The sequence below is a fragment of the Canis aureus genome, chromosome 1 (genome assembly GCF_053574225.1).
Source record: "Canis aureus isolate CA01 chromosome 1, VMU_Caureus_v.1.0, whole genome shotgun sequence".
Taxonomy (NCBI): domain Eukaryota; kingdom Metazoa; phylum Chordata; class Mammalia; order Carnivora; family Canidae; genus Canis; species Canis aureus.
The window spans coordinates 69,610,177-69,898,534 of NC_135611.1; the positions used below are offsets into that span (position 1 = coordinate 69,610,177).

Below are 288,358 nucleotides of genomic sequence, written 5' to 3' on the forward strand. Positions count from 1 at the left end.
ATCATTGCAAGCCATGGGCCACTAGATCACTGTCCCAGAAAAAATAAGGGGACATTCAATTCCCTCCACACTATCTCAGATTGAGATTGTCTCCAATTCCCCACATTTTCTTGAAGACTTATTATTTAAAACTCCACTTTCCGATACAAACCTCTGAGCAGTCTGGTTCAGAAGAGACTGGGTGGATTCAGATCCTGGCTCTGCCATGCATTAGCCCCTTTGAGCAATCTCTCTGCGCTTGAGTTGTGCTCCTTTGGAACCCAGGACAGTAGTGGCCACGTCAGTGGGCCTTATGAGGAGAGGGAGTTGGGAGGTGTCAATGCTAAGAACAGGGCTCGGCATTGTGAACGTGCTCAATAATTGTTAGCTCATTGCTATGAAAATAACGATGATTACTATTACTAGTATATTATCAGCCAAAATTCTTGTACATAAGTGAAAGAACCCAAATTTGGACATCTCAAGCGAAGCAAGAGAAATTACTGGAATATCTGGTATCCCGGAACGGATGGGAGCGGGGAGGACCAGGCCTGAGAAGCATGAAAGGACAGGAGAGGTCCTGAGGGCTGGGCCACCACAGCCACAGGCAGACAGGGCAGGGGGCGTCCGGTCCATGCACCACCAAGGCTGCTGCAAAAGGCAGACGCGAGCAGCTCCAGGTCCCTTTGTCAAGACTGAAGTTGCAAAGCACTCCTTAAGCTAAACCTGTCACATGCTTCTGGGCACCGACTGCCATGGAGGCTACACAATGGGAGTTCCCCCCACCGGGAGTTGGGGTGCTATTAGGAAAGAGGAGTTAGATACTGAAGAGCCCAAGGATGACAAGTACTGAACTGGTTGGGTAGCATTAGTGTCACCAGCGCAAATGATCAGCAGCCCATGGGTATGACATGGGACCAACAGGAAGTTCCCTCTTTTGAGTCTGAAATGCACTTGTCAAAGAAAGGAGGTTTTCAGCTTTTCTGAACATTTGAGGTGGCCTTCAGATCACACCATCTACACCAGGAAAGTCTCCCAAAGAGATGTAACCATCATACCAGCTCACTCAACTCCGCACATCTCCTCTCCAGCCTCACTCCACTTCTAGGTCAGGACCCCAGCTTCCTCCCTGCAGCTCTAGGAGGGGGAGGGACCCCCAAGAAACAGAAAGGCCAGGGGTGCCTTCAGGGAGGGGGGAGGCCTTAGTTCATCTTGGACGGCTGGTCTACCACTGCGACGAGGATGGGCTGGGCCAGGCCAGCAGGACTTCTCTGTCTCTCTGGAAGTTTCCTCGTGAGGATACGGAGGGAGGAAGATTGAGTGGGAGGCTACGTCCAGCGTGTAGGCCCTTAGTTGCCGAGCCAAGATTTGAAATTTAATCTACATATAAACTTAAAACAGGATCAGACTCACAGCTCTGACTGGAGGCCCCCTGGGGTACAACCAGGGCCTCCCTGCATTCCCTGCACCACTTCAGCACTGGAGGCTCTTACAACAGAGCAGAAGGACAGGAGCCTGGCGCTGGATTTATATTGGACTTTCTGCTAAACTTGGCAGGTGGGAACCTTTCCGTCAAGTTAGGAAAACAAGAAAGATGACATTTCTTTCTTTTATCTTTTTTTTTTAAGATTTTATTTAAGAGAAAGAGAGAGAGAGAGAGTCAGCGACACAGGCAGAGGGAGAAGCAAGCTCCCTGCGAGGAGCCTGATGCGGGACTTGATCCCGGGTCCCCAGGACCAGGTGCTAAACCGCTGAGCCACCCGGGCTGCCCAAAAGATGACATTTCTTAAGTAGCTGATGGTCTGGAGCAGTTCCTGTCTTATCAGACAATACAAACAACTATTGCCTGAGCACTTCGCACGTGGGAGGCATAACGCCAGCTACTTATGAGCATCATGGGGGCCCCTCATTCTCACAAGCCCCGTCTGGGCTGAGTGCCGTAAACATTCCAGTTTGTAGTTGAATCAACAGAGGCTCAGAAAGGCTACGGAACCCTCTCAAACCCACACCGCCGGGTGTGAGTGAGGGAGCCTCATGGATTTTCAAAGTCTATACCCTCAACTATTCACTAAAGTCAGTGTTGACGGGTCTAAAAGTCGTGGCAAAGATACACAAGAGTGTTTTCTCCTCTACACCTAATAATATTCATAATCTCCCATGTTCACGCTTACGTAGTGCCTGGGAACGCTCTGTGGTTTTACAGAATAATCGTGTCCTCCTGTGGTCTTCTTATCTGTGATATAAACCGTTTCCTCCTTCTTTGAAGATTTAACATCAACACAGAGAAGAATGACAATTTAGGGCAGTGTGAGGATGGTTCCAGTTACATTTTAACGTATCCTTTTTTTTAACTTCGGTATCACCCTCCTAACAGGACCGATGCCTTTGTCCAACACACCCCACAGCATCTGCCTCTCCCCTCTCCCCTTTGCAATCTTCAGCTTCTTCACACCCAGAACAGCCACACTCGGAGAGAGCCACATCCCTGCATTTGTGCGTGAACCCAACTGCCATCTCTTGAGGAGACAACCATTTCTCATCGGTCTTAACGACCACTACAAGGCCATCTGACCTGTTTTAAAGGCCACACATGGGACGGAAATCAATCACCTTCTCTGGAATGGAGAATGTGGAATGGAAGGCCTTGGGGTTCTACGGTGTGGTCAGCCTACTGATGCTTTTGTAGAGAACACAGACCAGGTAAGAACCTCACGAGTCGAGACTTTGATTTCAGCAGAGCCCTGGCTTAGAGGGTATGAGCTCCTGAGGGAGCTCAAGTGCGGTGCTGGCACTCTCCGCACAAGGAGTCATGGCCACGGGCCAAGAGCAGTGACAAGCACACCAGAGAGTTGCTTAAACCTCGACAAGGAGGTTTATGGGGGGTCATGGGATTCAGGACCCACATCTCCTTCCAAAGAGCCCGTGGAGGGGAGCAGAGTTGGCTGACTGCCCCCAGCTCTGCCCTTTGGCCCCCCACTGCCTTCCCACCAGGCTGCACCTGTGCCGGGAAGGCCCCCGCCAGTGACGAGCACTGCTGTGACCCCATCCCCATAGGGACGACTCCGACTTTCTTTTTTTGTTGTTTTTTTTTAAAGATTTTACTATTTATTTGGTGGGCGGGGGGAGCAGCAGAGGGAGGGGGGAAGCAGGCTCCCACTGAGCAGGGAGCCTGATGCAGGGCTGGACCCCAGGACCCCGGGATCAAGGCATCCAGGCGCCCCGACCCCGACTTGCTTACCTCTGCGGTTCACCTTCCCTCCGACCCTCCTTCCTCCTTGTCACCTGCGGGAGGGGAGACCTGACGGGAAGAACTAGGAAGTGAGTGGGCCGCATCCAGTCTCCAAGTCTCAAGTAATCACGTGACAAGGGGAAGAGTAACAGGGAATAGACGTCAATTAGAGAGAACAAGCGGTGTCCTTTATTCATCCCCCAAAATCATCTTAACATAGTGTCGATATTTGCGGAGGCACCACGAGGCACTTGAGTCCCCGCGGGTGATGGGTTGTTGTCCGACTCGGAGGTCGGGGTTCAGGCCCGGAGGCCCTGGACGCCTGCATGGGACCCGCAGCACCGGGTGGCGTCGAGGGCCCAGCCGGCCACTTGTGAGCAGGCCAGGCCCCCGGGCTCGTTCCGGGCCGCCCAGGGAGCCCCCCACCTCCTGCGGCCCCTGGCCTCCCGGTGGCCCCGCAGCACGGACCCCAGGGCCACCCCCCTCCCCACCCCCTGGCCACCAGGCCTCTTCTCGCCCTCAGTGCCAGTCCCACTTCCAGACATGCTCTTGCTTCCCGCTGAACTTGTTTGAGGCTGATTTTTAAAGAATCCGATCTGGGGTCGCCTATCCATACAGGTAATATCTAAAAATTATATCCGGGGGCAGCAGGGGGCTCGGGTCAAGCATCGCGACTCCCGATTCTGCTCGGCGGTGACCCCGGGCCCGGGATTGAGGCCTGGCTCAGGGCCCTGCCCGCCCTGCAGTCTGCGTCTCCTCCCGCCTCGTGCTCACTTGCTCTCGCTCTCCCCCATCTCAAATAAATAAATAAATAAATAAATAAATAAATAAATAAATAAAATAAAACCTTTAAAAATCAGTCTGCATACCACAGGTGTTTTCATTTATGAATGACTACACGTGATCTTCAGAAGCCCAAGCAGTATCATCCAACCCGCACGCTGGCACCAGGATCATTCCCCTGGCCCCGAGGGCCGCCGCGGCCACAGGGCGGGCCCCCGACCCCAAGCAGGTGAAGGCTTCGGGAAGACACGGAGCTTGAGGGCCCCGGCCAGCCCTCGGCCCACCCTCCAGGCTCCAGACAAGACCCCGTCACTTGCCCTCAGATCCCCAGCCTGCCCGGTGGGTTCCGGGCCCGGCGACTCCCCCGGCTCCAAGAGCCGGCTCCCTAGGTAAGTCTCCGTCCTGCCCGGGTGGACACAACTGTTCGTCCTAGTTCTCTGCAAAGCCCTAATACACAAGGGTTTTTCCTTCTGTTGCAGAGGGGACAATTTGGAAAAGGAAGGGACAGCCCAAGACAAGCCCATGCGACCAAAACAAATCCTTGAATTGCAACTGTCAAATTTAGGCTCCAGAGACTTCCACATGCGCAGGTGTTCAAAAGATAAACCACACTGGTCTAGCGATCTCCGTGAAAGCCCCGGCACTCAAGCAAGCACGTTGGCATTTAAACTTGAAACTGTTTAAAATTATAAAACGAATTCGTTAACATTCCAAACCCAGGTTTTTAAAAAGCACACCCCCCATTGGGTTTGTCTGGCGTTCAATAAAGTACGTTTCTGCTGAGATAGAAGAGGAGAGAAACCCTGACCCAGTTAAGCTCAGGCACAACTAATCTTGCAAATTGATCAAAAAACTGCTTCGTAAAAATTCCCTTGTTGAAGTGTCTCGGGAATAACTTAGTAAGAATTTAAAAGATCCCAGGGTAAATCAGGACAGAGAACTGGTTTTCCAACATGACACACACACAAAAAGGCTGTGTCTTTCACTTCATTAGAGAGGCAATTTTATTTTAACGTGACATTTTTTAAAGGCTATGTTGTCTCATTTTCTGTGTGTCACCCTACGTTTCTGCCACACCTACACCCTCTCGTGCAAAATGCTTCTAAATTTGGCAAACTCAGCTTTACCTCCCTTTTACATTGCAGCTGACGTTGTTGAGTTGTGGTTGTTTAATTATAGTTAACCAATAGAATACACAATGCAGAAGAAAAGATTAATAATAAAGCAAAAATTTTTTTAAATGAAAAGTCTCTGATAAAGGACTGTTTTCCAAAATATACAAGGAATTATTAAAACTCAACAATAAGAACACTAACAACCCAATTTACAGCTGGGCAAAAAATGTCGAACAGACCCTTCACCAAAGACAGAATTTCATAAATAAGCACATGAAAACACATACACCTTGCATTTCATCTGGGAAATACAAATTTTAAAAAACAAGAAGATATCACCACACACCTATTAAAATGCCCACAATCTGGAGCACAAAGGGCTGGCAAGGATGTGGAGCAACAGGGGGGACTGCAAAATGGGGCAGCCACGTTGGAGGACATTTTGGCAGTTTCTTACAAAACTCAGATACTCTTACCATTCGATCCAGTAATCATGCTCTTTGGTATTTACCCAAATTAATTGAAAACATGACCATACAAAAACCTGCATATGAATATTTATAACAGTTTTATTCATAATTGCCAAAACTTGGAAGCAACCAAGATATCTTTCAGTAGATGAATGGAAAAATAAATGATGGGACATCCAGACAGTGGAATACTATTCAGTGCTCTAAAAAAAGAAAGAAAGAAGAAAAGAAAAGAAAAAAGAAAAGAAAAAAAAGAAAAGAAAAGAAAAGGAAAGGAGAAAAGAAAAGAAAAGAAAAGAAAGGAAAGGAAAGGAAAGGAAAGGAAAGGAAAGGAAAGGAAAGGAAAGGAAAGGAAAGGAAAGGAAAGGAAAGGAAAGGAGAAAAGAAAAAAGAAAAGAAAAGAAAAGAAAAAGCAAGGAAAGAGAAAGCAAGGAAAGAGAAAAGGAAAAAGAAAAAGAAAAAGCTATCAAGAGGACACGGAAGAAACTTAAATATATATTACTAAGTGAAGGAAGCCAATCTGAAAAGGCTACATCCTGTAGAATTACAACTAGATGACATCTGGAAAAGGCAAAAACTGTGACAACAGTAAAAAGATTAGCGATTGCCAGAGACTAGGGGTGAGGGAAGGAGGGAAATGCCATGATCTGAACTTAGGAATCATATTTTCAGGAACTATAGTTTTCTGGAACTCTGCTAAAGGAAATTTTTCTCACTACGAATCTGAGTATAGAATATACCATTTAGAATTACAAGGTTCCAAATGTTCAACTATCTTCCTACTCGGGTGTTGAAAAAGAGTTTTAAACGTTGATCGGCCTTTACTGTGTCACTCGATCAACCATCCCCTCTTCTCTTTGTCACGTGTGTCTATCAAAACTCCCCTCTCTTCATATCTCGTGCGCGACCGCTTGGGAGAAGCAACCCACTGGCCTGAGCTCCCCTGCAACTCCTTGCTGGGTGTCCCACGCATGCAAGGCTCTGACCACTGTTTATCTAAGTCGCTTGCAGGGTTGGGTTTGTGACTTTAAGAGACAGAAGTGACCAGTATCCAAAACAAAGGGCAGGCTTGCTTCCCTTACTGCGGACTTGGCAGGTTCTCCAAGTCAAAGTGCCTTTCCTACTATGCGACCCACTGCGGGGTGAAGGCTCCCATCTAGGTCTGCTTGTGCCACCCCCCTGCACAGCTCTGGGGCTACTGCTTTTGCTGTAATAACGCTTTTAAATCTCTAATCCAGGAGTCTCAGATCTTCTACTCTGGCCGAACTGAGCCAGGAAACAGAAGTAGAAGAACTTGTTAACTTATAAGTAGGATAAAATCTTAGACCATTCACAGCTCTTGACAGTAGGATTTGAGAAGTGCTAACAATTACACATGTCCCACCCTCGCAAAAAGCTGATCCCCCACATTGGCTCAACCGGGTCTTAAGCTGTTGAGTGCAGAAAAGTACTGAAAGAAGGAACAGAAAAGAACTGGGACAGTGTCTAGAAGGGGTGGCCAAAATTGGGCATGGCCACGCAGGTTCTGAACAGACTGAAATGCTAAAGACAACTCTGGGACTACGTTTGAGGTCAGGCTGCCTACCTCTTTCAGAAAGAGTGCCAAAGTCTGTTCTGTGCCTCTTACATTTCTTTTGTTAATTTATTCAGTCAATGAATATTTATGGAAGGCCCCGGACAAGACTAAAAAGAGAAGTTTTTCAGAAGATATCTATAAGACCAGATAGGTTCGTAATCTCGTTTTCATTCTGTAGGTTTTTCACATTCTAAATAAAATGATCTCTCTCCTCTTGTACATCTGCTCATGTGCTCAGAAAGCACCTCTTCAGGGGTCCCTCCACCCAGGTACAGCTTTATTTGTATCGCCTTGTCTGCAATACTAGTGATACAAGTTTGTGAACCTTCTCCAGTGAGATGAAAACACAATTGTCCCATTGTTTGCCTAGTTCCAGACTTCTCCTTATCTGAGAGCTACACCACTAAGCTGAGTCTTGTATATTCATGCAGTCAGTCAGTCATTATTCAACAAGTATTTATTGAGTGCCTTCTGTCTGCTAGGTACTATTATAAGAGTTGGAAATTAGCAATGAACAAGATAGAAAATAGTCCATTCTGGGGGGAGATTGGAGAAAGACATTGGGAAGCAAGCTCTAATGCATATTCTTAGATATGGAGAGAGAGAATGAAATAGGGTAATTGGATAGAGCATACAAAAGTAAAGAGTATTTTATGCTAAAGGACTATAGAAAGTGTCTCTGAGGTGATGCTATCACTGACACTTAGAAGATGAAAGAAAATCTTCAAGGATGCATGGGTACCCAAGGTAGAACGTTCCAGGCAGAGGAAACCATAAAACACACTAATGACTGGACTCTCCCCAAAATAGAGAATCAGAGTGGCCAGAAGAAGGGGAGAGAACTGAGAGATCTTCAAGATCCCTGCCCAATAATGTGGAGTTAATACCTAAGCAAAACGAAGACTAGAAGGTATATGAGCAAAATAAAGAAGTATCGATCTTGTATGTTCTCAGACACCTGTCCTGGAATTGTTAGATCACCAGAGAGCAAAGGCCCAGAGTCACTTCATCTTAACATCTCAGTAATGGATTTTCATCAACTTTGCAACAAATTGAAGGACGTGCTGCGTCACTGTGTCTCCTCTGCCCTGTCATGTGCTGTCCAACGTCATAATATCTCCGGAGGTAGAAACAAAGCACAGAGATAAATTTTAAGACATCAGATAAAAGTATGAAATTAAATACCTTAGGGGCTTAAATATTGTTATTGCGAATTAAAGGACACCAGACAATATTGTCTCTGCCCCTGTGAGCCCTGGGGTAGAGAGAAGAAAGGATCCTGTGGAACCAGCATCAGATCCATCAAGAGTATTAGGGCCTTAACCAGGAAAAGGATGGTATTTAGAGGACAAGAAGGGACGAGGACAAACTTGGTTCACTTCCTTTGCCTTGGGTTAGTCTTTCTATTGGAGGCAAAGAGATGGGAGTGTCAAATACAAGCTGTTGCTAGAAGCATTTTTGGTTAAACACATTAAAGCTGACTCTGGGTCTTATCCAACTAACTTAGCTGGAAAAGATGGAAAGCTTTTTTCACATTTTTATTTGTTGTTAAGCATTATCTTAACAACCAAGCACATTTTTTTTTTGTCTTTTTAAATATGTTAATTCCAGGGGCACCTGGGTGGCTCAGCCATTGAGCATCTGCCTTTGGCTCAGGGCATGACCCTGGGTCCTGGGATCGAGTCCCGCCTGGGGCTCCCCACGGGGACCCTGCTTCTCCCTCTGCCTGTGTCTCTGCCTCTCTCTCTCTGCATCTCTCATGAATAAATAAATAAAATCTTTAAATAAACAAGTAGTCAAAATGTTAGTTCCAGTGTAGTTAACATACAGTGTTATATTAGTTTCAGGTGTACGATGTAGTGGTTCAACAATTCTATACATTACTCAGTATTCATCGTGATAAATGTACTCTCCTTCACTTATTTCACCCTCCCCACCCTACCCACTTCCCCTCTGGTAACCATCTATTCGTTCTCTAGAGTTAAGAGTCTGTTTATGAACAACCAAGTGATTTTAAGACCAGAAACCACTGACCTCAGAACTCTACCATTTTAATAAAATTTAATTTAAAAAATTAATATTGTCTGTTTCTATTCTTTTTACATAGACTCACTTGTATGTAAAATTATTATAATAGTTTTATGGGTACAATCTCATGTTCTAATATGGGCTTTTGGGTTTGGTTTGGAGGGGAGAGAAAGTTGGCTCCATTTTTGGTCATCTGAGATGAAGTAGGCTGACTGTCTGGGTGGAAGACAACTCTGTCTTCTAAATTTTCACAACAGAATGACAACTCTGCCTTCTGTGCATCTGGTCGCTAAGCATATGGTTCTCACTTTTATCAGCAACATAGACTTCATGCAGAACAAGCACTTGTCAGAGAAATCAACTGTAGTCCAAAGCTCCCCTATATCCAATGTGCCAGAGTCAAATGGACAAGAAAAGTACCTACACTGTTGTGTTTCCCAAGTTGTATCTTGGTATTAACCAGACCAACACAAAGGGCAGTTCCCAAACCATTCTGTGTCAGCTCTTCAGTTTCACACTATCTATAAAGAGTTGATAGTGGAGGATTCACGAAGAAGCACCTTTGTCTCTTTTTCACTGTGAACCAGATTTACCTGTGAGAAAAGACTCACGCTGGAAATGTATTGTGAGGTTTCATTCCTGAAAAATGCTGCTTTCTGCAGAACTTTTTCATGTGCTTCCGTTTTCTAAAATTAAACCATAAAAGAAGGATGATATAACTCAATGTGCCTTGCAGTTTGGCTCAGCTGCTTGGAAAGTCAGCCACATTTGTAACCCATTACAGCAAACATTTCATTGCAGATTATCTGTTAACATCTCTTCCTGCTCTTTATGAAGAGTTCCATTCTCATCATTAATCTTTCATCGTGTTAACTTTTATAAAGCACATTACATCCTCCATAATACGTATCATACGTACTGAAGAAATGGTGCACACTCAAAATATAAAGGAGTCGGGGACAATAACGTTCAGGGAGTCAGGACAAGTCTGTGCATGGAAAGGGCCAGGCCTTCCGTGACTCCATTGCAACTTCCTGATGAGAGAAAGGAGGACATTTCTGCAGAAATATTACTTAAGCAAATATGGGGAAGAAATATTCTCCTCAGTAGTCAATTCATGCCTGACCACAGTGAAGGATTCACAGGGGGAAACAGTGGAGCATGAAGTTGGAACGACATCAGGGTTGATCTGAGGAGTGATTTGAATGTCAGGTTTATGAGTTTAATTTCCACTCTGTAAGTAGTTTTTGAACAGGGAAGAAGCTGATGAAATTGCCTGGATAATTACAACCAAGATGGCACCATTGATGGGTCTACATCCCTCTGGAGGATAGGACATTTGTTGTCGGGGATGTTGAGAGTTTGTTTTTGGACGTTAAACTTTAAGTCCCAGCAGTATATCTTGCTGGAAGTGCCCGACAGATTGTGAGGTAGGCATCTGGAGCTTGACACTGATGTCAGAGAGACAGACTTGGAAATTCTCAGCGTTGAGGAACATGAGAAAAGCACTGAGTGGAGACGAGTATTCTGGCCTCATTCTCTTTCAACAAATATTTAAAATAACCCCAGAGAGCTGTGACATCTAAGACGAAAATGATCAAGCTCTCCTAAATGAGAGGGCATGGGTGGACATCAGGGCACTTGAATGCCCTCAGCCCTCAAAGTTCTACTTCCTCACAGTCCGACATACTAAATTTAGAGCAGTCTTCAGTTGCTGGCATTCCAGCATTAGAGCGTTAATGAATAATTTGGCAGGGGAGGTAATAAATAATGAGGCTGAAATGCTGAAAAAAAAAAAGACAAATGTATGTCATCTATAAACTGAGGAAACAAATTCTTCGGAGAATAACAAAGAAGCACTACTGTCAACTCTGCTGAGAAAAAATATGAATAGGCAGCAGCGCCTCAAGGTTGTTCAGTGGCAGCCTTGTAGCAGTATTACCCGGTGTCAAGAGAAACGAACGTCCCCGATGAGAAGCCACATCCCTCTGTTGAAATAACCTGGGAGAATGGGAGGAAGGGGAGCCATAAAGGTAACACCGGGCACCTTTATAGCAAAGGTAAGACCTTTGGGATGTGGGACTCGGACCCATGACAAATGAGCATAGTAGGTTACATTCAGAAACAGCCTGGTGCAGGTGGGATATGGTCAGAACCGGTTAGCCTGGGTGGGCTGGGTGTAAGAGACAACGTTGCAGAAGGGGAAGCTCAACATGACCTACCGGGGGATGAACATTAGAGTGAGGAGGGAGCTATGGAAGATGGAACTGGAGAATTAAGGGACAAGATGACAGACCAAGGAGTTTGGGCTCCGCCCTGAAGGCAATGGGATTTATCAGAAATTTGTCAGGAAGGGGAACAACAGATGCCTATATATGTTGGAAAAGGGACTCCAGTGAAGGTGCACACAAAGGCCTGGCGTGGGCCAGAGGCCAGCAGAGGGAGGCCAGTTAGAAGCTTTTGCAACGGGAGGGCAGGTGCCGCTGAGGCCTGTGGCCAGGAAACCACGGGGCAGGGGGCGGTGGGGGGATGGATGAGGGGGGGTGGGAAGGACGTTGACCATGATCCTTGCGAGTCATGCACTTAGATGGCTGTTCTCAGACGTTAACCTTTCAGCCACTACCCCTCTTTCCTCATGCCCCTCTATACCTCAGTCTGCCAGGAGATACAATTTCCTTAGATGTAAGGAGGAAGGGCAGAGAAAGTAGTATCACCTCACTTAGCACGATAAAATCTAGGATCTCCGGGGCCTCTCGTAGAGCTTGAGAGCAGGTGCTAATGCACGGCCTCCTCCGTCTCCTCTTCCTTTGGAGAGTTTCTCTTTTGTCACAGTCCCCACACAGGGGTTCCAAATAGGTGGGTCTACCTTTAAACCCCGATTACACGCAGGCCAAGATCTTTCCATGTTTCCGCTTAGCTCCGCTGAGAAACATGACGTCAGGTGAGGTCCAGAAAGCCTTCGGGCCCATCACAAGGGTGTTGGAAACTTGAGTGCTTGAACGCAAACAGACGGGAATGGAGTTTAAATTCTAAGTCTTCTAAAATAGTCTAGGACCTTAGCCAGGTCTAGGAACGCTCTAAGTCGGGACTACATGACTCAGAGGGAGGTTGAGAAAATTTGGATGCGACCCTGGAGAAGCGACTGCCACTGCGAGGGCGTGCGTGCCACTGAGCAATCCGATTTGGCTGCTAGTAACACAGACCCGACTCCAGTGGACTAAGCCCACAGGGTTTGCTCTCCTGCAGAAAGGAGGTCTTAGGGGAGGTCGTCTGCGGGCCTGACGCCTCCAGAAACCTTCAGGGAGGCTCACGCCTCCTGTTTTCCAACTTCTCGGTTACGTCGTGGTCAAGATCACCGCTGGGCACAGGACGGAAGAAGTCACCCTCCCTGCTGGGAACCTTCCCAGAAGGGACTCTCACTTCCGTCTCATTGACCAGGACGCAGTCACCAGACCATACCTGACTGCTAAGTAGGGAGGAAAAAGCTAGTTTTCAGCAGGTCACGACACACTTGGTTCTTTTACAAGAAAAAGGAGGACTGACGTTTGACAGGTAATTAGCACTGCCTGCCATCGCTGGTAGTAAACGCTAGTCCCCTTCTCTTTGGATAAAAAACAAAATTCAACCTGGAATTTAATATCATATCCTTGGTTTTTCTTGATCAGTGACATAACAGATGGTAAAATGAAGAATATTTCCTCTTTTAAGAAATTGTTAATATATCATCCAAAATGGTCAATATTCTTTGACTCGGCAATAAATTAGTGCCAGGACAAAAATCCACCTCTCCTGATTAAAGAGATTTTTTTTGGTCTGCTTTCCCTTTTATCAGATGAGAGCTATATTTTTTATTTTGTCATATTTTGGTTTGGCTTGCTATTTTGCACTCAGATGTTAACAGGAAGCTTAGTCTAAATTCCAGATATAATCATCTCCCATTATTTTCTTAATTGGCCCTTGTACTTTTACCCTGATGTTCATGATCCTTAGAGCATTTGCACTTCAGATTCTTTTGAAAGTGTACGGAGGCTAACATAACAAATAAATCAGAAGATTCAGCACTTGTTCTGAGTATCCATTTGAATTATTGTTCAGCTTCAGTGCTTAGATAATTAATAGAGAGTTGAAAACCTCAGCTTCCAAGGCACTGTAGGGAGAGAATTGCCATTAAACTAATGCCAGGGATCCCTGGGTGGCACAGCGGTTTAGCGCCTGCCTTTGGCCCAGGGCGCGATCCTGGAGACCCGGGATCGAATCCCACGTCGGGCTCCCGGTGCATGGAGCCTGCTTCTCCCTCTGCCTGTGTCTCTGCCTCTCTCTCTCTCTCACTGTGTGCCTATCATAAATAAAATTAAATTAAATTAAAAAAAAAACTAATGCCAATGATGTATTAAGATCTGGAAATATGTACAGAGTTTTCATTCATTTCAAATATAATACTACTGGGTAGGCAACCAACGACGTGAAATCCATCCTCGAGAACATTAAAGCCTTAGAAAACTTTCCAGGACTAGAATAGGTTGCAGCCAAATCGTTTTAAGGAACTAAATCTAATATGACAAGAAACAGGAATTGCTACATGACTGCATTTAATAAAATGGACATTTAAGAGAGGAAAAAAAATCACAAGAGAAATGGAAAAATTCATAAGATAAAAAGCAGACTGTGACCTATCGTACTTGTCCGAGGGCAAAATGCTGAAAAGTTAACAGATCAAGATTGCGCAAAGATCATGGCTCTAAAAAAAAAAAAAAAAAAAAAAAAAGCAAAACAGTAGAATTCATCTGGTAAGGACTAGTGAAGAGATTTCTTTTTTTTCTCAACTGTTCTGAGGATCTTCAGAGAGAAAGCCGGTTTGGAAAATGAAGCTGCGGGCCCCCCGGGCCCCTGATTCCCCGCCTTACAGCCCAAGGCCCGGCCATCTGACCTGGTGCCCGCACCCCAGCCACCTCCGTGCCCCCCGGCCCCCCAAGAGAGCCTTCACAGAGCTGTTTCAAGCACGTCCTTGCCAGAACCAGCCACCGGCCTCTTAGAGGCCTGCGGCCCGGCCTGCAGGGCACACGTGGGCAGACGCGTGGCCCTCGAGGCCTTTCCCTCCTGCTGATGCTCCCACCGGAGGGGGAGTCACGGGGAACCCCTGGCATTCCGGGGTTCTAACTCGCTGACCGGTGTGCCCGAGGACAGCTGAGCCAGAGGGCAGCAGCGCAGCCGGGCCGGCCCGGGACTGACGCCCTAGGTGCGCCCCCCCTCGCCCTGCCGACACCATGGGAGGCCTGCAGGCCTGAACCCTGCCTCTCCACACAAGGTCCCGCTGGCACCTGGCTGCCTGCTCTTCCTCTTGGCCGTTCTGCTTGAGAACAAAAGCAACAGGGAAATGAGAGCTTCGCATTTCAAAGACTGAGTTGGCTTTGGTTGAAGGAGTTTGCCCCCAAGGACTTTGCCCTTTGCTACGCCCTTCTCCCCAGTCCTATAGCATCTGCACAACCAAGCTCTCGTTTTGTATTTGCCAGGAAGTCTAAGAGTCCATTGCAATCTCTGCCCTTTCATTTTCTTAGATCATTCAACAAATAATGATCCACTATCTCTCTCAGGAATCTCCCCACATACTGGGGATACAGTGGGGATTAACATAGGCCCTTGGAGCAGGGTAACCGGTTAGTCGCCTTCCGAAAGGTTCCTCCATCTGGAACCCGAGATTACATCTCAGGGGGAAATGAAGGGTCTTTGCACAGGTAGTGAAGTAAAGGATGCCAAGGTAGGATCACCCCGCATTCGAACGGGTTCTAAATCCAATCATGAGTCTTTAGAAGAGAATGGGAACAGAAGCAAGACAGGAAGAAGCACCATGGCGAAGGCCATGAGAGGACGGAGGCGGGGGTAGAGGGGAGCAGTGCCTGTAGGTGCCACGCAGTGCCAAGGATTGCCAGCGGCCACCAGACACCGGGGGGTGGGGTGGGGCAAGGAGGGACCGTCCCCCAGAGCTTGCAGAGGCAACCCGGTACCTGCCAACACCTTGATTTCAGACTCTGGCCTCCAGGCCTGTGAAGAATACGCTGTTGTTTTAAGCCACCATGTTTGTGATTATTTTTTTCCACAGCCCTGGAAGATAAATACATCCTCCCGTGAAGCTGACCATTACAGCGAAGAGAGAAGCTAACAGGAAAGTATGAATAGTGAGAGGCAAGTGTGTTAAGAAAATGAAACAGGACAACGTGACACAGTATCAGTAAAAGGCAGGTTGGATTAGAGGCTGAGGAAGACTGTTTCATCTCTTCCAGTAGTTCCTAGGAAATCTTATTTGTATTTAAAATAGTTGGTTGCTAACTGGTTAACAATTTTCCATGTACATGTTACACATGATTTTCTTTGGGTCATTTTAAGGTAGAAGTGAGACGCGCACCCTTCTAGACAGCTGGTTAGGGCATCATCAACATGTGTCTCATGACCTGGGGGAAGGGGCAGTACAAACTACCCCCTGCATTGGGGTCGTAACATTGACCTTAGGACCAAAATAAAGTTGTGAAATAAATCACTTGTCCAGGAGATAGGTAACAAATGTCATCACAATTCAACATCAACCACGTTATATTTTTTCATCTAACAGTTAAGTAAGTATTGTTTTTATGGTTATGCAAATGTTGGGGATACAAAGAAATAAAATGAGAGAGGTACGGTCTCATGCCAGGGGGTCTGTCATCTACGGGGGAAATGTTGACATTACATACGTTATTTCAAGTAAAAAAAAGATTGTTTAAAACCAGAACAAATATAGGATAAGGAGAGGGAGGTCACACGGGGCCGCTGATGATAAAGACCAGGCCCACTACATGCCAGGCACGTTTGAGTCACCAGGGATACATCAGTGACTAGCACAGGCCAAGAACCCCGTTTCCCCCCCTCTGGCCCCCAACCAGGAAAGACAGGCAAAAATATCCAATAAATGGATTATTTAATATTTCACAAGAGATAAGTGCTAGGAGAAAAGAACAGAGTAGAGCAGAGTGGATAGTACTGGAAGTGAGAGGAGGAGACAGGCCGGCCGTCTGTCTGTACGGGGCCGTCTGTCCAGGGTAGGCAGGAGAGGGTCGTTGAGCGGACATGGGAGCAAACACCCGAAGGAAATGACCGAGTCAGGCAGGCGGATCGGTGAGCAGAGAGGATTCCAGCAGCAGGGCCAGCCAACGCGCCAGCCGGTGTGTCCAGGGGGCACCGAGCGGCCAGTGCAGCTGAGTGAAAGGCAAAGGGAGATGGAGTAGGACAGTGTAACACATGCAACCCAGCAGGGCCCGCGGGGCTCCCAAGCTGCGGGGAAATCCACTCTCTCCTAATGCAGATTTGCTCTTATCTCCATAGAGTCTCGCAATTACTTCACGGTGCAACGTCAATGTGACTCTTAATGATCACAGATATTTGCTATTGCCTACGAGAGCTTATCATTGTATTCCCACATAATAACCACATATATCCCGCCCCCCTTCTCTCACTGTTATCCACACACAATCTAAGAAAATTGCACACCAATGAATAGAAGGGCTTCCCAGAACTGTGGCAGGAAAATGGCAGTAATGTATTTATTAAAGATGAAAGAACAATGCCCATTCATAAATCAAAATGAGCTAATTTTAAAATGTCACCCAGGGATCCCTGGGTGGCACAGCGGTTTGGCGCCTGCCTTTGGCCCAGGGCACGATCCTGGAGACCTAGGTTCGAATCCCACATCGGGCTCCCGGTGCATGGAGCCTGCTTCTCCCTCTGCCTGTGTCTCTGCCTCTCTTTCTCTCTCTCTCTCTGTGACTATCATAAATAAATAAGTTGAAAAAAATTAAAAATATTTTTAAAAAATGTCACCCAGTCGACTATCACTCTGGGAAGGAGTGGGAGCAACGATGAACGGCCCTGGGATTGAAGTGGGGCTGAGGAGACGGCTGAGCACCAAGTCAAATGCCCAAGTGCTGTTCATCCTTTCAGGGGTATAAAGGAAAATGCGGCCAAGAGAACATTTCACTTGGAAGAGGACAATGAGAAAAAGTGGAAATGGAACATTAAGAGGAGAATTTCTCCTTGTTTGAAGAAATCATTCAAAAGCACGACCCGACAAGAGACCAAAATGACCCAGAAGACGGCCAATCTTTGATGTTGCTCTTCAGACAATAGTTCTGAGAGAGACAGGATGGGCCTACTCGCCCAAAGGAGAGCTATTAGCTGGGGAACAAAAGGAAGAGTAATATTGTACCACAAGATGGAACTTTCTATGCAAAGTGCCCGCCTTAAACAGAAACCTTTCATGTGGTTTTCTACCTCAAATAGAGTAAAGATCTATCGTCTCTAAATGACATAACTGTAAGCAGGAAACTCCTGGGCCAGAGCAAGATTTATAGCCATAGGTCTCAGGCGAGTCAGCCTCTCACACCTGGAACGGCCAGCCAGGTAGCCTTCCCATGATGCCGCCTTCACGCCTACACCACCTTCGGCTGCATTTCCAAAGCAGGCTGAATGGCCTTAAGATAACATTTTGCTTCCAGTTATAAAGTAAATAAATCTTGGGATGTAAGGTACAACATGGTGACTATGACTACTACTGCACTGCATGTATGACAGTCACCAACAATGGCCAACTCCTCTTCGACAAAGCAGGAAAGAATTTGCAATGGAAAAAAAAAGAGTCTCTTCAACAAATGGTGTTGGGAAAACTGGGCAGCCACATGCAGAAGAATGAAGATGGACCATTTTCTTACATCATACACAAAACTAAATTCAAAATGGATGAAAGACCTAAATGTGGAATAGGAAACCATCAAAATCCTGGAGGAGAACACAGGCAGCAACCTCTTTGACCTCAGCTGTAGCAATTTCTTACTAGGCCCATCTCTAGAGGCAAGGGAAACAAAAGCAAAAATGAACTATTGGGACTTCATCGAGATAAAAAGTTTCTATACAGTGAAGGAAATAATCAACAGAACTAAAAGGCAGCCTATAGAATGGGAGAAGATAGTTGTAAATGACATATCTGATAAAGGGCTAGTAGCCAAGGTCTATAAAGAACTAACCAAACTCAACACCCAGAAGTCAAATAATCCAGTTAAGAAATGGGCAGAAGATGTGAATAGACACTTTTCCAAAGGAGATATCCAGATGGCCAACAGACACATGAATAGATGCTTAACATACTCATCATCAAGGAAATACCATTAAAACCAGAATGAGATCCCACTTCACACCTGTCATAATGGCTAAATTAACAACACAAGAAACAACAGGTGTTGGAGCAGATGTGGAGAAAGGGGAACCCTCTTGTCCTGTTGGTGGGAACGTGAACTGGTGCAGCCACTGTGGAAAGCTGTGTGGAGGGTCCTCAGAAAGTTAAAAATAGAACTGCCTTATGGCCCAGAAATTGTACCACTAGGGATTTACCCAAAGGATGCAAGGGTACATGAACCCTGATGTTTATAACAGCATTATCCACAACAGCCAAACTATGGAAAGAGCCTAAATGTCCAGCAACTGATGGATGAAAAAAAAAATGATGGATGCATAAAGATGTGTGTGTGTGTGTAAGAATATTACTCAGCTATCAGAAAGAATGAAATCTTACCATTTGCAACGACATGGATGGAACTAGAGGGTATAAAGCTAAGTGAAATAAGTCAGTCAGAGAAAGACAAATACCATATAATATCACTCTTATGTGGAATTTAAGAAATAAAACAGATGAAGATGGGGAGGGGGAACAGAGAGAGAGGGAGGGAAACCATGAAAGAGACTCTTAACTACAGGGAACAAATTGAGAGTTGCTGGAGGGGAGCTGACTGGGGGGAGGAGTATTACAGAGGGCACTTATGATGAGCACTGGTGTTACACGTAACCGATAAATCACTAAATTCTACTCCTTAGACTAATATTACTCTATATGTTAACTACCCAGAAGTTAAATAAAAACTTGAAACATAAAAAATAAGTAATGAAATAAAATCCCATACAAAAATTATGTAGTCACACAATAGTACCAAACACTAAAAAAAAAATTGTGGAGGTTTACATCAGAACAAAAAGAGACATGAGCCCAAAAAATATACTTTAAGAAATAAAACAGAACAGACCAAAAGATCTGGTTTTCAGCTTCTCAATATATATAAAGCCCTAGAGTAATTACACAATAAAACACCTTGTAGTTGGCATGCCCCTAAGATGTTTGCATTTTAATTTAGGGATTTTGGATCCTGTCTTACTGAATGAAATTTTCCTAACAAAATTTGGTGAACTTGAGCAAAATTTCTGATGTGCAATGAGAAAACAAGAACCTCAAATAGTTAGCAAATTGTCTTTGTGGACTTAATTGCCATTGACAGAGAAAGGCCATTAGGCTGGAAAGATAATCATCATTTAGCCAAAAGGCATGATACAGTCTGAAATTAAGGGAAAAAATTCTATTAAAACAGTTAGAAAATGAAATCTAATAAAGAAAATATTAATTAAAAAATAAATTTGCTAATGAAATATATCTTAGAAGTTCTCATCACACACAAAAAAATTGTAACCATGTATGGTGATAGATGTTAACTGGACTTATTGTGGTGATCATTTCACAATATATACAAATATCATATCATTATGTCGTACATCTGAAGCTAATATAATGTTATATATCAATTATATCTCAATTAAAATTATATATACCATCTTTTGTATTTTTAAAGAATTTCTCTATAAAAATGTGGAAATGTCTTTGGGCTGAGAAAGTGGAGAAGGGTCAGTTGTACTTTGCTTTCATTTGAATTATTACTCTTATAACTACGAACAATAAAAAACACATCCATCCGCATCAATACAGACTCTTGGGATCCCTGGGTGGCGCAGCGGTTCAGCACCTGCCTTTGGCCCAGGGCGCGATCCTGGAGACCCGGGATCGAATCCCACGTCCGGCTCCTGGTGCATGGAGCCTGCTTCTCCCTCTGCCTATGTCTCTGCCTCTCTCTCTCTCTGTGTGTGACTATCATAAATAAATTGAAAAAAAAAATACAGACTCTTCTAAACAAAAGGTCCTAGAGAGTGTCTTAGACAATATATATATATATATATTTTTTTTTTATTCAGCCATAAAAAAGAATGAAATCTTGCCATTTGCAAAAACATGGGGCTGGAGAATACAAGGAGGGGTGAAATAAGCCAGTCAGAGAAAGGCAAATAGCACGTGATTTCACTCATATGTGGAATTTAAGAAAGAAGCAAGGAGGGAAAATAAGGAGAGAAAAACCAAGAAACAGACTCTTAACTGTAGAGAACAAAGTGATGGTTATGAAAGGGGAAGTGGGTGGGAGGAGGGTGAGACAGGTGACTGGGATTAAAAGCACACTTATCACGACGAGCACTAATACACAGAATTGCTGAATTACTATATCGCACGCTTGAAATGAATAGAACACCGTGTGCTAACAATACTGGAATTTTAAAAAAATTAATTTAACAAACTTTTTTTTAGTCAAATACATAATTACTTTGGAATAGGCTTTTACAAGTTTAAGAGTCCAACAACGCCAAGATTAACACTCAAATCAGGGAGGACCACAGGTCCAGCGCAGGGTCCCCTAATCTACCAGGATTATCCACTATGACACCCGTCTTCACTACACATTAATGACCTGTGTATAGACAGAGTATGTGGGTCTGAAGACTCTCAAAACACAGTCTTGGCCTTTGATGATTTTATGATTATTGCACAGAATTCTGATTAGTCAAACCTCACTCTGCACATCTGCAGAAAGTCAGCAGGCCACACACGACAAAGGTAAGGGATCCACACAGCTACGGTCTGCAAAGAGAGAGTGTACGGCGATGACTGAGAGCAAGTTGGAACAAAACAGAGAAATTGGCAAACAAGCCAGAGATCTGATGATTCTGCAATTAGCAAAAGACTGAAATGCCTCATAGAGACTTTTGCGGAGGGCATCCCGAATATCCAGGCCCTTGTCAGGCACTATGGCAGGAATTGTGAACTTTTGCACTTAAAAAGAATTTCTGTAGACACCAGAAAATACTATAGGGGCTTGTGCTACATTCACCTGATTCAATCTAAAACAGAAAGTGATTAATCCTTTCTAATCTCTTGGAAGGAAAACATTTGTCTTCTCACATTTGTAATATCAGCATTTAATGCTTCCCTTTTTTTTTTTTTTGATCTTACGGGGAAAATCCTACTGATTTGGTGTACTATTAGCGAAGACAGGGACCATAACTGGGGGGAGGTTAAAGAAAAGTGAACATAAAAAATATATATCAAATATTAAAAAACAGTACATTGCTCGGTTTTTTTTATAAAAGAGGCTGGCTTTGGACTTTGCATGGCTACATGACTACAGTTACCATCGTACCACAGACAAATCTCATTAGTGTGGAATTCAGCAAGTAGGAGAAATAAAATGAATTTTCAGCACTGGAGTGAATAATCCAGTTTGTCATTTTATCTGCACAACAGCAAAGAACCTGATAGGCCCTTTTCCTTCTTCAGCCAGGAAAGCTCTGAATAAGACAAGTTGATAATTAGAAGAACTAAATCATTGCTCGTTGTTTACTCTCCCCTCCTGTTGGCAAACCATGATCATTATCCATCGATCATTCTTTCTTTTTCTAGTCGTAGCCCCTGATGCTATACGTGTCAGAGAAGACAGTCCTAAATATTTATCACGAAGACAATCAAAACCCTTTGCTGTTGCCTGTGACATGTTTTCGGCTTTGAAGAAGGTGTTAAGCTCATCAAATATATGCCGCTAAGCAAAGATAGCTTTTAGCTCAAAGGAAACAGAACTTTCTCTAAAGCAGATGACTATGGGAATAAAATAAGTATTTTCAGGGTGGGGGACCAGGAGGAAAGGGGAAAATGAGAAATAGAAGGGGGAAAAAGAAAGGAAGGATGTAGTATCTTATGGAAGAGCTAAGGTTATCGAGGCGTAAAGACTTTTTAATCAATCTTTGTAATCACTTGACTTACGTGAATGGTCATCATGAATTTCCAAATTCAACTGGAGGCAAGTAGAGGAACAATCAGGAGGCTCCCAGATGATGAGCAGTAGCCCTACGGGTATTTAGTCTTCGGGCGGAGCCTTTTTCTGAAGCCAGACGACACGCGCGGCGCCAGACAACACAGGCGGGAGGATGGAGATGTAAGTTCTACTCCCGGTTCTACTCCCTCTGTCCTGTCTGACCCTCAGCGTCCGTTGATCCCGCTTCCACAAGCGTAATCGAGCTTGCTTTCCTCACAGATACGAAGGAGCCAGCTCCCGAGCAGGCCCGACAGGGCCCTGGGGAAGCTCGCCCAGTGCTGCCATCCCCTGTCTCAGCCCTGCCTTCATCCCCCTGCGCGGCCCCGTTCCCACACACGCCACACTCGGGCCTTCACATGGGCCGCCCCGCCGCCTGGGTCCCGCCCTCTCCCGCACCCCCATGGCGCGTCACTGCACCTGACACTCAGGTCCCTATGAACCCTGGTTTTCCTTGGGGATGCTCCGCCGAGCTAGGCCAGCGTCACCCTGTTCCAAATGCAGGAGTGTCATTATTTAGGCAAGGCCGACAGATCAGGAGATGGTTGCCGCAGAAAAGGCAGTTTGTTCGCAGAGCAAGCAGGGCTGTGGGGCTCGGGAGACGCTCGTCTCACCAGGAGCACAGTTGGCGCCACATCCTGCTGCTTGGGCCGGGGCGGGGGACCCCAGGGCCGTGGGGCTCGGGGGACGCTGGTCCCACCAGGAGCACCGCTGCGGCAGGAAGGATGCAAGATCTCAGAGTGACACATCTGCATGGGGACCTCGGCCCCATCGGCCTTGGCTCCTCCTCGTCCACAGCCGACGGCCTCTGCGTCCTGCGTACTCAGAGGTTGGGGGGGGCCTGTCCCCACACTTGGCATTTGTGGCGTTTGCTCCGTGTCTTCGCCGACAAAAACGTGCCAGTAACAGGAGACACCGCCACAGGTTTGCGGGGCCCTGGCTCCTGGGTCACCATGGGGGCCACACACAGAAACCTCATGTCCCCTACTTTCTACCTTTGATGTCCTTTGAGCTTTATTTGTCCCCGCAGAGGAGCAATCCTGCAACTGAGATGTCGGTGACTCTAGTGACTCCTCCCCAGTCTCCATCTCCAACGCGAATGTCATGATTCAGACCCACGTGTCTCAGACTCAGTGGAGGTTATAAAATCTGGTTTTGCCTCTCGAAAATACGCCAAATCCCATAGGAACGAACACTCACCCTACAGTTCAGGGGCCATGACACGGCCCCTGCGGCCCGTGGCGCAGAGGCCAGTGGGGACACAGCGAGGCCTCGCCCTGCTGGCCAAGCAGCACCCTCCTGACCTGGGCAAAGGCACAGGATTGGCCAGAGCGACTCGGCTCATGTCTACACCCGCACAAAGAAGAACTGAGCCAACACGTGGCGCTTGTCCTGACGCGGGAGACAGAGGCTGCCAACAGTAACAGCGATTAACACCCGCGTTGTCTTCCACGCCGCCTCTGTGCAGACTCATTCTCCATCCAATTTATTTATTACTTGACTTGAAAACAGGAATCTAACCTAATAAAGATTTTCGGCTCTAAAAGCCGAAATGGTATAAATAGCAAAATTAATCAAGATCAAACAATTTCATTTCTGAAGTATAGATGCCTAAAGGTAGAAATAGCTACCAAATTCTTCTCCGTAAAGGACAAAATTAAGCGCAAAGAAAAGACTAGAGACCTGAAATGAGCTCAAGCCCCAGTATAATTAACGTGATACAAAATACGGGGTAACGTGATGCAAAATTCCTCTCCCACCCAACTGACTCGTGGAAATTCTGAAAATGTACTTTTTTTCAAAAGATTTCTTTATCTTAGAGGATGTGCGGGGGGGAGGGGCCAGGAGGGGGACGGTCTCTGGAAGGCCCCGCACCACACCAAGGCACGGGTGAGGGCTCTGCCTCGGGACCCTGAGCTCATGAGCTGAGCTGCCCCGAGAGCCCGGCGCTTGACCCACTGGGCCCAACGGGCGCCCAGGGGCCCTCGAGACGTACTTTAGCAGAAGAGACTTTCGAGAACAGAAAATAGTTTGGGCCTCAGAATGCTTTCCAACATTGAACTTCAGAACGGTCCCCCCAAGATAATAAACATGAGGCACAGGACACTCTGCCTGGTAAGAGGAAGGGATGATTCAAGAAGCAGCGCCTCCCGCCCGGGGGTTAAATCCCAAGTAGAAACAGAGGCCTGCGAGTCACAGAGCTGCAAGGGTGCGGCAGTGGGAATGGCCTGGGGGAGGGTGACCTGGGATGGGGAGGAGTCTGGGGACACTTGAGCAGACTTGGGGGGGGGGCGGGATAGGTGAGAATCCCATCGGGGGGCCGGCCTCCAAAGCATGTGGCCTGCACACGGGGCACATGCGGTGGTGTCTGTGTGGCGTGGGGGTCGACAGAGGGAGCTGCCTCTGCCGGGCCCAGGGCTCCGGCTTAGACAGGCAGCCTCCAGGGATGAAGGGGCCTGTGACCCACCACGCTTGTAAGAAGCCCCTTGGGCCACACCACAGTGCCATGGGGCACGAACTGGCGAGGTCTGCAGAGTTTTGAGAGTGAGCGGGTGATTCTCAGCAACACAGGGTAGTCACCTGGGAGCTTTAAAAATATATAGATGCCGCTTAAATCCAGTTTCTGGAGGAGCAGCCTACTTCTGGGTCTGTTTCAGGAGCTCTCAAATACGCCCAGGGTAAGTTGAAAACTACTGGTTCAAAATTCCCCTTTCACAGCAAAGCAAAATGGGTTGAGCCCCGTGAGTCCCACGGCAGATTTCATCATCGCGTTGTCACCGTCATCACCAACCCGGAGATAAGGAGACACTGGACAGTATCTAATCCTAAGCACAAAGCACAAAGTCCAGAATTACCCTCCCCTTATGAACACCTGGAAAACTGGATAAAACACAGAAGAAGCTATTTTCAGGCCCGGGGGGGACTGCGGTCCTTAAGAGCAGGGTGAGGAGAAAGGAGATTAGGCAGGATTTCTGACAACCTCTAGACTGAGAATCTTGCTGAGTTTAGGATTCGGAGACGGGAAATTGGGGCAAAGCAGCTAGAATCTGCAGGGCAAAGTCCCCAACAGGAGGAAGCTCAGCAGAAAAAGAATTCCAAACATCTGCCCAGGGATCCCCTTGAGGCTTTTGCCAAATACGAATTTGTGCACACAAGATTGAAACCCCCAGGATCCAGGTGGAGTAACTTCCAAAAAAAAAAAAAAAAAAAAAAAAGAACCACTGCCCACTCTCTTACTTATTTCATTAGTTCAATTAGACAAGAAAAATAAATGATAAGCATGCAGGTTGGAAAGAAAGAAGTAAAACTCTTGACATGCATGTTGACACATAAAAAACTCTGAGGCATTTACCAAAATTAGCCCTTTAAAATTCATAAGCAGGCTCAGAAAGTCCTCAAAATACAGAATCAGTATACAAAGTTAATTGCACTTCCATATACTCGCAACAAACAATTGGAAATAAAAATGTTTTAAATCCCATTTATAATAGCATCCCAAACATGAAATACTGAGAAGTAAATTAAACATGTGCAAACCTGCCCTTTAAAAACTACAGAAGATTCCCGAGAGAACATTACAAAGGCCTAAGGAGATGGAAACGCAGCCCATATCCATGACCTGGAAGACTCGATGCTATTAAGATTCTCATTCTCTCCAAATGGAGCTGGAGATTCAAAACAATCCCAGTCAAAATCCCAAAAAGCTAAAAAAAAAAAAAAAAGAAAAAGAAAAAATCCCAAAAAGCTTTGTTTGTTTGTTTGTTTGAAATCCAATTCTAAACTTACTTGGAAAAGAAAAGGACTTAAAATAATTGAATAATTTAAAGTTGGATGACTTGCAGTTTCTGATTTCAAGGCTTACTACAGGGATTCCCCGGGTGGCTCACGGGTTTAGCACCTGCCTTCAACCCAGGGCGTGACCCCGGGGTCCCGGGATTGAGTCCCACATCGGGCTCCCCGCAGGGAGCCTGCTTCTCCCTCTGCCTGTGTCTCTGCTTCTCTCTCTCTCTCTGTGTCTCTCATGAATAAATAAATGAAATCTTAAAACAAACAACAGTTTGCAATAAAAAAAACCTACGTACCCTAGGATTCCCTATATTTAACCATTTTCCAAGCAGTGTTTAACGCGTTGGAGTTTCAGAGATTCGGCTACAGGTACCTTTTCTTGGCCTCTTGTCCGTGTTGACAACGGTCTCGATCAGTATTTCCCAAAGTTGTAATTTCTATCACTTGCCCTCTTTCTCAACGTGCTGCAGCCACAAGAGGTCTTATTACGTACCTTTGATCATGCCGGAAACATTTCCGTTTCAGAGATTTAGGACTTCCTATTCCCTCTGCCTAGAACTGTGCTCCTCGAAATATGTTCATGGCTCCTTCTCTCACTTCAGAGAAGCTTCTGAACCATGTTCCCTCCCAGGATTCGTATGCTGAAGCCCTAACGCCCAATGTGACGAGGGTCTTTAGGGGAGTAATTAAGGTATAATAGGTCCTAAGGGTGGGATCCTAACCCAACACACCTGGGACACTAAGAGGGAGACCCCGGAGAGGCCAGGTGAGGGCATGGCGGGGAGGAGGCCACCGAGGCCGAGGAGTAGGGTCTCCAGAAGCCAACTCTGCCAACATCTTTAACTTGGATTTCTAGCCTCCAAGCTCTTGTCTGCGGGAGACCGGGAAGCAGGAGGGTGGAGTACAGGGGACAGGCGTTAGGGCTCTGGGTTCAAGTCCCAGCTCTGCCACTTTCTAGGGGTGTGAGCCCCGGTGGGTCATGAACACTCCCGGCGCTTTTCTGTCTGTAGAACAGTGACGAGAGAAGTGGCCCTTACTTCAAAAGGCATTGATGTGAGACCATAATGAGACCCAGCACAGGCGATGCTTAGAGAACCGCCTGGAACAGGACACGCGTTCCGTAACGGGCACCTCCCATCGCGCACGGCCTGCTCGCTTCCCTGGAACGCCGGTTCCGAGGGACAGGGACGTGGTCTCATCCGGGGATGAGCTCATAGCCCCCAAGCCAGTGCCTCCAGTGCACATGTTAAGCCCTTAATAAGTATTTGTGGCCAACAATACTTATTAAGTATTGTTGGAATTTATTGTTGGAATAAATGCAAAAGCCGGTCGACCTCCTCTCAAAGTCCACAAAGAATGTAGATTCCCCATGGTCTGTTCTGTGATCATCTTTTTATTATTATTATCAAAGCCCCTTATTTGAAATTCACTGCCTTTGTTTCTACTTAATTTTTCTTTTTTTTTAAAGATTTATTTATTTATGATAGACATAGAGAGAGAGAGATTGGCAGAGACACAGGAGGAGGGAGAAGCAGGCTCCATGCCGGGAGCTCGACGCGGGACTCGATCCCGGGACTCCAGGATCACGCCCTGGGCCAAAGGCAGGCGCCAAACCGCTGAGCCACCCGGGGATCCCTCTACTAATTTTTCCTATTGTTTTTGTAGCTGGACACGATCCACGCTCCCAGGTAACAGCCAAGGGCACTTCCCGCTGATGGACTTCAGAACGCCCCTTGTCCCCTGACGTGTCACTGGCATGAGTCACCCTTTACGGCTCAGGCCAACATGTGCAGAATCCAAATCAGAGGCCTGGTGGGTTTGGTACGACCTGCAACAGTCACAATTATCCACGGAAGGCTGCGGCCCCGCTCCCGGGATAACAGGTGGGGTACGAGGAGCTCCCAAAGGCATTTTATTCCCAAATATCAAAATCTGCAATCACTTGTTTCTTAGCCAATCATGTGAAGTCAACGGTGGGAGCGTTCACTGTTATGGAAATCAACAGGCAATGCCATCTCCACTGTTACGTTCCTCAATTTTCACGGATGTATATTTTCCCCTAATATTAATGATTTTTCCCACTACCTGGTAAAGAGCCAGGAAAAGAATTTGCTGCCGTTACGTTAAGTAAGAAATTGCACTGCCTATGACACCCCACCCTGAATTCTGCTAAATCAAATAGGTTACCAGTGTCCCCACCAGTGCCATCCCTCCATAGCTGCTATGCCTCCTAAATATAACCCCAAGCAACCAGTTTGGATGGAGAGAAGAGCCCTTATAAATAAAAGGTCCCAAGCTCTGAAGGATGTTTTAATCGATTCTGATATTTAATCTTCTTGAAGTTCGCGGTGCTGTGGCATTTTTTCAAGATTTAAGAAAACCTTTAAGACCAGCAGTCTCCACAAATCAAGATCTAAAAAGCAATCGCCTTTGCAACAGCATCAAAAATATGAAACACTTAGGCGGACATCTGACCAGAAAATGTCCAAGGCTACGACACAGAAAACTACAAAACATCGTTGTGAAAAGCTAAAGAAGATCCAGAGAAAATAGAGACATGTGAGATATCTGTGGGTCAGAAGGCTCAATATTGTTAAAATTTCAATTCTCCCCATCATATTGACCGTCTGCTCCTTTCCTTTTTTTTTCTTTTTTTTTTCATCTTTTTTTATTTTATTTTTTTTCGTCTGCCCCTTTCCAGATGCAATGCCGTCTCAGGGAAAATCCCAACGGGTCTTTCTAGAAACATTGGCATTGTGATCCTAAAATTCACACGGAAATGAGGGTGACCCATCTTAGCCCAGACGATGCTGGAAAAGAACAACGTCGGGAGCTTAGAGTACCCGATTCAAGGCCCGTTTCGAGGCTCCAGTCGTTGGAACAGAGCGGCCCTGGATCAGTGGGGCAGAGTCCAGGGCGCAGCGCCCATTGGACTTCTGGTTTTGTGCAAAGGTGCATGGGTGATTCGACAAATTCTCCTGGAATAACTGAAAAAAGGAAGGTGCTCGACCCTGCGTCTCTCATCACATATAAATACTAACTCAGTAGATCACGATCCTGAACGTAGAAACTAAAGCCGCGTAACTGCGAGAGGAGAACCCAAGAGGAAATCTGTACGACCATGGGCTGGCCAAGGATTTCAGGGGTGGGATGTGGACGGCGCGAGGCACAGGAGAGAACCGGCCAGCGATGTCATGAAGACGCGAAACCGTTGTTTTCGGAGACCTTGGTAAAGGGATGAAAAGACAGAGCTAGAATGGGGACCTGGGTCCTTGCAAGTCCCGTGGGGAAGAAACCAGACTTCTTAGGACAGCGAGTGGCACAGCCTGGAGGAGCAGCGGACGGCCACCTGCGCCTCCCACGCGCCCTGGCCGCCACCCAGAGCTAGGGGAGCCTGGGCCGGTTGCGCGGAAGCGGACAGAGCTCTGCCGACAGCCACCTGGCCGTGGAAGCCGTGACACCGACCCACACGATGGCGTGGATGAGCCCAGAGGACCTGTGTCAAAAAAGGGACAGGCTGCACGACTTCACGCGTATGAAGTCGGAGGACATGCAAAGTGACACCAGAGAGAGAGCCTGGGTCAGAGGCTGGCCGAGGCCCCTGGGGCACGCATGTGCACCCGCCGAAGCCCCCGAGCCACTCACCTTACTCCGTCACCCACGTCCCCGGAGAGCGTGTCATTATTTTCCCAAGATGGTATGTATTTATTCAGGAGACCCAGAGAGAGGCGGAGACCAGGGGCCCTGCGGGGGCCCGATGTGGGACTCGATCCCAGGACCCGGGTCACGGCCTGAGCCGAGGCCTCCGGGCGTTGCATCCAGAGCCCCGTAAAGGGAAGAGTAGCCTTGGAGCCCGGGCACAGGCCGCGCCGAGGACCCAGGCAGGGTGGGCTCAGAGGCAGCGCCCCTGCCTCTCGGCCCCTTCCAGGCGCCCCCTGGCCCCCGATGCCGCTGGCGTCCTGGGCGCCCCCAAGCTGCCGCCTGCCTATCGTCATGCCCCGCGGCCAGGCCGGGCCCCAGGTCTGCAGCCGGCCCGAGCCTCACCACCGGCCTTCCTTCCGAGCAACATCTCCACGGCCCGGCCCTGCCATCTGTGCTCTGCACGCCCCATCTACACGGCCACCTCGGCCTCCACCCCGAGCCCCAGATTTCCAGGCCGCCGGGTGCATGGCCCCCGTGTGACATGCCACCTGTGCCCCCGCCACCTGGCCTCCCCCGGGCTCGGCAAACACCCGGCACCGTGCAGGTCAGCAGTGACAACGGGCTGGGTCTGGTCGTGGCTCCAGGCTGGTTCCTCCCCACATGTGTTGGGGTGACTCAGGGGTCCCCGGGCCCCCATGGGGCATGTTCCGAGCTGCCTCCCGTGGCCACTCCGAGCAAGGAATGGGCTCTGTGGAGCACCGGAGGTGCGGGGCTGAGGACCGAGCCGGGACCAGCGGCAGCTCCGGGACGTCCACCCTCGGACCTGGCCGCCGAGGCACCGGGCCCTGTCCTCGGCCCCTTGTCTCCGGGGCTGAGCCAACCTCCCGGGTCAGAGGGCACCCCGCGGCCCCGTTCAAGGTCCTGCAGCCCCCGCTCCTGGCCTGCCCTGTGTCCGGTGTCTAGGGGGTGATCCCTCCCGGATCAGTGTCTCCCCAGGGCTCCCACTGACGCCACTGTCACCTCACCTTGCTAGGGCTCGCCGGGGCCAGGGCACTGAATGGAGCGACACACAGTCTGCACGTCCCAGGTCCCTGGCTCGGGGCGTCGGGGTCACAGTGAGCATCTGTCAAGCTGAGAGAGGCCGCACGGCCGCCCCGTGGGAAGCACCCAGAGAAACGGCCACAGGGCGCCAAGGGTTCGGGGGAGGAGAGCAGGCGGGGTGGGGCAGGTGACGCCGGGGCCGCCCCAAGGGCTCCTGCTGCCATCGAGACGTCTCTGTGCCGGGAGGAAGCTGTTCGCCTAGGCGCCGGGCCCAGGCCCCAGGGAGCCCGCATGCTTGCTGCTCCCCCACCCAGGGGGACCAGGCCCGGGCCCAGTATTAGCTACACACCTGCATGGGAAGGAAAATTCACGTTCTCCAGATCACGGGTTCACAGCTACAGGAACGTGGCTACATGTAATCTCAACTCTGAAATTTAGAAAATATAGAAATTCGGCCAACGTCTGGGAATATATGAGTAGAACACATATGCCAGTGGGGTTTGCTTTGAGTCAGGTACTTCTCGTTCCAGACAAACTGGACACCACGTTCCAGACAAACTGGACACCACGAAATCTAGTCCCCCGGGGTCGTGCCCAACCCCACCAGCGGGCTCGTCCGGAATGGTCTGGAAGGGGCACCTTCCAATTCCCCTACACTGTGGGCCGAGTTACAGAGTAACTTGCCAGCAGTCCGCTCAGAACCCGCAGGGCTGTTGACTCAGAGCAAAGTCCACCAGATTCCACAGAGCTGCGCCGAGCGGAGGCCACAGCCGGTCCCGGCGGGGACACGATGCGCTCGGTGCCGGCGGCCTTCCTGGCTGAGCTCCCCGGCAGCCTCCTGCTCGCTGCCGTCTTCCTGCCCGTCGTCCTGCTGCTGCTCCTGCTCATCGCCTGCTTCAGGGCCCAGCTCGTGCACGGTGAGTGGGAGGCCGCGGCCGCCCCTGCCCTGCGTGACACCCTGCCCCGCGCCCTCGGCTGCCGGGGCCTCCCCGTGGGTCTGCACAGCCTGCCCCATGCCGCCGAGGGTCCCTCGGGGCTGGGGCCTGAGCGAGCGGCAGGAGGACCCCTTGCTGCGGCCCCAGCCGGGCCCCTGCCCGACCTAGACCCCAGCGCCGACCCTGACCCCAGTCCTGACCCCAGCCCTGGCCCTGGCTTGGCCCTCACCCCAACCTAGACCCTGACCCTGGCCCAACCTCTAACCCCGGCCCCTACCTAGACCCCAGCGCCGACCCCGGCCCCGGCCCTGGCCTGGGCCCCACTCCGACCTAGACCCTGACCCTGACCTAACCCCTGACCCTGGCCCCGACCTAGACCCTGACTCCAGCCTGCCCCCAACCTCTGACCCCGGCCCCTGGCCCAACCCCGGCCCGACCTAGAGCGTGGCACTGACCCGGAACCCGACCCCGACCCTGGCCCCCACACCCAGCCCCGGCCAGGCCCTCAGCCCGACCTAGACCCTGACCCCAGCCCAATCCCTGGTCCCGGCCTCCAGCCTGACCCCAGCCCCGACCCTGGCCCCGACCTAGACCCCTGCACCCGGCCCCAGCCTAGACCCGACCTAGACTCCAGCGCCGACTCTGACCCCAGGCCCACCCCTGGCCTGGCCCCCACCCCAACCTAGACCCTGACCTTGGCCCAACCCCTGACCCCGGCCCGACCTAGACCCTGACTCCAGCCTGCCCCCAACCCCTGGCCCAACCCCAGGCCCAACCTAAAGCGTGGCACTGACCCTGACCCCAACCCTGACCCTAGCCCCCACACCCAGCCCCAGCCTGGCCCCTCCCCGACCTAGACCCTGACCCCAGCCTAACCCCTGGCCCCAGCCCAACCGGACCCTGGCTCCGACCCCCCCCAGCCCCAGCCTGGCCCCCACCCTGACCGAGACCCCGCCCCCGCCCCACCCCCCAGGCCCACCTGTGGAGCAGCACCTGGGCCTGTGCCGCGGGCCTCCGTTCCAGGGCAGCACACCCCACGGCCGTCAGAACGGGGCTCGGGGCCGCGACACAGGCACAGACACAGGTGTGCAGGCGACGTGTGCACACGCGCACCTGTTCTCATTAAGGTGCCAAACGCTGTGAGATCAGGGCGCTTGGCGAACATTGGGCTGAGGGCTTGGCATCAACTCTCCGTGAGTCTTTAGTCTGAAGGAAAAACCAAACCAAACCAAAGCGAAGCACCAGGAGCTCCGAGCCGGTCAGGCCGCCGCTGAGTTCTGCTGTAAGTGAGCAACTGAAGTGTGACAACGGGCTGAGCGTCACTCGTGTGTGTGGCAGGCACCAGATCGGCGAGCTGAAGGGTCCCTGGCAGGGCTCCCGAAGCTGGCGCTGCTGCCGCGCACGGCGCCCGGGAAAGGAGCAGCGAGGGGGGCATGAAGGTCCTTCCTCTCCCGCAGACGTGTGCCAGGTGCACACAATGTCTCTACAGGGGCCCCGCTGCCCACAGGGGCTCCCGACCCTCGGTGAAGGCTGTTACGTATGACCTACAATCAAACAGAAGGACAGCTGGGGTATTTATTATTTTTTTTAATAGAGGGGAAGGGCCAAGGGAGAGAGAGGAGGAGAATCTCAAGCAGGCTGCGCCCCCAGTGTAGACCCTGGTGCGGGGCTCGATCTCACACCCTGGGGTCATGACCTGAGCCGAGATCAGGAGTTAGATGCTTAACCGACTGACCCCCCAGGAGCCCAGGGACACTTGTGGGAGGAGATGGGGAACACAAGGAGGCCCTGGAGGATGGGGAGCACGCCGCCGGGTCGCAGGGTTCCATCCCGACGTACCGACTCTCCCTGGCTTTCCGTCCTGTGCCTCCTCCCCGCGAGCGCCGTCCCGGAGGAGCCAGCTGTCCGTGTCGCTGTCCGGCAGCGGGCCCAGCCCTCCTCCCCGCTAGGTCGGCGCGGCTTCAGTTCAGAAGGGAAGCCCTGGCGCGCCGGCTGCAGCAAGTGGGGTCGGGGTGCTGGTCCCTGCGGGCACCGGCCAGGGGCCAGTTCCCGGGCAGCCTGCCCTGCATGGCTCTCAAAAACCTCCTACTCACACCGCAGGCTGCTGATCTTTCCCTCTTCTCCCAAAGGGAACTGTGCATCCTTTTCATGGGTAACTCCTGCCTATACGTTTTCCAGGGTTAGCATAGCAGGCAACCTTAGCCTGAACATATTTTCATTTTTATGTAGGTCTGTTCCCTTTGTTTTCCAAATTTTCCTTTAAAGAAAAAGATCTTTAAGAATATTTTTAAAAGGCTGTTCTTTCTGTAGCTGTTTTCCTAAGTGTAAGTAGTTATATCATTTCTATACTTTTAGGGGAATTGAGAGCACTTGGCCCCAAATAAGATATCACCAGTTCGTATCTTTATTTAGCAGTTCCCACTTAAAAACCGTAGGCAGATGGTCAAGTGTCACGTCGTGAATCTTCCAACCAGGGTCACGGCAAATGTAATCGTTCCTATTTTGTTCCTGTAAAGAAAAGGACGTTGAGAGATTAAGCGGGGTGTTCACAGAACACCAGAGTCCTACATTCTGGAGCAGAAAACCAGCTCGCCCGCCCCATATGTCCTAGTCCATCCACCGAAGAGGCATTTTAGGATGTGATGGACGGTATTGTGATCGCTCACCACTGATCCCCACACTCGGAGGTAATGGTGCCCACGGAGCTAATTAGTTTGTAGACCCCAATGTTCTCACAAAGGAAGAAAGGAAATTCTCTAGCGCCGTGTGCTCTCCGTCCCTTGCCTCGAGGAGTAGCTTTGAAGGCAGCTCGGACGCCTGAACCTCCCATCACTGAAGCCTTCATTGCCCACCGCCATGGACATTTCCTACCTTGTGGAGCAGAGGCTTGGATGATCTCCCCAAGTCCTGTGATTCCTAAACCTCTACCTACAGTGCGATACTTGCCCCCCAAATACCTTCACCCTGACCAAGCACAGAATGCTCTCTAAATAAACAACAGTGCCCAAATAATCATTATTTTCTTAAAAACAAGTCTATTGAATGCCTGCAAGTTTCCATATGGGGTTAGACCCAAAATAAGGCCCAGTAAGTGATCGCAGTCTGGCCCTCAGTGACGGTTCACGTTCCAGAACAAACATCTCAAGCGCTGAAAATGCGCGGGCGCCCAGATAGCTTTCACCGACCTTCATATGAGTGTCCCGGCGGTCTGCGATCGAGAGGCGGAAAGAACAAGTCCGGACGACGTAAAGGTTAGTGGAAAGCTCGGACTGTGGAACCAAACCAAATGGGGTTTGACTTCCAGATGTCGCCACGGCCACCCGACCTCCTGAGGTCGTTTCTTCGTCTCTAAAACCGGGTCGTAGCAGGAAATAGCCGTCCGGTTGGTGTGGCAGTTGAGTGAGGCGCTACGCACAAGGTTCTCAAGAGCACCTACCACAAAACTACCGTGATCACTACTCCTGCAGCTTACAACCCCCCCGGAAGCTGTGTTTTGGCACAAGCATAGCTATGATTAAAAATCACCCTTGTAAGAATTAACTAAGCTGCCCAAATCGTTCACCTGGAGAGCAGGAGAGACCAGAACGGAACTGGGCGGGCGGGCGCCAGATCCAGGCTTGTCCGCTACCATGCAGACTGCACGTGCGCAGGCACCTGCTGCAGGGGTGCACCCACCGACACGGAGGGGGCGGGGGGAGAACTTTAAGCAAGGCAAGGAGCTGATGAAAGCTCGGAGAGGCTTTGCTCTCCTCACGGGACAGCTTACGAGTGACAGGGACTCCTTACCGCCAAGGCTTTGCCCTGAGTCCCAGAGGCTGCATCCCTTCACCTGGGGCCTCAAGAGGGAGACCTCCGTCGCCTACAGAGGGGGCTCAAGGACGAACTCCGTGTTCTCAAGGCCACCTGGTGTCACCTGCCTGGGGCCTCCCGGTGTGCTCCCTGAGCCAGGGGAGACAAAGGGGGCGGGGGGGGGGGCGCTGCGCTTGGTGGGCTCCCCCTGGGGCTCTCCGTGCTGGTTCTCGCTCTCCGACTCCTGTCCGTCAGTCTCGCTGCCCAGGTCGCCCATTCTCAGTTCTGCGATGTGTGTCCTGGTTCCTCCATCACAGCACCCATCGCGTGGTCAGTCTTCGGGGTTACGGGGGAGAGGGACCCATCCCCTCCGGATGAGCCTGCGGCCTAGGGGGGCCCCTCGAGAGCTGCCTTGGCGCCAGCGGTGGTCCCAGGAGGAGGGTGGGCAGTGGGGCCCAGCGCGGCCAGGTGGGCGCAGCACCTGCGGGCCGGGTCCAGCCTGAAGCTTCCAGAGCACAGGTGAACTGGTATCACCTGCCTCAGTGTGTGCGGCCCTGAGTAAGACAAGCGAGGGCGACAGCCACAGGACACCACTGCGAGAATGAGGCGCCTGAGGTGTACACAGCGATTCCCGGTGTGGGCCCTGCCCCGTCCTCCCCACGTCCCCTGCTGCAGCTCCCGAGGCCCGGGGAACCCACGCCCGTCGCACCCAGGGCCTGGGTGACTTCTCCAGGGCGGGCACGGTGCCCAGCGGGGGACACGCTGCGTGGGCCCAATCGAGCCAAAGACCCACGAACACACAGCCCCCGCTACAGGCTCCTGGTCTCGGCTCTGGATGACCCAGTAACTGCGATTCTGGAAAGAAGACTCTGAGGAGGAGAAGCAGGCCCAGGGCCGAGCGGGCGGGAAGGCAGGGGTATTTGCCGCCGTTCCGGGAAGACCCAGGGGACCCGCGAGGACCTCAGGGGACATTGCATGGCCGCCAGGGGGGTGACACTGGAGCTGCAGAGGCAAGTGGGAGGCCGCAGGTCGCGGGGGGTGGTGACAGCCAGAGTAAGGGGCTCGGGCTGGGCCACCGAATGGAGCTGCATGGGAAGGCACCACTGTCCCCCGCCCTGGGCCACCGGGAGCTCACGGGGTCGGGCGGGTGCGCAGGCGATGAAGGTCGCAACCGTCAGTTCAGTGAAGGACGAGAGGCAGCCGGGGGAGGGCAGCGCCAGCCGATGGCCCCACACAGGTTTGGGGGGACCTGTGTCCTCCTTTGCACCCCCGCCTTGGCCTACGACCTGCTTTATCGATGCCGACCCAGTGGGGCCTTAGGGATGCTGATCGTGGGATCGGAACTCACTGAGCTTGCACCTGTCAGGATGACGTGTCCGCCACCGTCGGGAGCATTCATTCACATTCCCGTGGGGGGCGGTGGGGGGTTGGGGGGACCCCGCGGAGGGGAGGTGGGGGACCCTGCAGCTGGGAGGTGGGGGGACCCCGTGCTAATGGCCGGTTGTCCTTCCAGTGGACGAGGAGCAGTGGCTGTGGGCGCGCCGCCAGCGGAGACGCAGGTCCCGGTACCGGGGGGCGCCCAGACCGCGCCCGGGGGGTTGACCTCGGCGGGGTGGCGCATTTCTACCGCCAGACAGCGACGACTATGAAATAAGGTGACCAGCTGCGGCGACAGCGCAACAGAAGCTCAGGTGACTGCCTCAGAACCGCTGTGCCAAGCGGCCACCCCCAGCGGCTGGGAGCCCAGGCGCAGGTGCTCATCGCAGTGCAGGTGCTCGTCCTGGTGCAGGCGCTGGTCCCGGGGCAGGTGCTCACCTCGGTGCAGGTGCTCGTCCCCAAGCAGGTGCTCACCTTGGTGCAGGTGCTCATCGCAGCACAGGTGCTCCTTCCGGTGTAGGTGCTCCTTGCAGCACAGGTGCTCACCTCGATGCAGGTCCTCATCCCAGCGCAGGTGCTCATCGCAGCACAGATGCTCATCACAGCGCAGAAGCTCATCGCAGCACAGGTGCTCATCTCGGTGCAGATGCTCATCCTGGTGTAGGTGCTCATGGCCGTGCTGGGAGTCAGGCTTTCCTGGCGGAGCCCCGCGGACTGGACGCCCCGCGCACTGTGACTTCTGCAGGGCCTGGTGTTGCCTGGGGGATGCGGTTTTTAAGTGACATCGCTGAGGATCCCCTCCTGTGGCCCCGAGGGAGCACAGGTGGCGCTGATGCTGGAGTGACGAGGCCCCAGGTCCCCGCGCCCGCTCAGAGGGCATCCTTCGGTCTCGGGGTCCGGCCTCGACTTGGCCTCGATCCCCTCCCTGCTGCTTTCACCCATCAGCACCCTGGTGACAGCGCAAGACGAGCGTGTGGGTCTCAAGGTGCGGGTCACGGTGCGGGTGCGTGGCCATGGGGTCCGGGGACAGCGGCTCCAGGACGATGCTTGCCTTGGCCGCGCAGACCGACCGGTCAGCGGCTATTTCCAAACGCCGAGGGATGCCCACGCTTCGGCACGAGCTCTCTTCTCTGTGGGAGGGCGCCCAAGGGCGCGAGGATGACCGGTCGCCAGCACTGAGCTCCAAGCAGGGGTGAGGGAGTAGGGGCCGCCCCGCTCCGGGACCACAGCAGGAGCTCCCTGTGCCCCCCAGAACCCCAGCAGGTGCTCCCCGTCCCCCCTCCAGGACCCCAGCAGGTCTGGCTGTGTCCCCGGCTTCACTTGTGAACCTCCCGAGCTGTTAGCGGCACCGAGTGAGCAGGGGGCGCGGGTTAGAGACGCAGCACGGCGAGGACCAGAGCCAGAGCGCAGCCCTGGACCCAGCTCGCCGGCGCCGCCCCCCCACCGCTGCTCCTGGCGCTTCTCGGCACCGGGCGCTGATGCTGAGCCTCTGGGTGCACTGGGTGCGTCGCGTGAGACCCGATCCCTTGGAGACAGTCCCTCCGGGTCTCTCTGCGTCTGATCACGAGGGGCCTCCCCGCGGGGCTCCCAGGCCTCTGCTGGAGCCACGGGGGGGGGGGGACGGCCCCCCACCGGCCCTGGGAGTCTCCTTGCCCCCCGACACCCATGGACGGCGCGGGCCGAGGCTGGGCCGCCAGGGGCGGATTCACGACGCGGCTGCGGGGACCCGGCCACGCACCGGAGGCAGCGCCCGGGGTGGTGTCGCGCCCACCGGCACCTCCAGTGACTCGGGCGCAGGCGGTGCTGTGAGCGGAGGGGCCTCCCGGGGGACCAAGCCCCTCTCCCCGGTGCTAAAGGCGCTGTGCTCTGTCCCCGGCCCGCGAGGGAGCGCCACCCGCAGCCACACCTGCACAGGGTCACCGCAGCTTGGGGCAGCTGGGGGCGGCTGGGGGGAGCTCGGGGGAGCTGGGGGCGGATGGGGGCAGCTGGGGGGAGCTGGGAGCAGCTGGGGGCGGCTAGGGGCAGCTCGGGGGCGGCTGGGGGCGGCTGGGGGCAGCTCGGGGGTAGCTGGGGGGCAGCTGGAGGCAGCTGGAGGCAGCTCAAGGGAGCTCGGGGGCAGTTCGGGACAGCTCGGAGAGCTCGGGGGCAGCTAGGAGGAGCTCGGGGAAGCTCAGGGGCAGCTCAGGGGCAGCTCAGTGGCAGCTCAGGGGCAGCTCGGGGCAGCTCGGGGCGTGCTGGCCGTACCCCCGTCCCTGCGTCCCCTTAGGGACCCCTTCCGCCCCGGGACTCCCAGGCCTCTCCCGGGCCCAGAGGCTCTCAGGGCGGCTCCTACCCCTACTTCGCAAGAACTCCTGTCCCAACTCTTTCCCCAACATGAGACCTTGGGTAAAATTGCGCTCCTTAGGTTGCCTTTTTTTCCGTGAAAATTCACCAAACAGTAACTGTTGTTACGAGCCACGTAAAGCTGTCCGTGCTGACCTGGCACGTCGGTCGGCAGCCGCGCTGGGACCCCGGCCCGGAGAAACGAGAGGTGCGCGGGCAGGACGTGACCCCTGGGTGTCCTGCTGCGCCCCGAACAGGCGGACTTACCTGGATTTAATTTGACCAGTTAAGAGCCGCGAGCGTTTTCTAGAATTCAGTAGCAACTAAAGAATCAAGGACAGATGCACACGGTCCGACACCAAGAACAGCTTTTCCCTGGAGTCTTAGGTTCTCGCGCAACACGGTGTCTGCTGTCATTCGAGTTCACGACCATTGAACCGCGTCCTGGGCGCCCGGCGGGCTCAGCGGTTAGCGCTGCCTTCGGCCCAGGGCGTGACCCCGGGTCCCGGGATCAAGTCCCACGTCGGGTTCCCCGCACGCAGCTCCTGCCTCTGCCTGTGTCTCTGCCTCTCTCTGTGTCTCTCATGAGTAAATAAATACAATCTTTAAATAATAATAAAAATAAAAACACGTTCTGGAAATTAACTTTCTGAGTTGCTTAGCAGCAGGAGGTCTGGATCACTGCGAGGCTCTTGCTTCCTCCCCCCGCCCCCGCCCCCGCCCGCCCATCAGAAGGGACCCGTGGGTTCATCAGAACCTACGCGGCGCGTGAGTGACAAACACAAAACACACATTCGAAACGTTTTATTTATAATCGGCACCAGGCAGATTAGGAATTCAAGAATTCTTTCCGCTGTTGTTTCGATCATTCAAACCCACGTCCCCAAACCCCGGTCACTAAGGGCAGAGGCTCCTCCCCTCCATCCGGATGATGAGCTTTCTGGGAACCTGATGGGGGCTCAGCTGCGACGTCCACGCAGGGCCGCCGGACGCCCAGCATCTGCGCCTGCGCAGGGGACCCTAGGGAGGGGGACGGAGGGGAGGGGCCATGGGGGAGGGAGCAGGGTCAGAGGGTGGGCGGGGGGGCGGGGGGCGGAGGGGGGATAGGGAGGGGCTGTGGGCCGTGGGGGAGGAGGCGGTGGGGGAGGGGGACAGAGGGGAGGGGCCGTGGGGGAGGGGGCGCTGTGGGCGGGGCACAGTCGGCCGCCCGGTGGAGCGGGTCCAGTGACCGGCGGGCGCGCTCCGAGGGCGGCCGTGCATGCGCAGGGCCATGAGGCCACCGGCTCCGCCCCCTCCGCCTCCGCGCGCCTGCGCAGTCCGTGTTCTCGCAGCTGCTTCCGGCCGCTGTGAGGTACGGGCCGGACTGTGAGGACCTGCCGCTCCCGCCCGCGCCTGGGTCGAGCCGCCGGCCGCGCACGCTCGGGAGGGCGGCGGACCCACGTGCCCTGTGTCCCGGGCCCGGGAGGCCGTTAGGGGCGCAGCCGCCGTCCGGCCGGTGCCTCCTGAGGAACAGCGGAGCTGCCGCCCGGGCCTGAGGGCTGCTCCCGGGGTCACAGGGACTTCGGGACGCGGCGGAGGCCCCGCGCTGACAGGGCGTCGTCGGGGGCGGCCTGGGGCGCTCGGCGGGCTCGCGGCCCGAAGGGACGCCCCGGCAGCAACTGGGCCGAAGCCGCCGGCCCGTGGGCAACATGTGGGGGCGGCGGCGGCCGAAGGCTGAGGACGGCCCCGGCCCCGCTCCTCCCGCCACGGCCCCGCCCCCCGCCGGGGACCCGGGAGCGCCCACAGAGGAGAAGCGACAGGCTGCGGGAACACAGAGCCTTTATTTCACGGCCGCATCACAGCGGGGCGCTCGGAGTACAGGGGAGGCTGCCAGGATGCGAGGCGGGCACCGGCCCGCAAGGCGGTGGGAGCGAAGGAGAGCGCGCCGCCCCGTGGCCGCCGCCCGCCCCCCCCCCCCCCCCCCCCCCCCCCCCCCCGCTCGGCCTCCGCAGCCCTCTGCCCGCCCCGCCCCGCCCGGGCCCGCCTGCTCCTACGGGGCCGCCACACAGCGCACGCGGCCCACACCAAGCGCCCGGCGCCGGACGCCCGGAAACCTCGTGCCTGGCCGCAAGCACGACGGGCTGGGCCGCCCGGATGGACGGTCGTGGCGCCTCCTCCCGCGTCGAGAGGCCGGGGCTCCACGCGCAGGGCTCGGCCCTCGCCGCAGGTCCCACGGCTCCGCAGTGGAGGCGCCCGAGAGCCTCAGACGCTAGAGGACCTTCCGGATGCACGGAACGCTCCTGAGCGCAGCGACGTTTCCTCCGCAGCGTGGCCGCTGTGCTCCGAAGACTCCGCTGTTTACCGTGAGAAGTCGAGGGGAAGCGTCCGAAGGTGGGAAAGCCAGCATCGGGATTAGTCACACGGTTTCCTTTCCGCACAACAGCACCTGTTCAGGTGAACAGCACCTCGCCAGCCGGGCTGGCTTTGTTCACCGTCATCGATCAAAATGAGTGACAAAAAGCAGGTAGTTGTACACAAAGTAAACGGGAAACAAAAACAAAACTCCCTAGTTAAAAAAAAAAAGAATCAAGAATGTTTAGAAGTGGTTATAAAACAAAATAATGTATTAAAATGCGGGGGAACAGGATAGACCAGGGCTGTTAGGTAAGGTTTGGTTGTCGGCATTTTAATTCTTCAGGCTCCTGGTCGGGTTACCGGCGTAGCACGGACTGGCGGCAGTAGGGGGGCGGCGCGGACATCTGCGAGGGCCGAAGCTCCTCAGGTTCGCAAAGTCGAGTGTTGTTTAAAAGATGGGTTCTCTAGGAGGAAAAAAAGAGAGAAAGGACTTAAATATTCCAAAGACACAGGCTTGGGGGAAAAACCCACATAAGTACCGTCCCACCCAATTCCCAGTCGGACCACCGACCCTCACGTGCCTGGTCCCACAGCGGGGCCATTCCCGGAGGCCAGCACAACGGCCCACCCGGTGCCCTGCAAGCAGACTGACCCAAGAGCCGCCACGCTCGGGTGACCCTGACCTGCATGGTCCCGAGGGGAAACCGAGGTCAGCTTTTTAAAGCTCGATGCAAGGAAGGAGGAGAAACCAAGTCCGTTTGAGCTCCCTGACGTGAGCGGAAAAGGTGCCTCAGGTGAGGAGAGCGGGCCGAAGCCGGGTGGGAGCGGGGACACAGACCTTGTGGACCAGGAATCGCCCACGGGGCACAGGAGATCCGGGGAAGTGCCAGGACCCCTCTGATACCACACCGAGCAGCACACGCTTGGTCTAGCAGCCCGGGGAGGCCGCACATGGCTGCACACAGCCCAGAGAGGTCGTACACAACCACACATGGCCCCGGGAGGCCGCACAAGGGCCCAGGGAGATCGTACACGGCCGCACACGGCCCAGAGAGGCCACACACTGCTGCACACAGCCCAGGGAGGCTGGCGCAGAGGGCAAGGGGACCCGACAGGGGGACGGGCTCTGTGAGCTTAAAGCAAAGTGAGACATGAGCCCAAGAAACCCTCAGTCAGAGGAAGGGAGGGACTAAAATGGGAGCAGACCAGGGGGCAGACAGGAAAGTAAGGGTGATGTGCTGTCCCGGAAGGAGAAACAGGTTTTGGGAAGGTGACTTTTCACTTCTTAGTTGAGCTGGTCAGACACTTGGCGGGTGGTGGTGACCCAGCCAGCAGTGCGGTGCTCGTCAAGCTCCTTCCAAGAGACGCCGGCCCCGAAGTCGACTGGAACAGACACAATTAAGTCTTGTTTCCCAGGAAAACCCGCCAGCACGGAGACTTCTCTCACTTCCTATGTTAGCTTCCTCTCAGATGTGTCTCCCGCCCGTTACGTGCTTGAGGCTGTTTCACTGCTGGTTCCAGGCAGGGGATGGGGGGGGGGGGGACAGAATCAGTGGAGCAAACCCAAAGTTTTAGGTTTTAGGTTAGTGATTATGAACAGACACCTGGGGGTGGTGATTGGCACCGATGAAAGATCAGTCACTATCACTGACTTGGGGACCTTGCTGGGACCTCAGTCACAGGATTGCCCCCTGCTCTGGATGAGTGGCTGTGTTCTCCTTGCTCAGTGAACACCCATTGTTCTAGGAACACAGCCGCCACCGCAGCCCAGCTTCTATTAGGAAGGAACCTCCCGCATCAGCAGTGCCTGCAAAGCCACAGAAGACGAGGCTTCCGATCCCATTCTCCACGTCTCCGGACACCATGGCACGGTATTTCACAAACTGGCTTTCACCAAAATTAAAACTTCAATTTAGAAAACAAAGCTAAAATTAAACTTGTAAACAGGAACCAGGAGTACGTAGGAGTTGAATGAAAAGTCTTGATTTCAAAGAGCTTCAACATTTATTGAAATACATGTGGAGAAAGACATAGTTGCCCACGTAAACCCGAAGGTCATTTGCTTTCCTGTATTCACAGACCACTAAGAGGTAAAATAAAGCACCTCCCTTTGCCGGGAGTAAGGATCACAAACGACAACCTGCACACATGCTCACACTGCACACCGCTGCGGAGTGAAGGTTGCATCACTGCGATTTTAGCAGCAGGCACATTTTCCCGTCGTTCCTCAAACAGCAGTGAATCACGTGCAGCTGAGCGACGGGCAGCGTGTCAGGACAGCCCAGTGGGCCCTCCCCGCTGATGCAGACGCGGGCACTCGTGGGCTGTCTGTGATGGGCGCACCAGCCAACCTCTGCTGCTTCTGGTTCCTGCGGCTCCTGAGGTTCTGAGCCCAGGAGGGGGGCATAGGCCACAACCCCCAAGGCCACTGCTGCACGCTCATCACACATTCGTGCTTTTCCTGTTCCGCCCACGTGTATCCATGAGAAAGAAGGGGAAAAAAACACTTCACGTTTGGTTTTGTTTTTCACATTTTGGGTCTAATGACTCCGTCACCCACTCTGATCCCACGGAAGACCGAGCACCGGCTCCTCACACGAACACCACGCACGGTTGCACTCCTTCCCCAGGGGCGTTCTGTGCTGTGATCACAGCAGCCCGGACACCCTGTCAGGACCGACCACGTGCCTGACTCCCAGCTCCTTCCTTTTGGCGACTTCGTGATGTCCGCCTGGAGTCTGGGGAGGGTGGCGGCGGGAGAAGCGCCAGGTTGCGTGGCAGGGGCTGGAGTCCTGGCCCGGGAAGCAAACGCGTCGCCAGCCCTCGAGGGGGCCAGGCCAGGGGCGACGCTGACCCCCAGCCTTGTCTGAGCCCGCGGCCCCGTCCCGCAGCCCAAGTCCTCGCAGCCACCGCCTGCCTGCCTATGTCGCCTCAGTCGTCGCACATGCTCTCAGGACACTCGGATTTCCTGGGTGAGCCCGGGGCCAGCGGGCAGCCGGTCAGATTCAAGCACGGGGTGCCAGGGCTCCAGGGACCGCGCTGGCAGCAGGTGGGCTCCAGGCTGTGGCTCTGCTCCACAACCCATGCGCTCAGCTGCCACGTGCGCTCGCAAAACCAGGCCACCCAGCCGCGCCGAATTCTGCCAGGTGCTGCAGCCCCTACCCAGACGGGAGCCTCGATAAAAATGTAAAAATGCGGTTTTTATCAAAAATAATTAAAAGGATGCAAGAAACCGTAACATTTGTTTTTGGAGTAAGATTCAGTTACCGTAGGGCAACAGTATAGCCAGAGACCTTAAATATATGAATAAAGATATTTATGTGAGGAATCCAACTATTTCCTAAATAAAAATAAGAACCAGGTGCCAAATGTTTGGTTTTAAATACAAAGGTTTACAGGCTTCAGTTGTTTCTAATGCTAAACTTTCTTTGCTGGGTTTCCCATTTGCAGATTTGATTTTCATTTTTTAATCCACTTCCGTTGTAAGAAAGGAGTCCTGGTGCCAAAAGTGCGAGTAGGATATGTTTCTATTTGGGGGGTGTGCCCGTGGAGTGCAGACGAGGACACCGAATCCAACGTCTTCCTTTCTGGCCGGAGACAGCACGTATCCGAGGAGGCCGGGGAAACGGCTTTGCGTCCCCGTTTGCCGGGCCGTGTTACCGCCGTCCAGGCGCCCGGCCTCCTCGGCCCTCGCATGGCCTGCAAGCCCGTCTCCCAGGGGGCGCACCCCATCCGCCCGCTGCTTCTGCTCCCTAACACGCACGCAGGCACCATTTCACCTCGAAGACTGAAGTCCGTTCAGAGGTTGCTGGGGTCACATCCATTCAGTTGTTTCACTTTCAGGAGTCAATTTGAGATGTTCACCCCAAGTTTCTGTTTAAGAAATGAAAAGCCTACCTTTCCCACAGCCGCGGTTCCCTCCCCCCAGGGAAGGCCCGTCGCGGCCTCTACCCCGTCACCCGTCAAGGCCCTCACCGGCCTTCGGGAGAGGGTGAGCTCTCCTGATGCCACTGGGCTACCAACCGGGTTTCTTTAAAGTCAACGGCAACGTTTCTGTCCGCGTCTCTACACGGCACACTCGAGTTCCTCTACTGGAGGAACTACCACCACCAGCACTTGCAGAACATTCTGTCAGATGAAGACATCGATTTTACCTCATTTTTAAACATGATTATTTTGTGAAATATGGTTTTACGTGTTCACTTAGCTTTAGATCATAGCTGCAACTTCAAAGACACTTTGTACAAAATCAGCTTTTCTAGGATGAAGCGAGTGTTGACGGCACCGCTGGGAGTGTTACTGGAAGGGTTCCCGGCAGGGGCCCTGCGGGCTGCAGCGTGGATTCGGGACGAGCCAGTCCAGCCTGGCCCTGCTGCGAGGCCTGGGCCCCCGGTCCTCGTCCATGCCCTGGGCGGCCGTGAGAACCAACGCAAGTAATAAATGGCGAAGCTCCCCAACAAAGCAGGGCACGGAGCGGGCACTCGGTGATTGTTGTATCGATCTCCATACACAGTATCTCAAGTTTTGCCGGGTTCGCTTCCACATTAGGTTCAGTTCTACCCTGCAGGATGCAGGTCCAGCGCCCCCAGCATCAACCACCCGGCCCAGGTACGTCACCCAGTCCACACGCTTTCCCTTCCACCCTGTGCTCCACCAAGGAAGCCGCCCTCCTGAAGGCCGCCCGGCCTAGACACCGAGGCAGGCGACCTGGAGTCAAGTCTGAGCCCGCAGTGCTGCCAGGGGCGTTGCGGCCTCTGCCTGCCCAGGTCTGCAGGGAGCCCCAGAGCAGCACGTGGGGGACCCGCTCTCGCCGGGCCCTGCCACAGCTCGCCACCCGCCCCATCCTCTGCTCGCCCCCGAGTGCCCGCACTCCGGTGTGGGCATAGGGCCTTCCCTGCTGCCTTCTGGGGGGGATCCTGAGGTGCCATCCCAGCCCTTCCTCGAGGCCTCCCCTACACACCATCTTTTCCTCCGCATGCCGTTCTGGGTTTACTCTGTCAAAGCGACGATCCTAGTGCTTCAAGCACAAGAGTCTACACTGAGGAGTCTATGAATGGAGGCAACAGGGACGGACGTGCAAGGCAAGAACCAAGAGCAGGGGTCTGGGAGGGAAAACCCAAACTACTGGATTCTATCATCGGGAAGCAAGGTCTAACTGCCTGTCTTCCCCACCACCTCCACCTGCTGATTTCGGGTGGTTTGCAGGCTCATTTCCTGTCTTCGTGTGAAGGAGCCGCATCTATGCTGTCCTGGGAGGACACGATAGCTTTCCCAAATCTCTGAAATCTCTGAAAGCTGACAAAGATTCCTCCAATACTTAGTATTTGGCCCTAAGGCATAAGGTCTTCTGCTTCAGTCTCCTAGGTCTAAGTCTCATGGGAACGTGACATGAAGGCGTTTCCCAAAATCTTAAAGCTTCTTTTAAGAAATGAATGGGCTAGAAGAGGTCAGTCAGTGCGCTGTATTCTAGCTACACCTCTATCAGGCTTAGGTTCCTAAGATGAGGGGAGCGGACAGCGTCTCTGCAGCATCAGTCATGTTTAGAAAAACTGCATCAAACCGTTGTTTCAGGAAGAAATCCTTTGAAACCACATATGAACAGAACTCACCAAGTACCCGTCTGGTGTTTGCCTAGAACAGGAGGCTCAGTGGGAATCCAAAGGATTCATCTCTAGACCCAACTCACTAGATTATTAGTAAGTTATTAGTTTACTTTTTTTCCCCTAACATTTTTAAATCCAGTATGTTGTTTCCTACTCAGCATGTCTCGATTCCAAACAGCCGGAGGTGAGTACTGGCCACCGTGACGGACGATCCACTCACACCTGCCCCACAGTTGACAAAGCTCGTGATGCTCGGGAGCAAATAACTGCAGGGCCAACGTGTCCGTGAAGGTGACCCTCACGGGGTTAGGGGCGCCTCACACACGTCTTGGTTACCGGAGCACAATTCCCCCAAATGCCACCCCCCCCACGTCCAGAAAGCAGCATCTGGGATGACCAACATGAGAGGCTGTCCAGACGTGACACACGCTCCGCTCTGCCCATGGATGGCATCCGCGGGTCCTGAGTACAGGCGCTGATGCAGATTACTTCATTCTCGAGGCTTCTGTTTAAAAAGTGTTGAGGGAGGGCACCCAGGGGGCTCGGGGTGACCCCAGGGTCCCAGGATCGAGTCCCGTGTCGGGCCCCCCGCAGGTAGCCTGCCTCTCCCTCAGCCTGGGTGTCCGGGTCTCTCGAGGAGGAAGAGAGGAACAAATGCTCCTTCCTCATCAGACTGGCAAAGTCTTAAATTCTTTAAAAAAAGTCTTAGGATTTCAGCGTCAGCAAAGGTGTGGGGCAACAGGGATGCTCGTAAAGTGCAAGTGGGAGCCTCCCCTCGCAGAACGGGATCAGCGGGGGCTCCTCCTCCAAGGCACTCGTCAGTAGGTGCTCGCTTCCCGCCTGGCGTTCCAGTTCATCTTGAAGCCCGGACTCGGAATGGTCAGCTTGAATCCTATGGTCTCCTTCAGAAATCCGTGGTCATGGACACGCGACGGCAAGGGAAGCTTCCTTAATGCGCGCTCTCCTGACCCCCTGCACCTGTGGGCTGTCCCCGCGGCCCAGGTGATTGTACCAGCCTCGCAGGGCACTCGCCCTCCTGGTCAGTTCTCGGGACCCACCCACCCTCTCGGGGCTTCCATGCTCTGGGGCTCCCAGGGTAGCCTCCCGCCCTCTCCCTCCGCCGGCCCCGGGGCAGCCTCACTCCCGCCACAGGCGTCCTCCCTCCAGGATGAGCGCCCTGACCTTCTGACCTGCCCCTCCTGCACAGGACCTGCTAAGACTTCCTGCACCTCCTGACACCCCACCCCCGTGGACGTCCCACCTGCACTTCTTGACACACCGCCCCCACCCCTGTGGATGCCCCACCTGCACCTCCCAACCTCCCTGCATGGACGCCCCACCTTCACCTCCTGACCTCCCCGTGCGGATGCCCCAACTGCACCTCCTGATCCCTGACCTCCCCCTGCAGACGCCCCACCGGCACCTCCTGACACCCCCTCTGCCCCCGTCCCCACGCAGACGCCCCACCTGCATCTCGGACTCCACGTCTCTGGGAACGGCATTGCAGCGCTTACTTATTCTGGGAGTCAGCGGGATGAAGCCCACTGGCCCCGCGTGTCATAAAGGCCTTCCCCAGAGCCCTGGGAACCACTCCTTAGGGCCTCCCAGCACCCAGTTCACGAAGGCACAGCTGAGGGGCAGGCAGGAGGACCGTCACCCATGCAGGATGCAGACTGCCCCCCCCCCGAAACCCGTGGAGCTGCCCCCTCGCACGTGCTGCTCAGCCCACCCGGCCAGGCCCAGCCCAGGCCCCCAGGGTGCCCCCATCCCAACACCACGACACACAGCTTGGCTTTAAGGCAGCTCGGCTGCGAGGAGCAGCCCTGGTGCCCTGGCGCCGGGCCTGACGCCACAGGAACCCCTGACCCGAGCCTGAGGCCCTGCTCCCCTCCCGGGCCATCGTCCACACGGCCTCACAGCTCTCACGGTCATGGGGCACGGCAGCCCTCTGCTTCTCTCCATGAGCCCCAGCCCCTGGAGCTTGGCTTGTAAGGGCCTGGCAGGGCGGCCAGGCCTCTGCAGCTCCCCCGTCCTCCCTCCCCTCCCCCCTTCCTGCCCCCATCCCCTGCCTCCCCCAACGTGTCCTCAACCCGGCCAGGCCTCACTCTGCCCCGCACTCAGGTGCAGGTTCCCGTACCGCATCACGTGCAGAACCACAGCTTGTTTCTCCGTGTTTCTCCCCCCAACAACCCCCGCTGTGGACCCCTCCCTGGGAAGGACAACCCATCTGCTATTTACCACCTTGACGGTCTGAACGCTCAAGGCCTAGCTCTACCCTCACATGCTGGTACTCGTTTAATATTTCTTCAACAGATGAATGGATCTTTCCAAGTTCATCTAGTTTGCTCACCTTCCATGTGAATTTACATTTTACCTGCCCCGATCTGTTTGATGAGGCTGCTTCTAAAGGTGGTCCTGAGACAGGCAAACTTCAAAGGCCGTGCGTGTGCACGTCTGCTTGGTGCGTGTGCCTCTGCGTGGACACAAGCCCACTGCAAAAATGGGTACGGTCCTCGGGGTAACAGACAGAACTGATCCCCTCTAAGACTTATTAAAATGCCACAAATCCAACTGCAGTGTTGGCCACACTCACACTGGGCACTAATTTTCATCTTCTGCTCCTGATCAAGTAACGTAACTTAGCAGAAACACCCAATACTTTTGTATTCGTGTGACACCATGTTCACTCATCACCGTGTCAGGAAAGGCCGGCTGCACCGGACACCCCGGCGGGCCCAGCGTCTCACGGTTTGAGTCTCCATCTCCCGACAGCAGCTAAGAAAGTCCTCAGCCTCGCACATAACACAGCACACCTGTTCAGTCTAGTGGACGTGCTGCTCACACATTTTCAATTATTTCTGCTTGTGGGCCTCTTGAACATCTTGTGTTGAAAACAGCATCTCACGTATAGGGAGTGAGGCTGTGGACAGAAGACGAGCACTGAAAAGTCAGTTGTATCTCCCTAAACCAGCTACAGGGAGAGCAGATTTGTAAGACCTTCTTTGGGTAAAAAATCATACAAGCTTATTGGAAGATATTAAAAAATACCGACATAAATAGAGATATTTTATGTTTGTGGGAAGAAGCGATCCTTACCACACTGAGCTCCAAACCAGACGCAGTTCCAGTTAAAACACCACCGGGTCATCTCAGAACCAACAATCTGATTCTGAAATTTCTGTGGTACAGAAAGAGCCCAGAACAGACCAGACATCCCTGGAGGAAACACGGCTGGGGAGACACGGCCTACCAGGGACGAAGCCTCATCTTAGAGCTATGGTAACGTGGACGGTATGGCGTCCGAGCAGGGACAGACATACAGACTCACGGAACCACGGGGCCCATGAGGTCCCCACACATACGAGGGACTTGACATGCGACCTGTAGGTGGGGGAGTGATGACAGGCTCAGCACCCAGGGCTGGAAGTGAGGGGGGGTGGACGACGATGGGCTCAGCACCCAGGGCTGGAGGTGGTGGTGGGGACAATGGGCTCAACACCCAGGGCTGGAGGTGAGGGGGGGTGGATGACCATGGGCTCAGCACCCAGGGCTGGAACACTGGCTACGCCGGCAGGACACGAGCCATCCCCATACAGGAACCATTTCTCATGGACCAAGAGTTGCTATACAGAAGGCGACATTAAGTACGCGAACAACCGCAGCTCTAAACCACAGGGTATGGGGGGCGTGAGACACAAGGGAAAGCGTGATAGTCCCACGTCGTGACCTCTGCTAGTAAGTGCAGCCAGCGCACCAACATACGGACTCGGACAGCAAAGACAGCCACAGCCTGAGGCATTTGCAGCAAAGACACCAAGGGCGGGCTGGTGCGTGGACTCCGCCGGGAGCAGCAAGAACCAGAAAGCCAGGTGTCCTTCACATCAACCAGTTTGGTCAGAGGGGAGGCGGTGCTGTGGCGGGGGCCACGCCGTCCCCAAGGGGGGACATGTGCGTCCTGCGAGGCGCCGTCGACTAACCCATCAGTGTACACATCGCGGTACAAACAGAACGGCAACCCTGGTACACGTGCCGAGCAACAAAACCCACCTCTTCCATGCACCATCGTGGACGTTAGCAGCACTCAACGGTGGTGATCCCATCACATGGGAACAGCGTCACCAGCCGGCTGCCGGCACAGAGGTCGTTTCCGACCTGCTGGCATATGTAAGAATGTCCTCAACACGCTGGTGGCAAGTCCTCGTGTGCATGTCTGCTTATCTCAGATAAATGCTCACGGTGGTTTACATGGCAGGCTCACAAGGTGGGTTTTGCCAAACTGTCCCCAGGAAACAGGACCCGTTTAAAAAGCAGCAGGGGATCGTCACCTTCTCTCTCACAGCCCCCCAACACGAGCTAAAAACAAACTTTGCCGGATGTGTCAGTGAAAACATACACACTGAGTTTTTAATTTGTATTTAAGGATAATGAGGCTGAACAGTTTTGATTGTTCACGTAGCTTCTACATGGTTTGCTGGGTTAATGCTTTGCCCACTGTTCACTCATTTGAGACAGAGACACCGAGGGAGCACGAGCAGGGGGAGAGGCAGAGGGAGCCAGGTCCCTGTGGGAGCCGGAGGCGGGACTCGATCCCGGGACCCCAGGGGCACGGCCTGAGCCCAAGGCAGACACTCACCCGTTGAGCCCCGGGTGCCCCAAGTGCTTGATTTCTGGATGCGACACAAGAGTCCATGATCTGTCCCTGACACGGATGCCCCTCTGCACAGTGAACTGTCACTTCATCCTTTAAGTTCTCAAGGTTCATGAGCCACAGCCATCTTTCCTTTACGCGTCACTCCTCACCCGTGTTGAGGGCTTTAAGGTCAGGCCCCCGTGGTGCCCCTCCCGCAAAGTGCCTCCTGTAAGGCAGACGTCGGTGAAGACAGCCCCTACTGAGGTCCTAGGCAAACAGGACACCCCAGGGCGTCGCTGCAGCCGCCGTCCGCGCCCGTCACCACCACATGCGGGGACCTGGGTGATGAGGTCGGGAGCACTGGGCGGAGCCCAGGCACACACGGTGCCAGGCGCAGCGGCGTCCACGCAGGGCGCCGACTCTTACCTTGCCTACTCCTCCCCTTCGTCCAGCTCCGTCTCCTTGTGCACCACCACTCTCGTCACCGACATGTCGGGGTGCTGCTCCCGGGCTTCCCGGATGGCCTGCGCCAGCGCCTGCGGGGTCAGGACAGAGGACGGTGAGCCAGGCCCTGGCTGCGCCGCTCCCGGGCAGCTCCAGCTCCGGCGCACACGGGAAGCAGGGCCGGCCGCAGGCTGGGGCTCACGGTGGCCGACGCTCTGTTGCCCCACACTTCCCACTTTCCAGTCATTTCAAATAATGACCATGAACAGAAAGAACCTGCGCACTCAAGCCGGCCTCGCGCTCGCAGAGACTGGCAGGACACAGACCCTGAGCTCATACAGTCACCTGCAGCCCGAGGCCACCACTAAGGTCGTGCAGCTCCCGGAGCAGCGGGGAGGCCCTGGGCCCACCTCCAGCTCCCCCAGGGCCTGCTGTCCTCCTTCAGGGGCCCCCACTGCTGGAGGCCAAGTGTTGCGGGAAAGACCCCCGGAATTCCAGGGCAGCAGCAGGGGGCATACGGCAAGCAGAGTGCAAGAGGCGGCACAGACAGTCCTTCAAGTACAGGTCTCTGCTCCACAGTCAGAACCACCGGGGTGGCGAGGTCAGCGGTCAAGCTCGAGGCCACCGCCGTGGGGCTGCGGGCAAGAGCAGGGCGCGGGGGCCCCCGCTGGCTCACAGGCTCTTCCAGGAAGCAGCGGAGTTTCTTCATATTTTAACAGAAGATAAAGTACGTACAAGTGTTGTGACAAAGTGGACAGATCCGCTCCTCTGCGGGAGAGAGGTTTACAGGTGTTCCGGAGGGAGGCGGCACAGACGGCCCTCAAACTCTAAGAAGACGTCCAGAGCAAGAGGGAAGTCTTGGGGGAAACTATGTGCCTGAACCAAGTGCCCCCCGCCCCGCCCCCCGTCCTCTTCCTCTGTCGTCTGCCTGCGGGGACAAGGGCGCCTCTCATCTGCCATCTGGCCAACAGAGCATGCAGCCTCATTCCACACACACGGAGGTAAAGCTGCAGAGACCTGCATGGTTTTATGCCCAAGACGTCACAAGGAAGCCTGGAAGACGCTGGAGGTACTTAGGTCCCTGCCAGGGAGCAGGTTGTGGGGCGGGGGGCAGCAGCAGGGCGGCCCAGGACCGAGGGGGAATGGGCGATCCGCACGGACGAGCCCGTGTTGCTGTCTGGAGTCCGGTCTGGGAGGAACGGCCGTGCTGGAGCCAGTGCAGGTGCTCACCTCCGCTCCTCCCAAGGAGCTGCCCCGTGAAGCACAGAGGGTGACAGGGAAACAAATGATGCCCAGGGGAAGGGGACACGCGTGACACGCGCCTTGAGTAGCAGGGAAGGAGGGAAAACCGAAAGCCACCCAATGGTCCCCAAACACATGTGAAATCCGTTCACCATTAGTTCCGTTACTCTGCAGTATCCGCACATGAAACAAAATACTGCAAAATGTCAACTTATGAGACAACGGGAGAGGCTGTGCGCAAACGATCACATCCTCCTGCCAAACCGGGAGGTTATTTCACGGCAAAGGAGCAGACACAGTGAGAGGTGAGTGCGGTGCCCCGTCCCGGCATGGAGTGGGTGCACGCGGGGCAGCCGCCTGCGACGCAGCCTCTCAAGCGCAGGACCCCTGTTGTCTCTGCTGCTCAGAGGGAGGGTTTCTCCCCATGGTTACGATTCTCCTGAGACAGGACAAGGGCTGAAGAAGGGGCCGGGACAGCGCAGACCCCATGCGGAGGGCTTCGGCTGTCGGCAGGAAGTGGTTTCCCTCTGCCTGTGAAAACGTGCGTGGTGTCGCTGCAGGCTTTCAGGGGAGGGAGCTTTGTGAGCACCGGGGACAGGCCCGCCTGAAGCCACTTACACGGACTCAAGGAGGTCCATGTGCCTTACAACTACCCGCGAACGTGTCACAGAAGCTTAGCCCCTCTTCTCTCCTCCGGCATCAGCTCTTGGTCTTCAAATGGGTGGACGCGGGACACACCGAGCAAGGCCGTGTCCCTGCCGTCTTGGGTCAGGCTGCGGCCTCCTCCTAAGGGGGGTCAGCAACGGGTGTCCCGCTGGCACTCGCATTTCAGACCCTGTCTTCATCATTTGCTGCTCAGAAGCTGTATTGTCACCACAGGCGGGCCGGCGGGAAGGCCAGGAGGGCGCACGTCCAGTGGCCAGACGGGCAGCAGAAGCAACGACCTGGAAGGCCTGGATTTCCACTTCCTGCCGAAGAGCGCAGGCCCGGGCCTCTCCCCCACAGGGGCCTCTCCCCCACGGGGGCCTCTCCCCCCACGGGGGCATACACACTCCCACTAGAGGCCAGCAGGGAAGGGAGCACTTGCTCTGCCCAGACCGTCCCAGCAGAGCATCCCTCCCCGTGCAGAGCGGGAAGCTGGGCCTCCACGGAGTCAGCCAGGCTCCCCCATGGGTAGGCGGGCCCAGCCAGCTACCCCAAGCCCTTATGACAAAGTCCAAGTTCAGAGGCAGGGCAGCCCTTCTCTGACCTCAGAGCACGCTCAGGGATGAGACACATAGGAAAGAGGGAAGCCAAGTCATGTTTACGGGGCTCTAGAAAAACAGTTTTCTTTTTAGGCAGAGAAGAGCATCTCTGGTCACACAGAGTGAGCTTTTTTAAAAGTGGGACGTCCTGTTCTCCAAACTCTGTTTCCTGAGCTCCACGCTGCATCAGAGCCGGGCAGCGATCATCTGTTCTGACACCCCAGCCGAGATGCTCAACTGAATGTTTCTAACAACTTAAAGAGTTAGGAGTCTTCCATGTTCTGTCTCCCTTTCTGATATTTCCTACCCATTTCTTCTCTGCTTTCCTTTAAAGCAGAGTTAAAGTCACTCTGAAAATCACAAAACAAAAAATTCTCATCAGCTGAGGCCTCGGCCTAAAACTAAAGCTCCTTCCACGTCGCCAGCAGTCCGGCCCTCCTCTCCTGCATTCCTAAGCCACGCACTGCGCTCGGGTAAACAGCAGCTGGAAGCACGATTCTCTTAAGCAGCTTCTGAAGCCACGTATGGGGTCACTTTGTGGGGGGCCTCGGACTTTTCTCCCGCTCCTCGAAGATAGTAATAATCAGGGGACACACCTCAGGTAAATAGCCCAACTTGTCTAACGCTGTAAAAAATACTTTGTGAGCTCCTTAAAGTTGGTCTGAGTCAAACTTGGTGACTTTTCTTAGTGTCATTATGCTGCCATTCAGTTTTTAATCCACGATGGGCCTAAACCCAGGCCCACAAGAATTAACTAATGGTTGCCAGGAATCCTCGCGATTACTTGGACCCGAAAGCACACAGGAAGCCAGTGGGAAATGAACAGCCGTCACGTGCTGCACTGCTTTGGCCTGAGGGAGGCTCCCGGGACAGGCCATGTCTCGGGTGGGATGCGTCTATGCCTAGAAGATGACTCCATCCAGGAGGCACGGGGAGAAGGGGCCAGACACGGGGACACGACCCCACGACACCTGCCAAACTGAGAGACACGGTCACTTTCAGAACCAGAGCCGCGGGTCTTTACCTGGTCATGATCGATGTCTGCATCTCCCGTGATCACGATGCGTTTCTCAATTCTTGTTTCAGATATGCCACCTTTCACAGTCTAAAGGCCATAAAGAAAACAAAATCAAGGAGACAGCACTCATTACAGCACGTTCATGCTCACGGGAGGGGAAGGGAGCAACTGCGCCACGTGGAGAAGACGGGTGTTCCGGAAACTCTATCTTTAAGCTCAACAGAGATTCCTATTGTTAAAGTTGCAGCATCTGTAAGTTGTCCTCAACTGAAAGCAGCTTTAAAACTGACGTATCAAGATTCAGGGAAAATGAAGAGGAGACGGATGCCATTTAATCCAAAAAGTTCCACTGGGACATTCCACTACCATTCCCCTGAGTTTCCGTACCCTCAATCGGCCCATTTGTTAAAACAGGAAAGAAGAAAGGACTCTTTGGTTTATACAGAGTTACAAGGAATCCTAACGATCTGGGTCCCCAGTTTAGGTTTGGGAATTGCTTGGTGTCACCGTTTTGACGGCCTGATTCTCCTACAAATCCACCCGTAATGTTTTCATCTGGTTTAGTGCAGAAGAAAAAAGAGGACTTGGATTTGGTTTAAGGTGAAGATACACGAAGGTGACATAAGGATTTCTGTTTGACGTCTGACCTGACTACAGCCTCTGCATGTCGCCGCGCCTGCCAACAACAACCGTGAGCAGACCTGGGCAGGAGCCCCACCCGAGCGGCCACGCGGTCCACGGCACAGTCTGGGACACGGAGGCTGACGAGAGCATATGGCTGCGAGCTGAGCCCCGAGAGGGACACAGCCAATCTCTACAACCCCCATCAACTATGTACTAGGCCACACTGATTGCGCTTTTCTGTGAGAGACCAAGCCGACCACTAGCCTGGACAGCCCCATACGCTTTAAAACGAGCGCCACTACCATCTTGTGTTTACGTGGCACTTTTTTAATTTACAAAGTTTCTGGCTGAAATACAGCATAAAGGATACACTGAAAACCTTTAAGCACTAACAAAACGTGAGAGGTAGATGGAAAAGGAAACGTGGGGAGACAACGCTGGAGTCAGAAATCGGGCAATGGCCGTGCGCCTCAGAATCACCGGGGGGCTCGTACATCCATCCCAGGCTTTTGGTAGATCGGGCGTGGGGCCGCGGGACACACGCTCCTAACCAGTCCCGGGAGAGCCTGCTGCTGCTGGTCTGGAGACCACACTCAAGAATCACTGGTCATCTGGTGTCAAACCTTTAGAGAATGAGAATGACCTGGAAAAATGCCCCATCTCCAACATATGAACACCTTAGATCAACGAGGGAAAAATTATGTTCCTTGAACAACTTGCTGAAAATCCTGAATGATGGTCTTGCTTCTGTCAGGAGGCTTCGTGTGTACTTGCCAACCTCGTGCTTCCACTGTTCCCACGCTCCCTCTTTGCTCCTGCAGCGCCCTGACCTACAGCTACGCATGACCTGTTTTTATGCCCTTGTACTTCACATAAGTACATTTGCCAATGGAGCCCAATTTCTTGGATACTTGAAGTCCAGGCACTTTACTCCACGGGGCTATCACTTTGAGGCTGGTGTAGGAACAAGCAGTTCAGAACAGACCCTGTTGGCAAGGTCCCACCCTGGACTGCCTTACCTTGGTGATGTGCGTTGTGGTCGTTGTCGACACGGACTCAGATGTGATGGTTTGCGCCGTCAGTAATGTCCCGGAGTCACCACCAGCCCCGCCGTCAATCTTTGGATAGTTGGAAGGAAAATACAAAGTAATGCTTAATTTCCATCATGTGGCCATAGAAGACCCCTTCCCATCGAACATGCATGCTGTGAGCTCTTCGAGGTCGGCAGTCGGTTTAGCTGCCTGGCCCTTGCATGTCTGTAGCAGTGATTTATGGAGCAGGAGCCTGCTGGCCTTTAAACAGAGTCAAGGCGAAGGCTAAATGCACGTGGAGAGGCAAAGCCCCAGGAGGGAGGGGAAAAAAGGGAAGAATCAAGTAGAAAATGGGACTAAAAGCTACAAGGGTCACGAGACAGTTCGAATGAAGGCCTCTTGCAGAAGCTGGAAAGAGAAACTAAAGAGCCAGACAGAACAGGGTCCACAGTGGCTGCGAGTGCTGAGTTCGTACATGTTTTCTCATCTATGGAGCAAGAGAACCAGACTAGGATGGCGTAGACCCACTGATGTGGCTGTCGGCTTATCTCTAGTCGTTGCTGGAATACTTGGGATGAACTTACACGTGGACACACACTTTACTATGCGTGCAGCCTTGTGTTCTCTCTGTACGTATGTATAAACCCCAAACATGTCTCTAATCGGGTTTTAACTTGTTTGCCTTGATACTAACAAGGCAGAAAGTTCTAGAGTTTACCAGGGCAAATATGGAACAAATTAGTGGCCTAAGCGTATACGTGAAGGTCACCAACACACTCATCTCCCACGTCCTGATGTTGACGCAAGGCAATAACCAGGAAGCCCAGAGCCTGAGTTACGGGGAAGTTCCTGTCAAATGTAAGCCATGTATCTGCATCTACCGGGGCACTTACTGTACTCCCGACACGCGAGTGCGTGCTCTCCCTCAACAGCTAATCCTGAGAAACCTGTGTTTGCATGGTTCTATGTACACACACGGATAACACATCTAGGATAATTTAGAGGAGTATTTGAACACGCCCACGGTAAACCTTTTGAAAAAGATTTCTGGAGAGGTCAATGATCTGCCATCCCCCAGCACGGGCTGATCTGAGCTAGGATACTAAGCTCCTCAGTCGAGGAACAGTTGTATGGATGTCTAAGCAGTTCCATGTCGAAATAATGAATCAGTATCTGCATAAGGTCTAAATCAAGATCTCAAATTAAGCATATAAATCTGATCGTTACTTTGACCCACGGTATCGTATTTACTAAGATCAACAATGCGTCTTCAGAAAATAATTCCACGTGTAGCAGCAGCAGGACCGTGTGTTACATGTGGCGAGCAGGAGTGGGGACTGCATCTACCCACGTGGAGCTGCAGGGGCGGGCGGCAGGATGAGGAAAGCCTCAAGGTTACCGGTCCTCAAGTTAGGTCAGACCCAATGAATTCTGTAAGATGATCTCATTCCCAAGTGTGTACCAGCATGCCCATCCTTCACAAGCACATGTACGCTGCCCGCCCCCCCCCCCGCCCCCGACTGTCGCGATCTAAGACAGGATATGGCAAGTTGGAGTGCAGTGAAGACACCAGGATGCGCAACATTACATCAAAGTCAGAAACATGTAAAAACGGACACAAAGCAAGGAAAAGAACTCAAATAGTCCAAATCTAGAGTTTTTGTACCTGTGGAGACTCATATGTGATGGTTTTGGTCTCAGTTTGGACAATAGGGACTTCCTTGGTGGAGATTTCTGTCCTTTGTGAGGCATCAGAAATTGTTACCATCTCTGTTTTTACCACTGGTGGCTGAGGCAGAAAGGAAGGGAAAAATAAATTCTAGACGTCACAAAGTAAGTGTTTAACGGAGCCTTCAAAAATAATTGTAAAAAAAAAAAAAATCCAAACACACACTCATGCACAAGAGTTAAGATAAATAAAACAAAAGACACAAGAGAAAAACAGTTTCCTTAAAAAATCACACGTGTGCGCGTCTGGAGAATCGGCTACCACGATGGCTCCCTAACTCACGGCACACTTCCCATTACTGCCGTCCCATCGCATGTCAACCGTGGCGCGTGCAGCGAGACTGGCACTGCAGCGTTGCAGCACGTTGTAACAAGATGGAAAAGAGAACCAAACAGAGCGAACTATGTGACGTGACTGGTCTCCGTGTTCCTGCAGCTTAAAGAACCACACGGTGTGCGTGAAGGCTCGTGGTCTTCACCTGGCACATCAGCTACGGGGACTAGGGTTTTCCCCAAAAAGACTCTTCTACTCCATCGACAGACTTTCTACTTTGAGTATCTTCCAGTAGCATTTTTTTTTCCACTTACACTGGTCTAAGGCTTGCAGTGCTTCTTCTGTGTTACAGAAGTTAAAATGTTACATCTAGAATTCTCCACCAACATTGCATGACGGCTTTGAACAGTTAAAACATTAAGGAACAGGGTCAGGCCTTTGCAGTGTCCTCTGCTGGGCACGTGCATTTACTGCACCACAGACCACGCTGCTACCAAAATACTACAGGCACTTGCCTTGAGAGAATATTCCCAAATGTAATTATTTAAAGAGGAACAGCCATATAGTAAACGCAGGAAATAATAGTTCAGAGCGTCCAAAGACTCTTGAAATGTCTTCTCTGAAGCACAAAGTTTAAAATATAGTAAAAATCCATTTAATTATTTCAAGATAAAGTCACTTCGAGATTTTCCAGCCCATCAAAGGGAGCAAATAGTGCCTAAAGATTTAGGATAGTGCCTAAATCGTGGGCATTTGGTTTTAGGAAGAAGGAAGTCCTATGGAGGGAAACCCCCACTCAGCATAACTTTGACTCCCCTTTGAGGGACACTCGCACCTTGTGACCAAGACCTAACCTACCAAGAGCCTGGAAAGTTCTCTTTCTTGAAGAGAAAGTGTTACAACAGTCCTATCCGATGTAGATAATCCACAAAACAGACAAAAACTTGCAAATGCCCCAGAATTGAGGACAGGACAGAAGGAGAAGGGTGTCCTCCTATCCACCCGGCCAGCCCTCTGCTGCTACCGGGAAGGAAAATGCTCCTAGCTGGTCTGTACGCTCCCTGGGGCCTAAGGACGGCCGGCACAGTGGTATTCAGGGAATGGGTTGTCGTCACTGCCGGATGCTGACCTCCCAGCACCACGGTCACCATGACCAGCTGCCATTTCTAAAAACGTAAAGCTGAAGGGAGAAGGAGCCAAAAAGTGAGACCCAATCACGACAAGAGCCACACGCACACAAACACGCTGCCCGTGGGTCAGCGATGCAGGTACAATGTGCTAATCAAACCAACGAAGAAGGCATTTAGCACGAGGAGGCGGTGCGACTACTGACAAACCGCTGGAAACACCCAGAACATGCACAGAAAACGTCAAGTGTGAAAGGAGAAGGGAAAGCACCCCGGTCGGCTGCTGAAGGCGGGTTTACTGTCAGGTGGATCCAGGTGCAGTAAAGAAGCCAGACCCCGACCGGAGCCGCGGAAACCCTAGAGAGCAGTGCTCCCGCTTCCTCCCGAGAGCAAGACCAGGGCCTCGTAGGAGCAGCTGGAGGCGGGTCGGGAGGACAGAAGGCAGGCGCTGTTCCCCTGGGGGCCAGCTCTAGAGTTTCGCTCCCGCTCGGGCCTCCCATTTACCTCTGAACAACAAATAATTTGTGGCAAAACATCAAGGTCAACAGGAGACACCTCTCCGTTAACTTTATGCTGCTGCTCGTCCTCCGCGTCTTCGCTGCCGTCTTGCTTAGCGGCGCCTCCGTCTACACGCTTCTCTGCAGGGCTCCCGGGGGCCACCGGGCTTTCCTGGCTCTCGGCTCGCACTGCGCTCACACTGGCACCTGCCTGCGAGCCGGGGCTGCCTTGGGGCGCTGGCGCCTCCCTCTCTACCACCTGGGCTGCTCGGCCAGCTCCTTCCTCCACCTCCACCTCCTCCTCCTCCTCCTCCTCCTGCTCTTCCCTGATGGTGCCCGGGGTCACGCGGTGGTGGGGCCGGTACTCGCCCACGTCTTCCTCCTCGCTCTCACTGCCGCCGCTGCTCTCAGAAGACAGGGAGGTGGAGTCCTTCTGTGTCACGGGCTCCACCTTACGCGTGGCCCCAGGACCACTCCCAGGTGATAGCTCTTTACCGTTCAGCTCTTCCGCGATTACTCTTTCGTCTTTCCCAACCTCTGCCTGCTTCTTCTCCTCCACTACATTCAGAGTCTCATGTGAACTCTGTATGAGAAAAAAAATGGATGAGGGAAAACAAAATACATGAATAAATTAAAAAAAAAAAAAACGACGGAAACCAAAGTTAACTGATGGTGGTAGGTTCATGTCATGGAGAAAAAAAATAAAGATGATTATGATGGCTGACTGAAAGGGAAGCAGGGGAGCGGGGAGTCAGAAACATCAGGCAATGGTGTTAACATGGAAAAGGGGAGAACCTTAACAGCATCACTGGCTCCAGTGCAAGGCCCTTCTGACTCGGGAGCACGTTTCTGCGGAACAAAAAGCAACCGAGGACACAAATCAATAAAGGTTTACACCTCAACACCCACCAAAACAAACACATGACACTGCAAGACAATGGCAAGAATCGACATCCACAAAAATCTTTGCTCAAGATGACATGGAGGACAATCCAGACAAAATGCAAAAAGTTTACGAAAGGACACAAAACACACAGAACACCAGCATCCTCCCAAAGACATAAAATGCTGATTGCAAGTCATGCATATCAGCTCTCCTCATTTAGCTGAGAGGGTGGGAAGAGAAAAGGAGTCACACCAAAGCTCACTGAGGAGACGTGAAACTGTAAGACTTTCAAAACCTATTCACTAAACGGTTTTGATTTTAACCAGACGGTAAAGCCTGGCCTGAAACCCCGATCCCTGAGTGGACACGGCGTCAATGAGATGGCACCTCTATTTTCTGCTGGCTCATTTAAAAAACAGCTGTAATTGGCAAGATTAGCGCTGGTCTCAGAGAGCTATTAACACAAAGATGTTGTCGTTGCAGAAATGGTTATTAGCATCCCAAGTCACAGAACAGGTTAGCAAAAGGGTATTTTAACGTCAGGGTGGATGTCAATGATAGCTCTAAGTGCTTTCTTCTGGAATTTAGTTTCTCCAAACTAGCATCTTTGGAAACTGAAATGAACCAAGTTTATTATCTGAGATGTTTATTTTTGGCCCCTCACCCCACCCCCACATCTAATTCTTGGGAGCAAATTAAGTAGTACAGTGTTTAAATGTTACTAAACACCTGTCGACCAAATACATGAGTCCTATAAATCACTATGCTTCCCTGTTGATAACGTAGAAACATCCGTGCAAAGGAGTTTTTAAAGCTCACAACATTCCTTAAACTTACCCTGAAAGGTGGGAGGGCTACTTTACACTGATAAAAATGAAGCCTAGCCAACTTTTTAACGTTCAGGTGACGGGGCAGCCTGAGATCTCACCGAATCCTAGTTCTGCGAGAGAGAGTAGCCCTGCTGACTCAAGAAGGTAGCTCCCTGCTGAACGGAGGGCAGCGAGCCTCTGAACACGGGGGCAGGAACGGGCCCGGGGACGCGGCCACGGCCCCACGGACTGGAGCTGGCTCCTGCAGCAAGGAGCAGCATCCCCTGTTCTTCTGCACCAGTGACATGGAAAACTGAGCAAAAGTCCCTCGAAGGGAACACTGCGGACAGCACCTATCAGCATCTACTCGCTCGCTGTGATCTGTGCCGTTATCCTGACGTGCGTGGTAAGGGCATGTTTTCACTGCTCGAAGTTAGTGCCATGTAAATCGTGTTACCGACAGACAAGAGAGAGATCCTTCCAGTTTTTTATTGAAAACCCAGAGGTTTCAGATAGTACACTGGAAAACTCTGAAACCATTTTGGTGAATGCCATTTAACCATGAACTTCTTTATACATAAAGCTGTCCAGTGACCAGAACCTCTCTAAAGCAGACATCCTGTTATTATTATTCCGGGTCAGTAAATTATTATTACTTGGTCCCAGATGGCCAGATGGGCTCTGCCCAAGTTCAGGGAATCCCTTAGGGTCATTCCAAAAAATGAAAATAATTATCTGGGCGTGGCAGGCACTCCATATTTTTACACAGGAGCAGAATGTTAAAAAGCATGCAGCCGTCAGGAGACGCCCGAAAGACATTTAGGCTTTCAAAGCCTTTCTGCCCAACGTACTTCGCTTCCCTTAGTGAGGGTTTCTTTCGCACACAGCTCAGGGTCTGGACCTACTGCTTTAAGAGGATTCTCTGAATTTAGGCAGACTCTGCGGGTGCCAGGGGACCAACAGCAGGAGAAACATCCAATCTGTAGCCTTCCCTTGTGTCCAACTGCAGTCATGGTTTCTTGAATGTTTCTCCAGGAAGGGTTAATTTTACCAACGACAGCACCGGAGAGAGGGGTTCTTAAACGTCCCCCCAAAATCACTTTCACATGTGGCTTTCGAAGGCAGGGGAAACAAAGTGAAATGCACCTCAGGCAACTGCGAGGAGGGCGAGGAAGGCCTCTCAGGAGGGGCTTTACGGCTCACAGCAGGGCCCTCGGCTGTCCGGGTGCTGGCTGCGCTGCAGGAGGCGCCCACGCTACCACAAAAGCCCTTTGCACTAAACAAAATGGATGTTATCTCCTCTTCTAGGCTCTAGAGAGGTCAGAGAGGAAGAGCAGAGAATTACCCAGGAGCCAGGACACACGGCGGTGACGAACTGGAAGGAAGGAAGGTCACGCAGACCAGCACCAGGGGCGGCAAGGCCGGGAGGAGACTGCGGACCCGCCTGGTGCCAGCTCCCCGCCCGCACCTGCACCCGCACCTGCTCGCCTGCTCCTGGGGCGCACCCCTGCCACCCGAAGGGCCGCCTCCACGCTGCCCCCACCACGCAGGCTAGGGCCCTTGGCACCCCACGGCCGTGCTAAGTGTGCCACGGAGAGGGTGCCAGGGTGAGGACGCCAGGGTGAGGACGCCTGTGGGCTCCGTGAAAACCCCGCGTCCCTGGGAAACCATGAAGGCAAAGTCACCCTTCCTAGCTCTGGCCCTGAGACCGCTGTCCCCAACCTGAGGGCGCGATGGAAGGCCGGGCCGTGCCAGGGACATGCGATGCCAGCAGTAAGGAGGCGCTGTAGAGCGGCTGGCTAGAGGAATAGGTGGCCTTTCTGAGGCACCCCCTGAAATAGGGCAGGAGGGTGAGGAAGAGGGCCCGTGAGGGGACGGGGACGTGCAGAAGCGCTCGTGGTTATTCGGGACAGGGCAAACATCTTGCGGGTGAACTCAGCTTAGCCGTGATCCTCATAATCCTGCCATCCCTCCAGGTCAGGTGGGTGGAAAGACTGTCCTTCCCGTAGGAGTGCTGGGGACTTCAAGTAGGTGCCACGCACGTAATTACTCAGGCAAGCAGCTTCAAAAGTACCTCAAAACTACATTCTGTATAATCCCTACTGGGCTCCTGGGAACACAACAGGTCACAATCCTTACAAAAGAGGTAAACCTAGTTACTCAATGTAAATGTATTACACTAAATGATTTGGTCTCCAATTTTCTCTCAAAACCATATTCACACTGAAGCCATCCTGAAAGTTCAGCATATTCCAACACGAACTACTACGGTTCTGGGAGCCAGACTGGCTCAGTGGCAGAGGCAGGAGACTCCTGGGCACACGAGTCTGAACCCTGCACTGGGTGCAGAGATTACTTAAAAACAATACAAAACAAAACTTTAATCTGATAGAGATTTAGAAACTTTGGTCAAATTAGACTCCCATGCATAACTTTTTGTTTTACATTCATTAAGGATTATAATTTAAAGGTAATCAAAAAAAACCCTACAAAATCAGTAGCAAAATGAAGATGCGGCAAAGAAATTTAAAAGATATTCTGTTGGGGGATCCCCGGGCAGCTCAGGGGTTTAGCGCCACCTTCAGCCCAGGGCCTGATCCTAGAGACCCGGGGTTGAGTCCCATGTTGGGCTCCCTGCATGGAACCTGCTTCTCCCTCTGCCTGTGTCTCTGCCTCTCTCTCTCAAATAAATAAATAAATAAATAAATAAATAAATAAATAAATAAATAAATAAATAAAATCTTTAAAAAAAGATACTCCAAAAAAAAAAAAAAAGATATTCCGTTAAGAGTCAAAATACTATAGCAGACTTAACTGCTCACACACTTAAAACGAATAGTAGTGGAATGCTATTGGCAGAGGGGCGGGGGGCATGATGTAAGTGGTCCATAAATGTTGGGTGAATGGGTAAACGGATGCGTGTGACTGCAATTACAACAATCCACGTACGTGCCAAGTAAAACTATTTTCCTGCAGATCCTGGAGGACAAGAGCAAGAAAACAGCAGCAACTCCAACTACAGAAAAACCACTCAGAAGTGTAACAGGGGGTCAATTCCAGATTTAAGTTTCACCTAATAGCATTTTAATGTAACTTCTACGACAACGAGTGAATGATTTCTACCGTAAATGGTTTCTAATGGATGGTACTAAGCCAGGACGGCAAGGAAGACGGTAATTTTCAACGTCTTCACCAACATTCCAAAGTCTACAATTGCAAAAAGTACATCATTTTAAATGGATCAGATGGTGCCATCTGTCTTGCTTCTAGAAGATAAATTTTCAAAACTATGTAATATTTCAAAGCATAGGATATTAAAGCCATCTTACACACAGTCTGACAGGCTCTGGATTTCACGCTGACCTTTGAAAGTATATAAATATGTCACTTGGTTTAGCTTTATGACACATTATCTTTCTCATCTGCGGTGCTCTGGAAAGGCTTCCTCTCCACTCCACCTCCAGTTCCTTGAGGGCAAGGCCTCCTCTTCTTTATTCTGACTCCTCCCCTTGCCCCACTATATGCTCTGACGAAGGCTACCATCCACTGAGGAACAAGACCAGACTCTGGAACGGATAGGCTTTTTCCTTATCACTGATTTATGCTCTCATTCCCATCCCCCTGGGACTCCGTCCTCATCCAGCACCAGTGGGATCTCTGTCCGACATGTGAGACTAGGTCATCTTCCCGCTTAAGGCTCTGCCATGGGCTTCCCATCATTCCTAGGATGGAATCCCAAACTGTTACCATGGTCTTTAAGATCCAGAGTGGACCTTCTGACTTCTTTGACTTTTCCTAAGCCCTTGTCATGTGAACTTGCAGTTCCTTGCACTAGTTCCTGTCTTGGGCTGTTGCATTTCCTCTTCTTTACACACGGAAGCATCTTCGCGTGTCTGCCTCCTTCTCTTCAGATTATGGTCTCAACTCACGTGCCCCATCTTTCCTGAGTACAATGAGCAAGCAGCCCTCCCAATCTACCTTCTAGCAAGACTCTGTTTCACCTTCTTAACCCTTACTCTTTAGTACTCTAAAAGTTTTAATTAACATGTCCGCTATCATCTCCCTCACTGGACTCAAAGCACTCTAGTCCCAGCAGAAGATAGGCCAGTCAGCTGGCGAGGCAAAATTAGCAGAGACAGCAGAAGAGGTATGTCAAGGCAATGGAAAGCTAACTTCCTTGGTAATACCAGATATTTCCTGTACGCAGGGAGCACAGAGACCTGAGGGGCAGCTGTGACACACCATTTCTCCCGCTAAATGAAATTCAAATGAAAATTTCTATAGTTTCCAAATGTATTTAGTAAAATAATTACCTACATCAGACATAATTTGTTATTTTAACACTGCCTCGGTGCACACACATGCGTGGTACTAATGGTGCATTTTCACACGAGATCATGGTTTCCCAGCTGTCAGCCACATTCATCAAAATTCGGGGTCATTTATCACCTAAATTGGTTGGTAGGTCTGCATTTCAAATTGTGGATTTTCAAGTACAGTCCTCCTACAATATGGCATTTCTCACTAATGATCATAGGTTTCCACATAAGGGAATTTGATTTTCTTAACTGATCGAAAAATCATTTCAACAAAATTTTAGGTGATACATGGGAAAAAAGGAGTCTCCTATGGCTGTGTACAGAAATGAAAGGAAAAGGGGGAAAAGCAAGAGAAGATCCAAGGATGCAAGGTGAACACCTTGTCTGCCTCCTGGACTTTTTCTTCAACTGTCCGTGCTGCTGCCATCGGATGCTTCTCCTTCACGGATAAAATATCCTTGAAAAGATGGTCTCCTCTGCTCTATTGTTTTAAACAATAGACATAATCAACAAGTCAGACAAGTACATTACATCTATAGCAACACAAACATTAAACTCTGGGTCAGCAGAACAAACCGGATAAAGCAGCACATAAAGGGAGGACAAAATAGCATGTCATCAGACACGGTTTTTCCAGAAAACACAACACTCTAGAGCTGAATGCTGACATATATTTTCAGAAAATCTGAAAATGAGGATGTAAGCTGTATACAACTTCATGAGACCCTGCTGTTTTCGATCTTAATGTTGTCATCAGTTGTCTTTTCGGTTCAGCAATTATTTTTTGCTTCTGTTCTTGAAGAGCAACTTTCCTTTCACTGTCACAAACTTAGAAATTCAAAGCAACTAACCGCTTTGCCCTTTTTAAGAAAAAGTGAATAAAAATAGCATGGGAGTAACTCAAGTGCGTACATGTTTGATAACATTCAAGCCAGATGAGAGAGAGGGGCAGATGAGTGTCAGGGAAAGAGAGGCCTGTAAAGAAGAGGGGAAAGGTGAAATTGTCAGGTAACACCTTCAGGTGCTTTTTAAAACAGCATTTTCATACAGTATGATCATTATCTTCTCATGTATGACAAATGAGTCCATGAAAGTTCTTAGTTGATAAACAGATTTTCGAGCATCAGAAAAGAGCTGCAGATGAGAATGAAGGTAGATACAGATTGAGAATATACTGTAAAGGCAACAGTTATACTGGTGGGGGGTAGGGGAAGAAATAAACCATGAAAAGAAAAAGAATGAGTTCAGAGAGATGTTATGGTTGAGAGAATCCTCTCAAAACAGTAGTCTACATCTCATTACTAAAAACTTTCAGTATTAATATTAAATTGTGTCACATTTTGCAAATCTTCAAAAGAGCTCATTAGTTTTCAAAGCTAAGTTTAACTCTTCATCCTCACAGTAATTACCTTAAAACCATTCTAAATACCATCTGTATTCCTACATCCCTTTATTTAATTATCAAGTAAACTTTATTATTTTGGAAGTCCATAACTGAAAACCTTATTACATATACAACACACGATCAGTCTCTAAAAGTCACCCTACATTAAACATTTCATTACTGTTAATTTACTGGAGTATGATAGTGAAATTATTCTGCAACATTTGAAAATATTTTGAAACTCACACAATTTACTAAAAACTATGTCAATAAGTATTACATTGTTAATATTTAGTATTTAAAAAATTGTTAGCAACTACCTTAAAAAAGAAGGGAACACTTTCTAACTTCCTGAGAATCAACAATTAGCAACCTGAGTTTTATTGAAGAGCTGGAGCGAGACATAGAGCCAACAAACAGCTATTGACATACCCCTTGTGTCTGTAGGGACAGAGGTGTGATACGTCGTTTTTCCCATTCATTAGGGCGCGGCTCAGGTGTGGATTCCATAAAATTGCGCTTGAGTTCACTAATGCTAGCCTGATGTCTCAGTATGTCCTCCTGGGCCTTATCGAGGTCCTAGCAATACGTAACGTAATAAAAGGCAGAAATCCAAAAAAAAAAAAAAAAAAAAAAAAAAAAAATTCCCAGCAGGACAAAAATAAAAAACCAAAAAATAAGACAAAGCAAACTTATGATTAAAAAAACATACTAAAGCAAGAAAAATGCCAAGTCTCAAAAGCCATATTATCACCTATGAATAGTTCATCAAAATTTTAAAGTAGAGCCAATTCATATTTTTTTATGATTCCCATTTTAAAAGGTTCTAATTTATTCTGTTTGGAATTTTTTTAAGAAATAATTACTTCTATTATTAGAAGGAAGCCATGGAATTACTAGTACTCAAAATGGCTAATAACCTTTCTAGTAACTGGACTTAAAATGCAGCCTATGACTTTATTCTTGCAAATTTACCTTTCTCATTGAGGCTCTTACTACAGCTGCATTCTGTGAATATAGTAAATCAAGTAAAAATAGAGAAAGGTACTCAGAAGTAGATTCAGCCTGATAGGAAAGCCAGATCAAGATCAGAGAGAGATCAGAGAGAGAGAGAGAGAACACCAAGGGTTGACTTTTTCCAGGAAATTCCAGCAATGGCTTTAATCCTTAAGGAATAAGAATAATGGCTTCCAGAGGCTGGTCCTGTGTGGCCTCTCTATAAAAGAGGGAACCCCGTATACTGGGTTCCTGTACTTGCTGAGCATGATTGTGGGGCCCAGCCACCCCACATACCAAATGGTCCTCATATAGACAAGGATGCAAGAAAACGACCAGGTCAATTTTCCTTGGAATGAGCCCCGACAAATGGTATTTGTGGGAATTTTTAGATTGGCCCTGATAAATAGTATTTGTGGGAATAAAAGGTAATTAGTGTTCAGGAGACAGTTTTAAGTGAGTTTTCAATGCTTTCTTACATTTCAAAATCATGGGGCCACCTGTGGATTACAGCTTTCATTCCACTCCCAGAGGAACAGGTCATGCATCTGATAAAATTAGATCTTCCACATTCATGCACAAGCATAGTAGCTCCTCTTGGAGCTTCTATAGCCATTTGCAAAAACTCATAATAATCTAAATCTCTTTGCATGGCATGGAAAAATGACTGTGGCTTGAGATCAGGCACATTTCTTGCATTTGTTCAAAGCAATGTTACACATATTACACTTTAGAGCATTTTAGTAAGTTATGCAAAATACATTTCCAATAGTTATCAAAGCTGCCGAAAGCAACCAGATTAGTCAGATTACTGAGAATTGCAGCTCTCCACTCAATACATCACCGTTTTACTAAAGGGGGAAAAAATAACAACAAAAAGTTCTCGCGTGACACGGGGAACATATTTTACACATCTAATCGGTTGGGGTTTTTTCCTCCTTTTTTCTCACTTTCTTTTTAATCCAAACAATCCCATTCATCAACATTTTCTCAAAGGTGATACTTTAAGTGGACCACATTCTTAATTGCATGGATTTAAGCAACGCTGCCCCCGAAATTATGAGCAGAGACTACCGTCATTTCATGCCAGACCAGCAAAGCTCTGTTCCGGTGAGTGTATGTGAAGGACGGGATGTTACTTCAGATTCTACCCCGCGGAGATAACCCATTAGGAGCGAACAGATTTATCTGTAGAACTTCAAGAGAAACAGATAAAAATTTCACTCGTTTGATTAAACAGAGCATCTTTTTTCCCAGCTGTCACTTTGAGAACTTCTAGCGGATTTATTGCTACCTAAGCCACTTTAAAGGAACGGAGTCGGACTGCTCCCATGCACTCCCAAGCTGAACTGTCCCCCATGCATCTCATGCAGATGTGCTCGAAGGAAGTTGCCAGCCAGCCTGTGCGTGACCTCCCTTCCACAGCAGCCTGGCAGCCATTAGGACAGAGTTGTTTTCTTGAATTATACAAACCTCCAACATTAAATTGCTATGTCTGACATAAATATTATCCCCTTCTACTCTCAAGGAATTTTTCTGTGAAATTAAATCACACACAGGGGGGAAAAGGCAAATAAACATAATTGTATCAATCAGCAGGCACCAGAAATGACCCAGAGTTGGACAGTCCAAGACATTAAAATACAAGAGGAATAAAAATCTTAAGAACCTAAAGCCACAACAAGCAAAACTCACATACGTATCAGTCCTGAAAGTGCATTACCCCATGCACATTACACGCGCACACATACACAATGGCAAGCAGCAGCCATCAGGTATTTAACCGGGGATGGGGGGGGGGGGATATCCACCTCCTTCAGCTAGGTCTCCTCTTCTTCCATCTTCACCTGAAAGTCATACAGCAAACGGCCAGAAAGAAGGGGCGTAGCAGTGGGAACCCTACCCACTGATGCAAAGACGTTATATTTGAACCAAAATGGTGAACCAGCATTACCAACCTTTACTCTTTGGCCCTCAGAAGATGCAGAACATAAAGCCACTTAGGTCTTTCTTCACCTATAGTGTCACACAAACGGTGGAAGGGATCCTTTGCAAAGGTGGAATGGAGAATGGAAGCTTCACTCTTTCTCAGTCCCTAGATCATGTGCTGCTTTTGAATGTTTTCACTCAGAAGTGAAAATATAAGAGTGTAAAAATGGCATAATTCCATCTGTCCTAACGTGAAAGGTCTAAATCAACTGGGCAAGAGGACAAAGTAGAATGATGAAAAACTGAAAACCAAATTTTACATCAGGGACAAATATTCACCTATAGTTCAGTTTTTTAACATAGATTTATTTCCTTGAGAGGAAAACTGGTTTATTTTGCTGCTTGCACATTAAAATTATATTTAAAACTACTCCTATTTGATGGCCACTTTTCTTTAGTAAAATTCTTTAAATAAGAATAGTTTTTCATGGTTGTGTAATTCTCAGTATCTAATGACCCAACCCAAAAGGAAAAAAACAAAAACAAAAACAAAAACCCACAACCCTGTAAATTTAAAACTAACTCATGGAGAGGAAAAGCACAGCATAGGGAATAGAGTCAACAAAATTCTAATAACATCATATGGTAACAGATTATAGAATTGTCAAATCATTATGTTATAAACCTGAAACTAATGTTAACACTGTATGTCAATACTTCAGCAAATTAAAAAAAAAAAAAAGCATAAATCCTCCTAACCACTCAAAGAAAAGGAAGAGCAAGAAAGAAAAACAATGATTCTGAGACCAAAAGACCATAGTTAAACTTTCACATGTTAAATTATAGCAGAATCATACATGTTCCTTTCCTCCTTACTGGAATGATGGTGTCAAATCTGAGAGTTCAAAAATGCTTTTTTTTTTTTTCTTGAAACCAAGTATTTTTGAGGTAAGCAGGGAGCTCAGAGTATCTTTTTATCAGAAGGGAAAAATAAGAGCTACCCAACAATCTATTAAGGATCGTGGTCCAATTCCTTGGTCAATACTTAATTCTGCAAAATGCCAATCTTTGGCATTCTTCAGGTAACCTTTAGGAATAGTGGTTTCTCCCACTATGCCTAATCATATAGCATGATCTTCACATTTTTCTTTAGGTTTGCTCTAAATTCTGACTTTCTCTATGTATGGACAGTACCCACAGGATAAGACTTGAAGTCACCAGACCACATTTAGCAAAACAAAACCGTACTGCACATGCTAGCACCAACCTAGCAGTGCAGAGGTAGCCCTACACAGGGGGAAAAATGCTCAAACCAGACACCTAATCTGGAATAAAAGGACACTAAATAGCCCAACCTTAGGGCAAATCACCCAAATTTTCAAAAAGCCACGTTTCATTTTTCATAAGTATCTCTTAACAGAGTGGTATCTTCCTTACAAATACCTGACACTCTTTCATAAAACTACATGATTTAGAGATTTAAAAAAAAAAAAAAAAAACTACCTGAAACTCATCCGATTCCCAAATGCTACAGTAACAGGGAGACAAGGAATTTCTGAGATTAGACCTATAAATGTCAGGAGTAAAGGTTACAGATTTATCCTCATAAATGCAAGAACGAGCTTGGCTTTCTAATGAGAAATAACACTAAGGAGTTTTACTCATATACATCAATCACAGTTACGTCCACGGAATCTTAAATTCTACATCGAGACAAGTTTCCATCTGAAAGGAGCAGCATTGATACGATTGATGTTTGTCTGCAAAACAAACAGACCCAATATGGACTGTTAAGGGCAACACAGGTTTCCTGTGTTTTCTGTTTTGTTTTGAAGACCTAGTATGATTGAGATATTTACAAAATAATCCTGTAACTTTGCTCTTAACTTCAAAGGTGTGGACCTGGTCAGCGGCAGTCAACGAAGAGGAAGGGCTTATTTACACGTATTTCTCATGCACTAAAACACCGTATGCCGCAACGTGTGGACCATACTATTTTGAGGGTAATCAGTGGTGAATTTATGCACATGTTTACACTCTACAGTAGGGAGGGTAGAAGATGTGTTGTTGGCCCCACAGGTTAAAGCTTATGTAGGAGTGCCAGCAACTGCTTCCTCTTCCTCGGTTTTGTCGTTCAAGTCACCGTCACAAGAAATGTTGAAGGAAGTGGCTTTAGCCTCCAGGTAGCAGAGGGACAGAGCCAGAGGAAGGGCAAAGGTGAGAGAAAAAGGCACAGACTGAGAAGCAGAGAGAAGCAGCCCGAAGATGAGGATGAGCGAAGGAAGGAATGAAGGGGAGGTAATAGGAAGGTAGTGCTGGATGTCGGCAGGCAGGAAGGAGACCCAGACTTTGGGGAGGCTGGGGAAGGCCAGATACCCATCTTCATCGAGAAGCGAGGGGAAGCTAGGTGGGAAGCATTTGCAGAAATGGAAGGAAAAATACCCAAATTCGGAATCCTCGGGGCCAGCCTCTTTGAGAGGCTGCTCACGGGTGGGAGGACAGTCGGGCTGAGGAGGGGCTGCACCAGGACCCAAGACAGAGTCAAGGGGGGTGACGTCACCGTCTCCCTGCTCTGACGGGTCACCCGTGGAGGGCAGCTCTAAGCTGTCTAGCGTGATCCGGTCGGCCTCCCCAAAGGGGTCTTCCTCCGAAATGTCTGAGAGCAAGTCCCTCTCCGGGACTGGCGACAGGTTTGGGGAAAGAGATGAGACACAGCGAATGAGTGGGGAAGGCGGGCACATGGACACAGGCTATTGTCGGCAGCAAACCCATGATTGAGTGTGAAGTCGCACAACACACATGTTCAAAGGAGAAACACAGGCAAGAGAGAAAGAAAAGAAATGGGCAGTTAGTGAAAGCTTGTACTCCTGCTGTTAACACAGCACAGTTAGAATGTGAATGACCCACTTCTAAAGAGAAAGACTGGACTACTCTTCACATGAAATTTATAGCATAGATGGATTTAATTATTATTTTCTGACTGGTTGCAAATAGATCCAACGAAACTCAAAGAACATTCCCACTTTTAAATCTGGCTGCTGACAAGCATCAAAAGCATTAGTGGAAAGATCAGCTCACCCAGTCATTAGCCGAAGATAAGCAGAATTCCTGTGGAATGTCAAGTAACTTTTAAAAAATAACTACCTGTATGGAATAAATGAGGCAGAATGGTACGGAGACTCAGAAAGCCTGAGCTCTCTCGTGTTTCAGATGTAAGCGGTCTCCTGGGCGCCTCATTAGCCCAATTACAATAGATTCTGACAACTCTTCAGTAGGTGAAGGGTATCTTGGTCATGATTTGTTATTTTTAACTGCATGATTTTTCAACCAAATAATTCTTGCTGGTATGACGGTCCCAAACTCTTCAGCAAACGTATTGAGAGGACTTGATGGCAGGAGTCTGGGGCGTCAGGCCCGCATGGTCCCCAAGCCCTCGTCTACGCTGACAGGTGGTCAGACAGGGCTCCCTGAGACACAGGCAGCTCCTTCATCTACTAGGTCCTCTACAGACTCATGTTGCAGGTCTTTACAGTTTTCAAAAGTTAAAATTTAGAAAATACTATAAATCTATTGCAAAAAGTCATTTCCTCCTCGTATTCACTTTCAATGTGATCTATAAAAAAAAGTGCTTTGTGCGTATACAGAAAAGAGATGTGAGGAACTCAAAGCCTTCACATCAACCTGTGAGTGACTTTACTTTCCTAAGGTAAAAAAGCATCGTAAAATAGTGACAAATTTGAAAACACAGTGTAAGTTACTTCTCCATTCACCACACTTTATGCCCCAAATAATGAGCTAATAAGCAACACACCATCTTCTCATTCACTATTCACAAAACAATCAGGCTTTGCTTAAGAATTTCCTCATCAGTTAGAGCTTAATGAAAAATAACATTTTTCATGAAGACCATATTTGTTCATGTCAAAAAGAATTCAAGACAACGTTATTAAAATACTCAAGACAAGCTACAGTTTAAAATTTACTTGTAACCAATATAAATTTTGAAACACCACAGCTCTTATAATATAGAGATTTAACTAAAAAAAAGAATGATTTTGAAGACAGTCAAAAATGTCCAGCCACTAAATTACTTGTCTGCGTTAATATAATCTACGTTGAAGTATTGTGCTTTGAACAAGAATCAGAGAACGGTTAGAGACCCCGTCCAAGCCAGTGGGAGCCTACAGCCTGGGAACCTGTATCACAAACAACAGACGCTGACGCCTGCTTAACACCACACGCAACAGCCTCTCGTCTAAGGACACATTGAAAATCAGGTTTTCTGCTAGTTTACCATACCTTTCCTTCAACGAATTGCACGTGAGGGGCTTTGGCCGGGCTTCGGAGGTCCCTGGTGCCATCCCCATCCTGCACGGCGGCAGCGCTGCCCACCCCGGGGCCGGCGGGCAGCTCCCCAGCAGCACCGGGAAGGTCCTTCACGAGGCCTGGTTCCACGACGCCCAGGGGAGCTAGGAGAGAAGGGCACTCGGGTGACGGGGGCTCGTGTCCTGCCCACCAGGGGGACGGCAGCAGGCGGCCCGACGGGAGGCCCGACAGAGCGCCCTAGAGCTCAGAAGACCACCCCAGCTCCTTCTCGCACTTTCACCGGGTTCTGAAGACATTCTGAGCTTTCACCTGTGGGCTATAGCCCTCGGAAGGCGAGGCTGCGCTCGGGCCTGGCCAGCAGGAGGAGCCCCGAGACCGGCCCGGAGCCGCAGCCCGCCCCCCCCCCCCCCCCCACGGGAGCCTACCTCCGCTTAAGCTCTCAGGTTTTCCATAAAGGAGCCTCTCAGCTGATTACCATTCAGAATTGTGACAGGACCATAAAAGTAGATTTTTAAAAAAATATTTATTCATTTACTCAAGAGAGAAGGAGGCAGAGACCCAGGCCAGGGAGAGGCAGGCTCCCTGCAGGGGGCCAAGGCGGGACTCAACCCGGGACCCGGGGTCACGGCCTGGGCCGGAGGCAGGGGCTCCACGCCGAGCCCCCGGGGGCCCTAAAGTCGATTTTACGGAGTAAACTGTACGTTTCCTAGTTCTCAGCTTTCGGACCTGGTCGGTGCGTCGGCGCCACCTGCTGTGCATCGAGCACACGCTCCGTCCTGCCTCCTGCCCTGTGGCACACGCATGGGCCACATGCGCAGAGCACACACACAGGGCCCACGCGCAGGGCACACACGCACGGCCACATGTGCAGGGCACACGCAGGAGCACACACGCAAGGGCACACGCACAGGGCATGCACAGGGCACATGCAGGGCCACAGGCAGGGCCGCACGTGCAGGGCACGTGCGCAGGGCCACACATGCAAGGGCACACATGCAGGGCCACATGCACCGGCCACACCCGCAGGAGCACACATGTAAGGACACATGTGCAGGGGGCACACACACACGCCACACGTGCAGAGCCACACACGCAAGGGCACACGCACAGGGCACATGCACCGGCCATACGCTCAGGGGCACACACGCAGGGCACACTAGGGCACATGCACAGGGGCCATAGGCACCGGCCGCACACGCACAGGGCACACATGAAGGGACACACGCACCTGCCACACGCTCAGAGGCACACGCAGGGCACACGTGCAGGGCACATGCACATGGGCCATAGGCACCAGCCACACATGCGCAGGGCACATGCACCGGCCACATGCAGGAGCATACATGCAAGGGCACATGCGCACACCACACACACAAGGGCAGAAGCACAGGTCCACACGCACCGGCCACACGCTCAGGGGCACACACACAGGGCCACACACACAGGGCACACGTGCAGGGCACACACGCACGGGCCACAGGCACCGGCCACACACACGCCAGGCCACACACACAGGGCACACACAGGGGCACGGGCACAAGGCACACGTGCAGGGACCGGCCTGCCGGGTGCCGGGTCCACCTGAGGCCGCATCACCTCTCAACAAATGCAGGTGGGGAAGAGTGGCGACGAGGTCGCCGTCCACCCGGGGCTTCCCCCCAAACCACACCCACTGAGGCGACTGCACCTGCGTGCAAAGTGCCTGCCCGGCAGGTGAGGTCCGCAGGTCTCCAGGCCACCTGGAGCAGGGACATGCAGGCCTTTGGGCAGCCAGCGCTGGGGGGCGGGGTGTGGGGAGGGGGATGGGAAGGGGGATGGGGAGGGGTCAGGATCCCCCAGATTGAACTGCAGAGGCTTCAACCTCATCTATTACACAGAAAACCTCTTGTCCCCTGTCCCCTCCGTGTCCCGGTCCCCTCCACATACCCTGTCCAAACCTTCCTTTACCACCAACCTTGCCTTTTTCACCAGATACCACACGGAGGTCTCTGGCCTTCATCCCTCGATGCCATCCAGTCCCACTGGATCTGAATGTAGCCAGTGCTTTCTCCTCTGTTTTCCCCACCCAGGTCCATTTTAAGGCCCCCACAGTCCATAAGTACTCACACTTTTGAAAACCCACACCAAAAGTCACAAAATGAACTCCCATCTTACATGAAGTATAATTATTTTCCAGAGTGTTTTTCTTTTATTTTTTAACTTTTGAGATTTTAATAATTTTCCCTGGAAAATCTAGGACTATGAGTAACTCCTACAATTATGATTTCAAAGCACCCATTACACATGCTCAAATTAGAGCAAAATGGGAAATCTGACCTAGAAATGGCTTTAGATGTAAGGGTATCGAAATGTTAACGAACATCAAATTTAAAGTTCTAAAATAAAGTTGACAAAATAATCCTTTGTTTTGCATGCTTTAAATACTTTACTTTCCCTCTGTGTGTGTGTGGGGGCGGGGGCAGGTTGTTTGGTTTTTGGTTTTTGCATTTTGAAGCAAATAACCTTTTTTTAGGTCTTGAGCACTTCCAGAGCCCTGAGAAGCCCAGAGGCCCCAGGCACTGAGCTTATGGTGCGAACGGCTAAGTGGCCTAGTATCATCCAAGGCAAGGTCACCATTACTGTCACCTGCAGTATTCCTACCCAGTCCGCCTGCTTCCTGTCTAGTCCTATCGATCATTCTCAACATTGCATCAAATGATTTTTTTAAAACAGCAATATCGTGCATTTACATACTTGCATAAGTGTGCACGTGTGTGTAACACATTCCATAGCACTAGAATAATCATCGTATTTCTTTCTCCTGGGCTGCAAGGGCTGCATGACCTGGCCCCAGCCCCTCTTCTCCCCATATGTGCAAAGCCTTCTTTCTGTTCCTGGACTGTATCAAGCTCTCGCTAATCCTATAACCTGCAGACCTGCTGCTCCTGCTACCTGAAATGCTCTACTCACGGCTAGCTCCTCCTCATCCTTCAAGTCCCAACCAAAATGCCTCTTCCCCAGATGGGCTTTCCTTCTCCCACAGCCCGATCGAAGGTCCCTGCGTATTACATACTCCATTTTCAGGAAATCATCACGATCTCCCCTACTGGCAAATGCATCTTGGCTGTTCTCTTAAATGACTGACTTGCCTCCTTTTTGATTTGATTTTCCAATCTCAGAATCACCCTGCTCTAAAAAAGACTTCTAGACTGATTTTTATTTTAGGTATCACATTGATTTTTAGGTTGCAGGCAAGCACTGGAAGATTGATTTCAATTTGTCAAACCTTAAAGTAAGGAATATTTATGGATGTAAATTAGCCTAACCTAAATAAGGACAAGAAAATGCAACACATGTCAACAACAACAACCAAAAGGTATCCTGATGGGGAGTGGTGGTGAAAGTCAAGTTCAGTACCAGGTTACAACCTCGCTTTGCTCCGGGACGGAAAAACTATGAGCCCTAACCAAATAGTTCACTGGCTGTCTGGTCATGTATTGGCACGAAAAGCCTTCTATTTTTCACAATAACACAATAATCCTTTTGATGACTTGCCCATCTGATGAATTACAGCGTCCAAAACACAAAAGGAAAAATAATGGATCACTGTGCCATGTTTGTTGCTTTTGCTTGTAAAAATCATTGTTTCAGATACAGACCCTCTGCACTAACTGCTCACACAAGATGGTGGGTTTCCTCGAGCAGTGTTTATATATGTCAAAAGGACAGGACTTTACCGCTCTTTCTAAACTCTAGAATTTGCCATGTAGGAGTTACAGAGCCTCAGAGTTTAAAACAGGCTGAAACAGACCGTTTCCCAGAAAGGGGAATGACTTCTCTCGGGGCGTTAGCCAACAGTGAGTACAGTTATTCAGCACATACATAAACTCCCGTGGTAAGGGGTAAGGCTTGTGAAATATTTCCATGAGTGGGCAGGGCACATGGTTCACATTCACTGGAAAAAAGTGCTCAGTTGTTGATGAGCCAGATACACTGGCAGTTATCAGGCATTAAAAATCCACTACGTTACCATTTACGTTACCGCATTTGGAAATGTGGACATTTATTTGAACCACATTGTAGGATCCCCTTGTACATATGTCCCCTCAAAACTATACGGAAGATTCTCCAGAATCAAGATTTAACCACTATATATAAAAAATGCCCACCAATGAATCCCTGCAACTATCTTTGTGCGTCTGCCTGGATGACTTTTCCAAGTTTATTCTGGGAAAAATCGAGTGTCAAGCCTTCATTAATGAGGGAGCATCTATAGCATCAGACCCGTAAACACAGAGACCTGACGGCTGCCAGAGAGAAATGGGGCAGTGGATGGGCAAAGGGCAATAGGAGACACAGGTCTCAAGAAGTCATGGTGATAAAAGGTACAGAATAGAAAACACAGTCCATGACACTGTATTGTAATAGTGTTGTACGGTGATGGATGGAAGCTTCACTTGTGGGGAGCACAGCGTAACGTATGCAGAAGCCGAATCACTATGTTGTACCCTTGGAGGTAACATAACACTGTTAGATCAACTATACTCAAAAACTCGTGTGTGTGTGTGTGTGTGTGTGTATAAACATATAGAAAGAGTTTTCAGTATATGAGAAAGAGCATGTTTATCTATTAGCATATCTGTTTCGGCTACTTAAAATAGAAGTTGCTTTAGTTCATATTTCAGAAAAATGTCAGAAAAGAAAGTTTTCAATGATCAATAGTAGTGAAACAAATTTTTAGATCTGTTATTGCTAATTCTGTATATGTTTTGAGATTAATCAACCAAAAAATGTTGGAAAATTACTTCCGAGAGAAAGTCATTCACGTCAATTACCTTCTTCTAGGCAGAAAGTAAAATGAAGTCCCTTATAAAGCATTCTACTATAAAATTAACTTTAGCTCCTTTACAGAAAACCTGCTATTAACCGAAAATTAGGGTAATAAGATACACATAGAGGGGAAGGAACCCAAATTTATTTCCATATGTAAAATATATAAAACTACAAATAGGTAGCTAATTAGAATTCTAATAAAATAATACACAAATATATACATTTATCTTCCTCCTCTTCCTCCCACCACCTTGGCTGACCGAACTAATGAACTAATGATTACACTGTATTTCCTTTCTTTTTGTTAAAGCACTACATTGAAACTAATCCTTGGAAGTTGTGGATGGGTTCTCTCATATGCTACGAAGTTTGGTAAGCTTCAGTGAGTTTTTAAACTCATAAAATTAAGACGTTTTAAGTTCCGTTCAATAAAGGTTCTTGTATTATCATGCCAAAACTCTTAGAATTCCACTTTTGCCAGTAATTAACAAGTTCAAGAAATTAAGACGCATAAAATACGTCACAAGTCAGATCAGTAACAATGTTTGTCCAACATTTTATCCATGAGAATTCCTAATATTTGTGTGCACTGACAGTACAAAGAAAATTTAGATTCAGAATGACAGCTTCAAAACATCATAAAACTTTTCTTGTGAGTAGAAGAAATACCACTTTATTTACTCAAGAAAAATAGCTATCCCTCTAGGATATTTCTGAGAATCTCATTAGCTAGATCAACACTTTCTGATCCCACTGGATTAGAGAAAGATTAAAGGAATCCAAACTATCATAAATGTGTTTACCTCCATCCAGACTCCTGGAGACCCGCTTACTGGAGGTACGCTCAAAGTGTGGCGCTGGCCTGTCAATGAGGGTGCTTGCCTGGCGGGTCTGGGCTTGGGTGCGGCCGCTGTAGCGGAACTTGGACCCCAAGGTCAGGAACTTGGCCTTTGGTGGCTGCTCTGGAGACACAAGCCTGTAGGGAGAAACAAAGAAATGAAATAGGAGCCTTTATGAGTTTTCTTTTTTAAAAAAAAATGTTGAAACTTTATATTTTAATATCCCATTTTACTAAGTAAGATTACTCAATTTAAAGAGCAAAGGGCTTCCTAAACTTTCTAATGAAAAAGAACATTTATAAACCCTCCTACATACAGAGCTTTAGGATAGTGATAAGATGACTAAATCCACATTCATGTATTCACGAGTAATACGTTCTTCTCAACCTGAGCAAAAGAGCAGCTGTTCTCAGTGTATATCAAAGGCTATTTATTTGTATTAGCTTAAATCCTTTCTATAAACACATATGTCTGAATTCTTGCTCCCAGCTCTGAGTGCCAAGTAGCAATCCATTACCATTAGTAATTCTCAATACTTATGTCTATTCCTCCTGGGAAAGGACATCCAACTCAGGAATCCCATTCCATCAAGGGATGCTTTCCCATGAAGAACACGGCACACAGTAGATCTGCAGAGATGAAGAACAGCCTTTCTTGCCAGCACAATTCCAGTGCTTAAGCCCGGGGTTTGTAATAAATGAAGGCAAACTTTCTTGATGTCAAATACTTCCAGACTTATGCAAAAGTATGTTTTTGGTAAGTAAGCCAATCTCGTCTGGCATACAACTGGAATTGTCTCACTTCCATTGTCTAATCACGAGTTGGCCAAATGTCTTAACAAAAAATGATAAACTTGGAGCTCTTATAGCTTTTATTAAATAAGACAGCTGTAGTTGACAATTCCAGAATATAAGCTCCAACAAAATTTTTCCTTTCATTCCCAAGGAGTGATTTCTTAAAGAGTTCGTTACCATTTCAAGTAATTTTAGACCTTCTGCTCAGTTTTTTTTTGTTTTGTTTTGTTTTTTTTTTTAGAAACTGTCTTCTGTTTAAAGACAACAAAGAGTTTCAAGTCGAGTTAAAGCTACTTGTGATAGTGCAACAGGCAATCCTCCATGAATTCTCAAGGATATTCACCCAGAAAAACGATGTATTGAGATTAAACCAGTGAAAGAAAAACCAATACTCTCTGGCCTTCATGGTGGTGATCTATTCATGTAAGGTAGCAGGCAAGTTTCTTGAAAACTTCCATTTTCTGCCAAAAGACTTTCAAAGGAAACACAGATGCTGCTGCTGAGAAAAATCTACTCTGATCATGGCCAGTGCCTCAATTTGCACTTTGGGAAAAGCTGTATATTCTTAAATTAGAATTCTGGAATACTAGAAATTTGGCCAGAACAGAATTCTTATTTGTGCTCTGATTTATTTTTTTTCAAACAGTTGGGGAAACTAAGGCACCAGAAAGACTGAATATTTCAGCATCCAGATCATGAATAAGAAAGGCAGGGTGAGAAACGTGGTCATTTAGCAAGCACTCCCCCTCGAATTGACTATGACAGGCTTTCCCTACCTAGGGAAAAGAGGATTTTAGGATTGTAGAGAGGATCTAACAATGCTCTGTAAGAAAGCAGTGATCTATAGAAGAGAAAGGGTCACTGGCAGGCTCATCACTTCAATAATAAAGAAACGTTCATTCTTGGGGCACCTGGGTGGCTCAGTCAGTTAACGTCCGACTCTTCGTTTCAGCTCACGTTGTGATCTCAGGGTTGTGAGATCGAGCCCCACATTAGGCTCTGCACTGAGCATGGAGTCTGCTTAATATTCTCTCTCTCCCATTCTTTCTCCCCTTCCTCTCAAAAAAAAAAAAAAATCATTCTTGGAAAGCAAGTTAGCTAAATCACATATATCTTTATCATGTATTCATGCAGTATACTCTATACTTAATGGGATATAAACCAGCGGAAAAAAGTATGTCTAAATATACCTCAAAGGGGAATAAGCATTGGTGACCCCAAAGAAACTACCCCAACCCCCAAAATTGTTAAACTAAAGACAACAAGTGTTGGCAAGGAAGTGGAGAAACTAGGACTCTTGCACACTGCTGGTGGGAACGCACCGTGGTGCAGAAGTTATGGAAAACAGTAGAGAGGTTCCTCAAAATATTAAACAGAATGGCCACACAATCCAACAGCCCCACTTCTGGATATTTATAAAAAAAATAATAATAAAATAAAAATAAAAGTAAATAAATAAATAAAAACCCTGAAACCAGGATCTTGAAGAGAAATCATTAGCACTCCCATGTTCATGGCAGCACTACTCACAATAGTGGAGATGTGGAGACATAAACATGCACTGAGAGATGGATGGATAGAGAAGATGCGGTATATGCACCGAGCAGACTCACGAGGAGAATTCTGTAATAATGACAACATGGATGGACGTTGAGGACATCACGCGGAGTGAAATGAGCCAGACACAGAAGGACACGTGATTCCATTTGTATAAGGAAGCAGAACGGTCAAATTCATGGATTCAGAGACTGGAATGGTGGCTCCAGAGGCCGGCAGGAGAGGGAAATGGGGAGCTATTAGTCACTGGGCATAAAGCCTCAGTGAGGATGAAGCTCTGGCGTTCGGCTGTACAACACACACCTATGGTCAACAGCATCTCATACAGATGAAGTCTAAGAGGACAAACCACACATTATCTCACCCAATGAAGTATACTTATTCAAAAACAAAATAAAAGATGGAAAAGTAAAGAGAAGAGTGAGGTTGGGGAATCTGGCATCCATCTGTAGGTTCACCTTCATTGGCTTCATCTCTCGAAGGCCGGGTCTTCCTAGACCGACCAGCTTCCCATGAGGATTTACTGGTAGCTCCCATTTCCAGTCCCATTAACTGTGGGCCTAGGGATGTTTTCAAATCCTAACCATGAAACCCTTAAACTAGAAACAGGATGATACCTGTTTGTGGGAATTATTAAAAATATTTGAAGAATTTTCTCTTTTTTTAAAAAAAATTGAACTCATGAAGAAAGAAGATTGAGAAGTTTCAGTCTTCAGAAAATAATTTTAAACTTAAGAAAACTTAGTGATTGCTGACTTTCTGGTTATTAGTTTATCTTCTATAACCTCACATGGATCTGTGCTAGGTCCCAAATACAGCAGGTGCTCAATACAGGCCAGATTATCAGAAAGAATCCCACTGTCAAAGTTTCCTTGAGGGCACTTGAATTTAAGTAGCCAGAAAACCCAAAGACATGTCCACCTATCCATTTCTCAGAATTCTCCTCCTTACTATTACGTAATCACAGCTTCGAAGTTCATTCTCTTACGTTGGGATTTTAGAGAAGGGAAGTTGGGCTGTAAGTTCTAGAACATCTAACACACTGAGAGAACGAGTGCTCAATATTTCAGTCTTAATTTAATAAACAAAACAATCCCAGTGCTACAAAAAGCCCTTTGCAAAATGAAGTTGTTGGTTTTATTTTTTTTCTCCTGGTTATGAAAGCGGGCTCTCGTTTATATAGACTGGGATATGTGACCAGCTAAACACCTAAGTCCAAGTAAGGAGAATTCTGTACAACCGTATTTCTTTACGTCTAATTTGCTTTTAAGGTAACAGACGACTGACGGCCATTTAAATACATACCAGATTATCCACTTATGCGTTTTGTAAAAGATACTTCAAAAGTATAAAGACATGAAATACAAGGCAAGTATTTTAAAGGCATATATCCATCACAATGTGAAATTAGAAAGGGATTTTTATTTTATTTAACTTGAGATAAAATACTTCCTTGCCCAAGTGGCACAGGTGACCACACACACAAAGTGGTAGCTTGCTGATTGGTTTTCTGACAACAAAAAATTTCTTAAGTAATTAAGTTGCAATTAGAGAACACAAAATCAAAACAAAAATGGACCGATCACAGACATTAGCGTTTTCTAAAATAATATTTTTGGTGACTTGAGTCAATGGTAATGCAAATAAGTCTTCCACAAAAATGTAGGCCAGGCAACAAAATGTTTCAAGATCACTGAACAATTATTTCCTTTTGATATTACTTTTATTTACCAACCGAGGCTCTACCTTCATAAAAACAACATCAAAATCACTACAAGACCTCTATCATCTCACTCTTGGGAATTTAAAAGCTGTAAATAAGGAACTAATCATCCTAGAGTTTTAAAGGTGCGGAGCAAGATGATGTAATGATACGTCACAAAAGAAATCAACTTTTACATATTTTACTGCTTAAGAAGCACAGTGACATTTTAATTTTACAAAAATTCTATTATAAATAAAATATCATTAAAGTTTTTACACTGTGGTAAGTAAAGGAACCTTCTAAAAAAACCCCAAAAATCAGTTACTAAAGTCAATCATTACACAGTTAACAATAGAGCTCTCCCTGAAGCGGCTGATGACGCTAATTCACTTGGAATTACTCTGGATCTACAAGGTCAAGTCTAAACTGCAGTTTCATGCCAAGCTAGGGGAATGTGTTAAAGCTGGTTACATGCTGCGCCGCCACCAGAGCCGCTGCCACCGCCATCACCACCAGCACCACCACTAGCACCGCCACCTCCAGCACCACCACCACCACCACCACCAGCACCACCGCCCCACCACCAGCACCGCCGCCAGCAGCACCGCCACCTCCAGCACCAGAAAAAAGCTGTGGAGGGAGGGAGAAGGAAGCCCATCCACCATAAACACGGTCAGGAAGCATGGCTCAGTGGGTATGCTCATGGGCACCCTAAGCCACAGGGTCCGGCTCTAAATTCCATCCCCACCCATGACTGTCCACAGGACCAGGGGCAGGCTTCTTAACTTCTACATTTGGAAAGACTGAGAAACATAAAGATTACGACAATGCTGTAAAGATTAAAAGAACTCTCAGCAGGCTGACAGGCTCCATCAAACACAGTAAAGTAACAGCTCTATTATTATGTTCTTACTCGACTAATACTAGTCTGGCTGAGCGGCTATCAATCAATACAAAGTTCTGCTTCTTTAATGGCTTTAATTTTCTGAAGATATCATTTGCATCTTTTGTGATAAAATAAAGCAGAACAAAATCCAGATTTGATTCCAAGCACTGTGTGGACGAATTACGATGCCTTGCTTTAGCTACATTGCTTCCTGTCACGTGTAAGCAAAGTTACCCCAGGTTTACAGATCTAAAAGTCCTTTCGTTAACCATTACCTCAAAAGTGTGCAGGAGCAAACTGGTCTACTTTGACACTGGAGTCATGGTAGGTCAGCGAAAATGGAGAAGCCTGAGGCTTTGCAGGGCTAATAGACACTTCAGAAACGCTTGCTAGAGGAATACCAGAGGAAGGACAGCAGGGAGGTGACCGGTGTGGGCTTTGTAGTCGCAGAGCCGGGCCCTCAGCTCTGCCCAGGTGCCTGGCCCGTGACCCTTATGGGCGCCCAGCTCTCAGCCCCCTGCTCCGCGGGGTGATCAAGAAATGAGATGGCGCGATGCAAAGCAAGTGCTTACGTGCCTGACAACGGTACATGCTCAACGAATGTAGCGCTCATCATTTCTAAGATAATTATTGTTTCCGTTACCAGTACCTGACAGGGAAGCCCACTATCTACCCTGCTTTGACCTGTGTTGTTTTACTCATAAGTGGTATCCACCAGGCTTCTAGGAGGTAGTCTCACGTTGTCTTGAGGAGAAATGTCATGGCTACCAAGGGAAATGATCAACCAACAACTAATGTGCTCACTGTAACCGGGTCAGATGGATTCAAGTATGCTTTATGGGGATCCCTGGGTGGCTCAGCGGTTTAGCGCCGCCTTCAGCCCAGGGCCTGATCCTGGAGACCCGGGATCAAGTCCCACGTCGGGCTCCTTGCATGGAGCCTGCTTCTCCCTCTGCCTCTCTCTCTCTCTGTGTCACTCATGAATAAATAAAATCTTTAAAAAAATAAAAAATAAGTAAAATTACCTGTAGAAAGTATGGTGCTCCACACACACTTTCCATAGCCTTTTTGCCGCCCGATGGTTTGGCAGTTTGAATCCAATGGTGCTCTCAAATTGTTCGAGCTGGAATAAATCAACACGATAAATCAGCGTATTTCCTTAGAAGTTGATTGGAAGCTACCAAAAAACAGGCTCAGAGAATTCTGAAAGAACTTAATCCTTCTTGGTGAAAGGAAGTATTAGCAGACACAGCGTAATTATACAAAATGAATTTCCCATAGGCCGCAATGCTAGTTTCCGTGAAGAGCAAGTACAAGCACGACTCCGACCTGTGTCCGCACAACCCCTCCTACTACCTTCCTGTCGATCTCCACCACTTGTTTGACAACAAGATAACGGGCCCACCTTGTGGAGGCGCTTACTACGTTTCCATTTGGCCAAAATGTGGGGAAGGGGTCCCTCCTGCTTATTTCTTTACCTCCAGCAACATGGATATGCATGCAGTTTTATCATTAAGAACTCTGACCTTTTTTGCTTTGAAAGAATAAGGAATAGTTCATTTGTAAAATTCAGTAGGAAAAAAAAAAAACAAATACAGCTAGCCCATGGCCGTGAGAACAGTGACCCACGCTGTCTGGATACTCCCGCCCGCCCGACAGTGCTTACCTCTGCGGGCCTGACTTTAATGTAGAAGTTACTGCGCTTATAGGAGATTTTCAAGATTTTCGGCCAAGCAAAGCGATTGATTCTCAGTCTGTCTTTGTAAATGAGGAGCCCGTTGGCGCACACCCCCAGCTTGATGTCCACGCCTTCTGAGTCCTGCCAAGCAGAGGCCATTTGATGGGGGTTAGAGCTGCAGTCGCACGGGCCAGGACGCTCATTACCCCCCCTCCCCCCAACCAGGACCGGGACCCCTGATTCTGCAGGTTGGTATTTAAATCTCCGCGACAGCGCCCAGGGCAGTAGGAACAGCAGGACACGCGATGCCTTCCGGGATCAAATCTGCTTGGCCAACGAGGTACAGCCCTGGCCACAGGGCACAGTATTCTCCACAAGGCGGGACCTGAATGTTCCTGAGCCCGCCGGCCCGGGCCTCGGGCTCCGCAACCCCCGACAAGGTGCCCCCACTCGGGAGCCGGGGCTGGGGCGTGTCCCTGTTACCACGAGGGCTCCTCCTCATGCCCACAGCTCTCGGGGGTCCCCTGTGGCCTGTCCTACCAGGAGGCGGCACGCAAGCACCTGCAGCTGAGCCTCTGTGTTGGCTCCGGGGTCACCCCACGGTCCCCACTCATCAGGGACCACAGTCCTGCGGCGTCGGGCTCCCTGCCCAGCACACATCAGCACCCCCTGCCCACCCAGGCCTGCTCCTGCTCTCCCTCTCTCTCTCAAAAAAACAACTTTCAATTAAAAAAAAAAAATCTTATTTAAATATAATTGAGACAATGGAAGATGTACGAGGGCACAAACTTCAAACTCCACCAAAAACTCGTCTGAATTGGCCCAGACCTCCTTTTTGACGAGCTTTGAATACCTTCCTCATCGTGAGCAAAAAACCCCCAAGCCCCGCAAACCCTACTGAAAAAACCGCATCAGAGTTCAAGCACTCGGAGGTGGAGTTTTTTTTAAAGGAAATAAGAAAATGTTTCAAAATAGCAATCGTGCCTACTTTGCATAAAGAGATTTCAGTGTTTTTACCCCTTCTGTTTGCTTCTATTTTCTGTAACGTGTATATAGATCACTTGTGTAACCAGGAAAAACAGTTAAGGGATAAAGAGCCACTGGGGGGGAAGTGCTCTGCAAACACCAAGTCCTATCAACAGCTGAGCAGGAGTAATGAGCCCTTCGGGTGGGGCCTCTCCGAGAGAAATCACAGGATCACACAAGCAGAGGTTCCTGGGCTGCATCTAGGGACCCACAGGGTCTTTTAAAAACCAGGCAGCTAGGCAGCCCGGGGGGCTCAGCGGTTTAGCATCTGCCTTAGGCCCAGGTTGTGATCCTAGAGACCCTGGATCGAGTCCCGCATCGGGCCTCCGCATGGAGCCTGCGTCTCCCTCTGCCTGTGTCTCTGTCTCTCTGTGTCTCTCACAAATAAATAAAATCTTAAAAAAATAATAAAATAAAAAAATATAAACCAGGCAGCCGTTGGTTGCCTCCACGTGCAGGCTGTGGATACGGTTTTCAAGACCAAATCCGCCTTTCTCCTTGCTGCTGCTCTGCTCCCGGACTCTCCCCGGCTCTGCGATCGATCGCTGGAACCAGGGTCACGGAGCCTGTGATGCTTACGAGAGGCACTTCCCAACCCAATCCTTCCATCGCCCGGCTCGTCATTACAGCTCCTGTCCCTTCTCCAAGGCTCCGTGCTGCAGCCCCGGGGCCCGGCCCGTCTCCTGCATCTCAGCAAGTACAGAAGGGACCTGTGGCGAAGGGCCTGACCCTTGGGCTCCTTCGTAAGCCACAAGAGGTCTGCAGAGGAATTACATCCATACGGCTTTTGCCCTCACGGTTGCCAGGATCTGCTCTTCTCTCCCCCAAGACGGAAGCAGAGAGGGGCTGGGGCGAGGCAGCACTGACACAGCAGAAGCCGGGATGCAGCATAAACCAGGACGGGGGTGGAGACGGCAGGCATTGGAGTCTTAGGATAAGCATGTGTGGCAAGGGCACCAACCGAAAAGAGGTAGGGTTGGAATGAGTGGTCCTTCGCACCAGCATAAACCCCACTATGAGCAGAGGGGGACGGCCCTTTCCTAGGGTGAGCCGGGCCACTCTAAGCCCCAGAGCCACTGGGACTCCCGGGGCCACTCCTCCCAGAACGTTCGCCGGCAGATGGGCAAGACGCTGCTTGGCGCAGCCTGGACGGTACCTTGGCATGATGCAGGTCGACACCGTACATGGAGAGCCTCTTGGCATTTTCTAGGAACTGAGAATCAGCTTGTGCTGGAGATAAGCCCCTGGGAATCAAAACAGACAAGATCATCTCATCGGCAGATGGATAACAGATGTGGTCAATACGGGAAAGGAGCACGAGCTCAGGATTCAGGGCGGAGGCGGCAACCCTGAAAAACCTGCAAACAAGCAGGGAACGGGCCAGAAGGCTCACCTCTGCACCTCAGGCGGTTTTCCTCCCAAGATAAAAAGGGTAAAGGGTAGAGATTGAGGTTATTTGAGAAAACTGCTTTCATTTTTTTTTCCTCACTCACCGGGGAAATGGGTGCAACATCAATTATCTGAGAATAAAAGTGATCTCATCTTTCTGAAAAAAGGCAAATTCTTACTTCCTACTCCTTCATTTTATTCAGCTAGGATTGATCCTAATACGGCCCGGAAGTACTTGTATCTGGTGTCACAGCTACGGGAGTTGACGCGTTCCACATCCCGTAACTGGAATCCTCTCTATCCCGTCTCTAGTCTCAGCCCCACGGAGTCTCAGCCCACAGAGCAGGACCCTGTAGCCCACATGGCATTTCGACACCTGCTACTTCAAATCCGAATTCTACAATAAATACCTATTGAGCAGAATTGGAACAAAGTTAATAAGAATCACTGCCCTTCTTTCTTACGGACAGGTCAGGGAATGTGGTCCAAGGACTTCTAATCTCTGAAAGTTCCTTTCCCAACATTTTTGTCAGATTTTTATGAAATTTCAATCTTGCAATATGGGACAAACCATAATTTTGTAGTGAGTTTTTTGAACTTCTGTCAAAAACATTTATTTTCACAAAGATATACAAGTTCTTGAAATGTAATTATTTACTACGATGTTAAGTAAGTAAAGTCCAGCTGCCCAGCTGCCCAGCCAAGAGTCACCTTCTGTGGCCAGAGAGAACACCCGTGTTTCAGGCTCCTCGCTCCGTCCCCACTCACATTCCTGACTCAAACCCTGAAGCCTTGTTCCCTCTGCAGCTTTAGCAAATGGGACAAATACAAACAGAAGGCAGGAGAGAGGCACAGCAGCGCCAAGCGAGTGTGCACGTGTGCCTCGCACGTGTGTGTGCGTGAGGGTGGGCATGGGAGGAGGCAGGAGGAGTCATGGGAGGCGAGCGTGCCCAGCAGCAGGAGCCCAGCAGCGGGAGCACCGCCATCCATGGGAGCCAGGCCACAGGCCATCGGCCACGCCAGGGGGCGGCCAGCGAGGGCTGGACGTCCTGTGCCAATGCCCGGGGGCCAGCAAGTGCGGGTCGGCCGCTGCCTCTGGGAAGTGGGCCTGCAGACCTGTGGGTTCTGTGCAGCTCCGCCACCTTCTCTTCCAGCTCCTTGGTCTGCATCGGTGCAAACTGGAAGTCGCTGAGGTCACCACCGCCGTGCTCCTCTGGGTCATGGTCCCCCAGCTCAGCCTGCAGCGTATAGGACCCCAGGAGGGCGTGCGTCACGAAGGAGCAGGGCAGGCGGCCCGAGGCGATGTCCTGCCGCAGCTGAAGGCACAGGAGGTACCTGTGGGGGGGCAGGGGAGAAGGCCCGTCAGGTGCGGCATGGAGGTCCCAGGGAAGCGGCGGCCACCAGGCCACCCTGCACCCGTGGCCCAAGCCATCCCGCTAATGAGCCACCCTGCCCTGGCTCCCGGCCTGGGCACAGCCACCGCAAGGGGTCTAACAGGCCCCCCGTCTCGAGGACCACGAGGAGTCGGTCCTGCAGGTAACCCTCTAAACCCTGGACTCAAAACCGCGATCCACATTTGCACGTCCCTCAAGTCGTAAGGCCTCATGACACTTTAAAAGCAGCTGCAGCTCCCAAGCGCCGGCAAGAGGAGCCCAGGTCACCGCCCAGCCCCTTCCTTGTCTTCCCGCACTAATCTCCTTTCCTGGAAAAGCAAAACGCATAAGGCGTTGGCAGTCAGGCCCTCATGGCCCGCTCACCCCATCTACAGAGGCAGCGAGCTCCGCCGACAAGGGCAGGAGCTCGGGGCAGGCACAGCGGGCTCGGGCCTCGCGCAGGTTCCCCACCCGTGAAACCTGACTTCTACCTTCCATTGAAGGTGAGAATAAACATCCGATAACGGAAATGAAACACACTGCAAGTCACCTGGGGATCGATAACAGCCATCATCATCATCATCTTTGTAACGACAACGTTACGAAGTTCTAAGCAGAGCTGTCATTCAGTGTCATTCAGTGTTCCACGTGGTTTGACCACACACTGAGAAAACATCCTATTTTTCAGTAAGTGACATGCGGAGCCACGGTATTTACACGAGGACGGGGCTGGGGAGACGTTCCCCAGCTCCTTTGCTGACATTTTGGAACCTTGTTTCTATCTTGAATTTAACCACTTACAACAGGAACGGCACCCCTCTGAACCAAATGGTCCCTTGCTCTTGAAGACCTTTTAGAGAGAATTTCCTTGTAAGATTATTTCTTTATTAGAGAGACAGAGGAAGCACACAGGTGGTGGGGAAGAGCAAAGGAGACGGGGCTGTGGGGAGCCACCAGGGGGCTCGACCCCAGGACCCCAGACCACGACTTGAGCGGCAGGCAGGCCCCTCACCCACTGAGCCTCCCGCGCCCCGGGGGGCCCCTCCTATTAGCAGCCAGCCACCCCCCGGCCCCACTTGTGAGGGGTCGCAGCCCACCCCTCTTGCACTCCGTCCACACGGTCCCCCTGGAGGCCGCCTCTGGACCAGCCCTGGGCGTCGGACGGCACCACCCGGGGGCTACACGTGGGTGACCGCCAAGTCTGCCCCAGGCAGGGTGGAGACCCGGTTGACGTCAGCCTGTGCCCCAGTCGGCCAAGCACTTGCCAGGCATGCACAAGCGCTCCATAATCTTCTGAGCGGGTCACCTGGTGGGGGGCTCAGTGGGGGAGTGCTGCCGTCGACCCAGGGGTGACCCCGGGGTCCCGGGATCGAGTCCCGTGTCGGGCTCCCCGTAGGGGCCTGCTTCTCCCTCTGCCTGGGTCTCTGCCTCTCTGTCTCTCATGAATAAATACATAAAATATTTTTTTAAAAAAATGATCTTCAGAGAGAATGAAGGCCACCCCTCCATGGCTACAGCCTGAGTGCTCGTACGCCCTGCAGGCAGAGCGCTCCTCCTAAGGAGGGTGATGTTCCCTGGATCCCTGAAACCCCACAAGCACACCCGCCTTGACTTTAGAAAACCCCGTTTCAGACCAGGGTTCCGGGGCCCCGTGACGAGGGCGCTAACCAGGAACAGCGCAGGCTCTCCTCGCCGTAAGGCACTTCCAAGACTTCAGCACAGAGGTGCTATTTCTAAAATCCTGTTGCTCCTTCCGGGTTGTGGCCTCGACGCGACCCTTCGGTCCTTTCTTCTGTTGTCAAAGATGAAGTCGAAGGCCCAACGGCGTCCCACGAAAACTCCCAACGGCTTCCTGAATTTCCTAGCCCCGCCTTCTCCGCAGAGCAGGCCGTAGCATTCTTCAAATATTCTGAACAGTGTCCTCAGACCCTCAGAAGCCACGTCACCCTGTACATTTTCACTCAGGTCACGGTGAAGGCTTCGGTCACGACACAGAGGCGACCAGGCAGGTGGTGGCCCCTGCTGGCGCTCTGAGCTCCCAGTTCCCCAGCCGGTCTGGCTCCTCCGCCTGACACACGGGGCGGCCCCAGCCCCACTTGGGAGACCAAAGCGCTCATGACGCCGTAAGCCGCAGTCACCGGAGGACTCCCGTCCCCATGCAAACCACCGTGGGAAGCGGGGGCGCAGAGAGGGCGCGGAGTCACAAAGCCCCAGCCACAGTGTCCAGAGGCTTTCCTGGGGGGAGACCCTGCACCCACCCCGCCAGGTGGATGCACCCCGGCAGCCCGCTGGTGGCTAGGAAAGCTACTGGCTGGAGCGACTTTGGTCACCAATTGCTTAGTGTCAGAAACCCCGATCTAGCAACGAGGGGCAATGGAGGGAGAAAGGCTTGTCCTCTGCCCAGACTTGGACAGAGATCTCCAGCATTCCTCTTTCCCGTGGGTACCACAGGACCTGATGCCTGACAGCGATCTGGGACCAGCATAGAAGCCACGGGAACCCAAGGCAGAGGTTTTCAGGGAGACCCTGTGGTTCTCCCCGTGTTCCCTCTACAGTCCTCAGGGCCACGCCACCTGTGCAGGGGCTCACCAGAGCCCACAGGTCCTAGCGCTGGCAACCAGGCTGTACAGGGCAAACTATCGAGGCCCCTGTGGATTCACACATCCCTTGGTGACCGTTCAGTCACTGAGCAAATGAGTAAATGCTCTCTCGCTCCTCAACTGAATCTTTTATTTGCAACTGGAGCACATGGAGCATACGTGCACGGAGCCTAGATAGCCTCAAAGGAGACGGGAATGAGGGGGGTACTAAGGAAGCCTACCCGCCTCGATTCCTTTCCCCTTCGAGGTACAGGGACCCCAGAACTGGCTTCCTAAAATAACTCCATCTATCACCTTTGTGATCGATGGGAGACTAGGACACAGGTACACAGTGGTTTTCAATAAAAAAAAATCTTAATATTAACCTGAAATATTAAATATCAACAATTTTTAGGAGGTAACATAAGAAACAAAGTTGGCAGCAATATGACCTTTGTAATACTCCATGACTCAACTGTAAATGGAGAAGTTAAAAGTGATTAGGATTTTTGAAGCCAGAACCAATTCCAAGTATTTTGGAGTACACTTGTTCCCAAGGAAACGTCTAGAACTCAGCTTCTGAAAAAATAGCTTGGCTTTAATCCTGAAATCACCATTATTCTCCCAGAGAACAATAAATGAGAGCTATTGGTAAAGATTTGTTTAAAATACAAGTATAAAGTACCTGGTGAGATCTTCGGTCAACTGAGAAGGGTCAGGAGGATAAAACTTCACATTAAAGGTGAACAGCCAAGGAAAATCTGTAATTATCAAATATGGGTATTTATCCAAACAACAGAATGAGCATTTATTTGATAAAAACTAAAGGCAAACAGTACATACATATAAGTCAGTTAGGAGAATTTCATTGTTTAAAGAAATCTATTTACAAAAACAATGAAAAATAAAAATTGCATAAATAACCCACTATCAGGGAACAAATTCACTTTATTTGAAAGAGAGCGAGAGAGGGAGCGGGAGAAACTTCAGCAGACCCCTCAGCGAGCTCAGAGTCCGACCAGGGGCTCGATCGCAAGACGCTGAGATCATGACCTGAGCTGAATGAAGAGTCGGAAGCTCAACACACTACCCCACCCAGGGATCGCAGATTCGGTTTTTATAAACATGGACTAATACTTCCAATTTTTTGTATGGCGAGATGCAAAAATTTTACTATAACCTCCACATAATTGTTCTAAGGTTTATTTTAACCTCAGTATCTCTACATGTCAAATATTCCCTACTGTTTTTTTAAAAAAAAAAGTATTTTAGGATTTGTACATTGTTGGGAGAAGAAAGGTAATGATCAATTGATCACACAGCTATTCAAGAAATAGTCAATGGGCTATCTGAACAAGTGTTAAAAGAAATCCCAAAGGGAGAGAACAGTAAAACATCCCAACACTCTAAGACAATAGAATCACCCCTAGATTTTAAGGAGTGACTGTAAGGTTACTCATCATATATTACATACGCTTTGCGCTATTTTGTGCCACAAAAACGGATATAGCCAACAACCATGTTGGAAATTACTTATTAGAAGTTAAAACATTGCTATCTGTACATTCACCTGTTATTAATGCTTGATGTGTCATGCCTTGGATGGCTTTAAAAAAAAAAAAAAAGAGAGAAGAAAAGAAAGAAAAACACAATTCTGGGCAGAGGGCAGGTATTTTCCTAAAGGAATCCAAATAATTCCAGTGGCCAGAACTCAGGGTTGTGCTCAAAGTTCACAAGATTTCCAAATACAAACAAAAGTGTGTGCATGTTATTTCATTCTGTCTTTGAAGGGCTCATGGTTGCTTTTACTTGGACTTGAAAATTTTATTGAATCCCATGCTCTTTTCCAACATGTCATTTGTTTTTTTTTTCTCCCCATCAGTACATTAACTTTTCTTTCACTGAGAAGTCAAGGAAGACTTCTTAACATGAGCACGCGCCTGCCTGGACAGGACTCCAGGGATAAGCCACTAATATGACGCTTGTACGTTAGCATTAATCATGCTACATTGTGAATTCAGTATTATCACAAATTTTACCTAGTGAAATATGAATAGTCCATTGAGCTCTGGACCATTTATATAATAATCACATGCAGGTCTTATTTGTGTACATCTGAGGGAGACCTTGAGGCAAATTTTATTTTATTTTATTTTATTTATTTTATTTTTTTATTTTTTTAAGGCAAATTTTAAACAGGAACTAATAGGCTGTCAGTTTTTAAAAGTAATTGAAAAAAGATGTTTACCTTTGCTAATCGCCTATTCACTGAAAAAATAACAATAAAAGTATAGCAGTGGCTGCACCAAGATAAAATGAGCGGTTCCTGGGTTCCTTTTAACACAGGCAGAAAGGAAGAGGTAAAGGCAACAGCTGAAACTCCATTTCCTCAGCCTACTTTCCCCTCCGGACAGCACAGGATCCTGTTTAGAGAACCAGCTCCAATCCTCCAAAAAAAAAGCCAAATCCTATTTGTTACTGTTATTCCTCTTGCTGAACCACAAGGGCAAAAGTCCTGAAAGAACTCTAAAAAGCTTCACCGATCACCAAAACACAAGACCGTGATTCAGAATTAGCAAGAGTCTTGCCTTCCAGAAATGAGGCATCTCCACAGCTCTCTAAGGAGTGGCACACACACATTTTGCTGGAGCAAAACCGCAGGAGACGGCTCCGTGGAACCTCAATCCCGTTTCGGAGGTAACCCCGTTCTACGGTCTGGGTCACGCGGCAGGTCTGGTCTCTGATAAAGTGCAAAAACCGGGCGTCCGCACCTCCTGAACTCTCGCCTCTGCGGAGCACAGATCCCCTACACAGAGGCGGGGGCTTCCGAGGCGCGCTGTGCGGCTTCCTCAGTGAGTGAGCAGAGCTCGTGTGCCTCACTGCTCCTTTTCCCTGTGCCCCCCTTTTCCATTATGAGCCTAGCCTTAGTGGGTGAGATGCCCCGATAATCAACCTGGGGGAAGAAGAGCAGGGGCGGGGCTCCAAGCTGGGGAGGCCAGGCGCCCCCCTGGCTGGGGACTGCAGGCCTTGGGCCCCTGTCCTACCTCCTGACAAGGCCATTCTGTGCAAAGATCCTTTCTTTAAAAAGGTAAAGAAAGAGGAGTCTACAGGAGAAGAAATGGGAAAAATAAGGTGTATGTCAGAATTTTAAAAAGGAGCAGAGAAGACATGATAGGAAAACTACCAAAAAAATTAATAATTTCAGGGAGGGGGAAAGAAAAAGCAACGAAGAAAACAACTGTGGAGAACCTAAAAGGAGACCGCGGGCAGACGGCAAGGAACAGAGGGAACCGCATGGATTCACTCCGGGGTGCTGGCTTCTGGAGTGACAGGTCGTGGCTGAAGCCACCCGTACAAGGGGCGCCATGCGGCTGTCACCCGGGGTGGTGGCGGCGGGGGGGGGGGGCAGCTCTGCTCATTCAGCTGCCCCGAGGCAAGGTAAGTGCCTTCTGGGCGCAGACATCCTGACGCCAGTGTGGGGCGGGGGGGGGGGCGGGGGGGGGGGTGCGGCGGCGACGGGCAGCAGGGGCAGGGCCTGTGCAGGGAGCGGGGCGGGGGCGTCTCAAGTCACCTCGGGAGTCTAGCGTGTGGTTAACGGTAAGGACTGGCTCAGGAGCCAGACGCGAGGGCTCGCAGAACAGCCCTGGACGGTGCACAAGGGGGTGGAGGCACCGCCCGTCCGCGCCCCTGCCCTGGAACCTGCACCCCAGGACGTCTGCACGGTGTGTCTACGCCTCTGGGCCAGACACAAGCCTGTTAATCAAACCAATTACACACTTCCAAAACAAAGTAGACAACGTGAGCGTAACTGGTCGCCTAGAATAAAATTTACACCAACAGTGAAAGCTCGAGAAAGCAGCTCCTCACTCTCGTCCCCAGAGAGTCAGCGGTCACCTCGGGGGGCAGACGCCGGGAGGGAGGTCGAGGACCAGGGATCTAGTATCTGTCCACCGGAAGGGTCCCTAGGCCCCGCACAGGATAAGGTCACGGTCCTACACAAACCTTCAGCACCCTTAGCTTCCCTCAGGGTACAAACGTGCTCTCGCACGGCCTTCGTGTCCCCGTCCACAGCCCTGCGGGTTTCATTCAAGACAGACAGAAGGAAAGAAGAACTCAGAAGTATGATTATTTAAATACTCACTTCGCAGTTGTCTCTTTATTTCTTTCGCAGGATCTAGCCAGTTCTACAGGAGGAAGGGGTAGAAGAAGGTTCATTAAGCCATAAAACATATTCCAGAGTCCAAAATGGAACAGTTTACAGTTCACATACTTGAGCGTAAACATGCATTCCTATGCAAAGCAGATCTCACCTATTAGCATTCCACTGGGCTAAGTACTGATTCGGTTCTGAATGTGCGTGTGTATAAATAAAACATTAAAACACTTTTAAGGTGGGTCCCTTGGGCCTCATTTTCTTGGATGTGAAATTAAACACATATCCCGGTGAGGAGACCCAACACACCTACATGTAGTCTTTGCTCTCAGCAGAAGCGCCAGCCATCAGCCCCTGCGGACACTGGAGACGAGCGCAGGCAAGGACCATGACTGGCTTGTAAAAGCAGGTACACCCCAACCCAGAGGGTCATCCCAACTCCTAAAGCCAACTTCTCCTCCCCTTAGAACTTCCCTTCTCCCTGCACACGACACTCTGGAGAAGGACCTTCAGACCAGCTGACGGCTTCCTTCCTGCTCCTCATGCAACATCCTTTTTAAACTTCACGCCAAGCTGGAGGTCCAGTCGTCAGGAACTTCCTTTCCCTCCCCCTTTCCACCCTTTGAGAGACTTAACATAAAAGATTCTGGGAAACTAGTACAGGATCTTAAAGCGAAAATGGCCAACTGTGAACTACTAAGTCCACACCACCTAAGGACGTTAAACACTTACCTCTCAGTTATCAGCAACAGATCCACCCAAAAAAGTGTCTAGACATCTATTTTTTTGCCCGTATTTCTTTATTATTTCCTCTGCGTTCCTCAGGTCCAGCCTCTCCAAGTTCACCCTACCTTATCTTCATTAATGCACCACAAGCACATTGTCTAAGATACAGCATATCGACTGAAATAGTCGAGCTTTAGACAACCTGAAGGTTGGGGGTGCCGGCCCCCACTCGCAGGCAGGAATCCACGTGTAAGGTGACCCCCACTACTACACGTCGCTACTACAGCCGGCTGCTGACCAGAAATCTCACCAGCAACGTACACAAGTCACTTAACGCATATTTTACACATTCTGTGCGTTGTACACCACGTGCTCATGACAAAGTAAGCTAGAGAAAAGATGCTGAGAAAGTCCCAAGCGAATACAGGGCCGTCCTGTACGTATTGAAAGAGCTCTGCGCCAAAACGGACCCTGCACAGCCCCAGGCCCGTAATCCAGGGTCCCCTCTAAGCCGCTTTATAACCACCAAGTTTCCCCTGCGACCCTGAGGGGGACCCGCGTTCCGGTCACTCGGGGCCCTCCCGCCCCCGACCCCCACCCCTGGCCTCCGCCCAGACGACAAGGGTGCCCCAGCACCACCTCGGGGTGTTCACAGACCCCACACACGCTCTGCGGCGCTGACCATGCCGAGGCCTCGGAGGGACCGACATCGCCTATGGCCTCTGGTCATCCTAAAATACAAGTCCTAGTATTTCTATTAGAGTTGCTTTTATTTGAAAATTAGGTATTTTATTTATTAGTTAATTAGCTATTAAGTAGCTATTATTAGAATAATCAGACTACTAACATCCCGAGTGGGATGTAATTTTATCATCTGGGGTCATAGATTCATAAGTAAAATGACATAATGACATAAAAATGACATAAAAATGACAATGTGACTTCTAAAGGAAATACAACTCTATTATCTATTATCTACTATCTATTATCTGCATTATCAGCCACAAACTAATAACATATATGTAACAAATACATAACAAATATTTAACAAATAAAAATAGACTTCCTGGTTTTGACACTTGGAAAGTGCTGGATGGATTAAGAAGCAGACACAAAAGGAGGGGAAAAAAAATCTGAGGACATAAATGCGCGTGGCATACGCATGCCCGTGCAGGACCCACATGTGTACACACACACGCATGCACCCCACGTGAGATTACGGTGCAAAATTCCAATTCTTTCAAAGACTTGGCTACCCCACACACGGACTTTGGGATGGATGCTACATGGAGTCCAGCTTGGCTTCCACCAACTCAATGAACTGGGGCTCCCCTCGGGCTCCCCGGAGGCTCGGGTCTACATGAGGACCAACACGACCTCACAGGGTAGCTCTTTTCAACCATTCGTTCAAATGCTTCCTGGAGAGTAAGTGCAAACGCCAAGTACCTCACCCAGCACCTCTAAAAGATGATACATCGGCCTATCACCTTTGGGTATATATCCCTTCTCACATAGTTATATTACTTTCAAAGGTGATAGGCTACCTGTATTAGAGAAGTTAATCTTTATATGAACATTTCTACCCACAAAAAAGTCACCAAATCATTCACTCTATACTCATGGGCCACATGGAATAAAAAAATCAGACCCCTTGTCCTTAGAGACAACTGTCTGGATAATGCCCGCCCTTGAAGCTGTCCCACTGTAATGAAGAATCCTGCTGGAAGCAAAGGAACATGAGCAGCACAATCCCCTCTCATGAGAATAATCACTGATAACTAGTCCCTATGCTTTCATGTGCACAGTAATGTATTACCTGCTAAAAAAGACAGATTTACCCATGGCCCACTTGAAACAGCCTCCAGGGAGGTGGCCTGAGGGTCTCTACTTTGACAGTCCCAGGCAACTCATAATCGGGCAAGATGGGGATTTTCCTCAGTGCTTCCCAGACTTTAAGGTACAGGCAACAATGCAAAACTAAAAAGAACTAAAATCCAGATCAGAATTCAACAAAATTTATCTTGGCTCCTTAGAAATTAAAAGTATTTTGGCAGCTACGCTTAGGGGCAGGGACATTCATTCACTCAATTTGGTATCCTCCTCACCTTCCCCTTTTTACCCCCACTCTGTACCCAAAGTATGAACTCATCATGTACTTATTTTCTGAATGAACATCAGGTGAACCAAGGAATAAATAAAAATTGCAAGGGAATCCTATCACAGGTTGCAACAGAAGTAAATTAAAATGGGGTCCTAGAGTCCAGTGTTATTAAATCACCTTAGAACATGAAACTGGAAGACTTGAATCAGTTGGTGGGGGAAGATGATACATCTTTACTTTCACTAATCTCTAACTGAAATTTAGCATTAACCACCAGTTATGAACATAGGAGAAAAAATTCTGGTTAATATGAGCAGTACCGTTAGCTTTGTCACTCGTGGGAATCAAAAACAGTTCCCTATCCCATTACGGCTGATGCAGACCTTAAAGTATCTCTTAGGCTAACCAATATTTTGAAATCACCGTAGGGATTAGATGCTGGTGATCATCCCAAATTTAATGAATATTTTGGAAATGTTATTTACTGGCTTCCCTTATAAGCCCGTGTATAACTTTATTATACAGTTAAAACCCTATTCTGAGAACTCAGCAGCCTACAGAATTCACTAGGCTGCCAAAGGAATACATGACAGCAAAAAAGGTTCAAAACAAAACAAAAACCTGTCTTAGAAGGTTACAGAAATCCAAGGAGCAAAGCAAATATCTGTACGCATATTTCTTGTTGCACTGAAGTCCTTCTGTCCTCACCCCACTCCTGATCACTACACCAACCTGAGGGCAAAGCACTCTTGGTTTACCAAGTCTTCTCTACCACATTTAAAAAGGGTTAAAGAAAGGATTTTCAATTATCCTCTAACAACAAAAACATCTAGAAAAAGATGGAAGCCCTGATTACAAATGCTGGTGTTGGGAGAAACATCAGAGGCTGATGGTCTAAACATCTGCGCACGGTGGGAATGGTCTCCCTCCCCCTAAGTGCCTATGGCTGCGGGCACACGTCCAGAAGCATGAGCCACGCGGGGTCCCCGCTGCCTTGACTCCTGTAATGCTCCAAACTTCTACAATGCTGTCACCTCACAAGAACATCTGATCCCCTACGTGAGTGCTTCTCAAACCCTGAGAAGGTTGGAGTCACCCGAAGACCTGGTCAAAACACGGACATCAACTCAGTAAGTAAGGACCCGGAGTCTTCCTTCCTAACAAGCTCCTAGGTGGGACCAATGCTGGGGGCCCCCGACCATCCTTTGCGTAGTACAGCTGTAGACTGCTTTTAAGGTCTTTTCCCGAAAGATGAAGGTTGAAAGACACTTTTCAAGACCTTTACCTGGCTTGCCAGGTAGATGCCCAGGCTTCCCTGGCTCCTGCAGGAGCCCTAGCAATCCCTGCCCTCCACGTTTCCCTTCTTTGGACTCTGCCCACCGCACTGAACAGCTGTACCCAATAATGCCAAGTCCCGCGGCCTCTCCTCCACCAAGGTGCTAACCACTTCCAGCTGACCGAGGAGCCACAGCAGCAGCCTACTAGTGGCCGAGAGTGTGGCTGCCTAGGCTGCGGGCCACCGAGAAGAGTGGACCTCGACACTGGCCCAGGAAACTCTCACCATATCTGCCTTGTTCCTTGCTCCCCCAAAACACCCATCTCGCCTGCTTCCCTTTCAGCCTGGATGCTAGGAGCCCAGAGTTAGAGGTTTTCCAAAATGCTCAGCTGTGCCTCCCTTGCTCACGTTTGTCCATCTGGCCGGGTGAGAGACATTAGATCCATCCGACCCTGTATTACCAAATGTTAAAAGTATAAACTTGCCTAAAAGCTGCGAGTTCCCTTCAGAATTCACCGTGCTGAAGCAGATCCCTCCAAACCTTGGCCGCAATTAGGCCTAATGGAGCGCTGCCCTCGTGCTGGCGTTGGCAGAAAAGGGACAGGCTTTCTAGGTTACGGTGACACGTTCACTACGCGTGTGGGAGGGCGGGATTCTAATTTCCGCCTCTGGTATTAGAAGCTGCCACTGGACTGAATACAGAATTTCATTAAAGAATACTTTATATGTGACAAAGGATTTAATATTTGTGTTTTTAGTTCCAGTTTCTGGAGGGAAATGGTCGGACTATCAGACAAACATTTTAATCAGTTTTCATAAAGTTAGCTGTCGATATCAACGGCACTTCTAACAAGCTCCTCTTTCAATATGGCTTGAAGCAAAGGAACATTTAATCTCTGGGGCCAGGCGCCAAACTCTATTAACATCAAAAATTCAAGACAATATTTTTCCCTTTAAAGAGAGTCCAAACCCTTAATGATGGTTCCAGCTAGACATAAATACAAGAACTATATGGACTTGAAATTCCATATATAAACGAGTAACATGTTGCTCGATTCCACATATTTTTAACGGCATTTTCCACAGTAAAGTTTACATAAAACTCCTCAAGAGACATTAAGAAGTTCTGACACGAATAACGATACATTTTCATATGTAGAGCAAACTGAAAGGCTTCCAACTCAAGACCTCAACTATGAGACACAGCACTACACTAAAATCGAAGGAAAGTTTACATTTTCTCTCTATGGAAAATTTTCATACAAATAACTATGGCTTTATCTCACCTTCAATTTATATTACGTTAAAATGAGTCACTGAAATTTCTATAAATCCAGGTAATATTCAGCAGGAAAAGGGAAGCGGCTTAAATTCCTTTACCCTATAGTGTCCTATTGTTGAAACTGCATGGATTTCAAACGCAATAAGACTGATGAACCAAAGTCGATACAATGGTAATATTATTCTTTGGAAAAATTAGGACACCATTCAAATCTAGATTAGAAAAAATAGGAGTTCTTTTGCCTACATGTCTTGAGGACTGATTTTTTTTTTTTTTTACATCAGCGAGAAGGAATAAAAAAAGATACAAAAGTTATGAAAGCAAATCAGATTATATGTGAAAAATACACTGCCAGTGACATGTGAGCCCTCATTTTCTGAAAAGTCAGGATTTCAGAAGGACACCCCAGTGTTCTAGGGTTAAAGCCTGGATAACAAAGCATGTGCCTAACCACATGTGCCTAACCACATGGGCCTTCTCATCTCCCATTTCACAAGAGAAACTACAAAGTAAAATAAGGAATTAGGAGTTCCTGATTTAACAGGTTTTTCTGTTTTTCTGTCAGCGAGGATCCTGTGTTGAATCCCTCCACATTGAACTTCATCCCAATTCTCTGCCTCAAGGACCTGAGCCTGCTGGGGACTCTGGCCATCCTTTGCACACTGAGCCGAGGCCCTGCCATCAGTTTCCACCTCTGCAGACTTCATCCCATTCTCAGATACAACACCCTCCCTCTCCTTTTAAATTTTCTACCCATTTATTCTCACCGCAGCAGCTCTTCAAGGCCTTCTTTGGACCTTCACCCCTCGGCCCCAGCTATTTCCTCCCGAACTATTAGTCCATTTCAGTTTATGTTCCCTCCCGTGTCCCCATGAGTAATCAGCTGGATTACCATCCTAGCAGCAGCTCTGGTTTTCTAGATCTTCTGTCCATCTTACCGTAACCACCAGGAGCACAGCCACCTGGGAACCCCCCATGACACCCCATTTCCCCAGTCTTCTCCCCAGGGAGCCGATGGTACCACCAACATATTCCGTGGCCATCATAACTGTATGATCTCCGGCCTCGGCTGGACTGGCTCAACGGCGATCCACATATTTGTCCTTAGCTGTCTGCGTCCTGGGGCCCCCTGCGCATCCCCCTCCCGTTACTCTTGGCAGAGGGGTCTACCCTCGATTCCTCAGAGCTTTGAGGTGGCGCTTGATGAAGACGGACTCTGAGCAGCCCCACTCCTGAACTCACTCCTGCAGACGAGGGATGAGCCGCCTGCTTCATTCCAGGCTCGTCCTCTTCTGGACTCTGGAGCCTTCCATCATCATCCCTTTCCTCCTCCTCGGGCATTCCCACAACCACAGTCGGAGTCCTTCCATCCAAGCAAGTCGACCAACCCTCCAGGTCCCTACTGCATGTGCTGCCCTGTCCTACGTGCTTCAGGTTCATGAGAGACTGCTTCAGGTTCAACTCATACACTAGAGTAAAATGTCACTTGACTTCCACAGTCACGGCAGCCACATTTCAACAGATTGACAGCCATCTGTGGTGAGCAGCTGCCATGCTGGATGGAGCAGTCTAGAACATCCGTCATCCATCACGAAAGGCTCTGGGGGACCATGCTGGTCTACATTCTTGTATCGTTCTCCCACCTGTCCTCCTCCTCACAGCCAGCTTTCTTTAAATAGTCTATACTCACTCTCATATTTTAAGATTCATTTGAGAGAGAGGATAAGCAATGGTGGGGCGGGCAGAGAGAGAGAGAGAGAGACTCAGGGCTCACCCCAGGACTCCAGGATCATGACCTGAGCCAAAGGCAGACACTCACCTGGCTGAGCCATGGGGCGCCTCATCCCACTCACATTCTGTGTGCTAACCTTCCTCAGCCTCACCTTCCCCAATCCCCAAACACAACGTAGCCAACAGCCTCTAAGCATTTCCCACTTAGCACAATGGAAACGAGATCTCATGTCTGCCCACAACTCCAAACTACACTGCTTCCCCATGGACCCTGTGAACAGGTCTCCACCGAGCTCCAGCTCCCAAGCCCGCCATCACCCTCACACCCCAGAGATGATGGGCTACACGGTCCTCTACAGACACTCCCTACTCAGCATCTGTCTCCTGTCCTCACTTCTTATGTCGTCGCCTTAGTTTCCATCACCTCTGGACCGGACACCGGACCTTCCTGCCTCTCACCTCCGTCCCCGACGATCTCCCTCCACACCACAAACAGGGCCCTATTTCTGACATGAAAATCTGACCGTGGCACATTCTAAAAACCCTTTATGTCAGGATAAAAGTCTAGATGCCTTAGCGTGAGACACACAGCCTTCCAAAAACCGTTCTTTGCTTAGCTTCCCATGATCACCAGCATTCTCCACAGAGCCACCCTAAAGTAACCCATGACGTCAGATAAAACCCTGTGCCTGCTGAGAAAACACAGCTTCAAGACGAGTTCTCACTCCTCCACCCACCTTGCCCATTGCTCGCAGGTCCCTCCTGCACAGACCCTGGAGCCCACGTCCTTCAGCCCATCAAACAGCTTGGAATTCCTTACACACCACCACTCTTCACACTGGAGCTATTCCTTTCTTCTGCACAGAACGTCCCCTTCCTGCCCACATCCAGATTATTGGTCATAAGTCTCAATTTCTACGATAGAATGTTAATATCAAACTGCTTCTATCATTTCTAAAATTTATAGATTGGCCTATATATACAACAATATAAACATTTCAAGCCCTTGTCAGCTAATAAAACAATAGATGTCCAGCTGATAGGGTACATTAAGTTGTGTCACTGAACTCAGATTACTAGAGCCCACATACGTGGGTAATATTAGCCTCACTGCCATGGTCAGAAGGTTTGTGTCTCCCTACAACCCCTACATGGAAATCTTAATTCCAATGTGATGCTATGAAGAGGTGGGTAACTGGGTCATGAGAGTGGAATGGTCATGATCGGGATCAGCACTCCCCACAGAAGAGGCTCCAGAGAACTCCGCTGTCCTTTCCACCACATGAGGACACTGCGAGAAGTCACGGTCCGTGAACCAGGAAGCAGAGCCTCACCAGATACCAAATTTGCTGGAGCCCCGATCCTGAACTTCCCAGCCTTCAAAAAGGTGATTTATTCTGATAACCCATCCAGTCTGATATGTTGGTCTAGCAACCCAAATGGACTAAGACACTGACCAAAAAGTCAATCTATTTTCTGTCCCAAAATGTGTGAGGGATGGGTCATCTCCCACCTACTTACACAGCCTGTAACATAACAGCCTTGAACATCCCCTACACAAACAGCAGCAGGGCTATTCCTAAACTGAGAAGAGTGGAATCACGGCATATTCAGTGAGCCTGGTTGGGTGGGTGAGTGCACATGTGGGTGCATGGGTCTCATGAGCGGTAAGTAAGACTGAGTAGGAGAAAAACAGGTTTCCTACTTGGAAATTCATCTCCCAGGTGATCTGGCAAGAAGGAAACAGCCCCTGGGGTGCCTGGGTGGCACAGTCCATTAGACGTCGGACTCCTGGGTTTCGGCTCAGGTCGTCATCTCAGGTTTGTGAGATCAAAAGCCCCATGTCAGGCTCCTCACTGAGCTCAGAGTCTGCCTGAGATTCTCTCTCCCTCTGTCCCTCTCACTTATGCATGCTCTCGCTCCAAAATAAACCTTTTTAAAACAAGGGAGCAAGTTTTTTAGAGAAGCACCAGCATGGAATCTCACAGTCACTAGTGGCAGGTCAGGTCATCCCTTAAATTCACTGACACACAGAAACATCAACTAGAAAACTGCTACTGGGGACACAGCCCAGAATATCCTCCCCACAACCCATTTATGAAGTCCTACAGGATGTCTTTCAGAATCTGGTAAGATGGAAAGTCCTTCTACGGCAAGATGACCTTCTTCCATCCTTCCAGTCAGAACACCCATGAACACTGTACCCATTTTCATACCTTGCCTGACAAAGCTAAGAACTGCTGAGTTTTCTATTTTTTTCCTTCCTAGTTTACTTGGTTTTGAATCTTACCTTCCATGTTTACTGCCTCGGTGGCCTTGGGTGAATCATTTAACCTCTCTATACCTCAATTTTCTGTATTTATAAAGTGTGGTTAATAATACCAACTTTTCAGGGCTGTTCTGAAGACAAGACGAGGCGACGTGTGAAGTGCTGCAATAGTGCTGGTGCATTGTGAGAATCCCAGAATGATTAGCTATTAATAGTTAGGTCTATTTTATTTGGCTGTTTTTTTAAGTAGGCTCCATGCCCAGTACAGAGCCCAACACGGGACTCACAGACTCACGACCCTGAGATCAAGCCCTAACTTGAGATCAAGAGTCAGATGTTTAACTAAATGAGCTGCCCTGGAGCCTCTATTCAGGATATATATATATTTTTTATGATAAAAGCCACTTTGGAATCTTTTAAAATGAAGTTATAAATAAGCATGTCTAACTAGAAGCCTCAATATAAATAGGATATTCCCATCTAGAAATAAAACCACCCTACAGCACTCTGTATCGAGACAGAGTCCACCTGGAGTGCTAGCAGCCACTTTTTTTTTTTTTTTTTTTTTTTTTTTTAAGAAAGAGGGATACACAGAGAGGAAGAGGAAGAGAGAAAATCTTAAGTAGGCTCCACGCCCAGTGCAGAGCCTGACGTGGGGCTCCATCTCATGAGCCAAAACGCTTAACTGAGCCAGATAGATGCCCATTCTTTAAAGCACATATAAAATTAATTTAGTTATTCTTCTAAAAGTTGTTATCTGACCTAAAGTCAACATGTCTTGAAAAATGACACGCATGATATACTCTGCCATCCCCCTAACTGGGCCCTCCCCAACTCACTAAAAGGCACCTCCAGCCAGCCTCCCAGGCCTTACTAGTGTTATGTCATCCCTCACACCCAATCATCACACTGATTCTTCCTCCTTCCTCAGCCAATCTTAAATTCTTTACTTGACTAGGGGCTTACCGTCGTCACTATTTTTTAGTACACAGTTCAGCAATGCTAACCTTATTCACATTGTTGTGCAAGAGATTCTGAAACTCTTTCATCTTGCAAAATTGAAACTCTATACCCACAGAACAGCAGGCACCCCCTGCCCCTGCCGGCAGACATGGTTCTACTTTCCATTTCCATGAGCGTGACTATGGATACCTCATATAAGTGGATCACAGTGCTTGGCTTTTTGTGGCTTATTTCACTTAATGTCCTCTAGGTTCAACCATTTTAGAGCATGTGATAGACTTCCTAAGGCTCAATGATATTTCATTCACCACATTTTGTATATACCACGCTTTGTTTATCTAATTCATTCATCAGTGGACACTGGGCTACTTCCATTTCTTGGCTACCATGAATAATGCTGCAATGAACACAGGGGTGCAACCATCTCCTAAAGATCCTGCTCTCAGTTCTTTTGAATATATACCCAGAAGTGGGACTGCTGGATCACATAGTTCTATTTATAATTTTTTGAGTATTTTCCTGTTTTGAGTGCTTATACTGTTTTCTGCAAGAGCTCCATCATTTAACATTACCACTACCAATGCACAAGGGTCCCAATATCTTGGTATCCTTGCTAACATTTCTTATTGTGTATTTCTGCTAATGGCCATCCTAATGGGTGTGAGATGGCACAAAGGCAGTATTTAATAAATATTTGATAATGTTTAACTAGATTGAGGTTACACAGACAAAAATGTATGATCTCTACCCTCAAGTTCCTAAAGGAACGGGGAAAAATGATGGACACAAATAAGGTTTGTGCTAAATTTCTAGATAGATAACAGATGGAAGAAACTGTCAACTCTCCTTGAGTGGGAGCAGGAGACAGGGTGGTGGAGAGCAGTCAAGCTAAATCTCCTAGAGTAGAATACTTAAGTAGGCATCAAATACCAAAAAAGTAGGATATCTTAAGTAGGCATCAAATACCAAAAAAAAAAAAAAAAAAAGGAGGGGGGAAGAGGACACGCCAAATGTAAAGAATAGTATATTCAAGCAGCAGCTATGGTATGGACCAACAAAGCTCTTATGAGGAGAGAACTTTGGTGTGGATTGAACCCAGACTCTATGTAGGAGGTTACTGAGAAATGAAATAAGAGAAATAGAGCCTTGTCAACCACCCCAAGAGGGTCAGGCTGGATCCACTCAATGGTGCTAAACCAGGGAGTGCCAAGATCAAACAGGCGCTCCTGAGATCTTAGTCTAGCAGCAGCGTGGTGTGTGACCATGGGGGCCGGGACCAGACGGTTCATCCACGTGGGAGGATGACAATATTGTCAAAGCAAGAGAGGACAGAGGTCAAACCTAAGTCCAAACCGTGGACCAAGAGAACTAGGAGAGGGATGTTAGTAGGTAGACGAAGAACAGACCTTTTTGACTGATAAGCAATGGAAGCATGTGGAAGGAGTGGAAGGACCCACTCTACAGGAGACGGATGAGGTTTAAGGGGAAGATGCCGGTTTGCTCTGAGACCACTGAGTGCAGTGTCCAGGAGGCAGTTAAAGAGGAGTCTGAGATTCAGGTCAAAGATATGGATTAGACACATATACTGGAAGTCATAAAAATAAAAACTAGGTGGATCCCACTATCTATATACCACTCTTTCTCATGTAAATCTAGGGTTGCAGAAATACCAGATGTCTTTATGTAGCATATCCTGTTTCTACTAACAGAACGTGTTTTTCTACATGTTTTACAACATACTAGATGGCTTCCTTCTTTCACAAAGCTTTAGTGCTCTTATGACTCTCCCATATGTAATTGCAGAAAAAGTGGCTAATGATAGCCAAATTCCCACCACTTTCTTTTTAATAGCTTTTAGGACTAGCAGAAGGGCATATGGTTGGAAATATTATCAAAACCACCCTTAATGTCAAGTCTAAAAAAAGCACGTCGTTTATTTAGTCAAATATCTGATACGTTACTACGTCTGAGAAACGCATTCTAAACAGAATTCTAATGGAGAATACTACCATATTATTCTGCAGGCAGACATGCAATTTAATTGTCTTTCGTTTAAATGTGGAATTAAACCACAAATTAGGCATCAAGGCTTTAAAACTAAGCAAACTGAGAAAACTAAATTTATATGTAATTATCACCCTTAATACCCCGTATTTCATTACCAAGACATATAAACAATGACAGCATGTGGGCAAATAAACTTTCCCGCCTATGTTCATCCACTGTTTTCTTCTGTTGACTGTGACGTACAGGTTAGAAACAGCAAGGCCACTTCCTTCACCGTGACTAGGGGCTCAGGCATCCCCAGAAAGAACATCTCGGCGAGGCTGTCCACAGCCACAAGCTAACAGACTTAAGAGGGCTTTGCTCCGGGATGCAACAGGATCAAACCTTTACTCTTCACTCCTCCACTCAGCCTTCTCCGCCAGTCACATCCCATTATTCAAAGTGCAGAAGAGGAATGGCCCTTTCTTAACAAGGAGGAAAGTGCTAGAGACTGACTGTATGTGTGTCCCCCCACCCCATTCATATGTTGAGACCCAATCCCCAGTGTGCCAATATTTGGGGGCCTCTGGGAGGTGATGAGGTCATGGAGGCAGATCCCTCATGAGTGGGAGCTGTACACGTATGGAGAAGCCTTGGAGAGCTCCCTGCCCTTCTGTTTGTGAGGACACAGAACGCATTATCTACGAGGGCCAGAAAGTGGGCCCTCCCCAGACGCTGAACCTGTTGGCATCTTAATCTTGGCCTTCTCAGCCTTCCCGTGTTATTTATGAAGAACTCCGACTATGGCACTTTGTTAGAAATGCCCAAACTGACCCCGACAGAAGGCTGCTGGTTACCTAGCTAATTGCCAGATTGGATTACTGTTGCCCCCCCGTGATTTATATAGGAGACTGAGAAGCCCTGCCAGTCCCTGGAATTAGCAGTAGGCATCAGAGCCTCCGAGGCTCCTGCTTAGTGTCTTGGGAAATTCCTGGGGCAGAACAATCTCAACACACTTGATGCCAGGCGGATTTGCACCGGGTGCCGGCCGGTCAATCTGCCGCCTGCGCCAGGCTGGGCCCCACCTCCTTTCCTGCCTCCCCGTAACCCGACAACAGGGCAAGGAACACATCACCCCACACAGCCACCAATCTGTCCAGCAAGGCAAGCGCTCTCCCAAGCCCCCAGACAAGTGCACATTGCTTCCAATATGCGTTCTTCCTTGCATTTTAGAATGTTACACCACTTCAAAAAGAACCCTCCTATCCATGATCTGTTAGTCCCTCCTTTCCCCCAACACCTCTCTCAGCCCCTTGCCACTACTACTAATCTACTTCCTGTTTCCATTGATTTGTCCACTCTGGATATTTCAAATAAATAATCATATAAATATGGTTATTGGTGTCTGGGTTCTTTTACTTAGCATGTTTTCAAGATTTATCCATGTAGCATTTATCAATACTTACTCTTTTTTTAATTATTTTTTTAAATTATTTTATTTTTTCACCCAGTCCTCATCCTGCCAAGTGTCCCCCTCAGTTACCCCAACCACTTCCCTTTCCACCACCCCTTGTTCGTTTCCCAGAGTTAGGTGTCTCTCAATTCCTAGCATACAGGTGGATTCAAGAGCTAAAAAATTCAACATAGAAATTTTTAAATCCGTTCTTTCAGTCTCTAATAATTAACACAGAATCAGACATCCCTTCTGTCTGCATACGGTACTAGTGGGAAAACATACACACACAATGGCGGAAACTTTTAGGTGATTCTCTCTACATAGGTTTTTAATACTTACCTAATTTCAACAATAAATATAAAATATGTCAAATTATTTTAAGGGTAAATTTTATACTGCTTAAGGAAAAAAATAAAGTATTTTTCTAAGAGATACAAATAAAGTTGAAATCATTTCACTTACTTTCTGCTCAGGGCTTTCCTGAAATAAAAGTCCAAAGTAGTCCTTCTCCAGGAGATTGAGATGTTCACACACTTTGTCAAATAACACTTGTCCCTTAGCACGTTTCTGAGGGAAAAAAGAAATGGTATCCTTACTTTTCCAGCACTAAAGATTCCGTGAATATGGTAAATAAAGGACTTCACATCAGATAACATTATTTAGCATAATAGATTTGTTTCCCAATCTTTTATAATACAAGAGTGATTAACAACTTTTTCACTTTAGAATCCTCCTCCCCTGCCACAGACACAAAGCTTAAATTCTAAAACGAAAGCGTGATTAAACGCTCTCTGCTTTACTTCCTACTCTATAAAATATAAAAAGGACTCCAAAAGTAGGACGCTAAGGGTTCGTTTATTTTTAAGATGGTACAAAAATACGTCCGATCGCCTCCGCCGGCTCCTCAGGGCGGCTGACGTCCTCTCCACAAGCCGCGTGCTCCCCCGGGCCTGCTCTTCACTTATCCTAACACGATGTATCCCATCGGTTCTCAGGTTTGATTCTTGGAGACTAGAAAAAAATAATTTTTTTTCAATTCAGGCAAAGCTTCTTCTTGAGAACGACGGGACACTCCATCTTCAGAACAAGAGTTCAGGATACAAGGTGATGGAACTCGTAGAGTAAGGTCAACTGCCCCCGAGGATGTAACGTACCTTCTGCCTTAAACAATTCGCTGTATTTTGTATTTTAATTTAAGAAATTGCTCTCAAGCGAGATGTAAAGGCCTTTGACAGCCCCAGAAAAGTTCACTGTCAACCAGCGGCAAGGCGTCAAGCGGGGACTGGTGTCCACTCAGGATGCGCGGCCCCGGGCAGGCCCCTTCCCCGCGTGGAGGTGAGCCGCCCCGGGTCCCCCTCGGACGTCGGCATCCTCAGAACGATGCCCTCCCGCCACCACAGGGACACTCCGTCACCTTCCCCGCGTGGAAGTGAACGTCTCCCACGGGCGCATCCCGAACAACCCAACGAGGCATCAAGGACATCTCAGGGTCGAATCAGTAGGACCCCGACACGGGATCCCGAGACAGTCTCAGAGAAACTCAGTTCAAGCACTGGTTTCGCTCCCCGAACCTTTTCCTCCTCCCCTTGGTGGGAGCAGAGGTGGAAAACTCGTGTCTGAAAGACGTGCAAAGGAGAATCTGGAACTTCCATTGGCAAACCTTTAGTAGTAATGTTTCTTTAAAAAAAAAAAAAAAAAAAGAGAAGAGGAGGAAAGGAATCACACCAAAGAGAGGGAAGAAGGAAGAAGTGACATCATTTCAACATGACAAGCACTGCACCTTCACTATTATCACTGCAGATTCATAAATTAGGGACACTTAAAATAGACAGGTGTTTATAGGTCTGCATATTCAAAGTACGTGAAATAGGGGCACCTGGTGGCTAAGTGTCAGCCTTCGCTCAGCTCGGGTGGTGACCCCGCGGTCCTGGGACCCAGCCAAGCCTTGGGCTCCCTGCGCAGGGAGTGCCTCTCCCACTCCTACCCCCCACTCCCGCTCTCTCTCAAATAAATAAATATCTTTAAAAAAAAAAAAAAAAAAAAAAAGAAAGTACCTAATTCTACAGTAGTAAGGAAGAGTATTGGATTCTGGATCCCAAACACCAAAGTTCTACGTACATTCCCATTATTGACAAATTACATGACCAAGGACAATACACTTTCCTTCCATTTGCCTTAATTTGCACACCTGTGAAATGGGGGGTAACAGCATCCTCCACAGGGTGCGGTGGGTGCTGGACAGGCCGCTACACATGGAGAGCCTAGGACAGCGTGCGGGGCCTCGTGCTTACTTAATGTGGGTGCCCGCCGTGAGGGTCTGGAGAGTCTCGAACACGAAGAGGGACTAAGTGCACTTACACAAGATTTTGGCTTAAGCTTTTAAAATGGAAGGTTCTGTATTTCATTATTTGGTCTGCATGCAATTATTAACCTATATAATTAAAACTTTGAATTCAGAGGTATTTTAAATTAACTTTATGAGGAGAAGGGAACTCAAAACATAACAGCTGGCTTTCTTAAATGTACAGTAAAATCTATGGTCTCTTTTTTTTATAGGAACCTGAAGTTGATGTGAAGATATATGGTTGCAAATAGCAGCATTTTTTTTTTTTTTAGGAGAGTGAGCGGGTGCCCATATCGGGGTGAGGGAGGGGTGCAGAGACAGGGGCAGAGGGGACCCCCAGCTCAGCACAGAGCCCCTGACACAGGGCTCCTTCTCATGACCCAGAGATCATGACCTGAGCAGAAATCAGGAGTAGGATGCTCAACTGACTGTGCCACCCAGATGCCCCAAAGAATATCCTGGAGATAATCAATAATTCAAGATAGAAGTAGTGAATTCTCTGCATTAATTTCAACATTATTCACTTCTGAATGTCTAGTGGGTAGAAAACCGCCCATCAAAATAAGCGGTCAAAAAATACTGAATCAACTGAAAAAAAGTACTATGGTGTACTATATGCAACATTCCTATTTTTAATGAGGTGACACTAACCTACTCAGCTCCTAGTGAAGGACCATAGCTATGACGTCAGCACCCACTTTGTAATTAGCAACTTTCCTTTTCTGAGATAACAAAGTGAGCCATCAACTACAGCCCCCGCCGCATCCATCTACTTGGACATCATACCGATGCATTTACAATGAGGTATAAATGACTTGCAGGGGACAGTTTATCTCCTATACAGCAGAGATTATCATCTTATTTAGAAAGACACTAAAAACTCAACAGAAGCTAACATAAGAAGTTGACCTTTAATCAGATAAAGCTCCCAAACTTATCATTTCTAAAAAGGTCTGGCTGTATGTGACCACTACTTTCAAATGAGTGAAACCACCTAGCTGTAGACATCAGGAAGAAATGCAACAGACTCAAAAGGAGAGTCCTACTATTTGGTGATAACACTATTTGAAGTTAGAGTAAAAAGGATGTTTAAGACAACCCACGTCCGTGAACACATACTTCAGTTCAAAGAAAACACGTATTCAACACTGGTTATAGTAAAATTTTATTAATAAATCATACTTTCTCACTGGTATCTGTTTCAAAAATGGAAACATGCTCTCATGGACAGAATTCCCCTAAAGGATTGAGAGAAAAATCTGCAGAAAGCTCAGCACCACGATGAGGCATTGCTGCGCTGGGCAGCACAGGGGCATCCACGCAGGGGCTGGGGTCAGAGCCAGGCCCTGCCTCGTTCAGCTTCCTGTAGGCACTTTCCTACTAGACAAGCGCGACGACAGGCAAACCACTTAGTCTCCCTAACTGTCCAAGGAAATCCCAAGTCTCTCACAGCTCACTGGGAGGGTCAAATTAACCTGAGACAGGACACGTCAAGGTGCCAAAGCAAGTGCCTCCATCAGCCCGCCGAGTCCCGTTGGGAGCTGCTCTTTCACGAGCCCACAGCCAACACCAGAGGACCTTCTAGAGGCTTTGAAGATGCTCAGACCTTGCTTCTCTGCTATTCTCTCCTTCCCCTCTCCAGGCACAGATACTTTAAATGCTTGATTAGATCTTAACTGCACGCAGTTATTACTTATGCTTCTATTCAGCATCTCCACCCTCAATGAACTCAAAGTCTGGCTGGAAGACAAAAAAGCAACAATACCGTGGGACACGGACTGAAAGATGCACGTACAAAGTGCTATGGCAACACCAAGAACAGAGGAGTAACAGGGTCTGAGAGAAACCACAGCTCCACCAAGACTGTGGCATCTGAAATGAATCTTAAAGGAAATTACCTCTGTTAAGGCAGAGAAAGAGCATTTTCAGAAGAACTTACTTTTCCATTCGGATGTTTATAGAGTCCAACAGAGCCGATTTCTCTGCAAAAGCTACTGGAGAATATGGTAAGGTGAAAAAGTAAGCTGTCCATAATGGACAAGCCGTACGCTATGACTGCCAGTCCTGCCGCTCCCCTCTCGCAGGACTGCCAGGGCTTGCTAGGCTAAGAAGCTCAACACGTACTGACCCAGCATCTGACGTGTATTGGTTCCTCTGGGAAGACATCGCGAAAACAATGATAAATAAGATACAGATGGTCTGGAAAATTCACAAACGACAGAAAATAAAAAGGAAGTCCCTCCAAGGGAAAACAAAGTCCTATGAACCTGCTGCCCTAGAAGTAACTGGCTACCTGGTCCAACTGGTCCAAAGACGACTAACCAAGGGCCTATGAGATAGCTGCACGCAACAGGTCCACGCGAAGACAGCACCTGCTCCGGGGGGGGGGGGGGGGGGGGGTTACCACGTACAATCCCATCTTCCTCCAGCACCTTTAATACACGATGCACATGCACGCACACACAGCCAGACACAGGGGGCTATAAACACAGAGGTGAAGAAGAGGGAAAAGGCAGTACGCAAAAGCCGAGGTTTCAGGAGGCAGAGCAACACACACCCACCAGACCCACGAGACGTTCCATTTGCACACCCACGTCCCCAAAAAGGGAGTAATGGGAGATAAAAACTCTGCTTAACTACTATGCATCAAACTTCCTACTTGCACGTGAAATGTCCTGAGACGTTCTATGGCGAAAAAACCTTGTTTCCCATCATTCAACCTCATGTTTCCCCAAAATTATTTGGCTAAATAAAGCACTATTTTATTTTAATACAACACTTACTAACTTAACTCCACATCAGAATGACTGTTCTACAGACCATATCTCAAGAAATGAGGGATAAAAAATTACCATGATTTGGCCCTCAAGCAGATTTGGAGACTGGCATTAACAGTTTTAATTAATATGATTTTTTCAAAAACATTTTATTCATTTAATTGAGAGAGAGAGAGAGGGAGAGAGAACACAAGCAGGGGGAGCAGCGGGCTCCCCCCTAGGCAGGGAGTCGAATGTGGGGGGCTCCATCCCACGCCCTGGGATCATGACCGGAGCCAAAGGCACATGCTTAATGGACTGAGCTTCCCAGGTGCCCCATTATGATTTATTATACACACACACAGAGTTCATCCACTATCTTTTTTTTTTTTTTTGGAATTCCACTATCTTTTTGATTCAAAAATGCCAAAAAAGAGAATTTAGTTTAAACTGAATCAGAAAAAAAAAAAAAAAAAAACTGAATCAGAATTGGATGTGTCCAATCTTCTGGCTGGAGCCAAGGATTCCTGGACATAAAATCCCAACAAATATAACCAAAAAATCCAAACACACAAGGAAACCAATCACTGTTATTGAGTATTAGACACTATCGAAATCAGATCTTCAGAGACTGCAAATAATGGAATTATCAAGTACAGAACACAAAGTCAGTATGTTTTACTTGTTTAAAGAAATAAATAAGATATCAAGAAATAATTATAAAAAGAAGACTCTGAAAAGAACCAAATAGACGATCTATAAACAACACCTGTAAAAATAAATCCAAACGGACAGTTTGACGCAGACAGAAAACCAGTGACCAGCAAGATGGATCTGAAAAGACTACCCGAAACACAGCAAAGAATGATGGAAAGTGTGAAAGAACTTCAGACATGGAAGACAGAATGAGGAGTCTACACAGACTTCATCAGAAATGTCACTGAAGGGGCACCTGGCAGGCCCAGTCAGTAAAGCAGGAGACCCCTGATCTCAGGGTTGTGAGTTCAAGCCCCATACTGGATGCAGACTTTACTTTAAAATAAACCCCGTAGGGGCCTGGACGGCTCAGTCGGGTAGGCGTCTGCCTTCCATCAGTCAGATCCCAGGGTCCTGGGCTCAAGCCCCGTTGACAGGGAGCCTGCTTCTTCCTCTCCCCTGTCCCTCCCCTCTACCCCCTGCTCATGCTCTCTCAATTGCACTCCCTCAAATTAATAAAATCTTTAAAATAAAATCTTTAAAAAATAACTAATTGAAAACAATACAGAGAATAAATGAGAGGCAACATTAAAAGACAGAATAATGGGAGCATTTGGTTAAGCATCCTTGCAGGGGAGCCCAATGCAGGACTTGATCCCAGAACCTCGGATCATGCCCTGAGCTGAAGGTAGAACCACCCAAGTGCCCCCAAAAATAAAATCTTTAAAAACAACTTAAAAAAAAAAAAAGGCATAATGGCTGGTTAATGTCTAAAACTCTCCAATTAGGAAAACTCCGTGGGCCTCTAGCCACATAAAATGAAACCCAGTACTCTACAATCACTTTCTCCCATTATTTTATTACTCTGACTCATTGACATTCAAAAGGTTTTGACATTTATTTTAAAAAATAAGATATAGTAAAACCATCCAGACAAGAGGGAAAGAAACAGGAGCTAAGGAATAAGGGCGGACGAAAGTAACTTTTAACAGAAACCCCAAAGAAGTTACTGTTAAGAAACCTAAAACTGATCTGCTTTTGGAAGCTAATGCAAAAAAGGCAAACAAAATAGCATATTTCTCCTCTCATGAATATATCGGATTATCCCATATTAAATATTACCCACAAAATGTAATAACGTGGCACGTTTAATAAATACTCATCTGCAATCAAACTTGCCTGAGCAAGCTGTCGGCAGTAGGAACCCGAGGTTCCCACTTCTCTTTGCCTTCACGCTGTCCACAGCACACGGGGGACAAGAACCAGCACACAACTGTGATCGCAACACAGAAGGCTGGGGGGTGCGCCAGTTGGACCCGTTCCTCGAGCCCTCCAGATTCCTTCATGTGCCATCTTCCATGAGAATAACTGATTCTCAACTACACTGGAAAAGACACAGCAGTGCAGAGCCAGTGACCCGGGCTAGAGCCACAACCCTACCTCTTAAAAGGTAGGTACCTGGAGGCAAGTTACTGACCTTCACCTGCCTCAGTTTCTTCTCTTTAAAATATAAATACTCCTTGGGTTGCCTGGGTGGCTCAGGGGTGGAGCGTCTGCCTTCAGCTCAGGGCGTGACCCCAGGGTCCCAGGATGGAGTCCTGCATAGGGCTCCCCACAGGGAGCCTGCTTCTCCCTCTGCCGGTGTCTCTGCCTCTCTCTCTCAGGAATAAATGAATATAATCTTAAAAAATAAAATATGAATACTCCTTGTATAATAGTGATAATTAAGTGAGGTGTATTTAAAGTGCTTAATAAAATAGTTGACACTTCATATGGTTTAAAAAGCAGCTGAAATCAAGGACCTTTCTGAGCTGCTCTAATAATAACTGATTTTAAAAATGATTAAAGAACTTTCACACTTATTTCATCCAATCTCATTTCACAAATGAGAAAACAGAGGTTACAGAGAAGTTAACTTAGTTTTCAGACTGATTTCCTGAATTTCTTTTGAAGAACTGAATTCTTATCTGTGATACCCATAAACTTTAGTACTCTGTATTTCTATCCAGGAAGGCAATTTTCTCCTGTTATCATTGTTTTAACTTTTTTTTTTTTAATAAACGACTTGGATTCTATTGCATGAAAGGACTACAAACCCACGTGTTAACCAAGCAGAACATAGGTGTGTTTTTTTTTTTTTTTTTTTTTTTGGTCCCACTACCTGCACTGAAGACCCGGACACCTCGCCGCCGTGGCACTTTGGGGGTACTGCCCCAGACGAAGACAACTGTGGACTTGCCAAGACATACTCTGAATTTCTTTTTCACCCTGAATTATCTCCAGCTGTTGAAACCTTACCTCTAGACCAATCTCCAGACTCTCCTTCCCTCTGAAAGCTGTGCCAGTCTCCCGATGCTCCTGTTTCTCCTTCGAGCAGCCTCTTGCACACCTATCATACTTACTCTTACATTGTGCTCCTTTTCGAAGCTAAGTTTGGAGCCTGAGTTCTTTAATCAAAAGTATGTTTTTCTCACTTTAACATCTCTTGGGGAGGTGAAGAGGATTGGAGGGCCCAAGTCCTGACCTTGCTGGCTCTGCCTTCCCCTAAGTGTCCTGGAAATGGAGAACTCGACTTACGACAATGAGAATTTCTCTGAGGAGGCATTAGAGGAAGAAAGTGTGATTCTCACATTGGTTCCAGTTAATGAAGAACTTAATGAAGAACAAATGGAACCAAGTGTTTCTTCAACTTCAGAAGTCAGTCTGAAGATGCCTGGGTCAAGCGATAAAGTTTGTCATCCTCATATAAGTGAACGATTCAAGTTTTGTCCAAAACATAGTTGTTGTTGTAGTACACCAGCCCCTCCTTTGCCAGCCAGTTTGCCTCCAGTTAATAAAGTACGTTGGGACATTTTGCGGAACTGGTGCCAACAACTGAATTTGAGTACCCATGGCCGGAAAATAGAGGTTTATCTGAGGCTCCAGAAACATGCTTACTCTGAAACAAACCAGGAGTGTGACAATGTAAAGACTATTCCTGAAACACCACCAGAGGCTAAATCGGAGTCATGTTCGGCGAAATGCAAGATGGTGGCCAACATTTGGAAAAGTAGTAAGAGTGAGAGAGGCAGGGGGATTAATATAGTCAAAGTGGTAACTTCGGCACAAGAAGGCATGTTGGCAGCATGGTCAAGAATTGCTGCAAGAGCCAGTCAATCCAAGTCTGTGAATTCACGTTCCATTCCTGCTTCTGTTGAGACCTTTCTGCTGCAAGCCTCTGGTGTCAGGTGGTGTGTGGTCCACGGCAGACCTCTCCTTGCAGACACACAAGGTTGGGTTCGCCTGCAGTTTCATGCAGGTCAGGCCTGGGTGCCTGACACTCCCAAAAGGATGATCTCTCTCTTCCTGTTACCTGCCTGCACTTTCCCATCTCCAGGCCTAGAAGATAATATGTTATGCCCTGAATGTGCTAAAAGAAATAAGAAGATGATGAAAAGATTAATTGCACTGGGGAAGGAAAGGCGACCTCATTTGAACACATCAACACCATTCCCTTTGAATGGGCCATATCTTGATACAGAATAAATGATCGAGAGCCCAGAGCCACCCCTGAATTGCATCCCAGTGTTTGCTGCGCTCTGTCCTAGCCAGCCTCAGCATCACTTGGTAACCTTGAGTACGGATGTGAATGTCTGGGTTCTGTACTTGAGGCTTGCCAAGAAGTGACTGCTACCCCTGCTTCAAGTACTTAGTCCTATAGAGTATAACTTAGTTCTGTTTTAATTAATAGATTTTTTAAAGTTTTAGGTTTTCAGAAAAAGTGAACAGAAAGTGCAGAGCTCTGAAATAACTGCTCCAACCCCTTCCCCTACTATCAGCAGCCTGCACCAGAGTGGTGCAGTTGTTGAACCTACATCAACTTACCATTATCACCCAAAGCCCATAGTTTACAACAGGGTTCACTTTGGGACTTCTGGGTGGCTCAGCAGTTGAGCATCCTGCCTTTGGCTCAGGGCATGGTCCCAGGGTCCCAGGATCGAGTCCCACATTGGGCTCCCTGCATGAAGCCTGCTTCTCCCTCTGCCTGTCTCTCTGCTTCTCTCTCTGTGTCTCTCATAAATTAAATCTTAAAAAAAAAAAAAAACATCTCTTGGGGCAGCATTTCGCTGCGTAACGAGCTCGCCCGTCGGCCAGAACCATCCGTTGGGTGGGATGGCTCGGAGCCATGATGCCAGCAGCAAAGCTGGCAGCGCCGGCCCTAGAATCCAAGCCTCCGGCCGAGCGTCTTACGCAATGTCCTGGACCCAGCTCTGGACTGCCACCCATAGATATTCAGGGAACTAACCCGGACACACGCTGCCAACTACATTCTGAGGGAAGAGCAGCCACAGACCTACATTTCATCTTCACAATTCTACATTGTGCTTACACTCTTCCTTAGTAATTTGAGCATTTCCAAATACTTGTTGAGAACTAGAGGAATGACAGAAGCAGAAAGGCGAATCCGCCTGTTTCTCTTAAGGGCAGGCCTGCGTGTGCCCACCTGCATCCAGAAGGGGACCGTGGGCTTCCGGACGTTCCATCCCTTCACTAAGACCCTTGGCTTTGTATCCCTTCCTCCACCAGGATCTTTCCAGACTACAATCTGTGTCAACAGCAACTCTAATAATGTAGCAGCAAGTTAATTAAACAAATCCATACAACTGTTACCAAAACTTGCCAGGTACACCTCAAAAAGAAATCTTCCTTTCTGTATTAAATGCCAATGAGCTTTACAATCTCCTTCTCTGTCTGCCTCTCCCTAACCCCACTTACAGCACGGACCAGCAATATAAAATCAGGGCACTGAAAAATTGACCATGGACCATTCAAAAGAAAAAAAAAAAAGGCCCTTTGGTTTACCTTCCAGGTATCAGGGGGTCTTTTTGTTTTTTTTGTTTTGTTTTGTTTTCTTCTTTAAAACACTGAATATGTGAGAGATATCCAAAAGGGTGGGGAAAAAAGACAATTTTGATGGGTTTAAAATATATTCTTCAAGAGCTACAAGACTAACTTCTGGGGACTTTAAAAGAACAAAACAAAACAATCTCGGCAGACCCAGCCGAAGAAAGGCAGACGGCAATCTGAGAAGCTGAGCAAAGTCCCCAGGGCCGGCGCTGTTATTTGTGGCATTCACTTCTGAGGCCAAAACATGACATTTCTGGAGGCCTCTCAACTTGGAGGAATTTGTGCAACTGCTTACCCGGCAGATTGCAGTGGCCACCACACACCACTGGCGTTTCATAAAGCACCATCACTGTCTCCGTGTAGGCCCCTCCACACTGCAGTCATTGTGCGCCGAGGACGCGGTGCTGGGAAGCGCACAATGCCATCCATACATACGGCCCTCCAGCCAGCTCTGTATCTTGCACTAGCTCTAAACTACACTATGCAAATGTAAAAGGCCAAGGAAAGAAAGGTATGCAAAGAGCACACACAACAACTGGCACATTGTCATGCGGGTAGAGGAAATCAAAGCCACACAGAATAGGAAAGACAGCGTCCCAAATAGTCCAAGGCCATCATTTACCAGATCATTCTTTTCCTAACCAGTCTGAGCGAGTGGTCGGCACACCTCTGTCCCAAAGCTCGTTCAGACCCCAACAAAAAGACACCGTATCCAATTATCCTGTGTGTGTTGAAGATTTAACTCCAGAAATAACGGAGTCGTTCATAGTCAACAAAGATTTTTAGGTTTCCCTGATAATTAATACGAATTAATTTCAAAAAAGTTTTTCCAACTACCAAGGATGCGTATATATAGGATATATGCATGTGTACAAAAATGTACACGAGTATACACACATATGTATCTTATTTTGAATAGAATTAAAAAGTTTCCAAGCTTTTTCATTACTGATCAGAACTGCATATGTGTACATCCACATACATGTACACGCATCATCAAGATTATGTAGCACGGACGTCTCTAATAAAGTAACTGTTAACGTATAAGAAGTTTTTCTCGTACAGTGTTCTTTCAAGACTAGGCTACGAAACAGAAGAAGGAACCTCTCACAGGTCTTTACAAGAACTCTATTTCTTTTCCATTACACAGGATTTAGGGGGTCAGGGTAAACATGGAGCAAATCCTACATTCCTTATGTTGCAGACGCGGACAACATAAAATGTAAAATGTAGTTTTAGGTGTGAAGAATAAAAAGGGGAGTCTCTATGCTTCTAGCTATGCCAGGGTTTCCCTTAGAATTACTGCAGGACGTAGTTACTGGAGGGTACTGCGCCGTCTATTCCGGTCTAGGGTTTGGTTTGGCTTTTGTAGCAGCCTTTTAAAAAAAATTTTTTTTTTGAAAGACAGCACACGTGCATGTTTTAGAATTCTTAACTGAGCACACAATTCATCTCGTAAGCAACCAGGTAAGTTTAGATGACAAACCAGATAGAAAAATAGGTTTTCATCTGTATGCTTTGTGGAAAACAGCAACTCTGACAGCAAAATCCTGCAACCGGTATCACAAACAAAACACAGTATCAGCCACAAACCTGAGTCTGTGGATGTGGTTTTTTTTCCTCCCAAAGCAAATAAATGCTTATTTTTTAGCCTTAAAAGACAAAACACTGAGTCTTTAATCCTGCATCCACAATCACATTCTCTAAGGTGGATGCAGTTTCTATTTCCGGCAACCCTGAGGTTTTCATCAGCTTTCAGGACCCAGGAATCCGCTCAGTGACCAGAGGGCAGGCCTTCAGGGGATCCAAGCCCTGACCTGAGGATGCCCAAACCTCACAAAAAAAGCCCCAGAGCCGTGGATCTCGAAGCTTGTTACACAAACTCTATTTGTTGATGACATGTAAGCATCTGCACACAAATTTCGTACAACGGATTATACTTATTTTTTGGCTTTAACTAAATGAAATAAGCGGTCAGTTCTAACGTGTGTCGATTACTCAGCTGTTCATAAAACGTGGTCCCTTAAATGCCTTCCTTCCGTAATAGAAGTTTAAGGAACTGGTGCCGTAGTGTATGGGGAAGAATCATCTCAATCTCCATTTGCTCCAAAGAGCCTGCAATTTCTCATGTGCAAAATCCAACCGTGTTTCTATTCCTAGAGTTCTAGTTTATTGTTGTGGTAAAGGATTTGATCTTTGATCTCTCTTTTGAATCCAACTGGTTATGGACCATGTGTCTTCTGACTCCCCAATAAAAAGTCCTTGGACACTAGGGACTGGCCTATTCAAAACTTCGAGATAAAATGTATTGTTTTTAAACCTTGTGATTTTTTTTCTTACTTGTAGAAGTACTAAAATTTAGAGACTAAGAAGTTCTTTAAATTACAAAGTCACGGTGAATACATAAGTGGTATATGTTTACATTATGAGCCTTCCAAGTCCCAAAGTGATTGATGAAATATAAAAATACTATCAGGAGGGACACCCAGGCGGCTCAGTGATTGAGTATCTGCCTCCAGCTCAAGTCATGACCCTGGGGTTCCCCGGATCGAGTCCCACATCGGGCTCCCTGCATGGAGCCTGCTTCTCCCTCTGCCTATGTCTCCGCCTCTCTGTGTCTTTCATGAATAAGCAAATAAAGTCTTTTTTTAAAAAGTATTTAAAAAATAAAATCTTTATATAAGGCATGGGATTTTATTTTTCACCAAAAATTCAAGAAAAATAGTACGATCCTGAAAAAATATCATCGGGGTTTTAAAACATAACAATGGAAGCTCATGCTTCTCAAGCCCTGACTATATACAGAGCGTTGCTCAAAGCAAATTCTCACCAAATTCAGCCACAAACCAGTGAGGAAAAGACTTGAGTAGAGACCCAGACACTTAGACCTCCTGCGTGTCAATGGAGGGTCTCTACTCCACTCACTTTCTACCACTGAACGAAAACACCTCACCAGCCCGAACAATATTTCAACAAGGAGCTCATCTAGGAAATCCCCCTGCACCTGGGGAGCAGGTGCTCTGCAGGGACTGCCTGGCAGACAGGAGGTTCGGCCTTTCCATGCAGTTGGCTCTGGCCGCACAGATTTCAGCCTGGCATCATGGGGCACCCAGGGGGGCTCAGCGGTGGAGCGTCTGCCTTTGGCTCAGGGCGTGACCCTGAGGTCCCGGGATCGAGTCCTGCATCGGGCTCCCTGCATGGAGCCTGCTTCTCCCTCTGCCTGTGTCTCTGCCTCTGTGTCTCTCTCATGAATAAATAAAATCTTAAAAAAAAAAAAGCCTGGCACCAAAACCACTGAATCAGCATCTTCAAGGTGATACCTGGGCATCTGTACTTTTGTATTAGATTTTAATTCTTACAACAGTTTTAGGTTCACAAGAATTGAGAAGGTAGAGATTCCCCGTACGTCCTCCAGCCCCACACATGTGCAGCCTCTCCATTATCCACATCCCCCCAGCAGACTTGTTACAGCGGATGAACCTCACTGACACACACTCATTATTACCCAAGGCCCCAGTTAACTGTAGGGCTCAGTCTCGGGGTTGTGCATTCTGTGGGTTTGGACGAATGTATCATGACGTGCATCTGCCATTACGGTACTATCCAGAGTAACTTCATTGCCCTAAAGCTCCTCTGGGCTCCTCCACTTGCAGAAACCTCAACCAAGGATTCCGACTAGGAGACAAGCTGATACAAAGGTCAGCAAGAAATGTGTGGGAAATATCAGAAAGGGAGACAGAACGTAAAGACTGCTAACTCTGGGAAACGAACTAGGGGTGGTAGAAGGGGAGGAGGGCGGGGGGTGGGAGTGAATGGGTGACGGGCACTGGGGGTTATTCTGTATGTTAGTAAATTGAACACCAATAAAAAATAAATTAAAAAAAAAAAAAAAAAAAAAAAGGTCAGCAAGCACATCCCCCACCCAGAGTGAGACTGCAGGGCTTACGCCCCAAGTGCGCGAGCTTGCAATCTAACCCAACATCCAGGGCACCATACTCCCCCCTTCCCTCCCTTTCAAAGGCTTAGACACAGAAGCCAGGGCCCCGGCTTAATACAGCAGTTGTTCAAGTTTTCACTTCAAACCACTTAAAAAAGGACTGGTTCACAGGACGTGGTAATGTAAAATTTCCCTGACAATCTTCAATGACAACTATAGCTGAAACTACCTTTGAAACAAAAAAAGGTCATCAGGTGGAAAAACACAAGACACTCATCTGACCCTAGATCTTATTACGCAGATCTCACCTCATCACCAGCCAGGCCCACTGAAACTGTCCTTACACCTCCCCAAGGGTTTTGTTTTTTGTTTTGTTTTTAACAACGAACCAAAGTGCAAGTCAAGTTGCAATGCAAAATAATCTCCATCACTTAAATATTTACTTTATGGCAGCTATGAAACAGGGAAACAGGATCTGATGCAAAAAGAGAGGTCTTGAGTTTCTTAGCAACAAAAATCTCCTGCATTTCTGATTCTTGAATTCAGTGGCAACTTCTGGGCAATGTGAGAAATATAAAAATACGTTTAATTTTGAGATAGCACGGTTTTTAAACATTGATCTGAGGCAACAGTGTTTCCATTCAGCTTGACATTTTTTTTCCCATTAAAAGTTGTTCATTCCTGATGGGTGACTTAACAAACTCAAGTAAAACCCAAAGAGACAGTAACAAGGTCTTTTTGTTCCGCGGGGGGGGAGGGGCGCTGGGTGAGTCCCCAAGACTCTGCGGACTTCCCTGCACAGACATCGAGTCAACCCCGTACAATCCCAGAGAAACCCAGGGATTCGGCAGCAAGAGAGGGGGCGTCTGGGGGAATGCGCCCGGAGCACGCCTCCCCAAAAGGCTACCTTCGCCCCAGCGCGCCCCCCCTGGCCTGAGACGCGCAGACCAGCCTTCTGCCCGCAGCCCAGGCTGCCGGCCGCCTTCCCAGGCCTTGGCTTCCCCGGTGAAATCTCACCACTTAGGATTCCCTGGAGGGAAGAGGCTTCCTTTAAAATGCAAATCTCTCTTAGAAGGCAGTACAGGTAATCAATCATTCACACATTGAAGTCATTCGCTCAAATCACTGATCCCCTCATGACTCGGCTGAGAAACCTGCTACATTTGAGGAATTAGGAATTTAGATTCTAGAAGGAGAAAAAGTAGGCAGGAAGCATATAACGTTGTTTCGGTATTTACTGCAAAAGTGTAACAGCATCATGGAGGTAGGAACAAGAAGGTCTAAGGGAGAAAAGCACCAAGAAATAGAAAAATAATCGGGGGGGGGGGGGGGTCGGGGGGAGTGGCGGTATTTGAAATTTCGGCCCAAGGGGCACCTGGATGGCTCAGTCGGTTAGGTGTCTGCCTTCGGGGCTCGGCTCAGCTGGTAGGTCCCAGGGCTCTGGGATCAGCGGCCCCACACCGGGCTCCCTTCCCAGCGCAGGATGCTGCTTCTCCCTTTCCCTCTGCCTCTCCCTGCTGTTCCCCTGCTTCTGCTCTGCCAAATAAATAAAATCTAAAAAAACTCTAAAATTTTGGCCTAAGAAAGTGAGGTAAAAATTCTGCCTTTACCAACCCGCTCCAAGATTTAGCACCCAGAATTCAGTTCAAAAGCCTGAGGTATGGATTTTGAGAAATCGACCTGGAAATCTAATCATTTGTGCACTGTCTCTATGGGAAAGCCTACTTTCCAAATAAATCATTTGCTCATGTATGGAATGTGCGGACAACCTGTTCATACACTGGAACTCCCTGTAGGGGCCTCTCCACGCGATGTATTCAAACACCAGATGGTCAGCCCCACGCCATCCTGTATCATTTCTTCCCTAACGTGCAAAGTGACATGTGGCGTCTCTTTGAAATTCAGAATTTTTTTCCAAAGGAAGTAATATTTCTACCTGTTCAGGTCAATCATTCTCCTTCCAAACGTGAACTCCCCTCCTGAGTAGATCAGGAAAATAACACACCCAGCTAGAAATACTAAACCCATGGTAGAGCTTCCAACAGAACTTAGAGACAGTATGACATTTGCTGGAAAACCTAAGAAAAATCAAGAGACCCAGAAATGTGTGCCTAAAATGTTAGGGAGTGAGGAGGGGGGATGAGGGCGGCGAGGTGGGGGGGAGCGGAGAGAAAGAGGGGAAAATGTGTTTAGTAATCACAGTCTGCAGACCCAAACGGGCTTCTTAGAGGAGGAGAGGGAATAACAAAAAGAACATATCTGTACCACATGGAAGACACCTGCCGTAAAAGCACAATTATTCTTGACCTTGGCAGACGTACACACCCTCCAACGGTGGCCCTGGATCAAGGGACAGTGGGCTGAAGCCCATTGACGGACCACCCCTTGCCCTGAGTTGCACCAAGAGGTCTCAGGATTATCTCCTGGCATCATTCAAGGCCTTTACCATGAAGAAAAGAATCAGCTGCACAACCACCGTGCTTGGCAGTTATGTCCACGTGAAAATCCCTGCCATTCTACTCACTCTGCTCACAGGCCTGATGAGCAAGGGCCAGTATCCCCTCCCTGACGGACCGGGGCGCAGTGAATGAAGAACTAATGTATGCACGCGTGCCCAACCGGACCCTGTACCACGCTCTCCCTCGTCCTACGTTGCTGAAGCCCCGGGCTCCGTCAGCACGTGAGCTGACCCCGCAAACCTCGTAGCATCACCTCTGCGACACTGTGAGACCTCAGCGGGGTGGATGCAACTGCTTCTTCTGACACAGACTGCATGACGCAACCAGATTTCAAGATGCTGAAATGAAGCGAACCTTCAACTGAAGCCTATTTAAGAACTACTCTACCAGTGGGAGCTTTACAACAGCTCACCCTACCTCCATCGATTTCTGTGGGGAAAAGGAGAATATTCCACAAATTAAAAAGCTTCAGGGTGCCTGGGCAGCTCAGCGGGTGAAGCGTCTGCCTGCGGCTCAGGTCATGATCTCGGGGTGCTGGGATCGCGCCCCACTAGGTTCCCTGTGCCACGGGGAGCCTGCCTCTCCCTTTCCTTGTGCGCGCTCGCACTCTGGCAAATACATAAAATCTTTTTTTTAAAAGAAGAAAAAAACTTTATAGAGGGGCACCTGGGTGGCTCAGTTAAGTGTCCGACTCTTGATATCGGCTCAGGTCATGATCTCATGACCTCGGGCTCCTCACTCGGCAGGGATTCCTCTCTCCCTCTCCCTTTGCTCCTCTTTTCCCCTCTCTAAAATCAATCCATCTCAGGATGGGGGAGAAAGCTTCATGGAAATGTCAACATTGGATCCTTCCCCAAATCACCACATCCAGAACAGTCTTACTAGAAGGGCGTCTGAAGTCCAGCCTGAACCCGGGGGGAGGCCTTCACCTCCGCCTCTGCCCCACGAGTTCTGACCAGGGAGCAGAGGGGAAAGACTCTTCCTCAACAGGATCATGGACGCTTGGTCCAGAAACGTTTGGTGAACAAAACCACATGCTTTATGTAACAGATAATGACCCAAATCAACTAAGAAGTGAATTACACCTATTAGTCACAAAAACCAGTAAAATGTATTTGCGCTAGAATAGCCTTTCCATCCTTTCATTCCCTATGACCCACCTTCATTCTGCCAAATTAAACACAAAAGCAGAATAAAATGATAATCCAGACACCTGCAGGAAATAATGAGACAAGAAAATAAACAAAAGGCATCTGCAGGAAAATGAACAAAATACCAAAACAGATGCTACTAAAGCCTAAAGCTACCACAACAACGTATGAAAGGGCTTTTTATAGTGAGGTAACCTGAAAGCCTGCTGACAGCTATGGTATGTGCTACACGGAGAGGATGGCCTGGCTCACTTCGTCCTAGAGATAAAACGTGTTCAGTGCTCAAATTCCCCTAAGGAGACGGTGAACTGCCAATTCAAGACGGCAGGCTCAGCGCAACGCATTTACTTCCGCACCTATGAGAGCTTAGAACAGAAAATGATGTCACGCGCGTGTAGACGAGCACACGGGCACAAGCACACCGTCCTTCTCCCCCACCCAGACACAAGGGGTAACAAGAGAACAGAGTATGTGCCGATGAAATTTTGGAAAGTAGATAGAAAAAGGTTGGGAGGTCGAGTCCATGCATTTAGGTTTCTCGTTTTCTTTGTAATCTCCTGTGGGTGGGAGCCCCTCTACCATGATGTTTGGCAGGAGTGACCCGCGTGATGCGGTGGCTTCGTAAACTGGGAGGATTTCTAGTCAAAACCAAGCCAAGAAGAGCTTGGGTCAAACCTAGCAACACTGGCTTGCTCCTCCTAACAAAGGTTCACTCTCAAGCCAACCTTGACCAAGGATGAAGCAGGCATTACAATCTATTCTTATAACCCCGTATTTCTGCATGGCTATTACTACTGAACGATTTTTAAATTAAAAAAAAAAAATGTAATGGGCTAGGAGCTGTTTCCTAAATACCTCATTCTTCAAAATCTAGGAGTTCCTTCCTCCCCCGCGAGGAGTTGCCAATTCCAGCCGATGACAACATGATACCTCCGTGTTATTATCTAACCCATAAACAGGACGATAATTACATTCGTATCATACTCCTGGCTTCATTTGGAGAGTTTATTCTTGAACATAAAATTCATAAGCAGCTTGAGAGGAAAAATACTTAGATTTTTATCTTCTCAGCAAAAGTAGGAAACAAATCAATATTTGGGCATAAAAATTATTTCCGAACACACAAGATATGTTTAAATGAATAGGATTCTAAGACCAAATTTGTAAAATACCGTGCAAATATGATTTAACTTCCTATTTTCTTAAAAATTACATGCCATCACTAGGGGATGTCAGCAACCCAGTCAACAAAAGAATTCCTAAGAAATGAAAATATATTTTCTTTTATCTAACTTTTCCTATTATTTAGTGTGAAGAGCAAGACTTGGCATAAATCTATGAAAAAGTATAATCTCTTTAAAAGTGACTAAACCTGTTACATAAATAGAGGCTGGTATCAAACTTCTAGCCAGATGAACAGCCCCAGATTTTTTTTAAAGTATCATCTTTTAAATGTTGCTAAGTACCATTTTCCATTAGGATTTATTTCAAAAACCAGAAGCAGTAACTTCCATAGGCCAGCACATTCTCTGCAAACTATTTGCTTAGGATGAATCTTGACATTTGATTCATACAGGCTTTCTGTGGCAAAGAATAGCTTAGCAGAGCATTCTTACTGGCTTTGCTTTAAATTGCTGCTGACAGAAATATGAAAAGAGATCGATATAACCAACGGATCGTAAGCGTCGGGTTAATTCTCCTCTCTACGTAAACAACTAGGGGATGCACAAAATCAGACTCAACCCTAAACAGGTTAAAACGCCATATTCCACAAATGAAACGCAGTTTTGAGATGTGGTTAGTAAAACGGAGCTTTTGTCTGCAGGGGCCTCTGCGGAATAGAAGAGTTCAGCAAAAACGTTGGCGGTAATACTCTTAACTTTTCTACCAGCGTCCTTGTCCAACTCCGTCGCGGAACGTAATGAACCGAATCATAGAAACGGCGACCCGACAAAGGCTTTATCAACACCTGAGCCATTCAGCCACCCTGCATGAAGAGATTGATGTTTTAGTCATCTGGGGCTTTCTATGCACATTGGCGGAAACAGACTGCATTTCTTCATTTGATGAATCCTGCCAAGGAGCTACGAGCTGCACGCTGGGGCGGGAGGGGGTGGGGGGGTGGGGGCGGGGGGCAGCGGGAGCGAGAAAGAACCCCAAGCGGAGCTCCCTGCGCGGCCTGCTCGCAGGACCTCGGCATCACGACCGGAGCCAAAATCGAGGCGGACACCGACGACTGGGCCACCCAGGGGCCCCGAGGAGCTACAAAGCTTCAATGCCTAGACGCTGTAGTGACTGCAGAGAATGTACCAGAACGGATTTTAAAGTGCAAACCTGATCCTGAAAATGACCTTCCCCGCCACTTCTCATCTTCCTCAACCTTCCAATCATGTTCGCGCCAAACCAAAAAAAAAAAAATAATTCGAAGACCCGGTGTCTGTTCACCACCCTCAGGTTAGAGTGGACACTTACTATGCGGTATTCAGCGGGAAATGGCCAATCGCTGTGCCCGCAGCTGTGTGGACGGGCCAGGAAGTGACGGTGCTTGCCTTCAAAGTTACCTCAGGATGGTTCCTCATGGCGGGGGGGGGGGGGGGGGGCGGGGGGGGGGCGTTGCCTTCAAGTGTCCATAGGAGCAAGACGCTCAGGCTGGGAACAACGGCCCCCTCCAGGCCGCGCTCAGGGCCAGGGCCACATCGCACCCGCTTCTGCGTGGCTCTCTCCCAGCAATCTCACAGCCTTCTGTAGGAATTTGTTTTCATTCATTTAAGCCCCTGAAGTGTTACTATAAGAACTTAGCCTGCTGTTCCTAAGTATGTAGAGAGCAGGGCAGTGGTCAGCAGAAGCAGCAATGGGGGAGGGGGGTACACATATTTATACACGCACCCAAATCTTCTGATCGGAAGGTGGAAAGAAGAATTAGGAACAGAAATAAGCAAGTGCAATCATTTGGCTTAGACAGGAAGGACGGAGATTTCATACATATCCAAGAAAGTAGAAAAGAATAAACCAACAAACACTTTCTACAAGTACGGTACAGAGTCCTGGGCTAATGCCCCATGGGGAGAGAGAAGAAAGTTCCTTTCCTCAAGGACTTAACAATCCAGGTGAGGAAACAATAGGAAAAAAAAAACAATACGAGAAATTACCAGGTTTTCAACACCAGGTTTTCAACACAATACACGTGACTCCTCCAGGAGCCAGAGTGTGACTAACTGCCCGATCAATGGTGCGAACAAGTTCAGAGTAAGGAAAGGCTGGACGTTAAATGACAGGGAGGACTCATGTGGCTGCGCAGGAAATCAAAATGCAGGGACCGTCTGATCGGAAACTTGAAGAAAAGGTCCTTGAGGATGTGCCTGATTAGACCTCGTAGGCTGGCAGGGGGAATCCGACGATCCCCCAGTGACGGGGGTCACAAGCTCGTCTGCGGCCATTCCTGAGGGAGCCCTGAACTCCCAGCTCGGGGGGACCTGAGGGTAGGCCCCGCTCTGCCCTGCGCCCCCCCCCCCCACTCGCTGCTGTTCCTCAAGCCCCTCACCTGCCACAGCAGTCTCCCCCCACTTAGTAAATACAGGTGAGTGAACAGAATGACCAACTTAAGTTTTTTAAGCTAAAAGGACCGTTGGACAGACAGCGGAGACATTCCACCTGGACCTATACTGTTAGGATTTTCTATTGCCCATAATATACGCTGATTAAAATTGTTCCAAGCTCCTAATCCATATCTGGTTTTGGTGTTTTTTAAGATGTTATTTATTTATTCATGAGACACAGAGAGAGAGAGAGAGAGAGAGAGAGAGAGAGAGAGAGAGGCAGAGACACAGGCAGAGGGAGAAGCAGACTCCTTGCAGGGAGCCCGACGCGGGACTCAATCCCAGGACCCCGGGGTCCCGCCCTGGGCCGAAGGCAGACGCTCCACCGCTGAGCCACCTGGGCATCCCGCGAACCCACACTTGTTTAAATCTAACACCATTCTGTGGGTGTAGAGAGTGCCACCACTTGTAGACCCTCCACAAGTACCGAGAGAGTTAGAACTCTTTAACCAACAATCCTAGTAAGAGTCAGGGCCGGAGGGCTGGAGGAACCGCTGTGGAGAGTGAATGCGGAACAAGCCATCACGTAAATGAATAAAACACACTCAAAAGCAATGATATCAAGTTGGGCTCCTGAGACCGTAGCCCGCACAAGCGAAGGCGACCTTGCCACACTCTGCTTTCTGATAAACACTTTTATCATCAGAGCACTGATGGAGGAGCCCACATTCTGATCGCCTTATTCATGGCACTAAGGGGAAAAGGTACTGGCATTCCTGCGTGGGCGGGAACAATGCACTCAATTCTCAGACTAAAACCAACACGTGGGAACAGCTCTCGGATGCCAGAGGAATACACATTCGCTTTTGCTCCCAAAGTCTTGCGGGAACTTTCACATTTATTTTCAGACTTAAAAAATAGACAGACTTATCAGCTGTAGTAAAACCAGCTCAATCATAGAAACAGAGGAAGCAAGTATTTTCATTCTCACTTTGCAATCTGAGAATAGAAAAGAGGAAGTGACTGGCCGAAGACATCCAGGGAGCCAAAAGAAATGGAAACTTAGGTCCCCTGACTTTATATCCACAGCTTCAACTAAATCTTAGTCTATATTTTCCTGAGAGGAAAGAGCCCCGCTGTTTTAACACACTGACTGTAGAAATGATCAGCGGCCGCATCACCAGAATCCTACAGCTGAGACTCTGGAACACGCATGCAGAGCCCAGGAGACTCCCTAAAATTCCTTCCATTCAAATTCTGGTGCTAAACAAGCTTGTACATACCATTAAATATCCCAGTAAGATAAAAACAGATGTATCAAAAACTAGGAATTATAGTTTCTTCGGTAAAAAAATATAATCTTCAAAGTTCTCAAAAAAAATATTTGAGATCTTTCATTACCAAGAGGACGAATTAGCATAAAATATAAATTTTAATTTTAACTAAATACAATGAAAAAACACTTTCATAAAGATTTGGAACAAATGCACACAGACTAGGCCTTGGGTCAAAATCAACGCATGGCTTAGCAATAAGCCTATTGTTACCTAAGCCAAAAATAACACTCATTACACTCAAGCCACTTCCATACTGTTTTTTTCACTTAACCATAATCATTCTCTTAAAATGCCCTCTTATCCAATACTTATGCTCCCAAACATTGTGTTTGAGGCATTTTTGCCAACTTATTAACAACACATACTCTTACCTCAAAAGAATGCAGACCCTAAAGATAATAATTAGTGTTTGAAAACAGAGCTGCCTCAGTTCCCTGAGCAATTGTATCCACTTAATTCCTAAGGTTCAAGAAAGAAGAGTCTCAGATGGCCTAGAGGAGAAAAAAATGTGGAAAGGAGAAGCCTAAAGTGAACGGAACAAGGGCTATAGGGATACAGATGGACGTATGGAGATCCAGCTACTTATTTTAAGAAAGTCGGTGGAGATACAGATGATGCTAGGACAAATAATAATCTCCCCAAGAACTACCTTCAGGAAAAGCTATTTAGTTAATACACTACCATTTGCATGAAATGGCTTAAAAGGGGTGCCTTTGTAGCCCAAAGGTTCTGACAGGTTAACAAAAACAGGAAACTGCCTCTAATCACACTGACAAGATCATCTCTCTAAAGACCATTAATGTGGATCTTAAATGTAGTGAATAAACAAGTTCCCCCTTAAATTACTGCAGCCACGCAGCTACTTACTGGGTTCTAAAATCTAAACAGTATTCTTCACCGGGCTGGATCCTCCATCCCGATGACTTTGCAACCTCCTCGGTTTCTCCCCCAGAAAATTCTGCTCTACAGACCAGTTTTAATCCTCTCATCCTGGCGTTTGAATGCCCTTTCGAACCTCATCTGACTCTATAAGGTCTAAGTTAGGTCATTCCAACTCCTCGAGACTCCTCGACAGACCATGCTTCCCTCCCCTGTTGAAGGTGCCCTAAAAGTGAAGACAATCAGGCCCTCTTCGGTGGGGATGCTATAGCCTATAGGTCTAGTTGAAAATTAGACACGTGTACATATAAAAAGAAAAGAAACCATAACAACAGGCATCTAAAAAGTCACGGTAGACAGAATCTTTAATGACTGCAGACAGATGGGAACAAATCTAATCTCCCAAACCAAATAAAGTGAAAGTATTTATTTCCCACATTGTATTCATCTTCCTTGAGTGCTTGCAAGTTCATCAACAGCTACGGTTTCCCACAGCATACTTCCCCAAGTAGTCCTTAGACACCCATTTCCGGTGTGGAGCTGCAGAACCACAGATAAGCAGCATCAGCACATCACCCAATCTGTCTGAGGTCAGCGCTGGGACGGGAAACACGAGAGCATTCACACCACGTGACGACTGTCCTCTGGGCTCCGCTGGTGAACGGAAAACAGCAGCAGGCCTGATGCATAACAGCCCCATCCTGATGATACTAAGCAAGCAACCAGGGAACCAAAACGGGAAAAAAAACCGGATAAAAGAGGAAATACAACCTATAACATGTGCGTTGTTAGAACAGCTACCATGACACTGAGGAGTTACAGCCTATGGTCAGACATAAAGTCGCTGCTTAGAATCCTAATGAATCAGGTACATAAAATCTGCTGGGATCACATCACCAAAACCTACTCACATTGCGTTTTGCTTGGTGCTTGAAAGAAAAAAGATTACTCAACACCTACATGCTACACACTTATTTCAAATTTATGGTCCTCAAAAGTTCATTTTCAATGATATATTAAGTAACATTTATCAACTAAATAGACAATCTGTACATTAAAAGACTCCCATGTTTTTTTTAAAAGATTTCATTTGGGATCCCTGGGTGGCGCAGTGGTTTGGCGCCTGCCTTTTGGCCCAGGGCGCGATCCTGGAGACCCAGGATTGAATCCCACATCAGGCTCCTGGTGCATGGAGCCTGCTTCTCCCTCTGCCTATGTCTCTGCCTCTCTCTCTCACTGTGTGCCTATCATAAATAAAAATAAATAAATAAATAAATAAATAAATAAATAAATAAATAAATAAAATAAAACAAAACATAAAATAAAATAAAATAAAATAAAATAAAATAAAATAAAATAAAATAAAATAAAATAAAAGATTTCATTTATTTAAAGGGAAAGACAAAGAGAGTGAGTGCAAGAGCAGGGACCCCAGTGAACACGGGGCTGGGATCACGACCTGAGCCAGAAGCAGATCAGATGCTTAACCCACTGAGCCACCCAGGTGCCCCAAGACCCCCACGCTTTTGGAACCAATTTCAGTCTCAGTGAATTTAATGTTCATTAATTGCAAACTTTGCTGTGTTTAACTCTGCACTCTTTCCCAACTCTGCTTCAAGCACCCTAACAACTTCATTTCTCATGAGCAGCAAAGTCCTAGAAGAGGGAACAGTCACACAGAGAAGAATGTTATTTTGTACCATTTCAAAATGAGATCTGACCTCTAATAAATGAGTGCTAACCAGAGGAAAAAGGGGGGGGGCACAGTGATTAATATTAGATTTTATCAAGTCAACTATGTCTATCAAACACTTAAATATTCCTAAAAGAATAACAATAAACTAAGAAAAATACCAGACCACCTAACATCAGATGGCAGAAATGGCCACACATCAGTGATCATTTAAATAGCTGGCCCGAACTCGCCAGTTCAGACTGAATTCCCAAACAAGGATTAAAAAACACGCCTCTCCTCAAAGACACAAGGGCATAATGTCTAAAACCAAAGAAATGGAAAAAGTCCAGGCAAATCCTAACCAAAATAAAGCCAGTGCTGTAATATTAATGTCAAAATAAACCTAAAGGTACTAAATAATGGTAAAAAGGAAAAAATTTTGCACCAATCTAGCCTCTAATTTTATAAAGCATAAACTTATAGAAATATGAAATTATCACATCAATAATTATAGAGAATTCAACACACCTCTCATTAGTTGATAAGCTAAGCAGTTAAATGGTTAATAAACAACATGAACCACATAATTAATAAGACTAACCAAAAGGACAGATCTGGAAACCAGGCCAAACTAATAAAACAGAAGATCTGAACACATGAAAAACACCCTCTTCCCCCAAGACATGCACACATATGTTCACACATACTTTGGAAATTTAAAAATTTAGAAAAACGTCAGTGGTCAAAAATGACCCATAAGGGGATGCAAAAACATAAAGAACTGAATGGCAATGAAGAGCCCTATGTTCAAAACTTGTGCTCGCAACGAGATACTTGACAGGAAAACCAGAGTCATGGAAGCATGTGTATATTTAATATTCAACTCAAGAAATTAGAAAAACAAGGTAATCCAAAGGAAAAAATAAAGAGCAAAAGGGGGGAAATTCAACAAAGTAGAAAAGAAAAAACAAACGACAAAACCAAGTTGTTTCTTCAGAAAAAAAAAAAAATTAAAGTGGTAACTCTAGGAAGAATGATCTGCAGCGTAGGGGATGGGGAAGACAAACAACACTAAAAAAAAAAAAAAATGGAATAAAAATTGAATGCAGAGCAGCCTGGGTGGCTCAGCGGTTTAGCACCTGCCTTCAGCCCAGGGCATGATCCTGGGGTCCTGGGATCGAATCCCGCGTCGGGATCCCTGCATGGAGCCTGCTTCTCCCTCTGCCTCTCTCTCTCTATCATGAATAAATAAAATCTTAAAAAAAATTGAATGCACAACACGACGATGCTATGAAAACCTTCATGCCAGCGGATTAAGCAAATTAGATGAAATGCAGTTTCTAGTAAAACTGTGAATTACTAAAACTCAAGGAAAAACAGAAACAAACTCTTGAGTATTCGGAAAGTGAATCAATGACTTGAAAACAACAACAAACAAACCCACTCTCTACTCTTTCCACCAGGACAAGACAGTTTTAAAGGGAAGTTGTATCACATCTCCCAAGAACAGGTAATCCTGACTTACCCAAACATTTCCAGAGAATATTAAGAGGGAAGCAACTCTATGGGGCTTACGCCCTAGGCCACAGGATCTCATCAAGGGTTGAGAGAAAATTAAAGGTAATATATGCAAAAACCCTAGATTAAGAGTTACAAAATGAGTGCCAGGTCATCAGGAGTAAGTAGAGACAATGTGGGAAAAGTTCCACTTGGTGGTTAGTAGCTGGAATTCAAAGTGGCACGAGCACTTTGGAGATCACTTCGCAGCACCTGGAAGTCTGAGGAAGTAAAATCACAGCCTATCAAGGTCACAATTCCCTGCAGAACCGTGCAAGGCCCACAACCCACCGAAGCACACAAAGAAACAGCGCAGAAGATGGAGAAACTGGTCATTCACAGTTAAAATACACGCAAGAGATTTACACGCTGTCGCACAGAGCAAGGGAGGAGAGATGGGACTCAGACTTTACCAAGGTCTTCAAGGTCTTAGTTGTTAAATAAATAAATAAATAAATAAATAAATAAATAAATAAATAAATCTAAAAAAAAAATAAATCTGAAACAAATGGCAAAATGGGAACATGGAATTAAAATGTTTATGGTGAATATATACAACCATCCATTACTTTCTAGATTTTTGTAGTTTTTAAACACATGTTGATGTTTTTACGTACATTTTGGTATTTTAAAAGATAGACAACAAAAATAGATTTAAATCATAAAACACGTTGGTAAATGTTGAGGTTTGGTGACAAAGAGCTTCAGAGAGAGCTGGAACCTTCTGAGGGACCTAAGCAATCTTATATTCTACAGTTTCTAGGCCTTTGTTTGCTTGAATCATGGCTCAAGGTCAAGTGACCATCAAGCTGGTTCTCACAGTTTAGACGCCCTAACATTCAGGATAAGAGGGAGAAACAAGGGAATGTGATCAAATGTAACTGAGTCAAGGTGAGACCACCCCAGACGCAGCGTCCGTCTACCTGCCGCCCCTTCCCCCTCTCTCTCTGAGTGTTAAGGATTCTTAATCCTCTTTTGCTGTTCCTGTTCTTAAAAATAACTGAAGTATCAGAATAATCATAACTAAAATGAGTAAAGTAGATAAAGGCAAGGACCATGAGACATTCGTCTTAGCAACCTTGTGCTCTGGTGCACGTTTAGATATATAATAAACTACTGTTCAACTAACCAAGCTGAATGCTTTCATTGTAGTTAAAAGTATAACTTCTATTTTTAATAAGCAAGAATGCAAGGAATTAGGAAAAATATTTAATAGATGAGAAGACCCAAAAAAAAGATTTAGAAACCTTTATTTATTTATTTATTTATTTATTTGAGACCATATTTTAAATGAACAAATTAGGTCCCATGCGTAGCAAATGAAATAGGGTAGTTCTGTTCATGACATCCAGAGTCAAACTGCCATGGCTGGAATTCTGGGTCACCCACAAACTAGTCATGACGCTCCAGGCAAGTTAAACTGTCTACGCCTTCCCCCAGGAAACCAGGGGAAATACCCACAGTAAATACCTAAATACCTACCTCGCGTAGAGTCGTACACGTGTGACCTGAGAGAATCCAGCCCCAGCGCTTGACAGAGTTCTTCCATGAACAACTATTAGCCTACGTTCTTGTAAATCAAGTCACTGAGCTATGAGAAGCAACAAGCTCTTCTGACAAAATGATAAGGCACTAGACACTTTAAAAAAATTCTATTGGTTTGGGTCACATCCACACTAATGAATTATACGCTTTGCAAGTCATGAGTGTTTTTTAATTAAATGAAACTAAATAAATGGGCTCGATTTTGTCATTATCTGACTCAGGATTTAAAAAAAAAAAAAAAAAACCCTTTGGTAGGGTTAAGCGCTGCAATTATCCTGGCTCTTGAAATAATCAACGGAGAACCACTGCTGGTTCTCCTCCAGCAAAACCCTTGTGGACAAGGGTGATAATACTTCACGCCCACTCAGAACACACACGGCCAGTCCAAACCGGCCAAACACCTGACTACCCCCCATCCTCCCCAAGGGTCAGGAAATACTGTCTGGAATAGACATGACCCTCCTGCGGTTTTCCTGTTTTCTAAAGCAAACTGACAACTGGCTTATAGGAAGAGAAAACCGTGCACAGTGTGCCACCCCCATGCGAGGTGGCCGGGGCTCCCACGCTCACTGGACGCCACACAGCAGCCAGCAGCGCCACGCTCACCTCCAGGTCACAGCTGTACTCGGTGCCGTCGAGGAGCATCACCTTGCACTGGACCATTTTGGTCTTCTTGGCGGCTTTCTGGGCGACCTTCTCTGCTTTCAGCTCATTGGTCTGCACCTCCTTGCTCTCCCTCTTCGCTGCTTCCTCCGACGCGTCTTCCTGCACCTCGTCCACCTTCTCTTTGCCCTTACCCACCTCTTCAGCAGACTGTCAACGGGAAAAAGCAAGCGCATAGTAAAGCTGACCAACTTGCAGAAGACCGAGCATTCAAAGGGAAATCTGTAGTAAGAACTGGGATTGTCAGAAACCTTGTCGGCCCCGGGATCCCTGGGTGGCTCAGCGGTTAAGCATCTGCCTTTGGCCCAGGGTGTAGCCCTGGAGTCCTGGGATCGGGTCCCACATTGGGATCCCTGCATGGAGCCTGCTCCTCCCTCTGCCTGTGTCTCTGCCTCTCTCTCTCTGTCTCTCATGAATAGATAAATAAAATATTTTTTAAAAAATTGTTGGCCTGACTCCCAAAGACTTCAAAGCTTTGCTGGCAAGGATGTTCCCCGTATCTGCCTTCCCCCAATCCGCCTCCCACCTCTTCATTTGCCAATTTGGTAACTTCAGCATTGAATGAGTCAAAGAAAATACATCCTGGCCACTAAAATTTAACTATCATTTCAAATAATAAAATTTCTAATTATAATTTCATGCCATGGTAAAACCTAGGCTGAAGTAACCAAAATGTTTGCACATACAGATCTCCTTCTTCTGACTCACTGAACGCTTACATACATTGAGTCAGAGGTAGAACAATCCACGCTATTTAGAAAGGGAAGGAAGGATCCACACAGTATCTGTCGAACCTTAAAAGGAAGGAATGTGAATGTTTTCTGTGGCTTGCACATATAGTCCATTTTTTGGCCTTATTATTTTGGCAAGGTTTAAAAAAAAGTAACGAGGGACGCGGGGTGGGCTCGGGGGAGCCATTCAGCAGTGGACCGACTGCCTTCGGCTCAGGCCGTGACCCCAGGGTCCTGGGATCGAGTCCTGCATCGGGCTCCCTGCATGGAACCTGCTGCTCCCTCAGCCTGTGTCTCTGCCTTTCTGTGTCCCTGCCTCTCTCTCTGTGTCTCTCATGAATAAATAAAATCTTTTTTTAAAAAAAGTAAAATAAAAATGAAGTAGTAAGGAGAAGGCCGTAGCACACCACAGTGGGCCCCACGCCGCAGACACGGCAGGTGAAGCCGCTCCAGCACAGCTCTCCTGGGTCACCACGCGGCTGACGCCCGCAGGTTCGGTCTCAGACACACCTGGGCCTCAGGGCTGGCCGCGGGCTTCTCGGGCTTCTCGTCCTTGACCCCGGCTGTCACCTCCTGCTGTCTGCTCCCAGCCCGCTCCTGGGCTTCAGCCTGGTGCGGCCTCTCCCCTTCGGGAGAAGATTCCTCTGGACCTGCCACCTGCTCCACGACAGCCCGCGGGGGCTCCTTCGGCTCCTTGTCCCCGGCTGCCACCAACGTATAGGACTTCTGCTTCTTCAGCCAGGGCGGCAGGAAGCGCGCGAGTCCCCTGCTCTCCGACGGCTCCCCCTCCCTCTTCTGGCGGGGGCGACCTGGGCTGTCAGCTGCAGGCGGGGGCAGCCCGGGCTCCTCCGAGGGCTCCGAGGGCGGATTCTGCCGGTTCTCTGCTGCCTCCTTAGGCCTCTCCGTGGCGGCGGCGCCCACTTTCTCGGGCTCCTGCTTCACCTCAGCTGCGAGGCCTACCTCGGTGGTCATGGCTACAGCTTCCACTGGAAACGGAACAGAAATCACACACGTTACCTTACATTACCTTACAAGCGCGCTCCGTGTTAGCTGGGAGGTGAGAACGGGTGAGGACGGGCAGGAGGGGAGGCGGGAGACACGCCGGGCGCAAGGGGAGACCTTCATGGCACAGGATGGCCGAGATGGAGCTGCCGCCTCAGGAATTCTCCATCAGAATCGGAGAACCAGAGGTTGCATCACAATAGAATTAACGGATTCTGTACCAGCAGAGCTTAAAACTGTGAACAGCTTAGAGGGACTATTTTCATCGAGCTATGAATAATACACCCAGAAAACTTTTTTTTAAAGGAAAAATACTTCTCTCCCTACTTGGTATCCCGCGTTCTATTGCACAAAATGTTTACTGATAATGTTAGAAAGTCATGGAGGCAGATGTTGCTGCAATTTCACATAGATCAAAATCTACAAAAATTTGACAAAAAAAAAATCAGGTATTATAAAGATGAACTTTAACTGTAGAGCGCTCACTAGTGAGAAAATCAGACGCAGGGGAAAAAGGTGTTTTTCCCCCAATTTAAATCCCCTAACGTACCAGCATTGTTTCAGTGTAGCAGTCAGTCTTCTGAAAAAAGTACTCAAACTATAACCAAAAATCTAACCCTCCATCCCACGCGACCTCAAACATGGTTTACCTTTAGATGTGGTTATAGGATAAGCACCTCAGGGCCCCTAACTGGAACCAAATGAAGACATTGGGGTGGGGAAAGATGCATCTAATAATTGATCCTATCATGCAAACAAAATTGAAGTTTAATCTGTAAGTAGAGGCACCTGGTGGCTCGGTCGGGTGAGCAGCTGACTCGATCTGGGCTCAGGTCCTGGGACCAAGCCCTACAGACAGCTCTGCACTCAGCAGAGAGTCTCCTTGCGGATTTTCTCCCTCTGACCCCGGCCCCCGCTCACACGCTCTCTCTAAAATAAATGAATCTTTAAAAATAAGTAAATAAATCTGAAAGTAAATGGTGTCTCAAGTTCACATAAGCAAAGAGGGACTTGTTCAAGTATAACTCCCCCAGGGACAGTGTGGGAAAAAAAAAAAGGAACAGCAGAGACAGTACACGCTCCCCTCTCTTGCCAAAGATAAAAGGCCTGGCATCCTGGCCAGTAGCAAACTCTCCAGCTATCTTCCAAAGTGGTACAAACCTCAATAGTTCAAAAAACAAAATAACGCTTGTTCTTTTTTAAAGATTTATCAAGATATAATTCACATATAATAAAAAAATCACCCATTTAAATTCTAGTTAATCATCTTAAGTCTATTCAAAAGGGTTGTACAATCACCACCACTCTCTAATTCTAGAATATTCTCATCATTCCCAAAAGGAACTTTGTAATCTATTAATAGTTACTGTCCATTAGCCCCTCCTCCCAGCTCCTGGTAATTACTTTCAATCCTCATGGATTTGCCTCTTCTAGACATTTCAAATAGATGGAATTACACAACGTGGCGTTTTCACGGAGCGCAGTGCTTTCAAGGGTCGTCCATGCTGCAGCACGCATCAGTAGTGAACCTGTTTCTTAAAATATTCTTCACCATCTTTTGCAAATCATGTATCTGGTAAGAGTCTAGTAACCGGATTATTGCAAAGAACTCCTATAACTTGTCAAAAAAAAACAGAAGATTCTTAATGGGAAAAGAATTTTGAGTACACGTTTCTCCACAGAAAATATACAAATGGCCAATAAGCCCTGGAAACCATGCTCACCGTCATCAGTCTTTAGTAAGACACAAACCCAAACCGGGTCGGGAAAGCTTAGAGCTCTCGACCTTGACAGTGAGAATGTAAAATGGTGCAGCCACTTTGGGAAAGTTTCTCAAAAAAGTTACAGTCACCCATGTGACCTAGCAACTCACCCCTAGATATGCACCCAAGAGAAATGAAAACCCAGGTTCGCAGGAAAACTTGTAAATGAATATTCCTGACAACCTGCTTCATAATAGTCAAAAACTAGGAAGGACCCACATGCCTGCCAACCATGAACGTTGAGAGTCCATACAACAGAACGTCAAGTCGTACGAGCACTGAGGTACGACATACGGGGTCATACACAGGCTCTGAAAACATTATTCTAAGTGAAAAAAATACAAAAGGCCACATGTGGTATGATTCCACTTACATGAAATTTCCAGAATAAGCAAATCCCCACAAAGTAGGTTAGTGGTTGCAAAGGACTGGAAGATGGAGAGAACAGGGAGCAACTGCTAGTAGGTACAGGGTCTCCTTTGGGGGTGATGGAATGTTCTGGAACTAGGCCGTGGTAATGGCTGTACAGCCCTGTGAACACACTGAGAATCACTCAACTGTGAGCTTTAAAGGTGTGAGATCTCAATAATAAGAAATAGTTTTAAAAATGTTAGTTGTGGGGCCCCTAGGTGGCTCAGTCACTTAAGCGTCGGCCTCCTGATTTCAGCTCAGGTCACAATCTCAGGGTCATGAGATCGAGCCCCACATCAGGGTCTGCACTGGGCACAGGGTCTGCTTGGCCCTCTCCCTCTGCTCCTCCCCGTGCTCACGCCCACACTCTCTCTCACAAATAAAATCTTAAAAAAAAAAAAAAAAAAAAAAGGTTACTTGCTTCTGATGTGGGAGGGTGAGGACGTTCAGCCGGCCTGCCTCCGCTGAACGTGCCGGGCACATGAACAAGGAAGGACTGCCTGCCTTCGAGAAGCTGACAGGGGAAGGCGGCAGGCAGGTAAGTCGAGAGCACGGGGGGCCCCTGAGCCACTGGCAAGTGACATGCCTTCTCCCAGGCAAGGGAGTCACCGTTGGGCGCGACCTGGCACAGGCAATGGCCAACAGGACAGCGTCCGCCACAGGAACCCATGCACCGCACACGCCGTGGCAGTGGAGACGGGGCTCGCGGCAGCGAGGCAGCAAGGATAGGTGTGGGCAGTGGGCAAGCCAAGACGTACACGTGCCTCTGGATCACGCCGAGGAAGGCCTCAAGGGTGACAGAAACGAGGAGTCACACGGCATCTTCCGAGGAGTAATGCCATCAGGCCCGTGGGGTAGACGGCCCGGCCACGAGGTGCGGGAAGGGGGGAGCCTGTCCCAACTGCCCACACAACAAGGGGGGGGGGTCACACGCTGGTGGCAGCAAGTTGAAGGGGGGGAAGTCGAAGCCAGGACCATGGGAGACCCGCCGCCGGAACAGGGAACCCAAGGAAAAGAGGCTCAGATGCAACCGGTTTTGAATTCACTGCACTGACCCATCTGTCGAGCCGACCTCCTGTCGCACGGCCTCGAGCAGAGACGGGGGGATGCAGTGGATCCGGGGCCCACATCCTGGGTGACGGCTCAAGGCACCAAATATCCAGATGCCACCAAGAGGGACAGCGTAGTTGGAGACCAGAGGGTCCGAAGGGCCTTCCCCGCGCCCAGCATCCCCGGGCCCGGCGGGGAAGGCTTAGCGCCGAGGAAGGCGCAGGAGAGCAGGAGGGGAGGAGGGAGGACCTCGGGCCTGGGCTCCCGGGCAGAGGGGCCAGGGGACCGGGCACTTACCCCGGCCCACCCGCCGGGCCTCGGCCTCCCCGGCTCCACCTGTCCGGCGGCCGCAGACTAGTCCCCACTACATCCCCACCACGTGAGGCGCGGCCCGTAGGGACACATCCCTCCGTGGCCATGTCGGCCTCCAGCACCGTGTCGGGCAAATTGGGAAGTGAACCCACAGTCCCAGCAGCATGGCCACAGAGCTTCCAGGCTGTTCTGCCGTGAGAAAGGTTATCCCCAACATTCCTGAAGAGCAAGCACCGCTGATCTTGCACACTATGGAACTATACTGTGTCTTCAGGTAGTTTTTTGGAGAAAATATTAGTTCGATATAAACTAATACGTGAAAAATATTAAGGCATCACCTTCAACTAGGACGACGAGACGCATGATTTGTTGTTAAGTCACTATAAAGCTGACATTAAGGGGCAGCCCAGGTGGCTCAAACGTTTAACACTGCCTTCAGCCCAGGGCGTGATCCTGGAGACCCAGGATCGAGTCCCGCATCAGGCTCCTGGCATGGAGCCTGCTTCTCCCTCTGCCTGTGTCTCTGCCTCTCTCTCTCTCTCTCTCTCTCTCTCATGAATAAATAAAATATTAAAAAAAAAAAGCTGACATTAAGGAGCTGAAATGAAAGCTCGGGTAAATAGAATGAAGTTACTATTCATAAACCTAAGTTATTTTTTTTCCCTCAATTTATTTAAACTAAAAAAAAAAAAAAAAAAGAAAATTCACCCTTTTCTCCCACTTCTACATCTGAGAACCACCAGCTGTCCTCTTTATCAGGTTGGTTTTCATTTCCCCACATAAGAGATGTTAAGGTGTCTTTCTCCAACATTTCACTTAGCGTGACGCTCTCCAGATCCACCCAAGCCATTACAAATGGCAAGAATTCATTCTTGTTTATGAACAAATATGTGTGTGTGTCACAAATTCCTTATCCATCCACCCATCAATGAAAACTTAGGTTGTTTCCACGCGTTGGCTGCTGTAAGCAATGCTACAGTGAACATGGGATGCATACACCTCTGAGTTAGTGTGCTTTCATTTTCTTCTGATAAATATCCAGAAAAGGAATTAATTTAAATTTTCTGTGGAACTTCCATTCTGTTTTCTCCAGTGGCTCTATCACTAGTAGGTATTTAAAATTTAAAGTCATGTCTCCCAATAAGACCTTTACCTCAGTTCTTGAACTAGCCCCATATTGCACAGAAGGTCTTTTTCCTTCTTTTATTTTTTAAGATTTTATTTAAATTCAATTTGCCAACAGGTAAGCATAACACTCGGTGCTCATCTCATCATGTGCCGTCCTTAATGCTTGTCACCCAGTTTCCTTCTTTAAGGTGCCATTTTCCATGTACCACGTAAGTGGAGAATATTATTTACATTAATCATGAAACGACCAAGGTTGATTTTTAGTATATACTCCTTAATAATTACATTTTAAGAGTTGAGTCAATGTCCTGGTAAAAACTGAAATAAAAATGTCCTGCTCTTGTTCAAGCTAATCCAGATAATTGGTAACTTTCTAATTACTTTGGCTGTAAGAAATAACCTGGAGACCAAACAAGTAATGTTCATTTTTGGTCAAAATATTTTAGAAGCAATGAAATATGAAACTTAAAAAATAATAAAATGAAATTAAAATTAAAAAAAATTTAAAAATAAAAATAAATTTAAAAAAGCAATGAAATATGAAACTAAACTTTCCACTATGTTAGAAGCATTAATATTTGCATTTTAATCATAAAAGCTGTCACTTACTGTGTCAGACATCATTCATAATTTCTGCTCTTGAAAACATCCTACAGGGGAGGTATTATCCTCATTTTATATGTAATAAGCAAAGGGTAAAAGTTAAGTGATTTGTCCAAGGCTCCTGACGGAGGCCCACACACCCCTGTATCTCATAACTGCACTGTTTGCAATGACTGACCAACCAGGGCTCTTGGCGTAGTCCTCAAGGAAAATCCATGCCAGTTTATGAAAATGATGATAGAAGAGGATTCTATCCTGTGATTTACCATAATTAGGGTTGCCCCCCCGCCCCCTGCAATAAGAAATTTATAGATGAGTAACCATCACAAAGGAAATCATATTTGAATGTTATTATTGGCTCCATAATCACAGCTGAGCTGGTGGACAGAAAGTAGAGACCAGGTGCTGACAGAAAGAGCACAGATGACCACACCATTAACAAGCCTCCACAAGGGGTGCCCGGGGGGCTCAGTGGTTGAGCCTAGGCCTTCAGCCCAGGCCGTGATCCGTGATGTGGGCGGGGGTCCCGGGATCAAGTCCCACGTCGGGCTCCCTACGTGGAGCCTGCTTCTCCCTCTGCCTGTGTCTCTGCCTCTCTCTCTCTCTGTCTCTCATAGATAAATACATAAAATCTTTAAAAAAAAAAAAAAAAAGAGAAGCCTCATAAAGTAGTCTTCCTCAATCACTACTGTATTCACACTTTTAAGTTGAAGAACCTCAGAGCCGATCAGGATCATCCATCCAAACACACGTTACATGATAAAAAAGCAGGAGGGAGGTGGGTGGGGAATGGGCTACCGGGGTGAAGGGTATCAAGGACAGCACTTGCTGTGATGAGCGCTGGGTGTTGTACGCTGCTGCTGAATCACTCAATTCTACTCCCGAAACCAATACTGCACTGTATGTGAACTAACTAAACTTTAAATAAAAATTAAAAGAAAAAAAAAAAACAAGATAAACAGTAGAACTGGGGAATTGTATAAAAAAAAATGTATTTTGTAATTACTCAAAAATAAGGGTGGGTATAATTCTACGTAAATAAGTACACTCTTAAAATAGTTTCAAGAGATGAACAAAAGCTCAAACCTAAACACTACGTTCTTTGTTGACATAATGGTTTCTTGAACAAATTACCACCATCAAGAAAACATGATTATAGCACATCCATTCACCATAATTATCATGCCTGTGACTCTCAAGAGTTTCAAATGTGGATAAGCCTTTAAAGTCCATCACCCACTAAAATGGCAACTCCTGCAGTGGAATGCAAGCCCCCCTCCCACCCCCATGAAAGCCCCGTCAGGGCTGGGATCTTTCTTCTCTTCACTGCTCTGTTCCCAGCACCTAGACTGGCGGGTAGGGGTACCACGCAGAGTGCTGTGAAACTGCCTAGTCTGATACACTCAATTTTATCTTATCAACAAGGAAACGGAGGCTCAGAAACACAGGAGGTTTGCCCAAGATCACAAAGCTGGACTAGGGAAGCCAAACGCAGAACTGTGATTTCCCAAATGCTCATTCCACTAATTACATATTATAAATACAATTACAAACACCTAAAATCCATCACTAGTATGGTTATGTGACATATAACATACTAAGACCCTTCTGCTTATCAGCAACCAGAAAGTATACTGCTGTGCACAGCCAGCCCATTACACAAGCGTGTGGCTCTGACACAATTATCACGTTGGCATTCTCCATCTGGGTCGGCAGCGCCGGTTCATTACTGTAATGGCTCCATGAGAAAAAGCACGCATCACTTACCACGCCACCGAGCGGAAAACCATCAACAGAGGGTCAGCCCTGGTTAGGTAAGGAGTATGTTACACAAAACCATTCTTTTTGTCTTACCTTTATTTTTATTTTTATTTTTTTAACGATTTCATTTATCCACTCATGAGAGACACAGAGAGAGGGGCAGAGACCCAGGCAGAGGGAGAAGCAGGCTCCATGCAGGGAGCCTGATGTGGGACTCAATCCCGGGACTCTGGGATAAGGCCCTGGGCTGAGCCACCGGGGTCGCCCTTTGTCTTACCTTTAAAATGCGAGGTCGGTTCCCAGGCACTATCTCTAGCGCTATCCCAAAACCTGCCACCCAACGGGTGCCCTCATCAGAGCCACAACAAGCGAGGCCAAGCAGATACACTACTCTAGACACTCCTGCAGAGAGCTTCAAGCAAGGGGTTCCTGCTAATTATTGGGTCCAGACGTTTCCTTAAAACCTCGAGAGACCAGAGCCACTCTGCGAGCCCTCGATGCTAATAAGATGCCCGTACAGGGACGAGGCAGGTGCTGCGGCCAGCGGATGGCTCTCACCCTTGGCTGAGATCAGACCTCCAACAGGAGGCCTTGGATTTCTATCAACAAAGCTCGGTCCATCAGACAGCGGAGCACAGATTTGCAAATGGAAAAGTAGGATTTCTAACCTCCCAAGTGATGGTAAGGGAACCAAGAGGCTTTCCTGTGAACTTAGAGGAAGACATTTAGTTGTGCAACAAACAGACCTCTGTGACATGGGCAATGTGGGGACAGCTTCAATTCTGCCACTTTCTGGGTCTGACAAAACTGGTTTTCATCTACTGTGACTCGGCCACGGGGCATACAGGGCAACTTTCTAATACCCACAATCACTTGCTTATGTCCAGCTCCTCCAACAGCTACGGCCCAAGACAAGGTACTTAAATACCCAACCATGTTCCCTGGAAGCATCGAATGTGAGAGAAAAACAAAAACAGTAACCCCAATGTAAGAATGATTCAGCAGCCACCTAACTACTCAGGAAAGAGTAAGAGCTGTGTTTCTCAAATACATACGGCAAGAAAAAGGAGAGGATGGGGAAAGGAGGACGACGAAAGGGAAGAAAAAGGGAAAAAGAATGTCTGGAGAGGAAGGAGCAACAAAGCAGGCCGAGCGCATGTGATTCCTCTGTCCCTTGTAGGTTTATTTTTCTCAAGCGTTAAAAGGTCCCATATCCCATATTCAAATACGTGCAGCTACATCCCACAGAGACAATCTGTTAGTCTGAGTTCTCTATATGCTGAGGATGAACAAGGGATGTTTTTAAACGACCCAATGCTGCCCACCCCAGTTACCTTAATAACACACCCTATGACTTGTGTTTTTAAGGGATAAAGAATCTATGAGAGAGTCAGAACTCTTTCTGTAAAGATACAAGCTAGCATCTGGCTTAAATTAAACCCACATACACAAAAGATAGAACCGTTGCCCTGGGCTAGCGCAAGCCTGGACAGGGTCAGGTTACACTCAGAGCACCATTTCCTCCACCTCTCTCTCTTCACAGAACTCCAGTTTTGCTGGGCTTTTCTCTCCTCCACACACAGGCCAGGGAGGTGGGCTCCAGGCTGGCCCACAAGGCAGCGATCTACTCATGGAAGGCCACGCTGGTTCCCCTTCCCCTGCCAAGATGACACGCACAACACGCCTCCTGGGAGGCTTCCAGAAAGATCCCTCCCCGTGGAGAGTGCCCCACGCTAAAGGCCCCTGCTCTGCCTCCGAGCACCGTGCCCTTGACCCCCGGAAATGCCGTGCCCACCGTCGTATCCGGGAAGGGAGACCGGCCAAGGACCGGGGGACACAGCGGAGCCGGCACGCCGCACAAGGCCAGGCTCTACACTTGAGCTTCGCATTATGCGAAACAACACAGTTCCCACCAGGAACAAGGGACACGGTGGCGCCAGGGGTTCCAGTCCTGCAGCCACTCTCAGACTCCCCATATTCCGAGGCAAGCACCGAAAACGGAGCTCTGGGCCGCCTGGGTGGCTCAGTGGGTTAAGTACCTGACTCGATTTCAGCTCAGGTCTTGATCTCCGGGTCATGAGTTCGAGCCCTGTGTTGGGCTCCATGCTGGGTGTGGAGCTTACTTTAAAACAAAAACAAAGGGATCCCTGGGTGGCGTAGCAGTTTGGCGCCTGCCTTTGGCCCAGGGCGCGATCCTGGAGACCCGGGATCGAATCCCACGTCGGGCTCCCAGTGCATGGAGCCTGCTTCTCCCTCTGCCTGTGTCTCTGGCCCTCTCTCTCTCTCTCTCTCTGTGACTATCATAAATAAATAAAAATTTAAAAAAAATATAGACACATTAAAAATAAATAATAAAACAAAAACAAAGTGGTTAAAAATAAATAGATGAGCCTTAAGAAACTGGAAACACGCAGGAACTACCTCAGGTGGGTCATGGCCCTCATACCTAAGAGCCGTGCTTGTCAAATCGTCCCATTTTTCCCTGATGCACAAATTCTTAGAGCCTACTATCAAAGTTAATATCTAAGGTAGGATAAATGACAAATTCTTCATCCTAACAACTGTAAATAAGAATGAGATCTTAGAGTTCCTCAAAGTGTAAGACTCCGTTTCTTCATACACTGGGAGGGCCCCCCAATCCAATGAAAATCAGGACATAATTTTCAATACTGTTCAATTCCAGTAACACCTAAGACAAGTGCTAAGAATCTTATTTGTTAAAAGCCAAGTTCTTGCTGCTTTCATTAAGATGACGAGCATGGGATGATGTACGGAATTGCTGAATCACTATACAGCACACCTGAAACTAATACAACACTGTACAGTAACTACACTGGAATTAAATTAAAAAAAAAAAAAAAAGACATCAAGAAAGGTCTGGGCAATGTGAAGTCTTCTCTAAAGCAACTAGGGTCATCCCCAAAACAGACACCTTTTCCTAGAATGTGCAGAAGTCATTAAGGATCCCAGTACTTACTGGATTCCAGTACTTACTGGATTATCATTCTCATCTCCAACATGCACACAAACCTTGTCCTACCGGACCCTCCAACAGCACACACTAATCGAAGTGACAGAGACATCCCGACCCCTGCTGGCTCCTCATTAAGCAATTATGCATGGTGTGCTCAGAAATATTGACGAACTGCATTGAATTCCTTCTCTCAGACGGGGCCCCAATTTTTTTTTTTTCTTTTAAACAGCCAGAGCTAGATCTCCATTCTTTCTGTGCGAAGCTATCTAATCTTTGGATAAAATAACACAGTGGTTTGGACATCAAGTCTGGGAACTTAAAAAGACCAGGATTAGAATTCCAGCTGTGTCTCCTACTAGCCATGTAATAACCATGGAGGCTATCCAGCCTTGCTGAAGTTCATTTTCCTCATAAGCAAAACAGGTATAGAATACACACTCACTGGGGTGCTTGAAGGATTAAATTAGATGCTATACATAATGTGCCTAGCACACAGTAAACTCCTAATAAATGGTGGGCCGCTGTCATCAAATAGAGGTTCCGGGGAAAAAAGGGACTCTGCTCCTTTGTTCACTAAAAATAAAATAGTAACAGAACAGAAATGATAGTGATGATATCACCTATTTGCTGAGCATTGTTCTAGAGACTCTGCATGTGGCGACTGCTTTAATCTTCACGACTCTTTGAAGTAGGAACTAAGAATATTCCCGTGTGATAGATGAAGGAGGAAAGACAAGATAAAGGATTTACACAAAGCTACATAAACACATGGAAGAGCTGGGATTCAGCCCAAAGGTCCAGCTCCAGGTCTTCTGCAACACTGCCCTCAGTCCCAAACAACGTCGCTATCACGTGACTGACGTCTAGCACGGTGCCTGACACTTCGTGATCTGTAGAAAAAAGCAAAACTCAGACTCTCACTACCCACTTGCTGATCTGCCGTCCTAAGCAATATGTTCTAACCGGTCCCTGATAAATCTCACCTATTTTCGGGATGTCGATCGTATAATTTAGGCCCTTCTCTCGGAAGGAAGGTTTCTCGAGGCCTTTCACACATAGGTAGCAGACACAGCAATGGAAATGAAAAGAACCCCGCTCTCAGCCCAGTGAGGGGCAGAGGTAGCAAGACCAGCTTTAATATAGATTCCAAACACTCATCACTAATTCAGAAATGTGGGTCATTTAGACTCAGAAACTACTACTCATTTGAAAAGCTAACGGTTTTCTTCGAAGCCATCAGCGTCCTATCTTCAGGAAGCCACACAATGGGCCTCACGGGAACTCTTGGTGAAACACTCCAAAAAGGCATCATGCTTTTTAAAGAGCACTTAATTTTCATTCTCAATTGTGTTTGCTAGGTATGTATTTGCTCTCTAGCAAAATTTAAGTGACTCGAATAAAAAAGCCAAATAAAACAGTCCTGGTTATAAATTCCTTCAACGACAACAACAACAACAACAACAAAAAAAAAAAACTTTCAATTTTTGAAATGGCTAAGGCTGACTAGCCCCCAATGAGGGGCAGAAAGTGAAATACAGAGTTAAGAGGAATACAAAGGACACAAACGTATGAAAACGTCTCCATCACGCGCCTAGTACAAGAAACGAAAATTAAAGATTCAGAATGGAAAAATCCAAAAGCTTTATCATGTAATCACTGAACAAGACGACGGGGACAGAGGGGCATTCTTAAATTACTGCCAGAAGAGAAAACGGCATGAAATTCAACTTGTCAGCGGCTGTCAGAATTCCAAACGTGCAACTCTCACCAATTATCCTGCTTGCAGGAACAAATTCCACACATACACCTGCACACGTGTAACATAAAATAATTCTGTACGGGTGACTCGCCGTGACATCGTAATAGCAAACGATCAATGCCCATCGATAGGTGACATTATACAGCTGAATCCCACGTAACTGTAAAGAAATAAAAAGAAGGTATCCATCCCAGTTACAGAAATATCTCCCAGTTACACTGTTAAGTATAAAAAGCAAGATTCAGATAGCACACCTGATGTACGACACCTTACAGGCTGAAAGCCAGGTATGCGCCAGTTATAAATACGTGAATACACATACACATATTTGCATCCATAGGCACAAAAAATAGGGAAGGACACAGAAGAGAAAGGGCAACGATTACAGGGAATGCTGAGAGGACACTAGGTAGATGAGGTACAGACCTACAAATATGGGAGCCAAATTTTTCAGGGAGAAGTTTGCACAAACTGAAGAACGTAAAAGTTTTCTTAAGAGGACAGTATTTTGCATGAACATATCCCACGCATGAGTCTGCTTCCGTGGAGATGATCCAAATGCCACAACTGCCATAAGCGACAGCGCCTTTTCACCTTGCTCTGTCCTCATAAATGAGCCATATGGGTACAAAAGCCTTCCAATCTATTGCAGCTCAAAAGTAGCATTAAGAGAGCTTGAAATAAAATTGATTTTCTGGCATATGAAGTTTAAGCTCGTTTCTATCTCAAAGAGGTGGACACTTCGAGTGGCCTCCAAGTCAGCCTACATGACGAATCCACCCCTTACCCTACACAGGCTGCTCTCCTCAGCAGGGAAAGCTCAAAACCTAAGCTTTTAGAGCAACTGGACATCTTTTAAGTAAATCAATTCTTCTTTGGAAGATCCTGTGAGCATGATTCTTTCCACCTACGTGGCTGCTGTCTGGTACCTACATGTGAAAGGACTCAAGAAACAGTCTTTTCCAGAGAAGGCTTCTATGGCTCCGGAGAATGAGCCTTGCTCATCTTTAGCTTTTTCCCCTATGGTGTAGGGTGAAGACAAGAAGGCATCTTGGCTAACAGGAACACTGGTTTAAAAAAAAAAAAAAAAAAAAAAAAGGAACACTGGTTTACGTGCAGGTAGGCCAAAAAAATTATTCCTATTCTCTCCTGGAGGAGTAAAAACAGGGAACTTGGAAACAGATTTCTTTAAGTGTCAAAAAAAATTGTTTAAAGGGAAATAAAACAGATTGGGAAGATTCTTATTAAACTTCTAAGCCGATCACACATAAACATCCCCGACCTGTCAGCAGCATCCTCCACATTTACAGGGAAAAGCACGAACAAAACTGGCCTGACAAGCACAAGGTCATGTCTCCTGTCTACACCTCTTCCCTGCCCACTTCTGCTCCTAAACTCACATTAAGAGGGTAACTCTTTTCTGCAGATGAGTAACTACATGTTTCTGGTGCAGCGTTATGCATCTGGCGGCTTCTCGATAAAACGTCTTTTGTGATGTTCCTTGTACTTGGGAAACATCTGTGCCCGCACCATACAACATTCCACAGAAGAGAAAAATACCCTAATGTGCAGTTTCTTCCAATGACATCCGCAGCCAGGCTCAGAGCAGAGCCAACACCAGCACTCTCTCCTCCTCCTAACAGGCACCCGGGAGCGGGCTTTTTCTGAGGCTCATCCCACAACTACCTTCCAATAGGATCCTTCCCCAGCCCCATCAGGAAACTCACTTGGTACCAACTGGTAACCTACCACCAGTCTAATATTATTTCTGCATGAATAAAACTCTAAATTCTTTAGCTAAAATTCTTTAGTTCAGTAGGCTTTTCCCAAATAAGCTAACGACAAATCCACCAAGGTTAACTGCACAGGATAAACGCACAGGCTGCAGACGCTGCATTTTAGTAGGTCATAAGACAAAGTCTTGTCAAAATCAATCAACTCACCACACTATGACAAGGCCACCAAGCTGCAGCCTACACTGATCTCCCACTTCCAAATCCTCTTCTCCGTAAGCTTTGGAACACTGCAGTCAACAGGCATAAATATCTGAACCTCGTCGAAAACTATAATTCACTTTTAAAATGTTGATCGTTAGCTCTTCTTCCATTTTAAATATTTACAGCCCTACCAAAGAGCCATGCCCGTGCACAGCACATGTTCTTAAAATAGGAGACACTAAACTGAGGACTTTTCTAGCTGAGGTAAGCAGATCCAAATGTTGACACTAGTCTGGCTGGTCGGCAGAAGGTGCTGCAGACTGTTAGCATATGGACCATCCGAGGCTGCCGTGAGAAAAGCAACTGTCCCCAGGCGGGAAAAGCTGTGACTACAATGGAATTAGAGACATGCCATTTGGAACGCCTCAAGCCTTTCTCCCCGGCCACACCCCCCCCCCAAGTATTTCTACTCTGAGCTTTAGTTCAAAAACTATTTTATTTAGTAAAAGCTTCAAACACGGACTTCTTGGGTGGGGCTGGCTAGGACATATTTTTGCTTTAGCTAAATACATTTCTTTCTTTGGAGGGAAGAGTCTCAAAATTCAACATTTGTAAACCTGATTCGGTACAGAATCCTGCTGGAGAACATGCCAGGATGTGCATCCAACCTTCGAGATCCAACAAAAATTCAAGAACCCCAGATGTCAAGGCTTAATATTTCCCTTTCCAACTTTGTGATCCAGTAGGATGTTACCCTAGAGGTCACCAGCGCATCACAGGGTGCGCACGGGCACACACGTGGAGGTGGGGCGGGGCGCCTGCGGCTGGCTGTCCACAGCACCAGGGTCACCTGCACAGGTATTTATTTATTCCCACACCCAGTGGCCCATCACTTTAAGAGATGGTTCTTTGCTGGGCCTCCAAAAGGAAAACCTCTCCTTCACAGGTACATACATGCCTCCCTGCCCCCAAATATGCCAGCTGGTAACTGCTTCGGCGGTCTAAGAGCAGCATTCCCTCAGGGTGGACAATCACAGACCCTGCAGAGATCATCTGGCAGTCACAGTGGTACTGCTTGTTTCATTAGAAAGGAACACTAAAGCAAGGTCCTTTTTTTTTTTTTTAAAGGAAGTTGTCAGGTTAATAAATTATATCAAGAAAAAGCAGGAAGATAATTTTTTCTAAGCCTGGATGTCAGAAGCTGGGCAATAATGGGGAGTTGTCCCATTTCTTCAAAGTGACAACAGATGACCTATTCAGTAAAAAAAGAGGTTAATACTTATCCCTATTCAAACAGTATTTACTTAGGGTGTGACAACTGCAAAACAACATACAATTCTCGATCGCTGGTCGTGGCCACTAAGTCTGCAGATGCTAAAAAATGTGACTTCAACTCTGTGCTAACCACAGTACAAGTGCCTTTAAGCAAATGAGTTAGGCTGAAAATGAAGCAGTTTCTAAATTAAAATATGTCACCCTTTAACATGTTTAAAGAGTAACTGTAAACTATTAACCTTACACAGTGCTCATTGTGCTTTAGGAACAATTCACTTTCACACAGTATATCGTACGCCTGAATAAATCGACTGTGAACAACAGGACAAGTATGTCACATAAACCAACTAGCTCCATTATTCTCATAGGTCAAGCCTGAAAAAGCAATTATGTTAAAGATAACTGGACAAAATTCAACATCTGCCTAGAAAAATGCACACAAGGAGGCCAAAGCTAAACTCTGGCCACACGCACGCACACAAAGGTACTTTACATAGGACTTGGATCAAATATAGCTGAACGCACCCCCTGCCAAGCAGCATACTTACCTAGGCTCCATGGACTCTGTACATTAGTATTTTCCAAATGTTCAGGCCCCTGGATATTGACACTCGCAAAAGCAAACTTTCTTCAAAAGCCAAAACAAACAAGCACATCCCACAAAACCCACTGCTACAACAGAAATGTCCTCAAATCTCCCCCCTTAAAATACATACGCAGCTTTTTTAAAGTACATGGAGCCCGCTGTCTGCTGTTCCCTCATTAGAAGCCTGGGAAGCTGATGGGAACCCAGCTCCCAAAAGCCTACAGAGCAGGACCGGCCCCACCCAGGTGGGACGGGGCTGGAGAAGGGCATGCCCAGCTGGGTGCCAAGCCACTTCATTCCCCAGCCAGAAAATCCACACGGGTCACAGGAAAAGTCATCTTCCCGCTGCTCGCTCTGCCCACTAAGTGAACACTTCACAGAAAGAATGGTTTTAACAACGACTGTAATTTTATGAGTCTAGTTTTTATAATCCTACTATTGCTGAAAAATTTCTCCTCAGTGTTGGTATCATTTTGGCTGTGGGTTTGCGCCTCTTAACCCTTTTTTTTCTCCCCCCCAACTTTGTTTTTTATTTCTGTCATTTGAATCCCCCTACAGAGAGACACCAAAAGCATATGTATAGAACACAGAATCGAATCTTTCTCTATAAATTATCATTTATAGATACCAAAAAAAAAAAAAAAACCTGTAAACACATAGGTGTTTCACTTTTATGTGTTGAAAACTGGACTATTTTGATTCATTTATAAAATAATTTGCTTATTCATTCAGACTGTATTTAAAAATAGAGGCTCCTTTAGATTTAAATTTATAGGTACCATCGTATGGTCACAAAGCTGCTAAGTCCCTGCTTTGTCCTTGTCAATCCTACACGAGACATGATGGATACAAAAGGTAATCCTATATCCACAGGTCATATGAATACAAATACCTAATGGAAAGCAAAACACACTCCAAATCATTAAAGAAAAATGCATTAACTTTAAGATTCCGCTAAGAGATCTGAGAAATGACTAACCTTCCTTAATCCTACAACACCAACCCTCTGCCCTTTACATTTCCACGGTTTAAATTCAGGTGTGCGTGTATGTTCCAGTACAAATCCTCACATTAGTAAGTCAGGACCAAGAGACTGCATCTAAGGATGTACTTTCACACCCTCACTGTGCTACCGTGTTCTTTTTTTTTTTTTTTTTTTTTTTTTTTTATGCTACCGTGTTCTTAGGTCAATGAGTATTATGTGCTCACTCCACCTACAGAATCTTGAGAAAAAGTCTCTTCAAATTACTTGAGATATTTAAAACAAATGTAACATCAACATAAAAAAATATGTTATGAAACATGTTAGTGAAAATATGTCCCAGTAGCAGCTCTGAAGAGACTGATCCATCAAAATAAACAAATACAAAACACCTTTTCCTGAAATAGGTTACTCTGTGGAATCCCTAAGGCTCAGAACTCCCGCCATGCCAGGCAGCACTGCATCCAGTGAAGGTAACAATGGTAGATGTCTACAACCCATCCCAGCCATCTCTCATCACCCCTGTGCCCCCTATGCTCATAGCTCTCCTATTGCTATTGACTGAATTGTGTCCGCCCCAAAATTCACATGCTGAACTCCCACTGTGCTGATATTTGGAGCTGAGAGCTTTGGGGGAGAAGTCAATTTGGAGGAGGTCACAAGGGTGGGGCCACCATGATGAATCAGTGCCCTCATAAGAAGAGACACACCAGTCTGCTCACTCCCTCATTCTCCCCTGCTCTCTCTCACTTCACTACGTGGCAGCCAGTGACAAGCTAAGTAAGAAGGGAGCCCTCACCAGAAAGAGACCATGCTGGCACCTTGATCTTGGACGTCCAGCCTCCAGAAATGTGAGAAAATGTGCGTAAGCCACTCAGCGGTGCTGTCCTAGGGCAGCCCACGTGGATCACAGCACCTACTTTCTCAATAATACAGCCCCATGCTACTGCTCAAGCTCCTCTGCTGTCTTCAATATAAAAGATCCTGCTCCTAAGACATCTGAATTTCATTGTTTAAACAAAAGATTAAGAGAAGACAGGAAAATCAGTTTTATGGCACTATAATCTGGAAATAGAACAAACCATTCATACGGAAGATAAAAAGAGAACCCAGAAAATATAAATGAGTTTCCAAATTCATACACCCAATAAGTGGTAGAGTCAGAATTCACACCAATCAATTCCATCTGTCTCGAAAGCCAACGCGAGTGGTGGTGTATTCATACCACCATAGTGGTAATAAGCACAGCTGCTCCCCAAAGCCAACGTACCTTTCCACCAAGGTCGCATCACTGCTATTTTAACACCTTTGTTTTCCAGATGAGTAAACTGAGCCCCAAGGAGTGAAATAACTTCTCCAAGGTTACTCAGTGGGTTGCTGGCAGAGAGGTACACAAACCAAGTCCAGGGTCATTTAATCCATTCATTCCCATAAAATTTTAAACACATTAAAGTGCACAAAATGCATAAGCTGAACATCCACAAATATCTTTCCATAAAATTGTAAAATACAAGTTTATATTTATTAAATTTGTCTTGTGAAGATCCTAAGTAGTCACGTTCTGATACATGTAAAGGGGAAGTTAGGGGCACCTGGCTGGCTTGGTCAGGGGAACACATAACTCTTGGGAGTAGAGATCAATTAAGTAAAACTGCAAAAAGGTGCAGGGAGTGGAGAGATTAAAAGTTTATCCTAATTTTTTTTTAAGAATACTATTTTTTTTAAGTGCTCCAGCTTGTTGGTTGGGGTTAGAGTGTGGGACATTTTTCCTGTATTTGTTTACATGGGTTTGTATATAAATAGAACTTAATGTTAAATCCAGTATCATAATTTGACTTTTAAAACTGTCCTACCTTCTGCTTTATGAAAACAAAAATATATATAATTGACCAAGATGTAGAGGACCCAATAATCTAATAGGTCACCCATAGCTCCAAAACCATAAGAAACACAAACTCAGTACAGAAAGTAAAGTTACCAGTATTGCAGAAAGACAATGAGGAAGACCATTCCTTTTAATCCTCCCATCTTTATTCATCTAGCTTCTGTCTGAAAAGCAATTTGTCACAAAAGGGGAAAAAAAGCATGTATTTTTCTGGCATAACTCTAAAATAACCTAAAAAGTACTCCCCAAAACTCACTATTTTTGATTCTACTATTTTACAGAGATTCCTGATAGGAATCTAGGTACTGATTCCTACCTACCAATTGGCATACAAGACCATACAGAACAAACATGTAGAAGTTTTATCATTCTTTCAATCTGGTTGAGCTTCCACTGGTCTATAAAATGTTCTAACAGCCCACATTTCATCACTGTTATCTGATATCTGATGTCAGCAAAAAGAAAAAAAAAACCCCACTGAACTAGTTCCATGGTTTCTTATGCGTAAGTTCTCCTTTGACAACATACCACGACAGTTTAGCTTCTCTCAAGCTCTAAATCCAGAATAATTTCCACAACTGCAGGAGTCATTTGCAAAGTTTCATCCCTGCCACATTTTTTTAAATGTAATATTAGAAAGTGCTATAGATTCACAAGACTTGAAGGGAAAAAAACATCTTATAGTCCCAGATGTTTTTTTTAATGGGTTTTTAGATAAGAGAGTAGGTACAGGGGAAGACATAACAAAGAGGTGGTGGTTGGGAATCCATAACCAGAGAGTTAATGTCTTGAAAGCATCTAAAAAAGCGTCAAGGTGGAAGGATTTTTTTTTTTATATAATAAATTTATTTTTTATTGGTGTTCAATTTACCAACATACAGAATAACACCCAGTGCTCATCCCGTCAAGTGCCCCCCTCAGTGCCCGCCACCCATTCACCCCCACCCCCCGCCCTCCTCCCCTTCCACCACCCCCTAGTTACCCAGAGTTAGGATTTAAGAGCTCTAACTCAGATGTCAAAAGTAGCACTGAGACTTACACACTCAGGCGAGTACGCCAAGCCAGCATTTACTCTTCAATGTATTATTTTCATTCAGTCATGTCTAGGAAACGTTTGCTAAGTTCCTCCTTTGCACCAGACACTAAGGCCTTCTTCCCCATTCCAGCCCTCAGGGAACTCACCAGTTTGGCAGGGAAGGCAGACGCATAACTAATCCTACCATGGGTAACAAGGGCTATGGCAGAGGGACAGGAAGGCCACAGCAAAGAGGACTCCTTGAGGAGGCCAAGGAAGGAATCACAGACTTACAATGTCTAGGCTCATCGGTACCATTTTAAAGGAACAAATGCTACTGCGAATAACATGGCAACGACACCACCTTTGCCATAGGTGTTCAAATAAAAGCACCCATCAAAAAGCCTGTTGCATAAAAAGCAGAAACAAAGACCTTGCTAGCACCTGGGAAACACCCTACATCTGGCCGAGCATAGTGGAGTGCTTACAGAATTAAGAATTCAGAGCCAGAAGAGACCTCAGTGTCCGTGTACCTATAGCCCTTGCCTTTCACAGACGCAGAAGCTGAAGCCCGCAAGTCGAGGACTTGTCCAGGCTACGCAGTTAGTCTGCAGCAGAGCCCAGGCTGCAGGTCACCAGCAAATAATACCAGGCCTTTCCCCACATGGGTTACCCGGCTGCATGAGGAGGAAAGAGCAGAGCCCTAGGATGGAGAAAGCAGGCCCCAGAGGCCCCGGTTGGGCTCCCCAGTGGCAGAAGAAACCAGGAGCCTGGAGAGCAGGCACCTGGTAGGCCTCAATGTTCCCCAGCTCTGCCCCCATACTCTGGGCCCAAGAAAAGCCCTAAACCTTCCATTCCCCAAAAAAGGAGGTTTCAAAAAATAAAAAGACCATTGCCAAGAAATCACGTACTCTTCGCCATCTGAAGGAACATTAAATTCATAATCAAAGAGTCTGATATACGTCACCACGGCACACTACCACCTCGCTGGTGCCAACCAGGTAAGAGGAAGGTCCCAGCAGACCACTTGCCTACATCCCGGGGTTGTTGCAAGGATCACAGGAGAATCACCACAGGAGCCACTGCTGAAGTGCAAAATGCTGAACCAATGCAAGTGACTAACAGATCTAGAATTCCAGTGGTCCAAAAATTCATCTAGGCTTTCTCCTAAAAATGGCTAAACATGCCGGTACATTTATTTAAAAAAAAAAAAAAATTAAACATGAACATGTAGTCATCTCTTACCAATTCTATCATATCTATTTTTTCCCCTCAACTTGTGGAAGGAAAACTGTTTCTCCACCTTAATTCACTTTCTGTAACTTCTCTTCTTTCCCTTCCTTTCCAGCGGCACCACTGTTTCCAAGAGACCCCGCTAGAACTTAAGTGGCAGGGACGCCCGGGGGGGGGGGGCTCAGCGGTGGAGCATCTGCCTTCGGCTCATGACCCTGGAGTCCTGGGATCGAGTCCTACACTGGGCTCCCTGCATGGAGCCTGCTTCTCCCTCGGCCTGTGTCTCTGCCTCTGTGTCTCAAATAAATAAATAATCTTTTAAAAACTAATATACAAAGAGGTCATACAAGCCTCTTACCAACAGTCCTGTTGTGCCCGGTCGGACACGACTTGTACCAGGACAAGCCAGGCAAACAAGCAGCGTACAGCTGTGGGTCATGCCCTGGGAGGGATGATGCCCGAGCGGGTCTCCCTCCTGCCCCGTCCCCTTCTGTGTGACACAGGCCTCACGCATGGCTTGGGCACTCGTCTGGGCACCAGGTTACTTCCAGAACCTTAGAGCTTTGGGAGCTCTGTCATTTGAAACTGGGGCTCCACTCTGCAGCTTTGCCTGTGCAGCCTCGCTCCCCCTGAGGTGAATCACGGAAGAAAACCCCACGGCAGGTGCTCGGGAGCCCTCGGCCACAGCCCGTGCCCACCCCAAGCAGGAGGAGGCCCAGCGGCCACCGGAGTCCTCACCAGTAGTTAGCCTCACCTAGGACGTGCTGACTTCGGCTCTGCACATTGGGGGTAGGAGGGGGTTCTGCTAAAGTCCATTCATTTGGTGAGGAGTTGCTGCCTCCGGAGAGCGGCTGGGGTCACACACCCGGCTGAGCCTCCACGCCAGCAGTGCAGGGGAGGGCATTTCCCTCAGGGCTACGGAGCAAGAGGAGCTCAGCTGGGCACGATGTGCTCGACGGCGACAGGCGGCAAGGACGCTTCCCACAGCGACGCTGCGCTGACCTTCAAGGCCGAGGGGGGCTTCCTGGCCCTGCCCGTGGAACGGAGTGAAGGGCCAGCCCCGAGATAAGGGCCCCGGACACGGGGGGGCACACAGGGGGCCGCCAGCGAGCAGTGGCCCTCAGTGTGGACGCCTCCGCCGCCCCGCCGGGCGGACACTCGCCGCGCCCCGGGAGGACCTCGGCACCCCGGAGAACATGTGCCGCAACCAGAAGCGGGACGGGGCGGCGGCGTCCACACCGACGGCCGCGGAGACGCCGAAGGGGCGGGTCAGTGTTTCGCGGTTAAAAGGCCAGGATTTGGTGACCAGGTGCGTCGTGGGGCGCGCAGAAGCCATGTCCCGGGCTTCCGGAGGCTCGAGCTCGGTCAGCACGGCCGGGGCACAGGAGGCGGAGGTGGGGGGAGGGCGCGCTGCCAGGCCCAGGGCGCTGCCGGGTCAGGGGGCACGTGGAGCCCCGAGCGACGCCGAGCGAGGAAACCCTGAGCAAGCCCCGGGGGAGCCGCGGGGGGGGGGGGGGGGGGCGCGGGCGCCGCCCAGGGGCCCTGGGGCCCGGCGGAGGGCGGGGCGGGGTAGGGTGGGGCGGGGCAGGTGACCCGCAGGGCAGGGCAGGTGACCCACGGGGCGGGGTGGGTGACCCACAGGGCAGGTGACCCGCGGGGCAGGGCAGGACAGCTTAAGGCAGCCCCGCCGAGCAGTGAGCGCCCAGGACCCCAGGGCGGGTGCGAGGTGCAGCGGAGGCCTGGGCCGGGAGGTGTGGGCCAAGCTTCCCGGGGCCTCTCCACGGGGCACAGGCGGGCAGAGGCCCAGGCTGGGGGTCACGTGCCTCACTGCGATCCAGGGCCCGTGGGGCTAGGACACGCGCGCCTGGGGCGGAGGGCCCCGGCCACTGAAGCGGGTTCCGCCTCCACGCCGCTCCCATCCCGCTGGGGCCTCGCAGGCCGGCTCCCCACCCACGGTGGGGCTTGAACCTACAACCTGAGCCAAGACCTGGGCCAAGACCAGAGCCAGATACTTAAGTGCTGAGCCATCCAGGCGCCCGGAAACCTCTGAGGAGCTTAAGGAAGAAAAGAAAAACTGAGGAGAAAGGGAAAATTTTGGAGAAAATATGGCCAATCCCCTAGAATATAGCCAACGAGAATTCTCTTAGCATTCACGTCAACACAGAATTCAAAACAGGTTAAACTGAACTATTTCCAACATTAAGTTACGGGCATTTTAAAAGCTTTGTTTGAGATTCCTCAGAGAACCTTCTAATATATTAACTTTGTACGTCGAAGGCAGTAAACTGCCCAGAAGGACCATATCCAGTAAGTGCCACCTTCGCCCCGGTTTAGCAGCCGCAGAGAAGCTGAACAACTCACTGAAGTCACAAGGTCTGGAGAGCGCTGCTGTCATTGCAGCGTGTGCCAAGGATCTGGCTAAATGGATTTTACAAGATACAATAACTATAACTGTAATTCCTATTCTCAGACTGTGAAGCCTGTGTCTCAATAAAATGCTGATTTAAAAGACAAGACAATAAAGACCACCGTCACTACCAGAACCCTGTAAGAGTATGTGAAAGGTTATAAAACAAAACTCCTTTTATAGAGTTGAATCCTTTCCAGGGTGGGCCTTTAAGACATTCTGACAGTGCACACAAATACTATCTCTGGAACGGAACCAGAAAGGCACAGCTGCAACACATCTTCCACTGAAGTTGTAACGGACTCAATAGCAGTCCTTCCCTTGAGCAAGGGAGTCCATAAAAGCCCGAAGCAGAGCTATTTTCCCCTACCAACTGCTCCGAGGAACTCCTCTCTCCTCATCCAAACCGTAGCTTCATTAAAAACCTGAAATGGACAGCGTGGACAGGATGCCTTCACAATAGGTTTGTATAAGGAAATCTAAATAAAACTTAAAAATAGTGACTACTATATGGTTTTCATTAAGAAAAATCCCCAAGTGAACCAAAACTATCCTAAGAATACAAGGAGATACATATTTTTTGAATTACAGTCCATCAGCATCACAAACAGGAAATTTGGATGGATTAGCAGGATACTTTTTTTCGCCAACACTCTTAAGAAGTTAGTGACCAAAAAAATTAAGATGACTTAGTATTCTCAATCCTGATGTATTTTGAACTTATGCTATATCTGGTTATTTATGGCAGCTAAGACTGACAAAGATGTTTTAAAATCAGTTAGGAATAACCTACAACAATGAAGGTAAGCACATCAAAGGTTTATTTGTCATGCTTTCCCTGCTGTAGTTTTGACTATGTTTCTTTTTTTTTTTTTTTTTTTTTTTTTTATTTATTCATGATAGTCACAGAGAGAGAGAGAGCAGCAGAGACACAGGCAGAGGGAGAAGCAGGCTCCATGCACTGGGAGCCCGATGTGGGATTCGATCCCGGGTCTCCAGGATCGCACCCTGGGCCAAAGGCAGGCGCCAAACCGCTGCGCCACCCAGGGATCCCGTTGACTATGTTTCTATAGCAACACCAACAAATACTCTTCTACAAATACTTCTGCAGCCAAGATAAAAACCAATAACCACTTCTCTAATTCATTTCTATCATGGCTTCCAACAAAAAATATCAGCCTTTTGGGGCGCCTGGGTGGCTCTGTCATTTAAGTGTCCAACCCTTGATCTCCATTCAGGTCTTAAATCACAGTCATGATTCAAGCCCCACAAAGGGCTCCACGCTGGGCATGGAGCCTACTTTAAAAAAAAAAAAGAAGAGGGATCCCTGGGTGGTGCAGCGGTTTAGCGCCTGCCTTTGGCCCAGGGCGCAATCCTGGAGACTCGGGATCGAATCCCACGTCGGGCTCCCGGTGCATGGAGCCTGCTTCTCCCTCTGCCTGTGTCTCTGCCTCTCTCTCTCTCTCTCTCTCTGTGACGATCATAAATAAATAAATTTAAAAAATTTTTAAAAAAAGAGGAAAGGAAAGGAAAGGAAAAGGAAAAGGAAAAAGGAAAGGAAGAAAAGAAAATCAGCCTTCCTAAACCATTCCAGAAACATCAAAACCTAAGGCTATGCATATATCACTTGTTAACCACAACTGCAGATACCCTTAAATCCTTCACAAGGGGAAACTAATGACAAAGGAGGTATAATTCTGTTACTACTTTGACAATAACTCATTTTGAACAGAAAGAGACAAGATAGCAAAAGAAAGTGATTACTAACAAATGACTTACTTGGAAAATTATCTAAATTCTAGAAAAAGAACACTGAAAACTTTGTGTCAAAATGTAAAGCAAAGAATTCAATATTCTGAGGCCCCAAGATAAGCGAATTTCTCTGCCTAAATTTCAGAGATGCTTTCAAAATCTTTTGTTAGTGCCATTGTTTTGAAGTAAACAAAATATTTTACTAGTAGCAATAGGCCTGCCTCTTTTGTGAGCAAGCACATGCAGAATGCTTTACAAATGCCCGGACTTAAGCCTCAAAACATCTCTACACAGAAAATATTATCAAGTTCATTTTTTTTTAAGATTTTTAATTTATTTATTAGAGACAGAGACAGAGAGAGAGAGAGAGAGAGAGAGAGAGGCAGAGGGAGAAGCAGGCTCCATGCTGGGAGCCCGACCTGGGACCTGATCCCCCATCTCCAGGATCACACCCTGGGCTGAAGGTGGCGCTATACCACTGAGCCACCTGGGCTGCCCTCACGTTCATTTTACACATGAACAAAATGAGCCTCAGAGAAATGAAATACCTTCCCTTAATAAGCATGGGATGCAAAATAGCACAGTGACCACCAGTCCTAGAGTTAGCAGGAGATAGATAATCAAGATTTGAATCCAATGCTATTTTATTTGAAATACATCCTTGGCATTACACCATGACACTTCTGCAACCACCCAGTTACACTTCACCCAACAACAAAACTCAGCCTTTTATTTTTTTTTTTCAAAACTCAGCCTTTTACATGTAAATCTCACCTACCCATGCGTCACGCTCGCCTGTGAACTTATACATAAGGACTTTACTCAACTGCTTCTACTCTAGCCCATACATTTTCTCAAAAATATCTTTTAGAGATACATAAGGAAAACTGCAAAACACAATGGAAAGTATTTTCCAAGCACATACGTATACGTCAACAGATACTTACCTGGCATATAAGGTTAATAGCTAGATATATGCCACACCATGCCTTCTTCAGAGCACAGAGAGCCGTTTGGGGAGATGAGAGCGATGTAAATAAAAAGCCAACCCTATAAACTTGTGAGTTAACCATAAATGCATTAAAAAAAAAAGCACATGTCCATAAGTACTACACATACACCAGATATCCCAGAACAGTTCTGATTTCAAATATTCTATCCCACTAAATTGTGGGTTTGGGACTAATGGGTAACTGCAGGCTAGAGTGGTAAATAGAAGAAAGTTGAACAAAACTTTGCAAGAATGGTGGGTTCTCATTGGTAGGAAAGAGGAACAGGGGCATGCAAAGTAGGTGGAAAAAGTCCTCAGGGTGAAGCAGCAAGATGCACGAAACATTCTGGGTCTGGGGGAGCTGGTGTGGTGAGTGGGGCAGTGGGTTCACCATTATCCCTGGATCAGTCACATACAAAGGTAAGCCAGAGGCGATGCTGAAACAGGATAGTCGGAAAGATTGTTCAGGGCTGTGAAGTCCAGGATAAGGACTCTGAGGTAAAGAAGATAGGTTAGCCCTCCTAAAGTTTGGCGGGGGGGTTGTTTTGCTTTATTTTAGGAACAGCTTTACTGAGCTCCCATACAAGTCATTCACTGTAAGTGTACAATTCAGTGATTCTTAGTATAGTCAGTTGTGCAACCATCACCACAAACTATCTTAGGACATTTTCCTCAACCCAAAAAGAAACCCCAAACTTCTTAACTCATTCTATGAGGCCAGATACCAAAGCCAAACAAAGATATCACTGGAAAAAAAAAAAAAAAGGAGGCAAACTACAAGGCGATATCCCTAATGAATACAGAAGCAAAAAGCCCTCCACAAAATACTGGTAAACTGGGACACCTGCATGGCTCAGCAGCTAAGCATCTGCCCTTGACTCAGGGCGTGACCCCGGGGTCCTGGGATCGAGTCCCACATCAGGCTCCTGCAGGGAGCCTGCTTCTCCCTCTGCCTCTGTCTCTGCATCTCTCGGCATCTCTCATGAATAAATAAAATCTTAAAAAAAAAATACTGGTAAACTAAATCCAGCAAGATATTAAAAGGCACTTACACCATGACCAAGTGGAAATTATTCCAGGAATAGAAGCATGATTCAACACACAAAATTCAATCAGTAATCATGTTAATAAGAGAAAAATACAAGAATATCTCAATAGACAGAAAAAGCATTTGACAAAATCTAGCATCCTTTCATGATAAAACATTCAACAACCTAAAATGAGAGGAACTTCCTCAATGGGATAAAGGGCATCTACAAAAATACACCTCACACCTAAATGGTAAAAGACTAAAAGCTTCCCCCCCTAAGATTAGGAACAACACAGATGTCCCCTCTCACCACCTCTATTCCACATTATACTTAAAGCCAGTGTAATTAGGCAAGAAAAATAAATAAAAAGCAACCAAGTGGATAAGGAAAAAGTAGATGACCTCTATTTGCAGATGGCATGATTGTTAGATTAAAAACCATGGGACGCATGGGTGGCTCAGGGGTTGAGCACCTTGCCTTCAGCCCAGGGCGTGATCCTGGAGTCCTGGGATGGAGTCCCATGTCAGGCTCCCTGCATGGAGCCTGCTTTTCCCTCTGCCTGTGTCTCTGTCTCTCTCTCTCTGTCTCTCTCATGAATAAATAAATAAAATATTTTAAAAAAATAAAGTTCTAAAACTATCTTCAAAAAAAAATCCAAAAAAATAAAAACATAAAAAAATAAAAATAAAAAAAACCTAAAGAATCCCCCCACCCCCAAAAAAAAAAAAAAAAAAAAAAAAAAGCTAATGAAGGAGTTCAGCAAAATTGCAGGACAGAAGATCAATATACATATTCAGTTGCATTTCTATATGTAAACAATCCAAAATATAATTCTCTTAGCATCAAAAGGAATACAAAGGAATAGATTTAACCAAGGAAGAATAAGACTTGTATACTGAAAAATACAAAACATTGTTCCAAAAAAAAAAAATAAAAATCACAGACAACATATATAAATCCATACTCGTGCAAAGACTTCATAGTGTTAAGATGGCAATAATCCCCAAATTGAAAGATTCAATGCAATCCCTTTAAAATTCTAAGTGCCTTTTCTGCAGAAACAGGTTAATCCTAAAATTCATATGGAATTGTAAGGGACCACAGATAACTGAACCCATCATGCCACAGACGAACAAAGTAGGAGGATTCACCCTTCCTGATTTCAAATTTTTAACAAAGCTAGAGTAATCAAAACAGTGGTACCGGCATAAGAGCAGCTATACAGATCAGAACAGACTTGAGAGTCCAGAAACAGACCCATACATCTATAACCAGCAGAATTCGGCAAAGGCGCCAAGTTTGTAACAATGGGGAAGGAACAGTCTTTTCAACAAATTGTACTGGGACAACTGGCTATCCACATACAAAAGAATGACTCTGAACCCCTACGTCACACCATATAAAATAACTAACTCAAAATGGACCAAAGACTTAAAATATACAGCTAAAAATATAAAACTCTTTGAAGGAGTATAAATCTTCATGACTTTGGACTTCACGACATAGTCTTAAACAGAACACCTAAAACACAAGCAACAAAAGAAGAAATGAATTGGACTTCAGCAAAATTAAGAACGTTTGTGAGTCACAAGACACTATCAAGAAAACAAAGAAACAGCCCAAAGAATGAGAGAACGTGCTTGTGCACCACGCTCAGCATGTGTACCCGGTGTGAAGAATGTATAAAACATCCTTACAATTCAACAAAATGACAATCCAATTTTAAAAGGAGTAAAGGACCTGAATAAATAATTCTCCAAAGAAAATGTAAAAATGGCTATTCATTACAGGAAAAGATGTTCAACATCATTAGTCATTAGAAAATGGAAATAAGAGCACATCGAAATAGCTCTTCCATCAACTAAAATGACTAGTGGAAAATAAAAAGCCACCAAGTGTTTGCAGAGAAATCAGAACCCTCCTACACTGCTGCTATCGGGAACATAAAATGAAACAGCAGGTGCAGAAGGTGACGTGGAGAAGGAGGACTGGGTAGTAACTGCTTAAGGTATACAGGGTTTCCTTTGGAGAAAACATTCTGAGAGGATGGTAACAACTGCAGATCATTTGGATATAATAAAAACCACTTTAACATACTTAAAACGGTGACTTTTAAGTGATTTTGTTTTTACATTAAAAAAAGAGAGAGAGAGACCTCAAACCCTTTAGCCATCATTCCCTAAAACTCTCAGCCCTAGACAACCACAAATCTACTTTGCGTCCCTATAAATTTCACAATTCTGGACATTTTACATAAAAGGAATCCTGCCATATATGGTTTTTAGTACCCTTTTTTTTTTACTTGGTGTAGCATTTTCAAGGTACATTCATGTTGTAGCACGCATCAGCTCTTCATTCCTTCACACGGCCAAGTGACTGTATTTTATGGCTCTACCACATTTTGTTTATCCACTCATCACTTGATGGACATTTGTATTGTTGCTACTTTCTGGCTATCATAAATCATAAATCCTGCTGCTGTGAACATCGGCGTCCAAACTTTGGTGTGGACATATGTACAGGCCAAGAGAAATGAAAGCCTAAGGGCAGAGCAGCCAGGCAGATACAAGTTCCACGTTCAGGTTTTCAGAAACCGACAAACTTCTCCAAGTGGCCACTACACGACTCCTACCAGCAGCATGTGCCCGTGCCGATCCTCTCCACACCGGACTGTGGCAGAGCACAATGATGACAACTGTCACTCAAGAAATATAATTTTGAGGACCCTGAGTTGGAACGGAGAGGCAGTAAAAGCAGGGACGGTGCAAGTGGACGGCTACATAAGAAGGCTCCTGGGGGGCAGCTAGGTGGCCCAGTCAGTTACGCATCCAACCTTGGTTTCAGCTCAGGTCATGGTCTTGGGGTTCTGGCATCAAGCCCCCGCTGGGCTCCCTGCTCAGCGCAGTCTGTGTCTCCCTCTCCCTCTGCTTCTCCCACCCCTCAAGTGTGCTCTTTCACTCTCAAAAAAAAAGAAGAAAAAAAGGCTCCTGTGGGTGGAGAAGTGGGAGAGATGCTGGTCAAATGATACAAATTTTGTCATGAGTAAATTCTGAGGATCTGACGTATAGCACGATGATCAAAGTTATCGATACTGTATTGTACACTTGAAATTTGCTGCATAGGTCTCACGCATTCTGCTGCCCCTCCGATAGTAACGGAGGCGATGGATGCTTAAGCCTCATCTCACGATGTATCTGCACATCAAATCGTCATGCTGTGCATTTTAGATGTATTATAATTTTTGTCAACTATACCTCAATAAAGCTAAGAGGGAGCAGAACAGGCTGGTGGGCAGTAATAGGAAAGACAAATAAAAGACAGATATCGTATCAGAGAAAAAATAAAATCCATAGAAGTCAGCACCTATATAGATAATGGATAAAGAGGCATAACTAAAAAATAATACCAAACTTTGAAGCCCAGAAGACTAGGAAAGGCTGCAAGATTTCAGACCCTTTAGACTCTCGGGGTTTAACAACATGATGACATGATACTGAAGTTCTTGGACAGAATTACAGAAATTAAGGAAAGGAATGATGATTAGGGATTCACCCCAGGACAGGAGAGAAAATTATCCTAATTCTAGCATTTGTTCCTACTATTAACTTTTTACCTTACTTCCAAGAAGCGACTATTCTTAAAAGTTTGGGCAATAGAGAACAACAACAACAAAAAAGCATCTTAGAAACCAGGATTTCCTCAAAAAAAAAAATTTTTTTTTAAGGACTATTTGACTAGCAGGGCATCAAAAGGGGCTAGAACTAGATAGAAGTCTGTGTGACAAGAACAGAGGTCAGGTACCATAGGAACTAAACACGGTAGATGGAATCTACCCTCCCAGGCAGGTAGAGTCACCTGCGTGGTTTTAATGAGAAAATAATCAGAAGCCGCAGCATCAGACTAATGCACCACAGGGACACGGGCCACTCACGAGCTCTGCAAGGCAAGAGAAGCGCTAAGGACGTATCAGATCATCCAGGGATCATTTGTTCATTCAGCAAATACCTATTGAGAGGGAGCCCATCGGGTGCCAGACCGTTGGGGACACAGACGTGGTCACGGCCTTTGTGCAGCAGAAAGGCAGGCAGGGAGTCAAGCGGGGTGGAGGTGGGCTTCTCCAGTAAGTCCATCTAACAGGGAGGAGGGGGCCCAGTACAAGAAGGGCTGCTCAAAAGAAGTTATGTCTACGTCAAGACCCGAGAGTCAAGTATGAGTCGCAACATGTACGCAGGCCTAGAGAGGAGAGGACCTGGACAGATGAGCAGGGGAAGCAGATTAGGATGCTGAAACCCAGAACAGAGGAACCTTACAGAGTGAAAGCTACATTAAAAATTCCGGGTGGGGCGCCTGGGCAGCTCAGGGGGTTAAGCATCGACTCTTGGTTTTGTTCAGGTCATGGTCTCTCTCGTGGCATCAAGCCCCATGTCAGGCTCTGCACGCAGCGTGGAGTCTGCTTTAGATTCTCTCCCCCTACCCCTCCCATGTCTGTGCTCACTCTCTCGCTCTTTCTCAAATAAATAGAATCTTTTAAAAATTTGGGCTTCTTCTGAAAAGCCAAGTGATATTATAAAAGGATCTTATGCACAAAACTAAGAAACTTTATATTGCAGTCAGGGTGATCGTTTTAAACAACGGATTGAATAAAAACCAGGAAAAGCTGGAAAACTAGACAGATCATGACATATTTATGCAGACAAGACACGGTGGCTACATTGTCTTTAAACGAAATATTAACAGGCAGTCACAGTCTCCACTCCCACTCTTCCCAAGTGAATTCTGCTACTGTAACTTGAATTTTGAAAGCAATTTAACCGGTTTATCATGGGATGGGCTGAGTTACCAGAGAAAAGAATAGATCCATAAAGAACACAGGAGAGACTCAAGTTAAAACTGAAGGTGTTGGTGTTTATGGTTTGGGAAGAGGTTGGTTTAAGGAGGAGTCCGAGGGCTGCTCCATACTGTGATGAGAAAGTATCAGAAAAATTTATAAACTGATAAAGAGGACTTTTGTTAGCTGTTCTTAGGAGATCACTTGTTTTTCAAGAGAGCAAAGTAAAAATAAATGGTTTGTCAGTTTTTTACCAAAGTTGAGACTTCGTTTCTTTGGCTACCAAGGTTACAAATGGACCTTGAGAGAGCTGAGCTTTATGCAAGCCACCATATCCCAATATGGAAAGTGTCAGAGGAATGAGGTGGATAAATTCAAGAAATAATTTAACTAGGAAAATGGTAAGACTCTGGTGACACATTAGAGTTGAGAGAGAAGGAAAGAAAAGATAAAAAAGCAGTTAATTAGACACAAAACCATTCACTGAAACAGTTAAAGTAAAAGGTTTGGAGACCATTAATAAACCCAATTTAAATTGAGTAACACAGAAAAAGGGATATATAGAACAGAATCAGCCATTAGATAAAAATGAAATAAAAAATAATTCAGAAGAAGACAGAAAAAGGACAGGACAAACAAAATAAATAGCAACATGGTCCCCAAAACACCAATAATTAGATTAAATATAAATGATCTAAACACATCAAGACAGAGATTATCAGTTTGAAAACAATAAGACTCAATCTATGCTATCTATGTAGAAGAAGTCTACTTTAAATGTTAGGACCAGGAATAAGAAATGCTACAAGGAAGCAAACCGTGATGTACAAAATCGTGACAGCAAAGCAAAGAGACGGTGCTAGACCACAGAAATGAGAGGCTGTTTACTGCAAGACTGAGGAGGAAAAGTCTAGGAAGAAAACCCGTAATACTTTTTAAGATTTTATTTATTTATTCCTGAGAGACACACAGAGAGAAAGGGAGAGACACAGGCAGAGGGAGAAGCAGGCTCCATGCAGGGAACCCGACACGGGACTCGATCCCAGGACCCCGGGGTCAGCCCTGAGCTGAAGGCAGACGCTCAACCAGTGAGCCCCCCCGGGTGCCCCCAAAAACTCAGAATATTAATAAGTGTGGTCCATATACAATGCTTAGTGTCTGTAATAAGTGTCCTGAAGGTTCTCAAACCTAATCACAAATTTTAATGACTAAACGGTCTAGAATAGGTCAACTTCATGGGGGTAATACCACATTCCTACTCCTATTTCCTCGTTACTCTTCTACCAAGGTAGAAAATGTGCACCTCCGTGGCTGTGTCCTTTCTCACACAACATAAAATATGAGGACAGTCACGTGGTGGGGGACGGCGCCTTGGGAACTCTGCCACCAGGTGGGCACCCACAGGGTCTTCGCAGTGAACAAAGCTTCGCCACCTCTTCCCCACTGCATTCCTACTTGATAAATTTAAGCTAAGATACTTTCAAACATCTAATTTATGTCTCCTAAAACAGAAAGCTCTTGAGTATCCATTTTGCCTTCCTTCATAAATCTAATGCTGTAGTATCTGACTCCCAGAATGCTGACAACAGCAATACACGAGGTTATTTGAACTTTACCACACATACACTTCCATCATTTTTTTAAACTCTGAAATAAAGTTCTCAATGAACATTGAGTTGTGCTAATCACTAGGAAAGGTGGGAACAACATGGTGACGATCCTATAGCATGTTATCTTTGTTTTATCCCGCTTTAAGAAAAGATGGTCTTTGCAAAAGAAAAGTGTAAAAAATATTTTTTTTTTTTGAGCTTTTAGTTTGAGGAGACTGAAAAGTTCACATCCATGATTGTAATTTGTTTCTCTTGGATCTAAACATACACCCACCCATTGGCTTCGGAAAAGTGCTTGGACAGAAACTTGAGACAGTGATACTTCCTGGAATTTCAATTCAAGGGGAAAAAAAAAAAGGAAAAAAGAAAAAGTATCGTTTCCGTGAAGGGATAATCAGTAGCAAATGATGCAAATGTTCTTTAAATACCAATCTATAAAAACCTATTCTTGCACAAAGGATACATTAGTTCATTCAACAAATAGTTGTAGAACTATTAAGAAGGTGATTTATAAAACCATTCCCCCCTCACACAGCTGATGCACAGTAAGAGTCCACTGAATAGTAAGCAAAATGGTTCAGTAAGAAAAATGTATTTACCCACAGTTCTGTGGGGCCATTTGTAGATCCCAAAATGTCTCTGTTCTCTTCGCTCCATGCGAGCAATCAGACTCTTAAGAGGAAAGATGATCATCTCACACCCACACCCCACCGCTTACACGGTGCTTGGCGTACAGTAAGGTACCAAAGATCACGTGATGCACACGTAATGGGACCACGTCCACGGAGTGTGCAGCCATGGACAAAACCCCAGGAACACACTAAAATTTAGGACTCGCTGCAGCAATCACTCCAGAGCTTTTCCTCGCTCTTCATCCAAGCTCACTCGGTTGTCCTTTCTCTGAATGTACCTCTAAGGCTGAAATGATCATTTTTGAATTTTTAGTATCAGTTAAGTCTTACTGTGAACTTACCAGCAGCTCAGGCTTATTCACCTTTGAATCCTCAGCCTGGAACACAGGAAGAGGGAGTTCTAGTTTGCCTCATAATAAAGTGCAACAAATTCCTAAAGTCATACTCCCTAGCTTCAGATTATTATTCTGTAGTAAACACAATGTACTTAATTGGCAACAACAAGATTTACTATTACAATCAAATATTTGATCCCAGTCACCTTTTTAATAAGTAGCACCCAATGTAAAATTCAGAGCACCAGGTTTTACTGTATAGAAACACAAAATGAGGCTTCCTTGGGCAGGCTCCTTTAGCTAACAGTAAAAAAATTAAAAAATAAATCACTAGGACAGATACCCAGGGTAAACAGGTATTCTCCATAAAATGTGGCATGTAATATTTCCAAAACACAGATATCTGTAATTAGGTCTCTTTCTTCAAAATAAAAAAAAATAAAAAAATAATAATTTTTAAAGGCTTCCAGTGGCTCCACAGGAAGAATGAAGACCAAACTCCTCAGTAGAAGCTTTAAGTTGAGCACTTGTGGGCTCTGCTCCAGATCTTCAGCTTATCTTCTGCTTCCCATCCCCCGACCTCCAGCCATACCAGCCTCCTCAACACAAAATAAATTTTCATGCTTCCGTGTCTTCATTAATGCTGACTCTCCCCCGTCTAGACTGTCCACTTCCCGTGTCTATACTTGGAAGAAAAAAAAATCCAACCCAAGTTTCCAGGTATAAGGTTAAAAATAAGCAGTTTGTGATTAACCTAACAATAGCTCTTTTACTGATTTTTAAGCCACAGGATACACTGAATAAAATCTGGGGTTCGGGGAAGCCCAATCAGGTTATTTGGTGGTTTACGGCACACGTGCGCGCACACGCTCATCGATCGCAAGGCTGTGAAGAGAAGTCCGGCAGGTGGCAAAGCAAGCAGCAAGGAGCCTTGCTTCCAACAGTACCCAGCAGCAGAGTAAGCAGGGTGCCAAGCACGGTAACGTCAGAGTAAAACGGGCTAAGAGTAACGCCCGCCCCCCCGGTAGCCCTGACACACGAGGTGGGCGACGGCAGTCCTCCAGTCCTCCCGCTGCACAGAGCCAGGGGCAGGGAGACCTGAATAGGACCACGCTGCAAAGATAACTTCTCCCTCGAGCAGTCGCTGCTGTAACTTCTCTAATCATCCACCCCATGGTCCACACAATGATGACCTAGAGAACGTGACCTATGGCTACTCAGTAGGACAGGACAAGGCAAAGCACGGTCCTGGGGGAAACGTGAACAACGGGCGGAGCACTGACCTACAGCCCAATGGACATGGAACTAGAGGAATGCACACCAGCGGTGGACGAAGACCCTGCCTACAGACGCAGCAGGTCACAGGACTTCAGTCTGCCGTCGGTGAGGCAAGGACCTGTGATTGCGGCTACAGAAGCTGCACTGAGAGGAGACACACACATTTATATACTGTACTCGGAGGTACGGAAAGGTGTGCGCACACACGTACGTATCTGACAAAGGGATGAAATGCAGCACTTCTAACAACGCAGCATCCATGCTCACCTTCCCCTTTGTCACCATCTCCCTGACCTTTTCCTCCCACTGGAGTCAACCTTAGTCTAAGGATTTTAACTAGTTCTATTTGAACATCTGGGTTCAGCTGTGATTGGGCTGATGTCCTGTCCTCCTTCTCAATCCCTCGGTGTCTCCTCATTATCCCCCATAATTCCATACTAACCATACCAGGACAACAGACTTCAATAAATGCTCAATGAACTGACAAAACGGCACGGTTATAACAAGAAAATCGCTGTATTGTTTTTGTTGTATTATCTATAGGTCAAAAGTAAATATTCTCCCCCCTTGAACCTCAGAGTAATGAGAAGAGGGGAGGAGGATAGTTTTCCTCTTCTGGAAAAGAATGGTACCCAGTAACCACCAGTCTATGGGGTAGGGTTCCCTTCTACTTCCTCCCCTCCAACTCTATGGGAATATCTGTATTAAGAGTTTATTTCTACCACTGAGTTTATTGTAACAGGATCTGTCCTGTACCAGTTGTATATTGATCTTAAAAAAAAAAAAATGATGCAACGGCATGACACAGGGCTGGTCAAGTGCAGCTGATGGCTGGACGTACACAGACACTGTCACCCCGTGTAACTCTGCGCCAGAGGACAGGACCTGAAATAGCAGGATCAGCTCTTGCTGAAAACCAGCGAGCCAGCTGTCCAGGAGAAGCCAGGGCGATGTGATCAGATCTTTACATGTTTAAAGGCTTCTCAAAAGTTCTAATAGAGACTTGTTACGCTTTTATGATCCTGGAAAACACCCAAAATGATCGGCCTATCCCTTTTTGACACACGCATCTTCAGGCAATACAGGTACATACTTCCTACTAGTTGAGAACTTCCAAGGGAGTCCACGTAAATAAACCGAGCGCCCTGTGGATTAACATTTCCAAAACTAAGGCTACCAGCTTAAGAATTTACAGAGACACATTTGTCGTATTGTGCCGGGGGAAAATAAGCAGGTTTAAAAGGATAAGGCTGTTGTTTTAACCCATGTGTACATATTCGCAGATAAAAGACAGGAAATGCTCAGCCCAAATGATAATAGTGGCTGTTCCTAAATGTAGACAATGGGAAATTTTTTGCTTTATTTGTATTTTATTCCACTACAGTTTCTTCACTGAAAATGTGTTACTATGATTAAGAAAATAAATAGGTTTTAAGTCCATTAAAACAAATATATATATATATATATGAAGTTTTCTCTTTAGTTCTGTATTCCTACTTTAGCAGTTTTAAAGGCAGTGCAAAACAGAATGAGTAAGTCCCAGTAAAATTATAATAAACTGGTACCATGCCCGGTAGTATAGATTCACCTAAAACACAGAGGTATATTCATACTATCCCTCTTTAAGCCTGGCACTGCATACAAGAAATTACTGAAGGCTCAGAGCACATGCTTTCAGACACTGTTACATCAGAGGTCTTTTTTTTTTTTTTTTTTAAGTTGGGTTTTTAACTAGATTTAAAAGAATGAAAGGAATTTCCTGGATTTTATCACGGCAACTTCTCAACGGATTTTTGTCCCCACTTCTTAATACAAGGATTAAAGCCACTTAGCAAATTAGAGCTCATTCTTGCCACTTAAAATGCTATTAAGAACATATAAATTAGAAGATCTTTGAAAAGCAATACGTATCAACAAAAGGCTTAGAGCTCCGGTTCAGAATCAGTTGTTTTAACAGTTTTCTATAAAGTCAGTCAAAAAGCATCAAACATCCGAGGGCCTGCGTGCGGGAGGGATCTACTTTCGGACCACACGACACCCTGGAGAGATGGAGAACACACACTACATTCGATCAAGAAAGGGCCTTTCTTTGTTATCATATGACAAGTATCACTGTCAAGTTTTCACTACGACTTCATTAAAATACCAAGCCATACACACGCACAATCTAACGCAGCACAAGGAAGACGGGGACATATTTTTCAGAGCTGCAAAATGGCATCTGCAGAATGTCTCAAAGGAATGACAAAGGCACTTCTTTGGCCCTAACAAAGGGAACAATGTTTCCACGAGGACACTACAGGACTATTCCATTTCAGGGAGGGGGAAAAGCAATAAAAATTAACACAAAACAGAACTGAATGAGGAGAATGACAGTCTGTGGGGAAGGATTAAAAGAGAGTATTGAGGATGCAAGTTTCACTGGTAGGACACAAAAGGGTCCTACTGTCTTTACTGGTTTAAAATTGGGCAATTTCAAATGTTGAATTTTAGGAATACTGTGCCTCCAAAACTCGGGACATAAAGTTACCTATGTCACCAATCGAACCAACCAATATGTTCATCGACCCTGTGCGTCTGTAACTCACGTTGTGCAAAAGGCGCTTACAAACAGGTGATATGAGCGCTATGCTGCAAAATCTCCACGGATCACCTCCTGCGTCGTGACCACCTGGAGACGCTGGGTCAATGGCTCCATTTTACAGATAAGGAAAATGACCCAGGGTATCAGGCACTTCCAATCTCAATTCCAACTCTCTCCCTTATTAGCACGCACTTGGCTTTTCTTTCCAAGACACTTTTAAATTTCAGGATTATTAACATCAAATATTCACAAAGATTAAGGACAAACCACAGTGTGTACCAACTCTCCTTAAGATAGCACATTACAGTGGGACCAGAGCTCAACACGTCGGGGTGGGGGATGCCAAGGTACGTACACCCTCTTTTAATCAGTCCCAGCCACGTGTGGACCTGTGTCGTGGAAAAACCCTTCACCGACAAACAGCAGACTGGTTACAAGCAGCAGAAGCAGCAGATGTAGCCAGCAGGGACCCTTCTCCCACAGCCGTCTCCTTCCATCCATGCTCACCCTCCGAGCAGGGTCTCCCCAGGGTCTCCCCCGCCTGGGCCGCCCCAGTGATGGCGGGAGTGAGGCCAAGGCTGGGGTCGAGGCTCTGAGGCCTCCCTCCAGCCCTTCCGTTCCCGGCTGTCCCCCAAGAGCCCGGGGTTGGCAGAGAGGCCGCCCTGAACCGCGGGCTCCGTGGGCAGCTCAGCGGGCCGGAGCCCATCGTCCCCCCCCCCGCCCCCCTGCCTGGGCCGGAGACCCGCAGGGAGGGACCCTCGGAGAGAGAGAGACCCGCGGGGAGAGAGACCCCCGCAGAGGGAGAGAGAGACCCGCTGAGGGAGAGGCCCCCAGCAGAGGGAGAGGCCTGGAGAGAGACCCCGGGGTAGAGACCCGCGGAGAGAGACCCATGGAGAGACCCACGGAGAGACAGACTGGGAAGAGAGAGACCCCCGGGGAGAGAGACTCCCGGGGAGACATCCGCGGAGAGAGATCCGCAGAGAGAAATCCCTGGAGAGAGATCCCCAGAGGGAGACCCGCGAAGAGACACCTGCGGACAGACACCCATGGAGAGAGACCCCCGGGGAGAGACCCCGGCCACTCCCGGCCCACAGCGCCCCGTCCCCTGCCCCAGCACGTCTGGGCCCTGCGCCCGCATCTCACCACAGGTCCGACTCCTCTCTGTGCCCGTCGCATCAGGAAGCGACCCCTCGGCGCACAGCTACGCTTAGCCGAAGAAGTGAGGTTGTAAGAAATCACTTTTAGGAAACTTAAGCCCCCATTTTCTCCAACAACTGCAGGCAGCATAAGCTTGTTCTTCTGCTCCCGACATAATCGCCTTAAGCACTGAGCGAGGAGGCCCCAACACTAAGCCCCGGAGCTGCCCGCCGCCCCCGGGGCCCTGCCGCCCTTTGGGGTTCCCGGTGGAGTGCGTGTGGGATCCGCTCCCTGCAGCCCGCACCTCGCTCCTCGTGGGTTAGGACCGAGCTAAGCGGCCGCTGCCTTCACGAAGGTGTTAAGTTCTAAGAGAAGGAGACAGAAGTGGTTCCAGAGCAAGTCCTGCGGTGATGCGCTTCGGGACAGACCAGCCTCCCGAGCCGCGGAATGGGGGATGCGCGGGAGACCGAGGACGAGCCGACCGCTGGAGTCCGAGATTCTGACTCGCGGGGGGAGGGGAGGGGAGGTCTTCGTGGGCGTGGGGGGCCCGGCCGGAGCGGCTGCCCTCGGCCCAGGCCGTGACCCCGGGTCCCCGACCGAGCCCCGCGTGGGCTCCTGCCTGGGGCTCCGCCTCTGGGTCTCCCAGGGATAGATAATAAAATCTTGAAAAAAAGAAAAAAAAGTCCCAAGCAAGAGGCAGGAAGGTGACTAGGGCCAAGGACGCCGGCAGGTGCTCCCCGCTTGCTTCCACCCGCGAGACGGCCCGGGACGAGCTCCACCCCGGGGAGAAGCTTCCCTCGCCCGCACGCGCGTCCCCGCCGGCCCCGGGCGTGGGCAGCTCCCACCACCCCTGCGCAGGCCCACCCGGGGCAGGTGCGCACACCTGGAGCACCTGGGCGCAGCCGCCCCGCTGCCGTGTGACCGGGACCCGTGGCGCCGGGACGCCTGACCTGTGTCCCCCGCCGCCCCACTCACGCCCTCCGTGTTCCCACCGCGGCCGAGGTCCCGGCGCACCTGCCGCCCGCAGCCACCACTTCCCTGCTCGGCACCGCGAGGCCCAAGGACACGGGGATTAGGATAAACGCCTTAGGGGCAGCGCTGACACAGTTACGGTCCGACGCCCAGGTGGGGGGGGGGAGGGGCGGGGGCCACGCCGCGGACGGGGGCCGCACAGCCAACACCGCCCCGAACACCGGCTCCTCGGCAAGGGTGACGCCTCCTCCGGAGAGCCCGGAGCCACTTCCCTCCCCGCCGAGCACCCCGAGCCTGGAGGGCGTGCAGCCACAGACCCGGGGACCCCGCGCTTGTGCACCGCAAACCGGCCCAGGAGACACCCCCCCCCCGCCGCGTGCACCCCGCACACCGGCCCGGGAGACCCCACGTGCGCGCACCGCACACCGGGCGGCCCCAGGGAGGCCCCGCGGCCACTGCCCGCAGCTCCCGCCCCCGCAGCTCCCGGTAGCCTCGCGGCCTCTCCCGCCACTTCTCTGCAGCGGGTCAGGGGCCGGACAGGCTGTGGGCGCAGGACGTGCTTCCTGAGACCCCGGAGCTCCGGCCCCTCGCCGCACAGCACCGTCGAGAAACCGCGTCCCCAGCAGGAGGCCGTGGCCCTCGCACCCCCGTCCCCCGTCTGAAACCCAGAGGAGCGCAGGAGGAGCTCGAGCAGCCTCGCCCGAGGGTTCAGTCCGCCCCCCTCCCCCCCCCCACCGCGCCCACCCTGGGCCTCAGACTCTTCAGTTGTGCCTCGGGATGCAGAAAGCCAGGTGCACAACCGCGAGGGCTTCAGGATACAGGGGTGTAGTAGGCCGGAGCCGTCAGGGAAGGAAGCTTTCCAACAGACACAAGAGCGGAGGATCCTCCACCACCTATTTTTCTAGGCATCCCTCCCAGGGCAGTAAAGCCACTTGGCTGTTCTGGTCTGTTCTGGATGGACCGGAGAGGGTAGGAGGGAGGAGGAATAGGATGGAGGGGGGAAGGAGAAAGAGGGGGAAGAGGGATGAAGGGGAGGAGGAGGAGGGGTAGGATGGAGGGGAGAGGGGGGAAGGGGGGAGGAGGAGGGGGAGGATGGAGGGGGAGAGGTGGGAAGGGGGGAGGAGGAGGGGTAGGATGGAGAGAGAGGGGGAGGGGGGAGAAGGGGTAGGATGGAGGGAGAGGGAGAGAGGGGGAAGAGGGGTGAAGGGGGAGAGGGGGAAGGGGGGAGGAGGAGGGGTAGGATGGATGGGAGGGGGGAAGGGGGAAGGAGGAGGGGTAGGATGGAGGGGGAGAGGGGGAAGGGGGGAGGAAGAGGGGTAGGATGGATGGGGAAGGGGTTGGAGGAGGGGGAGGGAGAGGAGGGGGAGGGGGGAGGCAGAGTAGGGGGGAGGCGGAGTAGGGGGGAGGAGGAGGGGGAGGCAGGGGGGGTCCAGGCCTGCTCCAGGCCACCACCCAGATGTCGCAGCCCGTGAAGGGCCTCCAGCGACCGGCGGGCCAGAGCAGGGGTGCAGGCCCTGCCGACCGCCGCCCTCCGCAGAGGCCCCCTGCCCCCCGGCCCCCCAAGCTGCAGGACTCCTCGAGGGCCGAATTCGCCCTGAATGGCTCAGCGGCTCTCCCCACCGCCGCGGGAAGGGTGCCCTCGGGAGGTGCTCTGCTCGAGCTGTGAAGACCCAGCAAAGGGGGGGAGGCAGGGGGGGAGGACGACCTGCCCACCTGGGGCCCCACCATGTCGCCATCCACCACTGCCCCAGCAGAGAGGCCACGGAAGGGCGCAGGAAGGAGCCGCGGGCAAGTCCTAGAGGAATCCAGACCAAAGCCAGTGTATTCCACGGCAGAAGAAATTTGGCATAGAAATAATTAACAGTTTGGCAAAACCACTAAGCTTTCAGATATTTATTAGTTTTAACATGGAGGAAAAGAAAAACCTCAAATATACTGATGCTTACTCTGAATGCAAGGCCTACATTTTTAACTTCCGCTCCTCTCAGGTTCATATCAACCCACAAATAGCAGCAATGCGGCCATATCATAATGGTTTTCAAATTTCTCCAAATTACCTGGGGCACATTAACTACACAGGTGTGTTTGGGTAATTTCAAGGTTTTACTTTTTTCATACTGCACATCATAGGTGGACTTAACTCTCTAGGGGGAAGATCTCTAATTTACCCTAGAGGATAACCCCTCAGATTCCCAGTAAATAAAGTGAAATAGGCAGCATGGTACAGTAAGAAGTAAACAAATAAGTAGAACCAGTTCCAGTTCGGAGAGTCACAATTGTGAGCAAGTCATTTAACCTCACTTTACTAAATTTCCTCTTCTAGGAAATAGAAGATTAATTATCCCTTAAAGTGTTCTACAGTTCTAAAGTTGTACCTTTTTTTTTCTTAAGTTCTACATTTTTAAAAATTACTTGGGGGCACCCCGGATGGCTCAGTGGTTAAGCGCCTGCCTTCAGGCAGGTGGTGACCCCAGAGTCCCGCATCGGGCTCCCTGCATGGAGCCTGCTTCTCCCTCTGCCTGTGCCTCTGCCTCTGTCTGTGTGTGTGTCTCTCACGAATAAATAAAATCTTTAAAAAATAAATAAAAACTACTTGGCTTGGCAAACCACACAACATGATGTTGGATGAAAATGGACATGAAAACCAGATCTACGGTTTAAGCCCTACTTTGTGAAATGCATACAAACACCATTTATTGAAGTATTTTATAAGCTATGAGTAGGCTACAAAGCTAAAAAGAGCATAATATTAATAATTATATGTGAAACTGAGAATCTAGCTTTTATTATTTAAGATTACACATTCCACAAATCATTAAAAAGGTCCAACTCCGGGGATCCCTGGGTAGCTCAGCGGTTTGGCACCTGCCTTTGGCCTGGGCGTGATCCTGGGGTCCCGGATGGAGTCCCGTATCGGGCTCCTGGCATGGAGCCTGCTTCTCCTTCCTCCTGTGTCTCTGCCTCTATCATAAATAAATAAATCTTTAAAAAAAAAAAAAAAAAAGGTCCAACCTCTTGAAGCCAAGCTTGACATCTGGAATCAGAGCTCTTGAGCCTCTAAATGTGCCGGAAATCAGCTCTTAGAAACACCCTAGTCCAGTCTTCAATTAGGAGGGCACTAAAGGGGTGTGAACCTTCGACCTTGTTCTTGCACAGCTATTTTTCTCATCTACTCCGATTCCCCGCCTCTGCCCCACCCTTCCCCTTAAAAATCTCTTGGGAGTAATTGAAGACAAGTAACCTAAAACTGGAATTTCTGGGATGGGATGCTTCTCAGGAAGCACTATATTTTCATCACTCTACACACACACACACACAGAATTGAACCTCATACTTCTTTTTACAACAAAACCTCACAGTAGTACTTCAGCATTCTTTGTAAAAAAGGGAAGAGCAAGGCAGGGCAGGCTATGTAGGAAAAAAGAATGATGTGGCACCTGTGGAGGTGATGTCATTACCAGCCGCGGCTCTGAGCTCAGGCTCTAGAAAACAAGCCGTGGCTCAGATTCCCAAGCCCATCTAACACTGTAACAACACAATCCCCCTTCCTGGCCCTAGAAAACCGCACACTTGACCGCTCTGCTTAGGAAGCCCTATACTTGCAACTTCTCAGCTTTAAACATATTGTAGAGCAGGACATCAAACACCATCAGGCCCATCTTTGGAAAGCTAGACTTTAACTGCTCTAAGTTGTATTTACTATCTGGCAGGCCTGAAGAGGACTAACTGCACTCCCGCCTGTAGGCAGGATAGAAGGACTCCAACCCATGACTCAGTCCTGATTGAAAAAAAAGAACCACACATACCTCCCAACTCCAAATGAAGTGACAACATGGTTGCAAAAGGGGTGGGCACAGTGGGGGAATGAGGGGAGATGTCAAAAGTGAAATCTTGGGGCGCCTCGCTGGTTTGATCAGTGGAACATGTGACTCTAATTGCAGCGTTGAGTTTGAGCCCACCTTGGGTGTAGAGAGAGGACTTAAGTAAAATCTTTTTTAAAAAAAAGGTCAAATTGACAGGTGAGCCTCAATCTTCATCCTGTAAAATGACACTAAAAAAATTCAATTCCTGGCTACTCATACAGATAGAAATAAAATACTGCTGGTAGAATGATGGTTTTTAACATAAAGCAAACACTAAGCTAGTATTAGCCACTACTGTCTTGCCCCACAGTAACAGTCCTTAAAGGGAATACTAATTCCTCAAGTCTACTTAAAGTCCAATTAATCTATAATGCACGTGAAAAGTACCTGAAAATTTAACAGCAAATTTTAACACTTCTAAGGAAAATACACACGGAGTTTTAACTACAACACAGATGGATGGGAGAGGACCCTTTCTGGCACCCCCCATTCATGGTAGAAAAACCCCCAGTACAGAATCCCTATCCTGCTGCTCCTCCAGCAAAGGCCCCCTGGAGATGGGGTATGGTACAAGAGCTTGGGGTAACAATGCCGGGCAACAGGGTCGGTGGAGTGCTACAGGAGCCCCTACCCAACCTCCTAGCTCCCCAACGCCAGACAGCCTGGTCTCCTTTCCCTCCCTTTGTAGCCTCCTGCTTCCTTCTCCCTGCCCAGGAGAATGATCCAGCATAAAGGAAAACCAGACTCTGCACCTCCCAGGTTCAGTCTAAAAAGCAAGAGGCCTTGCAGGACTTTACTCCTACTAACAGCAAGGAGGTGGCCAAGGAGAGTCTAAATATGTCTCTTTTCACTTAGATTCTAAAGGCAAAGCCAAAAATCATACTCAGATGCTAATGCTAATATTTCTTCGTCTTTAAAAAATCATGAAAAGGAGGAAGACATTAGAACCCATGTCTTGCAAATCCCAAGACTGCATCTACTTGATTTTCTATACAGCTATGACCCTCAAAACCCTCCAGAAATTAATTTTCAATTCTCTATTGCTGATGATGCGTCCTACAGTCAACCCATCAGTGTGAAAGTCACAGAAAGCTCGCTCTCCGTGCCCCAAAGCACACCAGAGGTCTCTCCTCACTGCCTGGCTTTTAAAAGATCCTAGCAATGACCCAGACTCTGCTACATCCCTGACCTATGCCTGACCGTTAAGCTGCAGAGACCCACTGTTAAGCCAGAAGCTCACCCAACACCTGAGCCATACTTTTCCCCACCACTCCACCATGGTTAAATCTTTACTAGGGAAGAAGGGAGCTGAATCCCAAACCTTCACATATATAATGCATTCCAAATCGAAATCGTTTTTATTTCTGTACTCCTACTGTTTTTATAAGGCACAGAGTAGTGAGAGAGAGTGGGTCCTTCTCTACTTAAAAAGCCAACCCCAGTCCTGCCCTCCTCACCATCTTGGTTACCCATTCCCATGGTCCCACCCCAAGCACTGGCTTTCAAACTTTTCCAAGTGTGACCCAGAGTAAAAGATTTCCTTCTCAACCCAGTTTGCAAATACAGTGTAAACACATCTAGTTTGAATAGAAACAAAGTTTTCAAATGACAGTCTGTGATCAGCTCTGATCCAGATGGAAGGCCAAATTCAGGAAGACTTACGCTAAATCCAGCCCCACCCCTGGGTTCAGGGAGCCTCCCTCCAGAAGATATTCTCGGCCAGAAAAAAGGGCACCTCTTTCGGCCCACTGCCCCTCTTCTTCCCTTTCCCAGAGGGGAAGCGTTGTGCAGGGGCCAGATCGTGGCCCATCAGGCTGATCCGAAGCATGATTATTGCTGATGGAAAATTTTTCCCAAAGAGGGAACCTTTTTTTAATCCACGTAAAAAATTCTGCATAGCTCGGTAAGACCCTGACTCTTATGTTTATTCTTTTTCATATTCTAAATGCCAGTCCTAGCCTTCTAAAATGATTTCTTGAAAAATCCTGCCTTAGATCTATAATCCTGTTATCTCAATTTCCTGCATCTTGACCTTTGATGACCTCCTATCTTTCTAGCTTGATCCCTCTCCAACTCCAACAATTCTTTGACCTGAGCAGCCTGTGCCTCCATCTCTCCCCAGGCTTTGTTACCCTGCACCTCCAGCACCTCCAGCACCTCCAGCACCTCCAGCACCTCCAGCATCTCCAGCACCTCCAGCACCTCCAGCACCTCCAGCACCTCCAGCACCTCCAGCACCTCCAGCACCTCCAGCACCTCCGCCACCCTCCCAGCCTTAACCCCCAGCCCCTCTCACCTCCGGCACGCTCACACATTCCACCTAACTCTGGCCTTACATACTTGCACCCACACAGCAAAACAAGTTCACAGCCACAGACTTCAACCAGACAGACTCTATCTCCAGAAATCCTAGGACAGTTCCCTCATCAACCTACCACCTGTCTCCCAGACACAGATCTCACACCTCTGTAAAAAAGCAAAAAAACACAACACTACTATAGACTAAAAAAATAGGACACCAGAAACTGATTCTTCCTATAGGTTCAGCCATAATCTAAGTACAGCTACCCCCCAATAAAGAAAAACCTGATATTGCTTAACAATCTCAAGGTTATAAATAAAAGTTACTAGATTTAAAAAAAAAAAAAAGACTTTCCATGGCTGACTTCCAATAAGTTTAAGAGCATTTAACCACTAAAGATTAAAAGAAAAAGCATATTTACTCTCAGAAAGTGTATTTGTTTTTTTTAATGTTCGCCAATATCCTCTTTAATTCTCGTACCAAAGTAGTCCACGTGCAACTCTGTCCTGCCTCTCTAATCACTGACAGGCATAACAGTTTATTGTCCAAACAGAATTTGTTCAACCATGCAAGCACCTGTGCAATCAAGCATGTTCAATTTGCAGGGGACAAGGCCAACGGCATGGGCACAGAGATGAGCTCTGATCCTGCTGGTGTGCCTTTGGCTGAAAGGCGGCTTCTCCCATAATTATCTCTATTTTTGAATCAAAACGTCTAATAAGGGCTTTCCCATAATTCAACAGAAAAACAAGACACATTATAGAGTTGCTGTTTATTCTAACGCAGGCCACTAATGGTGACACATTAGTGTCATTAAAAAAAAAAAAAAAAAAGAGTAAAAGGAGGCTGGGTCTCTTAAATTCAAGGGCCAATAGAAGTAAGGCTAGGGAAACAATCTGCCTGAGGAGGCCCTAAAAGGTCACGTCCAGGATTTAACATACTGGATAGGAGCACTGTTACAGGACTTTAAGGGAAAAATCACCGCAGGACTTTAAGGGTCATTTCTATCACATTAAAACACATTTCTTCCTGGAGGGAGGGAACACACACAACTAACAGTTGAAAAAATCTAGACTGAAATCACACTGCCAGCAAATAGATTATATTCCGGCACAGGCAAAGAATACAAGCCCTCCAGAGTAAGAGCCCAGGAAGAGGACGCGAACGCCACTTGGACCTGCGGAAGTGGCCAAGGCCACAGGCTCGCCTACCAGCCGCAGTCATCCAAAATGGGAAAAAAAAAAAAAATGCACAGTACAAACCACAGCAATATGGTCAAGCTAACATAACAATTCCTACCTTCACTCACTTAGGCTCCTTCCCCAGCACATTTGGACTTTCAAACGCCCTGTTTTTCTCCTTTAGTTTTAAGATTGCTAAACTGGTTGCTTCTCCTCCTCCTCCACCACCACCATTCAGTCATTCAACATTCAGGGAATAAAGGGCCACTATGCACCCAACACTGTGCTAGGACATCATAACCTAGTAGGCAACACACGGAGGAAGCCAGAGATTACAAATTCACCGTAAGAAATACCTACATTAAAAAAAAAAAAAACCTACATAAAGCAAGTTAAGGGGGGTGAAAAGGCATAAGAACAGAGTGAGGTAAAACTGGAACCATCTCTGAAAAATCAAGGAGTGAAGAAAGATGCATAATCCCAAGCACTTACAACAGCATCAAGATACCACTAGGAGATACAGAATTAAAAATTAAAAAATAAAACAGATAACACTAGGAGTTGCTCCTTTCAACTTTTAACATTTCATCAAAATCACCAACACCTCTTAAAGTAATAAAATCCAAAAGTCAACTTCCCTAACATGGTAGTTATTCCATAAATACTGGACCTAGAGATTTCTTTTTAAGCACATCTAAAAGTTCCATTTATCCACTGTATTTCAGTTTTCAGTGTACAAAGCTAATCAACACCTGACCTATAGACACGTGTGGACCCACGTGCATACTCTGCTACTCAGTATAGTTGCGAGGGGCACGCAAGGACCTCCCGCCCAGTCAGATCTTTGGTGGGGATCCCTCTTCTCTTGCTTGTCTCCACCCCAAAGCAAGTGGCTCATGTACCAATGGTAACCGGCAGTCAACTTATCACGACCGGGATAATGGCAGGTCATCCTTTAAAGGTGTGACCCGGCTGGGGCTGAAGGTAGAGTCGGAAACAGCAGAGAGACACTGCAGTGGAAGGTCAACTGTGTTATTTGACTTAGGGCTGGGTGGGCAGGCAGATGGACAGCCTCTTCCTCAATCTCTCAAATAGAAAATAAAAACTTCCCTAGTTACCATGGAGTTGTTTTGCTATGAAAAAAATATCACGAAGACAGAAACTGCTCCTAGCAAGATTTGGTCTGTGCCCCACAGTAGCTCCATCAAGGTTTTCATCTTCTGCACAATGGACATTTTGGCCACATAATTCTTTGTTGTGAGGTGGTCTCCGGTGTATTCTATGTTTAGCAGCAACCCTAAAGTCTATGCAACAGATGCTCATACTGCGCCCTCAAACCGGAGCAATCACAAAGGCTTCCAAACGTTACCAAATGTCCCTCGGGGCCCAAAAAGTAAAAATAAGTCACCCACTCACCCCCTCCCTGGTTGAAAGCAGCTGCTTTAGATTTTGAGCATCAGGCTACTGATTAAATATGCAATAAAGAAGAAAATGATATTAATGAACAGGGAAAAATATTAAGAAAAAAGTTAGGTCTTAACCAGCTATTGTCGGCATCTCCATGAAAAGCGAACAGACATCCATCCTCCACAGAAGAGAAGATCAAAACTAAGGCCAAAAAAGTAAAGAACATTTAAGCCACAATTAGTACAGGAGTGATGGAAGCTGCAATCGGGAAAAAGATTGGTGAAAACATTAAAATGAAACAAATCTATCTTCATGTCCAAACCCATTCGACAAAACAACACCACACAAAACCCACACACACAACTTTTAACAGACCTTACATCTACAAAATGACTATGTGGTATCTGAAACAGTACCTATTCGGAAATAATCAGGAACACAGACCAGACTCCAGATCCGTCAGGCTCTGACCATCTAGCTACAGGCCAGCCCTGCCTCAGCGATTTTTCTCAACCAAAGAAGTGAATGGGGGTGCCTGGGCGGCTCAGTGGGGTTAAGTGTCTGCCTTGGGCTCGGGTCACCATCCCGGGTCCTGGGATCCGGCCCCGCATCGGGCCCCCTGCTCGGTGGGGAGGCTGCGTCTCTCTCTTCCTCTCCCTCTGCGCTCTCTCTAAATAATAAAATCTTAACAACAAAACAAAGTAGTAAACGATTTAACCAGCCTGAGGACCTCACACTGCGAGAACCCCTCCCCGGAATCACTAGGTAGATTTCATAAACACACTTCTCACGCTGCCAAAGTGAACTAGAAACACTTCTAATAAGTCAACTGAGGGGGCGGAAAGAAAAAAATCCCTGTAAAAATACACACTCTAAATGCCAAGATTTACCGATACGCTTTCAAGGCAGGAGAAAAACGGATTACCATTCAAGCCCATGGTTACAAAAGAATATAAAAGCTGGAGTTTTTTGTTTGTTTTTAGGTACGACATATGCACCACTTGTACTAACTCCAAGTATATTTCCCCAGGTTTTTAATCCAAATCACCCAAAATACCACCACTCTAAGCAGCTGAGTTTAAAAATTCACTCTATAAATTTTCTACAAAGCCTAACAATCTAGTGGGGGAAAAAAAGAGCATTTTCTCACACATACCCGGAGCCAGTCTGAAGTTGCTGTTTTTGCCTCACTGAAGTTGTTTTCTAGCCACAAGCTACTACAAATTGTTCAGACCTTTTGGCAGCAACACAGGAAACTGCCCTTTTCACCCGTTCTCCCACAAAAATGTAGTCAATTTCTAGGCAGGCCCATCTCTCAAGGCTGCTTGCTTTATGGAGCCAAATGCACACCATTTTCATCTAGCAACACGGAAGGGCCCCAAATATTGTGCATTTTTGTGAAAACAAAACAAAGCAAAAACTGAAGGCAAGTCACCAAAGGCCTGTGGGCAAAGCTCTCCAGGCAACGAGCCCGTAAAGCGTGCTCCCCCACGGTCCCGGGGCCTCGGAAATCTTCAGGGCACTCGGCAGTCCAGCTGTTTTGGTTTTATCCGACTCGTCCAGGATGCAACAGGCCACATGTGAAGCCATTTCCTGCGCTTAATTGTCCTCGGCTTCCCACTGTACTCACCGTGTTTCAAATAAGCAGGTAATAAAGGCACATCTGCCTTTCGATTTAAAATAAAATCATAACCTCAGATCTTCACTTTGAATCTGTACTTTTTCCACCATCCTAAGAATCACATAAAGGTATTTGGGCAAGCCACACAGAAGTGGTGCAAGTTTCTCTCAACTTTTTATGGGGGCATACAAATCGATCTATATTCTTCTCCTTCAAGTATGTAAGCAGGTGAGGGCAGGAGTAAGTTAAGTGAGCTGGAACATTTAATTTGTAACAGCAGGGCTGAAATTACCTTTTGAATGCAAAATTAAAGAGCCTTTGAAAACCAGGATTCCTTCTAGTCTCATTTGGCTTAAAATTTCACAGGGCATTTAAAAAAAAAAAAAATCAACAAATAAAGAGTGAATGGCAAGGAGCATCTGCAGCTACTCCCCAAGTACAGCTGGACACTACCCTGCCCGGGGAGCGTCAGATGCCAAAATGCAACCTGATGAACAATCCACAGACTATAAAAGGAAATCGGCCCAGTATTTTCCAGGGAACGTTTACGGTCTCCAAAAATGACTTGTAACCTCAAACAAGTTCCAATATGACACAAAGGTAACTTTTCCAGAAGGGTACGATATCCAAAACTGTCCAAAAACCACGGAGACCAAAATGAGAAGCAAAGGGACCTGCATTCAATTACACACACCCATTACTTTGATTTCATAAAAGATAACCAAAAGGGTATTTTTCAGAGTCCAACATTAACAGTAACTGAAAATGTGTTCAAGTTCAGACTCCTTTTCAAAGCTACACTGAATTATTATAGCAAAATAGATCCTATAGATTATACCAGGGGAAAAAATCTGGAAGGCAAACCAAGAAATCCAAATTTAAAATTCAAACGAAAATTCCTGCATAGTAGGTAGAGAGACCTGGCTTGCCTGGATCTAAGTACAAAAGGCACACTTTGTTATTTTAGGTAATCTTCCCGATTTAAATAGATTAGCTGCACAGGGAGTGAGTGCTAATTGCAAACATGCCTTCATTCACCGCCTGCATTAGCTGATAACAAACCAAACCATCTTCCGTCTCCATAAGCAAAGCGCTCTATCAGAGAGGCTTCACATCATTGCTTATCAGCTCATCAGCACCTTCAACGTACACACCACTGTGAATATTATGAGAAAGTGTCTACGGAGGGCGCAGGACGAAGTGGCCTCCTCGTTGGGAGAGTCACTGTGTAGGTAGAGGAAGCGCCGCGCGCTGCGCAGCACCAGCAGGCGACAGCCTGGAGGACGCTCACCAGAGAAGCGGAGCCTGTCCTTGCTCACCTGTCCACATCTTCGCACGACTTAACTTTCGAACAAGTAAACAGCATCAAGGAACAGCTGCCCCAAGGTTATCCAGAGGTCTGGCACGGAAAGTCAGAGCATCCTCAAGTTCAAACACATGGGTTTTCTGGCCCGCGGCAGAGAAAAATAGGGTTGGGCAAATGTCCTGCAGATTTGAGCTAAGTAGGCAGCCAAGGCCTCTGTTTACTCCTGCTGCATGTTTCACTTTCTCACACATTAGGAAGCCCATCTTAAAGTGCGGTTGGACTTTTCTAAATAGCAGAGGAGTGGAAAATGCAGAGTCAGGCACCGATTTCTGTCACTCCTCATCCCACTTCCACCCCATATTCAATCTGTATTTATTGTGCAGTTACTATATTAAAAAAAAAAAAGAAAACAAGGCACACAACTATCAGTGAGAAGGATAAAGAGCTCACAGATGTATTTGCTACCAAGTGGGTTAGGTGTGCATCTGTATACACACGCAATAAACGTGCTGAGGGGGTTTTGTTTGCTTGTTTGTGCAGTTTTTGAAATATCTCTGCGCGGTTTACGTTATAGAGGCAAGAGCACTGAAGGCCCTTCACGTGTCTCAGTGAAAACCTCGACCCATGTGGCTTCAATCAAGCCAGGGGTTTCTTGCAGACGGTCCCAGCTCCGACTCGCCTGCATCCGGGTGCCGGGAAGGGCCAGGAGGGCAGGCTCACGCTGCTGCCAGGGGCTGAGCGATCCGCAGCCTATGCTGGGGCACAGCTTCCCTACGAGGACACTGTCCACGTCCCAGCTGTCTCACATACTTGTGTGAGATCATGGGATCCTTCCTGATTTACTCTTATTTTCTCCTACGTTTTTTCCAGTGAAATCCTTCCAGGAATGTTAGAATCATGTCTTTAAATGAGCTCACTAGTAAAAAGAATGTGTGAAATAATGCTTACTAGGAGACTTAACAGAAAACCAGTTGCAGCACACATCCGACTGTGGAGTATTCAAATCCTTCCTAGGGGCACGGGGGCCGCTCAGGGGTTGAGCGTCTGCCTTCAGCCCAGGTCGTGATCCCAGGTCCCGGGCTCGAGTCCTGCATCGAGCTCCCTGAAGGGAGCCTGCTTCTCCCTCTCTCTGTTCACACTCTCTCTGTCTCTCTCAAATAAATAAATTTTTAAAAGTTGTTGGAAAAAAAAAAAAAAACATAAAACCACTATGAAAAGAACTATAAATCAGAAAGTTCGAGTACTGCCACTTTGAGTAAGAATAAAAATCCTGCAGGCCTAATACCTCAGAAATTAGAATAATTAAATGAAGATATACATGAGTATGTTTTACAAAGTGCTTTAAATTTTTTACATTATACCGCTGCTCAAGGAACAGCTCTGGTTTTAATATCCCCAGTAAATAAGACGCTGTCAGGAATAAAACAAGCAATGAACTAACATTGGCTGAATTTTAAAAATCCATTTTTAGGCTTCCAGAAAATTCACCGATGAGCAGAAATATTTGCCAAGGTGTGCATCTCTCTCAGTGGCTGTAGCTGATGACGCTGTTTTGCATAGTTTCAATGTTTTCATTTTCTTTATAAGTATTATCCCCACATTCATAGTCTTCTACATTTTTAGTTCAAGATTAATTTTTTTTCAGATCTGTGCTCATATATGTATTTCTATGTAATTCATATATGCAGGTCATTCTCTTTAACTCCCACACAGTACTCCACCATAAAATAAACTTCCTTTTTCCCAATTGAAGGATAGTGTTTCTGCTATTTTGCTATTAAGATAGCTCAGTGACCACTGCTTCCGTTCTCCCTTGCAGAGGTGCAGGAGTCTCGAGGGTAGGTATCTAGTGGAATGCTGGCTGGGGAGGTATGGTCAATTTTACCTGATACTACCAAAATGTTCCCCAAGATGCTTGTACCAATATCTAGTCTCACTAAAAGTGAATACAAATAACAATTTTTCTACACCTTCCTCAACACTTGATGTTTTTAGATCTCTATTAAGATGGTTATGGAAAGTCTCTTATAATTTGCATTTCCTAACTATTAATGAGATTCATATGTTTCCTGGCCACTGGGGTTTCCAGTTCTGTGAACTGCCTACAATTATCCTCAATTTTTCTATCAGTCTGTCCTTCTTATTGATTTATAGGAGTTGCTCCTATCACCTAGATTTTAATCCTTATGGGATATGGGCTATTGTCAGTAATCCTCTCTTGAAAAAGCCACCTACAATGGCTAGAATAGACCCAAGTCATTTTTTTCTCATTTGACTACAAGTATGGGAGTAGATGATTCATGGCTGATGCCTCTAGTCAAGAACATCATCACGGAACTAGCCTTGTATGCTCCTGCCCATCATCTCGAACATGTAGCTTCAACTTCTTCACTGCAACAAAGCCGCTGCAGCTCTAAACTTGATTCCCACATTGCAGGCAAGAAGGGAAACAAGGAAAGACAAAGACCAGACCCCGTATTCAGAAAGCAAAGCTTCTCCAGAAATTCTTAGCTTACCTGGTCTCAATGCTCACAACCTCTGAAGGACACCAAAGCAGACCACCACTGTTAAATGGGCACAAAATAAGGTCGTGTTTGTAAAGATAGGAAGGCAATTATCAATGTCTTTCAAACATTCATTACACTCTCCACCAATTTGAGCCTTTTCTTCCCAATGTAGTATATTTTCTTGTTGTACCGAAGTTTAAGAGTCAAATTTCTCAATCTTTTCCTTTATCATTTGTATTATCTGTGTTCCCTACTCCCCAACAATGTTCATATTTTCATCTAAAAATTTTAAAGATTGGCTTTATACCCTTATCACTATTTTGCATGTATAGTGAATTTTTGCACCTGGTATGAAGTGAGGAATGAAATTTCATTTTTTCCCATATGCTTCTTTAATAGGTCACCTTTCCCTACTGATTTAAACTACCACCTTTATAACATAACAAGTTTCCTTATTTTAGTTTATATCAAGTTTTTGGGCTCATATTGGTTTATATCAAGTACAGTGGTCTAATTACCTGGATTTGCAACATTTTAGTAAGTTTGATATGTGTGGTATGGCAAGTCTTCCCAACTTGTTGGGAAAACCAAAAATTATTTTGGCTACTCTTGGACACACGCTCATTGACATATGGATTTTAGGATGAACTGTTCCATAAAAACCCTGCTTTGGTTTTTAACGGGTTTTCATTGAAATTATAGATGTATCTTAGGAAAACTGGTATCTTCACAATATCAAGCATTCAATAACGAACAGCTCTCCATTTATTCAGCCCTTCTTTTACATCTTCAATGTTCTGTAATTTAGCCACAAAGATTTCACACCTTATTAGATTTGTTCCTATGAAACAGAATTTCTACACTATTAAAAACCAGAAATGAGATCTTCTTTACATAGCATTTTTAATTGGCTATCCCATGATTCACTTGGGTTTTGCAGAATATTCTGTAACTGTGAAAAAATAATTTTCATCCCTCCTTTCTAATACTTAATGCTCATTTCTTGTCACACTGTACTGACAAAGTTCAAGAACCACATAAAAATGACAAAAAGTGGTATTTTTTATTTTGACTTTAAGAATATGCTATCATCATACTGTTAAGTGTAACATTAGATATTAATTTGAAAAAACATTACTGTATTAAATAACTATACAGATTCCTATTTTAGTGAGCATTTTCATGAATATTAAAATTTCATTAAATGGCTCATCTAGCAAAATAATTATGTTTTCCCTACAGTTGCCAATAATAAAATCTATTAAAGGAATCTGAAACAGTCTGTTATTCCTACATTCTTGAACTCCATTTGGTTATAAAAGACTTTTGGGAGGGTGTTTATTGGGTTCTTACCTATAATTATGAGTGACATTAGCCTATCATTTTGTTTTCTTTTTTTTTTTTTACCCCCACTATTCTGATCAATATCTGTTTTCAGCGTTATGTTGGCCTTCAAATTTTAAAAAGAATGCTTTAATACAGTTCTACATTCTGGAACCATAAAGGAATGTTCAGTTCCATGATACTATAAAAACATTTTCCTACAATGGAGGCCCAGTAACTCATATTTTTTTCATGTTCTCTATGATTATTAACTTCCAAGATTTTCTTCTGAAGGAAAACATTTATATTTTCCTGGGAATGTTTCTATTTTGCTGATTCATTTCTAAATTATTACTAAAGGTCTATCTTTACAATGTTTCCTGGTCTGAGGTTATAAAATTTTTTTCTCATTCTTTTTTCTGTATAAAATAGTTACAGGTTTATCCTTTATCTAGTGACTTCCATCCCCCCCCTTCTCCGCCCAATACAAAAGTATTACATTTTTTTCCTCTTCCAATTTTTGTTCAAGTCACTGACTCCCTCTTCCTTACTTACTGGGGCTTATTCTTCATTCTCTTTCTACTGTCTTAAATGTAACGTTCATTTCCATTTTTTTTTCCTTAGTAATTTAAAGCTGTGGATGTCAGGGCACCTGGCTGGCTCAATTGGTCGAACATGGTACTCTGGATCTCAGGGTTGTGAGTTTGAGCCCCATTGTGAAGGGAGAGTTTACTTTAAAAAAATAAAGAAATAAAATAAAGCTATGAGTGTCTGGTTACAGTTCCTGCAGCCTCTCTCAACTTTTGCCATGTAGGTTCTCCCTGTTACTGTGTTGTAAGCAATCTGTAATCTAGCTCCCATAATGGATGGTTTCCTGTCCCTTCCTGTTACACACGTTCCAAGAGGCTCCGGTCACCGGAGTCATCCACAACTGAATGGAATGACAGTAAAAAGACCAATGAATGGATTTTCCATGCTAAGTATCAACAGTATATTTGGTGAGAGATGCAAGTCAACAATTTAGGCTCTAAGTCAGAAAGCCCATCCCGGAGGATTACAACCCCAATTGTTGAGTTATCTGCTGGAGTTTCCCAGGACCCCCAGCCCTTCACTCACTGTGCTGCTCATGCTCTCAGAACCTTTTTTTTTTTTTTTTTTTTAAGATCGTATTTATTTATTCACGAGAGACACAGAAAGAGAGGCAGAGACACAGGCAGGGGGAGAAGCAGGCTCCATGCAGGGAGCCCGACCTGATGCGGGATCCCAGGATCACACCCTGAGCTGAAGAAGGCAGATGCTCAACCGCTCAACCGCTGAGCCACCCAGGCGTCCCTGGGAACAATTCTTTTTTTTTTTTTTTTTTTTAATTCTTAAGCACACCTTTACTCCTCCCTCTCTCATCACAGGGTCTGGTGAGTGCTGGAATCCTGCCACAGTGACTCATCCAGAAGATTACCATCGCAGCACGCTTCATATTTCAAGATTGGAGCCCTTTCTATGTAATATGCTGGGGGTTCCGGTGTTAAAAACTACAGCAAATAAGAATCACTGAAAAATATTTAAAAACCCTGCACAGACTAAAGAACCACACCCCAACACCCTCCTGAGCAAAACCCTGGCCAAAAATACCAAACTGGTACATATCAGAAAAATCAATTAGGAAAGTAAGGATGGTATATACCCAAATACATGGCAACATTTTTTTTCTAAAAAAAAAAAAAAAAGCAAAACCTCAGGAAAGAGGAAATGCTCTTTAAAAAATGTCAATAGAAACAAGAGTAGTAAGAGCACTAGCCAACACTTCCTATGGATTCTGCTAAGAGTTCTCACATATATTTAAACCAAACTTTAATTTTTTTTCTTGCATAACTTAATCTTTACAAAAACCCTATAAAATAGACATTTCACAGATGATGAGAGTAAGGCACACAACCACTCAACCCAAGCGTTCTGGCTCCAGTAGTGACCCTGATGACTACACTTTATACCACCGAAATACTCCATACTTTTTACTATATCCTACAGATAATTCTTGATCTGCTTCATATTTAAATCTTTGTAGTTATCAAAGGGAACAGTCTCTTAATTTCTTTATTTTTTTTTAATAATTTACTAACATGCTTGCATTCAAAGCCTGGCTCGACCAATTAGCTGCCATGTAAGTGATTTAATCTCCTTTCCTCTGTTTCTTCATCTTCGACATAAAAACCACTGATGGCACCGATCTCATAAACCGAGCATGTGGTTTAAATACCCTGAAGTGTTGAGGTTGTATTACAATACCTGTCCTGGTGAGCAATCTATGTCAGCTGTCACTGCGAGAACAGTGTAATCACCAGGATCAGCCACTGTTTCCAGGGGGGATTTCCCTATAATTATAAATAATATTACACGGGGCGCCTGGGCGGCACAGTCGGTTAAGCAACCACCCCTGGGTTCCAGCACAGGTCATGAGATCGAGCCTTGCGTCTGGCTCCGGGCTCAGCAGGAAGTCGGCTTGAGAGTCTCTCGCCCTCTCCCTCTGTCCCTGCTGCTCGTGCTTGCTCGCTCTCTCTCAAATAAATAAATATTTTAAAGAATAATATATGAATAACATCATACACAAGCCTTTTAAAAATCTGTTAAAAATCAAATTCTGTAAGACTAACCCTTGTGCCTATCACAGATATTAAGCAATCAAGTAAGTCTATGGATAAGATTCTTGTGACATTATCATATCAGATTCAACTCTAGAAATAGGATTCACATGAAAAAAAGATTTTTTTTTGTCTGTTCTGTAAATCATTCTATTCCCCTTACCTACAACATCGTTTGGCACCCACACGTATGTGCTGAATGAATGAATAAAAACGTGCTTTGTCTCAAACGAGTTAGAAGGAAATGAAAATGTCATGTCCTAGAAAACAATGTCATTAGATAAAAAGTTTTATACAAAAAGTCTTATAAAATGACGAAAGCGATCCTTCCATACTGATACATGGTATTTTGCTGTTTTAATACTCGCATGTAATTACCAAGCAGTAAATGAACGCGTGAGAGGGAGAGGGTGCCTGCCCTGGAAGTTCACACAATGACCCAAAGAATCACTTGAGGGACATAAAGACCTTTCCTCCTTGTCTTTTCCTGTCGTGCCTCCAGAATCAGTTGCACCTGATCTTCGGGAGCCGGCGTTCTCAGGGGCAGCAAGTACAAATTCCCGTTTCCTGGAAGGAGCTCCGTGTCCACAGGGCGCTCCGCTTCCTTTGGTGTCAGATAAATAAACCTCCTGACAGACGCTGGAGCGACCTGGAGCGACCTGCCCGTGCCCGCGGCGGCCACTCGGGCACCTCCACCTCCGGGGCCTTGACCGAGGCCACCGGGGGGCGCGGGCTGCAGCGAGGCCGAGAGGCGGTGCGACCTGGCGGCCGGGGCAGGCCCTCGGGGCAGGACCTCGGGGCAGGCCCTCGGGGCGAGCGCGGTTCCAGTGCGCTTGGCGGGTGGGCGGAGCCCGGGGCGCGGGGGGGCCACACGGGCCGGGCTGCTCACGCGGGAAAGGAGCGCGTGGGCCTCGGTCCCGGGCGCCGCGGGGACGGGGCGGGGGCGGGCAAGGGGGGCGGGCAAGGGGGGCGGGCAAGGGGCGCGGGCAAGGGGCGCGGACCCCGGACGCAACTGTCCGGCCAGGCCTCGGGCCCCGCGCCGCTCGGAGCCTCGGCACCTGCCGCTGCCTCAGCTCGGTGGCTCCCGCGCCGCCTGGACGCCGGGCGCCTCGGCACGAGAATGCGCACACGCGGGGGCGGCCCGGGCGCCACGGCCGAGGCAGGCCGCCCGCCCAAGCAGGCCGCGAGCAGCGCTCAGCAGGGCGGCGTCCCCTCCGGCCTCCGCGCCGAGCAGCCTCGCGCTGAGAATCGCCCGCCGCGTGGCCGCCGCGCACCTCGAGGGCCGCCGCCGCCCTTCCCGCCGCCCTTCCCGCCGCCGCGAGCCCGCGAGCCCACAGGCCGGTCTCTGCTCGGGCCCTGCCCAGGGGCGCGGGCTGCGCCTGGGGCCCTCCCGCCTCGCAGGGCCTTCCCCTCGGCCACCCGCCCGCAGCACGCGGCCCCTGTCCGCCTCCCGGCGTCGCGGCGAGGACACCATGCGGGGCCCCAGGCCCCAGGCGCCGGCGCCCCCCGGTCCCCCGTGGTCCCCCGCGCCGCCCTCCGGCTGCCCCCACCTCCCCGCGCCTCCTCCCGCGCTTCCCCGCAAAGGCCTCGGGCGCCTCAGGCCCGGCCATCGCCGCCGCGCCCGCCTACCCGGCCGGAGCCGTCCGCAGGCCGCGCGCCCAGGACAACACCAGGACACGGCGCGTCCTCCCAGGCCCGAGAGGCGCCGGGCAGCGGCCGCGCCGGAGGCCCGCAGGGGCGCAGAGCTCTGGGGGAAGGCCCGGCCATGGACCCCGCCCCGCCCCCCCCCCCCGGGGGCTCAAACGACGTCGCCGCCGCAGAGCCTGTCCTCGCTCCCCGAGCGCCTCGGGAAGGGCGGGCGCGGGGCCACCCCGGGGCACCTGCACAGGCCACAGAAGCCCCAAGCAGCGAGCACGAAGCGGCGGGGCAGGACCCCACCCCCCGGGGGGTCACCGCCGTCGGCCAGGGCCCGGGGCACAGCCAGGTACGCGATGCCTCAGCTCGCTGCTGCCTCAGTCCTGAGATCGAGCCCCCCCCCGCGCCCCCCCGCCGGCAGCACGCTCAGCACGGGGTCTGCGCGAGGTTCTCTCTCCCAGCCCCTCCTGTCCTCTCTCTAAAACAAATAAATCTTTATTTAAAAAAAAAGGCAGCATTGCCTTAAGATAGGCCCCCAACTGAAAAAACTTCCACCTACTAGGCCCCCCACCCCATAAAAGTTCACTCATTCAACAGAAATGTACGGAGTTTCGAAGCTGGGAATTGGAGATTTAACAATGACCATGAGTTTTATTTTTCCCAAAAAAGGTTAAAAGAATTCTCTAGAAAGTGTTTATGCGTGTTTCCAAGAGTCCTGCAATATTCCAAGGTCAATTCAAGTTTCTGCTGATACCCGATCAAGTAGTTTATTCAAAACTGCCAGGACTTGAAATATTTTCAGGGAAGGCGAAGTGAAAATTCTGCACCGTGACTTCTATCATGAGCGCCTAAGCAAAATGCAAACACCCTCCCCTGTGAAGTATACTTATTTGGTGACTGCAAAGATAATTTCAAAAGATCTAACCAAAAATGACAACAGATAACAGGATACTAGTATTCCAACATATCTATGAACTACATATCAGAGTTTGTTTGTTTGTTTGTTTATGACATGGAGAGCGCACAAGCAGGCAGAGGAAGCAGCAGGCTCCCAGCTGAGCAGAGCACGATGTGGGGCTCCACCCCAGGACTCTGGGATCATGACCTGAGCCAAAGGCAGATGCTTAACCCACTGAGCCACCCAGGGGCCACAGATATCAGAGTTTAAACATCAGCAGTTACCACTCATGAAGTAGATCTGTCCTTCGTTGCTACTTTAAACAAAGCGACGATAGCCAATCACCAACTCACGTTACCAACTTCTCTAGAACACCAGAATTACGGACACTTTCTAAGAATGAATACCTGTTTCTAAAGAGTATTCCCACCGAGGGAAAAGCAATCATGAGGCTCCTTCAAAAAGTATAAAGTAAACATGTCCTTCACGACACAGGCAAAGCGGCTTCCTGCTCCGTGGACGAAACCCATTTCCCTTTCGGAGACTCCCTGATCATGTGTCACTAAGGGCCTGGCGCATCCCTCAGTGTGACACTGCTGCTCTCCAGAGAACAATGAAATAAAAGTACTCCATTGTCTCAAGCTCAGGACATACTAGACGATACAAAAAGTTGACTCTAACTGGTTTATTATTTTAAAAGGGAAAATGGTAAGTAAACATGCAGGATGAAAAACTGTTCAATCTGGCCCAGTCCTTTGAATACTAACCACTACACCAAGGACATGTCCCTCAGCAGTGCGGCCCTCAGACAATAGAACCTGTGTCCCCCTAATCGGAAGAAAAGGTTACGTAGTATGTAAATCCTGCACCGGGTTATCCAGTCATATGCTAGGTTATATCCAGGGCATATCACCTACTATAGGTACATGCAGATTTGCACACATATTTTTCTCTTCATTACTCTCCAAACATATTTAAGTAATCAAGAGACACAAATGTTAAAAATAATAATAGCTTAAAGGAACATTTCTCACTCCAAAATAATCTGCACTTGTTGTATCTTGATTTCTTGTGTCTCCCATTCTCCATATGTCCTGTCAAAGTCTTGTTGCGCTCCTGAATGGCCAAATTACTGAGGGCACCATCCCACTGCTCAGCTCGGCTCCAGTGCTGCGAAGTAAAGATGGATCTAGTTCTCTCTCAAGTTCTGATCAGCTGCTCTCATCAGAGAGCAAACTTTTCAACCTTCCCTTCCATCGCTGAAACTCATTGGTGATAACACTGGAGAGAGAATGCCAGAGAGAGAAAGAAAACCTAACACCTTCCACGTTTACACGAGTATTTTCCTCCCCGGTACCTCCCTTTGGCATCTCTCTCTCCTTTCGGAAATTCTGGTAAGGAAATACAAAACCGTATCCCCTTATGACTTATGCCCCCACTTTGGGGCGGGGGGCTATCCTAGGGAAGAGCATCAAGTGAACGCTGGTGGCCTTCTCTATTTGCTTAGGACTGAAAAGCTGAACAGCTTAGTGTTATTTTGCAAAAATCTGAATATATCACTCCACCCCTCTCCCCACTGAGCACTGATGAAAAGACATTGTTATTAGCAAATTCCCCTAGTCAAATTCTGGAGAATGGCCTGGGTAAACAGTACATTAATCACTGTCCTTTCAAAAGCTAAGTTTACATTCTACAATTTCATCCTATGGAAATAAATTTTTAAAAACATGCAGAAAGGATTAGAGCGATCACTGCTCTATTTTTAAATTGCCAAGTTAATTCCAGAAATTAAAAGGGCATTTCCCTCTATGGCATCCTGATTCACATGTCAAAAAATGACTTAGAAAAAAAAAAAATGACTTAGATTTTATACATTTACTTTGGAAACTTGGAGATGCGTGTCAAATTACAAACCAACTGCATAAACATTCCAGTGACATTTAACTGCTACCAAACTGCTAAACGTTGATCTTTAATAGGACACGGCCGTTAGTGTCACACCACCTACAAGTCTGAACCAAGATTTGACTGTTCTGAGCCCTTTAGCCAACAGTGAAATCCTCAGGGGAGGATCTATTTTGGTTTTTCTTTTCCAGGCGGCACCCCCAAACCCAATGAGGATAACAGGTGGATTGCGGCCATCCACAAACACATGTTCTCTCTCTCTCTCTCTCTCTCTCTCTCTCTCTCACACACACACACACACACACACACACACACACCTATTCAGAACCATTGTTTGCAGTTCTTAAACTACTTTAACAAAAGGCTGAGGGCCCTACTAAGAAGAGTAAGGACTCAACTTATCAGTGGCTCCAGATCAGAGGCTGAGAGAGAAGGGATGTTCTGGACGGCAAAGCCAACAAGAGGCAAAGGTGGCCGGAAGCACTGAGCGACTGCAGGCCCTGACCCCGTCGGCTGGGCAGTGCTGCCCCTCACAGCATGACTGCTCACTGACCCTCCCTGTTGTGAGACCTCCTGGTCTCACCAATGCCTTCCCAACCCCTGGTTTTAAAGCATTTATAAGCAACTTTTGTAGCAGGTGCTCCATAAATTCCAAAACTACATCAGCAGACTTCTACTGAAAGTATTTCTCCACTGCCTAATAGCCAGAATCTCTTGTGTAACTGTCTATCTTCAAAAAGCAGAAAGTTACTGACAAGTCATTTTTATATAAGCTTTCCTTTGTATGGTAATAAGATCAAAGTAAAATATGCAGCCTCCCCTGTATATCTTAGGTCCTCAAATAGTACCTCTTTAAGATGTGCTGCATTTCTAAATAGGCAATTTCTCAAGCACTTACCTCAGTATTAAATAATTTCCTTAATCTGAATCATTTATATAACGACTCCACCAGACTCATCTTGTAAAAATGCCCTTGTCGTCAAATATAATTACATGTATACAGCAACAGCTGCTAATAAATTAAATGATATCCTTCACCTAGAGGCACCAAAGGCTATAACTAATTAAAAAGTTTATAAGAATGGTAGAGAATATTAAAATGTAGCACGATGTTAAATACCTACTAGGCACTAAGTAGACACCTCCCAAAATGACTGAACTGTTGTTTTAAGTACCTACAGAGCAGATTTACCCAGGGTGCCTGGCTAGCTCAGTCAGTGGAGCATGTGGCTCTTGATCTTGGGGTGTAAGTCTGAGCCCCATGTCAGGTATAGAGATTACTTAAAAATAGAGTTTAAAAAAAAAATAAAAGCAGATTTACCCAAATGTCCACTTAGACTAATGGACAGAAAAGTAAGCAAACAGGTACGAAAAAGAAAACGTACCAAGATTAAACAAACAGGCATACGAAAGTAAGCTACTTAAAAGTAACAGCAATGGGCAAAAACAAAAAAATGCCATAGAAGAGACTAGGTACCAAAATCACGCCAAAATAATCAGACACGCATATAGTAAGTTCAACAGATCTGTGCCAAGAAGCAGATTAAGAGGACACATGCTAAATTCTAAGGACTCGAATCAGCTGACTTAATTAACTGGAAATTTTACTAATTACAAATTAAATCCAACTCTTGGCCAATGTTACACTTCAAAACTTCATGATTTCCTCACTCAATTCTTCCATTACACGAATTGACACCAAAAAAGAAAATAATTTATGAACATAATAACTGAAAATTCAGTAACTGTAAACATTTATTACCAAAACAGTAAATAAATAATCCAACCCAGGAGTGACTAATTACATTCTCTAAAATGAACCATGGAAATTATGAGTGTCTTCTCCAGGACTTTGACCGTGAAGCTCTACTAGGTCTTCTATCTCAGCATTTCTCCAGTGGAAGGCTGGAGAAAGTAATGAAGTATACAAATGAAAATCAGAAAAAAATTCTACTCAAGTATTCACGTTGGTAGAAGATACATTTAAATGTCATGAAGCGATTTCTTGAGAAGAGGGCATCATCAAATATGACAAAGGACACTTACTCCAAAGTGATGTGTAAAGGGGAAGAGGAAACAGGCCTATTTCAACTATATACCAAATCTTGAAAGGGCTTCAATTCTGAGAAATATTTCCCTAAAAACACGTCTGAAGACAAAACCACTAGAAGAAATGCTTAAACCCTTGACCCAGATAAACCCTTGACCAAGTTTATGTATCAGTTTCCTGTGCATTATTGTATCAAAATCACAGAAGAGGTAACAGCCTGGGGTAGCACAGTGACCCCTTCCTTTAAAAGGGTTTAGCCGAGGGGCACCTGGGCAGCAGTCTGCCTCTTGATTTCGGCTCCAGTCATGATCTCAGGGTCATGAGAGCAAGCCCCACGTCCCTCTGTCCCTCTAGCTCCCTGCTCAGCAGGGAGTCTGCTTGTCCCTCTCCCTCCCCACTATCCCCCCGCGCCACCCACCCCCCTGCTCACATATGCTCTTTAAAATAAATAAAATCTTTAAAAAATAATAATAAAGGGCTTAGCGGAGTACTTTAGAAAGCTGTGGAACAGAACAAGGGCTTCATCCTTCCTTCATGCTCTTTCAACTATAAAATACAGCCGAACTTACCTCCTACCTCCTTTCAGCTCCTGACAACGTAAGGGGAGTAAACGAAATAACAATTTTGGTCCATTTGAACAAAGTTGCTTATACAAACCTTACTTTTTTTTCTCACAAATCAAAGACTGGTTTGCACAGGTCACAGCATCACAACGGGCCAAAGTAAAAGATCATAAGTGGCACTATGTACTCTACAGAGTATTTTCAGATTCATGCTTTAATCTCAAGAACCAACGGGGCAGGCCGACCTCACCTCAGAGTATTACCAATTAGACCCACCTGCCAGGTTACTAGCCCACGGCAAGGACTCAGGTCTTGAACTTTAAGATCTAAGTTCCATTTACTACATCACTCAATGTCCCAAATCACAGAGAACTTCTATTTGTGAGAAACACGCAAGATGTGCTCTTACCCACCTGTCCTGACAAAATAATAACTGTAAAGGTAACAACCTTATACATACACACCGATGCTGAGTCTACTTACCTCATAATGGTGCCTCCTCATTCACGTTACCTTTAAAAATCAAGGGCTAACAAATTCAAAAACAGGCGAAGGCCTTAGACATTTCTCCAAAGGGGAGATACAAATAGCCAATAAACACATGAAAAGATGCTCAACATTAGGGAAATGCAAATCAAAACCATCTTCACACACATTAGGATGGTTATTATTATTTTTTTTAAGGAAAGTAAGTGTAGGCAAAGATGTGGTGCGATTAGAATTGCTGGTGGGAATTTAAAATGGTCTAGCCACTGTGGAAAGACAGCTCGAGGGGTCCTCAAAACTTAAGAACTACTATATGACCCAGAAATTCCTCTCCTAGGCATATACCAGAAAAAACTAAAAGGAGGAACAAAACAAGTATTCATATACCAATATTCATTGCAGTATTACTCTCCATAGCCAAGAGGTAGAAACACAAATGTCCATCAACAGGTGAGCGGGTAAACAAATCGTGGTATAACATACAAGGAATATTAGTCTTAAAAAGGAATGAAATCGCCACTTGCTGTAACACAGATAAACCTTGAAAACACTATGCCTACTGAAATAAGCCAGATACAAAAGGACAAGTATATTATGATTCCTCTTACATGAAGTATTTAGAATAGGCAAATTCAGATACAAAGCAGAATAAAGGTTATCTGGGGCTGGAGAGGAGGAACAAAGGAGGAGTTATTATTTAATAGGTACAGAGTCTATGTCTGGGATGATAAAAAAAAAAAGATCTGGAAATAGGAATGTAGCTGTACAACACTGTGAATGTACTGAATTCTACTAAACTGTACACCACCAAATGGTTAAAACGGTAAGTTCTCTGTATTTTTATTTTATGTATATTTTACCACAATAAAAACAAAACTTCAGTGCTAAATCTATAGTCACCAAAAACTGGAGACATAAGCAAAGAAGCACTAAGTGTTAAAACATCCCCTGATGAATACAGTGAACCATAGAGTCAGCATGTCAACTTCTATTATAAATCGGGTTTCATACTGTTGCCAACTGACATCAGAGATCTGTTTTCCACAAGCAAATGAGAACATGACCTATGGTTTCAGAGCTGCTGGAAACAAACTATGAATTTGGTATCTGAGACCAACGTACCTGGGTGGGTAGAGAGAGATGATATAATCAAACTTATGAGAAGCTAGAAATGAAGAAAATGAAGCTCAGAGTTACCTTTCCATGACCCTACAATCAGTTAATGATAAAATAATGACTAGAACAACTCAGGTCTCTTTCTCCTAAACTAGTGCCTTTTTTTGTTTTAAAGATTTCATTTATTTATTCATGAGAGACACAAGAGAGAGAGGCAGAGGCAGGCTCCATGCAGGGAGCCCGACATGGGACTCGATCCCGGGACTCCAGGGACGCCCTGGGCCCTAGGCAGCCACCCAGGTGCCCCCTAATCCAGTGCTTTTCTATATTCGGTTTAGTTTGACCACGTTACTTATCCCCCCTCTCAAGATATACATAGCATTCATTTTTAAAAAGCTTATTCAAATGTCCTGAAAGTTGTGTTTCAAAGATCACCCTGTAACTCTTGAATCTACCTCCCTTGAGGGGAACTGGAGAGGGCTCATTCTCATACTCCTGATCACTAAAGAATTAATAAGCTGGCACAATATCCTGTGGAGGTGATTTCAAAAGAACAAAGACTAAACTCAAATCCTAGAAAAATGGAAAATCAATATACCTAAATAGCTTAAGGGTTTCACTTTGCTACCAAGTACAAGGGACAAAAAAATCTTCACACCTAAATGCCTGACTACAAAAGGATAATCACTGGCACCACCCACATCCGTAATCAAATGTACCTGCACAGCTTAAGCATCCCACCAGCTCGGAAGCGCCCAGTTAAGATGACAAAATCCAACACTCTATTTGAGAAAATCATCTAGGAGCTCACTTTGGTAAAAAGACCAATCTTTTGCTAATCGCCTAGTTTAGAGAGATTCAAGAGTACTTAAAGATAACAACATACAATACAACGATGAGCAAAGCCAGAAAAGACAACGAGCAACTAAAATGCTATTGCAAATTCTCACAGGTAAATAAGTGCACCAAATCTCATTATGGCCACTAAACAAAGAAAATTACGGAACTCTCCTGCCCACAACATTCCACAGAAACTTCAAACACATACCTTTGTCTTCTTCCAAGATCTAGTGCCTAGAGATTTGAGAAAAGCTTCACATATTACCTTCTACTTCCCTAATCTTCAAAATGTGGTCACAAGTGATGGTTCTTCCAAGTGCAGTCACCAAATATTTCCTGAGCTCTAGATGCTAGAGCGGATACAAAGACATCAGTGACCTATTCCCTCTCACCAAGAGCCTTATAATCCAGTGGAAAATAAAAGATGTTTATACATTAAAAAAAAAAAAAAAGAAAAAAAAGAAAAACACCTTCACAGTGTAGATGACTTTGGCTCTGGCATCAGACCAAGCTGAGTTACAACCTCAGTCTTTTAAGACTTAGCTCTCTACACCTGTTACCTCATGGATGATGTGGACAATGCCTATCCTGTAGGGTGATTGAGAGGTCAAAATGAAACAAGCAAATGCTTGTGACTCGTGCAAAGCAAGCACTCAAAAGCCAGCAATATCCTTGTTCACTATTATTACAACGGAAATACCAATGCAGCCATAACACAATAAATGGCACCAAAGTGTGGAGACCAGAATAGACTCTCTTACTGAAAGTCTGACAGAAATGCTCGAGTTTAAGTTGCATCTTAAGAGAAAGGTCTTTTGAAAAATGAACAAAGAGATCTGAGTTATAACTCGGGTCTGAAGCTAGCTAAAATTTGTTCTGTGGCCTGGGCGGTGGAGGAATAGTGAACATTTTAGGTCTCGGTTTCCTCATCTCTCACTTGAAAAGGCTGAATTAAATGACCGCTAACATGTCCCGGAGCGAACGTCCTGTGATCTGTTGTAGAAGCCTGGTAGGCCAAGTCAAAGGACAGAATCCTAGACACGGTTTACGGAATGGCTTATAGAAATTCAGAGAAATATAGAGCTGTACAAATGACACTGAAGGATCTTCTTGCTGGAGCGTAGGATCCAACAGGTGTCAGGGGACGAGACGGCTCACTCTGACCCCCTTCCGGTACAAGTGGCTACTAGAGGTTGACACGCAGGGCAGTAGCAGGATACAAGGGCATCTGGCCAACAGGAGAAGGGTGTGATGGAGCAGCAGAGAGCACGGGACACTCTGAGGAGTGAAGATGAAGGAGGTGACCAACAGCCAGGGGACTGAGTGCATGGAATTCAATGACTCCGGGGTGATGAATGGGAAACAAATGGGAACTCGCCATGCACGAGATTTTCCAATCCCCAAATTCTTGCACCAAGTCTTTGATTACTTTGAAACACTGCTTTTAGAAAGGCCCTTTACAGTCTCCAGGTTCTCTGACAGAATCAAACTTTTATTTCTTCCAATTCTAAAATTCTAGGATTCTGATACAACTGATCTGGATTCGGGCCCAGGCTTTTTCTCCCAAAGGTCCCTGGACAATTCTAACATACAACCAGGGTTGAGGATCATCGTCTCAGGGAAGAGAAAGAAGACAGGGTACAGAGAGGCGCCAGGGTGGCCCAGCAGTTAGGCGTCTGCCTTCGGCCCAGGATGTGACCCCGGGGGTCCTGGGATCGAGTTCCATATCAGGCTCCCCACAAGGACCCTGCTTCTCCCTCTGCCTGTGTCTCTGCCCCTCTCTGTGTAGAGAAAAAATAAATTAAAATAAAATTTAAAAAATATATATTTCTTGTATAAAAATAAAACATACACAAAGATAAACAAAAACAGTATCAATAAAATGTATGATGGGCTACAGCTACAGGTTACATATGTTTAGGAATCAAAGGTGCATTGAGGGCAGATCTTAATTTTGGTATTTTCTTCTTATTTCTGATTTACCTGACCTCCATTTGTTTTTACTTAAGCAATTTTACCATATATATTCCCTATACAATGCCTCAAATCCTTTGTTACAGTGATGGAGAAAGGAAGTACCTCTCTAGACACACACTGGTATTTCTCCTACAAGAGACACCAAGCCTTTATGGTGTTATAGGGACAATCCAGTATAGATTTCAATTGCACTAATTCACAATTCATTAATATCATGAATGGGGAAAAAAACAAATCAGATTCTTCCAGTAGCTGTTGCCATCTGGAAAATTTACAGAATGAACTTTATTACTACCTATGATGATACTTAGTTTCTACAGTTAAAGCAACTTCACATATTTTTTAAAGTCTTGGCCTTTGGGGGAAAAAAATGATGGTCTTCTTCTAGATTCTAAAAATGATCTTATGAGATTATCTTATAAACTAACCATGTCTATCCCTGAAAAGGAATACTTCTAAGTAAAAGACAGTATCATCTTTTATTTACTCCAAAACTTAACTCAATGATGAATACAGAATTCCATAGTACTTCTTTCTAAGAGAAGAAATGGTTTTTCAAGACACAATATTTTGTTTTTATTAGCATAGTATGCAGCTGTATTATTTGTACTTCTGCCCAATATTCAGTAAATGTTCAAAGTATTTAAAAACTGGCAATTTGTATGTAATACTTAACAAAAGAGGCATGTGAGAGACTACTGAGGGCATAACAATAAAACTGAACCAAATTTATTCTGGAAAAGAACATCTACTAAACTAAAAAGAATGATTGCTCAGGGGGCGACCATCCTCCACATTAAACTCTATAATGGGAAAAGTCAATTTAGAAAAGGAACATGTTTTTTAAGATGTCAGACTGTAACTTCCCAGAGGTTTCGAAGCATGACGTAAATCTTACGATGTCCAAAACAGATCTTCACAAATCCAGTTATACACGTAAACTCCTGGTGAAACTTCATCTGTTTACCCAAATCAGAGGAAATAAGGGTGTCTGCACGAAGGAGGCAGCAGCTTATGGATCCAGCATTACGAGGCTGACCCTCCCCATGGGGAATGCTTAGCTGCATTACGTTGTCGGAATAAATGGCAAAGGTTAGGATACAAACCCCTTCTCATTTCCTGAGGATGGACTTTGTAACTGTGAAATATGTTGAAACCCTTGCTTTTCCAAATTTACAGTCCTTTAACCCATGGCCCAGGAAGCAGACTATGAGAACAGGAAGAAAGTAGTAAAGATGTTGTTCACGACAAAATCTGACAGCATTCACTCGTGAAACATTTTGTTCTGGGGCACCTGGCTGGCTCAGTCTTCTAGAAGAGCACGTGACTCTTGATCTCAGGGTTATGGGTTTGAGCCACACTGGATGTAGAGATTACTTAAACTTAAAAGATAGAAAATATTTGTTCCAATAAAAACCAAAGAGTAAAACAACTGTATAGATAGTAAAAAAAATCATAGAACATAAAATGAGAAAAAACCTTAGCGATCACTAACTTCACCCTGCTTTCCTATATGTTGATGAATTAGGACTTTGGTATCAAGGTTTCACTCTGCTCTGTGGCAATTTTCTGTAACACAGATGCTTCTTTGGGGCTATGGCTAATAAAGATTTGACCCTGTTCTCCAAAGGAAATTTACTGCCTTTAAAGAAACACATTCCTCGCTTTCAGAGTCTGATAGGATCATGTCAAAATGACTTAGGTGCCTATTTGAAAGGGCTCCCATTGGCCAAAGTGGGGACAATTTGAACAGTAAAAGAATGATTGAACTGAGTGCACCCGATTGAAATACGATGAATATATAAAAATCCACAAGCCAATAATGACACTTAAAAAAGAGAAAGACAAAAAACATGAAATAACAACACTAATGGCTTACTCTGAAATATGGTAAAAGGAAAAATTTTATCCTGTACTTCAAATAAAAATTGTATTTCACAGTAATCAAATAGCTCACATTGAAGAAGGAAAGCTATTTCTCGGGACGCTTGGGTGGCTCAGTGATTGAGCATCTGCCTTTGGCTCTGGGATCGAGTCCCACATCAGGCTTCCTACCTGAAGCCTGCTTCTCCCTCTGCCTATGTCTCTGTCTCTCTCTCATATATAAATAAATAAAATCTTTAAAAAAAAAAAAGCTATTTCACACAGAAAAATTGCAAGTTTGTAAAGCTGAAAGAATGATAAAACTTGAAAATCCCATTTTAACGTACAATGTACGCATACAACTGTACCCTTAAAAATGGTTAAGATGTTTAATGTTATGTGTATTTGATCACAACTCTTTTTTTAAATCCCATTTTATGATCACACTGCCACCCACCAATGAGATAATTGATTCAGGTGAGAGTCACCAATGGATACTAACATTATTTAGATGAAAGAAATGATAAGGAAATTGATGTTTATGTGGTGCCAAAGTCTCACTCCTCCCAGATTATATGATATTTTCAAGGGAAAAATATAATTTCATAATGAGAAGATCAATCATTATTTTAATCTTAGCTACAGTAATAGTGCAAAAACATGAGATGGCCCTGATAAGATGTAATAGGAAACATACAACTTGGCTATTAAATACTCTTACCAAAGATGTTTATTCTCAATTAACCAAACCTATAGCTCTAAATTTTACTTCACATTAAATAAAGAACACAGGAGACCACCCTGAATACCAGCACATGGAGACAATCTTCAGACAAAGAGTCTGAAGAAAGAGTCAAGAAGAAACAGTCTACTAGACACGGGGCCTCTCCAACAGGAGAGTGATCTCTCTCCAACAGGTCACTGACATGCAAATACAGTGAAAAGCAATGGAATGAGGATCATTTTAGATTACAAGACACTTAAGTGACAAAGGCAATAACCAAATGCAGTATGTGCTCCTTGAGATAGGATCCTGGTTTGATAAATAGAGGATGTCACAGGAATTATTACAGAGATTTTAAATATAGAGTGGATATTAGGTAGTATTTGAGAATTATTGTCAACTGATTGTTATACATAAGAACACTGTTCTGGGGGCACCTGGGTGGCTCAGTCGGTGAAGCGTCTGCCTTTGGCTCTGGTCATGATCTCGGGATCCTGGGATCAAGCCCCACATCAGGGGCTTCAGTGAGGAGCTCGGTGCTCGGTGAGGAGCCTGCTTCTCCCTCGCCCTCTGTGATCTCTCCTGCTCTCACTCTCTCTCTCAAGTAAATAAAAGTAAAATATATACACACATATATACGTATGTCCATATTCTTTTTACAAATACATAATAAAGAAATTGGGATGAGATGTCATGAGTTCCATAATTTATTGTAAATTACTTCAGAGAAAAAAATATATGGTAAAATGTCAATAAAATGAAAAAAGTATGTAGGCAATGGTCATCAACGGCTACCAAACACGAGGCAGAGGCTTGATGGGAAATTTACAATAGACCAAGCTGACTGACGACAACACCTGAATCCACTGATCACCCTTCATCCCAAGAGCACAGCCACCATACATGGGGGTCCTGAAGTGCAGTAGGAAATAAACACGAACTACAATGAAGAATTCCCCAAACCATCACCACCATCAGAATCAACCTTGAATCTGATTAGGCCCCGGATCTGCCCACCAATTTAAGAGAACATTCACATAAGAGAAACATATTAACCACTACCAAAGGGATATAATCAACAAAATCCAAAATGTGGGATATTCTAAAGAAACTGAAAGAAAAGGAGAAACTATATAGTAAGTTATTTAATAGACGTATCAGCCAAATGAAATGTAGACCTCATTTGGGTCCTGACTTGAACAAACCAACCAGAAAGATATTTATGAAACAAATGAACATATGAACACTCACAAATATTTGCTATTAAGGAAATATTAAACTTCTAGACCTGACAATGGATTTGTGGTTTTGTTTTTTTATAAATGCGTATCTACTACAGACATATAAAAAACTATTTACAAAAAAAAAAAAAAAAAACTATTTACAAGGACTTGCTCTAAAACCATCCAGCAAGGGGCACCTGGGTGGCTCAGTCAGCTAAGCCTCTGCCTCGGGCTCAGGTCACAGTCTCAGGGTCCTGGGATGGAGCCCTCCCCTTCTGCCCCCCACTCCCCACTCTCCACCCCTGCTCATGTGTGCATGCACATTCTCTTTATTTATTAAATAAATAAAAAGCAATTTAAAAATAAAACTAATACCATCCAGTAAGGTACAGGGTAGGGAGACAGGCGTTGGTGGCCCTTAGATGACACCAAACTGACCATGTTAATAATTAGCTACAAGATGGGTTCATGGAGATTCATTATTCTATGTTTATCATATAGGTTCCATTATAAAAATTTTTTAAAAAGAAAGCACAGAATGAAGTGTAAGCAAAGCACCTTCACGTAACCAAAGCGTCTTCTTCACCTACTACCTAACATAACAAATACCAACTAAAGTAAGAGAAGATCTAGCAAAAGATTTACCAACACTGACAAGAGAAAGGAAAAGTGTGCCTGGCCTGTGCCGCAGGCCTCCCGGCCAGGGAAGACAGGGACGGGCGAGCTGGATGGGGCAGAACCCGGACCCACCCCTTAGGAGGTGGACTAAACACGACGGGGAAAGCAGGTGGGGGCACTCGGTGGAAGTTACAGATCTTCTCACCTTGCTCATCTGAAGTTGGTCATGATAAAAAGTGATCACCACAGAACACACTGACTTGATTTTCCACACCTCCTGGTTGCTTGCTGACCTGCCATCTTCCCACCCACCCTGACCCTCTACCTGCAGCCCCCAGGGGCCGGGGGGGGGGGGGGGGGAGGCGGGGGCGGGCACTAGCACCAGCAGTACTCGCTTACTGGGTGGGAAATCTAACTAGCAAAACCGAAATGTTTCCACATTGTGCTAGAAAAATCCAGACTGATTTTACTGTAAAATGTCTCACTTTAACTGAAAACCTGATTTGTGGTCTGTAGAAATTACTGAGGCATCTGCTCTTTCCCGTTCTTTTTTGGAAAGGAAGCTAGACTAGAAACTCTTGTGTAATTTGTATTTGGATGTGGTGTTTGCAGAGGATAATAATCTTCCCAAATTCCTAAGTAGTTCCATCTGTTTTTATGGGAAATTTGGCTTAGAATGACTTGAGAAAATGAAGAACTAAGTAAGAAATCCAATCGCCTTTACAATTAGTCTTAGTATACTCTTTGAGTGGTTTTAAGAAATAACCAAAGAAATATTCACAGCAAAAAAAATTTTTTAACTGAACCTAAAGCTGATAAAAAGCGTCTATGAAACCATCAATTTACAAAACAGAGGCAGGTTAAAACTATGCCACACGGATAAAATTAGCAAAATAAAAATTGTAGGAATGATAAAAGACAATCCAATTTCTTCAAAAAAATAAATTACAAGGAAATATATAGTTTTGGTTTTTTTTTTAATTTTTATTTATTTATGATAGTCACAGAGAGAGAGAGAGAGAGAGAGAGAGAGAGAGGCAGAGACACAGGCAGAGGGAGAAGCAGGCTCCATGCACCGGGAGCCCGACGTGGGATTCGATCCCGGGTCTCCAGGATCGCGCCCTGGGCCAAAGGCAGGCACTAAACCGCTGCGCCACCCAGGGATCCCCTACAAGGAAATATAAAAGAGAGACAGAACCTATAAAGAGAATCACTACTCCACAATATGTGCACCTAATTTGAATCGTATTCCAAAAAACCTGAAAGAAAACAGAAACAAATTGGAAACTGAACAGAGTGAATATTTGATGATACTAAAGATTAACTATTAATTTGTTTATGTGTAATAATAGTATTGTAATTTTTTTTCAAGAATCTTAGCTTTTAGAAATATCTATTGAGGGGTACCTTGCTGGCTCAGTTAGAGGAGTATGCGACGCCTGACCTTGGAGTCATGAGCTCGACCCCATGTTGGGTATAGAGATTACTTACAATAAAAAGTTTTAAAAAGAAAGATATTTTGAATATAAGTAGATGAAACAAAAAGATGCCTAGGATTTGCTTCAAAATAATCCTGTCAGGGTGAAGTGAACAGGGATGTAGATAAAGGCTGGCTACCAGCTGATCGCTGTTAAAGTTAGGTGATGACCCTTCATGGGGAGGATCATCGTACTATTCAATTTGCTACATATTTAAAACTTTCCAAATAAAGCTGCTTCATTTAAAAAAAATTAAAAAGGAAATAACAAAGTTAGCTTATGAATTTTTCAAATTAACTTCTAAAAATTTTAATATCTAAAATAGAACAGTGAGACATTTTGTACCTAAAGTAGCATATTAACAAATATATTTAGAATTAGTACTTCTCATCTTGAAATCACTTTAATCACCTTAAAATTTCAGCAAGTCACAAAATGAGAATCATAAAATCTTAACACGTGGTGGCCCCAAAGTCCCACCTCCCACGCAGTGAATCATCCTCCCACCTCCCAACAGACAATTACCAGCCTCTGGCAGAGGTCCTCCAAACCCTGGGAAAGTCACTCCATTCTCTGCCCACACCAACTGTCAAAAAGTTCCTCTTCTCCCAAAAAGGAAACTCCCTTTCTCCAGATCTGGTTTACGCCTGGGAAAAAGGGTTTTCCAACCGGTCACCGTCCATTTGTGAGGTGTGAAGTCAAGTTAGTGCCTTGCTGACTGGCATCTCTATCACTGTCATGATGCAAAAAAGAAAATCTCAGAGCTAAGGACAGAACCGCAGGCAACAGGGAAAAGCTGATAGTCAGAGGAAAGGAAGTCTTCAGAGAAGAGGAGGAGTAGAACAGAAGCACTGCAAGGGGTCAGGGGGGAATTTCAAGATGGTCAAAAATAAAACAGGAGGGGACAGTACTCCACAGACTTGACCCCGGGGCCATCGTTACCCGGTGAGAGGAACTTCAGGGTACTGCTGGGGCGCAAGTCAACGCGCTCTTTGCTGGGGAATACGGAGCCATCTACTACCTCTTAATACATCTTCACTCTGGAAAGAAGGCCAACACTGCTGTGTCCTAGAACTCTTTCAAGGAGCTTATAATTCAGCAGACTTAACTTTCATTTCAAAAAAATTTCATCCTATTTCAACCGGTTTTGTAGCCATCGAGACAAGCCGCATCAGCTTGCTAGGCTTCCCTACGAGCGTCCCTGGCGTCTGTCCATCCATCCTGTCAGCAGTCCCCGTTGGTCATAATAAAAATCACTGGCAAGAAATATCTTAGATGACCAAGATTAAAATTTCAGTAATAATCACCACCACAGAGTTCCCACAAATGAACAGCATACTCCCAAAACTGCCATGGGGATACCATGAAAGCTTTAGCCAATGTTCTGCCCAAGCCTGTCTGTGTCGCTCCTCTACACAAGGGCCCTGGGAGCGACCCTCCGCAGGGCCCAAGGGCCCAGCCAGACACCGTATACGGATCCGGACTTAATTCAGGGCGCCTGACCCATTTAAGAGAAGGACACAGGAAGCACCCTTATTTCCCCAGTGTCACACCCAGCAACTGGTTGAAGCGGGATTTGGGGCTGCAACAATATCCTTTCCACCCTCCGCTCCTTTCAGGAAAAAAGGAAGGGAGATAAACTATCAGGTACCTGGTTGCTTAAAATTCCCATCCCCAAGGACCCGGGACAAACTCCCCCAAGCCTGTCTCCTGGGGACAGCTCAGGGACAGCGGAGCTCCGACACCCCTGACGGCACGAGGCAAAACTCCCAATGGTCAGCGGCACCTGGAACCTCCAACCTGGGCAGCCACTCTGCGACCTGTCACGCTGCAGATGGACGCGACGTCCCACTTATAAAGCGGCGACGGAGAGCAAGGCAGGCGGCAGCCACCCCTGCCCAGATCTGCGCTCGCCCCCCTCCTGCCCAGCTTCCCAGCGAGGGACCGGGCCTGGAACCCCCCCAACTGCCGTCCAACTTCTGAATGAAACTGCCCCTCACTCTTCCGACAGGTAACCCAGGACAGTACCTACCTCGCAGGGTTACTGCAAGGGGACAACGAACAAACTAAGCAGCAGAACAGTACTGGACACAGACGAAGTACTCGATGAATGTGACCCGTTATTACCAATACTTTCTAATTCACCATGTGATACCTTTACAAAGAAAATACACTATGATTCAATAAAGCACAGATTAAAATAATTCAGTATATAATGACCTCCCAAAGAAAACATACTAAACTATATTTTAATTTAAAGTAAGAATCAGGGATCCCTGGGTGGCACAGCGGTTTAGTGCCTGCCTTTGGCCCAGGGCGCAATCCTGGAGACCCGGGATCGAATCCTACATCGGGCTCCCGGTGTATGGAGCCTGCTTCTCCCTCTGCCTGTGTCTCTGCCTCTCTCTCTCTCTCTCTCTCTCTCTCTCTCTCTCTGTGACTATCATAAATTAAATAAATAAATAAAATAAAGTAAAAATCAGGAGTGCCTGCGTGGCTCCGTCCATTATCTTGATCTTGGCTCAGGTCATGATCTCAGGGTCATGAAATCGAGCCACTCGTTGGGCTCCGTGCTGGGCATGGAGCCTGCTTAAAACTCTCTCTCCCCCTCTGCCTCTCCTTGCTCATGCACTCTTTCTCTCTCTAAAAATGAATGAATGAATGAATGAATGAACGAAATTTAATAAATAAATAAAAGTAAAATTTAAAATAAACTACCTCTCACATAAAAATCCTGCCTTTAGGGGCACCTGGGTGGCTCCGTCAGTTAGGGGTCTCCTCAGCTCCGGGGTCCTGGGATCAAGCCCCACATCAGGTTCCTTGCTCAGCGGGGAGCCTGCTTCTCCTGCTCCCCCCACCACTTGTGCTCTCTGTTGCTATTTCTGTGTCTCTCTCCCTCAAATAAAATAAAATCTTTTCAAAAAATTCTGCCTTTATTAATTGGGAAACACATTTCAACTACTAAGTGATTGTCAGCTTCAGCTATAATGCCAACTTTTTGATTTATAAACTAACATATGACCAATGTTTGAAGCATGCACTTTCCCCTCTATAAAGCCAGACAGACCATACACATGGCAGGTTGATCTGATTTTACAGTAACTGTGTAGTCCCATTAAAATCCAGTCAGCTGAAAAAAAATGTTTCGCCTGGTCTACTTCCAACATATTGCCAACAAAACCATGCTAAGCAAAAGAAGAATGAAAGAGAGAAAGGGAGTGTGGGAGGGAAGAAAGGAGAAAAAAGGAAAATTGGAAATCATTAAAGTCTTTAAAGTCATTAAAGTAAATGTAGGAGCAATGGGGAAAAAAAACATACAGAACAGCAACAGTACCTTGAGAATATACTAGACTCTGAAGATCAGCTCTGATTTGGTTTAGAAAGTATTAGGTTTTTTTTTTTAGCACTGGCTAGAGTATTTCCTATGTCCACAAGCTACGTTTAGATGAAACTTTCTCTGATCAAAACCACAGTCAGAAATTTATTCCAAAAACATGACCTAAGTCGCAAATGAACTCATCTCTGTGACTCTACACAAGCAGTAATGGACATCAATTTTATTTTGGAGACTAGAATGCACGTGCCAAAAAGAAGGGGCAGGAGGAAATATCTATATACAAATGAAATTATATGATGTCTAGAATTTGCTTCATAATCATCCTCGGAGGAGGGTAGTGTCAGGAGTGGAAGGGAAGTGTTGATGAGATACGACTGCTATGTCCTGGTAATTATCAAAGCTGGGTGAGGGTACCCGGGGTTCACTACACTAGTGTTCTCTCTACATCTGAATGTATCTTCAACTTCCCGTAATAAAAAGTTTAAAAAGAGAGACACTCTTCTGTAACTAACGATGGTATATTCCTTCTGCCAAAAAGCGTTTCAATAAATAGATGCATTAAAAACATGACTTTAAAAAACTCCAACAACAACAAAAAAAGTCCCGGAAAAAAGGCCACGTTATCTCTCACTGCTATCGTGTGGGCTGCACAGAGCAAGCAACACAGAGATCACAGATCCATAAAATGCTCTAAAATCTACCCTCGAGTCTTTCCATTTAAACTTGCGGCACGGGGACGAAAGTGAACTGGCCCCAGCTAGGAGAAAAGCTAGAGGCACATCTGCACGACACATGCTGCCCACATCTACGGCTCCTCGCCGGGGAGCTGCAAAGTTAAGAATATCTGCAACATACCTTTATTTTCCTGCTGCAGGTGGGGGAGGGAGAGGGACAAATGTATTCATATTCTCATACGTGTATAACTTAAAACAGACAATCTTGGCATTACAGAAATTAAGACACAGGCTTTACTGATGTTGATTTTAATGGCTGAGATCCAAAAACAGTTCTGGTTACAAGCTTATGGATAAACTCTTGATTCCTCTGTCAGTAGACAGACCCAACTCATTTCTTGACATTTTAACCTTTCCCATACACAATTTGTATTCATTTTATTAAGAAAAATGAGTTTTCCTTTCTCCCTTTAAGAGAAGTGGATTAAAGAAAACTTTTCAAGGGAGGTGTTCACTTAGCAGCTTTCCTACCAGAGTCCAAGAGCAATTAAACAGAGCATACTGGGGAAAAGGGAAAGATTATCATGGTGCAAGTGGGCTCCCAGAATGAAGGCTGAATGTGCACCGCCGTCTAGCAGATGACCCTGCCACACTAGCTTTTCAAATCCTAGTGAAGGCATTTGGCACCATTTCCTAATAATCCCATAGGACTTCTACTTCCTTGTTTTTTCAACAGTATCTCAAAACGTTGACACATTTATTGAACTATTTTTGGAAGACCCAGCTTTGTCTACCTTCAGGGCTCAAGATACAAATAGATGAGAGCTACAGGACAGATCTCTAGCTACAGAACTTGGCAGGCTTCCTGTGTTCTCCAAGAAAAATTCAATTGGCAACTCCATCAGCAGCAGAGAAGCACAGAGCAGAGGGGACAACTGGACACAAGCAGGCCTTGGCTGTGCCTGACGCTCCCTTAGGAAACCGAATGACTGGTAAGTTTAACCTCTTCCTGACCCGCTTTTATCTGTCGGACACACGGTATGAAATGTATTTTAAGAATCAAATGAGAAAAGTGATTTACTTTGAAAAGATTAAAACGAAACTTTGCAAATTAAAACCATATTTAATAGAAAAGAAAACCATGAGAAGTCTAAGCTGCAATCACCACATAACGGTTTTTATGATGTTATCTACTAGGAGAAAGAAAAAAATCTATTAATGACCTTGATAGAAAATGATATTTTGGGTACGCCTGGGTGGCTCAGTGGTTCAGCATCTGCCTTTGGCTCAGAGTGTGATCCCAGGGCCCCAGGATCAAGTCCCACATCGGGCTCCCTGCATGGAGCCTGCTTCTCCCTCTGCTTGTGTCTCTGCCTCTCTCTGTGTCTCTCATGAATAAATAAAAATTTCAACAAAAAAAATGATATTTTGAACATATGCACCATTTCTCAAACTTCACTCACATAACAACTTTATATTTTTTGCCAAATCCAAACACTGTCACTGTATTTTTTACTTTATATTTAACCTTTAAATCAAGTTACAAAAATACCTACTTCATTTTAGCCTTATACTATGTTAATACCAATGAAATCATAGGTTTGAGGCACTTGTCTATTTTTCTGATGTACACTGACATGTATATTTAACCAGTAAGAGAGAAAGATTCATCTGTGTACCACCTTAACTCATTTTAACACACACCACACTTTCGGAAAATATATCCTGGTCTACTGCCTGCAACATCTTCTACAATAAGGAACAGAGTATTTGAATTTATAAATCTGTAAAACCCACCAAAGAGTTTAACCTACACTAACCACACGCACGTATGAGTCTTTGGGTCTTTGGGAGCTTCCTCGGACCTCACAGCCAATACCTTATCAGAACCCCATTTCTGTTGCCCTAAACTCCATACACAAAAAATCCCTAGTATGTATATCTTCACGAGTGTAATTCCCATTCCCTATTCATGCCCTAGTAACCAAATTTTTTACCCTAAAAGTATTTAACACAATCCACAGGAGTTCAGAGTTTCCTCTAATCATGGAATCAATATTCAAAGAATATTTAATATATGTGTATGCAAATCACATATCAATCTGAAGATAAATGAAGGTATTCAGGACGCTCTAAAATAAGGTTGCCATTTCTGAAACATAGTCACCAAACTTTTACTGTGTATTTTTAAATCTAATTCAAGTATGTATTGTAAGATTTATAAACATCTGTACTGAACTAATCCATGAAACTATCACAAGAAAAAAAATAATACATTTGCCGAAGTCTTCCTAGGAAGCAGCACCTTTCCGTTCAGACATATCAGTCGTCAACTCCCACCCACCCTAGATGTTGGCTCAATCACCTGACTTTCTCTCTCTCTTCACATGTATATATACACATATCTATGATATATACATATGTTATATACATGATATTATATTTACATAATATTTTTATATATATAAAAATACATATATAAAGTTCAACTCAGTATCTGGCATAAAAAAAAAAAGGACCATTTTACTATGGCTGCAGTCCTTACCAAACTGTGACTACCACAGTAATCTTGGGGATTTTATTTTTATCAATTCAAAACCCTAAATCAGTGGACTGAACATGAGTTAATTTCTGCTCCCTCCCAAAACCACACCAAAATGACAGTAAGGAAAAAAATTTTTAAAGGGGAGGGACAAAAAAAAAAAAAAGGAGGGGACAGGCCAGCAGATGAGATATATCAACAGAATTTTAGAAGATGGAAAACAGATGTACAAAGTAACTGACTTAGCAAAGCAGAGGAAGCCAAAGCTGAATCCCTGTTCTGGTGGAGGCCTCCAAGAAGCAAACTGAGCCCTGGGAGAGGCCCCAGGAGCCTAGGAAGTAGAGGTTCCAGAGGCCACAGAGTGCGAGGGGAGAGACAGAGCTGAAAACAGCACATGGAGCACTCCTGAAACTCTTCCTTCTCCCTCCCTCTCTCTGAACTTTGCAGCCAAAAGACAAGAGGTTCATTCTCTAGAGCAGTTGAAGGAAGTCTCCAGGCTGAGGGAATCCAGACACAGAGGGCAGATGTGGGGGGAACACAGAAAACAAGGAGGCCCTACTACTCGGGCAACATGTATTCACCAAGTGCAAAATAGACAAAAATATTTGCCTTCTTGCAGTTTACACTGAGGTGATAATAATACATACTATGAAAGAAAAGAAAGAAAGAGAGAAAAGGAAAAGGAAAGAAAAGAGAAAAGAAAAGAAAGAAAGATTGAAGGCATACTAGGGTTTTAGGTGTGCAAGCAGGGTTGTAGTTTCAAATAAATGATCATGGGAAACAAAGATCTGAAGGAGTTAAGGGAGTAAGCTATGCAGGTATCTGCTGGAAGAGCATTCCAGAGGGGAAGCAAGTGCAAAGGGCCATAAGTAGAGTAAGATTGGAGACACTACACACATGGAAAAACCAAGGACATTACCAGAAAGAAAATTCAGTGACCATGGAGCAGCGTTGAAAACAGGAAAACAAAAAAATTCAGCAGAGAGGTTAGAAGAAAGCAAAAACCAAACAAAAAAAATAAAGGGATGGTATGAGAGGGAAAAAAAAAAAACACTAATAAAATTGGAGAGTCAATCTAGAAAATTTAATCTAAATAACAGAAGTTTCAGAAACACCAGAGAACACAGAGGGAGAAATTATCATAGAGGAAGATTTCAGGAAGACACAAGTTTCCAACCTGGAAGAGCCCACTGAGCTCAGCACAATGAGTGAAAAACCTCCCATACCCAAGGCACACCATCATGAAATTTCAAAACACCAAGTTCAAAGAGAAAATCCTAAAAACTCCTAAGAAGAGCAAACCAGCCACACCCACAGAGGCAAACATTAGAGTTGCAGGGCTCCTGCCCACCAGCACTGGCAAGCCAGATCACAACAGAATCATGCCTGAAAAAGTCAAAAGAATAAGCAGTCACTAAGTTGGAATTCTATACCCAGCCAAACTATAAAAGCATTCACCGTAAGAGCACAAAAAGGCATTTCAGGGGTGCCTGGCTGGCTCAGTCAGTAGTGCATGCAACTCTTGATCTCAGGGTCATGAGTTCAAGCCCCACAGTGGGCATGGAGCCTACTTGGGGAAAAAAAAAAAAACGCATTTAAGAGTGGAAAAAAGCTGCTTCAAGACATGCATGCAAGTTTTCAAAAAATTCACCTTCCATTAGCACTTTCTTGGAAATTGCTGGAGGATATAGTTAAAGTAAGAGTTAAGAAAGAGACAGAGAGCCCAGTAACCTGGGAGCCCAGAAAGAAAGGCAAAGGGAATTCCCAGAATACAGCTGCACAGGAGCCCCAGAAGTAAACCAGTCCAGCAGGATGGAGGTTTCCTAGCCTCAAAAATAAGAACTGAACTAAAACAGTTTTTGATCTTCTGTTTCCCAAAATACTTTCCAAAACACTGCTCCCAAAAATCTCTCTCCAATACTCAGACACACGCACACACGTGCACACGTACACACAAGCACACACTTTATTAAAGTCTCAGCCTGGGACACCCGGGTGGCTCGGTGGTTGAGCGTCTGCCTTTGGCTTGGGGCGTGATCCCGGGGTCCCAGGAGCTCCCTGCATGGAGCCTGCTTCCCCCTCTGCCTATGTTTCTGCCTCTCTGTGTGTCTCTCATGAATAAATAAATAAAATATTTTAAAAATAATAAATAAATAAAGTCTCAGCCAGTTCACAAACCACACTGGGCAGTACTTTCTCACTCATCCCGCTCTATTTCAAGCATGTCTACACTAAATAATCTCCATGCTCCTTTCTGGTCCTCTAGGTGAATGAATCTAAAGGTGTAGCCTGTCTGGACAAAAAGAAAAAGAACCTAGGAATTATGGCAAAGTGCAAATTACGTTTTAATTTAATGTCTTTGAGATAGTGGGATGTGTGTTTATACTGGTAGAAACTCAAAAATATGATTAAACTCAGCACACTTGTTATCATGGTGTTAGTTCCAGCTCAACAGGAGGTCTAGAAACTTGAACTCAGGACTTACAAAAGGTGATAGGTGGTAATCAGACCTATATGAAAAATTTCCAAAATCACAATTTTCCTGGGGCTCCTGGGGGGCTCAGTCGGTCAGGTGTCCGACTCTTGGTTCCAGCTCAGGCCATGATCTCTGGGTCATGCAATCGAGCCCTGCATCAGGCTCCATGCTCAGTGTGGACTGTGCCTGAGACTCTCTCTGTGCCTCTGCCTCTGCCCCTCTCCCTGCTCATGCTGTCTTGTAAAATAAATACATAAAATCCTTTTTTAAAAAAAAATCACAGTCCACAGTCATCTTGGAATAAGGCAATCAAAAGGTACCATTCATCAGTCTTTTTGTATCTGGCAATTTCTTTCAAAGAGGTTCACAGGCCATAAAAAGAGCAAAGCAAGAGGAAACTGGCTTTTCAGTTTCGAAAAGCTTTAGTTTAGATACAATGACCCTCCCTACCTGGTCTAGACAAAATCATACGGAGAGGCAGACAAATCACCGTGGAGCCCTTTCCACACCCTCTCCTTCTTAACCTAGAAAGTACGGAAACCGTCCCCATGACCCTGAAGTTAGTCACATGTGCAAAATGTTAACTTGGCTACCTGAAACAAAACCTTACTGAAGGTATTTCTCAGAGCGAATAAAAAGAGCATTCTTATTCCTCACACATATTCCAATTACTATAAAGATAATTTAGGAGGCAACCTACAGACATGTAGACCTTCATGGCTCTAATATGCTAATTTGAAAAGATACTAATACCCAGGGCAGTATCCATGAAATGAAATTATAATTCCATTTTAAAAGTAATTGAGAATATGAAGTTAGCCCAATTTCGATCTTTAGGGGGAAAAAATCCAGAAGCAGTATATAACGTAGTACTGTTCTTATCCAAACGGTAAGTGACATCACTTTAAAAATGAGAAAACTGAGGTATGCCTGGGTGGCTGTCAGCTAAACATCTGCCTTCAGCTCAGGTCGTGATCTTGGGGTCCTGGGATCGAGCCCAGGGCGGGCTCCTTGCTCAACTCTCCCCCTGCCCCTTCACCCAACTTGTGCTAAGTAAAAAAAAAAAAAAAAAAACTTTAATGAAAAATTGAGAAAACCACTGAAATTCTCATTAAAACAAATACTATCCCAAACACTGAGTATTGAGAAAAATGATACATCAAGTATCTATCCTTCTAGACATGAAAAACACATCTCTAAGAAACCCACAGGGATGTCAATCCAACCACAAAGCGAGAGGAAACAAAATCCACCAGCGAGAAAAGCAAATCCCCTGTATGACATATGGCCTACATGACCCATATGGCCTACGTGACGCAGCTACATGAACTACCACTAGGTTCTACGCCAACTCCAACTTTCAAAGAATCTTCACAAAAAGCACCCCTAATATATTCTATAAAGGTTCAATGAATAGATTTGTCAAATGAGTTAAGCACGATGTTCTAGATCACTTCACATGCCAAATATACATCCACATCCACGTAAATACATTTGCTCTCATACAAAATGCACACACGCACTTTACAGAAAACCGTTAAAAAGCACTGGTCACCACCGCCAGCTACCTCTAGCTATGAGGACGACCGCCCGCTCCCCTTTCTGCCTTCCCTACAATCGCCCCACGACTCTACTACTTGCACCTGAGGCCAGGCTCCTGCAGCTCCCAAGAGGCCACGACCCCATCTGAGACTTGGGGGGGGGGGGGGCACACCAGCGATGCCCCCCCCCCCCCCGATTAGGGGGCTGCTTCGGGCCGAAGCATGGCATTCCCACAGGATGCTCTGTCTGGAATCTGGGGGGGTTCCTGTACAAATCTTCTATGAACTCCGACCCCCGAGGAGTCTGCAAATGTCTGGGTGTCGGGGCGGAGGGCAAGGGCTGCGCATCCATTCGCTGAGTGGAAAGGGCAGCCCTTGAGGATTCTATGAACGTGCAGGGACTCAGGGCCAAAGCCAGCAGAAACCGTGACGTCCAGCTTTTAACTCTGTAAGGGTACCTGGGGGGCACCTGGGGGTACCCGGGGGTTAGTACAGTAATTCTGAATCTGAAAAAGCAAACAGGGCCACTGGAAATGTTTCTAAATAAAGGTGGGGCGGGGGAGGTAGGCACATTTCCTTTGTTTTCTCCAAGTAAAAACCAGAGATTTTAGAAATGCAAATTTTGACTCTCCGCGATATCCGCACAAACTACTATATTGTCTTATAAAAATATGAGCAAAGCATACGCTCCCAAAAAGTCCACACACAGCTTTCGAAAAGACTACTTTGGTTCAAAAAACAAAGACAAATGCCCATAGCTTCCTGTGGAAACAGAAACAAAGTCAAATCTTCAAAAATATTTAGCATTCTACTAAATAAAATACAAACCCCACATTCCTAAATAAAACGGCAAAGATAAAACCCCTTGTAGTTCTCTGGCCACAGTAATATGAGATTGGTGATTCAGAGCAAAACCTGATGTTAAACATAACTATACAATATTACTAATTACAGAGTAATTTTACCAATAAATATTTTGGTTGAGGACTGCTTTGTCATCTTTGCAAGTATTTTTAGTTGAAAGCAAATGGCTGGGTAGTACACATGGACATGGTTATGATTTTTAAAAATCTATTTTTAAAATCTGGTGACTGGATAGGTCTTCTAAACTCGATTCTTTGGAACCGGTAATTTGGAAAGGGTAAACCACAGGAACGCTACGTTAGGAAGGAAAGGACGCGGCCGGCTCACCAACTCAGAGCAGCACAGGGTACACTGGAAGTGACCACCGGCCCAAGAGCCACCAACACGGGCACATACGTAACTGTCCTCAAAGCCAGCTCTCCAAATACAGTAAGAATTCCCTGAATTTCCTTGTTTTACGTTTGCGGTTATTTTTTGGTGGGCCTCCTTTCGGGTCCATCCCCTAAATCTGAAAATCTGCTTCTTCCTACTTGGAATTAAATTTCTGATTTTAATGTAAATACCAGCTGCATTCCTACCCAATCTAATAATACATACCCAGTTGAAATATTCCGTAACAGTTAAATTTTTTTTACATAAGTTAGCAATGATTTCACTAAAATTGTAACTTTGGTATTACTTTTAATCACTTTAAGCAATCCCCACCCAAGTTAGATACCAAGATATTCCGAGTGGAGAGCTCAACTCACCCACCTGTTTCCTCCGCAGTGTCTCTGCACAGGTGCTCTAACTACTTGGGCTGGAGGTGAAAGATGAGCGACCGCTTAGGACTTGGGCTTTCTTAAGGAAGTGTGTTTTGAAAGGAAAGAAACTGTCCCCTCGGATCAGTGCACGTAAGCAGCCTCTGGTTCTTGGCAGTCCTCCTGCACACTAGACCACTACCAGCGGGAAGTCTGCCCAGGGAGTGGGGAAGGCAGGCTAAGACCAGAGGCGCCCTAAATCCACCCCATTGTTCCCACAAGCTCCAAAGAGGAGACATCTGAGGTTTGAGGTGGTTCTCAATCTGAATTACAGGACTGGCCACCGTTGACAGGTGACACTGCCTTCGCTCTTTGCAAACTGTGTCCGTGGATGGAGGAAGCTGGGTGGTCCGGGTCACACCCCAAGACTGCCCGCAGCACCGGGACAGGGGCAGCGCCCTGGTCTCCCAGGGAACCTGCTCAGGACCTGGGAGTCCTACATCCCCGCCCCTGCGGCCAAAAAGCTGACTCAGTTTCCCTCAAGTGCTAAACCCAAAGTGAAATGAGATAGAAAGCCAAACTACACTGCGAATTCTCACAGTATTACAGACGGAGGACACTGAAATAATGCGTTCCGGTGGGAGAAGAAAACCTTGGGGGGGGGGGGGCTGAAGAATATGGACGAATAAAGGGAAGCCTCTTGGAGTCATTAAAAATATGAAAAAGCTTACATAACAGTAAAAAGAACAAGACTGCTGGCACGACGACATGCAAAAGACATTTTGGAGGCAAGAAGTTCAAGAAACAGGAAAGGACGGGATTCAAAAAAAAAAAAGTACATTTACTGCTCCGATCTGTTCACCTTCCCTCCGTCTTAGAAGCAGCGGCCGCGGTGGAAGCGACGAGGAACGGGTGGATGGAAGGATCCGCAAATTAGCGGGAGGCCCCGGAGGCCGTGCTGCAGAGTAACCGGTCTGGGCGGCAGCTCCTCTAGCCTCCCCGCAACCCTGGCCGCCGAGGAGCGGAGCCCCCGGACCCCACCCGGCACCCCCGGACCCTGCACCGCGTACTCTGCACCCCCGGACCTCGGACCGCGCACCCTGCACCCTGCACCCCGCACCGTGCACTTGCACCCCCGGACCCTGCACCGCGCACTCTGCACCCCGCACTCGTACCCCCGGACCCTGCACCGCGCACTCGCACCCCCAGACCTCGGACCGCACATCCCCGAACCTCGCACCCCGCACCCCGCAACCTGCATTTGCACCCCCGGACTCCGCACCCCGCACCGTGCACTTGCACCCCCGGACTCCGCATCCTGCACCCCGCACTCGCACCCCCGGACCCCGCACCCGCCCCCCGCCCCCCGCCGCGGCCCCGCGGGCGGACCGGCAGTAGGCGCAGAGACCCGGGCGCTGGGGGCCGCCCGCGACCTCCGGGACCGCAACAGGGCGCGCGGGGGGCGGGGAGGGACGGGGCGGGACGCGGCGCGCGTGGGGCGGCGGGACGGCGCGCGTGGGGCCCCTCGCCCAGCCCCGGCACCGCCCACGCGCGCGGCGGGCCCCAGCCGCACCCCCCCCCGCCGCCCCTCACCCCCGCGCCGAGCTCCGCGCCGAGCTCCGCTCCGGGATCCGCTCGGGCCCGCGGCCGGCCCCCGGGATGCAGCGGGATTCCTCCGCCGGCCTCCCCGCGGGCCCGGGACGCGCCGCCCCGAACCCCAGCACCTCGGGGCCCGCGCGGCTCACCGGCGCCCCCGCCCCTCCCGGCGCCGCCCCGACGTGGCCCCGACCCCGGGGAGGGAGAGGCGGGCGGGGGACCCGGGACCCGGGCCTCGGGGCGGGAGGCAGCAGTCCCGGGGCCGCCGCCCTCCCCCGGGGACGCCGTCCCGCCGCCGCTTCCTGCCCGGCTCAGCGCCCCGGCCGCGGCCTCGGGGACACTCTGGGCGGCCCGCGCTCCGCGGGGACCAGCCGCTCCGCCCGGACCCCCGGACCCCGGGACCCCCGACCCCCCCAGCCCCCCCCAGCCCCGCGGCGCCCCCAGGACTCCGACCCCCGGCCCCCGCCCGCAGCCCCGCAGCCCCGCGAGCCGCCTCACCGCGCTCCGCGCCGCCGGGGCTCGCTCCCGCGGGGCCGCTCCCGCTCCAGCCGCAGCCTCGGGGCCGCCGCGCCGCCTCCTCCGCCGCCGCGTTTCAAATTGAAATTCCCTGGCTCCGGCCGTCAGAGCCCCGGCGCCCGCCCCGCCCCTCGCGGCGGAAGCCCCGCCTGCGCCCCCGGACGCGCCCCCAGCGCGGAAACCCCCGCGGCCGCGCCACGCCCCGGCCACGCCCCGGCCACCCCCTCCGGCCGCGCCGTGCCCCCTGTGGCCACGCCCCTCCGACCTCGCCACGCCCCGGCCACGCCCCTCGGGTCGAGCCACGGCCCTCTGGCCACGCCCCCTCGACAGCGCCACGCCCCTATGGTCACGCCCCCTCCGGCCGCGCACGGCCCTCTGGCCACGCCCCCCTCGACAACACCACGGCCCTATGGTCACGCCCCTTAGGCCACGCCCCCAGGGGCGGGACTTGCCGCGGGATTCGCCGCCCCGGCCGCCGGGCACCCGCGGCTGCAAGGATGCGCTCCCCGACCGCGAGCCCCGCCGGTAAATCCCGTTTCACCAACTTTGCAAACTGCTTTCCTCGGACTGCGAGAGGCCTAAGCCGTCACTGAGCCCATGGACGCGGGCACAGGGCTCGCGGGTCCCTTTCCGCGGAGCCCGGGGAAGAGCTTTCCCGCGGGGAGCAGAAGGCCTGGGGGGGGGCGTCTCCCGCGGCCCAGGGCGTGACCCAGGGTCCCGGCATCCGGTCCGCGTCCGGCTCCTCCCTCGCTCGGCCTGGGTCTCTGCCTCTCTCTGCGTCTCATGAATAAATACATAAAAATGTTTTAAAAAGAAAGAAAATAGAACTATTTATTCTTCCTGCGGGAGGGGCTGGGGGGTTTGGGGAAACCCCACAGAGGAGGGACTTTCACGCGGAACCCAGAGCGTGAGTAGGCTTCCTCCAGGCAGCACCCTGGGAGCCCGAATTGCAGAGCAGGACAAGGCTGAGGATGCTGCAGACCTAAGGCTGTGAAAGACACACACACGATACCTCCCGGGGCCCTGCTGCTTTTCTTTTATAAAATTACACCACTTTTTCTCAGATTCTACTGATTTCATCTTTTCTGAACGTTGGCCATCAAGAGGGAGGCGCAGGGCAGGCCTCCAGGGTGTGCCAGCCGCGCACCTCTCGTTCTTGCTCCCTCCCTCCCTTAGCGAGGGCTTTAATGACGCTGCCTGGGCCAAAGTCCTCTTTTCTTTGCCAAACATAATCTTTTCTAAAACTAACAATGTCGCATGGAAGCTCGGTTACAGTCTCCAGGGGCCTGGTGCTTGTAGTCGACAAAGCTCCTTCACGTATCTTATCATTTGATCCTCCCAATAACCGTTGGGAAAGGGCAGGGCAAGTATTAACCCCAGCACATTAAAGAAAATTAAGTCGGGAAGACACACTGTTTTCTAAAGATCTGCTGGTAAGCAATAAAGGTAATAATAGCCGGGTGGCCTGGGTGGCTCAGTCGGCGAAGCACCTGCGTTTGGCCCAGGTCATGATCCCAGAGTCCGGGGATCAAGGCCCCATTCCGTCTCCTTGCTGAGCGAGGGGCCTGCTTCCCCCTCCATCTGGTGTCCCCCCTGCTTGTGTCCTCTCCTTCTCTGATGAATAAATAAATAAAATCTTTTTAAAAATAATACTAGTAGTCGCTAACACCTATTGCATGTTCCACGTACTAGATGTTGTTCTAAGCCCCTGACGTATGTGAACTCACCCGATCCTGCGTGCGCTGAGCACCCCGCTGGCCTTAATCAGAGGCACTGATATGGGGGGAAGAGCCCTGATAAGAGAGCAGCCTTGATGGGAGAAAGCCGGGGATGTCGTGAGACGATACCAACAGGAACTTTGAGGCCGATTTACAAGGAGACTAACAACAATGAAGCTTCGGGATCCCTCATTCTCACAGGCCTGAAACTAACTATATTTGTAAATTTTTTGCTTAGGAAAGAGAGTCCCTAAGGTTATATAAGCTCTAAAACCCATAAGACCTTTGTCTAGACCTGGTGAGAGCCTTTAAAAATGCTAATGCAAAATAATAACATAAGTCTAGGTGTAATCGATAAACAATAATGCCCTTCTCGTAGGAAATGATTCCTGTCCTCTGTTCTCCGCTGACGCATGGGAGTCACTTCAGGAAGCTACCTTTTAGGGGGGATACCAAGAAGCGAACTTATATCCGTGGGTGCGTAGCCTTGATAACGCGGGAGCCGGCAAGGTTTAGGCTAAAGAGATGATCAAAAAGGTCCTGGGAAGGGTGTTATCAGAGCTCTGAAGGCTCTTGTGTGGAAGAATCAGACTTTGTGGTGTCGATACAGCCTTACAACATTTCAGTGGAACGGAGCCGACTCTGTGATGACCTGCAAGGAACTGAAGGAGGAAAAATGGAATTCTGGGAGCGATAAGGAAGGGACGAACACAGATGGCTCATGGCACGGCACAGACGTCAGCAGACAACAGGTGGCATTCCAGGCGAGCGGGGAGGCCTTAACCGGGAGAGAAAAGAAGTTGGGACGGCCAAGCAGGGCAGAGTGTGAACAGGTGATATTTGGAGATGCGGGCAGTCAGCACGGGCAGGCCCACCGGGTGGGAGTTCAAAGCAGAATATTTGTCTCCAGGAAAACGGATTGATAAAAGCCAGGCTGGGTCTCCCCACTCAGAGGGACTAGAGTAACAGGGAGGGACCCACAAAGAACAGCACAGGAATCTGGACACCAGACCCGAGAGTCATCCTATCCAAATTTAGCGCCGCCGCCTCAATCTTAGGCCTTGTAAGTAGGAGGCGGCCTCGGATCTCCCCGAGCCCTCCTCACCAGCTCATCCACGCGCTCCTCAGAATCTGGATCCCACCATACGGGTGAGTCATCCTTCCATCCTCGCGCCTCTGGCTGCCAAGCCCAACCAGGTAGCAGTACTGGGCGGGCTTTGAACGAGAACCTGCCCTCGGGTCCTCTGCAGGGAGACCGCTCCGTCTTGGACGCGTGTTCCCAGGCCTGCGGCCTACGCGATAGGGACACCACGTAAGTGTCGCACGAGGCACTCCCTCCCCGGGCCAATCCTTGGAGTTTTGCACTTGTCTGTGGCTGCACAACCCCCCAGATTAGTGACAAACATTTCGTTGCTGGGATTCTTTGGGCATCGAAGCAGGCTCAACGAGACGGTGCCACTCTGCGCTGTGCGGTGTCGGCTAGAAGGGTCAACTGTGGATGAGCCATCCAAGGCGGCCTCACCCGGTCTGGCAGTTGGTGCCGCCTGTCAACAAGGAGCCTAACTTCCCCTCCACAGGAGCTCTCCTTTTACAGCTCTCTCCCCAGGCGGCCTCCTAGCAGGATGGGCTGGGCTTCTCTCCGAAGCACCTGGCTCCCGATGCGTGAAAGCAAAAGCTTGAGCGTCTGCCCTCGGCTCAGGGCGTGACCTCGGGGTCCCAGGATCGCGTCCCGCGTCGGGCTCCCCGCACGGAGCCTGCTCCTCCCTCTGCCTGGGTCTCTGCCTCTCTCTCTGGGTCTCTCAGGAATAAATGAATACACTCCCAACTATTGCTAGTAAAAGTATGTTTCTCAACCTGCCAAACTGAGCTGCTTCCTCAGCTGGACTGGGGTCGTGCCACATGCGCAGCCCTGCTCCGTGTGTCTCGGTGGCAGAAAGCCGCCCGCCCGCGTGGGGCCCCTGGAGCTGTCGCTCCATGGATGTCACCGTCGATTGCTCCCCGGAGCTGGAAGCAGAAGCAGAAGAGGGCCCAATGAGAACCCCCTCCGAAAGCTGCATTTGCAAAGAGTGAAACAAAGACGTGAGCAGTCCGAGGGGTGTGATGCCGCGGGCCTCGCGCCATGTCTGCACACGCAGAGGCAAGTAACACGCGTGCTCCCACGGTGCAGAGCAGTCCAGGGGCACTAACTGGGCCAAGCAGTCGGCAATTCTGGTTCCCACCTGTGCCCCCAGATTGTCCTCATCTCCCAACGCAGATGTTTATTCCGCCAGGTGACTGTCACGGGACACACAAAGCTAAGGCAGTGTTGTCCAGGCCGGCACACCGAGTCCCACGCACACCATCTCCATCCCCCAGTGACGCAGCACAAGCCCATGAAATCTGTTACTTTACTGGAATTTCCCGTGACAAGTCAAGGGAGGTTTCCGTGTCCCTGGTCCTCAGAGGGAAGGGCTGCGGGGCTGCAGAGCAAGCAGCAGCTCGATCCCACCGAACCCAGCGCAGGGACTGTAGGGTCGGTGGGCAAGTCTCAGTGGCTGGACCCGTCCTTCCGGGGGCGGGGGCGTTGCAGAGCAGGTGCTGGGTCCCGAGGCCCGGCCTGTGGCGCGTCCCGCGGCCCTGAGCTCAGCTTAAAGCTGTTTTGCAGGCGCATGGCTGAGCCCGGTAGAAACAGTGAAGTCATTGTAAGAGGTCAGAAGCTGTGACAAGATCGCACATCCCGCATCCCTGTACATCACACCGGACCCACTGACACGTGGGGCTTTGGGTTGCGTCCCTTGGGGAGGGTCCCTGGTCCTGCTTTGTGTGATAAAACAGACGCCGTCTGGTGAGGAGAACAGATCATGGCAGAGGCAAGGCTTCCTAGTCACCAGAACAATTTTCTTGTCACCCGGGGCACAGACCTATCCACCGCTTCCAGCCTCCCTGCTAGCAAAAGGTGCCCACACACCAGTGGAATCCGGGTAGTGCTGGTGTACACTGTCTCCACGCAGGGTCCCCCCTAAAACCATCACCTGCATGTTCCTTCGCTCACTTCCTCCTTCCTTTGCCAGGTGCGGAGGACCCAGAGAGCTCTAAGGTCCTAGGGCACGAGGGACCTTCCAGAATGTAGGAAGCCTGGGTCCCTGAACCACGATGAGGAACTAAGCCTTCTCCCACCCCCACTGGACTCTGAGCGAGAAATAAGGAAGAAATAAGCCTTTGGGGTATTGAGCCCCTAAGATTTTAATGTTTTCCCCCCATAGCTAGTAGGCCATCCTGGAACTAGACAAAGTTCAACCGAACCACTCAAAAAACAAGAACAGATGAAATATATTTGAAGTCATTGTATGCTATCAGAGCACAACGGGAACAGCACAATGCAGAGATCATGAGGCCAATCTCAACAACAGGCCCAGCAGTTCGAGTCCTAATTGCAGACACTAGAAACGCATAGAAAGGGGTGATAAGTTCCGATTAAGGGCCTCATGGAGGTTCAAGAGTGGCCAGATGGTCTTGAAGGAACTACGTGAGCAAAGGCAGGGAGGCTTTGAAGGGGAGCTTGAGTTTAGAGCTCGTTCTATAGTCATCCGGGACTCAGGATAGGTTTCCATGAGATCATCATATGATGAAACGTCTTACCCATTTGTTATATTAAATATAAATTTCCCATCAAGTCTTAGTTAAGCAAAACCCTCAAAGCACAATAATTCAACTCACTTAAACCTAAACTTAATAAATTGAGCAAATATTTTCTTTGTAATAGACCATGAACGAAGTGGCCTGGCAAGCCCCTCATTTTACCCTTTAAAAATATTAGTGCTTGGCTTATGACCGTTCGACTCGATGGCTTCTGAGCAAATAGTGGCCTCGTGAAATGTTTACATCTAAAAAGCAACGCACTCTTCATCTGAGAGTCTCGTATACCCTCGTGAGAGAATAATCTTCACTTTAATGTGATTTAAATGAAGATTTAATGTTTCTCACACCTGGAGTTTACCACCCAACCGTGTCTGTTCCCAGCGCCTGGTGACTCACCCAGTTGAGAAGCCAACTCCTGGTTTCAGCACAGGTTGTAATCTTGGGGTCATGGGATTGAGCCCTGAGACGGGCTCTGCGCTCAGCAGGGAGTCGGCTAGGGCTTCTCTCTCCGCCTCCCTCTGCTCCTCCCCCTGCTCGTTCTCTCTCTCTCTCTCTCTCTCTAAGATAAATGGATAAACCTTTTTTAAAAAAAAATAAAATAAGGGGACACCTGGGTGGCTCAGGAGTTGAGCACCTGCCCCCAGCCCAGGGCATGACCCCAGGGTCCCGGGATCGAATCCCACATCGGGCTCCCTGCATGGAGTCTGCTTCTCCCTCTGCCTGTGTCTCTGCCTCTCTCTGTGTGTCTCATGAATAAATAGAAAAAAATCTTTTAAAAAATGTTCTCTAAAAACAAATTGAGATCAACTGAAAGAAGGGGACAAAGGAGATTCTTTAGAAAGCAGATGGAGGTGAGGTTGAGATAAGTCAGGCCTGGCTACATTTGAGCTCAGCGGTGCCAGTCAGAGCGGCCTTGCCAAGGTAGTAACATGGAACATTCCACCAACTCAGGTGGGAACACGGGACAGAATTCCAGGATACGTGGCAGTTTTCAGAGAAGAAAAATTGAGGATGTGAGCCTGGTCTGACTGTGACATGTATCAGTGGAATTAACCACCAGCCCTGGTCAGACAGCGTCCCTTGCTGCCTCGTGGGCATCTGCTCAGATCCCCAGAAACTCTGACCTCACAGAATAACTTTCCCAGCTGGTTTGTTATACATTTAATACATTTAATATGAACAATTTTTTTGGTCTGTCTTGGAAAAGGCTAACAGACAAGGATAAACTCCCCAAAATAAGAGTAGTGTCTTATGCCACAAAACGATTAATAAAGCTGTCCAGAAGTTAATTGGATGACAAAATCCACAAACTAGAACTCAAAAGATCCCCAAGGGTAAAATCATCTGTAATATGCACGCAAATAAGAAAGAGTGAAAGAAACATATTAATATGTAATTTTTTTAAAGATTTTATTTATTTATTTGAGCGAGTGTGTGTGTGCACAAAGGGGGTGCAGGGGTGGAGGGAGAGGGAGAAGCAGAGTCCCTGGTTAGTGGGGAGCCCGACGCAGGGCTTGATCCCAGGACCCCAGGACCATGACCTGAGCTGAAGGCAGACGCTTACCTGACTGAGCCACCCAGGCTCCCCTGTAATTCTTTTTTTTTTAAGATTTTATTTATTTATTCATGAGAGACACACTCAGAGAGAGAGGCAGAGACACAGGCAGAGGGAGAAGCAGGCTCCGTGCAGGGAGCCCGAAGTGGGACTCGATCCCAGGTCTCCAGGGTCACGCCCTGGGCTGAAGGAGGCGCTAAACCGCTGAGCCACCAGGCTGCCCTGTAATTCTTTTTCTTAATAGTTGAATTGTTAGGCTATAATGTATCTCATTTATTCCTTTAGCAATGGACACAAATATACTTAAAATTTTTTTGCTTGTAAAAGCAAATTGCTTATAGTAAAATTACTTGGCCTGTACGTAAAGTATTTGCTTTAATTGCTTATAATAAAATTAATTTTCTTCTACAGATGTCTCTAAGTACATGTGCAAGTATATAGGATTAATTTCTAAAACTGGAGCCATTGGATAAAAGAGTATTTGTATTTAAAATTTGTATATATGCTGCCATATGATAGTATTTTTCACAGGAAATTACCTCACGTGTCACTGGCCAGGCTATGGACTGACTGGGCAAATAACTGATGACCACACTATTCAGGGTTCTTGAGAGAAGCAGAACAAATACCATATATAGCGGAGACCTGGTATGGGAACTGGCTTCATGGTTATGGAGCATGAGAAGCCCCAGCGTTTGCTGTTTCTGCGCTGGGTAACCCGGAGGGCTGGTGGGATGGTCAAGGCCAGGTGTGAAGGCCCGAGAACCAGGGAGCAGGTAGGATGGTTCAGGGCAGGTGTGAAGGCCCGAGAACCAGGGGAGCAGGTGGTAAGACTCAGGCCAGGTCTGAAAGCCCGAGAACCAGGGAGCAGGTGGTAAGACTCAGGCCAGGTCTGAAGGCCCGAGAACCAGGGAGCAGGTAGGATGGTTCAGGCCAGGTGTGAAGGCCCGAGAACCAGGGAGCAGGTGGTAAGACTCAGGCCAGGTGTGAAGGCCCAAGAACCAGGGAGCAGGTGGTAAGACTCAGGCCAGGTGTGAAGGCCCAAGAACCAGGGAGCAGGTGGGATGGTTCAGGGCAGGTGTGAAGGCCCGAGAACCAGGGAGCAGGTGGTAAGACTCAGGCCAGGTCTGAAGGCCCGAGACCAGGGAGCAGGTGGGATGGTTCAGGGCAGGTGTGAAGGCCCAAGAACCAGGGAGCAGGTGGTAAGACTCAGGCCAGGTGTGAAGGCCCAAGAACCAGGGAGCACAGGTGATAAGACTCAGGCCAGGTGTGAAGGCCCGAGAACCAGGGGAGCAGGTGGTAAGACTCAGGCCAGGTGTGAAGGCCCAAGAACCAGGGAACAGGTGGTAAGATTCCTTGTTTCAGGCTGAAGGTTCAGGAGGGGACCGGGGACTGTTGGGGGTCAGTCCCAGAGTCCAAAGGCCCTCACACCAGGAGCTCCCATATCCACAGACGGGAGACAGCGGATGCCCCAGCTCAAGAAGAGAGAAATAAAATTCACCCTTACTCCACTCTTTGTTCTGTTTGCGCCCTCAGTGGTTGGATGAGGTCTGCCCACGCTGTAAAGGCAGATCCCCTGTTCTCATCTGTAGATGCAAATGCTGGGCTCTTCCTAAAGCCTCCTCACAGACACATCCAAAAATATCTGGTCTATCCTTAGCCCTGTCAGGTTGATACATGTAAAGCCAACCATCAGAATGACTGTGCAATGCGGGGGTGTGTGGATGGGGTGGGGGTGCGGTTGGGTGGTTGACGACATGAACCCCCCTATTCAGGGAAGGTCCTGGGACCCGTTCTCTCTGCAGGTACTGCAGTTGCTACTGTGTCTGAATCGTTCAGTGATATTTTAGGTGCAGGGGAAACGAGGTCCAGTCTTGAATAGCCTGGAACATACTTAGAGGAAACCAGAAAATAGATTCTTTGGAAGAATGAGATTATTCGGCATGTAATTACCGCGCCGACATAAAGCTACTTCAAGGTGACGTTTCCTTGAAGGGTCAGAAAAAGGGTAGATACCTAGATACCTGTGTGTTTAGTCAACTATGATTTTTTTATATTTGGAAAGTTGTATTTTCTAAACTTGTTTGTTTTGACTGTCTTGAATTTATTTGTGTGTTGCTTTTTATAGCTATGTTTATTAAATATCCAATCTGCCGGAAATACAGTGAAAGAAAAGAAGATAAGGAAAATTTTGTGCAAACCTAGGCAACAGGCCAGAGGATGGAAAACCGACTGTGTCCAGATATAACAGGAGCCGCCGCCGCCACAGGACTTCGGTAGACTCGGACACTGTGATACTAACTGTGGGCTCGGCTCTGAGCTAAACGCTTTAGGCCAAAGAGAAAACGGAGACTGGCTTCTTTCACACAAAAGTTCTTTAAGCTTTTGGCAAAAGCTACAATTTCTTTTGTGACTGATGATCTTTAATTGGGTAGTATTTAGAAGAAAATACATAGTTAATGATTTAGTTTTATAAATTCAGTTAGATGGGGATCTAAAATCTAACGTTTTACAGTTTCCCATAGAGAAGCCTCACATAACTGGAGTTAGACTCGCTCCTCGGTGTTTGATTGTTTTCATGCTATTGTAATGTTATCATCTTAAATATTTCATTTTCTAGCTATTTTTTATTACTGAATAGAAATCCAAACGGTTTTACCATGTGTGCTCATATCCAATGATCTTAACAGACCACTTTTTTATTTTTTCAAAAGACTTTATCTATGTATTTGAGAGAGTGAGAGCGCGAGTGAGTGGGGGGGAAGAGCAGAGGGAGAGCGGGGAGCCTGCGGGGGGCGCTGGGGTCACGGCCTGAGCCAAAGGCAGCCGCCTAACTGCCTGAGCCACCCAGGCGCCCCAATAAACCCACTTTTTAATTCTGTTTTTCTGTAAATTCTTTTGGATTTTCTCTGTACACTGTGGTTGTTTTAAAATCTTTCCATAAGTTCTTCGAGACAGCTCTCTCTGGAAGAGCCTAATTTCCCTCCACAGCGTGTGGACTGTACTTAGTAACCCGCTCTTAACAAAATAAAATGTTGTAGAAATGACAGTGAGACATGCAAGGCAAGGTTAGAAAAGGCTTTGTGGTTTCGACCTTGTTCTCCTTTGAAGGATCTGTCCTGGGAAGCAAGCGAGCAGCTTTGGAAGACGCGCGGGGAGGCACTGAGGCTTCCAGGAGCGTGAGAAGCATCTCGGAGCCGACGCTCGCGGACTCCCGGGCAAGCCTTTGCTGACTGCGACTCTAACTGATTTCATGAAATGCCTTTTCCACCCAAATCAACCAGCGAAGCCACTCCCGAATCCCCAGCCCACAGAACCAGTGACATAATAAATCCAGTTGCTTTAAGCTTCTAAGTTTGGGGTGACTTGTCGTACACAAATAGATAACTAGAATACGACTATCGTGCTTTATTTGTTAATAATAGTTTTATTTCTCTCTTCTCAGTCCTGTTATTATTTTATTCCTTGCCTTTGTATACTAGGTGGGATCACCAGGCTAGGGACAGAAGTGATCTTAGCGGGCTTCCAGATCTCATTCCTGATTTCAAAGAGACGTCATTTATTTATCATTGTTTGATGGTTATGATAGGTGTTTTTTGTAAATATCCTTCATCAGGGTAATAATACTCCTTTCTGTTCCTAACGTGCTAAAGATTTACTTTTTTAAAAAAATTTTTAGAGAGAGAGTATGTGTGCATACACGCACATGTGAGCACATGCGTGGAGGGGGCAGGACAGAGGGAGAGAGACTCCTAAGCAGACTCCAAGGGTGGGCCTGGAGCCCATCACTGGGCTCAATCCCATGACTCTGAGATCATGACCTGAGCCAAAATCAAGAGTCTAACGCTTAACGGACTAAGCTACCCAGGTGCCCCTACTTTTTCTTTTTCAAATCAAGAATAGGTGTTGAATTTAATTAATATAATCATATATGACTTATTTCCTTTATGAGGTGAGTTATATTAATTGATTTTAAAATGTTAAGAGGATCCCTGGGTGGCTCAGCAGTTTGGCGCCTGCCTTCGGCCCAGGGCATGATTCTGGAGTCCCGGGATCGAGTCCCGCATCGGGCTCCCTGCATGAAGCCTGCTTCTCCCTCTGCCTGTGTCTCTGCCTCTCTCTCTCTCTGTGTCTCTCGTGAATAAATAAATAAAATCTTTAAAAATAAATAAATAAAATGTTAAATAAGCTTTGCACTGCTGTAATAAATTCGACTTGACTGTGATGTGTTATCTTTGCACATCCTACCATATCTGATTTGCAGGTATCATATTTAGGTTTTTTGCATTTTCATTCATAAGAGTAAATGGACTATAACATTTCCTTTTAAGTAATTTCCTTATCAGGCTTTGATATCAAAATTATGTTGTCCTTATAAAATGAGCTAGAAAGTTTACACTTATTTTCTTTTTTCTGAAAGTTTGTGTAAGCTTGGAGTTATTTTTCCTTAGTGTATAAATCATTTGCTAAAAGAGTCATCTGGGCTTACAGTTTTCCTTGTGGAAAGGTTTAATTATGGGTTTCTATTTTTATTAAAGTCTCAGTTGCATTTTTAGGGAATTCTTTAATTTTGAATTTTCAAATTTATAGACATTAAATTGTTCATAATGTTTTTATTATCTTTTTCATGTCAAAGGGATCTGTAGTGATGTCTCTTACTTCATTCCTGACCTAGGTCCTTGTGCTTTTTCTCTTTTTTCTTGATCCATCTTCCCAGGGCCTTATCAATTTTATTAGTTACTTTTTAAAAAAGGGGCACCTGGGTAGTTAGTTAGTTGAGTGTTCGGCTCTTTTGATTTTGGCTCAGGTCATGATCTGAGTCATGAGATCAAGCCCCGGGTCATGCTCCATGCTCAGCGGGATTCTGCTTGATTCTCTCTCTCTCCCTCTCCCTCCCCCTCTGCCCCTACCTCCCACCACCATGTTAATAATGCACACATGCATATACACACTCTTTCTCAAATATAATAAAGATTTTTTTAAAACTTAAAATAACTTTTGACTTTATTGATTTTTCTCCATTATACAAGTGTTTTCTAACTAGTGTGTTTTTATCTTTATTATTTCTTTCATCAGCTGTTATTCCAAAAAAATTTTTACATTTTAAATATTTAAATTCAATTTGCCAACATATGGTATCACACCCAGCATTCAACCCATCAAGTGCCCCCCTCAGTGCCTGTCACCCAGTCACCCCCAACCCCCCCACCTCCCCTTCCGCAAGCCTTTGTTTCTCAGAGTTAGGAGCCTCTCATGGTTTGTCTCCCTCTCTAATTTTTCCCACTCAGTTCTCCTCTTTTCCCCTATCATCCCTGTCACTATTTCTTATATTCCCTGTATGAGTGAGACCATATGATGATTGTCCTTCTCTGATTGACTTACTTCACTCAGCATCATACCCTCCAGTTCCATCCACATTGAAGCAAATGGGGGGTATTTGTCCTTTCCGATGGCTGAGTAATATTCCATTGTATATATAGACCACATCTTCTTTATCCATTCATCTTTCAATAGACACTGTGGCTCCTTCTAAAATTTTGAAAAAGATAATGTGGCTAATTGATTTACAGTACTTTTCTAACATATACTTTTACGACTATAAAATTCTCTCAAAACACGCCATTTTGATGTCATATTTTTACTTTTATTCAGTTAAAAAATATTTTTAACTCAAAATCTAGGTGTGTTTTGCGGTATTTGCTATCAAGACTTACTATAAAGCTACAGGATATGTGATATTGCTAGAAAGATAGACAAATAGAACACTGGAACAGAACAGAATGCCCCAAAACAAAGCCACACACCCAATATGGTCACTTGATTGATGAGAAAGGTACAACTGTAGGGAAATGGAGAAAAGATTTCTTGTCAATAGATAATATTGAGTACACTGGATGACTGAACAGGAAAAGAAATTAATCTTGACCCGTACTTCTCTCTGTACATAAGAATCAGTTGCAGCTGGACTGTAGACCTGTGTAAGTGGTAAAACAATAAAGCTTCTACCTATGAGATAATATAGAAGAACATCTTTATGATAGATGACAATATCTTAGAATTAAACCATGCATGCATACACACACACACAACACTAACCATAAATAAGGAGATTAATCAATTGTACTTCATTAATATTAGGAATACTTGTTTACTAGAAGATATCACAGAGAAAGTGAAAGGCAACCTGAGGTGGAATAAATGTTTGGAATTTACGTATCTGATAAAGTACCCTTTCCTAGAATTTATAAAGATCAGCTATGAAAAAAAAAAAAGCCAAAAACTTGATGAAAAATGGGCAAAAGACATGAAAACTTCATTAAAACAGAATACTCAGTTGGTCAATAAACACAGGAAACGGTGCTCAACTTCACTAGTCACCAGTGGATTGCAAGTGAATCACAATGTTATGCTACTGTATACCTGCCAGAATGGCTAAGATGAAAAAGAATGATATTCCAAATGTGATGGGTGATAAGAGTAGAAACTGGTAAAACCACTTTAGAAAACTATTTGGCAGTATATACTGAACATACACACCTGTTACATAAGCTCCAAAATTCTACTCCAGGGAATATATTCTAAAGAAATGCGTAGGGCGCCTGGGTGGCTCTGTCAATTAAGCATCTGCCCTCAGCTCAGGTCATGATCCTGGGGTCCTGGGATGGAGTCCCCATCCGGTTCCCTGCTCAGTGGGGAGCCTGCTTCTCTCCCTCTGCTGCTCCCCCTGCTTGTGCTCTATTGCTCTCATTCAAATAAATAAATAAATAAGCAAAATCTGTAAAAAAAAAAAAAAATAAGAAATGTGTACATAAACACACCAGGACATACATGCAAATATGCATAGCAGCATTTTTTGAAACAGTAGGAACAACAGAATATCCACAAACAATAGGATTATGGTATACTCATATAATCAGTGATAGTACGATAATAAAATGAAGTAATCGTGACTGTAAACAAACATGAGCGTACCTCAAGCATCACAATGCTGAAGGAAAACAGCCAGACAAAAGAATATGCACAGTGCAGTTCTATTTATATGAAGTTCAAACAAGCGATAAAAGCATGGTGATGGCAATCAAGGGTGATTTTGCTGGTGAACTAATGCTGGGGGTTCTGGGGTGCTGGCAACGATCTATTTCCTGATATGCGTAGTGGTTACACAGGTGTGGTAAACTTGTGATTTGTACACTTTTCTGAATGAATGCTAAACTTTAATTTAAAAAGTTTCGTTAAAAACAAATGCTGAGAGGCCCCTGGGTGGCTCAGTCGGTTAAGCGTCTGTCTTCGGCTCAGGTCATGACCTCAGGGTCCCAGGATCGAGCCCTGGGTCGGGCTCCTTGCTCAGCTGGGAGCCTGCTTCTCCCTCTGCGCCCCCCACCCCAAAGGAGGTTCATCCTCTATCTCTCACTCACCCTCTCTCAAGTAAATAAATAAAATCTTTTTAAAAATGCTGAGAAAAAAGATATACTTTTTATCTCTAAGTGGTGGTGTCTCTCTGCACTCACCTTCGGCCTTCACAGAAGAAATGACTCCTCACACTGTGAATATATTTCAAATTGTCTTAAAAGTATTAAAACCAGTTTTAAAATAGCATAGATTCTACCCTTAACATTTGATTTACCAGGATTGATTGGTCTTCTTACCTCTACCCTGTTAATTACTGCTAAGTAACAGCTTTTATTTTTATTTCTGAAAAAACTTTTTAAATGGAGCATGGTTGTCAAAACTGAATATGCTTTTGTTCCTCAAAATTAAAGATACTTTTAGTTTTCTTACTTGAATAAACATATTCAATATTTCTCTACAGCAGTTTTGCCTTATATTCAGGAAGACCAGTTATTGACTTTACAATAAATATGTGGTGGAAATGTATTTCTATCTATATGATCTTGGTTCCTAAGGTCTGTGTTCTTTATTTTTGAACAATGTATCAACGTGAATTGGATAGGATTATTCTTGTGAATAATCAAGAAATTAGGATAGTGGTGTAATTATGTTTGGGTACACGTGCACTACTAAAGAAATAGTCATTCATCACATATAGATTCTAAAATAAGAAATGTTTTTTAAAAGTCATAGCCTGTGGGAGAATTTAGGTAAAGGATGGCTTGCCCTACTATGATCGTCCTTGTTATCCATCAAAAAAAAAACCAAAGCCAAAGCCAAAATGAAAAAATAAGAAAGGATAGAAAACAAATTAAGACCAAAACCAACAGGCTAAATAAACAGGTTATTTTATTTTCCGGTTTGGTAGCATGATCCCCTTGTTAGATGGTAGGACAATCTTCGTACAGAGAATTGCCAGGGGAAAGGATGAGAAACAAGCCCAGGAAACAATGTAAAGCAAGGGACCGAAAACCACTTCTTTTTTTTTTTTTTTTTAATTTTTTATTGGTGTTCAATTTACTAACATATAGAATAACCCCCAGTGCCCGTCATCCATTCACTCCCACCCCCCGCCCTCCGAAAACCACTTCTAAATAAGTATTTAACCCATTGTTTGGAATATAATGGGGTTCATTCTAAGCAGGTGGAATTTTCTGCTATAATTATATTTACATATTTAATAATGTATGCCTCCTTTAAAATTCTTTAAACTACGTTCCAAAAGCCAGTTTACTCTAAGAGGATTGAGGTCTTAGTCCTCACCCATTCTCACTGGCTTACTGCTGTCTCATACGTAAGTCCTTCTGGAAAAGAGATGCATGTTTTGTACCCCCACCAGTTCAGATGGAAAGGAGGTGATGGTCAGGAAAGACAAGCCGGGCAACAGGGCTCCGTCTGACAGGACGGCAGGAGAGCAAACGCACCGCGTGCACAAAATGACAACAGCTGCAAGGGACGCTCTCTGCTGTATTAGTCACTCATTCAAATTTCAGATTTTCCTTTTTGTTCTTGTTATTTTTTGCAGTTTTCTGATATTGTCTACCTTAAAAAAATCACAAGTTTTTGAAAGATATTTGAGAGAGCGAGCATGCGTGCAGAGGGGAGAGGCAGAGGGAGAAAGGGGGTCCTATGCAGACTCACGCTGAGCAGGAGCTTGACACGAGCCTCAACCTCAGGATCCTGAGACTCATGACCTCAACCAAAACCAAGAGTTGGCCGCTTAACCAACTGCACCACCCAGGCACCCCCCAAAAAATATTTTTAAGAATTTCCCTTTCACTTTCAGTCATAAGCCTTTTTTGATTTTTTTGTTTTTAAGTCAAATTCCTTTCTCTGATCTTTGGACTCTTTAGGATTGCGAGTATAACCCTTGTATCTGAGCATCTCGTGAATATTTCTCCACCTTTTCCCCAGTTTGCCACCTTTCACTAACTCTTTACTATTCATGTTTCCGATCTGCAAATCTGGACTTTTGTACTTCCCACTGCATGGACTGTCATTCCCTTTGACATTATCTCAAGTCTGATTAAATTGTCTAACTCCGTTACCAGTGGTCTGAGCGGACAAGGCCCTCCACTTGACCCTTTGTACTAGAGAAGGAATCCTTTGATGTCAATAAGACGTTTCAGCAGATCAAGTTTGCTGGAGGATTGGTAAACATTGAAAGGAAGAGATAGGAACATGGGAAATTAGTGTGTCATTATTTCTATTTCATTTCTTTTATAATCCTACAGAAAAGTCTATAATCCTGTATTTATTATGAGACTACAACCATGTAAACTACTTTGAAGTTACAACTTCAAAAAGGTTTTCAACATCATGAGGTCTAACAGGGCAGAGAAGACTTACTTTATTATTAGTCTTATTTAACCAGCAAAGAACTTTGATAATTTACAAAGTTTCTAAACAAAATTATCTAAACATCTGGAAGCTATTAAAGAACTGAGGAAGTTATGCCACAGTTACATTGAGGAAGGTATTTTTGTTATAAATTCCTTATAAAGTAAGTCTGTGAAAAATGAAACTAAATTACCGTTACCACTTCACTTGGATTTCTCATATTAATCAGGCCTAGACATTTAAAACTATTGTGATTGAAATAGAGGTTTACTCCTTGGGAGAACAACGACTTAGCACTGAGATATTTAAATGTTGACTTCAATAATCATGTAAGATCCCATGTATGTGCGTTTTGGTGCGTGTTCACCATATTGAAACAGGACACAGTTGGAGGTCTGCAGAACTCGCTTTTAATTTCCACCCCTTGCTGAAGAGTTGCATGAATCAGGCTGGGAGCCACGATGCCCGCCCCCCCCCCCCCCCCGCAGGGTGTAGACATGCCCTCACAACACAAGGTGGTGATGGTGACATGATGCAATACCTGGAAGTGCCAAGCCCGGCGCAACTTTTCCTCCTTTAGCTTCCCTTCCACTTGGCTCCCGCCTTCCCGTTCCCGCCCGTGTGGATAGGTGACACTGGCTTTTCACTTGAGGGTCTAAGGGGTGGTGCATAGGGTCTTTAAAAAATTCCCTTATTTTTTTATATTTTTCCATTGTTACCAACTGCGTCAACACTGCAAATCCTCGAGAGGACTATGTGTTTATCTCAGGGACAGGACAGGAGTGTGGGGACAAAAAAAAAAAAAAAAATTTGTTGGGCGGTCGGTCCTGGATAAAGGTAGAGAACTCGTTCTCTACTGAGCCCTCTTCTCCCTAGGACACCTCAGACTGATGACATCGGCTGGTTTTTGTCCCACTGCTCGGGTGCGTGGTGCTCTTGCGCCAGCCTGCCTCCACCTGCTGTCGCCCACCAGCCCACCAGCGGGGACAGGGGATGGTGCGCAGGGCCAGGAGCACGCAGGTGGTTTGAAACCCCTGAGTAGCAGGTGCATGCAGAGGCCTGGCCACATCTGAGTTGGGGCGAAAAACCGGAACCTGAAAGGGGGGAACCCAGGGTGGTGCTGCCCTAGCAGCCCCTGAGCCTGGAAAGGTCAATGGAAACAAGAGCTGGGAATCGGAGCAAGGCTGCGACCTGCGGGCCCTGAGGGCGAGGAGGGGTGGGGGGTCCTCGGGGGCTGTCTCCAGGCCGGGCAGGGGTGCAAGGCACCAGGGTTCCCGCGATGCTCTCCACTCCTGGCTCAGGCCCAGCCGGCGCCCTAGCTGCCCCCCGTGCTGCACCCCTGCTCCCCTGCACCCTTGTACCCCTGCACCCCAGCACCCCTGCTCCCCTGCACCCTTGCACCCCTGCTCCCCTGCTCCCCTGCACCCTTGCACCCCTGCTCCCCTGCACCCCTGCTCCCGTCTGCTCCGAACCAGGCATCTGCCCAACACCCCCCCCACTCGCTCGGGGCTCCCGTCGCCCACAGTCGCCTCGTACCCACCCTCCCACCCCCAGGCTGTAACTGGGTCCAGGACCTCCTGGGGTTTCTAAGATTTCATTTATCTGAGAGCAAGCACGGAGGGGGGCGGGAGGGGGAGGCAGGGGAGAAGCAGGGGAGAAGAAGGGGCGAAGCGGGGCGAGGCAGGGCGAGGCAGTGGGGCAGGGGTGCAGCTGGTCCCGCCCGGCAGCCCAGCACAGTGCTGGGCTCCATCCCCGCCGAGACCCTGAGCGTCCCCAAGGACTCCAGGGCTCGGCCCCTGACGCCCCCCGTCCCCCCCCCCCCCCCCAGCCCCTCCTGGACCCTCGGTCACGCCTCGCTGAGCCGCTGCCACGGGTCAGAACGCTGCTCCGCCCAGGAGGCAGCCCGGGCCTTGCCTCCTCCCGCAGACCTGTGTGCAGGGGGACCTCCTCACACCGCATGGCTCTCCCTGCCCCTCCTCCCTCCTCCCTACCTCCTCCTCCCTCCTCCCTCCCTTCTTCCCTCCTCCCTCTCCCTCCCATCCTCCCTCCCTCCTCCAATCCTCTCCCCTACCCCTTCCTCCTCCCATTCTCCCCCTTCCCATTCTCCCTCCTCCCATCCTCTCTCCCCCTCCTCCCTCCCTTCCTCCCTCCTCCACCCCTCCCCTCCTCCCCTCACCCCTCTACTTTTCCTTGGCTCTTACTGCCCCTGACATCCTCAGTGTCTTACTGTTGGACGAGCTCCACGCCGGCTGCGCTTCTCCACCGGCCTAGGCCTTAGCCCAACCGCGCTTGGCAAAATGAGGTTCACGTGGAGCCGGTGAGTGACCAGGAGGGGCCAAGGGGCACTCGGCCAGGTGCCTGCCTGGCTCGCACCTGGGGGCACCTGGGGACCGGGTCACCTTGGAGGGAAAGGTCGCTCTCCTGTTTGATTCCGGGTAAGGAGAAAACCCCTCCCAGAACCCAGCTCCTGCCTTTGGGGCGAAGATTCTCCAATGTCCCAAGAAAGCGGGGAAGGAAAGGGAAACTTCTGGAAGTTTAGTCAAGGCAGAAGGTAGGAGGGACGTGCTGCCGCCTGCTGCCCCTCACAGGCCCAGGGGGTGGGGGAGGCTCCGAGCAGGGGCACGTCTGGATGTGGGAGGGAGACACGCAAGGACGGCCCTGGGAGCCTCTGTGACCTACGCCTGCATCTTCCCCTGGTGCGTCCACCCCACCCCCACCTGTACCCCAGAGTGGGCCCCTTGCAGGGGAGGCCTTGGGCGCCTGGGGGGGAGGGGCGGAGGGGGCACCCGCATTTCTAACTCAGGAGCCCTCCGCGAAGAGGTTTCCCACCGTGGTCACTGCTTCTCCGACGGAGACCCCAGGGAGAGGGGATAGGGAAGGGCAGAAGGGAGGAGGGAAGGGAAGGGAGAGGGAGGGGGAGAGGGAGAGGGGAAGGGAGAGGGAGAGGGGGAAGGGGAGGGAAAGGAGGGAGGGGAGGAGGGAGTGGGAGGGGGAGGGGAGAAGGAGGGGAAGGAGAGGAGGGAGGGGAGGAGGGAGAGAGGATGGAGAGGGAAAGGGAGGGGAGGAGGGAGGGGGAGGGAAGGAGGCAGGGGGAGGGGGAGAGGGAGGGGAAGGAGAGGAGGGAGGGGGAGGGAGGGAGGCCAGTTAAAAGAGTAGCGGTTCACGTGAACTGACTGGAAGGGAAGAGGGAGCCGGTGACGGTTCATCTACAAGAGGGTCTTTGCTCTAGAATCATCTACTCCGCTCACTTCTTAGCCGGCCTCCGGCCTCCCCGAAAGAACTAATTATGCGATTGTCTTAGGTCTGAACAAACCCTTTGTTATACGCTGCTGCCTCTGGCCACCCGCAGGGTGAGCAGGGTAAACTGCTGCAACTTCATGGTGATCACTGGTGGTTAATGTTTGAGGCTGAGAACTACACACTTCCTACCCTTGTAGCTAAAAAACCATAGTCAATCCATAGTTCCAGATTAGGTTGATGAGATCATTATTTGTATTTTCAGACATTAGGTCTGACTTCAATGTTTTCAGAAAGATAAATTCCAGAGAAAGCATTATATTTTTCCTTTACTAGACTTGAACATACTTACTGCTATTAAAAAAAGAAGAAGAAAGAAAGAAACCTGAAAAAACGTCCTGCAATGACAATCATCTTATATGGACTTCAGACTGCTGAAGCCTTCTAAAAACCTTTGTTAAATGGGATTTCCTTCCACTATTGCCGACTCAGCTTTTTACTGCGAGTGGTAGAAGCTGAGTGGTAGAAGCCTGACGACAGCAGAGTAGCCTGGATCTTCACTCAGAAGCATCAGCCCTATAAAGAGGAGGTTTGTGTTGTTTTATTGTGGTAAAATATACAGAACATAAAATTTACCATTTCAGCCATTTTAAGTGTACAGTTCAGTGGCATGAAGTATGTTCACAATGTTATATAACGATCATCACTTTTCATGTCTAGAACTTTCTATCATGCCTACAGAAACTCTACCTGCTAAGCACCGATCAACCATTCCTTTTGACCATCAGTTCCTGGAAACTTCTATTTTCCGCCTCCGTGGGTTTGCGGGCCGTAGGTATCTCCTGAAAGTGAAATCACACAGTATCTGTATCGTGTGTCTGGCTTATTTCACTCAGCCTCCTGTTTTCAAGGTTCATTCATGTCATAACACGTCAGAATTTCATTGCTTTTTAAGGCCGAATAATATTCCGTTGTATGTGCACAGCACACTTGGTTCATGCACTCACCTGCTGATGGACATTCCGGCGGTTCCACCTGTGGGCGGTTGTGGAAAATGCTCCTGTGCACATTGGTACTTCGGTCGGCAATGTTTTGTTTTTAGATAGAATGATGTTTGTTTTCTCCTAGGTGATTCAAAGAACTTTCTTTAAAATATTTTTTAATGATTTTATTTATTCATTCGTGAGAGATGGAGAGAGAGAGACAGAGACCCAGGCAGAGTGAGAAGCAGGCTCCATGCAGGGAGCCCAATGGGGGACTCGATCCTGGGACCCCGGGGTCACGCCCTGGACCAAAGGCAGGCTCCAAACCACTGAGCCACCCGGGCTGCCCTCAAACAACTTTTTAAAGCTTACTATTGTTTGGCCTCTTGGCAAATATAACCCCGCATCAAAGCTGATGTCAAAAGACAAAGCTCCTGGTGGATGGTGGGCAACTGGCGCAGGCCCCTGTGGGGCGGCCGCCTACACCCTGAAGGCTGCACATTAGAGCAAACCGAAGCTTCAGCCCCTGCTCCAGAGCCGCCACATCCGATTCTGCGGGTGGTCTAGGGCTTTGGTATTTTCCCAACCGGCACCAGCCTCCCCCAACCCCCCCCCCCAGGTAATTCTGTTACTCCGTGAGCAGCCGGGGTTCAGGGTTGAGAACCGCGGACCGAGGGCAAATCTGGGGCCAGCCCTTAGAGCCGCCAGCTGAGCTAGGCTTCCGCCGAGGCCTCAGAGGCCCGTGGAGTCTCTCACAGCCCAGGCCCCTCACGACTGGCGACAACAGCATCACCCACGTCCGCATTTGTTGGTAAAGGGATTGAGCAGGCTCGGATCAGATGGATCAGAGGGCTGGAAGATGAGTGGTGGCCTCTGACGCCAGGACCCTCGTGCCAGTGAAAATAATTCATCGACTCCCCAAGGGAGACAGATCCGTCTTGCCTCGCGCTGCGGCCCGAGTGTTGGCCTCCTCCCCAAATTCATATAGTGAAGATGGTACCTGGAGACCCGGGGGGGGGGGGGGCGGGGGGGGCGTTGGGAGATGATTAGAATGAGGTGAGGCCCTGAGGGCCGGGCCTGGTCGGGTGGGATTAGCAGCCCTTATGCAACAGGTCTCAGCTTGCTCGCCTATGGCACATGCCCGGGGAAAGGCCACGGGAGGCCCCAGCGACACGATCACTGTCTGCAAGCCAGGAAGGGGCTCCCACCAGCGAGTGGCCCTGCAGGACTTTGAGCAGGGACCTCCAGCCTCCAGAACAGTGAGAACATGCATTTTCGTTGCTTAAACCACCCAGTGTGTGGTGCCTTGTTCTCTCAGGTGGACAAAGGTGCTCTAAGCACCCTGCTCACCCCCACTCACAGCCTGAGGAATAAGAAAGGATAAAGCCAATAACAGATGCCGTCCTACCAGGACCTTCTAGGCAGCCTCAGATTTAGCCATTAAGGAAAGGAGACATGGAGCACCTGACCCACCACGCAGGTCCCACACCACCCAGGAGACCTGAATACCCTCCCATTTCCAGTCTGCACTTTGTTGAATGCCAGGTAGGTTCTAGCAAACACCCCCGCCCCCTCCATGCTATCGGGGAGGCCCGTGGCTACACATGGGTGTTAAACCAACGCAACATTTGATTTTATTGGGAGAGCTGACTGGTCTTCTCACAACACACCATTGATCTACTTCCCATCGTACTATCCATGAGTGACGCATCGCTTTGGAAATACAGGTGTGAAAAAAAAACAAAAAAAAGAAATACAGGTGTGATGATGCATTTTACGTGCCGGCTGGACCAGGCTACAGGGCAGCCAGGTGTGTCTGTGAGGCTGCTTCTGGGTGAAGCTAACATCGGAATCGGCAGACGGAGTAAAACCAATGGTCTTCCGAAGGGGTGTCCAACACCAGGGTGTGGGGGGGGGGGATTCCGACCAGCTGGGGGTCCTGCAGTTCAGCTTAGTTCTGACTGTACCTACCCGGACATCACTTCAGATCCCACAGGCCAAGGGTTCAGCCCTGCAGGATTGCTCCCACTCTTACTTCAGACACCGGTCATGAGCCCAGGCTGTCACCCCGGCTTCCATCTGCCGTAGATCGGAGGGGCCCATAACCTCCTCCTCGGGCTTACTTAATTTGCTAGAGCAGCTCGGAGACTCTGGAGAACATTTTACATGAGCGTCCAGGCGGCTGTTGAGTGTCCAACTCTTGATCTCAGCTCAAGTCTTGATCTCAGGGTTGTGAGTTCAAGCCCCATGAGTTCATACCCAGCATGGAGCCCACCTTCAAAAAAAAAAAAAAAAGAACATTCTATGCACCGGGCTTCCGATTTGTTATAAGGGATATTACAGGATACGGTTCAGCAGCCCGATGGAGAGATGCATAGGGCAAGGGATGCGGGAAGGGACATGGAGACACTCCCCTGGCATCCTCAACCTGACATCCACCGACCGGGAAGCTCTCTGAACCCTCCCTTCAGGTTTTTATTGGATGCTTCCCTACAGAGGCATGGCTGATTAAATCCTCGGGCACTGATGACTGAACTCCATTTTCAGCCCCCTCCTCTCCCAGGAAGGCAGGGGATTGGACTGAAGATTCCACCCCCCCCAATCACATGATTGATTCTTCAGACAGGCAGCACCCCTCACCCCCCATCTTTCCAGGATTCCTGAAAGTCACCTCGTAGACTCACCTGTAGTTGAAAAGGGCTTGTTCTGCACAACAACACGACATTTCACCTGGAGGGCTCTGAAGGGACTTCGGAACTGAGGAAAAGAGTCTATTATAATAAAAGATCCTCCCAATTTCTTTTATCGGAAAATTCTAACCACTTGGGAGCTCTATACCAGCAACAAGGACAGACCTACAAATGCGTAGATGGACAAATGTACATACACACCTTTACAATCCAAAGTGTACTTATTGGGATAGTTTCTCCCTCACCTGGTCCAGGGTGCTCCTACAGCCGCCCCCATCTGAAGGACCGTCCTCCCGCAAGTGGCCAGAGGACCGTGGAGTGGTTCGGGCAAAGGTGGCGGGGACTTTACACCCTGCTGGTGTTTCACATCCGTCGAGTAGCACCGGGGCTCTGCACCCCCGTTGTCCCTCTTCAACTCTGTGGACAGCCGTGAAGGAGAGCCTTCGTGAGAGGCATGTGCTTGTGAGGAGGTCATCACTGTTGGAAAATAATCCCTTACTATAGGTCACAATATCATCTCCCCAGGGTAGGAGGCCATCATACAGTCCTGCCAAGGGGCTGAATAGAATTCAGAAGGTGAAGGGACGGAGAATTTGCTCCCCCTCCCCCGGGCTATTTAAGCTGGGACACTGGTCTTCTGCTCTAAGACTGGGATTTCCGCCGTTGGCCCTCCTGGTCTCTAGGTCTTCAGGCTTGGACTGGAACTACATCACTGGCTCTCCTGGGACATCACTGGCTCTCCTGGGTTTCCAGCCTACTGACTGCAGGTCTTGGGACCTTTCAGCCTCCATAATCACATGAAACAATTTCTTATTTAAAAAAAAAAAATCACATATATAGGGGTGCCTGGCTGGCTAAGTCAGTAGAGCATGCGACTCTTGATGCAGATCAATCTATACATCAATAATAGATCTAGAAGGGTGTGAGTTTAAGTCCCATGTTGGGCATGGAGGCTACTTTAAAAAAAAGAAAAGAAAAAAAAAAAAGAAATGTAGGCTCTCAGGCCCCACCCTAGACCTGCCTTTAAAAAAACCAACATTGGGATTCCTGGGTGGCTCAGCGGTTTAGTGCCTGCCTTTGGACCAGGGCGCGATCCTGGAGTCCCGGGATCGAGTCCCACGTCCGGCTCCGGCATGGAGCCTGCTTCTCCCTCCTCCTGTGTCTCTGCCTCTCTCTCTCTCTCTCTATCATAAATACATACATACATACATACATACATACATAAATCTTAAAAATAAATAAAATAAAATCTTAAAATAAAATAAAATAAAATAAAATAAAATAAAATAAAAAACCCAACATTCATATATATATACTCCCATTGGTTCTGGAGAACCCTGATAAATATGCAGGTCAGTTGTTCAGAAGACAAAAACAAAAATAAGCCAGGTATAAGAGAATTGTACGGGAAGCAATTCAACTTCCAGTGACATAAGGCTAAGAACTATGACAAATCTGAAGGTTTTAGGTGTCTATTTTTCATCTTTTAGTTTGCAGTCATTTGAATGACTTCTGTACCAGTGCTGAAATTACTCGTTTAAGGAGAGCTAGGTCTGTGCTATCTAAATACAGAACCCACATAAGTGGAAAGATGGTAAAATCTTTCCAACTCTTGGTATGAAAATATTTTAAATATTTACCATAGCTTCATACACACATTCTAATATTTTGTTATATTGCCTGCATCCTCATGTTTATCCACAACTGTGTTAGGCAGTAATTTCATTGATCAGGGACTGACAAGTTATGGCCCATGGCCTGTTTTTGTATGGCCAAGCTAGGAATGGTTTTTACATTTTAAATACTTTTTAAAAAATCGAAAGAATAATGTTCTGTGACACATGGAAATTATATGAAAGTCAAATTTCAGTGTCTATAAATAAAATTTTATAGGAACATAGCCACATCCATTCATTTACATATTATCTGTAGATGCTTTTATACTAGGATGGGGCGTTAAATAGCTGCAACAAAGACCATATGGCCCTGCAGAGCCTAAAATATTTACAGTCTGGCTGCTTACGACCACGTTGCTGACCTCTGGTTTCCTTTCCTTTGGTCTTCACTGGTCTTTCTAATGAGGGCGATAATTCATACGTGCCCCTAGCATAGGTTTTGACGAGGCAACTCGAAATCTACTAGATAGGAGAAAGTGTTATTAAGCTATTTTATAGTCTTTACAGATCTAGTAATAGCATGTGCATAATAAATGCCTATCGGCTAAACTGTAAGCAAATAGCTGGTGAATCGGATGGCGTGCGGCTCAGCCAGAAGCTGGAGCGAGGCCTGCTTGTTCCTGCTGCCTGGTGGCACAGAGCTCAATGGCACATACTTCAGGAAGCACATCCACAGCTGGTATCGCAGCTCTTTCCCAACAGATTGAGAGGACATTCAAGTCACAGGGTGGGGGGACACCTCGCTAACCAGAGACAGCACCAGAGAATAAGAGATCTAGAAGGGCAGCATTTCAGACAGCTGCTGACTTTAAGCGGGACTATGTTTAAATGTTCCCCAAAGATAAACTGGTTCTTTCATAATAATAATAAAAGCTATCCAAGGACACTTTATGACTTTCTGCGGTTAATATTTCAGAAGATCCCAACTGAACTCTTAAAAAGTACTTCCTCCTCTTCAGCCTACATCTGCACATAGTCGCATAAGCATATTTTTGAGGCCATTTGTCCAATAACTTTATAAACAGCATTTGCCATAAAGTTTGCAATTGTGTCTCCCTTCTCCTGGTCACCTTCTTCGCAGTTTGGGGGCAGTGCTTGGTATATATTTATGTGTTTAATATCACCAAGTAGCAGTAGATGATCTATCAAAGTTACCACCACTTGGGGTGCTTGAGCGGCTCAGTCACTTGAGCCTCCTACTCCTGGGGTTTTTGCTCAGGTCATGACCTCTGATTTTGAACTCGGAGAGTTTGTTTGCTTGGGAAGCACAGACCCACGCTCCAGTCCGGAGGCCAGCCTTCCTTCATTTCGGGCAGCACGACACTGCAGCAGTGATCCTCCAGAGAATTCTAACTGAGCGTCCCAACTCATGCTGAAATTGGCCTTGGAGGTTTTTCAGAACAAAGATTTTTTTTTTAATGTGCCTCCTTAGAACTTATAATGAATTATTGATCAAATATTGCAAATCACTTTGCCCAATGGTGTAAAGCATGTACATAGACTTTTTTTTTTTTTTAAGTCAGAGGTTAAGAGAACAGCACAGTTCTCAGGAAAAAGAGTGTTTGGTTGGAACTATTATAAATACACTTTATTATGTATTTCCTTAATTTAAAGACTTTGTCCTAAGTAATCTCTACACCCAACATGGGACTTGAACTCACAACCCCGAGATGCAGAGTCACGCTCCCCGGGGAGCCAGCCAGGCACTCCTGGAAATACACTTCCGTGCTTGCTTTCCATGGAGGGGCCACGGTTTCATTCAGGAAGTAAAGCTAGCACTTGGGTTTCTGTCTTTGTCTGAGGGCGGTGGTCGCTGTCCCCAAGTCCTCGGTCCCCTGCTCGATGCCCAGGTGCGCGGCGCTGCGCTCAGTGGGTTCCATCTGGAAAGTGACAACCGGCCTGCAGGCTCTCTGGGGCCTGCTCCTCGGTACCCAGCAGCTGCAACCCTGGACCCGCTGGCTTCTCCCCGAGGGGCAGGGCACCGTGTCCTGTCGCCCGCTGAGCCGCGAGCCCCTCTTCTGGCCCTGCCCGGGCCCCAGGGGTGTCAGCTGCTCAGCGCCCTGGTCCCTGACACTGCCAGAGGCGGGGCCTCACAGGTGCGCGTCCTGCTGCCACGGTGCGGCGGGTGGCAGGTGCACAACTCGGGGGCAGGTGCACGCTTGGGGCAGGTGCACGCTCGGGGGCAGGTGTACACTCGGGAGCAGGTGCATGCTCGGCATCCCGGGCCAAGGCCTGCAGGCAGCAGGGAGGGCAGGAGGGGAGAGAAAGCACCGCAGCCTGCACCCCTCCGTCTGGGAAACCATCCCTGCTCCCAGGGAGTAGCCGGCTGCCCCTGAGGGCGGCAAGTGTCGGCCGCCTGTTGGGACCTGGCGTCATTCCGGCTCCCTCGCTCCCTGCCTGTCGCCCTGCAAGTGGCCAAAGGAGCCACAAGAAGCGCTGCCAGGACAGTTCCGAGCCCCGAGGGGACGGAGGCCACGGAGCCCAGGCCTGGGTTGAAGGCGGGGAGGGGAGAAGCCGAGCCTTCCTCCCACCATTGAAATGGGAATCAGGACACGACTTTTTGCATCAGTTTCCCTTCCTGCCCTGTATCCGGGGCCCAGGGCTGCAAGACCCCCACGGCCACTGATTTCCATCTCCGCGTTTCTCTGACTCCTGCATGAGCGCAAGAAGCTTCAGGTGTAGTTTTAGTGAATCGGGAAGCTGGTGGCAGCCCCACAGCTTTCACTCCTTAACCCCAATCAGAAGTTCCCAAGCACTCGTTTCTCTGTATGAAATGCCTTTGGCTTTAAATATTTAAAGTGGTTTCTACTGTTTGACTGAGCTTTGCAGACAGAAATGGGATCTAATTCATTTTCGCAGTTTCTGTAATACTTAACAAAATCTGTTGATGAAGCGCAGCAGGATGGCTGGCTGGGTCCACCGCACACGGATTCTAATAGTTTTGTCAGGAAGCCCTTTGTGGCATCATCCTATGTCTCATAATGTGCGGATCATTATTGTCTGTGTCTAAATCTCAGGCAAAGGAGTCTTCGGTAGGGATTAGCACGGCGCGTTATCACCCCTGCCATCTGGCTGCTGCTTCTCACACGAAGAAATAAACCAGATCTTAGTTGAGCTAAACAGTTTTTGCCAGTTTAATATCATATACAGCCCGACCCTACATTCTTGGGCCACTTGGGCACCACCTCTTAGTAAATAACTTCAAGAGCACAGATAATACTAAAATATTAGAAACTAATCAAAAAGGGGTGTGCTTTGAGTATGATTCTGTTTTTTTTGGAGGGGTTAACAGCTTATTGACATATAATCCATGACTGACACATACAGTTGTGTGGTATGTAAAGTGCACAATTAAAGTGCACAATTCAATGGTTTTTAGTACATTTACGGAATTGTGCAACCATCACCATGATCTAATTTTAGAACGTGTTCAATATTCCAAAAAGGAAGTCTGTGAAACTGTGCCCCAGAGGGTTAATGAAGGTAAGACTATTGGGAAAATTAAAGTCTATTTTTCGGAGACCTCTTTCTCCCTAATCAGCTTTTGTTTCTTTTCAGACCCTACTAACAAACCACCAGCTGTTTTCGCAGAGGCCTGGACTGATACAAATGAAGGTCACGGATATGATTCCAGCCTATGTGAGCAAGGCCCCGCATTTCTTACCCGAGCTAATAAGCCCAAGACCCAGCTCTCCCAGAGCATGCCCAGAGTCCCTCTCCTTGTCCTACAGATGACCTTCTGGTGTAAGAAGCCAACATTTGCCTCATTTTATTTATTTATTTATTTATTTATTTATTTATTTATTTATTTATTTATTTAAATTTATTTTTTAAAGATTTTATTTATTCATGAGAGAGAGAGAGAGAGAGAGAGAGAGGCAGAGACACAGGCAGAGGGAGAAGCAGGCTCCATGCAGGGAGCCGGACGTGGAACTCAATCCTGGGTCTCCAGGATCACACCTCAGGCTGAAGGTGGCGCTAAACCGCTGAGCCACCCGGGCTGCCCCATTTGCCTCATTTTAATGTTAAGTTTCCAACCCAAAATGAACATGGGATGGATGTTACATATGTTTGCTCAATGCACATGCTCCATCCTTCCTCACCAATAGTCATAAATCTTCCTGCCCTTTTCATCAATATGTGTGTTACCCCAACCCCTATAGATTTTTTTTTTTTAAAGATTTTATTTATTTATTCATGAGAGACACAGAGAGAGAGACAGGCAGAGGGAGAAGCAGGCTCCACGCACCGGGAGCCCGACGTGGGACTCGATCCCGGGTCTCCAGGATTGCGCCCTGGGCCAAAGACAGGCACCAAACCGCTGTGCCACCCAGGGATCCCTCAACCCCTATAGATTATAAAAACTTATTCTAATCTCAGTCGGGAGAGACAGACTGAGCTATGCTTTTGTCTCCTTATTTGATTGCTTCTGGAATAAACCCTTTCCTTGTTACCTACTTAATAAGTCAGTGATTGGCTTTGCTGCGTGCTCTTGGGCTCAGTTACACCTGTGATTATTCCAAGTCATCACTCTCTCCCCTCCAGCCTTAGGCAACCACAAATCTACTTTCTGCTTCTATGAATATGCCTAGCCTGGACATTCCTAATTTTCCCACTTCCTCCCATTTGCTCCGTAAATGTATTAAAAACCATTGAATCGCCAATATTTGCTATTGTCTATCTTTTTTATTATAACCTTCCTAGTGGATATGAAGTATTTATACATTGTGGTTTTGGTTTGCATTTCCTTAGTGACTAATGATGTTGAGGATCTTTTCATGTGCTTATCGGCCATTTGTATAGCTTTGGTTACATATCTGTTCAAATCATTTACCTATCTTTTAATTCGGTTATTTTTTAAAAGTATTATTGAGTTAAAGGAGTTTTTAAAAATGTATTCTGGGGATCCCTGAGTGGCTCAGTGGTTTAATTCTGCCTTTAGTTCGGCCCAGGGTGTGATCCTGGAGCCCGAGGATCGAGTCCCACATCAGGCTCCATGCAGGGAGCCTGTGTCTCTGCCTCTCTCTCTCTCTCTCTCTCTCTCTCTCTGTCTCTCATGAATAAATAAATAAAATCTTTTTAAAAATGCATTCTGGATATAAATCCCTAACCAGATACATGATTTGCAAATATTTTGTTCCATTGTGTGGACTGTATTTTCATTTTCTTAGTGTGTCCTTTGAACTTTTAAATTTTGATGCAGCCCAATTTAACTACTTTTTTATTTTTGTCATTTATGCTTCTGGTGTCATAGTTGTCATTGCCTGGGGCACCTGGGTGGCTCAGTCAGTTAAGCATCTATCTACCTTAGGCTCAGGTCATGATCGGCCTGGACTGTGGGATTGAGCCCCAGGTCAGGCTCCCTGCTTTACTGGGAGCCTGCTTCTCCCTCTCCCTCTGCCTGCCACTCCCCCTGCTTATACTCTCTTTCTCTCTCTGTCAAATAAATAAATAAAATCTTAAAAAAAAAAAATCATTGCCTAACTCAAGGCAGAAGGATTGAATCCTATGTTTTCTTCTAGAAACATAGTTGTTCTTATTCACCAGTTCTCAGTTCCAGAAGCCAAACAATTGGCTCTGGCAATCAGGCATGAGCCAGCTGAGCACACCATTGGTACTATGACTGTACAGGGCTGGGTGGACCTAGGATAAAAACAAGCTAAAATTCAGACATCAGGATCAACAGGAAAAAGAAGTTGCTGGTCACTTACCCAGGAAGGCAGGGGTGTCCAGGGGCACCTCACTCTGAAATCTGATCTTCCTAAAGGCAAGTAGAAAACTAATCTAAAGCTAATCCCATGAGGATCTCAGGTGTGGTTCCAGAAACACCAGTAAGAATGGAATTCCTTGGATTAATCAGAAGACAAGTTGGAGGCTGATGGTGACAGCATTAGTTTGATTTATATTCTATAGAACTCAAGAGATTAGTGACCAGGGAAATGGGTTCAGACTGAGAGGAAGAACACTGATGGGAAATAAATACGGTAGTGGCTCAAGTCGTTAGATGGAACTCAGAGGAAGCTCCCATACTCTGTCACAAATGGATCACCAGGCTTTGCGGAGTATGAAAGCAAAGTCAAATGATACGAACTCCTCTGGGCTAGACCCAGTGACTGGTAAGGAATGTGAAAACTTGAAAGAGACGGAGGATACCAGATTTCAGAGTTAGCAAGAACAAGGGATCGAAGGACGGGTTCGGATAGAATCTCATTTGAGATATATGAGTGTCTCTCCCCTCACAACCCCTTCTCCTTGATTCCTTGCTGCCGAAACCAACTAGAAGTACTGGATGAACTATGTATCATAGTTGGCAGGACAGTAAGGAATCTATAGAAACAACAAAAAAAGGAAGAGTCCTGAAAGACAAGTGATCTATAAATCTGATTTTCACCCCTTTGATCAACCTAAGGGACCTTTGTACATTTTGCAAATGACACAGTATGTGGAAGTTAGCAGATACGGCCAAGGTGCTATGCAAGATCATTCCATAGATTTGAGATTCCAATAGGCAACACTATCAGTATGAGTGAGCCAGAAATGAAACTACCTTTAAGAAGAAGGTCTTTCAAATTAACCCATCTCAACATTTGCCCTGGGAGAATGTGGACAAAATTCCCTGAGATTTCATAACCTAAAGCAAGCCCTTATGTATGTTTGAAGCCAAATTCAAGCTATCCGTGTGCAGGGTTGCCAAGGTTACCAGATAAAGTAGAGGATGCCCAGTTAAACTCAAATTTCAGATAAACAATGAATAATTTTTCACTCTAAGCATGTTCCAAATATTGCACTAGGAAAGAGTGTATAGAAATGAATATTGGTGGTCATGGATGCATAACTGAACTTGTACTTAATTTGGTAGGCAATCTTAATTGCATGAGAATTTGGCCTCAAAAGCTCATCACAGATAACAAAGCAGCTTTCAAAGTCCATGCTCTTAAACATTCCACTATGCTACCTATGGGCAAGGATGCCTATTTACAGGATCCAGTGATTTTTTGGCAAAATAGTAGGCACTTGATAAATATTTGACTATTAGAAAAATTTCAGCATTGCTGATGATTTGAGAAGTACCGCTATAGGGGCACCTGGCTGGCTTAGTTGGCAAAATGAGCTGACTTGATCTTGGGTGATGAGTTCAAGCCCTATGTCGAGAGTAGAGCTTACTTTTAAAAAAATAAGGGAAGGGGGAAAAAGAAGTGCAACTGTAAACACTTGGAAAGTACCAAGTGAACAGTAAATCCAATATAGTGAAGGCTTTTGGGGAGCAGATGCCTTGCCTTTACACTATCTTTTTTTTAAATCTGTAGATCAATCTGATATACTACTAACAAAAGACATTAAAATCAAATGAATATCTCTTACTTTGGTAAGTTTATTTTTGATGTATGCATCAAGAAAATAATACAAATTAATGGGGAAAAAAGTCCAAGGATATTTGTAAGTACATTCTACTGGAAGCCAGTGTTGTCAAAATGATCAAGATTTGGGGACTGCCATGATACAATAAAACACCATAACATAGTGCAAATTATGCTATATATATATATATATAATATAGCATAATATATATGCTATATATATATAGCATATATATATACATATATATAATTATGCTATATATATTTATATATTATATATTAAATAGGTATATATAATACCTATTTAAAATAGCTATTAGCAAAAATATTAAAGAAAAAGGTGACATAAACTATTATATATCATTTATTTACATATAGAAATTATGTGTAGAAAATATACAGTGTTACTACAAAGTGATAAAGATTGAAAGTCAGAAGACCTTGGGTTGTTGACAGCTGTGATGAGAAGATTTTTGCAGTTTGGCTGATTATAATTATTTTGGCTTTCATTATATAGTTAGATCAACAGAAAAAAATATATTCGTTGATTTGAAACCACACAATATCTGAGCAAAAGCTGTTAGGTAGTGAATATATTCAAATAGATGATTATCACTAAGGAAATCTTTTACTGTATAATGGAGAGGAGATTCAAGTTTTCTCGAACTCTGATTCTATTTCTTTCTGGCAGTTTTAGACTTTTTCTATTTTTTTCCCTTCCTTATATCATCTAATTCATATACAATTAAAATAAAACCACATAATACAATTGCCAACCATACTCTGGTGGGCATACAAAGAAGATTAGTCTTGCCAGTGCCATCTTGTGTAATATTGTTTTAAATGTCAATCACACAACTGAAAAATGAAGAATACTTATGCCAAGTAAGCAGTGAGGTGATTACATTTGGAAATCTGCTAACCCAGGTTTTAATATCCTATTAATATAATCTGTTACTATGTTGCTGAAAAGGAATTATCACACACATTTAAAATGGATGGTGAGAAGTTCAAACATAAATCACATCAATACTTTCTAACACATTAGAGGACAATGAAACCAACATATAATATTTAGCCTTGATGACCCACAAAGTAGAGTCTGACATAGCTCATAATACTTTCATTTCAGTATTCAGAAGCTCTTATCAGAAAGTAACAACAAATCATGAATACTGAATGATTATTGGAAAGCATGATGGTTTACATGATGTATATGATGCAAAAAATAGCCAAGAAAACAGGTGGTTCCGAGCTAAGTCTTATAGGATAAACTGTCAAATGAGAAATAAATCCCTAGCACTAAACAAATTCAGGAAGCCTAATTAGAGCTATTAAGCCTAATCTCACAATTTGGCATGTGACTAAATGTGGTCAGAAACACTAACTGCTTTAGTGTATAAAAATAGAAATTATCTCAAGACCAACAATATAAGAACATTATTATCTCTAAGTAATGATATAAACCAGCACATTCCTCACCATAATTAAATGATCCCATTTCATTTGACTGAAGAATATATTCACATCCTTGATGAATATATTCTTATGGTGATTATTTCTTATTTTTACCCAGAAAGGAAGAAATGTAATAAGTAGGTAGTAATTCAGACAGCTGATGCAATGTATTAAAAAAAAAAAAGATTCTGACTGCAATAACAAAGACCATGAAAGAGTTCCAGCCATCATTCCCTAACTCCATACACTCTCCCTGGGTGTCTTCAATGAAACCCATAGTTTCAGCGACCGCTGGTACATCCCTAAACTCCTAAGTCACCAAGATTCTTTCTTCAATGTCTTCTCCTCCCAGCACATGACTCCACCACCTATTTTCATGACATCTCTAGAAAGTAGCCCCCTTGATGCAACCCTATCCAAAAACTCACCAGAATCTATCTATCCTACGAATCCTTCCTATTTCTCTAAGATCAAAGTCTTCATCTTGTTCCGACATTATACCCCCCACATCGCTCAATCAGTTTTCCTCCTTCACTGTATGTCTCCCTACTAGCTCCTTTCCACGAGCTTCTAAATGGAACTGAGTTGAATGGCACTCACACCCCTCAAGAGCGGCTGAAACCACTCAAATTCTGGTAGCACAGGAGAGTCCAACCACTCTTGTACAATTGCTGCAAATTCTTAGGCGCTTATGACCAGAGGATCCCAAGGCTCTAAGCACAGGTTCCTCGTGTTCCTGTGCTCCTCAGCCTTCTCTTCGGTTTCTACAACAAAATCGCTCACATTTAAAATTGGCGAACTTAATTACTGATTTTTCTCAAGATGCCTGAGGCATGAGAAGCGTTGCCTTGCCCAGCACACACTTCCTGCCCTCTTGCTCGCTCCACTCGCCCTCTCACTTCTCATCTATCCTCTTCATTCTGGATTGCTCCGGGACACCCACCTCACCCCATTTCTAATGTCTTGGTGCCGGCCAACCAATTTTCTCTTTCTCCACATTATTGTTTGCTAAGTTTGCGAGGGATTGTCTTGCCCCTGCTTCAGGTGTCTGCCTCTCAGGCTTTGATGACTGCAGCACACAGTGAACTAACTAGACTTGGGGCCTTGACTCTCTCCGCCTTCGTTTCCAGCAAATCCTGCACAGACATGAAAGGTGTGTCTCTCTAAAGCCATCACTCACCAGGTCAGTTCCAAGGGCAGAGGTCTTTAGCAAATCCCAGTTCTTATGTAGTCAAGTCCCAGTTGCTTATACTGACATTTAAGACCTTCTATAATCTGGTCCCGACTGAATTTTCCAGCCTTATCTCTCAGTCCTCTGAACCAGTCAAACTGGTAGACCCACTCTCTCTTGTATCTACTTGTGTAGTCCTGACTTTCAGGTTGGAATGTGCTACCCCCCTGCTCCAGCTCTCTTAATCCACTCATTTCCAGACTTGGTCTCAAATATTACCCCCTCTTCCAAGCCTTTCCTGGCTCTCGCAGCCCACAGAAATCTTTATCCTTTGGATGCATCACCTCTTTTTTTGATCTGTATTAGGGTGACAATTATCCTGTTTGCTAGGGACTGAGGGGTTTCCTGGGACATGAGACTTTCAGGGCTAAAACTGAGTAGTCCTTGGCAAATCAGGACAGTTGGTCACTCCACCTGTACTATGTGTGCTGAGAGTTCTTGGGCAGGAGGGAAGGCAGTGCCTCCTGAGGATACCTACTCTGGAAACTCAGGTGTCAGGGCTGTCCACAAAAAAACTCCAGGAAGGGAAAAGGAAGGTGAGGATCCTTATTGACCCGAAGGATAGGCCGAGTGGGGCAACTTTAGATAAACACGTAGCCAGAGGGAGCCCATTTCTGCAGTTCCTCCTATACATACATATATATACACACACACATATATATACACATATATATGATTTATATATATATATAAATTAAAGAAATGAATTAATTTTGAAGGAACTAAGAAGACCAAAGGTAAATACAAAGATACATTCCAAGTAAAGGAGTTTTATTTCATTTTATCTTTTTTTTTATTTTTCAAAGATTTATTTTTTAGACAGAGAGTGTGCATGAGCATGGGAGGGGCAGAGGGAGAGGGAGAGAATCTCAAGCAGACTCCCTGCTGAGCACGGGCCCTGAGTGGGGGCTCAACTCCAGGACTCTGAGATCATGACCTAAGCTGGAGTCAGGAGTCAGACACTCACCTACCGAGCCACCCAGGTGTCCCTCCCCCCACCCCAACGTAGAGGAGTTTTAATAAGGAGCTAAGCAGGTGGGAAAAGTATGAATCCTAAAACCAAGAGGAGTATCTAGACAGGTCAACTACCTTTTCCTTTTATTGTTACCTTGGAAACAAAGTAGGAGCTATTCAGTGCTAGGAGAGTTCTATAAAACCCAGAAGGTAAGGTCAGACTTTCTGGAGATTTTCTGATGCTAAATTGAAATATCCAAGGTGAGTTAGGTAGGTTTGCTAAAATCGCAGCAGATTAGACAGAGGATCGGGTTAGATCTGTAAGATGCAGTTGCATTTCAGATGTTATACAAGAATATTCAAATGTTAAGAAAACTGTTATAATTGTTTCTTCTGTTATAGAAGATGAATGAGGCTGTATCATACACAGATCAATAGGAAGTGAAACACGTACCTTTTACATGTAGTCGCACGTTAAAAGGGATGGAAGGACCAAGAGGTTCTAAGAGTCAGGAGGTATTAGGTGTACACGGGACACCTGTGGATGGAGCATCATCGTCTCTGCGTCTCTCCGATAGAGCAAGTATGTGTCGCGGCTTAGAGAAACTTCCAGGTATGGGCCTCCTGGGACCTCAGCGCTGATCCTCATGACACACACAAGCAGGGGACGCTGATGGAGCAGCAGGGATAGATGGGGTGAATGGATACTGCGTATGTCAGGAACGCATTTACATAAAGGTTTATTTTTTTTTTTTAATTTTATTTATTTATGATAGTCACATAGAGAGAGAGAGAGAGAGAGAGAGGGAGAGACACAGGCAGAGGGAGAAGCAGGCTCCATGCACCAGGAGCCCGACGTGGGATTCGATCCCGGGTCTCCAGGATCGCGCCCTGGGCCAAAGGCAGGCGCCAAACCGCTGCGCCACCCAGGGATCCCTACATAAAGGTTTAATATCCAGCCTTTGAAATTATGGTATAAAAGAATATTTAAGGACTGAGAAATTAGTCACAATATATTGCAAGGAAAAAAGCAAGTTATAAGACCAGATGCAATATCATTCTATTTTTATAAAATATATACTATGGCACACATTCGTGCTTGCACACGTGTGTGTTTGCCTGTATCGAGAGATATACAGTGATTTCTTGAATATACCCAAATATTAAAGAATTCATGTTTTAGGGATGCCTGGGCGGCTTAGTGGTTGGGCATCTGCCTTTGGCCCAGGGCATGACCCCGGGGTCCCAAGATCAAGTCCCACTTCGGGCTCCCTGCAGGGAGCCTGCTTCTCCCTCTGCCTGCGTCTCTGCTTCTCTCTCTCTCTCTCATGAATAAATAAATAAAATCTTTTAAAAAAATACATGTTTTATAGTTACACACATATTCCTCATCCTGAGGAATGAGATGTCATCCTGAGTCACGCTCGATGACCAAGGGAACCAGCTGACTTTCTACTGATGTTTGGCTGTGCCTTGTGGACTGCATGCCCTCACTTTCCTTGATAACCATTAGTGGGTGTAGTTTATTGGGAGGCCCAAAGAACCTTCTAGGATGAACACTAAAGCAGCAACAATGGTTTTGGCAGAAATGCAGGGGGACAAGACCCTAGCACAAAGGAGAACTGAGGGATCTGAAGAGAGCTCAGCACACTGAGTGGAGTTGGCCTGACACCCGCGTGGCCTCTGCAGCAGGCCCTGCAGGCGGAGGGGGTGGCTGTGCAGGACTGTTGCTGTGGCCTGAATGGGACCCTTCCTGTCCCGCAGCCTTGGCACTGCACCTTGTCCTCTGGGCAGAAGTTGGCCGTGTGTGTGACCTGCTAAGAGATACACTGAGGCATACGGAGCTTTTAAGAGTTTATTTGAACAAAATCAATTTGAACAAAAACTGATTTGAAGCAGGTAGCCTCTAATCTCACAGAGGGACAGGAGCTCAGGCTGGGGGGCTATACCAAGTGAAAGCTGTCATAAGCAGCAGGGGTGGGGGCGGAGGTCATACTAGGGGCACAGAGTGTTGATCCTTGCAAGCTGACTCTCTTTTAGGCTGATGGGCAGGTGACTCCCCACCGCCCGGTTTGCTGTCAAAATAATTAGGTCTTGGTTTGGTGATGTGGGGCTTAGCAGAAGTGACTCTGTTTCGGTGTGTTGTCTTGTTTTTGACAAAAGGAACATACTGTCTCAATGAATTCTCTTTCTCTTACACAAATCATCTTCGGTGTCACTTCATCCATTGTTAAAAAACAAAATTCAGGGGATCCCTGGGTGGCTCAGTGGTTTAGCACCTGCCTTTGGCCCAGGCCGCGATCCTGGAGTCCCGGAATCGAGACCCGCGTTGGGCTTCCGGCATGGAGCCTGCTTCTCCCTCCTCCTGTGTCTCTGCCTCTCTCTCTCTCTCTCTCTCTCTCTCTATGTCTATCATAAATAAATAAATAAATCTTTAATAAAAAAAAAATTCCGTTGAAGAAATTTAAAGGTCATATTGACCTCATTCAACGATTCATGAAAAGGGCCAGCACACCCCTAGCTAATACAGAGGAGCTCTGAGGAACTGAACAAAATGTGAGACTTTTATAGTCAAAAGGGGGCCAGGGACAAGAAAAGGGCAGGTGACGATCTTTCTTTGGGGAGCAGAAGGGGTCCGTCAGGTGGACTACCTCACCGGTGACATTCCAGATTTACTAGTTTCCGATTTCCTGGGAGAGGGGAAACTGTAATTAGGTCCGAAAGGAGTCCTGGTTCACTGACACTTAGCATAAGTGACTCCACCTTGGGTATGTTGTCTGTCAACACCTCGAAGCACAATGTAAGCTGGGGGAGGGGGCACTGGTGTTCTCCTTTGCAAGAGGATTGTAAGCCTGAGGACTGAGGCGAGCCACGTGGCCAGGGGACCACCAGGGAGCTGATGTCTGGTGAGGACACAGCGCTTCCTGGGGCAGAGACTGAGCCCCGAAGGGTGGGGGGGGGGGGCTCGGCAGGGCAAAGGCTGGGCCAGACGGCAGCCTGGATGGTCCATAGGCCATGTCAGGCCCATGTAGGACCCAGACGCAGGTTAGTGACCGCTGTAGGTTGGAGGGTCGCACCAGGCCATCAATGGGGCAGGTCGGGTCATTTAGCAATTAACATTCGGGGGTCAATGTCAACGTCAACGTCAGTTATTAGTCTGCCTCAGGCTGGTGAAGCTTCAGGACGGTCTTATAACCCTCTTTCTTTGTTATGAAGTTAATTTAGATGTGTTGCTTTCTTTTTTGACAAATCTGGCTACTTAAACAGATCTAGGGCTCACAAAAGTTTCCTTCATTCAGCAACTATTCACTGAGTAACCCTATGCCCTCTGGAATACAGACGCTTGCCTCCGCCTTCAGGAGGTCAGAGTAGGAAACGTTTGGTAAATAAAGGTTGTTTCATAAGGTTCCTAATGCAGATATCCACTCTTCTCTTCTGGTTCGATTTCTACCTGTTCCAGAAGAGGGGAGAATCTTTACAAATGGGAGCTTACGTCACCTTCTACAAAGCGTAGTGTAAGCCTTGCTTTTAGCATAAAGGGGGAAGGAGCGGTCTTTTGCGGCTGTTTCTCAATAGCTCCAGCCCCAAATCCAAGCGGCACATTTTGGGGCTCTGCATTCTTATCCCTTTCAATATAGGCCTGGATCCCTTTTTTTTTTTTTGCAGCTTTTAGTTTATTACTTATTGAAGATGCTCATGTTTTTCTGTTGTTAGGTGATCAGTTCCTTTTTTTAAAGATTTTTTTATTATTATTTTTTTAAATAATTTATTTATGATAGTCACACAGAGAGAGAGAGAGGCAGAGACACAGGCAGAGGGAGAAGCAGGCTCCATGCACCGGGAGCCCGACGTGGGATTCGATCCCGCGCCCTGGGCCAAAGGCAGGCGCCAAACCGCTGCGCCACCCGGGGATCCCAAGTGATCAGTTCCTTAAGAAAAAGGCCCGTCCTGTTCACCTGTGCGACTCCAATATTCAAATTGCTAGAATCATCTTAGAAGCAGCGTGACAAGCTTTATTCCTTCCCGTGTGTGGTCTTTATGTCACCTGTGGCTGTGCCAGGCGGTGCCTGCGCCGGTCCCTTAAGGTACCTCAAGGGGTCTTCGCCAAACAGCGACACTAATTTGAGGGGTGCACCTCGTTTTCCTTGCTGCAGAGTTTCTTTGCCCTTAAGAGCCCAGTAGAAATCTGTTCCAAGAATTTTTCCCCCCAAAATGAAGTAAATTGCTTTTCTCCCCCATTAACTCGCACCAGTGCTTTGACCTGCAAAAATCAAGTAGCTGGTTTCCATTTCTAGGCACAAAACCGTTGTTAAAAGTTCGAGACTTTGCCACAATCTGGCTTTTTCTCTTTTGCAGCGCAGCAACATCCGGTCATACAGATGGACCCGGCCGCATTCCTGAGCGTGTCGCTCTTCCCAAGTATTTTGTAACGAGGACTGTCTCGAAAGCTCTTCTCAAAACTAGACCCACGGGGCCTGAGGAGACCCCGGGTCGCCGCCCCGCAAGCCGCTCCGGCCGCCGGGTCCCCAGGCGCTAGGGGGGAGGGGGGGAGGGGGGACGGGGGGAGGAGAAAGGAGGAGGGGGGCGCGGGGGGAGGAGGAGGGAGGGGTGAGGGGCGGGTCACGGGCACGCGGGGGAGGGGGAGGGGGCGGGGAGGCCGGGTCACGGGCACGCGGGGCCCCTCCCCTCCCCGCCCCTCCCTTCCCCGCCGCGGCGCCCGGCGCCCTCCCCGCCCCCATCCGGGTCCCTCGCGGACGCCCGGCCCCTTCCGCCGCTCCCGGGGCCCGCCTGCTCCCGCCCCGCCTCCTCCGCCTCCTCCGCCTCCTCCTCCGCCGCCGCCATGGAGCGCCCCGGAGCCGGTGAGCGCGGGCGGGAGGCCGGGGGAGGCCGGGAGGGCCCCGTCCCCGCCGTCCCCCCCGCCCCGGCCCCGCGGCCCGACCCCCGGGGCTGCCCCGCCTGGGCGCCCGCGGCCTGCAGGGCCCGGAGGGGGCGCCGGGAGAGCCCGCACCCGAGGCCCCGGGGGACGCGGGGACGGGCCGGAGCCGGTGACACGCGCCCCTCGTGGATAAACACGGGAGGAGACGCCGGGACGTGACCCCGGCCGCCGGTGGCCGCCCTGCAGTGGGGGCGGGGGGCGGGGGGCGCCCGCGGGACTCACGGCCCCCCCACGGCCCCCCCCGCCCCCCGTGGCCCGGCCCCGGGCTTCCCGCGTGGCCTCGCGCCTCGGGCCCGGGGCAGCTCCTCGCGGGCCAAGTTGACGGCGACCTGATTGGGCGCCTCCCCGCGCCCTGTGGGCCGTGCGGACTGCGCGCTCCATTTCTCTCTAGTAACGGGTTGTGTTGCTGTTCTTTCCGTGAGGAGGACGCCCGGCTGGGTCACGCAGCCCAGCCCCTCCGCGGGTGGACACGCCGCCGTTACCGTGGCCGCGGCGCTTGCCCTGGGGCTTGGGGAGCACCACGCGGAGAGCGGCACGGGGGACAGCGGCACGGGGGACAGCGGCACGGGGGACAGCGGCACGGGGGACAGTGGCACGGGGGACAGTGGCACGGGGACAGCGGCACGGGGGACAGGTGCACGGGGGACAGGCACGTGGGGGATAGGCGCACAGAGGACAGCGGCACAGAGGACAGTGGCATGGGGGACAGGCGCACAGCGGACAGGCACACAGGGGACAGCCGCACAGGGCACCTGACAGGCCTACTTCAGGGACTCACATTCCATTATCCAGATAGGAAGCTTGCATTTTGGGTGACAAAAGGCAAAACTGTCCTTAAGTCATCTGCTGAAGTGCACGTATATTTGAATATTGGTGTATACTTTGTGGTTTTACATTTAAAAAATATTTTATTTAAATCCAGTTTGCTGACATATAACACCCTATGTTTTAAATGTGTGCATTAATTCTTTTTATAAAAGTGATATTCTATTTAAAATATTTGAATGACAGGGGAAAAATACAAATAGAGTGCAGCTAGGCCAGAACTTAGAAATAATCTATGTCCTCCAGCCTTTGCAGTACCGTAATGACAGAAGACATGCAATGTTGTATTTGCTTTTTAAAGTAGTTATCAATTTTTTTTCAGTTGTTGCAGACTTTATAGCCCTTATTTTCAGTTGTCATTAGTGTGAGCGTGCTTTATTCATTCCTCTATTATTAGGCATGTAAGTTCCACCTTTTCTTCCTTTTTTTTTTTCTTCCTGCTTGCTTTTTGAGGTGTTAGGGTGCACATAAAGAGTTTAATTACACTCTGATACAGGTGGACGCGGGCTGGGAATTGTCCCGCCCGTGTCAGCCTATGTGGTACAGATACATTAGTAAGAAGAACATTTATAGCTCCTGACCTATTTCTTGCCAGAGTGCCTTTTGAAAGAATTCCCTCAGTTTACAGCTCCGTGAACTACATATGTTAACAGGCAGTGGAGCATGTTGCCAGAAAAAGAAGTTTTGACAGTAGAGTGACAGGATTCAAATTCCAACCCTAAACTTAGCTGTGACCTTGGGCAAGTTACTTCATTGGCCAGTCTGTAAACTCAGTAAACAACTAATAGTACCTCCCTGATAGCTGTCTCTGTGGATTAAATGAGTCATTACCTATAAAGTGCTTACAGCTCTGCGTAGTGTTATTGCCCGCTCAAGTGTTAGCTGTTATTTTATTTGGATTTGTGCAAAAGATAGGGTTTTAATCAGACCAAATTTTAAGTACTCAAAATGACCATTTTATGGTTTAAATGCTTTATTTAAGAGCCAGTTATTTTAAGGCAGTTTTTCAGAAGCAAAATACTTCTAATTTCTGTAGAGAGAAAGTGTAGTTGGTGTCTTAGTGATATCTGTCACCTTTGCCCAGACAGTGGAGCTTAGAGAACTGGAGAAAAGCTTCCAGATTTGAACTCTGTTGAGAAACATTGCTCTAGAGAATGACCAGCAATTCTTTGAAGAGTTATTTGGAAATGGTGTTCTCTTTTTTTCAGAGTTAATGATTCATATCTACAAAAATTGTTTCTATTATTCTGTAGTTTCATGGAACAAAGTTTATTTCAAGTTCTGGATTATTGATTTTGCTGTAGCATTGCATTTCAAAAGTTTCTATATGCTTTATTTAACAAGATGGAGAATGATATTGAGCAAGTCCTACTATACTTTTTATCTTTATATCAAATGAGATGACAGTACATTTCCTTCATCATCCTGTGAAAATGAGACTCTGTGATGTGCTGAAGCTGCCATTTAAACACCACAAATTATTTTTTCTTGGGCATCGAAATAGTTGTACTGCAGTGTAACTTGAGTGATTTATTATTAAACACTCTAGAATGTGTGCTTACCTGTATCCAGTCATTCAGTACAAGCGTATTGATCACCAGCTGTGAGCTGAACACTGTACTAGACATTGAGGAATCAAATAAAGATAAGATGTGGCACTTAAGGAACTTAGAATGGGGGGTCTATACTTATGGATGGAGTGTCATTATGAAAAGTCCTCCCTTTCACTTTCTGAAGTATCCCATATGGGGTGGTAAAGTATATGATCACTTTTACTTAGTGTCTAATGGACAAGACTGACAGATGGACACTTACATGTGCGGTGACTGGAGGAAACACTAGCTATTGGGAAGGAGATGGGATTACCTAACTCAGCTCTGAGCTGGGGATCAGAAAAGTTTCCCCTAATAGTAAACATCTAATCTGAGTTTCTACTTTTAAGTTGATTATTCTCAATTGTCAACATAGTCCTTGGTCTCGAGAAGAATCAAGGTGTGGAAGAGATGAGAAGGGATCTTTGGGAGCAGTCATTTTTCATCTTCTCTTACACATTAGAGTCACCCTGCAAGGCTTTAAGAAAATACCAGCAGCTGCCTTGATCTCCAGAGATTCCAATTTAATTGGCCTGGAGTGGGACCCAGGCATTGGTCATTTTAAAAAGCTCCAGGTGATCCTAAAGTGCAGCCAGGATTTATAGTTTTTCAAGTAGGACAATGATGTCATCTAGGAGAGGGGCTACCGAGTGGGGCCTGAAGAGTTCATATGAATTTCCTGGGATCATACTGCTAGTGAGGTGGAAGCACCACACTAGGATATCTGCCTTCTAATTTCTGATACTAAACCCTCCCTGTTACATCGGCCAGCTTGCCTTGCGTCATTACCTAAATGGCACTCTTTTCAATATTGTTCCTTCCTGATTCTGCTTTTGTAGAGGCAGAATGATCCACGTAGCACTTCTCTAACTATTGGTTAATGGAGCTCGAGATAAACTGAAAGTATTTCAATAACTTTTTTCATGGAAAAAAATAACAATTCATCATGCCATTCAAGTCTTCCTTTTGCCTTGACAGTATGTTGTTAGAGCACAGAAGTCAGCCTCTTAGGCCATTCCACACATTGCCAAGAATCCAATCTATTTCCCAGGGGCACACAGACTTTAAAGCTATTGAAATGTCAGTGCTAATGGGCCAATTTCATATCACCGAGTTCTTTTTTCCTCCCAGCTTTATTGAGATGTAACTCACAAATAAAATTGTATGTATTTAAAGTGTGATGATTTTATACAAGTATATATTGTGAGATGATTACCACTGTCAAGTTAATTAACATCCATCACCTGACATAGTTACATAGTTCCTTTTTTTTTTTTTGTGAGAATGCTTAAGGTCTACTTTCTGAGCACATTTCAAGTATATATAGTACAGTATTGACTACAGTAACCATGCTGTACATTAGATCTTCAGAGATTAGTAATACGTTCTTAGATTAAGAATGCAAGAGAAACACAAAAGTTGGGTTTATTTCATTTTGTTCTGATTTTCATTCTGCCTTGTGCATATTTACCTGCCTAAATACTCTGCTGCTACCTTTTCAAGAGTAAGCTGCATGGTCAGTGATGATTCTTTATGAGTAGCTATATGTGCCTGAAGGTATAAGATATATATTGACCTATTAAAATTTTTGTTTAGGTATAATCTGCATTTGTATTTTTCAACTCAGGCATAGAAATGGGAAACATTTACTTGTTCTCATATTTCAAGTTGTTATAAGTTTATGAATAGGCTCATAGTAAACTAATATTTGTTGAACACTTGTGTGCCAGGCACTCATATTTGGTAAATAAATAGTATCATTATTAAGAATGTACTATTACTTTTTTTGTTTGTTTTGGTATTGAACATGACTATATATAAATCTTTTGTTTTTTTAATTATTTATTTATTTTTTTATTTTTTCACTTTTATCTGGAACGTGTATGTGCATGTGTGTGCGAGCAGTAGTAAAGATCACTCAAATTGCAATAAAAATTTAGATTTTTTTTTTTTTGGTATGTATGTTAACTATGACCTTTCATGACCTTATTATGTTGTAAGCCATATTCTTAATGGAATGTGGTTTTTAGATATTTGAAAATAGAGGATTACAACAGAAAGAAATACATGACTTCATGAATATCTTTAATGGTAGGTTAGTCTTTAGTAAATACATAGGGTAAAAATTATACAATTATCCCAAGATTTTGTTCAGTCCTAGTTCAAACAACATTTGTGTTTTGTCAATAGAAGTGTGGAAAATAATGGTACTGGGACGACCACCTACTGAGACATTTAGCAATTTTATCAGTTTAAACAGACACTCTCTTTCCCTTAACCTCCACCCGAAACATGGTTGTTCCACCCATAACAAAAACAAAAACCAAGTGTGAAATGTGGCTTTAATATTAGCAAATATCCTTGGGAGGGCAGTCAGGGAAATGATACAATCTTCTGGTGTTTAATCATTAAATTTCTAGGAAAGCATATTTAGAGCCATGAATTACCAATGTTAATTAATAACAGAAAAAAAATGTCTTTTTTTTTTTTTTTTTTTTTTTAAATGTCTTTATTGAAGAAAAAATAAAGGTCAGAACTTGTACAAATGAGAACACGTAAGTGATATTATTAAAAATAAACATGAGACAGACAAAACTATTGGTTTGTTTTCAAAAAGTATGGAAAAAATGGATTTTTATTTTTTAATTTTTAAATTTTTTTTAAAAAATGGAGTTTTAGAGTTAAGAAAATTTAGCTATAAAAGATCTGGAGGATTGTTGATTTACTCAGTCTTCCTCTAACCCTGAGTGGAATACTATGCTTCAGAAAATTATTAAAGCTGTTTAACATAAAAGTACATTTATAGAAATGTAGACTATAGTATAAATAATGTTTATATTACTCTATAATATATTCGAATACAAGGATCATTTCTCAACAAATGTTAATTTATATTGAATTCAGTTGACTTGTCTTAGTTTAGGATACAATTAAAAAATAAATAATACATTTTTTTTCTTTTTGATATGTTAAAGGAGCAATAAATTCCAATGAGTGTGAAAATGTGTCCAGAGAAGAGGAAATGTCAGAAGAATTTGAAGCTGATGCCATGGATTCTCTGAAAGACATGCCATTTGCCACTATAGATATTAAAGATGATTGTGAAAGTAAGTATTGAAAATGAGACAGATTTGTCTATTACCCAGGTTACTTGTGAAGAGAAAATAGGGGAAAACACCAACGTATTCCACAAATGTTTGTTGACTGTATGCTCTGTACCACTTATTTTACATCCAGTCTCCTGTAGAACCTTGCTGTGATCTGATACAGTTGGGTCTCGACTGGGCTTCCCAAACTGGAGGATCCATAAGAAATTAGTTTGATCTCCCCCAGGGTGGGGTGGTGCCTTGCAAGGAATGTCTGTCCGGTGGCAGAGGAGCTGGGCTGCCTGGGCTCCATGGGTCTGGACTCTGTCTTCTTGGGGTCCTCATTTACCTTCAATGTTTAGCTTACATTTTGAGCAATAAAGCCTGGTGGTAGTGTGAAAAAAAAAAAAAATTAGTTTGATCTCTTCATTTCCAAGAAAAAAAAATAAGACTCAGAGAAGTTAATCAGCTAAATGCACATAATGGAAAAGAACTACTTTGGGGTGGCTCAGTCAGTTGCGTGTTGAACTCTTGGTTTTGGCCTGGGTCATGATCTCAGAGTCATGGGATCGAGCCCCAACTGTTGAGCTCGATGCTCAGAGTGGAGTCTGTTTGAGATGATCCCTCCCCACCTCGTGCAAACACACCCTATCTCTCTCTCTCTTTCTCAAATAAAATGAATCTTAAAAAACAAAAAGAACTACTTACAGAATCTGTGATTTCTGATTCGTTAGTCCTTTCTTTGATGAATAGCTATAACCTCCTGAGACGAATGTTGTACATGATTTCTGTGGGCTTACCTGGGGCGAAGGTGTGTCAGAGAGGCCTCTCACCTGGATGTGGGTGGGTGCCCTGGAAGGCCTTCCTGGATATTTGAGAGGAGGAGAGGCCTGCTGGATACAGGTGAACGCTTTAAGGTTCTCTCCTCTGTACTAACTGTCCTGTACTTAACTGATCATCTGGGTTTTCTGGGGTGTGATGGTAAACTCCAGATTCCTCTTTTCTACCTGTGTGTTGGGCCAAGGAAACTTTTTGATTTTTAAGCATCCCATGTGATTCTGGTGCTCATCCAGTCTCGGAAACACACTGCTTTCTATCTCACTGTCTTCCTATCCAGCGAGTCTGGTTCGCATTTTGGGGTGATGTAAGGAGAGAGGGATACTTAAAATGAGCCATATCTCTGATAACTTATTAATCACTCCCCCTCCATTCCATAATCCGAGGGGAAAAGGAAGGACAAAGAGGTATTTGCTCAGTCATGGGACGTTTTCCCATCTTTCCCTCTACACCTGGCCCGTAGAGAAAAACAGTTTTGGGGGCGTTTTCCAGCTCTTAGAGAAATTCTTCATTTGGAGAATTAGTATACCTGGTAGGTAGAAGAAGATCCCTTTTGGAAACGAGGGGCAAGGATACCAAGGGTTTAATCATGTTTTCCTTTTTAATTTCCTACTTTTTGAACAAATAAAATGAATATACCTAAAAAGTGCAATCACTTCTTTCTGATTTCACTACTTCCTCTAATTTGGATATAAAATAAGAGTTTTCCTGAATGGCCATGCCTGCACACCCGGGGGCATCTCCCGCCCCCCTTCCTGCCTCTGCACCCACCCGGTCCAGCCGGGATCATCCCCTTGCAGTGCTCCCAGCTAGCCTGGGGCGAGAGGAGCACCTGTCCCCCGGGGCCTCGGGATCCCACGTGGCTGACACGGGGCTTGTCTGTCAGAACAATAGCCTCCACTTGAGTCTGCAGCGAGCCCAGGGGGCAGATAGTGTTTCTGCAGCCACTGTGTTCTGTCCCCACCGGTGGGGAGAGGCCACGGCCCCTGGGACTGGAAAGAAGGAAGGGCCGAGCTGCTGCTTCCAGGGGGGCGTTGGGAAGACGGGCCAGTGGTCTATAGGAATAGGGCCTCTCCCTCAGTATGTGTTCCATTCATCACTAAAGACGTGATGTTAGTGTAAGCTCAGGGCCCCTGCGGGCCACGCGAGTCCCTTAGTTGTGTGACTCCCCTGCTGGAGGTTCTGTCTTCGGGAGGAAGAGGTCTCCGTGGCTTAGGCTAGCCTCCAAACCACCATGTACAGTATTGCTTTGGTGGGAAGATGGGTTTCAAATTCCAAACTCCAGCTTACACAGTGTCAGAGAAATAGAAATAGAAAACTTGTGTTTTGAGTTTTAGTCATTTCATTTCATTTTCTACTCCCGTAACCTTGGACCCTTAAAGCGTATGAGCTGGACTCCTCACGGTCACTGGTGCTGAGTCCCTCCTGGTCACCCCTCAGCCTGGCTGTGCAGATCAGAGGAGGTAATGTGTGTAAAGGGGGCAATTAAAATGCAAAATAACGCACAGATGCTACGTACAAAAACTGTGAAACATATCCCTTAGTTATCTGGGGACAACTCGTTCTCTCCCATTTTTACAACAGCATTTCCTAAGACCCTAGAAACAAATACTAAAATTCTTTGCAAACTGGAAACTCTAGTTTTTATGAAATGAGATTTTTATAGAAAGTCACAAAAGCTGGGAGTTTTGTTGTCAACCCTTAAACTTAAGATAGAGTTAGCAATAGTGTTTGTATTCAAAAAACAGGATAACCAGTTTGTGGCTCGAAGGGACTCAATGCGGCTTTCTCTTACGTTTAGTAACGTGGCAATTTAATCGATTTACTGGACTGTGGTAGACAGCAGCCTCAAAATTCTCAAGTTGCTGGTTGTCGCCTTTGGTTCTTCCAGTTTCCTTTGGTGGGTAGAGATTACGAGGGAACTGCCAAGACGTTCTTGCTGATAGGAACCTGGCAGGGCGAGGAGGAGAGTGGTGCTGACAAGAACATCGTGGGAAGGAGGATCCTTGCCAGTAAGAACACTCCCCGGTGCTTGGCTCAGACTTAGTTGCCAACTGTGTTACCTTCAGCACGGCCACTGTCATGACTAGGTGTCCTGCTGTCTGGTTGGCTGAAATTTGTCCTTATGGTTTTTCTTAGTTTTGTTTTTGAAAAGAGACTATTTTACTTGAATTTACTTAAAAATTAAAAAAGAGACTTTTTACTTGAATTTACTCTATTTACTTGAAAGAGAACTATTTACTTGATAATTGTATCTTAGAATACAAAATGTATTTGGGGTGCCTGGCTGGCTCAGTGTGGTAAGCATCTGACCCTGGATCTCAGGGTTAGTGAATTCAAGCCCTGCATTGGGCTCCACAGTGGGCACGGAGCCTACTTAAAAAAGGAATATGAAATGTATTCGAATATTGAATCAAATATAGAATGCATTAGAATTATATATACTAGAATATAAATATACACATTGGAAATAAAATATCCAAATGTATATGAAAGAAATCCTCTTAGGAATGTTGAAGGAGCAATACAGTCTGAGCCACATCTTCTGGATTTTATAGGTTGAACATGTTCCAGGAGAAAATATAACATTAGTGACTTGTTGCTCTGGGCCCGGGTGGGTCTGTTCTCTTTAGAGGGTGGAAGTGTCATTGGTCAGTTGGTTAGAAACCCAGCAAAACGTCCAGAGAATGCCTCGAGCTGCTGTTAGTCTTGCCTCTGAAAGTTGGACGAGTCTACCATGAAGAGTCAACCGCTGATAGGAATGGCTTAGCGTGCGTCCCATGGGGGATAAGTCTGTGGGGAGCTTTAGGTTTTTTTCTTTTTTCTTTTTTTATAAGATTTTATTTATTTATTCATGACAGACATAGAAAGAGGCAGAGACACAGGCAGAGGGAGAAGCAGGCTCCATGCAGGGAGCCCTATGTGGGACTCGATACCGGGACCCTGGGATCACACCCCGGGCCGAAGGCGGCGCTAAACCGCTGGGGCACAGGGGCTGCCTGGGAGCTTTAGTTTAATTGGCTCAGTTCTCTTGAGAGACTCATAGTCCTTAACTATCAAGCCATATTTAAATCAAGATTGAAAATAAAATAATTTGAGAGTCTTTTTTTTTTAGTCATTTGTCTTTCATAAGTGTGGAATTCTGGTCGTATATCAAAGTTATTATAATCCTTATTAGACTTCATGCAGAATTCTAACCTTATAATTATCGCAGACTTTATTTTTTTTATTTTTATTTTTATTTTTTTTCCGCAGACTTTAAAGATATGGGAAATTATTATTTTGTTACTTGTTTATTAGCTAATACCATTAAGTTGTATTTTAAAAAAGTACTTTAACTTTTAGATATTTTAGAATGTCAATTGAAATCTACCTTTTCCTGAAAAGAATTTTTTTAATAGAAAAATACTGTATCAAATAAAGATTGAACCTCAATACCTGGTGTAGTAAGTGACTATCCTGAGTCAGTTTTAACTTTTTATTGTTTTTAAAGATTTATTCATTTCCGAGAGAGAAAGAGAGAGAGAGCGCACATGCAGGGGCAGAAGGGGAGGTAGAGGAAGAGAGAGACGGAGAGAGAGAGAGCGAGAATCCCAAGCAGACTCCCTACTGAGCATGGTACCTGACTTGGAGGTCACTCTCAAGACCCTAAAATCATGACTTGAGTTGAAATCAAGAGTCAAAGGCTTAACCAGCTGAGTCACCCGGGGGGTCCTACATCTTTGTTGTTGTCGTTAAGTGATCTTAATCTCTACATCCAATGTGGGACTTGAACCCACAACCCTGAGATCAAGAGTTGCATGCTGCACAGTCTGCGCTAGCCAGGCACCATTCCTGAATCAATTTTAAATCAATTTACTTTTAAAAAATTTATCTATTTATTTGAGAGACTGAAAGACCGAGAGAGAGAGCACGAGCAGGGGAGAGTGGCAGAGGGACAGGGAGAAGCGGACTCTCGGCTGAGCAGGGAGCCTGACATGGCTCTCAATCCCAGGACCCCGGGATCACGCCCTGAACCACAGGCAGATGCTCAACCGACCGAGCCATCCAGGTGCCTCCAGATGAATTTTTAAAAAGGATACAGTGGGTCACCTGGAGGCTCAGTCAGAAGAGCATGTGACTCTTGATCTCAGTGTCATGGTTTTGAGCCCTACGTTGGGTGTAGAGATTACTAAAAAAGATAAACTTAGAACGGAGTGTAAATTATGTTCTGTGTCATCTCTGGGAAATGTGGAGTACATATTCCAAATTTTTAGAAAGGGGCTTGAGGCAAATATTTGTCTCAAATAATACAAGTGTTTTACATCTTTTTCCTTTAAAGAAAACACACAGGAAAACAAAAAATTGGAAAAGCCCAAATGAATTCTTTAAGTCATTCAACACACTTATATTGACTTGCCCGCTTCATAGCAGATACAATTGGTGCTGCGTAAACAACGTAGAAGATAAAATTCAATTAGCAAATAAACATATGGAGAGTTACCCAATCTTAGAAGTATTAAAAGATGCACATTGGTATATGATTGTAACTTATCAGATTGGCAATATCTTTTCCAAATAATACTCAGTGATTTTAATGTCATGTCTACATCACTTGTGACAATGTACTGTTCTAAGTCCTTTGAGAATGGAGTGACCTGAGCCGAAGGCCGACACCTAACTGACTGAGCCACCCAAGTGCCCCTACAATTAGAATTTGTAAAATGTGCTTAAAAAGTTGCCTTTAAAGATGTAAACTTCATTGATTCAGAGGCACCTGGGTGGCTCTGGGGTGGAGCCTCTGCCTTCATGACCCCGTGGTCCTGGAATCGAGTCCCACACCGGGCTCCCCGCAGGGAGCCTGCTTCTCCCTCTGCCTGTGTCTCTGCCTCTCTCTCTGTGTCTCATGAATAAATAAATAAAATCTTAAAAAAAAAAAGATGTACTCTCCATTGGTTCATTAAATAGAGAGCTGGATGAGCTTGTTCCTCTGACCCTGTCCACAACATTATTCCTAGTAGTGTTAAACTATGGCAGTTATAGCTACAGCTGTGGGGGCAGATTGTCAGGGTTCTACACTTTCTCTTAAATTTTTTTGGGGGTATCTGGCTGGCTCAATTGGAAGAGTATATGACTCTTGGTCTCAGGGCCTTGTTTAAGCCCCAGGTTGGGTGTAGATTCCTTAAATAAATAAATAAACTTACAGAATTTTTTTGGGTGGAAGTATAATTAGCATACGACATTGTATTAGTTTCAGGTATACGACATACTGATTCAACAATTCTCTACATTATTCTGTTGCCATCTGTCACCACACAACGTAATTACAATATTTTTGACTCTATTCCCTATACTGTACTTTTCAACTCCATAACTTATTTATTTTATAACTGGAAGTTAGTACCTCTTAATCCCCTTTATTTCACCTATCCTCCTTTCCCTTCTGGCAACCATCAGTTTATTTTCTGTATTTAAGGGTCTGGTTTTTGTTTGTGTCTTTGTTTTTTTAGATTCCACATGTAAGTAAAAACATATGGTATTTGTCTTTCTCTGACTTATTTCACTTAGCATAGTATCCTCTAGCTCCATCATGTTGCAAATGGCAAGATCCCATTCTTTTTTATGGCTGAGTAGTATTCCATCGAGTGTCACACAACATGTCTTCATTGTCCATTCATCTACCCATGGATACTTGGGTTGTTTTCACATCTTGGCTATTGTAAATAACGCTGTGATAAATATAGGGGTGCATATATTTTTTGAATTAGCATTTTCATTTTCTTTGGATAAACACTCACTAGGGGAATTAATGGATCATATGGTATTTCTATTTTTAAGTTTTTAAGGAACCTCCATCCTGTTTTCCTCCATACTGATTATTGGTTGCAATAATCTATATTCCCACCAACAGTGCACAAGTGATCCTTTTTCTCCACATCCTTGTCAGCATTTCTTATTTTTTTTTTTGTCATTTTGATTCTAGCTTTTCTGTAAAGTGATATCTTGCTGTGGCTTTGATCTGCAGTTTCCTGATGATCAGTGATGTTGAGCATCTTTTCATGTGTCCGTTGGCCATCTGGATGTCTTCTTTGGAAAAATGTTTCTTCAGGTCCTGTGCCCATGTTTAATTTTTTTTTTTTTTTTGGTGTTGAGTTGTACAAGTTCATTATATATTTTGGGTGTTAATCCCTAGTTGGATATATCATTTGCAAAAATCTTCTCTCATTCAGTGGGTTGCTTATTCATTTGTTGTTGGTTTCCTTTGGTGTGCAAAAGCTTTGTGTTTTGGTGTGGCCTCATCAGTTTATTTTTGCTTTTGTTTCCCTTGCCTGAGGAGACATCTAGAAAAATGTTGCTAAAACCAATGTCAAAGATGTTATGGCTTCTGTTTTCTTTTAGTTTTATGGTTTCAGCTCTTACATTTAGAACTTTAATACATTTGATTTTATTTTTATGTGTCGTGTAAGAAAGTGTTCCGGTTTCATTCTTCTGCATGTAGCTGCCCAGTTTTCCCAGCACCATGCTCCTACACATCCGTACTGTGCCTATTAAACAAGTGTCCAGGCACAACTTCATTATCTATAAAATTGGCATAATAATTGACTTATTTCAGGAGTCGAGAGGATTCAGCTTGTTAATACACGTAAATTTTTATTAATCTTACCAAAATTTTTTGCCTAAGTGTACTTGCTAAATTAAATATTTAAACAAATTTTCATCTTGAGAGCAATATTTTGTAATGATATTATTGAGTGCTTCCTGTATGTTGCTAACTGCTTTATATTTTCTTATTTAATCCTCAGAGAAACTCAGTGAGGGAGGTAAATTTTTTTTTAGGAAGTTTTAGTAATGTGTTTCTCTATGAATTAGAGAAAGTAATATTGTTAAGTCATAAGTTCAGGAGTCTTAAGAATGGTTACTTTAAAGATTTTGACTATTTACAGAACAAGAAAAAAAAAGATTATCGAAACAAAGAATCTAGTTTGTTCTCAGCCTTTTGGCTAAGAGGAAGTGTGAGAACAACCACCAATGACAGATGGTCTACTTAATTAAAGCAGTTTCTCCCATAATTCATTCTCTTGTAGTTTTTTGAGGGAATAAATAAAACTTAAGGAAAAATTAAATAACTTTCATAAAACGACACATGCTTTGGGCAGAAAAACAAATGATTGGATTAGAGAATTACAGCCTTTATCAACAAGACTAAATTCATTAGAGCACATTGAAATGGCTACTGAAATCATTATGAAAATTAACAATGTAATAAATTAAATTTATGAGATGAGGTTATGAGCTCTAATCCAGAGAAAGATCCAGGGCGCATGGCCAAGCGTTCTCTGTTTTGCTTCTATGATCACTGATCTTTAATGCTTTTATTAGTAAACTAGATGTTACATGAATCGTTTGCTCATTATTATTTTCATATAAGGTAAATTGAAAGAATAATAGCAAATTGTATTTTTTTACTATTTATTTTTTTAAAAGGTTTTATTTATTCATGAGAGAGAGAGAGAGAGAGGCAGAGACACAGGCAGAGGGAGAAGCAGGCTCCATGCAGGGAGCCCCATATGGG

The 288,358-nt window shown here is 46.8% G+C and overlaps 2 protein-coding genes, 1 long non-coding RNA gene and 1 pseudogene across 36 annotated transcripts in view; 2 read left to right on the forward strand and 2 right to left on the reverse strand.

Annotated features, from left to right (window-relative positions):
- Positions 1-40,904: 40,904 nt before the first annotated feature.
- Positions 40,905-233,440, reverse strand: EPB41L2 (erythrocyte membrane protein band 4.1 like 2). Of its 25 annotated transcripts, XM_077902919.1 has the most exons (24): positions 233,306-233,405; positions 156,989-157,108; positions 142,793-143,268; positions 141,495-141,701; positions 112,592-112,696; positions 98,328-98,370; positions 94,872-94,947; positions 91,351-91,569; positions 90,002-90,089; positions 87,808-87,960; positions 87,167-87,264; positions 81,164-81,336; positions 75,522-75,691; positions 70,767-70,829; positions 68,730-68,876; positions 67,293-67,394; positions 63,741-63,905; positions 61,695-61,748; positions 60,907-61,482; positions 58,940-59,062; positions 57,262-57,360; positions 55,625-55,705; positions 52,097-52,206; positions 40,905-41,901 (listed from the first exon to the last, which is right to left on the reverse strand). In XM_077902919.1, the coding sequence occupies exons 3-23, from the start codon at positions 143,252-143,254 to the stop codon at positions 52,102-52,104; spliced, it is 3,309 nt and encodes a 1,102-aa protein (XP_077759045.1). In that variant the 5' UTR covers positions 143,255-143,268; positions 156,989-157,108; positions 233,306-233,405; the 3' UTR covers positions 40,905-41,901; positions 52,097-52,101. The 25 variants fall into 25 exon arrangements, 24 of the variants coding, with proteins under 24 accessions (XP_077759045.1, XP_077759023.1, XP_077759053.1 ...); XR_013382913.1 differs by lacking the exons at positions 156,989-157,108; positions 233,306-233,405 and adding an exon at positions 51,674-51,896; XM_077902897.1 differs by lacking the exon at positions 156,989-157,108 and having other exon boundaries at positions 233,306-233,440.
- On the forward strand, positions 120,485-121,450 carry LOC144295045 (developmental pluripotency-associated protein 2 pseudogene; annotated as a pseudogene).
- A 19,899-nt stretch (positions 233,441-253,339) lies between the features above and the next one.
- Positions 253,340-268,662, reverse strand: LOC144317114 (uncharacterized). 3 transcript variants are annotated; one of them, XR_013383026.1, is made up of 7 exons: positions 268,526-268,662; positions 257,099-257,270; positions 256,848-256,920; positions 256,135-256,438; positions 254,188-255,163; positions 253,931-254,022; positions 253,340-253,756 (listed from the first exon to the last, which is right to left on the reverse strand). It is a non-coding gene; the product is annotated as an uncharacterized LOC144317114 (long non-coding RNA). The 3 variants fall into 3 exon arrangements; XR_013383014.1 differs by lacking the exons at positions 253,340-253,756; positions 253,931-254,022; positions 254,188-255,163 and having other exon boundaries at positions 255,924-256,438; XR_013383020.1 differs by lacking the exons at positions 253,340-253,756; positions 253,931-254,022; positions 254,188-255,163 and having other exon boundaries at positions 255,924-256,438; positions 257,099-257,330; positions 268,526-268,653.
- A 5,613-nt stretch (positions 268,663-274,275) lies between these two features.
- Positions 274,276-288,358, forward strand: part of AKAP7 (A-kinase anchoring protein 7) — a 128,094-nt gene continuing 114,011 nt past the window's right edge. For all 8 annotated transcript variants that reach the window (XM_077903069.1, XM_077903080.1, XM_077903094.1 and 5 more), the window contains exons 1-2: positions 274,276-274,389; positions 279,859-279,990. In XM_077903069.1, the coding sequence (XP_077759195.1) occupies positions 274,371-274,389; positions 279,859-279,990 (151 nt within the window). In that variant the 5' untranslated portion in view covers positions 274,276-274,370. The remainder of the gene's footprint in view (positions 274,390-279,858; positions 279,991-288,358) is intronic.

Excerpts from the sequence above, each read along its gene's own strand:
- EPB41L2 (XM_077902897.1), bottom strand. The coding sequence starts at position 143,254 with ATGACCACCGAGGTAGGCCTCGCAGCTGAGGTGAAGCAGGAGCCCGAG. Across the intron at positions 75,692-81,163 it reads CTCCAGGAGTCTGGATGGAG|CTCCCCTGGGCGTCGTGGAA; the intron begins GTAAACACATTT and ends CTTCTCTCCTAG. Across the intron at positions 52,207-55,624 it reads CAGACATCGATCATGACCAG|GCGCTGGCGCAGGCCATCCG; the intron begins GTAAAGACCCGC and ends CTGACCCCGCAG.